The sequence below is a fragment of the Netta rufina genome (genome assembly GCF_964035555.1).
Source record: "Netta rufina genome assembly, chromosome: W".
NCBI classification, from domain to species: Eukaryota; Metazoa; Chordata; class Aves; order Anseriformes; family Anatidae; genus Netta; species Netta rufina.
The window spans coordinates 17,461,011-17,749,368 of NC_140139.1; the positions used below are offsets into that span (position 1 = coordinate 17,461,011).

General features: G+C 44.5%; 1 protein-coding gene across 5 annotated transcripts; it reads right to left on the minus strand.

The window, feature by feature from the left end:
* Positions 1 to 97,674: 97,674 nt before the first annotated feature.
* On the minus strand, positions 97,675 to 213,359 carry LOC311220810 (uncharacterized protein; the record flags this gene model as incomplete). Of its 5 annotated transcripts, none has more annotated exons than XM_084304419.1 (12): positions 213,178 to 213,359; positions 208,896 to 209,029; positions 200,621 to 200,736; positions 198,164 to 198,328; positions 190,734 to 190,912; positions 189,993 to 190,123; positions 188,354 to 188,468; positions 185,740 to 185,859; positions 183,301 to 183,732; positions 129,149 to 129,244; positions 128,489 to 128,624; positions 97,675 to 97,841 (listed from the first exon to the last, which is right to left on the minus strand). In XM_084304419.1, exons 1-12 carry the CDS (start codon positions 213,336 to 213,338, stop codon positions 97,728 to 97,730), a joined length of 1,899 nt encoding a protein of 632 aa, XP_084160545.1. In that variant the 5' UTR covers positions 213,339 to 213,359. The 5 variants fall into 5 exon arrangements, with proteins under 5 accessions (XP_084160545.1, XP_084160546.1, XP_084160544.1 ...); XM_084304420.1 differs by lacking the exon at positions 97,675 to 97,841 and adding an exon at positions 126,638 to 126,821; XM_084304418.1 differs by lacking the exon at positions 97,675 to 97,841 and adding an exon at positions 127,232 to 127,378.
* Positions 213,360 to 288,358: the final 74,999 nt, after the last annotated feature.

Sequence of the window (288,358 nt, forward strand, 5' to 3'; positions counted from 1 at the left end):
GTGCCATTACTAATTTATTCTTCCCAGGTGTGACAGTTGCATCTTTAATTGAAATAAAGTTCTTCCTTTTGGGGTTTTTGGTTGGTTGGTTGTTTTATGTATATACTGGAAATACTGTATTATACTGTATTTCGTTATGGAGCTTACTCTGATGTTCTACAATACCGACCAATGTAAGGTTTACTTTTTCATATGAATTCTATGTAATTACAATGCGATATTTCCACTCAAATATGTTTTGAAGCCAACCAATGATATCAGGTGAGTCCCTCAGAAAAAAAAATAAAATAAAATAAAATAAAATAAAATAAAATAAAATAAAATAAAATAAAATAAAATAAAATAAAATAAAATAAAATAAAATAAAAAGAGAGAATTTGACATGCACAAATAACAAGAAATTGCCAGCACATATATCAAATATATATGTTCAATTAACTGTTAACCTGTTCTGCAGGAGACTTTTTCAGAATGTCACATGAATTTCTGGTATTGTGACTAATGGTTTATGGGGAACACTGTTTATTATAGACTGCATTAAGGGCTTAGAGCTATTGAAAGGGATTGCTCATACATTGAACTTACCCAGCCAAGAAAGCTGTTTCTAGAAGTTTTGTTGTCATAGCAATTTGAAATGGAGATGTTTACTCTTTTATGAATCTTCATATCATATCTTTATTATTACTACACCAGGCAATATTCTGAATTGTTAACTAAATGTTTAAAAACAGGAAATGGAATTAAATTATATTCAGTGAACAGATTTTAAAGCTGTTTTCATGTAATTTTAACACTTTGTGCAAAAACACCTTTCTTTATATAATAGATTTATTAAAAAAGGAAACAACACAGAAAGCTCTGAAAGGTAAGCCAAGTGTCATGTGTCTTGCGACAAAGTACGTTCTTGCCATAAATTGCTTGTAATGTTGAAGAGGGCTTTTTAAAAATGTATGGATGAACGTCAGAGTTCAGAGCCAAAAGATGCACTGACCTTTGTTTGTTCCCCAAATTTGATTTTTAAACATGAAATCTAGCTGCTTATTAAATTTGTACAACACAATTTTGTCATCTTAGAGAATGCTATATAGAACTAGAAAAGTTTGTTTTTATGTGGGTACTGTATATATATACATCATATAATATACATGGGTTTTCATTTATATCAGAAATACATTATTTATTTCCAAAATACTGTGTTTTTTCTTTACCAGTGATTTACCAAGTGTCTCCTGACTAATCAGGAAAGTGGTTCAGGTCAAATGCTAAAACATCATGTATTATACTGTATTTAATGTACACAATGTTTAGGTTTTCTCCATATTTTAGGGTATTTTCTCATATATTTTATTTATTAAAGGGGTGGGGGGACCTTGGTTCAGCATGCTACTGGGTGAAAACTTTGTGGTGAGTTACATGTTTTTCATTCGGTGGCTTTTAAACAGTAATGTGTATATCTACATCAGGTCCAGATAAGCAAATATCACCATGTTTTAATTTACCTGTGGATATTTGGGCCTGATTCTCCTGTCACTTGCACTGCTTCAAACCGTATGTGTCCCTGATGGGATCAGCAACATTCATTTGTGGAAGTACGGGGAGAATCTGGCCCATTATGCTCAATGGACAGAATAAGGATGAAGAAAGAATACAAACAATAGAAAGTTGATAATGGAATAAATGTAATATTATTTTTAATGATATTATTATTGACATTTTAAAAGATATTATGTCATTCACATGTGGGAAAATAGTGGACAGAAATATTTCCACTTAAATTTTGTGAATGTGTGGTACATGAGTATTTCTATGTATACGTGTACACACATATATACAGAATAATTAGATGTGCACAATTTTAATATTTTCCTATTGAAATTAAATTTTAAACTGGAAATTGATATTTGAGAATTTCTTTTCTCATGCAGTAGATATGCTTCATTACTTTTTTTTTTTTGAATAATACAATTACTGAGGGCTGCACCTTTGAACTCCCATACAGTTGCCTAACATAAATATGGAATAAGGGGGACATACATACACATATAAATAAAATCCTATTGCTAAGAATATTTTTAATGCTTATTTGCAGTAAATGTGTGTTTAAAAACTACAACCTAAAGTTCATACTTGGGTGGTTATACCTACTGTAGCCTCTCCACTTCTGTTTTAAGGTGATGGTTTGCCTGTTTGAAACACACTTTTCCCAGAGACAGGTATTATGCATTGTATCTATCTTTGATGAAATTATGAGAAACTATTTTATGTATACCATAAAATGCTGTTGAGTGCTATAACCTGAAAACATGAACATGAACTTACACTGGAGAGAGGTAAGCAGTCGCATTGCATATAGCTTGTTATATGGCAACAACAGTCCTGTCTAAAAAAATAAAAATAAATAAAAAAAGGATTACAAAAAAAAAAAAATAACAGAAATACCTAACAAAACCAGAAGAAAAATAAAAAATAGGGCTTTTATTTTGAAACACACTTGCTGATCTCTGGAGAATGTACTTTTTACTTTTTTTTTTTTTTCTTAAATCTTTTTCAAGTATGTGCAAGAGATAGCAGCTGCTACCTTAATCTCTCAGGTGCTACTGGATTTTATTTTTAGCATGTTATGTTGTGAAATTCTGACTTTGACATTAAAGATTTTTGTAAGTATATTCCCGTCTAGATAGTTCATTTTCGAATTGTCTTGTTCATAGTCCATATGCCTCAATGATCTAGAAATTGTATCTTTCCATGTGAACAAACTAAAACGTGTGAATTAATGTCTGTTACAGACTGGGAAATTCTTTTCCTGGCTAATATATCCAAGAAAAAAGAGAACAAAATGAACTGATAATGCAGAAATACTGTTATAAGGTCTCTTTAAAAATACATTTTCAAGTAAAATAAATAAAGGGCTAAAACAGATGTAACACAAATAAGTATCATTTAATACTATAAGTGGAATTCCCAAGATAACTTCTTTAAAGAAAACCCTGCAAGAACAAATAACTCCTCAATTATAGATGGATATTTTAGGATGTGTCTTTTCAGTTGTCGTTTGTGGAAGATTTCTTATTTCTGTTCATTTTTCTACTAGTTAGGCTCTAACTCCAGATTTATCTTCAATAAAGGGCTAAACCTTACCTCATTTTATCATCTTTTTTATTCTCTGTTCAAGTAACTACTAAAACAGCACTATATGAACACTGCATTAATTAGGACGTTTGTTTCAAAGGCAAAAATCAAAGTATTTTTCTGAAATATCGCATGGAAAGAGGAATGGAAAAAGGTTGCAGACCTTAATTCAGCAGAACTGTGGCTGTCAATAAAAACACTTAATTTGGTTGTTTAGATCTTGGATCTTAAGGCCAAATATCAGTCAGATTAGAGATTAGGTGTGGATGTCCAAAGAAAATTAAAAAAAAAAAAAAAAGAAACTCTGGCCAAATGTGTGTAGTCTAAGTAACTGAACATGCCATTTAAGTGCACAGTTATACACTGATTTGGGGGAGGAAATGTACTGGATTGTGCAAAGGAATTTTTAAATTGTCTTAATAATTTCTTAATAATGCTGCATGTGTTCACTGCCTCTGAATGGTGCTAAGCAAAGAACAAATCATGGTGTTGTGGTTTACCCTGGAAGGCAGCTAAGCACCACACATCTGTTTGCTCACACACACACAGTGGGACAGGGGAGAGAATTGGTGTGGGGGAAAAAAGTAAGAACTTATGGGTTGAGATAAATGACAGTTTAATAGGACAGAAAAGAAAGAGTAATAATAATAATGATGATAGTAATAATAGTAATATGTAAAAAGCAAGTGATGCACACTGCAATTGCTCACCACCCACTGACTGATGCCCATCCCATCCCCAAGCAGCGGTCCACCTCCACCCTGGCCAGACACCCCGTATTAATTGTTCAGCATGACATCATAAGGTATAGAGTATCCCTTTGGCCAGTTTGGGTCAGCTATCCTGGTTCTGTCCCCTCACAGCAACTTGTGCACCCCCAGCCTCCTCACTGGCAGGACAGCATGAGAAGCTGAAAAGTCCTTGGCTTAGTATAAGCACTGCTCTGCAGCAACTAAAACATCAGTGTGTTATCAGCATTATTCTCATCCTAAATCGAAAACATAGCACCCTACCAGATACTAAGGGGGAAAATTAACTCTATCCTAGACAACACCAGGATAATATCCAACCCTTATTCCATACCATTTATGTCATGCTCAGGTCCCACACTTTCCAATACATTCCAATTAATCACCACTTTTCATATATGTATATAAAATGTCCACTGAGTTTGTTTAGTCTGTGACTGACTTCAGACTCCATCTGTCACAACAATGTTTCAGGGAGGAAGAGATGGTTTGTGGTGTTGGATTGTTGCATGCTGAAGCCAGTTCTGATTCCATCCCTGCTGTACTTATCCTATTCTATCAAAATTCATTCATCATTATCTGCGTGGCCATTACTGTAATACCATTAATATCACAGAATCATAGAATGGTTTGGGTTGGAAGGGACCTTAAAGATCATCTAGTCCAACCACCCTGCCATGGGCAGGGACACCTTCAACTAGACCAGGTTGCTCAAAGCCCCATCCAACCTGGCCTTAAACACTGCCAGGGGTGGGGCATCCACAACTTCTCTGGGCAACCTGTTCCAGTGCCTCACCACCCTCACAGTAAAGAATTTCTTCAGAATATCTAATCTAAATCTATCCTCTTTTAGTTTAAGGCCATTATTCTTTGTCCTACTACTACGCTCCCTGATAAAGAGTCCTTCCCCAGCTTTCTTGTAGGCCCTCTTATGTATTGGAAAGTTGCCATAAGGTCTCCCCAGAGCCTTCTCTTCTCCAGGCTGAACAACCTCAACTCCCTCAGCCTGTCTTCAAAAGAGAGGTGCTCCAGCCCTTTGATCATCTTTGTGGCCCTCCTCTGGACTCGTTCTACCACATCCATGTCCTTCTTGTGTTGGGAGCTCCAGAGCTGAACACAATACTCCAGGTGGGGCCTCACAAGAGCAGAGTAGAGGGGGAGAATCAACCTCCCTCAACCTGCTGGCCACACTTGATGCAGCCCAGGATACAGTTGGCTTTCTGGGCTGCAAGCACATATTGCTGGCTCGTGTTGAGTCTCTCATCAACCAACACCCACATGTTCTTCTCCTCAGGGCTACTTTAAATCCATTCTCCACAAAGCCTGTATTTGTGTTTGGGATTACCCTAACACAGGTTCATGACCTTGCACTTGGCCTTGTTGAAATTTATGAGGTTTGCACAGGCCTACCTCTCAAGCCTGTCAAGGTCCATGTGGATGGCATCCCTTCCCTCCAGCATGTTGACTGCACCACAAAGTTTGGTGTCATCGGCAAACTTGCTGAGGGTGTGCTCCTTTTTACTGTCCATGTCAACAACCAAGATGTTAAACAGCGCTGGTCCCATATTTTATTGTATAGTTAATTGTTCTTTGGAAAATTTACAACAAAATATGTCACTGGTGGTAGCCAATTTCTCTGTCCGTTGCATACACTGTGTCTAATAAGCTTCTTTTTCTATCACATCTACACATTGTGGAAAGACATTTAATAAACTTTCCTAAAAGAAGTATAATCTGTGATAAAAATCTCAATAATTTTCTTCAGACAGGATCTTCTGTGAAGCTATTTTATTCGCGATTGCAATGGTGGGCGTCCTGCCAATTAGGAGCGCATTTTAGTAAACATATCATAACCTTTTATTCCCTATTACCCGACACCCGATCACCTCCCCTGTTTCCTCATTGGCTGAGTACTACAGGTTCACAAGCTGCTCGATGCTTCTTTATACCATATATGTACAAATTTTTTTTGATCAACCCTGTAATTTCTCTTTTTTCCTTTTTTTTTCCTCTTTTCTTATGTTTAGGGAACTTGTGATCTTTGTTTTTTTACTGTTCTCACACTGCTCATCCTGTTTTTCTGTCTTCTACCTTATTTTGGAACAGTGAGGCCTTCTACTGTCCACTTATCTACTTAGCATTTCTCTTTGTTATGACTACACAACTACCTTTGAACACAGAATGTTAGTTTTCTACTGCAAAAACACACTCTACTTCGAAAACATGTTCTACTGCAAAAACACAACTTAGTTTCTCACAATTCCCCCCTCTTCTTTTCTTACTGCTATTGTTGTTTTTGTACTTCTTCACGTACCCCACTCTTGAGTTTTTCCAACATTAAGGCACAATATTCTTCTTCGGATGTCACAGGGGATGACAGGTTGTACTGGGTCTGGCTGGAATGTTAACTTTCTCGGCAGCAGCCCATACAGTGCCGTACTCTGTACTTGTAGCTGGAACAGCAGTGTTATCACACCAGTGTTGTGTCTACTGCTGAGCAGCAGTGGCACAGCATTGGGCCTTTCTCTAACCCTCCTAGGGGGTGGGCAAAAAAGTGAGGAGAGAAACATCACTAGGGCAGCTGACCTAAACCAATCAAAGGGATATTCCATACCATGTGGTGTCACACTCAGCAATAAAAGGTGGAAACAGGAAGAAGAGGGGAGGGGTGGGCTCTCGTTGAGAAGACGTCGGTCCTCCTCTCGAACACCGGCTGCGTGTGTTGAGGCCTTGCTTCAAGGACGTGGTCAATCATCGCTCATTTGTGGGAAGTAGAGAGTAATTTCTTTCCTCTGCACTTCCATATAGCTTTCATTTATTTTGTTTGTTTGTTTTCCTCCCTTTTTTCCCCTTTCCCTTTTATTTCCCCTTAGTTAAATTGTTTAGTTCATGGTAGTCTTTATTTAATTATTATAATTATTTCCCTTTAATTAAATTATCCTTATCTCAACCCGTGAGTTGTTCTTTGCTTTACTTCTCCCCCTCCTCATCTAAAGGAGGGGGAGTGAGAGAGCGGTTGTGGGGTTTAGCTGCCCAGCACGGTAAAACCACCACACAGATATACAATGCCATTATTATGTTATCAAGAAATAGTTCTTTGAGCCAATTCCATTCAGGTAACCACGAAGTTAGTTTCCCAAATGTTTCTAAATCCCAAGGAAGTGTCATCTTGAGCCACTTTATGTAGGATCTTGTTTTTTTGTTTTGTTTTGGTTTGGTTTGGTTGTGTTTTTTTTTTCCCAAATAGTTTTGAGATTAGTCAAATTTGTCCCATTTGATCTACATATATACAGCAACTAGCATTAATTACAGTGCACGCTCCTCCTTGTGAGGCTAGTATTAAATCTAATACCATTTGATTCTGAAGTACTATTGTTGCAAACTTGTTATCTCCTTTTTCTTACATCCAAAGTGTTATTTTCTACTTCTTCATTATAGCTGAGATATTTACAATAGCTTTTTCTAATTCACCCCTAACCGAGGTAAAAAACACCTTGCAAAACTGTGAAATGCTAGAGGATTTTACTAGAGGATTATCTGGAGTCCACTTAATTCTGCGTGTGGTCTCAGGGGTGCTTTGGCTTTGTGGGTCTTCAATAATAGTTACATTTGGAATTATTGTCCCCAGGGTGCAAGCTCCCTTCCATCCTAGGGGCTTTATGGTCACATAGCCAGTACCACCCCTTTCCATTCAGGATAGGCCATCCGGTTACAGGATTCTCATGTTGTATCTGGTGTGTATTATGTATATTAGCATTCCCGTGGCTACCTTATTCGGTACAGTATGGATTATTACCTACTTCATGGATAATATTTCCACACCCAGGGTCAATACTATTGCCCTCTGAGTTTCTATCAGTGTTGTTTAAAGGCACCTTTGATAGCACTTTATATTGTAGCCAGGATTATGTGTATGGAGCTCAACTTTAAAATCTATTCCTTCCTGGGACTGAGTATGATCTATCATTTTTAGAAATCTAGAGAATCCAAACACAGTTGCTGCTGGAAATAGCAATCAGGGACAAGGCCTTTTCAGTGTTTCTAGGCATCTGGGTGCAAATCTAACAATTATTTCGAGACAGAACTCAAGAGATGTTCTGGATTAATTGGAAATGCCGATTTTTCCCTCCATCCTATCACTAATCCTTTGAGAACAGGTATTATTAAGATAAACTTAAAATACATTGTTTCTGTATATATACACCCCTATAATAATTAAGAAATAATAATTAAGAAAAACAATTAGAATCACAAACTCCAATCACTTAATCACTCCCAGAGGACCCTACCAAGCAGATCCTTGAAGAGGGCAAAGTCTACTCTCCCAAAGTCCAGGGTAGTGATCTTGCTTTGCTCCCTCCTCTCTACTCTCTAATTCCAAAACCACACCATTTCATGATCACTGCAGCTAAGGCTGCCCTTGAGTTTCACATTCCCCACCAGCTCCTCCTTGTTGGTGAGAATGAGATATAGCATAGCACCTCTCCTCATTGGCTTCTATATCAGTTGGAGAAGGAAGTTGTTGTCAGTGCTCTGGTCTACCTTGACTTGAGCAAGCCGTTTGACACTGTCTCACATAACATCCTCACAGACAAGCTCAGTAACTGCGGCCTAGATGAGTGGACGGTGAGATGGATTAATAATTGGCTGAATGGCAGAGCTCAGAGGGTTATGCTTAGTGGTATGGAGTCTAGTTGGAGGCCTGTAGCTAGCGGTGTCCCCCAGGGGTCAGTACTGGGTCCAGTGTTGTTCAGCTTATTCATCAACCACCTGGATGATGGAACTGGAACCAAGTGCACCCTCAGCAAGTTTGCTGACAACACAAAGCTCGGAGGAGTGTCTGATACCCCAGAGGGCTGTGCTGACATTCAGAGGTACCTCAACAGGTTGGAGGGTTGGGCCGAGAGAAACCTCGTGAAGTTCAACAAGGGTAAGTGCAGGGTCCTGCACCTAGGGAGGAATAACCACAAGCACCAGTACAGGCTGGGGGCTGACCTGCTGGAAAGCAGCTCTGCAAAGAGAGACCTGGGAGTCCTAGTGGACAGCGGGCTAACCATGAGTCAGCAATGTGCCCTTGTGGCCAAGAAGGCTAGCAGTATTCTAGGGTGCATTCAGAAGAATGTTGCCAGCAGGTCAAGGGATGCGATCCTCCCCCTCTACTCAATCCATTCTGTGATTCTGTAATGCATTCCAGGAACCTCCTGTATTGCCAGTGCCCTGCTGTGCAGTCTCTCCTACAGATATAGGGGTGATTGAAGTATCCCATGAATACCAGGGCTTGCAAAATAAGGCTGCTTCTATCTGTCTGTAGAAGGACTCATCATTTCAGTCTTCCTGGTCGGGTGGCCTGTAGTACACTCCCACTCTAATGTACCCTGTCCCTGACCTCCCTGTAATCCTGACCCATAAGCTCTCTGTCAGCTTCTCACTCATCCCCAGGCAGAGCTCAATGCACTCCAGCTGCTCACTGACATAGAGGGCAAATCCCCCTCCTCACCTCCCCTGCCTGTCCTTCCTAAAGAACCTGTATCCTTCCATCCTAACACTCCAGTCATGGAAGCCATCTCACCACGTCTCCATGATGCCAATGAGGTCATAGCCCTGCAGGCATACCTACATCTCTAACTCCTCTTATTCCCCATGCTATGTTCATTAGCATAGAGACATTTAAGTTGGGCCCTTGATGAAGCTGACTTACTGGCTCTATGCATAATATGGCATATAGCTACCATAGTAGTGATGACATAAAGAATTATATAGCAATTAACATTACAGAATTCAAATCATGAGGCTATTCACACACAAGATTTAATCCCCTTGAGGTACACATCAAACTTCCCCATCCTTCTGCATTACCCACCAAGGGAACCCAGGTCCTTGAGCAAAAGCAATGCCATGAATGGGTTTGCCTTTGCCTAGGACAGGAATAGCCCAGACTGTCTTCCCCAACATGATTTTTACGTGCATTACATGGACTTTATCCCCTTCTACAGGATGTAACTGCTTCAACTGGGCAGGGCCAGCTCAGTTAGCAGACCCCTAGTGTTGATGAACCTGGTGGCCTTTGCTAAGCGTGTTGATCTTGAGTCTTTCCGGCTCTTTCTGCCAGAGGCTCCAGGTAGGGCCATTCTCCTGGCTGTAGTGTAGAGAACATTTTATACATTTTTTGCTCAAACTGGCCCAAGGGCTACTGCGTGAACTGTCTCCCATTTAAATTGTTCAAAGATTTGTCATTGCTCAGGGCCCTGCTTGAAATCATTCTTCTTCTGGGTCACTTCATAGAGTGGGCTTAAAATCATATTGTAATTTGGAATGTGCATTCTCAAAAGAAACACAACACTTAAAAAAGCTTGTGTTTCCTTTTTGCTAGTGGGTTGGTCACATCCATGGGGATCTGAGGACATCCATTTTGCCATTGTGTTCCTTAAAACTGGATCTCCTGTGCAGGTCCACTGAACTTATTTTGTTCTGTAGCAAAAACAGCTTTCAGGAGAATTTGGACTGTTTTCTTCCCTTTCTCAAAAACTTCCTCTGCTGTGTCACCCCACACAATGATGTCATCAATGTACTGCAGGTGTTCAGGAGATCTCCCTTGTTCCAGTGCAGACTGGATCAGTCTGTGGCAAATGGTAGGGCTGTGTTTCCACCCCTGGGACAGTTGATTCCAAATGTATTGGATGCCCCTCCAAGTGAAAGCAAACTGTGGTCTACATGCTGCTGCCAAAAGGATGGAAAAAAATGCATTAACAATATCAGTTGTGTCATATCACATGGCTGCCTTTGATTCCAATTCATATTGGAGTTCCAGCATGTCTAACATGGCAGCACTGACTTCATTCAGGTCACGATAGTCCACTGTTAGTCTCCACTCACCATTAGTCTTTTGCACTGGCCATATGGGACTATTAAAGGGTGAATGAGTCTTGCTGATCACTCCTTGGCTCTCCAGTTGACGAATTAGCTTATGGATGGGAATCAGGGAGTGTCGGTTCATGCAATATTGCTGCTGGTGCACAGCTGTGGTAGCGATTGGCTACCATTGTCATGGGAACTTCTCGTAGTCGTCCTGGTAGCTTTGTTCGCTCAGCTGCAGCAAGTCATGGCCTCCTTGCTGTTTCAAAAATCCCTTAACACATGACAATGTTCCCACATCACCCGATTGAGGAATTAAAAATTATTGTTGCCAGCAGCTGGCTTCAAGGACGGGATCTACATGACTGCTAATCACAAGGGGGTTGTTTTCTTGCAGGTGCGGTTGTTTTCTTGCAGTTGTTTGTCTAAGTGCTTTTGACCGATAATCTTGTGTGAGACACTATCTGCCCCTGTTAAGTTTGCTATAAAAGTAAGGCTATTCGGGTAATAAAGGGAGAGCATGATCTAACCAAACTACTGTCTGTCGTGTTTTCGGCCATTCTTCCTGCAAAAAATGGCGCCCGAACAGGCTGAGACCTGGCGAGACATGGAAAGAAACTGAGAGACCTGAGACGTGGAGAGATGCAGAGAGATGCGAGACACAGAGGAACTTGGAGAGATGCAGAAAGACACAGAGAGACTAGGAACAGAGACGCGGTAACACGCGGGATGTGGAAAGACTCGGTGCACAGACCCGGACAGATACAAAGTAGTGTCGCCGTGAGACGCGGAGTGGTGTCATGGTGAGACACGGAATAGTATCACGGTGAGACGTGGAATAGTGTCGTGGTGAGACGCGGAGTGCTGTCGCGGTGAGACGCGGAATAGTGACGTGGTGAGATGCGGGACATCCAGGGCCTAGTTGCTACAGCAGATCGGAAGTATCCTTGAAAATGGCAGACGAGAGCCGCTGTGAGGTGAGTTGGCACACAGAAAAGTGGTATAGATCACGACCCTGTGGCTCGTCTGACGTAACCATGGAGGAGGAAGCAGCTATCCAGCTTCTCTCTAGTATTCTCTCTAAGACAGGTGTATCTTGCAATGTAAGAAAGATCAAATCCTTGGTGCACTGAGCTCACAAGGAGGGTTTTATGAAGGAAGTCCCTCTCATGTTTAGCCCAGATGAGTGGCAGCACGTAGGAAATCGCTTATGGGATAAAGCCATCTCAAGTGGAAAGCTAGATAAAGATGTAAGTTAGACGTGGCGCACAGTGATTAATGCGCTGCGTGGTATGAAAACCGAACAGCAGCTGGCGATGGCAGCGGCGCAAACTTTGTCAGTACCGTCTGGGATTGACAGAACGTCGAGTACAAAACCTGAGACCTCAGGAACGCGGCTGGCACGATCTTTTTCATTGGTTCCTGCACCCACCCCGGTTCGGTGTATGACCTCTCCAATAAAGGAATCAGCGGCAGAAATAACTAAGGCACTATTGGAGCAGAGTGCTGATGGGGAGTGGGGGTTGCCCTCCACACTCCCCACACCAGAAAATCTTGCTAAAGCTGTTCTGCCAGCATCTATGCCACTGCCAGGAAGCAATAAATCCACTTGGGATGCTTCGCCAATGAGAGGTGCAGTAGCAGCTTGCAAAAATCGACCTTCACTGGAGGACTTGTTCCAAGAACTGCTAGTGAAATTGGAGAACTTAAAAATTACGGATTCGGAGGAGCCTCCTCTCTCATCTGCCTCACCAGAGCCGACTCCCTCATTATCCGTTGCTACAACACCGTCGGAGCACCAAGGAGGGACAGGTGCTCCGACGTCATACGTGATGCCATCATAGAGGGGCATAGGCATGCTACATCCTTGGCCTGCCCTATTATTATCCACTCTTTGCAAGGCTCTGGGTTGTGGCAGCTGCATGACTGCAAGCTTTTACAACAAGCTTGAAAAACGGTTATGGACTACGGTTTACAATCCCAGGCGGCTCGACAGAAAATTCAATGGATTTCCAGGGAGAACTAATGTGTCTACTTGACTGTCAAAAGTTGGCGCGCATATTGTTAACTCCTCCCCCATTGTTATTATTTGAAAGGGAATGGTTGCGGTTAGCACAGGGGGAAGCGTGTCGACTGCGTCAACCGAAGGACCCTCTGTATGGGATTACTGCAGAGATGTTAACGGGGACGGGTCCTTATCTCGATACCCAGGTTCAGCTGCAGATCCCTGCGATTATTCACCAAACAGCTGCACAGCTCGCACTGAGGGCTCTTCTTAGTCTCCCAGGGGGAAAGAAAGCACCTCCATTCGCATCAGTAGAACAGGCCCCTGGGGAACCATATGCTAAATTTATCGATCGGCTGTGGGCAGCAATTCCTGATCATCCTGATCTAACAGCGGAGTCTAAAAGCAGTGTGTTTAAAATGCTTGCGTTTGATAATGCAAACCCAAAAACTCAAAACATCTTAGTTACACTGCCGAGAACCGCACCGGTAGAGGACATGTTGGAAAGGGTACAGAGAGCTGATCAGTCCAGGCAACCAGATGTGGTGGCACAGGCTGTAAAGGACTGCCAGAGATTTGCTTTTACGGTACCCTCCATTAACAAACAGGCCCCGGCAAAGCACTATGAAGCTAGTGCTTCCGCAGGGGATGAAGAATTCCCCTACATTATGTCAATTATATGTGGCCTGGGTATTAGAACCAATTTGGACAGTGTGGTGTGACGTAATTATTTACCATTATATGGATAACATTCGGTTTTGTAGGCCAGAATGCTTCCAGGATTCAGATTTAAAGTTTAATCAGCATGCATTGGAAGCAAAAGGGTTGATGATAGCCCCAGAGAAGGTTCAATGGAAACAGCCATGGCTATATTTGGGATGGAAAATATCAGACTCTACTATTCGTCCACAGAAAGTTAATATAACTATGGTGTTACATAATTTGACAGATGTACAAATGTTCCTGGGTAATATTCAGTGGGGTTGCCACATTGTATGTATTACTAATGACGACTTAGCTATATTACTACCTTTATTGCGGGGCAGGAGTGCAGAGCAGCAGATTACACTAACAAATGACCACCGGCAGGCTCTTTCACAAATAGCTTCTAAGGTTGCAGCTGGCACTGCTTGTAGACGTATAGCAGAAGGTGCACTCTTCTTACTGGTAAGCAATCATGTGTCTCATCCATTTGCGGTGATTGGTCAGTGGCAAAAAGAAAAGGGGGAGTAAGGGACGCCAAAGACAGAAATGATATCAGGAGGACACTAACATTAACAGCGCTGGGAATAGGAATGGCATAAATGAAACAGGTGATAGCAAGGGTGGAATGATAGGGCAGCATTTTCGAGTCCTGGAATGGATTTTCCTACCGATTCAGCCAAAAACGAGTGTTCAGACACGGGCAGAAGCTATCGCAATTAGTACGTGAGGGTCGCTCTCGGAGTATTGAGATCAGCAGGGAGGAACCAGGAGATATTAGTCTACCAATGACTCAGGATCATTTGGAATGGTGTTTACAGCAGTCCATTCCACTACAAGAAGCTATGTTAGGTTACCTGGTATTGGTACATTCCCGAACTGCAAAGGGGCCTCTCTGGCATGTTATAAGATCATATGAATGGCACGTAGTATCACAGCTTTCGTCCCGACCAGTGGTAGGTTGCACCATATACACTGATGCAGGTGCAGCAAGTAGGAAGGCTGTGTGTGTGTGGTACGAGAACAGAAGTTGGGAGAAATACATAATTCTGGGGGAGACAGGGGATTCATTACAAGCATTGGCATTGTCTGGAGTTGTTTGGGCTTGTCAATGCTGGATGCATGAGCTGATTAATTTCGTCTCAGACTCTCTGTATGTTGTCAACGTGGTAAAATGGATAGAGGATGCCTTGATACAGCAAACTAAGAGGGAGAGATTGTTGTCATTATTTCTGCAGCTGCGAGATGCCATTCAGGGGAGAACTGCACCTTACTGTGTTATCCATATATGTTGCCATCGGTTCTCGATTGGGTGAGCAGAAGGTAATTGACAAGCAGTCAAGTTGGTGAGTATAGTCACAGAGGGGCCTGAGAGTGATTTTCCACACTGCTGGCTCATATTCAGCCGACTATCCACCATCACTCCCAGGTCCTTCTCTGCCTGGCAGCTCTCCAACCATTCCTCTCCCAGCCTGTAGCTCTGCTTGGGGTTATTGCGCCCCAGGTGCAGGACCCGGCACTTGGCCTTGTTGAACTTCATGCAGTTGACCTCAGCCCATCGGTCCAGCCTATCCAGATCCTCCTGCAGAGCTTTCCTACCCTCAAGCAGATCGACACACGCACCTAACTTGGTGTCATCTGCGAACTTACTGAGGGTGCACTCGATGCCCTCGTCCAGATCATCGATGAAGATATTAAAGAGGACCGGCCCCAGCACCGAGCCCTGGGGGACGCCACTAGTGACTGGCCTCATGCGGTAATAACGCGGGATGCTGAGAGACGCGGAGCACAGACCCGGACAGACGCGGTGAGACGCGGAGCAGAGTCACGCTGAGACGCGCAGAAGAGTTGTGGTGAGACGCACAGACAAGTCGCGGTGAGACACGGAATAGTGAAGTATCGCGGTGAGACGCGGGACATCCGGGGCCAAGTTGCTACGAGAGATCGGAGGCGTCCATGAAAACGGCAGACGACCGCCACCGTTTGGCGAGTTGGCACATAGCAGAGGGGTGTAGATCACGACCCTGCAGCTCTTCTGATATAACCATGGAGGAGGAAGCAGCTATCCAGCTTCTCTCTAGTATTCTCTCTAAGACAGGTGTATCTTGCAATGTAAAAAAGATCAAATCCTTGGTGCACTGGGCTCAGAAGGAGGGTTTTCTGAAGGAAGTCCCTCTCATGTTTAGAGTGGTGGCACGTAGGAAATCGCTTATGGGATAAAGCCATCTCAAGTGGAAAGCTAGATAAAGATGTAAGTTGGACGTGGCACACAGTTATTAATATGCTGTGCAGTATGAAAACCGAACAGCAACTCGCTATGGCGGCAGCACAAGCTTTGTCAATACCAACTGGGATTGACAGAACTCCGAGTACAAAACCTGAGACCTCAGGAACACGGCTGGCACGATCTTTTTCATTGGTTCCTGTACCCACCCTGGTTCAGTGTATGACCTCTCCAATAAAGGAATCAGTGGCAGAAATAACTAACGGACTATCGGAGCAGAGTGCTGATGGGGAGTGGGGGTTGCCCTCCACACTCCCCACACCAGAAAATCTTGCTAAAGCTGTGCTGCCAGCATCTATGCCGCTGCCCGTCAGCAATAAATCCACTCGGGATGCTTTGCCAATGAGAGGTGCATCAGCAGCTTGCAAAAATCGACCTTCACTGGAGGACTTGTTCCAAGAACTACTAGTGAAATTGGAGAACTTAAAAATTACGGATTCGGAGGAGCCTCCTCTCTCATCTGCCCCACCGGAGTCAGCTCCCTCATTATCCGTCGCTACAACACCGTCGGCACCAAGGAGGGACAGGTGCTCTGATGTCATATGTGATGCCATCATAGAGGGGCATATGCATGCTACATCCTTGGCCTGCCCTATTATTATCCACTCTTTGCAAGGCTCTGGGTTGTGGCAGCTGCATGACTGCAAGCTTTTACAACAAGCTTGAAAAACGGTTATGGACTACGGTTTACAATCCCAGGCGGCTCGACAGAAAATTCAATGGATTTTCCAGGCAGAACTAATGTGTCCACTTGACTGTCAAAACTTGGCGCGCTTATTGTTAACTCCTTCCTCATTGTTATTGTTTGAAAGGGAATGGTTGCGGTTAGCACAGGGGGAAGCGGGTTTACTGCGTCAACCGAGGGACCCTCTGTATGGGATTACTGCAGAGATGTTAACGGGGATGGGTCCTTATCTCAATACCCAGGTTCAGCTGCAGATCCCTGCGATTATTCACCAAACAGCTGCACAGCTCTCACTGAGGGCTCTTCTTAGTCTCCCAGGGGGAAAGAAAGCACCTCCATTCGCATCAGTAGAACAGGCCTCTGGGGAACCATATGCTAAATTTATCGATCGGCTGTGGGCAGCAATTCCTGATCATCCTGATCTAACAGCGGAGTCTAAAAGCAGTGTGTTTAAAATGCTTGCGTTTGACAATGCAAACCCCAAAACTCAAAACATCTTAGTTACACTGCCGAGAACCGCACCGGTAGAGGACGTATTGGAAAGGGTATAGAGAGCTGATCAGTCCAGGCAACCAAATGTGGTGGCACAGGCTGTTAGGGACTGTCAGAGACTTGCTCTTATGGTACCCTCCATTAACAAACAAGCCCCAGCAAAGCACTATGAATGGCTAGTGCTTCCGCAGGGGATGAAGAATTCTCCTACATTATGTCAATTATATGTGGCCTGGGCATTAGAACCAATTTGGACAGTGTGATGTGACGTAATTATTTACCATTATATGGATAACATTTGGTTTGGTAGGCCAGAATGCTTCCAGGATTCTGATTCAAACTTTATTCAGGATACATTGGAAGCAAAAGGGTTGAAGATAGCCCCAGAGAAGGTTCAACGGAAACAGCCATGGCTATACTTGGGATGGAACATATCAGACTCTACCATTTGTCCACAGAAAGTTGATAAAACTACGGTGTTACGTAATTTGTCAGATGTACAAATTTTCTTGGGTAATATTCAGTGGGGTTGCCACATTGTATGCATTACTAATGACGACTTAGCTATATTACTACCTTCATTACGGTGCAGGAGTGCAGAGCAACAGATTACACTAACAAATGACCACCGGCAGTCTCCTTCACAAATAGCTTCTAAGGTTGTAGCTGGCTCTGCTTACAGATGTATAGCAGAAGGTGCACTCTTCTTACTGGTAAGCAATCATGTGTCTCATCCATTTGCGGTGATTGGTCAGTGGCAAAAAGAAAAGGGGGAGAGTAAGGGGGCGACAAAGACAGAAACAGTATCAGGAGGATGCCACTGACATTAACAGCGCTGAGAATAGGAATGGCATAAACAGGTGATAGCAAGGGTGGAATGATAGGGCAGCATTTTCGAGTCCTGGAATGGATTTTCCTACCGATTCAGCCAAAAACGAGTGTTCAAACACGGGCGGAAGCTATTGCAGAGTTAGTATGTGAGGGTTGCTCTTGGAGTATTGAGATCAGCGGTCAGGAACCAGGAGATATTAGTCTGCCGATAACTCAGGATCATTTGGAATGGTGTTTACAGCAATCCATTCCACTACAAGAAGCTGTGTTAGATTACCCGGGACTGGTACATTCCTGAACTCCAAAGGGGCCTCTCTGGCAAGTTATAAGATCATATAAATGGCAGGTAGTACCATGGCTTTCATCCCGACCAGTGGACCAGTGGTGGGTCACACTGTATACACTGGTGCAGGTGCAGCAAGTAGGAAGGCTGTGTGTGTGTGGTACGAGAACAGAAGTTGGGAGAAATACATAATTCCGAAGGAGACAGGGGATTCATTACAAACATTGGCATTGTCTGGAGTTGTTTGGGCTTGTCAATGCTGGATGCATGAGCTGATTAATTTCGTCTCAGGCTCTCTGTATGTTGTCAACGTGGTAAAATGGATAGAGGATGCCTTGATACAGCAAACTAAGAGGGAGAGATTGTTGTCATTATTTCTGCAGCTGCGAGATGCCATTCAGGGGAGAACTGCACCTTACTGTGTTATCCATATATGTAGTCGTCAGTTCTCGATTGGGTGAGCAGAAGGTAATTGACAAGCAGTCAAGTTGGTGAGTATAGTCACAGAGGGGCCTGAGAGTGATTTTCCACATGCGCGAGTGTCGCACTAAATGTTCCATCAGAATGCAAAGGGTCTTTGGAGAATGCTTGGATTTACTTGGACAGAGGCGAAAGGAATAGTAAGAGCGTGCCCTTCCTGTAGTCGTCATGGACCAGGGTTAGGTTTGGGTATTAATCCACAGGGTGTTAAGGTACTTGAGGTATGGCAAATGGATGTAACGCATGTGCCGGAATTTGGTACTAAAAGATATGTGCATGTGAGAATTGGTACTTTTTCAAGATTCATGTGGGCAGTGGCACAGGGCAGAGAAAAAGCACACCTTGTGTGTAGGCATCTGACGGTGTGTTTTGCCGTTATGGGAGTGCCACAGCAGATCAAGATGGACAATGGTCCAGCATGTGTTAGCAAAAGGGTTAGAAAATTTATGAAAATGTGGGGAGTAAAGCATATCACAGGTGTTCCATATTCTCCCATGGGGCAAGTGATGGTCGAACAATCACATCAGGTTTTAAAGGAACAATTAGTGAGATTAAAAGAGATCAAGGACATCGATGAGCGATTGTCCAAGGCATTGTTTGTCTTGAATCACTTATATTTGACTGGTGACCGAGAAGACCCTCCTGCGAGTATTCATTTTCAAACAATAAATAGAGCAGCACCAAATGTGTTACCACAAATAAGAGTGAATTACCGAGATCCTGCTACAGGAACTTGGAAAGGGCCATACGAGTACAGAAATACAAGTAACACCTGTGGTTACAACGACACTGCTAGGCAGGGTTTAGGGGCTTCTGGCGTGAAGACAAGGGGTAACAACTATAGCGTTTGGAACAATCGTACAGCTATGGCCTTACCTCCTGATGTTTTTCTGATTTGCAGGGATAGGGACTGGCAAGGTATCCCTGCAAATGCTATCGGAGGTCCATGTTACTTAGGTAAACTTACTATGTTTGCTCCTAGCTTGTCACAGTTGTGTAAGATCAGCAGACATAAACGGGCATTGCTCACACCATATTGCAATAATAATATTGAATTGCTTGGTGTTGCAGCTGGAGTGGCAATTTTCATGCCAGGAGTGGTATCTGCGGCTGCACCTAATAACTTAGAAAAATTGGTATGCTGGGCCGAGAAGCAACGCCATGCCACGACAGAGATACTTGAGGAGATGTTATCAGATCAAAATAGTCTGCGACATGCGCTCTTACAGGATCGAGCTGCTATTGACTTCTTGCTCTTGGCTCAAGGGCATGGGTGTGAGGACTTTGAGGGAATGTGCTGTTTGAACCTTTCTGATCATAGTGAGTCAATTCACAAATCCATTACTTTCCTTAAAGAGCACATGAGAAAGATTCAATATGATATCAATCCTTTCGATCAATGGCTCACTGATTTGTTTGGAACAATGCCTAGATGGTTACAGGGATTAATCAAAGAGGGATTAAGGATTCTGTTTATTGTGATGTTAATCATCATTGCATGTTGTCTTGTAATAAATGTGGGTAAAAGTTTACTTGAGGAATTTAGAAAAATATTGTTGCCAGCAGCTGGCTTCAAGGACGGGATCTACGTGACTGCTAATCACAAGGGGGTTGTTTTCTTGCAGGTGGGGTTGTTTTCTTGCAGTTGTTTGTCTACGTGCTTTTGACCAATAATCTTGTGTGAGATACTATCCGCCCCTGTTAATTTTGCTATAAAAGTCAGGCTATTCGGGTAATAAAGGGAGAACATGATCTGACCATACTAGTGTCTGTCATGTTTTCAGCCGTTCTTCCTGCAACACTAGGTCTTTAAATAGATTTAAGTTTCCTCTTTGAATGTAAGAATGAACAAAAAGTAAGTTGAAGGAACACTGCATTGGCAGAGACAATATCCAAAAAAAGAAAACAGCTTCATACATAAAACAGTGTTTCAGTTCAAACTCTTAGCTACCTTTCTTTGACAGATTCCATGAAGCAGGACAAACAATTCTAACCACAGGATGCTAAATATATTAGCAAGAAAGCATGCATTTCAGCTTCAACATTCATTCAGGGACTTCTTAAAGCTAGTCATACAGGTTGTAATTTAACTATGCTACCAGCTGGTAACATGAACCCAGCACTACTTCCCAAAATGTTACAATTTTGTACGTACAGCCCCAAATATTTTAAGTGAAAGCAATCAGCTATAAAGTGGGCTTTACAGGTTTACTCATTTTATCCTAATGAATACTGACATAGGCTTTAATGTTAATACATGCAAACTAACTCAGATTGGCAGGTTTAGAATCCTTAATATATCTGGAGCCTAGGACTACCAATAATAAACACTGTCATATATATTATCTGTATCAATATATCAGAGAATAACATATATTTCAATAAAGACGTGGGCAGTAAAGGCAGTAACAAACTAAAAAGAAAACAAGATTTTAGGACATACAAAAAGAAGATTAAACAAGAATGTCCCAGCACTGCAAAGTGCAGTGGTGAATATTTATTCCAGAACTACTGAGAACGCTGAAAATTTAAGAAGAGTTCAGAAGAGAAAAATCATAAAAAAATAAGGTTATGGCAAGAGTAAAGAGGAACAACTGGGATTATTCAACAGTCTGCCCCCCCAACACATGAGAGTAGACAGAAAGGAATACTAAAACTGCTAAATTAAACTATTTTTCATTGGAAATTCACAGGATTAAGGCTGAATTTTGCATCCCAAGTTGTGCCTTCCCTATTTAATCATGTGTATGTCATACAAACTTTATTTACATACAACCTTTATTTACAACTTCACTGACTGAGTACCAGGCTAAAAAAAAAATACAACCTATATTTGCAACTTCACTGACTGAGTACCAGGCTAAAAAAAATCACCTATATAAGAAAGTTTCATTAAAAAAATAGTTACTTGAAAACTTTAAGCAAGAGAACTTTAGTATTAAAGCAAGTGAGCTTGAGTGTTTCAGGAAGCTGTAGATTTCTTTTGTGGATGAAAAGGATTGGATGGATTTGTAAACTTTCAGTTAAAAAACTGACAATATACAACAGATAAAATGTTAAGCACGTGTCCACCAAGAATTCATCAAGATATGGTGAACAACTTTTATATACAGATATACTGAATAAAATGAAAATTATAAGGACCCTTGAGTGTTAAAAAGGAAATCTGAATAAACACTGAAGAATAAAGGTAATGCAAATAACTGTCATAACTGCAAATAAAGCCCTACAAGATCCAGTATAAAGCCAACAAAGATCATGAAAGCTTAAAAAAAATCTTTTTTTTTTTTTCTCAGAGTACTACCAGGGGATGAGGGGGGAAGGAGTAACACTAGATTTTAATCTATTTACAGATTTAGGTAAACTCGGACTTACAGAATTAATAATGTCATGATCAAGTTTTTCTGTCTTTGAAGATCTCCTTAAGCCCCTTTCCTTACTCTCCACAGCTGGCATAAATACTTCAAAGTGTGTTCCTTCTTTCTCCTTCCCTATCTTCAGCACTGCAGAAGAAAAAAAAAAAAATCACACATCTTCATCACCTTCCTTTATTCTTATCCTTTCAAGAGACACAGAATTTGAGCTGATTTTTTTCACATTTGTGGGATAGTGAGGATATTTCTTTTTTTTTCATATTTGCAGGAGATAGACTTGTGGAGCAACTCCCTGCACAGCCTGAAGGAGAGGTACTGCGGTGAGATACCCCAGATGGGGGTGAACCCCCTGCCCTGTTGCTGTCAGACAGAGGGAGGTGACCTAGGAGTTGAGGAGGAATGGAAACAGGTCCCTGCTCAACATCGCAGGCAATGCCCTCCCCTTCCGGCCCCACCTTCCCAGGTGCCCTTACACAATAGGTTTGAGGCCCTGGAGCTTGAGAGACCGGTGGGTAAGGATGATGTAGTAGGTCTACCCAGGAGGATGCCCAGGGCGAGGAAGTCGACTCCACAGCTCAAGACTGCCTCCACCAAGAAAGGTAGAAGGGTAATCATTGTAGGCGACTCCCTCCTCAGGGGAACAGAGGGCCCTATTTGTCAGCCTGACCCTACCCATAGGGAAGTCTGCTGCCTCCCTGTGGTCAGGGACATTGCCAGAAAGCTTCCCAACCTGGTTCCCCCTCTGACTATTATCCTCTTTTGATAGTCCAGGCTGGCAGTGATGACATTGAAGAGAGAAACCTGAAGAACATCAAACGGGACTTTAGGGGACTGGGACGGATAGTGGATGGAGCGGGAGTACAGGTGGTGTTTTCGTCTATCCCTACGGTGGCAGGGAGGGGTACAGAGAGGACATGGAAAGCTCACCTGATAAACACATGGCTCAGAGGCTGGTGCCAACACAGAATTTATTTTTTTTTTTGACAATGGAGCGCTTTACTCGGCACCGGGCCTGATGGACTCAGACGGGTCCCACCTATCTCTAAGGAGAAAACGGATCCTAGCCCAGGAGCTGCTAGGTAAACTAGGTAAGAAGGGGGATGGGGCTGAAACAAGGCTTGTTGGAGCTGTGCCAGGGGGAACAATGGCAAGGCTGGGAGAGAAGGCAATGGCCCAACTGAAGTGCATCTACACTAATGCACGCAGCATGGGTAACAAACAGGAAGAGCTGGAAGCCATCGTGCGGCAGGCAGGCTATGACTTGGTTGCCATCACAGAAATGTGGTAGGACCACTCTCATGACTGGAGTGCTACAATGACTGTCTACAGGCTCTTCAGAAAGGACAGGCAGCGCAGAAGGGGTGGTGGTGTGGCTCTCGGTAGTAGAGAGTGCTTTGCTGTTGTGGAACTTGAGGCTGGGAATGATAAGGTTGAGTCCCTATGGGTTAGGATCAGCGGGAAGGCCAACAAGGGAAGCATCCTGGTGGGGGTCTGTTACAGAGCGCCAAACCAGGATGAGGAGACTGATGAGGAGTTCTACAGGCAGCTGGCAGAAGTTGCGAAATCATCAGCGCTTGTTCTGATGGGGGACTTCAACTTCCCAGACATATCCTGGAAGCACAACACAGTCCAGAGAAAGCAGTCTAGGAGGTTTCTGGAGAGCGTGGAAGATAGCTTCCTGACGCTGCTGGTTAGTGAGCCTACCAGGGGAGGTGCCCCGCTAGACCTTCTTTTCACAAACAGAGAAGGACTGGTGGGAGATGTGGTGGTTGGAAACTCTCTTGGGCAGAGTGACCATGAAACGGCAGAGTTCTCCATTCTTGGCGAAGCCAGGAAGGGGACCAGTAAAACTGCTGCATTGGACTTCCGGAGGGCTGACTTTGAACTGTTCAGGACACTTGTTGGCAGAGTCCCTTGGGAGGCGGTTCTGAAGGGCAGAGGAGTCCAGGAAGGCTGGGCGCTCTTCAAGAAGGAAATCTTAATGGCTCAGGAGCGGTCTCCACGTGCCCAAAGACAAGCTGTCGGGGAAGAAGACCAGCCTGGCTGAACAGAGAATTGTGGCTTGAGCTTAGGAGAAAAATAGAGGGTTTACAATCTTTGGAAAAGAGGGCGGTCCACTCGGGAGGACTATAACGATGTTGCGAGGCTGTGCAGGGACAAAATTAGAAAGACCAAAGCTCATCTGGAGCTCAAACTGGCTACTGCCGTCAAAGACAACAAAAAATGTTTTTACAAATACATCAACGCAAAAAGGAGGACTAAGGGGAATGTACAGCCTTTACTGGATGCGGGGGGGAACTTAGTTACACAAGATGAGGAAAAGGTGGAGGTGCTTAATGCCTTCTTCGCCTCAGTCTTTAGCGGCAAAACCAGTTGCTCTCTGGATACCCAGTACCCTGAACTAATGGAAGGGGATGGGGAGCAGAATATGGCCCTCACTATCCATGAAGAAATGGTAGGCGACCTGATATGGCACTTGGATGTATGCAAGTCGATGGGGCCAGATGGGATTCACCTGAGGGTACTGAGAGAACTGGCAGAGGAGCTGGCCAAGCCGCTTACCATCATTTATCAGCAGTCCTGGCTATCGGGGGAGGTCCCAGTGGACTGGCAGATAGCAAACGTGACACCCATCTACAAGAAGGGACGGAGGGCAGACCCGGGAAACTACAGGCCTTTCAGTTTGACCTCAGTGCCAGGGAAGCTCATGGAGCAGATTATCTTGAGAGTCATCACGCGGCACTTGCAGGACAAGCAGGCGATCAGGCCCAGTCAGCATGGGTTTATGAAAGGCAGGTCCTGCTTGACAAACCTGATCTTGTTCTATGACAAAGTGACGCGCTTAGTGGATGAGGGAAAGGCTGTGGATGTCGTCTACCTTGACTTCAGCAAGGCTTTTGACACCGTTTCCCACAGCATTCTCCTGAAGAAACTGGCTGCTCGTGGCTTGGAGTGGCATATGCTTCGTTGGGTTAGAAACTGGCTGGGTAGCAGGGCCCAAAGAGTCGTGGTGAATGGAGTCAAATCCAGTTGGAGGCCGGTCACTAGTGGCGTTCCCCAGGGCTCGGTACTGGGGCCAGTCCTCTTTAATATCTTTATCAATGATATGGATGAGGGCATTGAGTGCACCCTCAGTAAGTTTGCAGATGACACCAAGTTAGGTGCGTGTGTCGATCTGCTCGAGGGTAGGAAGGCTTTGCAGGAGGATCTGGATAGGCTGGACCGATGGGCTGAGGTCAACTGTATGAAGTTCAACAAGGCCAAGTGCCGGGTCCTGCACCTGGGGCGCAATAACCCCAAGCAGAGCTACAGGCTGGGAGATGAGTGGTTGGAAAGCTGCCTGGCGGAGAAGGACCTGGGAGTATTGGTTGATAGTTGGCTGAATATGAGCCAGCAGTGTGCTCAGGCGGCCAAGAAGGCCAACAGCATCCTGGCTATAAGAAGCAGTGTGGCCAGCAGGGCTAGGGAAGAGATTGTCCCCCTGTACTCGGCTCTGGTGAGGCCGCACGTCAAGTACTGTGTTCACTTTTGGGCCCCTCACTACAAGAAGGACATCGAGGTGCTCGAAAGAGTCCAGAGAAGGGCGACAAAGCTGGTGAGGGGTCTAGAGAACAAATCCTACGAGGAGCAGCTGAGGGAGCTGGGCTTGTTCAGCCTGGAGAAAAGGAGGCTCAGGGGCAACTTTATCGCTCTTTATAAGTACATTAAAGGAGGCTGTAGCGAGGTGGGGTTTGGTCTATTCTCCCATGTGCCTGGTGAGAGGACAAGGGGGAACGGGTTAAAGTTGCGCCAGGGGTGTTTTAGGTTGGATCTTAGGAAGAACTTCTTTTCGGAGAGGGTTGTTAGGCATTGGAATGGGCTGCCCAGGGAAGTGGTGGAGTCACCATCCCTGGAGGTCTTTAAAAGACGTTTAGATGTAGAGCTTAGGGATATGGTTTAGTGGAGGACTGTTAGTGTTAGGTCAGAGGTTGGACTCGATGATCTTGAGGTGTCTTTCAACCTAGACAAATCTGATTCTGTGATGAAGTTGAGCTGACTACCATGCAAATAAATCTAGACATTTTAATCCATGCTGCTTTAGTGTCTTCTAACGAACTTTATGTAAATACCCCCCCACACACACATTTTTCACTGCAAGACCATGGCCTCAAAAAATATCATCATATATATCATATGATATCAAAATATCATATTAGGCTTAAAAACTTAAAATGCACAGCTAAAACAACAACTCAGTAAAACATCAATTATTCTAGCATCAATGATTAAAAAAAAAATAGACTTGAGCGATACTCATCCATTTGATGCATGGGAGTGTACTGTGCTTATGTAGCATGGTTTTCAAAGCATGGGGTCTGCAGGGGTGGCCTCTCTAAGAGACCAGGAGCTGCCCCAAGACCCCAAGAGATAGTTCCAAAACAGACACGCCACTGGTCAAAGCTGAGCCAATGAGCAAGGTTGGTTTCACCTCTGTGATTACATATTTCAAAGGGGTGTGGGGGGGGTGGGGGATGATGCACAGCAGCAGCTGGGAGAGAGGAGTGAGAAAATGTAGAAAGAGATAACCCTGCAACCACCAAGGTCAGTGAAGAAAGAGGTGCTCCAGGGACCAAAGCAGAGATTGCCCTGAAGCCCATAGAGGAGCCCATGGTGGAACAGGTGGATCTGGCCTGAAGGAGGCTGCAGTCCATGGAGAGCCTATACAGGAGCAGACTCTGGACCAGAACTGCAGCCCATGGAGAGGAGCCCACTGTGGAGCAAGTGGTTTGGCAGGAGCTACATCCCATCGGGAACCCACTCTAAAGCAGTTACTTCCTGAAGGACTGCACCCCATAGTATGGGCCCATATTGGAGCAGTTCTTGAAGAACTGCAGTCTGTGGAAAGCCCGTGTAGGATCTGTTTGGACTGCAACCCATGGGAAGCACTCCGTGCTAGAGGGGAAGAGGGAGAACTCCATGCTGAAGCAGGGGAAGAGGGTGACTATGGAGGAGAGAGCAGAGACCAAGCATTATGGCCTGAACGCATTCCTCATTCCCCTGCACCCCTCGGGGGGAGGGGGGGGTTGGGGGGGGGAAGTAGAAGAGGGTGAACAGGGAGGAAGATGTTTTTAGTTTGCTTTTAGTTCTCACTGTTCTAGTCTGTTATTATCAGGCAATAAATTACATTAATCTCCCTTACGCTGTTTTGCCTGTGGCAGTAGTTGGTGAGTGATCTCCTTCTTCTTGTCTCCGTCCATGAATTTTTCATGAGCCTTTTTCATTGTATTTTCCCCCCTGTTCTGTTGAGGAAGGGGAGTGAGAGAGCAGCATGATGGAAATTAGCTAGTCATCAGTGTGAAACCACTACAGGGATGAAGACTACAAATTAAGAGTATGAGGCACTGAAATCCATTCCTCTCTCCAAAGCATCTTCAGTTGATTCTGAAAGATAAGTATTCTGTTAGCTATCACTAACTTCATCTTCTCCTTTCAATTTGTTTCATACTTTATGAAAGTATGAACCCACTTGGTGTTTGGATTGTCTAGAGATTAATAATAATGGTGATGACAGGGTTAAATGTAAGAATCAAGGGGAAGGCCAATGAGGCAGATGTCCTGGTGGGCGTCTGTTAAATACCGCCTAACCAGGCCAAAGAGGCAGACAAAATATTCTACAAAGAGCTAGGAGAAGCCCTTGTTCTCATGGAGGACTTCAACTTACCAAATGTCTGCTAAAAATACAATACAGTAGAGGAAAGAGTCTAGAAGTTTTCTAGAGCATGTGGAAGATAACTTCCTGACAGCTGGTGAATGAGCCAGCTAGGGACCATGCCCCACTGGACCTTTTTCTCATAAATAGACTTGTGGGTGATGTTAAGGTTGAAGGCTGTTTTACACACAGTGACCATGAATTAACAGAGTTTTTGTTTCTTGGAAAACTATGGAGGGGACTTAGCAGAACTGCCACCCTGGATTTCCAGAGGGCAGATTTCGGCCTGTTAAGGAGACTGGTTGGCGGAGTCCCTCGGGAGGCAGTCCTGAAGGGCAAAGGAGTCCAGGAAGGCTGGACACTCGTCAAGAAAGAAATCCTAAAGGCACAGGAGCAGGCTGTCTCCACATGCTGAAAGATGAGCTGACACCGAAGAAGACTGGCTGTGGCTAGAGCTCAGGAAGAAAAAGAGGGTTTATGACCTTTGGGCGGGCCACTCAGGAGGACTAAAAATATGTCATGAAACTGTGCAGGGACAAAATTAGAAGGGCTAAAGCCTAACTGGAGCTCAATCTGGTTATTACTACTAAAGACAAGAAAAAAATGCTTTTTTATTAATACATGAATAAGAAAAGGAGGAATGATGAAAATCTCCAACCTTTATTGGATATGGGGAGAAACAGTGACGAGAGATGAGGAAAAGGCTGAGGTACTTAATGCCTTCTTTGCCTCAGTCTTTAGCAGCAAGATCAGTTGTTTTCCAGGTACTCAGACCCCTGAGATGGTAGATAGGGATGGGGAGCAGAATGAAGCCATCGTAACCCACAAGGAAATGGTTAGCGACCTCCTACACCACTTAGATATCTGCAAGTCTATGGGGGTCAGATGGGATCCACCTGAGGGTGCTGAGGGAGTTGGAGAAAGTGCTCAGCGAGCCCCTTTCCATCATTTATCAGTAGTCCTGGCTATCACGGGATGTCCCAGATGACTGGCGGTCAACAAGTGTAATGTCCATCTACGAAAAGGGGCGGAAGGAGGATCTGGAAAACTACAGGCTTGTCAGTCTGACCACAGCGCCTGGGAAGTTCATAGAGCAGGTTATCTTGAGTGCCATCATGCAGCACCTACAGGACAACCAGGTGATCAGGCCTACACTCAGCATGGGTTTACGAAAAGCAGGTCCTGCTTGATGAACCTGATCTCCTTCTACAACAAGGTGACATGCTCAGTGAACAAGGGAAAGGCTATGGACATGGTCTATCTAGACTTCAGTAAGACTTTTGACACCATTTCCCACAGCATTCTCCTAAAGAAGCTGTCTGCTCAAGGCTTGGATGGTTGGACGCTTTGTTGGATTAAAAACTGGCGGGGCCCAAAGAGTCGTGGTGAATGAAGTTAAATCCACCTGGAGGATGGTCACTAGTGGTGTCCCCCAGGGCTTGGTACTGGGGCCAGTTCTCTTCAATATCTTTATCAATGATCTGGACGAGGAAATCAAGTGCAACCTTACTAAGTTGGCAGATGACACCAAGTGTTCCTTTTTATTTCTTGAGTTTTAAATGCCCTGTATCTTACTTCACAATACCTTTGTGCATGTGCACTATTTATTTATAAGCTTGTCCCAATCCCTGCTCTGCTGCAGAACGCGTCTGCCCTGGAGCCGATCGCCTCGGCAAGTGGTTGCAAAATGGCGGCGGCGCCCGATTTAAACAGTTGTTGCTTACACTAAGCCAAGGACTTTTCAGCTTCTCACATAGCCCTGCCCGTGAGCAGTCTGGGGATGCACAAGAGACTGTGAGGGGACAGAACCAGGACAGCTGACCCAAACTGGCCAAAGGGGTGTTTCATACCATGACTTGTGGAAAATGGACTCCACAATCAGTAAGATTGTAAAGTAGGTATGTCTATTCAGTGCTGGGCAGGACAGGGGGTAGTCCCACCAAAATCGTGCACACCTGATGCGGCAACTTGCCTTGGTTATATGCAGTAAAGAGTTACATATGCATGAAGTTTCCCAATACGCCTATACATATTCATAACCTGTCCCCGCTTCATATTAAAATTACAGAATCACACAGAATCACAGAATTTCTAGGTTGGAAGAGACCTCAAGATCATCGAGTCCAACCTCTGACCTAATGCTAGCAGTCCCCACTAAACCATATCCCTAAGCTCTACATCTAAACGTCTTTTAAAGACTTCCAGGGATGGTGACTCCACCACTTCCCTGGGCAGCCTGTTCCAACGCCTAACAACCCTTTCAGTAAAGAAGTTCTTCCTAACATCTAACCTAAAACTCCCCTGGCGCAACTTAAGCCCATTCCCCCTCGTCCTGTCACCAGGCACGTGGGAGAACAGACCAACCCCCACCTCGCTACAGCCTCCCTTGAGGTACCTATAGAGAGCGATAAGGTCGCCCCTTAGTTCCAGTGAGTCATTTCCATAAAGTCCTCCCATCTGCGCTTGCTGATGGTGGTAGTCGGAGGTTGTGGGGATGAAGGTTGATAAGTCTTCCCTGTCACCGCTAGTTGACCTTTTGTCTTTGCACAGACTCAGTTGCTCCTTGGCTCTTGTCCATCCGCAGGACCAGTTTCTACCAGTTTCTTAAGATAGGCTCGCACTCTCATTAGGAGACTGACCTTGGTAAGGGGCCCAAGGCTTCTTGCTTTAGTTAATTTGCACAATGCACAACAGTTAGCAAAGACACTAAGTAGCATCCTAGCGCCTTCAGCGCTCTATCACTACTTGATAAGATTCTCCTTACTACCTCTCTCAGTTCCCCCTTTTCTAAAAAGTTAGCAAAATTCTTTTACTATTTATAGGTTCAATATAGTGTTTCCCTATCTAACACTCTTTCAAAATATCTGTTAGACTCCAGTTTCCATCTGAGTTGGTTCTTTTTCCACTCGCTGTAGGAGTTTCCTGTACTCCTGTACACCGTAAGGTACATCGGATCACTACACAAAGAACCATAGACAAAACCACGACCATGATTATTGTGATAAACAACTGTTTCAGCCAGGTTACGTTTGGCAACCAGGAAGTTAATTTTTCTACCAAGTCTGTAAATCCCCAGGATGTGTCATCCTGTGCTACTGCATGCAAAATTTTATTCTTTTCCCAAATCTTCTCCAGGTCAGTCTCAATCTGGTTTTGTTTGTTAACATATACACAGCAAGTTTGGTTTATGACTGTACACAATCCTCCCTCCTTGGCTAAAAGCATATCTAATCCCATCCTATTCTGAAGCACTACTTTGTGTAGGGAGGAAATTTCTTCCTATAATGCCGACAGAGCATTGGCTGTGGCATAGATATTTAGGATAGCTTTTTCTAATTCACTTATTCCCAAGGATGGAATCAACCACCTTACAAAACTATGGAATCCCATGGGTCTCATCACGAGGGGGTTATTCGAAACAGTATATGTTTGTCTCCATAAAGGTCCGGACTATTCCCGGAGGTGGTTCAGTGAATATACCCCCTCGAGGGCTAAGATAGTCCCTGATACAATGACCCTTCCAATTTAAGGGTAAGCTTTTTCTGGCATGTCCATCTCCACATAGCCAATATAATCCTGTTTGTAGCTTGCAGATTTGCGTGAGAGAACTGAAGCCGTGAGATCCTGAGTTTGTATCCTTTAATCAGCACATATTGTGACACCTACACCATAATCTCTAATTTTAGTAAGATTAAAATTTCCTACATATTCTGCCATGCTACAGTTGTCAGGTTCCAGGGCTAAATAACTAAGTGGACCTGTACCTATGCATGGGGTTTTATTGTTTAAGTATATATTAACGTTTTCATGTGGGAGTAGTTCAAATCTCTCCCCTAGATGTTCACGATCATCCCTGCCAAATCGACATGTTCCATTTCTTGGGTGCGCAAAGGTCAATGTCCAATTCATAAGTCTAGGTTGCCTCTAGGCAGCACTATGTACACCCAGCAGTCAGAAAGGTTGAAACTATCACTCACTGCCTGGGTGAGTTTCACATGGGTATTTTGCACCCACTGTTCAGTTTCCTTGACCAATGATACCATTAAGACCGTGAGAAATGTAACCTTCCAGGTTGCACCTGAGTAACCTTCCATGGGGTCTTGGGTGCCCTTTTCACTCTGGTGTGATAGATCCAGGCATTCTGCTCCTTGATTCTGATTGCTGTGAAAGAGGTAAGGAGTACCTGGAATGGTCCTTCCCAGTGTGGTTTCAAGGTCTTCTCTGCAAGAGACTTTACATACACATTATCTCCAGGTTGTCTATTGTGCACTGGTCCATCTAACCCTCTACCCAGAGTCCCACTCACATGCTTTCCAATTTCATTAAGCTGTTTACCTAAGGCCACCATATAGGAGGTCATAATTTCATCCCCAGCTTGCATGGATATTCCTCTTTGTATTCCATAGGGTCATCCGTATAAGATTTCAAAGGGGCTTAACCCTTCCTTTGCCCTTGGTCTATTTCGTATACGCAAAAGGGCTAAAGGAAGAGACTAAGGCCAGACCAAACTTGCTTCTTGGCCCAGTTTCACAATTTGCTGTTTGATTAAGTGGTTCATTTTTTCTATTTGGCCACTTGACTGAGGGCGATATGTAGTATGAAGTAATTTGTTGTACCACTTTTGCCCCTGTCAGAGGATATAGTTGCTGAAGCTCCAAAATGAGGTATTATTTCTTGTATCTTAATTACCTCCCGAGCCTTGGCTGTTCTAGTCGGGAATGCTTCTGGCCATCCTGAAAAGTTGTCAGTTAATACCAATAAATGCTGATACCCCCCTTTTCTTGGGAGTTCGGTGAAAAAAAATAATTTACCACTGTTTGGAGCTTGATTCTTGTCTGTGGTTTACTTTTCAGCTCCCCAGCATGCTTTATTGCGTTCTCCAATTACCGTTCAATTTAATATCACAATTCTGCCATCATTTATTTACATTAAACCTGTAGGTAACATTTTCCGTTTACATCTTAGAATATTCTACTTCATTTTCTAAAGCTTTTGTTAATGCCTGTTTTTTGGTTTTTTTTTTTTTTGGTTTTTTTTTTTTTTTTTTTTTTTTTTTCACATCTTTGTGTAGTGAGGACCCAGATTCTCCCAGTAAAAAAAGAGAATTTCATGCTTGTTTTTATGCTTCTGTGGCCTTGGTCTAGAATGTACCAAGATATCACAGAATCACAGAATTTTCTAGGTTGGAAGAGACCTCAAGGTCATCGAGTCCAACCTCCAACCTAACGCTAACAGCCCTCCACTAAACCATATCCCTAAGCTCTACATCTAAACGTCTTTTGAAGACTTCCAGGGATGGTGACTCCACCACTTCCCTGGGCAGCCTGTTCCAGTGCCTCACAACCCTTTCAGTGAAGAAGTTCTTCCTAACATCTAACCTAAAACTCCCCTGGCTCAACTTAAGCCCATTCCCCCTCGTCCTGTCATCAGGCACGTGGGAGAACAGGCCAACAACCACCTCGCTACAGCCTCCCTTGAGGTACCTAAAAAGAGCGATAAGGTCACCCCTGAGCCTCCTCTTCTCCAGGCTGAACAAGCCCAGCTCCCTCAGCCGCTCCTCGTAGGACTTGTTCTCCAGGCCCCTCACCAGCTTCGTCGCCTATATATCTAAGTGTGTATGAATCAAGTTATGAATTTTTGCAAATGTCTAAATTCTGTTGTATGGATATAAATTTTTTGATTGCTTCAACTGCTCGCATGTATCCTACCAGTGTTGTGTGTTCAGAAATTTGTGGTGATAAACTTTTTTTTTTTCTCTCTGAGATGGAGTATGAGCATATGTACTTACTCTTTGTTTTGATGGTATAGATGGGAGTCTTTATAGGATTTGGGCTCAGCTTTTCTGTAGTGACTTCTTACAGAGTATGAGGAAAAATTTGTTGGTGATGTAGTTGTTATAAGGGCATCTCAATGTAGCATTGTCAGTGTTATAAATGGCTCAGGATTCAAATTAGGATTAAATAAAAAAATAGGATTTATTGAAAGAATATAAAGGAATAGAGGTAAGCAAACAGCGCTGGGTGCACCGGGAGTCTCCGCTCCACCAGGACGCACACCAGTTACATCAAGCAGCTGATTTTTATGCTCCTAGACTAATACATATTCATTACTACTTCTAAAAAAAATAGATTATTATAATTAGCTTCCAGGGTCCAGTCCCTCCTACTGGAGCATGCGCATCAGTCTCCTCTGGGGGTCTCTAGGGGTCTTTCATGCTGAAGGCTCGTAGTCTTCCTCTCCCCTTTGTACTCACTTGGCACCATACCAAGTTTATAGAACATTTTCCGCAGGTCTTGTCTCCCAGCCGTCCTTCAGCTTCTTTTTCCTTCCTCTTAATCTCTTGGCCCCCTGGCCAGATACCAAAGATCCGCATAGTATCCCATAACAGTCACTAGTTGTTATCAGTTGTTCTGAAACTCCCAGACATCAAACAGCTTTCTTATTGACGCTTCACGAGTAATTAAAACATTCCTCCCCAGCCATTCACAGTCACATCTATAGCAGTGTTAAGTTAATCTCGAAGAAGACAGGAAAAAAAAGGCTGTAACTGTTAGAAATAGAAGTCCGGAATAACAAAAGCAAGCAGGTTCATAAATTTAAGGAGTATTTTCTGAAGACTTGATAAATTGACTAGAATGAGGGGGAGACTGGGACACACTGCATCTGTGGTTCAAGAATTAAATTGCCAGTGCAGAGACCAGAGGCAGACAGGATTCAAACAGAATTGTTCTTTATGGACACGAATTGTTAAAACATTCCTCACAGTCAGGTGCAAATTTCTTTCCAAACTTAGGATATATCTATCAATGGCTGTATGCCCAGGTGGAGGCTGGTGACAAGTGGTGTCCCTCAGGGGTCTGTCTTGGGACTGGTGCTTTTCAATATCTTCATCAATGACATAGATGATGGGACTGAGTGCCCCCTCAGCAAGTTTGCAGATGACACCAAGCTGAGTGGTGCAGTTGATACAAGAGAAGGAAGGGATGCCATCCAAAGGGATATGGATAAGCTTGAGAAGTGGGACCACGTGAACTGAATGAGGTTCAACAAGTCCAAGTGCAGGGTGCTGTATCTGGGACGGGCCAATCCCAGGCATGAGTGCAGACTGGGAGAAGAACTCATTGCAAGCAGCCCTGCTGAGAGGGATTTGGGGGTTTTGGTAGATGAGAAGCTCAACATGAGCCAGCAGCGTGCACTTGCAGCCCAGAAGGTCAACTGTATCCTGGGCTGCATCAAGAGAGAAGTGGCCAGCAGGTCAAGGGAGGTGATTGTCCCCCTCTCCTCTGCCCTTGAGAGGCCCCACTTGGAGTTCTGTGTCCAGGACTGGAGCCCCCAGTACAAGAAGGATGTGGATCTGTTAGAACAGGTCCAGAGGAGAGCTATATAGATGATCAAGGGGCTGCAGCACCTCTCCTACGAAGAAAGGCTGAGAGAGCTAGGGCTGTTCAGCCTGAAGAGGAGAAGACTCTGAGGAGGCCTTATTGCACCTTTTCAGTACTTAAAGGGTTCTTATAAAAAAGATGGAGAGGGACTCTTTACTCGCGTAGGTAATGACAGGACAAGGGGGAATGGTTTTAAACTAAAAGAGGGGAGATTTAGATTAGAGGTTAGGAGGAAATTCTTTACTCGGAGAGTGGTGAGGCACTGGAACAGGTTGCCCAGAGAGGTTGTGGATGCCCCATCCCTGGAGATGTTCAAGACCAGGTTGGACAAGGCCCTGAGCAACCTGATATAGCGTGTGGTGTCCCTGCCTGTGGTAGGGAGGTTGGAACTAGATGATCTTTGAGGTGCCTTGCAACCTAAGCCATTCTATGCTTTATGAATCTATGTCCCTGAGCCGCATTCCCTGCCACCCCAGCCAACCACCCCATATTAATTGTTCAGTATGACATCACATGGACTATCCCTTTTGCCAGGTTGGGTCAGCTGTCCTGGGTCTGTCACCTCCCAGCTCTTGCTGCACCCCCAGCCTGCCCACTGGCAGGACAGAGCGAGAAGCTAAAAAGTCCTTGGCTTGGTGTAAGCACTGCTCTGCAACAATTAAAACACCAGTGTACTATCAGCGTTATTCTCATCTTAAATCCCAAGCACAGCACCAGACCAGCTACTGGGAGGAAAATTAACTCTATCCTAATTGAATCAGGGCAATATTGCCTAAGATTTTTTCGTAACTTAAGAGTCATATGTTATTGTGATAGAAGGACTGCATGAAGTTTAACAAGGCCAAGTGCCGGGTCCTGCACCTGGGGCGCAATAACCCCAAGCAGAGCTACAGGCTGGGAGATGAGTGGTTGGAGAGCTGCCCGGCAGAGAAGGACCTGGGAGTATTGGTTGATAGTTGGCTGAATATGAGCCAGCAGTGTGCTCAGGTGGCCAAGAAGGCCAACGGCATCCTGGCTTGTATCAGAAACAGTGTGACCAGCAGGGCTAGGGAGGTGATTGTCCCTCTGTACTCGGCTCTGGTGAGGCCGCACCTCGAGTACTGTGTTCACTTTTGGGCCCCTCGCTACAAGAAGGACATCGAGGTGCTTGAGCGGGTCCAGAGAAGGGCGACGAAGCTGGTGAGGGGCCTGGAGAACAAGTCCTACGAGGAGCGGCTGAGGGAGCTGGGCTTGTTCAGCCTGGAGAAAAGGAGGCTCAGGGGCGACCTTATTGCTCTCTACAGATACCTTAAAGGAGGCTGTAGTGAGGTGGGGGTTGGCCTGTTCTCCCACGTGCCTGGTGACAGGACGAGGGGGAATGGGCTAAAGTTGCGCCAGGGGAGTTTTAGGTTGGATATTAGGAAGAACTTCTTTACCGAAAGGGTTGTTAGACATTGGAACAGGCTGCCCAGGGAAGTGGTGGAGTCACCGTCCCTGGAAGTCTTTAAAAGACGTTTAGACTTAGAGCTTAGGGATATGGTTTAGTGGGGATTGTTAGCATTAGGTAGAGGTTGGACTCGATGATCTTGAGGTCTCTTCCAACCTAGAGATTCTGTGATTCTGTGAAGGAACTTTTTCAGGTTTTCTAGTCAAACTCCATACCTAAAGTAGGACTAATTTAGATTAGATTTCGATGTTTTCTGTGTACTTTTTTTCTCTTTTAAAAATTCCCTTAAAATACATAAGGTCAGATGTGAAGCTTTTGAAGGAGAAAATCAGTAGATCACTTTTAGAAGCTTCTAAAAGTTCATAATTTTTCTACAAATACTACTGTGGCTTCAGAGCCCAAATTGTTGCAGTTTGCTATTGCAAGAAAGTTCTTCAGCCTTTGAAGGAGTGCACTATTTATTTATAATAATCAGATATCAGAATTTTTAATTTAATACTTTGTCACTTGAGAGCAGTATAATTCAGTGAAAAAAAAATGCTTTCTGTGGGAGGCATTTAAAAATCCAGAATTACTTGAAATATTGGAAATTGGAGGAGTTCTGGAAGAGTTGAATTAATACATAATCTGTATGCATTATTTCATCTGTTTTAGCACATTGCTTTCACGCATGTATCTTATTTCTTCAAAACATTTAATTTGTGTATGCTCTTCCCCCTCACTTCTCCATGGAAACAGGAACAAACCCAACCCAAATAAATGAATACAAGTCTGTGTTCATCTGATAATAATTTAAATTGTTCTCTTCTGAAATTTTATGCTTTTATGAAAGTGATTTAATAGCTTGCTATTTGCATAATGTTTGTTGTTAGAGGAGTAAGGAAAAATAGTGTGCGTGATAGGGGATTTCACGAGTTTCATTGTACCTCATTTGGCCTTTTATTATTAATAGGGGGCTGTAAATGTGTTTGTTTTATTGGGCTTTTCTGGATGTTCGTTATTTTAGCTCAGAAACTTTAAAAATTGGATATAGTCACGCGTAATACTATTTTCTTAAATGTGATTTTTTCCATGTTTTCACCATTATATAAGGTGCTGTAGAGGTTGAAACCATGTTGAACTATACTATCCTTGGGAAATCACACAAAGGTCTGTTTAAGTTACCTATCACTTGCTGTCCAAGGTTTAAGGTGGCTAATCAGCCACGCTGCTGAAGGGAGCTGAAGAACTGGATCATTCCATAATGCGTAATTTACCTCACCTTGCTGAAAGGGAGGGGGGAATACGTGCTCTTCTTCCGTCTTTCAGCTTTGTGCGCATTTGTGTTGTGCTTCTTTGTCCCTGCATGATGTTGATTCAATTCAGTAAACCTCAGTAAAGTATTCCAAGAGAAATTACAGAAATAGCTTTCTGTCAGATGCTCAGTTAGTTTGTTGAAGTATTAGAAATACCAAAGCCAGTGCAGAGGAAAAAGAGTGCACCTGAGAGCAGAAGGAACAAGGAACTGGGGTGGAGTGGGAAGAAGAAAAGGAAGTAGGATATCCTTTCAGTAAGATCAAACCAGTAGCTTAGCTCAGCCTTAAAAAGTAAATTCACCCTTACCAGTGCTTTGAATCTGGTATTGTCATAATGCTTTACCTCCTTTTGATTGGATTTTAAAAAGTAGGTTAATGTCAAGCATTTGAGAATATCTGCTACCATGTCAAAATGCATTGTAAAACTGGTAAGATTACTAATTCAATGCTGATATTGAGTCCCATGAGTTGACTTGAGAGTGATGTTGATTATACCTTTAAACTTTTTTGGTTGTTGTTCTCATCAAAGTCTTGCATTTTTTGTTGAAGAATATTTGTTCTTTAGCAGAGTGGGTGTTGGACAATATTTGCTTTGATGTTGCAAACCTTACACAAAAAAAAGGGTTTTAAGAGTAGTGTCATTATACCTTCTTAATTAAAGATATTCATTGTACGCAAATACTAGTTCTAGATGGTTGTCAGTTTTGACACTGAACATGTTTTTCTAACTAATAGCATAGTTCAAAAGCACAGAAGAAGAGGGTCTGTGAACCAAAAATTAACGTATATTACGGCACAGCATGGACACACGTAAAATATGCTGTAAGTCATCTTCTGGTTGTTGTGTGTGTTTTTTTGTTTGTTTTTTTGTTTGTTTTTGAATTTTATTAAACTCCTGCAGGAAAAGTTACTTAGGACTCATTAGGACATGAGTTGTTTTTTAAAAAAACAACAAAAACAACAACAACCAACCAACCAACCAAAAAAAAAACCCAAAACAAAACAAAACAAAACAAAAAAAACAGTTCTTTGCCAAGCCTTTAGGGTTAGGTGTTGCCTAGAAGTTTTCTTTGTTCAAAGTTACCATGTTCCAACTGATCAATGATTCATTAGTGACTTTCAGGAAAAAAAAAAAAAAAAAGCCTAGCACTCCTATATTATTAGCCCTTGTTTGCTATGGCTTATGTAGCTTATTTGTAGTTGTGCTATTCCAAGTAATATATTAAATTCAATCAAATAGCTTTTATGGACGTTCATTTGGCATGATAGTGGAACTCAGGAACAGCACAGCCACGTCACACAATATGGTATGATCAGACAGCAACTTCACTGTGCTGTTACACTTTCTTTTTTATTTATATAGAACAGGAGATGTGTAGTTTTTAATTGTTGACATCTTGCTCTTGAGCTTTCAGAAGAGATCTATTGTGTCATACATTGTTGTCAGAGTTGGCAACTTTAAGCTTGAGCCTTGTGATATTCCAACAAGCTATATGTACAAAGTTCTGCTGAGACTTCTATTTAGAATTTTGGGTGGGAGGAGAGAAATTGCATTGTTTGGTAATGATGCATGCATGGAAATAATGTTTTGGCTCACTTGGCTACATTAAAATATTAGTTAAGTTTTCTTACCCAGTAGTACAGTTCTTTTCCTTTTCTGCTGACTTTTACTACAGGTAGTATATTGAAATGAGGTGCATTTTGGTAGGCAGTGTAAATGAACTTGGCAAAAGTGATTGTTACTGTCCTAGAAGCTCTTAACCTGAGTATAAACAAAGATAACTGATATAAGTGAAAGGAGGCCAAGATAGCCAATCTGCAGTGTGCTGGTTGTAGCCTTTTGGTGGTGTTCTGTCTACACTCAGGTAGCATGGTGAAACACTATTTTAAATGAGGTTTAAAGAGGATTAATGTGGTTCACTTGATGTGAGCCACTCTTTGCAGGCCTAGAGACAGCAAGACAGCATGAAACATTTTATGAAGGGTGTTTATTTCTTGAGTTTTAAATGCCCTGTATCTTACTTCACAATATCTTTGTGCATGTGCATGCTGTTTTTTCTTAGAATAAATGTAAACTTTGAGAAACTTGTTGAGCTGTCCTTTATGTGTGCATTTGAGTTTATTATTTTATAGGTGATTCGTGGAAGAACTCTACAACACAAAGCAAATGAGTAATAAAGTAGGTATGCGGCTTATTATCTTGAGTCCGTATAGATGTTTATTTTCTTTCCTTTTGCTATTTCTAAGGCACGGGTCAGAGCAACTATCTCGGCCTTTTGTGCAGAGGTATCTGTTGGCAAAGGTCCAGATTCTATTACATCTTGTGTTAAACATGTCAATAAAGTATATGGGTTCACCACCACATGGTAAAGGTCCTCAGTTATCTTGTTAATAGCTTGTAAATCCTGTAGTACCCAATATGATCCATCAGGTTTTCGAACGGGCAAAATAGGAGTGTTAAAGTCAGACTGATGCTCTTTTAATAATCCCAATTGCAGAAAATTTTCAATTATAGAGCTAATTCCCTCCCTATCCTCTCTTCTCAGGGGGTATTGTTTGATTCTGACTGGCTATCTCCCCTCCTTACGTTTGATTTGTATCGGCGTGGTGGTTTTACTCAGGTAGGCATCCAAGTTCCACCACAGCTGCTCTCTCACTCCCCCCCTCCTCAAAATGGAAAATATGACATAAAGAGCTCAAGGTTTGAGAACATTCTGATTTAATTAAAGGGCCTCAAAACGCACAGCGGTTATTTGGGAGGACATTCCCCTCCCCCACGAGAGCCCCCCTTTTTATTGCTGAGTGTGACATCAAGTGTTATGGAATATCCCTTTGGTTGGTTTAGGCCTTGTCCCCATCCCTCCCCATCACTTGCCCACCCCCAGCCTGCTGGCTCTTGGGGGCTTGGAGGGAGTTTTGATGCTGTGCCAGCACTATGCAGCAATAGACACAACACTGGAGTGATACCAGTGCTGTTCCAGCTACGAGTGCAGAGCACAGCACTGTGTGGGCTGCTGCAGGGAAAGGTGACTCCATCCCAGGCAGACCCAGAACAATTGGAGGAGCATTTTTTGCCTTCCCTGGTACTTCAGTGGCCCATATTCCCGGGAATACCTGACTCAAGATATCCTCATTAACCTCTTCCTTCGTTTTAGGGCTTTCTGATATCATTAGGCTTAATACTTCCACATACCTCTGGTCATCTGCCTCCAGAACAATCTCCCCATTTTTAAATCATATGATCGCTTGTAAGTTTTCCAATAGGTCCCTTCCCAGGAGTGATTCCGGAGAACTGGACATATATAAAAATTTATGAATGCCCCACTGTTTCCCAAGTTTGTGCTTTAAAGGTTTACAAAAGTATGCAATTTCTGATTGGCCAGTTGCTCCTTTTACCATGACATAATCATTTCCTACAGGTACTAGTGCTTTATCTAAAACCGAATAAGTTGCCCCTGTATCTACCATAAGTTCCACCTCCTTTCCCTCCTTCATTTCTATAACCAGTGGATCTGCTGGGGTAGATTTCCCTGGTCTTCCCCAGTCATCTTTTGCACGTGCGACCAGCACCTCCCTTCCCCAGTTCCCTTTTCCATGTCTTTTCTGTTCCGGGCATTCGTTTTTCCAATGCACAAATTTCTTACATAGGGCACGTTGATCCTTGCCTAACCGGGGCTGTTCCTGTCTAGGCCTCCTTTTTCCTTCTTCCCTAATAACTGCTATCAGCCTCTTCTGCATGTTTAATTGAGGAAGATAAAAGCCCTCTCTCCTTCCAAATTACCTCATGTGAATGCACCACACCAAAGGCATATTTCAAATCTGTCCAAATGTTTGCCAGCTCAAGAGCTCTTATCAAGGCAATGATTTCCACCTTTCGGGCTGATGTTTGCTACTGCATATCCTGTGAGGCGAAATCCCTGGCGGACGAAGCTGCTGCCATCTATATACCAATCCTCCGCATCTTCTAGGGGTGTATCCTTCAAGTCTGGTCAGCTGGAGAATACTGTGTCAATGGTGTTGCGTTAAGGGGTGTAGCCGATTAACTGTTACGGATCCAATTGGATTCAGGGTACTGAATCACAATCACAGACTCACCAATAACACATTAACCTATATGGGTCTGGACGGATTCAGAGCACTGAACTATCACGGTCATGGGTTCACCAATAATGTATAACCGCCCTTACTCTAGTCGCGTTCAATGAGAACTATCACGGCTAGGAACAATGCAGTTAGGTGCAATTTATTACAGCAACAGGTACACAGGTTCTTTGGATTGCCAGCGATAATTTACTGTCTGCAAAAGCAAGCTATCATGCATGAAATACGCAGGTGCACAGCCTGGAAATTAACGTGTTAAAAGGCACAAAGACTCTGTAGAGATTTCTAAGTTTCCGCGGAGGCACACAGTATAACCAAGTGTTGAAATCTCACCCAAAGGCGTCCCAATGGGGGGGGAAGAAAGGCTCAGCCCGTTGACTGATCCCAGGAGTCAGGAGGTATGGTATCTTCCCTGACGATGGCATCTTCCCCGACCTCCCCTCTCTCTTAGGCCAATTTATATAATTTTCTATCTTTTAGGTGGAGCTTGAGTGGCTCTAGTCAAGCATATCTTAGTTATGATTTATTGCTGCGTGACAGTATCTTATATAGTGTCAAAGCGTCCCACCCAGGAACCCAGGACCCCTCCCACTGTGCTCGCAGGCACCCCAGACCCCTCCTTTCGTGCACTCAGGCACAACCCAGAATAATCCCACAGCAATAAATGGCTCAGTCTTCAAAATAGGACTATAATCAAAATTTACAATTTATTAAAGGAATAGAGGTAAGCAAACAGTGCTGGGTGCGCTGGGAGTCTCTGCTCCACCAAGACGCACACCAGTTACATCACGCAGCTGATTTTTATGCGCATTCAGGAGGCAGAACAACAAGACTATGCTGGTCTGAGTATCCCAAGGATATTCAATATCTTGGAGAGCTATTGTAATAAGCTCGGAGGATAAGAGGGTGGTGAAGGAGGAAGGGAGAGTGATCAAGGAGGATACAGGGGTGGTGAAGGAGAAAGGGAGAGTGATCAAGTAAGAAAAAATATCTTCCCCTTTCCCCTCCACAGATTGACTCCCTAATGAAAAAAGGCAACAGATATAATTGCTAATAGTTTCCACAATACAGTTTCCAAAGTATAGAGTCGACGATATTACTGAGTACAAATACCAGGTTAGAGTCATGGCCAGATATTTCATCATCTCATAAGCCACTGATACAACACACAGTACCATAATGATCTGAAACCAGGGCCCGGAGAGGATAAACAACATGACGGAGAGCACATACGGAAAATAACGTGCTATAATACTCAATTTGGAAAACAGGCGCAGCACAGTTGAGATTAAAGCAATCAGCATTATGACAAGTGACTATTAAGCAGGTCTAATACTTATACCAATTTTAGTTTAACACACTCTGGTCAGATCTGCCGTTATCTCAACCTTTCGGGCCCCAAGTTGGGCGCCAAAAAGACTGTCGTGGTTTAATCCGGCCGGCAGCTAAACACCACGCAGCTGTTCGCTCACCCTCCCCCCTCCCTCTCTGGGACGGGGGAGAGAAATGGAAAGTGAAGGCCGTGAGTTGAGATAAAGACGGTTTAATAAGACAGGAAAATAATAATAACAATAATAATAATAATAATAATACAATGATGATAATAGTACTACTACTACTAATGTGTACAAACAAGTGATGCACAATGCAATTGCTCACCACCCGCTGACCGATGCCCAGCCTAACCCCGAGCAGTCCGGCCCCCTCCCCCCGGCTAGCCACCCCTATATATTGTTTAGCATGACGTCAGATGGGATGGAATACCCCTTTGGCTAGTTTGGGTCACCTGTCCTGGGTCTGTCCCCTCCCAGCTCTTCCTGCACCCCCAGCCTGCCTGTTGGCAGGACAGAGCGAAAGGCTGAGATGTCCTTGGCTTGGTATAAGCACTGCTCTGCAACAATTAAAACATCGGGGTGTTATCAGCACTCTTCTCATCCTAAGCCAAAACACAGCATTCCACCAGCTACTAGGAAGAAAATTAATTCTGTTCTAACTGAAACCAGGACACTCATCTTTCCAAAACTTTTGGGCCCACTCCTTCCCCGCCTGGGAAGGGGCACATTTGTATTTTTGCAGAAGTTTATCCATAGCAATCCTGCCGACTACGCCAATTTTACTGTCGCGTTAAGGGGTGTAGCTGATTAACCGTTACAGGCCCGGTCGGATTCAGAGTACTGAACCAGTTGGACATTCACCAAAAACACGTTAACCGTCTGGGGGTCCCGTCAGACATTCACCATCAACGCATTAACGGTCTGGGGGTCCGTTCAGACATTCACCAAAAACGCATTAACTGTCTGGGGGTCCGTTCGGACATTCACCAAAAATGCATTAACCGTCTGGGGGTCTGGTTAGATTCAGAACACTGAACTATCACAGATAACCACCCTCACCCTCGTTGCACATAATGAGAGTTATCACAATGCAATCAAGTATGGTTTATTACAGCAACAGATAATCAGGTTCTTTTGGATTGCCTGTGATAGGGACTGTCTGCAAAAGCAAGCTAGTATGCATGAAATACACAGGTGTTATAGGTGTTGTAGGTGTTACAGATGTTACAGGTGTTGTAGGTGTTACAGATGTTACAGGTGTTATAGATGTTATAGATGTTACAGGTGTTACAGGTGTCACAGGTGTGCAGCCTAGAAATAAACGCGTTAAAAGGATCAAAGACTCTATAGAGATTTATAAGCAAGTATTCAGATCTCACCCAAAGGCATCCCAATGGGGGGAGAAGAGAGGCTCAGCCCGTCAACTGATCCCAGGAGTCAGGAGGTCCTAAGGATGTTGTCCTCGGGATGGTATCTCCCCTGACGGTGGTATCTTCCCTAACATCCCCTTTCTCTTGGGCCAATTTATATTATTTTCTATCTTTTAGGTGGAGCTTGAGTGGCTCTAGTCAAGCATATCTTAGTTATGATTGGTGTAAAGTTTTCCCGTCTCCGTTTAAAGTAATAGGCTCCGAGAAATTCAGGGCGCATGCTCAGTGAGGGGTGGTCGCACCTTGGAGGCGGGTAGCTTTTGGGATGGAGGTGTGTTTTGGTATTATAATGATATTATAATGAGCAAAAAGTACACTAGGGTACAGCATTTGTCAAAACATGACAGGTCTTTGGCTCAGGGTGGCAAAAAGTGCAGCTTTGTGCACAAGAACAATCGAGGCCCCACCTGATTACAGAGCCTAGCCGTGGTGTCTCCACTCCACTCTACGCTCCGTGCTGTTCCTTAGAGCTAGCACACCAAGTTTCCCCAGCGCGATAGCATCTAAGGTTGGGAGCCTAGGGAACGCTCAGATAATGCAGTTATGCCCTACCCTGAAAGCCTCTTCAATGCTGTACCTTTTCCTTAAAAATGTGAACGTTAGTTTTATTTTCCTAGTTACTTCAGGCATTTACACCACACTAGGCTGATACATATTCATTACTACTTCTAAAAAAAACCAGGGTTATTATAATTAGTTTCCAGAATCCAAACCCTCCCACTGGAGCATGCGTATCAGTCTCCGGTGGTCCCTCTGGGGGTCTCTGGGGGTCTCTCGTGCTGAAGGCTCATAGTCTTCCTCCCTCTTGTCCTTCTCCTTTGTCCAACTTAGCTGTATGTCAGAGACTTGTGCAACATCCCCTGCAAGCTTTGTCTTTTAGTTGTTCTTCAGCTCTCCCCATCTCCTTAATCTCCTGGCCAGATATCAGAGACTTGCATAGTGTCCCATGCAATAGTCATAATAGTTAGCAGTTATTCTGAAACCCCCCCAGATATCAGAGACTTCAAGGAAAAACCTACAAATGCATTTCCCTTCAAGCTCTTTATTGACACGAATTGCTAAAACATTCCTTTGCAAGATACAAGAACTATATACATTAGCCACTCTGTTTTTCTTAGACTTGTGGTTATACAAGGGTATGTAAGACAGAAGGTCACATTCATCATACCATGTGGCTCTACCACTGTTCCATACTGACATGAATCAGATGAACATATCTCACAGAAGGACCTTGGCAAATTGTGTAAGTATAAAAATTAGGATCGTAAGTCTTATGAGGAGCAGCTGAGGGATCTGGGGTTGTTTAGTCTACAGAAAAGGAGGCTCAGGGGAGAGCCTTATTGTACTTAACAAATACCTTAAAGGAGGTTGTAGCAAGGTGGGGATTGGGCTCTTCTCCCAAGCACCAAGTGATAAGACAAGTGGAAATGGCCTCAAGTTGCACCAGGGGAGGTTTAGGTTGGATATTAGGACAAAATTCTTTACTGAAAGGGCTGTGCAGCACTGGAACAGGCTGCCCAGGAAAGCAACTGAGTCACCATCCCTTGAGGTCTTCAAGAAAGGTGTAGATGTAGAACAGCATGGTTTAGTGGTAGACTTGTCAGTACTAGGTTACAGGTTGGACTACATGATCTTAGAGGTCTTTTCCAACCTGAATGATTCTATGAAAACGTTGTTTTTAAACCAAAATTTGAAACATTAAATATACCAATTTATTTCAAAGTACTTCATTTTACACAAGTCAAATTCAAATTAGCTGTAAGGTTCACTACTGCATTTCAACATCAAGTATTAAAACAAATAAATCAGTATACATCTGAGTTAGATTTTCCACTACACTAATATCTGCTTAAAGGAGCTTGAAAAAGCAGCACAAACTAATCAACCATTCTACATTTAAAAAAAAAATCTGAATTAGATGAATTATCAACTTATTTGCTGCTTACCAAAATGTAGTATTCTTCAGCTAGATATAGTATTTTAGCTCTTAGGAAAATATACTGTTGAAGTATTACAAATTACATACTTTTAATACACTTCCATGTTTTAAGTGTTTCACAATATGAGATGAGTAGCTACTGACTACTAATGGTTTATCAGATTATCTCAAAATTAAAATGAAAAGTAAATTCCTGTAGAATCTTCTAGAAGAATTAACAGTAATATAGATACTGTGCAACATATGTCTCAAATTTATATAATAGCCAGTATTCCCAGTAATCACAAAATGTCATGTTTTAGCTATTAAATCCAACAATGAATTTAAAGTGTGAAGCGCAGGAAGTTGAACAGGTGATGATTAACTACATGTCAGAGATGCTCTCACTCTTCAAAAGTGCTCCTCTGAATGAAAGAACCAGAAAAACAGGATCAACATTTAGTGGAGAAACTACCACTGCATATACTGCATAATAAAAGTAGCAAATAGTAAATAAAAAGCATAATTTCTCTATTAATAAGTTCAGCTACCTTTACCATACCTTTATCTGCGGTCTTCTAAGCATTGCAAGTTCCGTCATATCTCGGAACGGCTGTAGTAAGTACTGGTAGAGCTCTGTGGTAGCTTCTGCAAGACTATTGTAGGCTTCATCTTCCATTTGATACAGTTGAAGCAGCTCTACCATGCTTTCCATGTTCTTATGTTTTCCCAGAATCTGTAAAAAAAAACAACAAGCAACAACACACCGCACAATTTTAACTGAATGAGTTCAAACATTCCTGCTAAGTGACAGACAGCCATTAAAAAAAAAAAGTATCAGCTTTTCCTCTTCTGTCATCTTCCCTTGCCCCCCCCGCAAAATCATAATTCAGACATACAAAAAGAAAATCTTAATCCCCACCCACATCTTGAACTTAGCCAGTCAAGTATGAGCACTTCTTAAATCGAAATGTGCAACGCTCCTATTCTTTTTTTCTTTCAAAAAATCTCTGGAAGGTAATAAATATGAGCACAAAGAGAACACAAAAAAAACCTCAGTACAAGAATCTATAACATATTAATCGAATATGCTACTTCACACATTTCCCACTTTCAGGTGTAGGGGAAAGAAAGTGATAGGAAAGAAAACAAGAAGTCACATTTTGAGCTTTCCAGTCATTTTCTCTTCTAGCCTGTCTGTACTTTAGACCCACACAGCCTCAATTTTATCAGTTTGTTTATTTATATAAAGAAAGAAAACTGTATTTTTTTTAAATCTTTCTTCACACCGTAAAGTTTGCTTCTGAAGATCCCATCAACCCCACCTCAAATTTCTTTGAAGCACTCAAGATTAGCCAAAATTAGAGACAGGATGCAGAGAGGCTCATGGTAGTTTTATTTATATGTTCAGCATTAAAATGATTGTCAGATGACAAGCCAGGAAGTGTTTTCCCTCAGTAAGGCTTGGCAGAGATGAGACATCTTCAAGAGATAGTATAGAACAGAGGTGATGTTTCTCAGCAGCCTGAGACAATTTGTTGCATTACCTAAACAATTTCACCTAGGAAATTGTTCCTATTGCAAGATAACTCGCTATGTCATTCTGCTCTCTTCCAGCCTCATGTAAATACCACAGAATACTGAGTTCTCACTGAGAGTACCGGGTAGTGTTTTGTGGCTTGCAGTCTATAAAACTAATGTCTTATGAACTTTCTGGGCTAAACTTACATAACTTAGCCTGCAACTGTAGGGACAAAAGTCATCCTAGATTTCATGCATTATTCTAGCCCACTAGCAGTATTAACCATCTTGTCTATAAAGCCAACTCATTCCTCAGCTCCTTTTGTTTGTGCCTCAAAACAGAGTTGCCATACCCAAGCCTTCTCCTACTTCCACCTGGCACTATCAGAAAACCTTCTTGTATTCCCAAGCTGCAATTATCCCTCTGTCAAGGTACAAAAATTGTTAAATCATGATACCCTACTATTCTATTAGTATACAAGTCTTAGAGGGCAACAACAACAACAAAAATATAAAAAATAGAGAAAACGTATCAGCATTTAAAGGAGAATCTTAAGCAATGTCACTTCAGGAAGAGGGCTCCCCCTCCTCCCCCCCCCCCCCCCCCCCCCGACCATAATTAGTCCTGTTTAATAATTCTGATAATCTGGAAGACAGTCACAACTTTGCAGAGGTCAAAGTGAAGAAATGCCAGGAAATGAAAGACCATTTCAATTTTATGTTCATCAGTGTAGTACAGATATTTTCATGACACTAAAAGCATGTATCTACTTATAAGTAGTTGGTTGTTCAGTGAAAATCATGTCCATAATCAGAAACTGTAAGAACAAAGTAAAGAAGTATCATGACATTCCTGCACATAGAGAAGATAAGTAAATGGGCATAATTTCAATTTCAGTCTTGCCTGTGTCTAGTTCTATTTGGTCTGCTGCTGGGGTTTCCCCAATCCTAAACCTAGAGGTACTCCTCAACTTCTTCAGAAATGCCAAATCCCCATGGAGCAAAACTCTATATTTAAAAAGTGAGGGCAGGCTATTCATACAAAATGTATATATTTTTTTAAAGTTATTAACACAAGGTAAGCAACCTTTCTTCCTTCCTAAAGCAAGAATCCACAGATTCCATTTCCTGTGGTTAATAAAGACCTTTCTGAATGAAAATAGAGATTAAGTTTCATTTAAACTAGTTATCAGAAAAGGCCTAACAAATTGGAAAACTGATTTGGAAACCAACATGTATCACCTTATTGGCATCCCTGCCCATGGCGGGGGGGGTGGAACTAGATGATCTTTAAGGTCTCTTCCAACCCAAGCCATTCTATGATTTGGTTTCAAACAAAGACCAAAGAGCTTTAAGACAATAGGGGTATTCTTCAACATAGGTAGAAAGGTTACCAACCTGTTAGCACTGGTTACAGACAACCTTATTACACCCATCCACCTATTAATATGTTCTTAAAAAGACTCATTCAGATGACACTCAGGGGAAAAACATCTGAACATTAACCTCCTCTGCAAAGACTGCAAATCAGCTCAGAATCACATCTATGTTACTTTGTCCTGTCAAATCAATACCATAAGAATGCTGCCAAAGATTTCACTTGGGTTAAGGGTTACATGAGAGAAAGAAGAAATCAAAGATGAAAAAAAAACAAAAAAAAACCAACAAAAAAAACAACAAACAAACAGTTTTGGACAAGAAAAAAAAAAAAAAAAAAAAAAAGAAAGAAATTATGACATGCATTTGAAATGATAGTTATGATATACAATGTTTAAGGCAATATAGAATCATAGAATCATTTAGGTTAGAAAAGACCTTCAAGACCATCAAGTCCAAACATCACCTAACACTACCAAGTCTATTGCTAAACCATGTCTACACATCTCTTAAATACCTCCAGGGACGGAGACTGCACCACTTCCCTAGGCAGCCTGTTCCAATGTCTAACCACCCTTCCCGTGAAGAAATTCTTCCTAACATCCAATCTAAACTTCCCCTAGTGCAACTTGAGGCCGTTGCCTTACATCCTATCACTTGTCACCTGAGAAAAGAGACCAACATCCTCCTCTCTGCAACCTCCTTTCAGGTAGTTATAAAGAGCGTTCAAGTCTCCCCTCAGCCTCCTTTTCTCCAGACCCTTATAGAAGAATGAAACTATTCCCCCTCACTTTTTGGAAATGATGTGACTACTGCTAGAAGAACAGTTTTCACCAACACGGCATGGTATGAACAGAAAACTGATAGCTTAGATTCTGCTACTAGATGCAGCCTTATAAGCCTGACGAAGAGTACAGGCTGCTTTAGTACTACCAGTCCTAAAGGGGACACTGACATAGAAGACAGATGACAGACAGTGCTACTGGCTGCGTAGAAGACCTCTTCCACTGTGCTCTATAAAATTGTCAGATGGAAGCTTTTCCATCTTGGATCAAAATCAGATGAAGCTGATCTCCCTATATATATATATAGATATATATATAGATGATACACTAGTTTAGAAACATGAAAATTCAACTAATACCTTTTAATAAGATGGAGACATTGATTAAGCTGGCCAAATGCCTAAACCAACCTGGTACCTTAAAAAGTTTTAAGTTGTTAAGTTTGCTATAAAAGTCAGGCTATTCGGGTAATAAAGGGAGAGAATGATCTGACCATACTGGTGTCTGTCGTGTTTTCGGCCGTTTTTCCTGCATCAGTATATTTCATATCCCACTGATAATTGATTCTTGACACAGACATTCAGTGTTACTGTACGTTTACTTCACCAGCCTTGGTATGCATTTTTGACTCCCCTCCCCCCCCTTTTTAAAAAATATATATTATTTAAAGAAGTAGGTGGAAGAGCGTAGAGTAATATCCTATACAAGCCTGACTAGTGCTATATCCATTGAATACTACATTTATTTTTAGAATCATGTTTCTCAGATGTTACACTGTTCGCAAACAAATGAATTCATATATTTAAGGAAGTTGTTATGCAGATTCTAGCCAGCAGGATTTTTTTTTCCAATTTAACAATGTGAGAAACAAAGTTGTGGTTTTTTGATAGAATGTGTTTTTGCAGTGGCAAATTCCACTAACCTTGCGTATTCAAAAGTGCGGCATAGCAGTGGGGAATATGTTAAGCAGACAAGGGGAAGGTCCCACTGTCCCAAAATTAGGAGGATACCTAAGAAAAACAGGATGAGCAGTACAAAATCAATAAAAACAAAAATTATGGGCCCTCTAGTCATGAGAGAAGAAGGAAAAAAAAAAAAAAAAAAAAAACAAGGAAAAGGAGAAATTAATGGTTGGTCAAATGAAATTGTACATATATGGTACAGAAGTGCGTCGAATAGTTTGTGAACCTGTAGTACTCAGCCAATGAGGAAACGGGAGAAATCAGGTTTTGGCTAATAGGGAATCATAGAATCATAGAATATCCCAAGTTGGAAGGGACCCATAAGGATCAGCAAGTCCAACTCCTGGCACCACACAGGTCTGCCCAAAAGTTTAGACCATGTTACTAAGTGCACAGTCCAATCGCTTCTTAAATTCAGACAGGCTTGCTGCAGTGACTACGTCCCTGGGGAGCCTGTTCCAGTGTGCGACCACACTCCCGGTGAAGAACATCTTCCTGATGTCCAGCCTAAACTTCCCCTGCCTCAGCTTAACACCATTCCCGCGGGTCCTATCACGGATGTTTACGGAGAACAGGTCAGCTGCCTCTCCACTCCCCCTCGCGAGGAAGTTGTGGACTGCGATGAGGTCCCCCCTCAACCTCCTCTTCTCCAGGCTGAACAGGCCCAGTGCCCTCAGCCGCTCCTCATACGTCTTCCCCTCTAGGCCCTTCACCATTTTCGTTGCCCTCCTCTGGACACTCTCCAACAGTTTAATGTCCTTTCTGTATTGCGGTGCCCAGAACTGCACACAGTGCTCTAGGTGAGGCCACACTAGCGCAGAGTAGAGCAGGACAATCACTTCCCTCAATCGACTAGCGATGCTGTGCTTGATGCACCCCAGGATATGGTTGGCCTTCCTGGCTGTCAGGGCACACTGCTGGCTCATATTCAACTTGCTGTCAAGTATATATAGAAGAAGAATATAAGGTTATATATAGAAGAAGAATATAAGGTTATGATAAACTTCTATTGTGCATTCCAGCTTGTAAGATGCTCGCCATTGCAATCGCGAATAAAATAGCTTCACAGAAGATCCTGTCTGAAAAAAAAAATTGAGATTTTTCTCACACAACATAAATATTTCAACTATATATATATATATAAAGATTATTTGATTTCAGTATTAATATATTTTGTCCATAAAGCTCTAAAGGGAATACAGAGGACAGTACAATTACATACAAATTGACCTCAGTTGGAAGCATAATCCCAACTGCGTATTTTTTAAAAATAACATTTCCTTTGCTATTATTCCCCAAACCTTTGTTATTATTCCCATTTTATTTTGTGTATTTCATAAAAACACTACAATAGACACATATCCAATTTTAGCTAAAACAAGCAATAATGATATTTTTCAGTCTCTCCCTAAGCTTTTTCAGATTTTTTGAAATAATAGTAGTTACAGATGTGAGAAACACTCCGTAGCCAATAACCTAGGTGCAGGCGAGGATCTCAGTGAAGTAGTAATTTATTCGCGATTGCAATGGCAGGCATCCCACAAGCAGGAGCGTGCCTACTAGTCACACAGTACGGTTTATATACTTCATTTCTCAATGACTGTGACCCTCACCTGTTTCCCCATTGACTGGGTAATCCAGGTTCAAAACCTATCTGATGCGTCACAGACAATACATGGCCTTCAGATGCCAGCCTGTTAAGTTTCAAATTTCTTCTGACTTTTTTACTGTTTGAAGTGGTAATGTTTCTTCAGTTATCTGACTTGACTTGACACCGTGATTTTCACCTAATTGCTCTAAGGAGTCTGGTTGTCTGCATTTTACAAGGTCGCGTGCTAAGTTTTCTTATCACTGCAAACATATCTCAATACCACATTCCTTCCCTCTAAACAATGTAACTCTGCAAAAACAACATTTTTATTTCCACAATTCCCCCCTTTTCTTCTTTATAAACTGTTGATTTTTGCAAAACTTTTCTCTAAGGTGTAATTTGGTAGATATCTTCCTCTTCTTCACTTTCTTTGCTTTCCATCTCCTCTAATATCACCCTCTTATCTGAGTAAGGTGGTGGCTCTATGGTCATTTGTTTCAATAGTGCAGTTTCAATTAACCACTGTACTAGTCCTTTTACACAGGGGATAATGCAACAACCAACGGTTGTTAAAACTCCTGCTACTACAATCAAGGATGTAAATATGGACGCTACCATCCCTTTCCATTTAACAAACCAAGATTCCAAGCATCCGGTGATGGAAGTGCCTGTTCCTAATTTTTCTGCCAATTCACTGGCAAGGATGGTAAGCCCTTGCAATGCTCCAGTTACTATGCCATCTGGGGCAGTATTGTTGGGTATAAAAGTGCAACAATGGTTGCTCAGTATCACACACACACCTCCTTTCTCCGCGAGCATCATATCTAATGCTATTTTCCTGGTGGCATCTAGTTGTTCAGCGATTCCTCTTATCACATCCCTTGTATAATTTATGAATCTCTGCTGATTATAATAAATACAATTAATCCAATCCACATTCTTATTGATTGTTACTCACCAGAACAGTGACTCAAACCCTGCAGCAATTTGATTCCTGGCTTTATGTTCATCGGGAAATCCTCTAGGCACCCCAATAGAATCTATGTATACTCTGTCATCGAATGATACTCCTAAGCGTCTTTTACTTTTTCTGGGTATTTGTGATGTTTCTCTTTCAAATGCCAGAGTGAAGGGTATAGCTAATTGAACAAGGGCCTCCCCAATTACATGGTAGGGTGGACTGTAAGATCTTCTCTCCACAGTACCACCAGAGATCTGCCCTGGGGATCTCAAGTCTTGAGCAGTTTCCCATCAAGTCCTTGGTAGCACAAGGCAAACTCTCCCAGATGTAGGGTAGCACTCACACCCTGCCGTGAGAGGCAAGCTGTATGGTTACCTACAGCTGTAGAGAATGCAGGGGGAACCCTGATATTGCTATCATGCAAGGGAGGGAACAGCAAAGAGAGACACTTACAGGCCTCATTTCCCCAGGCAGTGTTTTCTTGGTACAATGCAATCATACATCGCATCCCCTGCGAATCCTTGGTCCACCCCCATGGGAAGGGCACTATCTGGGCAATCGGTCTTCCCGAAGGCACAAGCATAGCAATTGCTATGGTTAAGACTCTGGACGGTATATTTGACCCATTCTATCCAGGCATTCACATCCCCATACCCTGTTTCAGTCTCAAATGTTCGAACTGCCGCATTTCAAAGAAGGCCTCCTGTTTTCTCTCCTGTTTTCTCCTGAGTTTCTCCCTTTCTCTGATGGCAATAGAGGATTGTTTCCATACATCTATTCTCAATCTGGCAGTTGGGTCTCTCCCAGTTACCAGGTTGGTTTAGGCATTTGGCCAGCTTAATCAATGTCTCCACCTTACTAAAAGCAATTAGTTGATTTTTCATGTTTCTAAAATAGTGTATCATCTATATACTGCCTGCATGAAAATTGGAACATACACAGTTAAACTACCTGTGAGACTGTGCAGAGTTTGGTTTGCTCTTATGAAATTATTAATTCAGTGGATTCTGTGTGAGATCCAGCATTATTGTTATCTGATAGTCTGAATACTGTCTGGATGGCAGCCAGTTTTTTTTTTTTTAAAAAAAAAGAAAAAAAAAAAAGCTTCATCTGTCCAAGTATAACCAAGCATTCTCCAAAGACCCTTTGCATTCTGATGGAACATTTTGTGCGACGCTTGTGCATGTGCAAAATCACTCTCAGGCCCTGCTGTGACTATACTCACCAACTTGACTGCTTGCGAATTACCTTCTGCTCACCCAATCGAGAACTGATGACTACGTATATGGATAACACAGTAAGGTGCAGTTCTCCCCTGAATGGCATCTCGCAGCTGCAGAAATAATCTGTCCCACTTAGTGTGCCATATCAAGGCATCCTCTATCCATTTTACCACGTTGACAACATACAGAGAGCCTGAGACGAAATTAATCAGCTCATGCATCCAGCATTGACAAGCCCAAACAACTCCAGACAATGCCGATGCTTGTAATGAATCCCCTGTCTCCTCCGGAATTATGTATTTCTCCCAACTTCTGTTCTCGTACCACACACACACAGCCTTCCTACTTGCCGCACCTGCATCAGTGTATACAGTGCGACCCACCACTGGGCGGGACGAAAGCCGTGGTACTACGTGCCATTCATATGATCTTATAACTTGCCAGAGAGGCCCCTTTGCAGTTCGGGAATGCACCAGTCCCGGGTAATCTAACACAGCTTCTTGTAGTGGAATGGACTGCTGTAAACACCATTCCAAATGATCCTGAGTCATTGGTAGACTAATATCTCCTGGTTCCTCCCTGCTGATCTCAATACTCCGAGAGCGACCCTCACGTACTAATTGCGATAGCTTCTGCCCGTGTCTGAACACTCGTTTTTGGCTGAATCGGTAGGAAAATCCATTCCAGGACTCGAAAATGCTGCCCTATCATTCCACCCTTGCTATCACCTGTTTCATTTATGCCATTCCTATTCCCAGCGCTGTTAATGTTAGTGTCCTCCTGATATCATTTCTGTCTTTGGCGTCCCTTACTCCCCCTTTTCTTTTTGCCACTGACCAATCACCGCAAATGGATGAGACACATGATTGCTTACCAGTAAGAAGAGTGCACCTTCTGCTATACGTCTACAAGCAGTGCCAGCTGCAACCTTAGAAGCTATTTGTGAAAGAGCCTGCCGGTGGTCATTTGTTAGTGTAATCTGCTGCTCTGCACTCCTGCCCCGCAATAAAGGTAGTAATATAGCTAAGTCGTCATTAGTAATACATACAATGTGGCAACCCCACTGAATATTACCCAGGAACATTTGTACATCTGTCAAATTATGTAACACCATAGTTATATTAACTTTCTGTGGACGAATAGTAGAGTCTGATATTTTCCATCCCAAATATAGCCATGGCTGTTTCCATTGAACCTTCTCTGGGGCTATCTTCAACCCTTTTGCTTCCAATGCATGCTGATTAAACTTTAAATCTGAATCCTGGAAGCATTCTGGCCTACAAAACCGAATGTTATCCATATAATGGTAAATAATTACGTCACACCACACTGTCCAAATTGGTTCTAATACCCAGGCCACATATAATTGACATAATGTAGGGGAATTCTTCATCCCCTGCGGAAGCACTAGCCATTCATAGTGCTTTGCCGGGGCCTGTTTGTTAATGGAGGGTACCGTAAAAGCAAATCTCTGGCAGTCCTTTACAGCCTGTGCCACCACATCTGGTTGCCTGGACTGATCAGCTCTCTGTACCCTTTCCAACATGTCCTCTACCGGTGCGGTTCTCGGCAGTGTAACTAAGATGTTTTGAGTTTTTGGGTTTGCATTATCAAACGCAAGCATTTTAAACACACTGCTTTTAGACTCCGCTGTTAGATCAGGATGATCAGGAATTGCTGCCCACAGCCGATCGATAAATTTAGCATATGGTTCCCCAGGGGCCTGTTCTACTGATGCGAATGGAGGTGCTTTCTTTCCCCCTGGGAGACTAAGAAGAGCCCTCAGTGCGAGCTGTGCAGCTGTTTGGTGAATAATCGCAGGGATCTGCAGCTGAACCTGGGTATCGAGATAAGGACCCGTCCCCGTTAACATCTCTGCAGTAATCCCATACAGAGGGTCCCTCAGTTGACGCAGTCGACCCGCTTCCCCCTGTGCTAACCGCAACCATTCCCTTTCAAATAATAACAATGGGGGAGGAGTTAACAATATGCGCGCCAACTTTTGACAGTCAAGTGGACACATTAGTTCTGCCTGGAAAATCCATTGAATTTTCTGTCGAGCCGCCTGGGATTGTAAACCGTAGTCCATAACCGTTTTTCGAGCTTGTTGTAAAAGCTTGCAGTCATGTGGCTGCCACAACCCGGTGCCTTGCACAGGGTGGATAATAATAGGGCAGGCCAAGGATGTAGCATGCCTATGCCCCTCTATGATGGCATCATGTATGACGTCGGAGCACCTGTCCCTCCTTGGTGCCGACGGTGTTGTAGCAACGGATAATGAGGGAGTCGGCTCTGGTGAGGCAGATGAGAGAGGAGGCTCCTCCGAATCCGTAATTTTTAAGTTCTCCAATTTCACTAGCAGTTCTTGGAACAAGTCCTCCAGTGAAATTCGATTTTTGCAAGCTGCTACTGCACCTCTCATTGGCGAAGCATCCCGAGTGGTTTTATTGCTGCCTGGCAGTGGCATAGATGCTGGCAGCACAGCTTTAGCAAGATTTTCTGGTGTGGGGAGTGTGGAGGGCAACCCCCACTCCCCATCAGCACTCTGCTCCAATAGTGCCTTAGTTATTTCTGCCGCTGATTCCTTTATTGGAGAGGTCATACACCGAACCGTGGTGGGTGCAGGAACCAATGAAAAAGATCGTGCCAGCCGCGTTCCTGAGGTCTCAGGTTTTGTACTCGACGTTCTGTCAATCCCAGACGGTACTGACAAAGTTTGCGCCGCTGCCATCGCCAGCTGCTGTTCGGTTTTCATTACCACGCAGCGCATTAATCACTGTGCGCCACATCTAACTTACATCTTTATCTAGCTTTCCACTTGAGATGGCTTTATCCCATAAGCGATTTCCTATGTGCTGCCACTCATCTGGGCTAAACATGAGAGGGACTTCCTTCATAAAACCCTCCTTCTGAGCCCAGAAAGAAAGAGGAAGAGGTCTTCTACGCAGTGGAAGAGGTCTTCTACGCAGCCAGTAGCACTGTCTGTCATCTGTCTTCTATGTCAGTGTCCCCTTTAGGACTGGTAGTACTAAAGCAGCCTGTACTCTTCGTCAGGCTTATAAGGCTGCATCTAGTAGCAGAATCTAAGCTATCAGTTTTCTGTTCATACCATGCCGTGTTGGTGAAAACTGTTCTTCTAGCAGTAGTCACATCATTTCCAAAAAGTGAGGGGGAATAGTTTCATTCTTCTATAAGGGTCTGGAGAAAAGGAGGCTGAGGGGAGACTTGAACGCTCTTTATAACTACCTGAAAGGAGGTTGCAGAGAGGAGGATGTTGGTCTCTTTTCTCAGGTGACAAGTGATAGGATGTAAGGCAACGGCCTCAAGTTGCACTAGGGGAAGTTTAGATTGGATGTTAGGAAGAATTTCTTCACGGGAAGGGTGGTTAGACATTGGAACAGGCTGCCTAGGGAAGTGGTGCAGTCTCCGTCCCTGGAGGTATTTAAGAGATGTGTAGACATGGTTTAGCAATAGACTTGGTAGTGTTAGGTGATGTTTGGACTTGATGGTCTTGAAGGTCTTTTCTAACCTAAATGATTCTATGATTCTATATTGCCTTAAACATTGTATATCATAACTATCATTTCAAATGCATGTCATAATTTCTTTCTTTTTTTTTTTTTTTTTTTTTTTCTTGTCCAAAACTGTTTGTTTGTTGTTTTTTTTGTTGGTTTTTTTTTGTTTTTTTTTCATCTTTGATTTCTTCTTTCTCTCATGTAACCCTTAACCCAAGTGAAATCTTTGGCAGCATTCTTATGGTATTGATTTGACAGGACAAAGTAACATAGATGTGATTCTGAGCTGATTTGCAGTCTTTGCAGAGGAGGTTAATGTTCAGATGTTTTTCCCCTGAGTGTCATCTGAATGAGTCTTTTTAAGAACATATTAATAGGTGGATGGGTGTAATAAGGTTGTCTGTAACCAGTGCTAACAGGTTGGTAACCTTTCTACCTATGTTGAAGAATACCCCTATTGTCTTAAAGCTCTTTGGTCTTTGTTTGAAACCAAATCATAGAATGGCTTGGGTTGGAAGAGACCTTAAAGATCATCTAGTTCCACCCCCCCCGCCATGGGCAGGGATGCCAATAAGGTGATACATGTTGGTTTCCAAATCAGTTTTCCAATTTGTTAGGCCTTTTCTGATAACTAGTTTAAATGAAACTTAATCTCTATTTTCATTCAGAAAGGTCTTTATTAACCACAGGAAATGGAATCTGTGGATTCTTGCTTTAGGAAGGAAGAAAGGTTGCTTACCTTGTGTTAATAACTTTAAAAAAATATATACATTTTGTATGAATAGCCTGCCCTCACTTTTTAAATATAGAGTTTTGCTCCATGGGGATTTGGCATTTCTGAAGAAGTTGAGGAGTACCTCTAGGTTTAGGATTGGGGAAACCCCAGCAGCAGACCAAATAGAACTAGACACAGGCAAGACTGAAATTGAAATTATGCCCATTTACTTATCTTCTCTATGTGCAGGAATGTCATGATACTTCTTTACTTTGTTCTTACAGTTTCTGATTATGGACATGATTTTCACTGAACAACCAACTACTTATAAGTAGATACATGCTTTTAGTGTCATGAAAATATCTGTACTACACTGATGAACATAAAATTGAAATGGTCTTTCATTTCCTGGCATTTCTTCACTTTGACCTCTGCAAAGTTGTGACTGTCTTCCAGATTATCAGAATTATTAAACAGGACTAATTATGGTCGGGGGGGGGGGGGGGGGGGGAGGAGGGGGAGCCCTCTTCCTGAAGTGACATTGCTTAAGATTCTCCTTTAAATGCTGATACGTTTTCTCTATTTTTTATATTTTTGTTGTTGTTGTTGCCCTCTAAGACTTGTATACTAATAGAATAGTAGGGTATCATGATTTAACAATTTTTGTACCTTGACAGAGGGATAATTGCAGCTTGGGAATACAAGAAGGTTTTCTGATAGTGCCAGGTGGAAGTAGGAGAAGGCTTGGGTATGGCAACTCTGTTTTGAGGCACAAACAAAAGGAGCTGAGGAATGAGTTGGCTTTATAGACAAGATGGTTAATACTGCTAGTGGGCTAGAATAATGCATGAAATCTAGGATGACTTTTGTCCCTACAGTTGCAGGCTAAGTTATGTAAGTTTAGCCCAGAAAGTTCATAAGACATTAGTTTTATAGACTGCAAGCCACAAAACACTACCCGGTACTCTCAGTGAGAACTCAGTATTCTGTGGTATTTACATGAGGCTGGAAGAGAGCAGAATGACATAGCGAGTTATCTTGCAATAGGAACAATTTCCTAGGTGAAATTGTTTAGGTAATGCAACAAATTGTCTCAGGCTGCTGAGAAACATCACCTCTGTTCTATACTATCTCTTGAAGATGTCTCATCTCTGCCAAGCCTTACTGAGGGAAAACACTTCCTGGCTTGTCATCTGACAATCATTTTAATGCTGAACATATAAATAAAACTACCACGAGCCTCTCTGCATCCTGTCTCTAATTTTGGCTAATCTTGAGTGCTTCAAAGAAATTTGAGGTGGGGTTGATGGGATCTTCAGAAGCAAACTTTACGGTGTGAAGAAAGATTTAAAAAAAATACAGTTTTCTTTCTTTATATAAATAAACAAACTGATAAAATTGAGGCTGTGTGGGTCTAAAGTACAGACAGGCTAGAAGAGAAAATGACTGGAAAGCTCAAAATGTGACTTCTTGTTTTCTTTCCTATCACTTTCTTTCCCCTACACCTGAAAGTGGGAAATGTGTGAAGTAGCATATTCGATTAATATGTTATAGATTCTTGTACTGAGGTTTTTTTTGTGTTCTCTTTGTGCTCATATTTATTACCTTCCAGAGATTTTTTGAAAGAAAAAAAGAATAGGAGCGTTGCACATTTCGATTTAAGAAGTGCTCATACTTGACTGGCTAAGTTCAAGATGTGGGTGGGGATTAAGATTTTCTTTTTGTATGTCTGAATTATGATTTTGCGGGGGGGGCAAGGGAAGATGACAGAAGAGGAAAAGCTGATACTTTTTTTTTTTAATGGCTGTCTGTCACTTAGCAGGAATGTTTGAACTCATTCAGTTAAAATTGTGCGGTGTGTTGTTGCTTGTTGTTTTTTTTTACAGATTCTGGGAAAACATAAGAACATGGAAAGCATGGTAGAGCTGCTTCAACTGTATCAAATGGAAGATGAAGCCTACAATAGTCTTGCAGAAGCTACCACAGAGCTCTACCAGTACTTACTACAGCCGTTCCGAGATATGACGGAACTTGCAATGCTTAGAAGACCGCAGATAAAGGTATGGTAAAGGTAGCTGAACTTATTAATAGAGAAATTATGCTTTTTATTTACTATTTGCTACTTTTATTATGCAGTATATGCAGTGGTAGTTTCTCCACTAAATGTTGACCCTGTTTTTCTGGTTCTTTCATTCAGAGGAGCACTTTTGAAGAGTGAGAGCATCTCTGACATGTAGTTAATCATCACCTGTTCAACTTCCTGTGCTTCACACTTTAAATTCATTGTTGGATTTAATAGCTAAAACATGACATTTTGTGATTACTGGGAATACTGGCTATTATATAAATTTGAGACATATGTTGCACAGTATCTATATTACTGTTAATTCTTCTAGAAGATTCTACAGGAATTTACTTTTCATTTTAATTTTGAGATAATCTGATAAACCATTAGTAGTCAGTAGCTACTCATCTCATATTGTGAAACACTTAAAACATGGAAGTGTATTAAAAGTATGTAATTTGTAATACTTCAACAGTATATTTTCCTAAGAGCTAAAATACTATATCTAGCTGAAGAATACTACATTTTGGTAAGCAGCAAATAAGTTGATAATTCATCTAATTCAGATTTTTTTTTTAAATGTAGAATGGTTGATTAGTTTGTGCTGCTTTTTCAAGCTCCTTTAAGCAGATATTAGTGTAGTGGAAAATCTAACTCAGATGTATACTGATTTATTTGTTTTAATACTTGATGTTGAAATGCAGTAGTGAACCTTACAGCTAATTTGAATTTGACTTGTGTAAAATGAAGTACTTTGAAATAAATTGGTATATTTAATGTTTCAAATTTTGGTTTAAAAACAACGTTTTCATAGAATCATTCAGGTTGGAAAAGACCTCTAAGATCATGTAGTCCAACCTGTAACCTAGTACTGACAAGTCTACCACTAAACCATGCTGTTCTACATCTACACCTTTCTTGAAGACCTCAAGGGATGGTGACTCAGTTGCTTTCCTGGGCAGCCTGTTCCAGTGCTGCACAGCCCTTTCAGTAAAGAATTTTGTCCTAATATCCAACCTAAACCTCCCCTGGTGCAACTTGAGGCCATTTCCACTTGTCTTATCACTTGGTGCTTGGGAGAAGAGCCCAATCCCCACCTTGCTACAACCTCCTTTAAGGTATTTGTTAAGTACAATAAGGCTCTCCCCTGAGCCTCCTTTTCTGTAGACTAAACAACCCCAGATCCCTCAGCTGCTCCTCATAAGACTTACGATCCTAATTTTTATACTTACACAATTTGCCAAGGTCCTTCTGTGAGATATGTTCATCTGATTCATGTCAGTATGGAACAGTGGTAGAGCCACATGGTATGATGAATGTGACCTTCTGTCTTACATACCCTTGTATAACCACAAGTCTAAGAAAAACAGAGTGGCTAATGTATATAGTTCTTGTATCTTGCAAAGGAATGTTTTAGCAATTCGTGTCAATAAAGAGCTTGAAGGGAAATGCATTTGTAGGTTTTTCCTTGAAGTCTCTGATATCTGGGGGGGTTTCAGAATAACTGCTAACTATTATGACTATTGCATGGGACACTATGCAAGTCTCTGATATCTGGCCAGGAGATTAAGGAGATGGGGAGAGCTGAAGAACAACTAAAAGACAAAGCTTGCAGGGGATGTTGCACAAGTCTCTGACATACAGCTAAGTTGGACAAAGGAGAAGGACAAGAGGGAGGAAGACTATGAGCCTTCAGCACGAGAGACCCCCAGAGACCCCCAGAGGGACCACCGGAGACTGATACGCATGCTCCAGTGGGAGGGTTTGGATTCTGGAAACTAATTATAATAACCCTGTTTTTTTTTAGAAGTAGTAATGAATATGTATCAGCCTAGTGTGGTGTAAATGCCTGAAGTAACTAGGAAAATAAAACTAACGTTCACATTTTTAAGGAAAAGGTACAGCATTGAAGAGGCTTTCAGGGTAGGGCATAACTGCATTATCTGAGCGTTCCCTAGGCTCCCAACCTTAGATGCTATCGCGCTGGGGAAACTTGGTGTGCTAGCTCTAAGGAACAGCACGGAGCGTAGAGTGGAGTGGAGACACCACGGCTAGGCTCTGTAATCAGGTGGGGCCTCGATTGTTCTTGTGCACAAAGCTGCACTTTTTGCCACCCTGAGCCAAAGACCTGTCATGTTTTGACAAATGCTGTACCCTAGTGTACTTTTTGCTCATTATAATATCATTATAATACCAAAACACACCTCCATCCCAAAAGCTACCCGCCTCCAAGGTGCGACCACCCCTCACTGAGCATGCGCCCTGAATTTCTCGGAGCCTATTACTTTAAACGGAGACGGGAAAACTTTACACCAATCATAACTAAGATATGCTTGACTAGAGCCACTCAAGCTCCACCTAAAAGATAGAAAATAATATAAATTGGCCCAAGAGAAAGGGGATGTTAGGGAAGATACCACCGTCAGGGGAGATACCATCCCGAGGACAACATCCTTAGGACCTCCTGACTCCTGGGATCAGTCGACGGGCTGAGCCTCTCTTCTCCCCCCATTGGGATGCCTTTGGGTGAGATCTGAATACTTGCTTATAAATCTCTATAGAGTCTTTGATCCTTTTAACGCGTTTATTTCTAGGCTGCACACCTGTGACACCTGTAACACCTGTAACATCTATAACATCTATAACACCTGTAACATCTGTAACACCTACAACACCTGTAACATCTGTAACACCTACAACACCTATAACACCTGTGTATTTCATGCATACTAGCTTGCTTTTGCAGACAGTCCCTATCACAGGCAATCCAAAAGAACCTGATTATCTGTTGCTGTAATAAACCATACTTGATTGCATTGTGATAACTCTCATTATGTGCAACGAGGGTGAGGGTGGTTATCTGTGATAGTTCAGTGTTCTGAATCTAACCAGACCCCCAGACGGTTAATGCATTTTTGGTGAATGTCCGAACGGACCCCCAGACAGTTAATGCGTTTTTGGTGAATGTCTGAACGGACCCCCAGACCGTTAATGCGTTGATGGTGAATGTCTGACGGGACCCCCAGACGGTTAACGTGTTTTTGGTGAATGTCCAACTGGTTCAGTACTCTGAATCCGACCGGGCCTGTAACGGTTAATCAGCTACACCCCTTAACGCGACAGTAAAATTGGCGTAGTCGGCAGGATTGCTATGGATAAACTTCTGCAAAAATACAAATGTGCCCCTTCCCAGGCGGGGAAGGAGTGGGCCCAAAAGTTTTGGAAAGATGAGTGTCCTGGTTTCAGTTAGAACAGAATTAATTTTCTTCCTAGTAGCTGGTGGAATGCTGTGTTTTGGCTTAGGATGAGAAGAGTGCTGATAACACCCCGATGTTTTAATTGTTGCAGAGCAGTGCTTATACCAAGCCAAGGACATCTCAGCCTTTCGCTCTGTCCTGCCAACAGGCAGGCTGGGGGTGCAGGAAGAGCTGGGAGGGGACAGACCCAGGACAGGTGACCCAAACTAGCCAAAGGGGTATTCCATACCATCTGACGTCATGCTAAACAATATATAGGGGTGGCTAGCCGGGGGGAGGGGGCCGGACTGCTCGGGGTTAGGCTGGGCATCGGTCAGCGGGTGGTGAGCAATTGCATTGTGCATCACTTGTTTGTACACATTAGTAGTAGTAGTACTATTATCATCATTGTATTATTATTATTATTATTATTATTATTGTTATTATTATTTTCCTGTCTTATTAAACCGTCTTTATCTCAACTCACGGCCTTCACTTTCCATTTCTCTCCCCCGTCCCAGAGAGGGAGGGGGGAGGGTGAGCGAACAGCTGCGTGGTGTTTAGCTGCCGGCCGGATTAAACCACGACAGTCTTTTTGGCGCCCAACTTGGGGCCCGAAAGGTTGAGATAACGGCAGATCTGACCAGAGTGTGTTAAACTAAAATTGGTATAAGTATTAGACCTGCTTAATAGTCACTTGTCATAATGCTGATTGCTTTAATCTCAACTGTGCTGCGCCTGTTTTCCAAATTGAGTATTATAGCACGTTATTTTCCGTATGTGCTCTCCGTCATGTTGTTTATCCTCTCCGGGCCCTGGTTTCAGATCATTATGGTACTGTGTGTTGTATCAGTGGCTTATGAGATGATGAAATATCTGGCCATGACTCTAACCTGGTATTTGTACTCAGTAATATCGTCGACTCTATACTTTGGAAACTGTATTGTGGAAACTATTAGCAATTATATCTGTTGCCTTTTTTCATTAGGGAGTCAATCTGTGGAGGGGAAAGGGGAAGATATTTTTTCTTACTTGATCACTCTCCCTTTCTCCTTCACCACCCCTGTATCCTCCTTGATCACTCTCCCTTCCTCCTTCACCACCCTCTTATCCTCCGAGCTTATTACAATAGCTCTCCAAGATATTGAATATCCTTGGGATACTCAGACCAGCATAGTCTTGTTGTTCTGCCTCCTGAATGCGCATAAAAATCAGCTGCGTGATGTAACTGGTGTGCGTCTTGGTGGAGCAGAGACTCCCAGCGCACCCAGCACTGTTTGCTTACCTCTATTCCTTTAATAAATTGTAAATTTTGATTATAGTCCTATTTTGAAGACTGAGCCATTTATTGCTGTGGGATTATTCTGGGTTGTGCCTGAGTGCACGAAAGGAGGGGTCTGGGGTGCCTGCGAGCACAGTGGGAGGGGTCCTGGGTTCCTGGGTGGGACGCTTTGACACTATATAAGATACTGTCACGCAGCAATAAATCATAACTAAGATATGCTTGACTAGAGCCACTCAAGCTCCACCTAAAAGATAGAAAATTATATAAATTGGCCTAAGAGAGAGGGGAGGTCGGGGAAGATGCCATCGTCAGGGAAGATACCATACCTCCTGACTCCTGGGATCAGTCAACGGGCTGAGCCTTTCTTCCCCCCCCATTGGGACGCCTTTGGGTGAGATTTCAACACTTGGTTATACTGTGTGCCTCCGCGGAAACTTAGAAATCTCTACAGAGTCTTTGTGCCTTTTAACACGTTAATTTCCAGGCTGTGCACCTGCGTATTTCATGCATGATAGCTTGCTTTTGCAGACAGTAAATTATCGCTGGCAATCCAAAGAACCTGTGTACCTGTTGCTGTAATAAATTGCACCTAACTGCATTGTTCCTAGCCGTGATAGTTCTCATTGAACGCGACTAGAGTAAGGGCGGTTATACATTATTGGTGAACCCATGACCGTGATAGTTCAGTGCTCTGAATCCGTCCAGACCCATATAGGTTAATGTGTTATTGGTGAGTCTGTGATTGTGATTCAGTACCCTGAATCCAATTGGATCCGTAACAGTTAATCGGCTACACCCCTTAACGCAACACCATTGACACAGTATTCTCCAGCTGACCAGACTTGAAGGATACACCCCTAGAAGATGCGGAGGATTGGTATATAGATGGCAGCAGCTTCGTCCGCCAGGGATTTCGCCTCACAGGATATGCAGTAGCAAACATCAGCCCGAAAGGTGGAAATCATTGCCTTGATAAGAGCTCTTGAGCTGGCAAACATTTGGACAGATTTGAAATATGCCTTTGGTGTGATGCATTCACATGAGGTAATTTGGAAGGAGAGAGGGCTTTTATCTTCCTCAATTAAACATGCAGAAGAGGCTGATAGCAGTTATTAGGGAAGAAGGAAAAAGGAGGCCTAGACAGGAACAGCCCCGGTTAGGCAAGGATCAACGTGCCCTATGTAAGAAATTTGTGCATTGGAAAAACGAATGCCCGGAACAGAAAAGACATGGAAAAGGGAACTGGGGAAGGGAGGTGCTGGTCGCACGTGCAAAAGATGACTGGGGAAGACCAGGGAAATCTACCCCAGCAGATCCACTGGTTATAGAAATGAAGGAGGGAAAGGAGGTGGAACTTATGGTAGATACAGGGGCAACTTATTCGGTTTTAGATAAAGCACTAGTACCTGTAGGAAATGATTATGTCATGGTAAAAGGAGCAACTGGCCAATCAGAAATTGCATACTTTTGTAAACCTTTAAAGCACAAACTTGGGAAACAGTGGGGCATTCATAAATTTTTATATATGTCCAGTTCTCCGGAATCACTCCTGGGAAGGGACCTATTGGAAAACTTACAAGCGATCATATGATTTAAAAATGGGGAGATTGTTCTGGAGGCAGATGACCAGAGGTATGTGGAAGTATTAAGCCTAATGATATCAGAAAGCCCTAAAACGAAGGAAGAGGTTAATGAGGATATCTTGAGTCAGGTATTCCCGGGAATATGGGCCACTGAAGTACCAGGGAAGGCAAAAAATGCTCCTCCAATTGTTCTGGGTCTGCCTGGGATGGAGTCACCTTTCCCTGCAGCAGCCCACACAGTGCTGTGCTCTGCACTCGTAGCTGGAACAGCACTGGTATCACTCCAGTGTTGTGTCTATTGCTGCATAGTGCTGGCACAGCATCAAAACTCCCTCCAAGCCCCCAAGAGCCAGCAGGCTGGGGGTGGGCAAGTGATGGGGAGGGATGGGGACAAGGCCTAAACCAACCAAAGGGATATTCCATAACACTTGATGTCACACTCAGCAATAAAAAGGGGGGCTCTCGTGGGGGAGGGGAATGTCCTCCCAAATAACCGCTGTGCGTTTTGAGGCCCTTTAATTAAATCAGAATGTTCTCAAACCTTGAGCTCTTTATGTCATATTTTCCATTTTGAGGAGGGGGGGAGTGAGAGAGCAGCTGTGGTGGAACTTGGATGCCTACCTGAGTAAAACCACCACGCCGATACAAATCAAACGTAAGGAGGGGAGATAGCCAGTCAGAATCAAACAATACCCCCTGAGAAGAGAGGATAGGGAGGGAATTAGCTCTATAATTGAAAATTTTCTGCAATTGGGATTATTAAAAGAGCATCAGTCTGACTTTAACACTCCTATTTTGCCCGTTCGAAAACCTGATGGATCATATTGGGTACTACAGGATTTACAAGCTATTAACAAGATAACTGAGGACCTTTACCATGTGGTGGTGAACCCATATACTTTATTGACATGTTTAACACAAGATGTAATAGAATCTGGACCTTTGCCAACAGATACCTCTGCACAAAAGGCCGAGATAGTTGCTCTGACCCGTGCCTTAGAAATAGCAAAAGGAAAGAAAATAAACATCTATACGGACTCAAGATAATAAGCCGCATACCTACTTTATTACTCATTTGCTTTGTGTTGTAGAGTTCTTCCACGAATCACCTATAAAATAATAAACTCAAATGCACACATAAAGGACAGCTCAACAAGTTTCTCAAAGTTTACATTTATTCTAAGAAAAAACAGCATGCACATGCACAAAGATATTGTGAAGTAAGATACAGGGCATTTAAAACTCAAGAAATAAACACCCTTCATAAAATGTTTCATGCTGTCTTGCTGTCTCTAGGCCTGCAAAGAGTGGCTCACATCAAGTGAACCACATTAATCCTCTTTAAACCTCATTTAAAATAGTGTTTCACCATGCTACCTGAGTGTAGACAGAACACCACCAAAAGGCTACAACCAGCACACTGCAGATTGGCTATCTTGGCCTCCTTTCACTTATATCAGTTATCTTTGTTTATACTCAGGTTAAGAGCTTCTAGGACAGTAACAATCACTTTTGCCAAGTTCATTTACACTGCCTACCAAAATGCACCTCATTTCAATATACTACCTGTAGTAAAAGTCAGCAGAAAAGGAAAAGAACTGTACTACTGGGTAAGAAAACTTAACTAATATTTTAATGTAGCCAAGTGAGCCAAAACATTATTTCCATGCATGCATCATTACCAAACAATGCAATTTCTCTCCTCCCACCCAAAATTCTAAATAGAAGTCTCAGCAGAACTTTGTACATATAGCTTGTTGGAATATCACAAGGCTCAAGCTTAAAGTTGCCAACTCTGACAACAATGTATGACACAATAGATCTCTTCTGAAAGCTCAAGAGCAAGATGTCAACAATTAAAAACTACACATCTCCTGTTCTATATAAATAAAAAAGAAAGTGTAACAGCACAGTGAAGTTGCTGTCTGATCATACCATATTGTGTGACGTGGCTGTGCTGTTCCTGAGTTCCACTATCATGCCAAATGAACGTCCATAAAAGCTATTTGATTGAATTTAATATATTACTTGGAATAGCACAACTACAAATAAGCTACATAAGCCATAGCAAACAAGGGCTAATAATATAGGAGTGCTAGGCTTTTTTTTTTTTTTTTTCCTGAAAGTCACTAATGAATCATTGATCAGTTGGAACATGGTAACTTTGAACAAAGAAAACTTCTAGGCAACACCTAACCCTAAAGGCTTGGCAAAGAACTGTTTTTTTTGTTTTGTTTTGTTTTGTTTTGGGTTTTTTTTTGGTTGGTTGGTTGGTTGTTGTTGTTTTTGTTGTTTTTTTAAAAAACAACTCATGTCCTAATGAGTCCTAAGTAACTTTTCCTGCAGGAGTTTAATAAAATTCAAAAACAAACAAAAAAACAAACAAAAAAACACACACAACAACCAGAAGATGACTTACAGCATATTTTACGTGTGTCCATGCTGTGCCGTAATATACGTTAATTTTTGGTTCACAGACCCTCTTCTTCTGTGCTTTTGAACTATGCTATTAGTTAGAAAAACATGTTCAGTGTCAAAACTGACAACCATCTAGAACTAGTATTTGCGTACAATGAATATCTTTAATTAAGAAGGTATAATGACACTACTCTTAAAACCCTTTTTTTTGTGTAAGGTTTGCAACATCAAAGCAAATATTGTCCAACACCCACTCTGCTAAAGAACAAATATTCTTCAACAAAAAATGCAAGACTTTGATGAGAACAACAACCAAAAAAGTTTAAAGGTATAATCAACATCACTCTCAAGTCAACTCATGGGACTCAATATCAGCATTGAATTAGTAATCTTACCAGTTTTACAATGCATTTTGACATGGTAGCAGATATTCTCAAATGCTTGACATTAACCTACTTTTTAAAATCCAATCAAAAGGAGGTAAAGCATTATGACAATACCAGATTCAAAGCACTGGTAAGGGTGAATTTACTTTTTAAGGCTGAGCTAAGCTACTGGTTTGATCTTACTGAAAGGATATCCTACTTCCTTTTCTTCTTCCCACTCCACCCCAGTTCCTTGTTCCTTCTGCTCTCAGGTGCACTCTTTTTCCTCTGCACTGGCTTTGGTATTTCTAATACTTCAACAAACTAACTGAGCATCTGACAGAAAGCTATTTCTGTAATTTCTCTTGGAATACTTTACTGAGGTTTACTGAATTGAATCAACATCATGCAGGGACAAAGAAGCACAACACAAATGCGCACAAAGCTGAAAGACGGAAGAAGAGCACGTATTCCCCCCTCCCTTTCAGCAAGGTGAGGTAAATTACGCATTATGGAATGATCCAGTTCTTCAGCTCCCTTCAGCAGCGTGGCTGATTAGCCACCTTAAACCTTGGACAGCAAGTGATAGGTAACTTAAACAGACCTTTGTGTGATTTCCCAAGGATAGTATAGTTCAACATGGTTTCAACCTCTACAGCACCTTATATAATGGTGAAAACATGGAAAAAATCACATTTAAGAAAATAGTATTACGCGTGACTATATCCAATTTTTAAAGTTTCTGAGCTAAAATAACGAACATCCAGAAAAGCCCAATAAAACAAACACATTTACAGCCCCCTATTAATAATAAAAGGCCAAATGAGGTACAATGAAACTCGTGAAATCCCCTATCACGCACACTATTTTTCCTTACTCCTCTAACAACAAACATTATGCAAATAGCAAGCTATTAAATCACTTTCATAAAAGCATAAAATTTCAGAAGAGAACAATTTAAATTATTATCAGATGAACACAGACTTGTATTCATTTATTTGGGTTGGGTTTGTTCCTGTTTCCATGGAGAAGTGAGGGGGAAGAGCATACACAAATTAAATGTTTTGAAGAAATAAGATACATGCGTGAAAGCAATGTGCTAAAACAGATGAAATAATGCATACAGATTATGTATTAATTCAACTCTTCCAGAACTCCTCCAATTTCCAATATTTCAAGTAATTCTGGATTTTTAAATGCCTCCCACAGAAAGCATTTTTTTTTCACTGAATTATACTGCTCTCAAGTGACAAAGTATTAAATTAAAAATTCTGATATCTGATTATTATAAATAAATAGTGCACTCCTTCAAAGGCTGAAGAACTTTCTTGCAATAGCAAACTGCAACAATTTGGGCTCTGAAGCCACAGTAGTATTTGTAGAAAAATTATGAACTTTTAGAAGCTTCTAAAAGTGATCTACTGATTTTCTCCTTCAAAAGCTTCACATCTGACCTTATGTATTTTAAGGGAATTTTTAAAAGAGAAAAAAAGTACACAGAAAACATCGAAATCTAATCTAAATTAGTCCTACTTTAGGTATGGAGTTTGACTAGAAAACCTGAAAAAGTTCCTTCACAGAATCACAGAATCTCTAGGTTGGAAGAGACCTCAAGATCATCGAGTCCAACCTCTACCTAATGCTAACAATCCCCACTAAACCATATCCCTAAGCTCTAAGTCTAAACGTCTTTTAAAGACTTCCAGGGACGGTGACTCCACCACTTCCCTGAGCAGCCTGTTCCAATGTCTAACAACCCTTTCGGTAAAGAAGTTCTTCCTAATATCCAACCTAAAACTCCCCTGGCGCAACTTTAGCCCATTCCCCCTCGTCCTGTCACCAGGCACGTGGGAGAACAGGCCAACCCCCACCTCACTACAGCCTCCTTTAAGGTATCTGTAGAGAGCAATAAGGTCGCCCCTGAGCCTCCTTTTCTCCAGGCTGAACAAGCCCAGCTCCCTCAGCCGCTCCTCGTAGGACTTGTTCTCCAGGCCCCTCACCAGCTTCGTCGCCCTTCTCTGGACCCGCTCAAGCACCTCGATGTCCTTCTTGTAGCGAGGGGCCCAAAAGTGAACACAGTACTCGAGGTGCGGCCTCACCAGAGCCGAGTACAGAGGGACAATCACCTCCCTAGCCCTGCTGGTCACACTGTTTCTGATACAAGCCAGGATGCCGTTGGCCTTCTTGGCCACCTGAGCACACTGCTGGCTCATATTCAGCCAACTATCAACCAATACTCCCAGGTCCTTCTCTGCCGGGCAGCTCTCCAACCACTCATCTCCCAGCCTGTAGCTCTGCTTGGGGTTATTGCGCCCCAGGTGCAGGACCCGGCACTTGGCCTTGTTAAACTTCATGCAGTCCTTCTATCACAATAACATATGACTCTTAAGTTACGAAAAAATCTTAGGCAATATTGCCCTGATTCAATTAGGATAGAGTTAATTTTCCTCCCAGTAGCTGGTCTGGTGCTGTGCTTGGGATTTAAGATGAGAATAACGCTGATAGTACACTGGTGTTTTAATTGTTGCAGAGCAGTGCTTACACCAAGCCAAGGACTTTTTAGCTTCTCGCTCTGTCCTGCCAGTGGGCAGGCTGGGGGTGCAGCAAGAGCTGGGAGGTGACAGACCCAGGACAGCTGACCCAACCTGGCAAAAGGGATAGTCCATGTGATGTCATACTGAACAATTAATATGGGGTGGTTGGCTGGGGTGGCAGGGAATGCGGCTCAGGGACATAGATTCATAAAGCATAGAATGGCTTAGGTTGCAAGGCACCTCAAAGATCATCTAGTTCCAACCTCCCTACCACAGGCAGGGACACCACACGCTATATCAGGTTGCTCAGGGCCTTGTCCAACCTGGTCTTGAACATCTCCAGGGATGGGGCATCCACAACCTCTCTGGGCAACCTGTTCCAGTGCCTCACCACTCTCCGAGTAAAGAATTTCCTCCTAACCTCTAATCTAAATCTCCCCTCTTTTAGTTTAAAACCATTCCCCCTTGTCCTGTCATTACCTACGCGAGTAAAGAGTCCCTCTCCATCTTTTTTATAAGAACCCTTTAAGTACTGAAAAGGTGCAATAAGGCCTCCTCAGAGTCTTCTCCTCTTCAGGCTGAACAGCCCTAGCTCTCTCAGCCTTTCTTCGTAGGAGAGGTGCTGCAGCCCCTTGATCATCTATATAGCTCTCCTCTGGACCTGTTCTAACAGATCCACATCCTTCTTGTACTGGGGGCTCCAGTCCTGGACACAGAACTCCAAGTGGGGCCTCTCAAGGGCAGAGGAGAGGGGGACAATCACCTCCCTTGACCTGCTGGCCACTTCTCTCTTGATGCAGCCCAGGATACAGTTGACCTTCTGGGCTGCAAGTGCACGCTGCTGGCTCATGTTGAGCTTCTCATCTACCAAAACCCCCAAATCCCTCTCAGCAGGGCTGCTTGCAATGAGTTCTTCTCCCAGTCTGCACTCATGCCTGGGATTGGCCCGTCCCAGATACAGCACCCTGCACTTGGACTTGTTGAACCTCATTCAGTTCACGTGGTCCCACTTCTCAAGCTTATCCATATCCCTTTGGATGGCATCCCTTCCTTCTCTTGTATCAACTGCACCACTCAGCTTGGTGTCATCTGCAAACTTGCTGAGGGGGCACTCAGTCCCATCATCTATGTCATTGATGAAGATATTGAAAAGCACCAGTCCCAAGACAGACCCCTGAGGGACACCACTTGTCACCAGCCTCCACCTGGGCATACAGCCATTGATAGATATATCCTAAGTTTGGAAAGAAATTTGCACCTGACTGTGAGGAATGTTTTAACAATTCGTGTCCATAAAGAACAATTCTGTTTGAATCCTGTCTGCCTCTGGTCTCTGCACTGGCAATTTAATTCTTGAACCACAGATGCAGTGTGTCCCAGTCTCCCCCTCATTCTAGTCAATTTATCAAGTCTTCAGAAAATACTCCTTAAATTTATGAACCTGCTTGCTTTTGTTATTCCGGACTTCTATTTCTAACAGTTACAGCCTTTTTTTTCCTGTCTTCTTCGAGATTAACTTAACACTGCTATAGATGTGACTGTGAATGGCTGGGGAGGAATGTTTTAATTACTCGTGAAGCGTCAATAAGAAAGCTGTTTGATGTCTGGGAGTTTCAGAACAACTGATAACAACTAGTGACTGTTATGGGATACTATGCGGATCTTTGGTATCTGGCCAGGGGGCCAAGAGATTAAGAGGAAGGAAAAAGAAGCTGAAGGACGGCTGGGAGACAAGACCTGCGGAAAATGTTCTATAAACTTGGTATGGTGCCAAGTGAGTACAAAGGGGAGAGGAAGACTACGAGCCTTCAGCATGAAAGACCCCTAGAGACCCCCAGAGGAGACTGATGCGCATGCTCCAGTAGGAGGGACTGGACCCTGGAAGCTAATTATAATAATCTATTTTTTTTAGAAGTAGTAATGAATATGTATTAGTCTAGGAGCATAAAAATCAGCTGCTTGATGTAACTGGTGTGCGTCCTGGTGGAGCGGAGACTCCCGGTGCACCCAGCGCTGTTTGCTTACCTCTATTCCTTTATATTCTTTCAATAAATCCTATTTTTTTATTTAATCCTAATTTGAATCCTGAGCCATTTATAACACTGACAATGCTACATTGAGATGCCCTTATAACAACTACATCACCAACAAATTTTTCCTCATACTCTGTAAGAAGTCACTACAGAAAAGCTGAGCCCAAATCCTATAAAGACTCCCATCTATACCATCAAAACAAAGAGCAAGCACATATGCTCATACTCCATCTCAGAGAGAAAAAAAAAAAGTTTATCACCACAAATTTCTGAACACACAACACTGGTAGGATACATGCGAGCAGTTGAAGCAATCAAAAAATTTATATCCATACAACAGAATTTAGACATTTGCAAAAATTCATAACTTGATTCATACACACTTAGATATATAGGCGACGAAGCTGGTGAGGGGCCTGGAGAACAAGTCCTACGAGGAGCGGCTGAGGGAGCTGGGCTTGTTCAGCCTGGAGAAGAGGAGGCTCAGGGGTGACCTTATCGCTCTTTTTAGGTACCTCAAGGGAGGCTGTAGCGAGGTGGTTGTTGGCCTGTTCTCCCACGTGCCTGATGACAGGACGAGGGGGAATGGGCTTAAGTTGAGCCAGGGGAGTTTTAGGTTAGATGTTAGGAAGAACTTCTTCACTGAAAGGGTTGTGAGGCACTGGAACAGGCTGCCCAGGGAAGTGGTGGAGTCACCATCCCTGGAAGTCTTCAAAAGACGTTTAGATGTAGAGCTTAGGGATATGGTTTAGTGGAGGGCTGTTAGCGTTAGGTTGGAGGTTGGACTCGATGACCTTGAGGTCTCTTCCAACCTAGAAAATTCTGTGATTCTGTGATATCTTGGTACATTCTAGACCAAGGCCACAGAAGCATAAAAACAAGCATGAAATTCTCTTTTTTTACTGGGAGAATCTGGGTCCTCACTACACAAAGATGTGAAAAAAAAACAAAAACAACAAAAAAAAAAAAAAAAAACAGGCATTAACAAAAGCTTTAGAAAATGAAGTAGAATATTCTAAGATGTAAACGGAAAATGTTACCTACAGGTTTAATGTAAATAAATGATGGCAGAATTGTGATATTAAATTGAACGGTAATTGGAGAACGCAATAAAGCATGCTGGGGAGCTGAAAAGTAAACCACAGACAAGAATCAAGCTCCAAACAGTGGTAAATTATTTTTTTTCACCGAACTCCCAAGAAAAGGGGGGTATCAGCATTTATTGGTATTAACTGACAACTTTTCAGGATGGCCAGAAGCATTCCCGACTAGAACAGCCAAGGCTCGGGAGGTAATTAAGATACAAGAAATAATACCTCATTTTGGAGCTTCAGCAACTATATCCTCTGACAGGGGCAAAAGTGGTACAACAAATTACTTCATACTACATATCGCCCTCAGTCAAGTGGCCAAATAGAAAAAATGAACCACTTAATCAAACAGCAAATTGTGAAACTGGGCCAAGAAGCAAGTTTGGTCTGGCCTTAGTCTCTTCCTTTAGCCCTTTTGCGTATACGAAATAGACCAAGGGCAAAGGAAGGGTTAAGCCCCTTTGAAATCTTATACGGATGACCCTATGGAATACAAAGAGGAATATCCATGCAAGCTGGGGATGAAATTATGACCTCCTATATGGTGGCCTTAGGTAAACAGCTTAATGAAATTGGAAAGCATGTGAGTGGGACTCTGGGTAGAGGGTTAGATGGACCAGTGCACAATAGACAACCTGGAGATAATGTGTATGTAAAGTCTCTTGCAGAGAAGACCTTGAAACCACACTGGGAAGGACCATTCCAGGTACTCCTTACCTCTTCCACAGCAATCAGAATCAAGGAGCAGAATGCCTGGATCTATCACACCAGAGTGAAAAGGGCACCCAAGACCCCATGGAAGGTTACTCAGGTGCAACCTGGAAGGTTACATTTCTCACGGTCTTAATGGTATCATTGGTCAAGGAAACTGAACAGTGGGTGCAAAATACCCATGTGAAACTCACCCAGGCAGTGAGTGATAGTTTCAACCTTTCTGACTGCTGGGTGTACATAGTGCTGCCTAGAGGCAACCTAGACTTATGAATTGGACATTGACCTTTGCGCACCCAAGAAATGGAACATGTCGATTTGGCAGGGATGATCGTGAACATCTAGGGGAGAGATTTGAACTACTCCCACATGAAAACGTTAATATATACTTAAACAATAAAACCCCATGCATAGGTACAGGTCCACTTAGTTATTTAGCCCTGGAACCTGACAACTGTAGCATGGCAGAATATGTAGGAAATTTTAATCTTACTAAAATTAGAGATTATGGTGTAGGTGTCACAATATGTGCTGATTAAAGGATACAAACTCAGGATCTCACGGCTTCAGTTCTCTCACGCAAATCTGCAAGCTACAAACAGGATTATATTGGCTATGTGGAGATGGACATGCCAGAAAAAGCTTACCCTTAAATTGGAAGGGTCATTGTATCAGGGACTATCTTAGCCCTCGAGGGGGTATATTCACTGAACCACCTCCGGGAATAGTCCGGACCTTTATGGAGACAAACATATACTGTTTCGAATAACCCCCTCGTGATGAGACCCATGGGATTCCATAGTTTTGTAAGGTGGTTGATTCCATCCTTGGGAATAAGTGAATTAGAAAAAGCTATCCTAAATATCTATGCCACAGCCAATGCTCTGTCGGCATTATAGGAAGAAATTTCCTCCCTACACAAAGTAGTGCTTCAGAATAGGATGGGATTAGATATGCTTTTAGCCAAGGAGGGAGGATTGTGTACAGTCATAAACCAAACTTGCTGTGTATATGTTAACAAACAAAACCAGATTGAGACTGACCTGGAGAAGATTTGGGAAAAGAATAAAATTTTGCATGCAGTAGCACAGGATGACACATCCTGGGGATTTACAGACTTGGTAGAAAAATTAACTTCCTGGTTGCCAAACGTAACCTGGCTGAAACAGTTGTTTATCACAATAATCATGGTCGTGGTTTTGTCTATGGTTCTTTGTGTAGTGATCCGATGTACCTTACGGTGTACAGGAGTACAGGAAACTCCTACAGCGAGTGGAAAAAGAACCAACTCAGATGGAAACTGGAGTCTAACAGATATTTTGAAAGAGTGTTAGATAGGGAAACACTATATTGAACCTATAAATAGTAAAAGAATTTTGCTAACTTTTTAGAAAAGGGGGAACTGAGAGAGGTAGTAAGGAGAATCTTATCAAGTAGTGATAGAGCGCTGAAGGCGCTAGGATGCTACTTAGTGTCTTTGCTAACTGTTGTGCATTGTGCAAATTAACTAAAGCAAGAAGCCTTGGGCCCCTTACCAAGGTCAGTCTCCTAATGAGAGTGCGAGCCTATCTTAAGAAACTGGTAGAAACTGGTCCTGCGGATGGACAAGAGCCAAGGAGCAACTGAGTCTGTGCAAAGACAAAAGGTCAACTAGCGGTGACAGGGAAGACTTATCAACCTTCATCCCCACAACCTCCGACTACCACCATCAGCAAGCGCAGATGGGAGGACTTTATGGAAATGACTCACTGGAACTAAGGGGCGACCTTATCGCTCTCTATAGGTACCTCAAGGGAGGCTGTAGCGAGGTGGGGGTTGGTCTGTTCTCCCACGTGCCTGGTGACAGGACGAGGGGGAATGGGCTTAAGTTGCGCCAGGGGAGTTTTAGGTTAGATGTTAGGAAGAACTTCTTTACTGAAAGGGTTGTTAGGCGTTGGAACAGGCTGCCCAGGGAAGTGGTGGAGTCACCATCCCTGGAAGTCTTTAAAAGACGTTTAGATGTAGAGCTTAGGGATATGGTTTAGTGGGGACTGCTAGCATTAGGTCAGAGGTTGGACTCGATGATCTTGAGGTCTCTTCCAACCTAGAAATTCTGTGATTCTGTGTGATTCTGTAATTTTAATATGAAGCGGGGACAGGTTATGAATATGTATAGGCGTATTGGGAAACTTCATGCATATGTAACTCTTTACTGCATATAACCAAGGCAAGTTGCCGCATCAGGTGTGCACGATTTTGGTGGGACTACCCCCTGTCCTGCCCAGCACTGAATAGACATACCTACTTTACAATCTTACTGATTGTGGAGTCCATTTTCCACAAGTCATGGTATGAAACACCCCTTTGGCCAGTTTGGGTCAGCTGTCCTGGTTCTGTCCCCTCACAGTCTCTTGTGCATCCCCAGACTGCTCACGGGCAGGGCTATGTGAGAAGCTGAAAAGTCCTTGGCTTAGTGTAAGCAACAACTGTTTAAATCGGGCGCCGCCGCCATTTTGCAACCACTTGCCGAGGCGATCGGCTCCAGGGCAGACGCGTTCTGCAGCAGAGCAGGGATTGGGACAAGCTTATAAATAAATAGTGCACATGCACAAAGGTATTGTGAAGTAAGATACAGGGCATTTAAAACTCAAGAAATAAAAAGGAACACTTGGTGTCATCTGCCAACTTAGTAAGGTTGCACTTGATTTCCTCGTCCAGATCATTGATAAAGATATTGAAGAGAACTGGCCCCAGTACCAAGCCCTGGGGGACACCACTAGTGACCATCCTCCAGGTGGATTTAACTTCATTCACCACGACTCTTTGGGCCCCGCCAGTTTTTAATCCAACAAAGCGTCCAACCATCCAAGCCTTGAGCAGACAGCTTCTTTAGGAGAATGCTGTGGGAAATGGTGTCAAAAGTCTTACTGAAGTCTAGATAGACCATGTCCATAGCCTTTCCCTTGTTCACTGAGCATGTCACCTTGTTGTAGAAGGAGATCAGGTTCATCAAGCAGGACCTGCTTTTCGTAAACCCATGCTGAGTGTAGGCCTGATCACCTGGTTGTCCTGTAGGTGCTGCATGATGGCACTCAAGATAACCTGCTCTATGAACTTCCCAGGCGCTGTGGTCAGACTGACAAGCCTGTAGTTTTCCAGATCCTCCTTCCGCCCCTTTTCGTAGATGGACATTACACTTGTTGACCGCCAGTCATCTGGGACATCCCGTGATAGCCAGGACTACTGATAAATGATGGAAAGGGGCTCGCTGAGCACTTTCTCCAACTCCCTCAGCACCCTCAGGTGGATCCCATCTGACCCCCATAGACTTGCAGATATCTAAGTGGTGTAGGAGGTCGCTAACCATTTCCTTGTGGGTTACGATGGCTTCATTCTGCTCCCCATCCCTATCTACCATCTCAGGGGTCTGAGTACCTGGAAAACAACTGATCTTGCTGCTAAAGACTGAGGCAAAGAAGGCATTAAGTACCTCAGCCTTTTCCTCATCTCTTGTCACTGTTTCTCCCCATATCCAATAAAGGTTGGAGATTTTCATCATTCCTCCTTTTCTTATTCATGTATTAATAAAAAAGCATTTTTTTCTTGTCTTTAGTAGTAATAACCAGATTGAGCTCCAGTTAGGCTTTAGCCCTTCTAATTTTGTCCCTGCACAGTTTCATGACATATTTTTAGTCCTCCTGAGTGGCCCGCCCAAAGGTCATAAACCCTCTTTTTCTTCCTGAGCTCTAGCCACAGCCAGTCTTCTTCGGTGTCAGCTCATCTTTCAGCATGTGGAGACAGCCTGCTCCTGTGCCTTTAGGATTTCTTTCTTGACGAGTGTCCAGCCTTCCTGGACTCCTTTGCCCTTCAGGACTGCCTCCCGAGGGACTCCGCCAACCAGTCTCCTTATCGTGTGCACGATTTTGATGGGACTTCCCCCTGTCCTGCCCAGCACTGAATAGACATGCCTACTTTACAATCTTACTGATTGTGGAGTCCATTTTCCGCAAGTCATGGTATGGAATACCCTTTTGGCTAGTTTGGGTCACCTGTCCTGGGTCTGTCCCGTCCCAGCTCTTACTGCACCCCCAGCCTGCCTGTTGGCAGGACAGAGCGAAAGGCTGAGATGTCCTTGGCTTGGTGTAAGCACTGCTCTGCAACAATTAAAACATCGGGGTGTTATCAGCACTCTTCTCATCCTAAGCCAAAACATAGCATTCTACCAGCTACTAGGAAGAAAATTAACTCTGTCCTAATTGAAACCAGGACACGCAGGTAATCTAACACAGCTTCTTGTAGTGGTATGGATTGCTGTAAACACCATTCCAAATGATCTTGAGTCATCAGCAAACTAATATCTCCTGTTTCCTGCCCGCTGATCTCAATACTCCGAGAGCGACCCTCATGTACTAACTCTGCGATAGCTTCCGCCCGTATCTGAACACTCGTTTTTGGCTGAATCGATAAGAAAATCCATTCCAGGACTCAAAAATGCTGCCCTATCATTCCACCCTTGCTATCACCTGTTGCATTTATGCCATTCCTATTCCCTGTGCTGTTAATATCAGTGGCATCCTCCTGATACCGTTTCTGTCTTTGTCACCCCCTTACTCTCCCCCTTTTCTTTTTGCCACGGACCAAGCACTGCAAACAGATGAGACACAATTGCTTACCAGTAAGGAGAGTGCACCTTCTGATGTACATCTGCAAGGAGTGCCAGCTGCAGCCTTAGAAGCTATTTGTGAAGGAGCCTGCCGTTGGTCATTTGTTAGCGTAATCTGCAGCTCTGCACTCCTGCCCCGCAATAAAGGTAGTAATATAGCTAAGTCGTCATTAGTAATACATACAATGTGGCAACCCCACTGAATATTACCCAGGGACGTTTGTACATCTGTTAAAGTATGTAACACCCTAGTTATATCACCTTTCTGTGGACGAATAGTAGAGTCTGATATTTTCCATCCCAAGTATAGCCATGGCTGTTTCTGTTGAACCTTCTCTGGGGCTATCATCAACCCTTTTGCTTCCAATGCATCTTGAATAAACTTTAAATCATAATCCTGGAAGCATTCTGGCCTACCAAACCGAATGTTATCCATATAATGGTAAATAATTACGTCACACCACGCTGTCCGAATTGGTTCTAATGCTCAGGACACATATAATTGACATAATGTAAGGGAATTCCTCATCCCCTGTGGAAGCACTAGCCATTCATAGTGCTTTGCCGGGGCCTGTTTGTTAATGGAGGCTGCTATAAAAGCAAATCTCTGGCAGTCCTTTACAGCCTGTGCCACCACATCTGGTTGCCTGGACTGATCAGCTTTCTATACTCTTTCCAATACGTCCTCTACCGGTATGGTTCTCGGCAGTGTAACTAAGATGTTTTCAGTTTTTGGGTTTGCATTATGTCGTGGTTTAACCCGGCCGGCAGATAAACACCACACAGCCGTTCGCTCATCCTCCCCCCTCCCTCTCTGGGACAGGGGAGAGAAACGGAAAGTGAAGCCCGTGAGTTGAGATAAAGACAGTTTAATAAGACAGGAAAATAATAATAACAATAATAATAATAACAATAATAATAATAATACAATGATGATAATAGTACTACTAATAATAATATGTACAAACAAGTGATGCACAATGCAATTGCTCACCACCGCTGACTCTGTTCTAACTGAAACCAGGACACATTATCAAACGCAAGCATTTTAAACACACTGCTTTTAGACTCCGCTGTTAGATCAGGATGATCAGGAATTGCTGCCCACAGCCGATCGATAAATTTAGCATATGGTTCCCCAGGGGCCTGTTCTACTGATGCAAATGGAGGTGCTTTCTTTCCCCCTGGGAGACTAAGAAGAGCCCTCAGTGAGAGCTGTGCAGCTGTTTGGTGAATAATCGCAGGGATCTGCAGCTGAACCTGGGTATCGAGATAAGGACCCGTCCCCGTTAACATCTCTGCAGTAATCCCATACAGAGGGTCCCTCGGTTGACGCAGTCGACCCGCTTCCCCCTGTGCTAACCGCAACCATTCCCTTTCAAACAATAACAATGGGGGAGGAGTTAACAATAAGCGCGCCAACTTTTGACAGTCAAGTGGACACATTAGTTCTGCCTGGAAAATCCATTGAATTTTCTGTCGAGCCGCCTGGGATTGTAAACCGTAGTCCATAACCATTTTTCGAGCTTGTTGTAAAAGCTTCCAATCATGCGGCTGCCACAACCCGGTGCCTTGCACAGGGTCGATAATAATAGGGCAGGCCAAGGATGTAGCATGCCTATGCCCCTCTATGATGGCATCACGTATGACATCGGAACACCTGTCCTTCCTTGGTGCCGACGGTGTTGTAGCAATAGATAATGAAGGAGTCGGCTCTGGTGGGGCAGACGAGAGAGAAGGCTCCTCCGAATCCATAATTTTTAAGTTCCCCAGTCTCTCTAGCAGTTCTTGGAACAAGTCCTCCACTGAAATTCGATTTTTGCAAGCTGCTGATGCACCTCTCATTGGCGAAGCATCCCAAGTGGATTTATTGCTACCTGGCAGCAGCACGGATGCTGGCAGCACAGCTTCATCAAGATTTTCCGGCGTGGGTGGTGGGGAGGGCAACCCCCACTCCACATCAGCACTCTGCTCCGATAGTCTGTTAGTTATTTCTTCCACTGATTGCTTTATTGGAGAGGTCATATCCCAAACCGGGGTGGGTGCAGGAATCTATGAAAAGAATTGTGCCAGCCGCATTCCTGAGGTCTCAGGTTTTGTACTCGGAGTTCTGTCAGTCCCAGATGGTACTGACAAAGCTTGCGCCGCTGCCATCGCCAGCTGCTGTTCGGTTTTCATATCACACAGCACATTGATCACTGTGCGCCACGTCCCACTTACATCTTTATCTAGCTGTCCACTTGAGATGCCTTTATCCCATAAGCGATTTCCTACGTGCCGCCACTCATCTGGGCTAAACATTAGAGGGACTTCCTTCATAAAACCCTCCTTCTGAGCTCAGTGCACCAAGGATTTGATCTTTTTTACATTGGAGGATACACCTGTCTTAGAGAGAATACTAGAGAGAATCTGAATAGCTGCTTTCTCCTCCATGGTTATGTCGGACGAGCTGCAGGGTCATGATCTCCACCCCTCTGCTATGTGCCAAATTGCCACACGGTGCCGCTCATCTGCTGTTTTCACGGATGCCTCCGATCTCCCATAGCAATTCGGCCCCGGATATCCCGCGTCTCATCGCGTCACTATTCCGCGTCTCACCGTGATACTTCACTTCTCTGCGTCTCACCGTGACACTTCACTTCTCCGCGTCTCACCGTGACACCACTCCGCGTCTCACAGTGTCTGTCCGCATCTGTCCGGGTCAGTGCTCTGAGTCTCTCCGCGTCCCGCGTGTTACCGCGTCTCTGTTCCTTGTCTCTGCATCCCGCGTCTCTCTGCGTCACTCCGTGCGTCACTCCGTGTCTCAGCTCTCTCAGGTCTCTCAGCGTCTCTCCGTGTCTCGCCAGGTCTCAGCCTGTTCGGGCGCCATTTGTTGCAGGAAGAACAGCCGAAAACACAACAGACACCAGTATGGTCAGATCATGCTCTCCCTTTATTACCCGAATAGCCTGACTTTTATAGCAAATTTAACAAGGGCGGATAGTGTCTCACACAAGATTATCGGTCAAAAGCACTCAGACAAACAACTGCAAGAAAACAACCGCACCTGCAAGAAAACAACCCCCTTGTGAATTAGCAGTCATATAGATCTTGTCCTTGAAGCCAGCTGCTGGCAACAATATTTTTTAAATTCCTCAACTGGGCAATGTGGGAACATTGTAATGGGAACTTCTCATAGTCGTCCTGGTAGCTTGGTTTGCCCAGCTGAAGCAAGTCATGGCCTCCTTGCTGTTTCAAAAATCCTTCAACAGTTGGAGGTGTGCCAGGGGGAACAATGGCTAGGCCAGAGGAGTAGGCGATGGCCCAACTGAAGTGCATCTACACTAATGCACGCAGCATGGATAACAAACAAGAGAAGCAGGCAGGCTATGACTTGGTTGCCATCGCAGAAATGTGGTAGGACCACTCTCATGACTGGAGTGCTACAATGACTGGCTACAGGCTCTTCAGAAGGGACAGGCAGCATGGAAGGGTTGGTGATGTGGCTCTCGGTAGTAGAGAGTGCTTTGCTGTTGTGGAACTTGAGGCTGGGAATGATAAGGCTGAGTCCCTATGGGTTAGGATTAGCGGGAAGGCCAACAAGGGAAGCATCCTGGTCAGGGTCTGTTATAGAGCGCCAAACCAGGATGAGGAGACTGATGAGGAGTTCTACAGGCAGCTGGCAGAAGTTGTGAAATCGTCAGCGCTTGTTCTGATGGGGGACTTCAACTTCCCAAACATATCCTGGAAGTACAACACAGTCCAGAGAAAGCAGTCTAGGAGGTTTCTGGAGAGCGTGGAAGATAGCTTCCTGACGCTGCTGGTTAGTGAGCCTACCAGGGGTGGTGCCCCACTAGATCTGCTGTTCACAGGTGGTAATAAGTGTTAAGTAATAAGTGTTTCTCACAATAAGAGCCAGTTTCAGCCAGCTCCAAAAGGGACCTGCCACTGGCTGGAGCCGAGACAATAAGAAACATTGTTTGTGCCTCTGTGAGAGCATATTTAAGAAAGAGGAAAAACTACTGTGCAACAGCATGTGAGAGAGAGAGAAGTGAGAAACACCCCTGCAGACACCAAATTAAGTGAAGAAGGAGGGTGAGAGGTGCTCCAGGCACCAGAGCAGAAGTTCCCCTGTGGCCTGTGGAGTTGACAATGGTGAAGCAGGCTATCCCCCTGCAGTCCATGGAGTACCACGGTAGAGCAGATTTCCATGCTGCAGCCCACGGAGGTGCCCATGGTGGAGTAGGTGGATCTGCCCTGAAGGATGCTGTGGCCTGTGGAGAACCCCTGCCAGAGCAGATTCTGGGCCGGACCTGTAGCCCCTGGAGAGGAGACCATGGAGGAGCAGGTGACCTGGCAGGAGTTACTGCCCATCGGGGGACTCATGTTGAAATCGTATGCTCCTGATGGATGGGCCCCATGGTACAGACCCATATCTGGAGCAGTTCTTGAAGAGCTGCTGCCTGTGAGAAGCCCATGCAGAATCAGTTCAGGAAGGACAGCATCCCATGGGAGAGACCCCACACTGGAGCAGGGGAAGAGAGTGACCGTGAAGGAGCAGCAGAGACAAAGTGTTATGGACTGACCGCAACCCCCATTCCCCAGCACTGCTTGGGGGGACTGTGTAGAAGAGGGTGGATGGGGGAAAGTGTTTTTAGTTTGTTTTGAGTTCCTCAATGCTCTAGCTTGTTAGCAATAGGTAATAAATTGCATTAATCTCCCTATGCTGAGTCTGTTTTGCCCATGATCATAATTATTGAGTGATCTCCCTATCCTTATCTTAACCCTTGAGCCCTTTCCATCATATTTTCTCCCACTTTTCTTTTGAGGAGGGGGAGTGGTAGAGCAGTTGTGGTGGAGCTCAGCTGCCTAGCTGGGTAAAACCACTACAGGTGACCCCAACTTCACTGGTCCTCTGTAATGTGCATGCTTAATAAAGATATGTTAGGTGAGCTAAAACAACCCATCAAAAGTAGCTAGAAAGATAGTTGCACAAGTTAGCAGTATAAATAATGGTGATTCAAGTCAGAGGTGTGCTTACCTTGCAAAAGATGACCAAGCACCTGACTCTGCAGAGTTATAATGAATTATTTAATTAAAAGACCTTCATGTGGATTCTGACTCTATTTGCTTATTGGCCATGTGCACCAGGCATGAACCTACAGATAACAGTTTTGGCACCCCAGATAGGACTCCTAAATTAGCCTTGCCCGGTCAAACTTGTCAGCTTTGGTGTCGGAAGGCAAGATGCCAGAGACCAAGCACACACGGGTGATTTTATCAGGGTCTGTCCTCAACCCTCTGAAAGTCTGAGGCCAGTGAGTGGTGCAGTAGCTCAACACTTTAAGGAATCCACCAAATATCTGGGGATAAAGGTGAAGTCAGGGTGAGTACAGTTTATATCTTCCTATGAGTTTCTGCAGAGTGTATTGTCAGCCTCATGCGTAGATGCTGTGGTTTGGCAAGAATGGGAGATGGTCCTGTGAGCTACTCAACCTGATTCATGGGTTAAAATCAAAGCTGAGTGTGAACAGCTGCCAAAGGGAAAATGGAAAGCAGTCATTCCAGAATCCCCCTTCCTCCCCCCTTGGATGCATCCTTAAAAATTGATCTAAATTTTGTAGTGAATATATGACAAAGGGTAAAATGAGGCAATATTGTAATCAGGGGTGGCCTCAGTACAAACTGAACAAGGGGGAACAACGGCCAAAATTCTGATTGATTTTGAAGGATCAAAATTCTGATCCTTCAATTATAATACTATATTGAAATTAATGTTATTTTGCTGGCAGGAAAGAACAAGGGACTAGGTGATATATGTTAGTGCTTTTATGTCATTGTATTGGGACTTGAGAAATCAGGCGGAATACGGATTGTGGGAAGATCATATTATGCAATGCACTGAAAAGAAAGGAGAGAAAGGGAGTGATGAACCCAAAATTTATCTGCATCTAGAACAAGAAGAGGTTCAGTTGCTGGTACCCTCACCACTACCACCGTATAACCCAGATATTTCCCCTATTTCTGAGGCTTCTGTGGGGACTTCAGAGCCATCAGTATCATCTCTGGCCATGTTCCTTGTGGAGTAACTCACTTCACAACAATACTTTGTCTCAAACACATATACTTACACAAATGCTTTCAACATGAGATACCCAGACATCCACAAATAAGACATACAATTATTACCACTCCAATTAATATCCCTCCAGCAGCTGCAGATATTTACCCACATAACCTTGTCACAGTTTTGAGAGGCCCGCTTACCCTTCTCCTGCTTCTTATACGATCATTAGCAGGTCCGTCCTGGCTCCCAAAACTGGGATGCTCGATCTACTCCCAAGATCGCTAGCGGCCACTCTGTCAGTCAGCAAATCCCCCTTGACCGCTCTATCGATCAGCAAATCTCCCTTCACTGCTCCACCGGTCAGCCTGTATGGTTCCCTCCTCCCTTACGGGGACTATGCTGCACACAGACATCTCTGTGCGATTTACCAGCTGCCCCGGCCACGCATACGACTTACAGGGCCTTCCTCTACTGTTACATGTACCATTTGTTCACAGTCTAGCAGGCTGTTGTCTGCCCCTGCAGTGAATGGCCGAGGAGCACAGGGAACTGTGCCCGGTGCGCCCTAGGACGTCTGCAGCATGGCCACTCTAGTGGGCGGGAAGATAGCCTCCTGGCTGGGTCACCAAAATTACTAGTGGAAGAACTCTACAACTCAAAGCAAATGAGTTATAAAGTAGGTATGTGGTTTATTTCGGTGCCAGGCGCATGCGGGATAGCTCCCAAAGGCATGCGCACCCCAACACGGCAACGTGCCTTGGTTATATGCAGTAAAGAGTTACATACGCATGAAGTTTCCTAATACGCCTATACATATGCACAACCTATCCCTGCTTTGTATTAAAATTAGCTCCAAGAAGTCATTTCCATAAACTCTTCCCATCCATGCTTGCGCAGTGCCTTCTGGTGGTGGTACCCGGGGGTCATGGGGATGAAGGCTGATAACTCTTCTTCATCACCGCTAGTTGACCTCCTGCCTTTGTACAGACTCAGCTGCTCCTTGGCTCTTGTCCAAACCACAAGGTCGGTCTCAGCTGGTATTTGAGACAGGTTCCTTATTTTCGTCAGGAACCATCCTTTGTGAGGGGCCCCGAGACTCCTTGTTTCAGTTAATTTGCACAGTAGTAAGCAAAGACATTCAGCAACATCTATTTTTAATGTGATTAAGCAAGCCCCCATTCTTCTATTCCTGGCTTCAATAATAACGATTGTTTTATTTAGAAATTATTAATGCAATTAAGCAAGCCCCCGTTCTTCTATCCCTGGCTTCAGAAGTGCTGCTTCTGTAGTCACAAAGCCTTTGCTGTTATGCCCCCTGATGACATGGACTATGCTATTGATCCAGGCCCTATAGACCCTGAAAAGAGCCGAATCTGTTTCCCTTCGATCCGGGAGGAATAGGATGCATAAGGCCCAAAGGCCGAGTTTGCTTAACAACTTAAAGTGAGACATATTGTTCCCATGACTACCCCTGAAATTCGCCAGTGTTTGTAAACTAATCTAGATGTTTCCCCTATTTCCAAGGCTTCTGTGGGGACTTCAGAGACCTCTCCTGAGGTTCATTCTTCTGAGGTTTCTGCAGGGACATGGGAGGCCTCTCCTGAGGCCCAGGATGATTCTAATTTTAGCCCAGTAGCACTTCACACTTGACAGAAGATGAAGCATGCTGATAAGAGAGCATGCTGATAAGAGAGCATGCTTTGATTATGCTGGAGGACTCAGACTCACAGGGACCGTGGGATGAACTTCCAGTTTGCCCAGCAGATCCCCTGGTGCCACTGAAGTTGGTGGGAGAAATAATTGATTTCCTTTTAGATACTGGAGCAACTCATTCATTAGTAACAAATTCCAATAACAGAAATAAATTACCGTTAAATAAAGCAAAAATCCTGATTGTCAGAGAGACAGGGAAGTGGATTTCAAGACCCTTTTTACAACCCATGGATTGTGAGATTGGAGGGAAGGTTTGACAGAAAAATTTTTATATATTCCTGAATGTCCCTTTGTTGTCACGGTTTCGGCTAGGATAGGGTTAATTTTCTTCCTAGTAGATGGTATGGTGCTGTGATTGGGATTTAGTATGAAAATAATGTTGATAACACTGATGTTTTAATTGTTGCAGAGAAGTGCTTATACTAAGCCAAGGACTTTTCAGCTTCACACTGCCCTGCCAGTGAGCAGGCTGAGGGTGCAGCAGGAGCTGGGAGGGGACAGACCCAGGACAGCTGACCCAAACTGGCCAAAGGGGTATTCCATACCATATGACATCCTGCTGAACAATTAATATGGGGAGGCTGTCCAGCATGGAGGGGACCGGCTGCTTGGGGATAGACTGGGCATCGGTCATCGGGTGGTGAGCAATTGCATTGTGCACCACTTGTTTTGTACACATTATTATTAGTAGTACTATTATGATCATTATTAATATTTTATTTTATTTTCTGTCCAAATAAACTGTCTTAATCTCAACCCACAGGCTGTCTTTCTTTTTTCCCAATTCTCTCCCCCATCCCTGAGAGGGAGGGGGTGTGGTAGTTCCGCTCGAGTGGGCAGCCGAGCTCCACCACAACCGCTCTCTCACTCCCCTCCTCAAAGAGGAACAGGGAGAAAATAGGATGAAAAGGGCTCAAAGGTTGAGATAAGGACAAGATCAAGCAGTAATTATTGTGATGGGCAAAACAGACTCGGCATAGGGAGACAGTAAGATTTATTGCTTATTACTAACAAGCTAGAGAAGTGAGAAACAAAGGAAAAAAACCAAAAGCACCTTCCCCCCCCACCTCCTCCGCCCTCTTCCACCTCCTCCCCCTGAGTGGCGCAGGGGGACAGGGGAATGGGGGTTATGGTAAGTCTATAGCACTTCTTCTCTGCCGCTCCTTCTCGGTCACTCTCGTCCCCTGTGCTGTGGGGTCCCTCCCACGGGATGCAGTCCTTGATGAACTGATCCGGTGTGAGCTTCCCCCAGGCAGCAGCTCTTCCAGAACTGCTCCAGATATGGGTCTGTACCACGGGGTCCATCCCTCAGGAGCAAACTGCTTCAACCTGGCTCCCCCCATGGGCAGCAGCTCCTGCCAGGTCACCTGCTCCTGTATGGTCTCTTCTCCATGGGCTACAGGTCCGGCCTGGAATCTGCTCTGGCAGGGATCTTCCACAGGCACTGCTGTGCCTGTTTTCCGAATTGAGTTATATAGCACATTACTTACTGTATGTGTTCCCTATTGATAGTGCTGCTTATCATTTCTGGGGGCTGGTATAGGATTATTATTTTGCTGTACTGTGTAACGCTGGCTTATGATATGATAAAATTACTGGTCATGAGACTAATCTGGTATTTGTACTCATCATTGCCATTTGGAAACCCTACCTCAGAAACTAATAATAATTACACATTTTACCCTTTTTCGTCAGAGAGACAGTCCATGGAGGGGACAGGGGGAGATGTTTTTTCCCACTTGTTCACTCTCCCTTTCTCCTTCACCACCCCCTTCTCCTCCAGGCTAGTTAGGATAGCTCTTCAAGACTTTGAATATCCTTCGGATGTTCAGACTAACATGGTGTTATTGTTATTTCTCCCTAATGTGATTCAGGTTTTGTTTAAGGTTAAACAACTACTTAGGAATCTCATCCAGAGATCTGCCCAGAGGCAGTATAGTTGTGAGTGGCAGGGAGTGTGGGAGGATATGGGCAGGCATCTAGAGCAGTGGGCACCTCTAGTGCTTTGGAAATTCACCCCCGAAAAAGTGCAAAATCCTAAAAAACTGGCAGAATGCTTGAAAAAAGTGCGTTACCACTCTGGCAATTCCAGAAACACACAAGTCACTTCAACGTGCTGGGGCTTGGCCTATGTTTACTGAGCTGCAATCGACGCCACTTCAGCCCCTGAGACAGGCCCAGCGGCCACTCCAAGTCCTACGATGGGCCCCAAGGATGAGCCAGGGAAACAAACTGTACCAGTGTCAATTGCACCTGTATCCAAGATGAAAAAATGGATGAGAAAGTCAGGTAGTTTAGAACGCAGAGGAACTCCTACTCAGACTGGGTGGGAAGAAGAAGATGAGGTAGGGTACTCCGAAGGTGGCAGGGCCATCAGAGGAAGAGAAAGATGAAGAAGAAGATATTATAATATCATCTATAACTACCCGAGGCCTATACCAGTGTGAGCTACGAGATATGCAAAAAGATTTTGGTTGTTGTCCAGGTGAGCATCTTGTCACCAGCTGTCGCATTAAGGGGTGTAGCTGATTAACCGTTACGGGCCCGGTCAGATTCAGGATACTGAACCAGTCGGACATTCACCAAAAACACATTAACCGTCTGGGGGTCCGTTCAGACATTCACCAAAAACGCATTAACCATCTGGGGGTCCGTTCGGACATTCACCAAAAACGCATTAACCATCTGGGGGTCCGTTCGGACATTCACCAAAAATGCATTAACCGCCTGGGGGTCTGGTTAGATTCAGAACACTGAACTATCACGGATAACCACCCTCACCCTCGTTGCACTCAATGAGAGTTATCACAATGCAATCAAGTATGGTTTATTACAGCAACAGATAATCAGGTTCTTTTGGATTGCCTGTGATAGGGACTGTCTGCAAAAGCAAGTTAGTATGCATAAAATACACAGGTGTTGTAGGTGTTACAGATGTTACAGGTGTTATAGATGTTTATAGATGTTACAGATGTTACAGAGGTTATAGGTGTTGCAGGTGTTACAGATGTTACAGGTGTTTACAGGTGTCACAGGTGTGCAGCCTAGAAATAAACGCGTTAAAAGGATCAAAGACTCTATAGAGATTTATAAGCAAGTATTCAGATCTCACCCAAAGGCGTCCCAATGGGGGGGGAAGAGAGGCTCAGCCCGTCGACTGATCCCAGGAGTCAGGAGGTCCTAAGGATGTTGTCCTCGGGATGGTATCTCCCCTGACGGTGGTATCTTCCCTAACATCCCCTTTCTCTTGGGCCAATTTATATTATTTTCTGTCTTTTAGGTGGAGCTTGAGTGGCTCTAGTCAAGCATATCTTAGTTATGATTGGTGTAAAGTTTTCCCGTCTCCGTTTAAAGTAATAGGCTCCGAGAAATTCAGGGCGCATGCTCAGTGAGGGGTGGTCGCACCTTGGAGGCGGGTAGCTTTTGGGATGGAGGTGTGTTTTGGTATTATAATGATATTATAATGAGCAAAAAGTACACTAGGGTACAGCATTTGTCAAAACATGACAGGTCTTTGGCTCAGGGTGGCAAAAAGTGCAGCTTTGTGCACAAGAACAATCGAGGCCCCACCTGATTACAGAGCCTAGCCGTGGTGTCTCCACTCCACTCTACGCTCCGTGCTGTTCCTTAGAGCTAGCACACCAAGTTTCCCCAGCGCGATAGCATCTAAGGTTGGGAGCCTAGGGAACGCTCAGATAATGAAGTTATGCCCTACCCTGAAAGCCTCTTCAATGCTGTACCTTTTCCTAAAAATGTGAACGTTAGTTTTATTTTCCTAGTTACTTCAGGCATTTACACCACACCAGCCTGCTCCCGTGCTGGGAGAGTAGAGCCAGTAGTACGGAATTAGAGGTCAGGGAAGCCAGGCAGCTGGGATCCCTCACTAGGGAAGCAGGGATTGACAAAGCAATTGGAAAAGGAGCACAAATCTTCACCCTCTGGAGGCATCTCCCGTCAGGTGTGAAGGAAAGGTATCCCTTCAAGAAAGATCTTGGATGTCAACCAGGCAAGTGGACCACTATGGAGAGGGGAATGCAGTACCTGAGGGAATTAGCTGTATGGGATGTGATTTATAGGGACCTAGACAATGAACAGATATCCAATGATCCAGATGAAGTCAAGTGTACACGACTCATGTGGCAGAAGTTTGTACAGAGTGCACCATCATCATATGCCAGCTGATTGGCAGTAATGATCTGGAAAGACCATGATGAACCCACGGTGGATGAACTGGTTAAACAACACTGGCAGTATGAAGAAAGTCTCTCCTCTTCCCTACTTGGGTATCTTGGATGTGGAGAAACTTTCTGCAGAGGTCCACCAACTTAAAGAGAATTTATCTTCCTCCCCACCTGTACAAACCAGTGTCTCAGCTATCGGGGTAAGCGTCCTTCTGTGCAAGGAAGACGATATAATGGGTACACACCCCGTACCACCCTGTACCACGCACAGAAGTATAAGGCTTTAGTAGACACCTGTGCACAGTGTACGGTAATGCCATCAAGCTATAAAGGGGCAGAACTCATCTGCATTTCTGGAGTGACAGAGGGATCCCAAGAGTTAACTGTATTGGAAGCTGACATGAGCCTACTAACTGGGAATGCGTGGCAAAAGCTCCGTATTGAGACTATCCCAGATACTCTGTGCATCCTTGGCATAGACTACCTCAGGAGAAGATATTTCAAGGACCCAAAAGGGTTCCGGTGGGCTTTTGGCATAGCTGCCTGTCATGGTTTAACCCAGCCAACAGCTAAACACCACGCAGCCATTCGCTCACCCTCCCCCCTCCCTCTCTGGGACGGGGGAGAGAAATGGAAAGTGAAGCCCATGAGTTGAGATAAAGACAGTTTAATAAGACAGGAAAATAATAACAACAACAACAACAACAACAACAACAACAACAACAACAATAATAATAATAATAATACAATGATGATAATAGTACTACTAATAATAATGTGTACAAACAAGTGATGCACAATGCAATTGCTCACCACCCGCTGACCGATGCCCAGCCTAACCCCGAGCAGTCCGGCCCCCTCCCCCAGCTAGCCACCCCTATATATTGTTTAGCATGACGTCAGATGGTATGGAATACCCCTTTGGCTAGTTTGGGTCACCTGTCCTGGGTCTGTCCCCTCCCAGCTCTTGCTGCACCCCCAGCCTGCCCGTTGGCAGGACAGAGCAAGAAGCTGAGAAGTCCTTGGCTTGGTATAAGCACTGCTCTGCAACAATTAAAACATCGGGGTGTTATCAGCACTCTTCTCATCCTAAGCCAAAACATAGCATTCTACCAGCTACTAGGAAGAAAATTAACTCTGTTCTAACTTAAACCAGGACACTGCCTTAGAGACAGAGGACATTAAACAGTTGTCTACCTTGCCCGGTCTCTCGGAGGACCCTTCTGTGTCCAGCCAAGATGGACAAAGGAGAAGGACAAGGACAAAGCCTGGGATGAAGACTATGAGCCTTCAGCACGAGAGAACCCCACGGGGACCACCGGAGACTGATACACATGTGCCAGTGGGAGGGTTCGGATTCCGGGAACTAATTATAATAACCCTGCCTTGGAACCAGCAAGAACTGGCTTGACTGCTGAAGTCTGTCAAAGACAGGAAAGGCCAGATCCTTAGACTGCTAGAAAGTCTAAGCAGATCCTTAGACTTGGGAGGTTCGAGGAGGGGCCTCTAGTTTAAAAAGGTGGAAAAATTACCAGACAGATAGTCCCTTAGGAGTAATGTTAAGATATTGGGATAGTTTTAGAAGCACTAAACATAAGAATAAGGCAAGAATGATTTGATTTTGTATGGTTAAATGACCAAAAGAACCCTTAAGACCCCATGTATCTTGGCCAATATTTGGATCCACGGAGGACTGGGTCTGTCAGGCTTTGAACATTAATGTTAATAGTAGAATACCCATGGATCCGGAAGAGAACAAGTATGCTGCAGCCTTGTTGGGACAAACGGAATCGCCGGCCATTCGTATATTTAATTTAATTACAAAAGAAGGATGAAGAAGATAAGGAGGATTGGGAGCCCCTTGATAATTTGCCTCCTCCACATAACCAATGATGTTGGTTATGTGTAAACATTAGAAAATGTTTAAAGAATATTAGGGGTGTCAGGGGCTATACCTTCTGGGGACCCAAACATCTACAGAGCCCTTGATAAAGTTATTAATAGGCTCCCACAAAGAAGAAGTTTGGTTTCTGGTAGATACAGGGGCTGAAAGATCGACTATTCAGAATATACCAAGGGGACCCAAAAAAGGGAAAAAGCAAATGTCTGTGGTAGGGGCAAAAGGGGAGTCCTTCCCTGTGTCAATACTAGAAAATGTTGAGGTGGAATCTGAGACCTATGTGGGTCTTAATGATCTCTTGCTTGTTCCAGAAGCAGAATATAACCTATTGGGGAGGGATTTGATTATCAAAATGGGCTTAAAGCTTGTAGGGGAGAATGGGAAAATCCAGTTATATACATTAACAAAAGAAGATGAGGGCGATATAGATCCCCGAGTATGGTATGAGGAAGGAGAATTGGGAAAGTTGGAAATGGAACCCCTAATGGTAGAAATAACAGAACTCCGGAAACTATAAGAGTAAAACAGTATCCCATTCCATTAGAAGGAAGGAAGGGATTAAAACCAGTCATAGATCGGCTATTACAAGAAGGGTCTTTAAAACCATGTATGTCTCCCCATAATATGCCTATATTACCCATAAAGAAGGCTGATGGGACATACCGATTGGTCTAAGATCTAAGAGCTGTAAATCGAAGAACAGTGACTAAATTCCCGGTAGTGGCAAATCCTTATACACTATTAAATCATTTGACCCTACAACATATTTGGTATAGTGTAATAGACCTGAAGGATGCTTTTTGGGCATGTCCATTAGAAGAAAATCTAGGGATTATTTTGCTTTTGAATGGGAGAACCCAGCAACAGGAAGGAGACAGTAGTTACGATGGACAGTATTACCACAGGGGTTTACTGAGTCTCCTAACCTGTTTGAACAAACTTTGGAAAAATTATTACAATCTTTTGAGCAGGAGGGAGAAAAGCGGATCCTGCCAGATGGCAGAGAGATACTGCAGAGAGATACTGCCTAAGAGTCAAGCAAAGAAGCTGCTATTTCAGATGCATTTGCAAACTCATGCACTCAAGAACTCGAGCACTGAGCGATCAGTTTTTAAAATTTTACCGGTACATTGGGATATATGAGATTGCTCGGCAAATTACTCAAGGGTGTCTAACATGTCAGAAAAGAAATAAGAAAAGTGTGAGGCAAGCACCTACTGGGGGACGGAGGATCGCATATAGGCCAGGTTGATTTCACCGAGCTACCGAAAACAGGACGATATAAATATTTGTTGGTGATAGCGGATCAACTAACCCATTGGGAAGAGGCCTACCCTGTGGCGAGGGCAACTGCCGCTATGGTAGCTAAAATTCTGATGGAAAAAATAATACCGCGTTTTGCGTTGGTAGGGAGTATTGACTCTGACCAGGGGACACATTTCACATCTAAGGTGTTACAGGACTTAACCACAGCCCTAGGCATTAAATGGGAATACCAATGCTACAAAATCCATGTCACAGATTGCAGAATAAGTCTGTCAATGTTCACTTTTTCTTACAAGTGTCATAAAATTTAATGTGTAGAACCTACTGGAGCACCACCTAACTACCTGGCCAGTTCTTTAGACTGGGATAACAGAAATTATTAAGGATGAGATTATTATACCCTATTATTAGAAGAGATGTCTTGGATACTAAAATTGATCTCTGAATTTAATTGTTCTAAAGTTTTGTTTTGAAAGAACTATTTTGTTACTTAACATTACTTTAAAACATTAACATTTAAATTATTTGATAAATGATAAATGAATGATTAGTAAATTAAGAAATTGACATGTAATATAAAAGATTAAGTAATATTTTTCTATTATACTTGCTCAGTGGTATATTGTATTTTACAAACCTTATCTTGGATAAAACAGCAGCACATGCTATTTTGTCTGGAGAACAGAGAGAAATATCTTGGTTACTATCAGTATTTAAGAAAACAGATTCTGACATTTGAGAAGGAGAGGAACAGTTGCTGTTTTTTTGATTGCTATTGTGGGTAACTTCATTTGATAACGAATCAGCATCTTTTGAATAATCTGAAACAAAAATTTAGTTAGACATACATCTGTTTAATAACCATTTGAAGTGTTTATGTTATGGTGTTTAGAAACTGTATCTTGTTCTTCAGTGATATTTATTACTGGAAAATAGCATATAAGCTAACACCTTTGCAAACTATAAACTCACAAAAGACTGCTGGCGATAGTTCCTATTTTATGAAATATTGGGCTTGACATAAATAGCCCTCAACTGTTAAAGAAATTGAACTTGTTGCTTTATTCCAAGTTTCCTTGGTATAAGCTAGTGTTACATACTGTTGCATAATGCAATATTTCCCAAAAATATCCATCAAATGATTTTCTGTTTTTGCAATAACTCCAAAGTTTTCAATTGCATGAATCTATTAGCCCCTATGAAAACCAAGTACACTGCTTCACATGCAGAACTTTGAAAGCATACACAGTTCCTTCTTAAACATATCAAGTGTGTTCAAGCTAACAGTCCCCCAAAAGAGAAGACACACTTTCCCCCTCTGCTTTTAAACTGATGACAAGAATCAAGAAAATTAGGATGTCAATACAACTTTCTTTACCCCATACTCAAGTAAGTGTAAGATACTAAAGAATTCTTTTCTACTTTCATTGCTTAACATGAGAATTGATCGTCTTTCTTTTAAAACACACAAATTAAATAATATTTTACATAATTTAATTAGAAAAAATAGCCATTTTGAGTCAAGAAATCATCTGAATCACATAACACCTGTTGCTTTTTATGTTATCTAACCTTTATTATTGCTGAGAGCTACCATTTTTGGTTGGTTTATCAAGGTTTCTATCAGCAGTGGTTGCATTTCTGCCATTATCATCTCTTCATCAGAGGAGAGTTCTGAATCCTGTTAAAGGAAAAAAAAAACTGAATGCTGTGCATTTTAAATAAGTACTTAAAGGTTAAGTAAGTGCCATCTAAACTGTCATCCACTAAATAATAAAAGAGAAAAAGAGTAATGAGCAACATAACATAACAGCTGTGTAGTGCGTTTGTAGTGCAAGTCAACTGAACTTAGTAACTTTTGCCACAGAATTATCTTTAGGAAGCAGCATATACTGGCTTGATTGTCAGTGATGAACGCCATGGGAATGATAGTCAAACTGGTGGTAACTTCGGCTGCAAGAACCTACTCAGAGCAAGGAGATGCAACTTCTGTTTCACCGCTGGAGAGAACCTCCAGTTCAGCTTATATCAGAAGAAAACAACACCTATCATTTTACATCATCATTTAATGACATAGTAATAGATATTAACATGATGTGACAAATAGTAACAGATAAGGAAGTATTTATGCTATTGCATTACAACTTTTTTTTGTCCCACTATCAGTGGAAAAGGGGTTGCAATTTATTCCTTTTCTCTCTGCAGTTACTTTCCACGTGTTGTAAAGCTGTTCTTGTGCATCTCCTCCCCTGCCTCTTGCCCCAAGGACTTCACATATTTAGACTAAAGGACACCAATACTTTCAGTTTTCCTTACAAGTTCTCTAGACCTTTGATAACTAATACTTGTTATTGCTCTCTTTGGACTCTTTATGTAATTGCTCTCCACCTTCATTGAATTTCAGTGCTCAAAACTGCACACCCTGCTCTATCTGAGGTCTTAAATGTACTAAGGAATTACCAGTTTACTCCTGTTAAAACACATCAATCATGTTTGCTTCTCTTCTCCCAGTGTTGACTCCCATTACATTATCACTGAACCAGCAAACACCCCAAACTGATGAGCTGGGTATTGATTCTGCAGAAAAGAGCTCAAACTGAAACAATAACAGCTACAGAGTAGCATTATCAAGATTATTTTAGGAATGGCAATATGCTGCGAGAAAAGATTGAATGAGCTTGGCTTGTCTAGTGTAGCAAAAAAAAAAAGAAAAATAAAGTGTTTGGGTTTATATCTTGAAATTTATATTGGAGGGTGAATTTCAAAAGGAAGAGAAATTATTTAACTTCAAGAACAACCGTGACAGAGGAGTAAAGTGATGTTGAATAGATTTAAGATAGAAATCACTAGTTCCTGAACATAAGATGGAACTCAGTGCACTTATGAAAGAGATTAACTGACGAAGCTGCCTGCAAAAGCAGCCATGCAATAGATTTGGTATCCTACTGCCAGACTTATACTCCTATCATCTTTAAAAAAGCAGTTGTTTTCAGTAATATTTTGAAGAAAAAAAAAGAAAAAAGAAAAAAAAAACTTCCTTACCCAAAGTGAAATTTTCTTTCTAACAAGCATACTTCTTACAAATGCTACAAAATCCATGTCACAGATTGCAGAATAAGTCTGTCAATGTTCACTTTTTCTTACAAGTTTCATAAAATTTAATGTGTAGAACCTACTGGAGCACCACCTAACTACCTGGCCAGTTCTTTAGACTGGAGTAGAGGAGGACAAACCTGACTGAGAAGTAGCAAACACGGTATGATAGTCTCCATAAAAAAAAAAAAAAAAAAAAAAAAAAGATTAAAAACAAAACAAACAAAAAAAAACAACAATCTATTTCTCCACAACCAGAACAGATACCTGGGTTCACCTGTAACAGAGTTGCCAGCAGGTTATTATGTGGAAGTAAGGAATTCAGTATTCCTGACTGACTATGTACTACTGCCTCGCTAACTAGCATACAGCCAGATTCAAAGAATTGCTGCCACTGTAGTTAGACAACTAATATGATTTTCTGAAATTACGTTTTTAAACCAAAGAAAAATGTTAAAAACCAGTATTTTCTGAAAGCATGTAGAAGCAGGAACGTGCTAGTGGGGAAAGAGTCAGCAACAGCCACAACCACTTGTTACAAAGCTTCTTCAACACATAATATACACGTGCTCCACTGCTTACACAACACAGGCAAAATAATCTGTGTGTGAAATTGTCCTGGTTTCAGCTAGGATAAAGTTAATTTTCCTCCTAGTAGCTCGTAGGGTGCTATGTTTTGGATTTAGGATGAGAAGACTGTTTATAACACACTGATGTTTTAATTGTTGCAGAGCAGTGCTTACATTAAGCCAAGGACTTTTCAGCAAGAAACCCGTAAGAAGAATGATTTCAAATGGGGCCCCGAGCAACGACAAGCCTTTGAACAAATTAAGCAGGAAACAGTTCATGCAGTAGCCCTTGGGCCAGTCCAAACAGGACCAGGGGTAAAGAATGGGCTCTACACCGCAGCTGGGGACAATGGTCCCACCTGCAGTCTCTGGCAGAAAGAGCCTGGAAAACTCGAGTTCAACCCCTCGGGTTCTGGAATAGGGGATACAGAACATCTGAGGCCCACTACAGTCCAACCAAAAAAGAGATATTGGCAGCATATGAAGGAGTTTGATCTGCTTCAGAAGTGGTTGGTACTGAAGCGCAGCTCCTCCTAGCACCCCGACTGCCGGTACTAGGTTGGATGTTCAAAGGAAGGGTTGTTGGATGTTCTACACATCATGCAACTGATTCTACATGGAGCAAGTGGGTTGCAGTGATTACTCAGCGGGCTCGAATACAAAACCCCAGTCGCCCAGGAATCTTGGAAGTGATTATGGAATGGCCAGAATCACAGAATCACAGAATTTCTAGGTTGGAAGAGACCTCAAGATCATCAAGTCCAACCTCTGACCTAACACTAACAGTCCTCCACTAAACCATTTCCCTAAGCTCTACATCTAAACGTCTTTTGAAGACTTCCAGGGATGGTGACTCCACCACTTCCCTGGGCAGCCTGTTCCAGTGCCTAACAACCCTTTCGGTAAAGAAGTTCTTCCTAACATCCAACCTAAAACTCCCCTGGCGCAACTTAAGCCCATTCCCCCTCGTCCTGTCAAGAGGCACGTGGGAGAACAGACCAACCCCCACCTCGCTACAGCCTCCTTTGAGGTATCTGTAGAGAGCAATAAGGTTGCCCCTGAGCCTCCTTTTCTCCAGGATGAACAAGCCCAGCTCCCTCAGCCGCTCCTCGTAGGACTTGTTCTCCAGGCCCCTCACCAGCTTCGTCGCCCTTCTCTGGACCCGCTCAAGCACCTCGATGTCCTTCTTTAGCGAGGGGCCCAAAACTGAACACAGTACTCGAAGTGCGGCCTCACCAGAGCCGAGTACAGGGGAACGATCACCTCCCTAGCCCTGCTGGCCACACTGTTTCTTATGCAAGCCAGGATGCCGTTGGCCTTCTTGGCCACCTGAGCACACTGCTGGCTCATATTCAGCCGTCTGTCAACCAATATTCCCAGGTCCTTCTCCGCCAGGCAGCTCTCCAACCACTCATCTCCCAGCCTGTAGCTCTGCTTGGGGTTATTGCACCCCAGGTGGAGGACCCGGCACTTGGCCTTGTTGAACTTCATGCAGTTGACCTCAGCCCATAAGTGGAGCCTATCCAGATCCTTCTGCAGAGCCTTCCTACCCTCAAGCAGATCGACACACGCACCTAACTTGGTGTCATCTGCAAACTTACTGAGGGTGCACTCAATGCCCTCATCCAGATCATCGATGAAGATATTAAAGAGGACCGGCCCCAGCACCGAGCCCTGGGGAACGCCACTAGAGACCAGCCTCCAACTGGACTTGACTCCATTTACCACGACTCTTTGGGCCCGGCTATCCAGCCAGTTTCTAACCCAACGAAGCATGTGCCAGTCCAAGCCAAGAGTAGACAGTTTCTTCAGGAGAATGCTGTGGGAAACGGTGTCAAAAGCCTTGCTGAAGTCAAGGTAGACCACATCCACAGCCATTCCTTAATCTACCCAGCACGTCACTTTGTCATAGAAGGAGATCAGGTTCATCAAGCAGGACCTGCCTTTCATAAACCCATGCTGACTGGGCCTGATCGCCTGCTTGCCCTGCAAGTGCCGCGTGATGACTCTCAAGAGGATCTGCTCCATGAGCTCCATGGTAAGCGGCTTGGCCAGCTCCTCTGCCAGTTCTCTCAGTACCCTTGGGTGGATCCCATCCGGCCCCATTGACTTGTGCACATCCAAGTGCCGTACCAGGTCACCAACCATTTCTTCATGAATAGAAGACAAATGCTTTGGTATATCATCAAAGGAGGAGGTGGCCTGTGCTGAAGAAGCCCCACTGTACAACAAGCTACCAGAAAATAAGAAGAAATATGCCCTGTTCACTGATGGGTCCTGTCGTATTGTGGGGAAGCATCGGAGATGGAAGGCTGCTGTATGGAGTCCTACACGATGGGTTGCAGAAGCTGCTGAGGGAGAAGGTGAATCGAGTCAGTTTGCAGAAGTGAAACCTATCCATATGGCTTTAGATATTTCTGAATGAGAGAAGTGGCCAGTTCTCTATCTCTACACTGATTCATGGATGGTAGCAAATGCCCTGTGGGGATGGTTACAGCAATGGAAGCAAAACAACTGGCAGCGCAGGAGCAAACCCATCTGGGCTGCTGCACTGTGGCAAGATATTGCTGCTCGGGTGGAGAACCTGGCTGTAAAGGTACGCCACGTAGATGCTCATGTGCCCAAGAATCGGGCTACTGAAGAACATCAAAACAACCAGCAGGTGGATCAGGCTGCTAGGATTGAAGTAGCTCATGTGGACCTGGATTGGTAGCATAAAGGTGAATTATTTATAGCCCGATGGGCCCATGACACCTCAGGCCATCAAGGTAGAGATGCAACATACAGATGGGCTCGTGATCGAGGGGTGGACCTGACCATGGACACTGTAGCACAGGTTATTCATGACTGTGAAACATGTACTGCAATCAAGCAAGCCAAACCGTCAAAGCCTCTTTGGTATGGAGGACAATGACTGAAATATAAATACGGAGAGGCCTGGCAGATTGATTACATCACACTCCCTCAAACCTGCAACGGCAAGCGCCATGTACTTACAATGGTGGAAACAACCACCGGATGGCTGGAAACATATCCTGTGCCCCATGCCACTGCCCGGAACACTATCCTGGGCCTTGAAAAGCAAGTCCTATGGCAACATGGCACCCCAGAAAGAATAGAGTCAGACAATGGGACTCATTTCCGAAACAACCTTATAGACACTTGGGCCAAAGAACATGGATGTGATACACCCAAGTGGGTGTATCACATCCCCTATCATGCACCAGCCTCCGGGAAAGTTGAACGATACAATGGACTGCTAAAGACTACACTGAAGTCAGTGGGTTCTGGGACATTCAAACATTGGGATACACATTTGGCAGAGGCCACCTGTTTGGTCAACACTAGGGGATCTGCCAACCGAGCTGGAACTGCCCAATCAAACCTGTTACGTAATGTGCATCACTTGTTTTGTACTCATTATCATTAGTAGTACTATTATCACTATTATTTTTTTTTTTCTTTCCAAATAAATTGTCTCTATCTCAACCCTCAGGCTTCATTTTCCTGATTCCCTCCCCCATCCCAGAAAGGGAGGGGGGAGGGTGAGCGAACGGCTGTGTGGTGCTTAGCTGCCAGCTTGTTTAAACCCAACAGAAGCTATGAAAAAAAAAATCAGAGGTTGAATTCAGAGTCTGAAACACATTCTAAAATAATAATAATAAAAAAACAATATATGGTGTTTGTCAAAGAGGTGTACAAAGAGTTCAGAAGGTAAAAGTCCCCGAGTCTTCATAGAATCATAGAATATCCCAAGTTGAAAGGGACCCATAAGGATCATCAGGTCCAACTCCTGGCACCGCACAGGTCTGCCCAAAAGTTTAGGCCATGTGACTAAGTGCAATCGCTTTTTAAATTCAGACTGGATTGGTGCAGTGACTACATCCCTGGGGAGCCTGTTCCAGTGTGCAACCACACTCTCGGTGAAGAACATCTTCCTGATGTCCAGCCTAAACTTCCCCTGCCTCAGCTTAACACCATTCCCACGGGTCCTATCACGGGTGTTTACAGAGAATAGGTCAGCTGCCTCTCCACTCCCCCTCGCGAGGAAGTTGTAGACTGCGATGAGGTCCCCCCTCAGCCTCCTCTTCTCCAGGCTGAACAGGCCCAGTGCCCTCAGCCGCTCCTCATACGTCTTCCCCTCTAGGCCCTTCACCATTTTCGTTGCCCTCCTCTGGACACTCTCCAACAGTTTAACGTTCTTCTTGTACTGTGGTGCCAAGAACTGGACACAGTACTTGAGGTGAGGCCGGACCAGCGCAGAGTAGAGCGGGACAATCACCTCCCTCGATCGACTAGCGATGCTGTGCTTGATGCATCCCAGGATATGGTTGGCCTTCCTGGCTGCCAGGGCACAGTGCTGGCTCATATTCAACTTGCAGTTGACCACAACCCCCAGATCCCTCTCTGCGGGGCTGCTCTCCAACGTCTCATCACCCAGTTTGTATGTATAGCCAGGGTTTCACCATCCCAGGTGCAGGACCTGGCACTTGCCTCTGTTAAATTTCATGTGATTGGTGATCACCCAGCTCTCCAATCTGTCTAGTTCTCTCTTCAAGGCCTTTCTACCCTCAACAGAGTCCACAACTCCTCCAAGTTTGGTGTCGTTGGCAAATTTGCTCAGAACACCTTCTAGTCCTACATCCAAATCATTTATAAAGACATTGAAGAGGACTGGCCATAAAATAGAGCCTTGAGGGACCCCACTAGTGACTGTCTGCCAGCCAGATGTGGCCCCATTTACCACAACCCTTAGAGCCCTGCCTGTCAGGCAATTGCTCACCCATCGTATGATGCTTTTGTCGAGTTGTATGCTGGACATTTTGTCCAGTAGGATCCTATGGGAAACCATGTCAAAAGCCTTGCTCAAGTCCAAAAAGATCACATCATTTCGTTTCCCTTGATCGACTAGACGGGTGATCTTATCATAAAAGGAAATCAAATTTGTTTGGCAGGACCAATGTGACCTCATGACCTCATGAACCCATGTTGGCTGGGACCAATGACTGCATTGTCCCCCAGGTGCACCTCAATAAGTTCAAGAACCATCTTCTCCATGATTTTACCAGGCACTGACGTGAGACTGACAAGCCTGTAATTGCTAGGGTCTTCTTTCTTACCCTTCTTGAAAATTGGCACAACATTTGCCAGCTTCCAGTCTACTGGGACCTCTCCAGATTTCCAAGATCGTTGAAAAATAATTGAGAGAGGTCCCGCGATGACATCAGCCAGCTCTTTGAGCACCCTGGGATGGATCCCATCCAGCCCCCTGGACTTGTATGGATCCAGGCGGAGCAGCAAATCCCGCACACGTTCAGGGTCGGTTGGGAGTTTGTCATTCCCACCGTCATGGTCCTCCAGCTCAGGGCACCCAGGGTGCCGAAGCCCATCATCAGTGTTGAAGACAGAGGTGAAGAAGGCATTAAACGTCTCTGCTTTGCTGATGTCATTGTCTGTGAGGAGACCTTCCCTGTCAAGTATCAGACCTATGTTTTCTTTGGTTCTCCTTTTTCTGTTAACATATCTAAAAAAAAACTTTTTTATTGTCTATCACAGACAATAAAGCGAAAGACACCTTGCGGAGCCGACCGAAGGACCTCACTGGCACACAGTCCCTCTGATTCTAGCGCACCATCCCTTAGCTCATCACCGGCGTGCCTGGTTTTATCCCCTTCCCCCTTTGACTCTAGTTTAAAGCCCTATCTATCAGCCCTGCCAACTCCTGAGACAAAATCCTTACCCCTCTCTGAGAGAGGCGCATCCCATCTTGTGCCAGCAGGCCTAGTGTCACGTAGACCTTCCCATGATCAAAAAACCCGATGTTTTGTTGGTTGCACCAGTCCCGAAGCCACGTGTTAATGTGGTGAGCCCGCTTGTCAGCATCGATCCCCCCTACTGAAGGGACAGAGGCAAACACAACCTGTGCCCCTGATTCTTTAAGTAGTCTGCCCAAAGCCCTAAAGTCCCTTTTGATTGATCTCGGACTTCTCGTTGCTACCTCGTCATTACCAGCCTGAAAGACCAGTAGCAGGTAGTAGTCGGTGGGCCGTACCAGGCGCTTGACTTTCTTAGCTAAGTGTCTCTCACCTGAGCCCCGGGGAGACAATAGACTTCCCTGTCAGTTGGGTCCGGTTGGCATATCGGGTCCTCTGTCCCTTTCAAAAGGGAGTCCCCCATGACAATAATCCTTCTGTCTTTCTTGACAGATGATGTAGCAATGCAGGGGGGTAGGTTGCCTTGCCTTAGGCACCCTCTCCAAATGGGATGGGCCTTTGTCTACTTCATTTATCCCTGGAAGTCTTCAAAAGACGTTTAGATGTAGAGCTTAGGGAAATGGTTTAGTGGGGACTGTTAGCATTAGGTCAGAGGTTGGACTCGATGATCTTGAGGTCTCTTCCAACCTAGAAAATTCTGTGATTCTGTGATTGTTCTGACTATGGTGTTCTAGAGCCTCATACCTGTTATATAAGGGTAGATGGGAAGGTGAGGTGGGCAGGGACAGGGCTCGCCTACCACCCCGAACAGGAACCTGCCTCCATTTCCCCCCGTGGCCTATGCCCCCTCTTACTGCCTGGTGGGATGAGGGGACTTTTGTCTTCTGTGCAGCAGGAGGCACCTGTGCTGTGGCAGGCTCCTGAGTCTGTCTCAGAGAGGACAGAGTACACCTCCACCAGTCAATTTCCCTCTCTGACTCCCTGATGCTCCTGAGCCTGCTCACCTCCTCCCGAAGTTCCGCTGTTTGAGCAGCTCTTCAACCTGGGCACACCTTCCACAAGCATACCCCTCGCTGCTGCTATCGGATACGGACAGAAGACTCGGGCACACCCTGCAGCCCAAGGCCTGGATGGCAATGTGTTTCCCTGAGCCCTCTGTCTGAGTAGCCACATCAGTGACGGCGGCTGGAGAGGCCGCAAGAGATGCGGAGGCCATGTTTTTCTGCCTGGTTGATACCATGGCCAGGTTTCTTGCAAACAGGCTATCAGTACCGAAGGGAGAGACCGCTGCAAGAGAGCGGCAAGGGGCCCTCCCTGCTCACCCTGCCTGCACTAACTGCCGCTCCACTCCCTTCTGACGCACCAGGCCCTGTTTGCCCACTCTGTTCGCCGCGCTCCTGGTCGCTCGTGCTCCCTAGGGGCTGCTTTTGAATGGCCAGGGATGGGGCGCTGCTGGCTCTGCCTACGCCTCATCAGCCTCCCTCGCGAGGGCTGCTGGGTCCTGGGTCTCAATCCCCTGCTACGCTGCAGAACGCGTCTGCTCCGGAGCTGATCGCCTCGGCAAGTGGCTGCGAAATGGTGGAGGTGCCCTATTTAAATGGCCCGCCACTGACGCTGCTGGCTCTGCCTATGCCTTGTCAGCCTCCCTTGTGATGGCTGCCGGGTCCTGGCAGCAACCTCGGCTGCTTCAAGTGGCCTCGATGCCAAAAAAAAAGCCCTGCCTGTCTCGATCACCTGCTCTGCTGCAGAACGCGTCTGCCCCGGAGCCAATCGCCTTGGCAAGAAAGACATTGAGGCCCTGGAGCATGTCCAGAGAAGGGCTACAAAGCTGGTGAAGGGCCTGGAACACAAGTCCTATGAGGAGCCGCTGAGGGAACTGGGGTTGTTTAGTCTGGAGAAGAGGAGGCTCAGGGGAGACCTTATTGCTCTCTACAATGACCTGGAAGGAAGTTGTGAGGAGCTGGGGGTTGGCCTCATTTAGTAAGGGAAGAAGCTCCTCCTAGGAGGTGCAATCACAAAAACAGGAGGAAAAGGAGACAGAAATCATAAAGGAGTCAGAAAACATCTGATCCCTGTCCCTGAGTGAATTGCAAGATATATAAAAGGATTTCAACCATTACCAAGGTGATCAAATTCTCAGCTGGCTGCTTGGATGCTGGGACACTGGGGCCGGTAGCCAGGAATTAGAAGGCAAGGAAGCTAAGCAGCTGGGATCCCTCTTTAAAGAAAGGGTCACTGACAGAGAAACTGGGAGAGAGGCACAGGTTCTCAGTCTCCCGAGGCGACTCCTGTCAGGTGTGAAGGAAAGGTATCCCTTCAAGGAAGATACTGTATATCAACTAGGCAAGTGGACCACCATGGAGAAAGATCTCCAGCACCTGAGGTAATTAGTTGTGCTGGACATGGTTTATAGCGACTGGGACAATGACCAGACAGTCCAAGATTCTGATGAAGTCCAGTGCATGCTATCCATGTGGCGGAAGTTTGTACAGAGCACAGCATTATCACATGCCAGCACGGTGGCAGCGATGAATTGGAGAGATGGGATGGGACCAACAGTGTATCTAATGTATCTAGTCAACTTGGGCAATACGAAGGAAATCTCTCTGTATGGGCCTGCATCTTGACTGTGGAGATATTGTCCCAACAGGTCCATCACCTTGAAGAACATATATCTTCCTCCTCACCCAGATGGACCAGTATCTCAGCTTCTAAGAGTCAGCATTTTCCTGCTTGAGGGAGAGAGTACCATAGACACACAGTATGTAGTACCCTGGGGTTTATCTGCACGACCACAGGGAGAACATGAGGAAGTGGGATGGTGAACCTACCTCGACCCTAGTAGCTCAAGTACGTGAACTGCAAGGAAATACAGCAGCCAAAAGGGTGTCCCCCAGGAAAATTACTGTTCCAGTTTCTGTTGGACAGTCCCCCAGAGAGAGTAAAAGGGCTGATGATATTCTTGACCCTGATGGAAGGACTTCTGATTGGCATTTGCAAGAATTAAGTGACAAGATACTCCAACCAAGACTAAAGGAGGCCTGCCTCTGGCCAGGCAGAGGAAAGGGACAACAGGATTTACTGGACTGGGTGGATCCGAAGGCCTGGCACATTGGACCCGCAGGAGTACAACGCTCTAGTGGACACCAGCGTGCAGTGTACCCTAATGACATCAGGCTACCAAGGGGCAGAACCCATCTGTACCTCTGGAGTGACAGGGGGATCCTAACAGCTAACTTTATTGGAAGCTGAACTGAGCCTAACTAGGAATAAGGGGCAAAAGCAGACCAATTGTGACTGCCCGAAGGCTCTGTGCATCCTTGGCATAGACTACTTCAGGAGAAGGTACCTCAAGGACCCAAAAGGGTACTGGTATGCTTTTCACATAGCCATCTTCAGTACAGAAAAGATAAAGCAAGCTGTCTACCCTGCCTGGCTTCTCAGAAGACCCCTCTGTTGTAGGATTGCTGAAGGTTGAAGAACAGCAGGTGCCAATTGCTAACACAATGGTGCACCAGCAGCAATACCACACCAACTGAGACTCCCTGATTCCCATCCATAAGCTAATTCGTCAACTGGAGAGCCAAGGAGTGATCAGCAAGACTCACTCACCCTTCAGTAGTCCCATATGGCCAGTGCGAAAGTCTAATGGCGAGTGGAGGCTAACGGTGGACTATCGAGGCCTGAACGAAGTCACGCCACCGCTGAGTGCTGCAGTGCCGGACATGCTAGAACTTCAGTATGAACAGTATGTCAAAGGCAGCTAAGTGGTACACGGCAATCAATATCACTAATGTATTTTTCTCTATCCATTTGGTGGCAGCAGCAGTGTGCAGGCCACAGTTTGCTTTTACTTGGAGGGGTGTCCAGTACACCTGGAAACAACTGCCCCAGGGGATATCAATTGTACCATACCACTTGGCTACCTTTGAGTCTAGTTCATATTGAAGTTCTAGCATGTCCAACACCACAGCACTCAGCGGTGGCATGACTTCATTCAGGCCACGATAGTCCACTGCGAGGGGCTGCAGGCATGGCCTCTGTGAGAAGAATCCAGAAGTTGCCCCATGTTAGATAAGGGCCAGTTCCAGCCAGCTCCAAAAGGGACCTGCCACTGACTAGAGCCAAGCCAATAAGCAATGTTGTTTGAGCCTCTGTGAAAGCATATTTAAGAAAGGGAAAAAACTGCTGTGCAACAGCAGTTGGGAGAGTGAGGAGTGAGAAACAATCCTGAAGACACCAAGGTCAGTGAAGAGTGAAGAAGGAGGGGGAAGAGGCGCTCCAGGTGCCGGAGCAGAAGTTCCCCTGTGGCGGGGGGGAACAGTATTTGCAGCAGCAAAGGACTCAGGAGTGCAGGTAGTTTTTTTTGTTGCTGTTTTTTGTTGTTGTTGTTGTTGTTTTTTTTGTTTGTTTGTTTGTTTGTTTTTGTTTTTGTTTTTTGTTGTTGTTGTTGTTGTTTTGTTTTTGTTTTTTTATCAGCCCTGCTGGTCAAAGGGAGGGGATTGAAAGGGCCAGCTGAATCTGGCAAATCAACAGATGATTACAGGACTGGTGCCACAGACAGGGTTTCAGCTACTGGTCTGCTGGGGGCTGATGGAGTCCACCTGTCAGAGAAGGTGAAGGTGAACCTTCTCTGAAGGTGAAGAGGGCTAAACTAAAGTTCCTGGGGAAGGGGAACCTCAGTCCATCCCACTCCTCCCAGTTTGACTCCAGTGTCAGTGACAGCTGTCCAGAGCCTGGAGAAGGGTCATGGGTCAGCAGGAGAGCAGCTCAAAGGAAGTCCAGCCACTCCAGCCAGTAAGTCAGCCTCATCAGGGGCCCAACTTAAATGCCTCTATGCTAACAAACATAGCATGGGGAATAAACAAGAGGAGTTAGAGATGTGTGCATGCCTGCAGGGCTATAATCTTATTGGCAACACAGACACATGGTGGGATGGCTCACATGATTGGAGTGTTGGAATGGAAGAATATAGGCTCTTTAGGAAAGACAGGCATGAGAAACAAGGAGGGGGTGTTGCCCTCTATGTCAGTAACCAGCTGGAGTGCATGGAGCTCTGCCTGGGGATGGATGAGGAGATGACAGAAAGCTTATGGGTCAGGATTAAAGGGAGGGCAGGGACAGGTAACATTGTAGTGGGGTTCTGCTACAGGCCATCCAACCAGGAAGAACAAGCAGATGAGGCTCTATAGACAGATAGAAGCAGACTCATGTTCAAAAGTCCTGGTCCTCATGGGGGACTTCAACCACCCCAATATCTGTTGGAGGGACAACACAGCAGGGAAAAGGCAATCCAAGAGGTTCCTGGAATACACTGATGATAACTTCCTTCTCCAGGTGGTAGAGGAGCTAACAAGGAGAAGTGCTATGCTGGACCTCATTCTCACCACCAAGGAGGAGCTTGTGGGAAATATGAAGCTCAAGGACAGCCTTGACTGCAGTGACTGTGATGTGGTGGAGTTCCAGATCCTTAGGGCAGCGAAGAGAGAGCACAGCAAGCTCTCTACCCTGGACTTTGGGAGAGCAGACTTTGGCCTCTTCAGGAATCTGCTTGGTAGAGTCCTGTGAGATAAGACCCTGGAGGGAAGAGGGGCCCAACAAAGCTGACTAATACTCAAGGATCACCTCCATCAAACTCAAGAGTGATGCATCCCAACAAAGAGGAAGTCAGGCAAAAATGCCAGGAGGCCTCCTTGGATGAAGAAGTTGCTCCTGGAAAAACTCAGACACGAAAAGGAGGCCTACAAAGGGTGGAAACAAGGACAGATAGTCTAGGAGGAATACAGAGACATTGTCCGAGCAGCCAGGGATCAGGTTAGGAAGGCTAAAGCCTTATCAGAACTAAATTTGTCTAGGTATGTGAAGGGCAACAAGAAAGGTACATCAATGATAAAATGAAGACTAGGGAAATTTGGGGCCCTCTCCAGAAGAAAACAGGAGACCTGGTCACCTGGGATATGGAGACGGCTGAGATACTCAATGACATTTTTGTCTCTGTCTTCACCAACAAGAGCTCTAGTCACACCACCCAAGTCCCAGAAGGCAAAGGCAGGGAGTAGGGGAATGATGAACCACCCACTGTAGGAGAAGATCAGGTTCGAGAACAGCTAAGGAACCTAAAGGTACACAAGTCCATGGGACCTGATGAGTTGCATCCATAAGTCCTGAGGGAACTGGCAAATGTAGTTCCTAAGCCACTATCCATCATATTTGAGAAGTCGTGGCAGTCCAGTGAAGTTCCCACTGACTGGAAGAGGGGAAACATAATCCCCATTTTTAAAAAGGGAAAAAAGGAAGATTCAAGGAACTACAGGCCAGTCAGTCTCACCTCTGTGCCTGGCAAGATTGCGGAGCAGATCCTCCTGGAAACTACGCTAAGGCACATGGAAAACAAGGAGGTGATTGGTGATAGCCACCATGTCTTCACTAAGGGCAAATCGTGCCTGACTAACTTGGTGGCCTTCTACAATGAGGTTACAGCATTGGTAGATAGGGGAAGAGCAACTGACATCATCTACCTGGACTTGTGCAAAACATTTGCCGTTGTCCCTCATGATATCCTTGTCTCTAAGTTGGAGATACATGGATCTGATGGAGGGACCATTTGGTGGGTAAGGAATTGGCTGGATGGTCTCACTCAGAGAGTTGTGGTCAACAGCTCAGCCAGGGAGTGTATTGAAACAATGAGTAATGGTTTAAATGGAATTTAATTAAATCTTTTTGATTCAGGGTTGATTTAGGTTAGATAAAAGGAAGAAATTTGTTATTATGAGGGTGGTGAGGCACTGGAACTGGTTGACCAGAGAAGCTGTGGATGCCCCATCCCTGGAAGTGTTTAAGGCCAGGTTGGATGGGACTTTGAGCAACCTGGTCTAGTGGGAGGTGTCCCTGCCCATGGCAGGGGGGTTGGAACTAGATGATCTTTACAGTCCCTTCCAACCCAAATCATTTTAAGATTCTATAAAACATCAGATTTAGAGGAGGGGAAAATACGATTTTTGTTGCTGTAGTGGTTAGAATCCCCAGCTATATGTGAGCCCAATTTGATATAGATCATAGAATCATAGAATCATAGAATGGCCTGGGTTGAAAAGGACCTTAAAGATATCTAGTTTCAACCGCCCTGCTCTGGGCAGGGTTGCCAAGCACTAGAGTAGGCTGCCCAGAGCTGCACCCAGCCTGGCCTTGAATGCCTCCAGGGATGGGGCATCCACAGCCTCCCTGGGCAACCTGTTCCAGTGCCTCACCACCCTCTGAATGAAAAACTTTCTCCTAATTTCTAACCTAAATCTCCTGTCTTAGTTTAAAACCATTCCCCCTTGTCCTATCACTATCAACACATGTAAACAGGCGTTCCCCCTCCTGTTTATACGCTCCCTTCAAGTATTGGAAGGCCACAATGAGGTCTCCCCAGAGCCTTCTCTTCTCCAAGCTAAACAAGCCCAGTTCCCTCAACCTTTCTGCATAGGAGAGGTGCTCCAGCCCTCTGATCATCTTAATGGCCCTCCTCTGGACCATTCCAAGAGCTCCACATCCTTCTTGTGCTGGGGGCCCCAGGCCTGCATGCAGTATTCCAGGTGGGGTCTCACAAGAGCAGAGTAGAGGGGAACAATCACCTCCCTCTCCCTGCTGGCCACCCCTTTTTTAATGCAGCCCAGGACATAGCTGGCTTTCCGGGCTGCAAGCGTGCACTGCTGGCTCATGTCCAGCTTCTTGTCCAGTAGGATTCCCAAGTCCTTCTCCGCAAGGCTGCTCTCAAGTTATTCTTCACCCAGTCTATACAAATACCTGGGATTGCCCCAGCCCAAGTGCAACACCTTGAGACAGCATGAGAACCTCATTAGGTTCTCATGGGCCCACTTTTCCAGCCTGTCCAGGTCCTCTGGATGGCATCCTTTTCCTCTATTGTATCGACTGCACCACTCAGCTTGGTGTCATCTACAGACTTGCTGAGGGTGCACTCGATTCCATCATCTATGTCGTTGATAAAGATATTGAAGATGTCCATCCCAAGATGGACCCCTGAGGGACACCACTTGTGACCGGCCTCCACCCAGACATAGAACCGCTGACCACAACCCTTTGGTTGCGAATGGCCAACCAATTCTTTATCCACCTAACAGTCCATTCTTCAAATCCATACCTCTCCAATTTTGAGAGAAGAATATGGTGAGGGACCATATCAAAGGCTTTGCTCAAGTCCAGGTAGATGATATCCATCGTCTTTCCTTTGTCCATCGATGCCACCACTCCATCATAGAAGGCCACCAGATTGGTTAGGCAAGACCTGTCTTTGGTGAAGCCCTTCTGGCTGTCTCGGATCACCTCTTTATCTTGTGCATGTCTTAACATGTCTTCCAGGAGGATCTGCTCCATGATCTTCCCAGGCACAGAGGTGAGGCTCACCGGCCTGTAGTTCCCTGGGTCTTCCTTTCTCCCTTTCTTAAAAATGGGAGTAATGTTTCCCTTTATCCAGTCACCCGGGACTTCACCCGACAGCCATGATTTTTCAAATATGATGGAGAGCGGCTCGGCAACCACATCAGCCATCTCTCTCAGCACCCTGGGATGTATACCATCTGGTCTCATGGACTTATACACATTCAGTTTCATTAGGCACTCCCGGACTTGTTCCACTGTCACAGTGGGACGGAATCTGCTCCTCTCACCCTCTCCTCGAGGTTCAGGGTCCTGACAGACATAGGAAACTTGACCACCAGTGAAGACCGAGACAAAGCACTTATTGAGTACCTCAGCTTTTTCCATGTCTAAGGAAGCTAGTTGATGTTTCGTAAAACAAATTTATCATGGCTCCTGCATCACTGGAAAAAATACTTGTGTCCTGGTTTTGATGGGGATAGAGTTAATTTTCTTCTTAGTAGTTGGTATGGTGCTGTGATTTGAATTTACGATGAGAATAATGCTGATAACAGTGTTGCTTTTTAGTTGTTGCTGAGCAGTGTTTACACAAACTTAAGGACTTTTCTGCATCTCATAGTCACCAGCCAGTGAAGAAGCTGGGAATGCACAAGAAGCTGGGAAAGGACACAGCTGGACAGCTGACCCCAGGGAAGGGAAGTTGTAATGAGACTCTACTATTGCTAGTAACAGTCTTTCAGGTCAAAAAAAAGGCATGCAACCTTTTCAATATCAGAATAAAAAAATCATTAACACAGTATGGTACGTTGCACAACAAAAACCTTGCCTTGTATCAAATTTGGCACTCGATTATTTTAATATAGATAATGAATTAAAATTAAGTGTAAACTGAAATTTTCCAGAACAAAATATATAAACAGTCCAAATTCAATTTTGCTGTCAGTGTCTTCCTCTATTAAGCTCAATAATCATGAAACTGCCACAGCATTTTTCTTGCCCTCTTGCATAAGAAGAGTTCACTGCTTCAGAAAACATCATAAAAAACAGAATTCATAGTTAGCTTCTCAACAGTATTATTTACTTAGTACAGAATTAAAGTGTTCAAGAAGTGTCCTCAAACGAGTGGTAAAGTAGCTGCCTCCACATAGTGTCAGACAAAGTTTCTTAAGCTGTTTAATACTAAAGAAAGTGCAGCAGAAAATCCCATACTAACATGCTCAGATTCTGCAATGGAGCTTACCCAAAAATGAAGTATTCTTGAAATTGAAATATAAATAAATACTAGCATTAAAAAATAAATTAAAAAAAATCCCTTTTATACAGTGAGTAGTGGTGTAACCCAGCAGGCAGCTAAGCACCACACAGCTGTTAGTTCACCCTACACCTACCCAGTGGGATGGGGTTGAGAATCAGAAAAAAACAACACTAAAAGTTTGTGGGTTGAGATAAAGACAGTTTCACAGAATCACAGAATTTCTAGGTTGGAAGAGACCTCAAGATCATCAAGTCCAACCTCTGACCTAACACTAACAGTCCTCCACTAAACCATATCCCTAAGCTCTACATCTAAACATCTTTTAAAGACTTCCAGGGATGGTGACTCCACCACTTCCCTGGGCAGCCTGTTCCAATGTCTAACAACCCTTTCGGTAAAGAAGTTCTTCCTAACATCCAACCTAAAACTCCCCTGGCGCAACTTTAGCCCATTCCCCCTCGTCCTGGCCGCTTACCATCATTTATCAACAGTCCTGGCTATCAGGGGAGGTCCCAGTGGACTGGCGGCTAGCAAACGTGACGCCCATCTACAAGAAGGGCCGGAGGGCAGACCCAGGAAACTATAGGCCTGTCAGTTTGACCTCAGTGCCAGGGAAGCTCATGGAGCAGATCCTCTTGAGAGTCATCACGCGGCACTTGCAGGGCAAGCAGGCGATCAGGCCCAGTCAGCATGGGTTTATGAAAGGCAGGTCCTGCTTGACGAACCTGATCTCCTTCTATGACAAAGTGACGTGCTGGGTAGATTAAGGAATGGCTGTGGATGTGGTCTACCTTGACTTCAGCAAGGCTTTTGACACCGTTTCCCACAGCATTCTCCTGAAGAAACTGTCTACTCTTGGCTTGGACTGGCACATGCTTCGTTGGCATGTGCCAGTCCAAGCCAAGGCTCTGCAGAAGGATCTGGATAGGCTCCACTTATGGGCTGAGGTCAACTGCATGAAGTTCAACAAGGCCAAGTGCCGGGTCCTCCACCTGGGGTGCAATAACCCCAAGCAGAGCTACAGGCTGGGAGATGAGTGGTTGGAGAGCTGCCTGGCGGAGAAGGACCTGGGAATATTGGTTGACAGACGGCTGAATATGAGCCAGCAGTGTGCTCAGGTGGCCAAGAAGGCCAACGGCATCCTGGCTTGCATAAGAAACAGTGTGGCCAGCAGGGCTAGGGAGGTGATCGTTCCCCTGTACTCGGCTCTGGTGAGGCCGCACTTCGAGTACTGTGTTCAGTTTTGGGCCCCTCGCTAAAGAAGGACATCGAGGTGCTTGAGCGGGTCCAGAGAAGGGCGACGAAGCTGGTGAGGGGCCTGGAGAACAAGTCCTACGAGGAGCGGCTGAGGGAGCTGGGCTTGTTCATCCTGGAGAAAAGGAGGCTCAGGGGCAACCTTATTGCTCTCTACAGATACCTCAAAGGAGGCTGTAGCGAGGTGGGGGTTGGTCTGTTCTCCCACGTGCCTCTTGACAGGACGAGGGGGAATGGGCTTAAGTTGCGCCAGGGGAGTTTTAGGTTGGATGTTAGGAAGAACTTCTTTACCGAAAGGGTTGTTAGGCACTGGAACAGGCTGCCCAGGGAAGTGGTGGAGTCACCATCCCTGGAAGTCTTCAAAAGACGTTTAGATGTAGAGCTTAGGGAAATGGTTTAGTGGAGGACTGTTAGTGTTAGGTCAGAGGTTGGACTTGATGATCTTGAGGTCTCTTCCAACCTAGAAATTCTGTGATTCTGTGATTCTGGCCATTCCATAATCACTTCCAAGATTCCTGGGCGACTGGGGTTTTGTATTCGAGCCCGCTGAGTAATCACTGCAACCCACTTGCTCCATGTAGAATCAGTTGCATGATGTGTAGAACATCCAACAACCCTTCCTTTGAACATCCAACCTAGTACCGGCAGTCGGGGTGCTAGGAGGAGCTGCGCTTCAGTACCAACCACTTCTGAAGCAGATCAAACTCCTTCATATGCTGCCAATATCTCTTTTTTGGTTGGACTGTAGTGGGCCTCAGATGTTCTGTATCCCCTATTCCAGAACCCGAGGGGTTGAACTCGAGTTTTCCAGGCTCTTTCTGCCAGAGACTGCAGGTGGGACCATTGTCCCCAGCTGCGGTGTAGAGCCCATTCTTTACCCCTGGTCCTGTTTGGACTGGCCCAAGGGCTACTGCATGAACTGTTTCCTGCTTAATTTGTTCAAAGGCTTGTCGTTGCTCGGGGCCCCATTTGAAATCATTCTTCTTACGGGTTTCTTGCTGAAAAGTCCTTGGCTTAATGTAAGCACTGCTCTGCAACAATTAAAACATCAGTGTGTTATAAACAGTCTTCTCATCCTAAATCCAAAACATAGCACCCTACGAGCTACTAGGAGGAAAATTAACTTTATCCTAGCTGAAACCAGGACAATTTCACACACAGATTATTTTGCCTGTGTTGTGTAAGCAGTGGAGCACGTGTATATTATGTGTTGAAGAAGCTTTGTAACAAGTGGTTGTGGCTGTTGCTGACTCTTTCCCCACTAGCACGTTCCTGCTTCTACATGCTTTCAGAAAATACTGGTTTTTAACATTTTTCTTTGGTTTAAAAACGTAATTTCAGAAAATCATATTAGTTGTCTAACTACAGTGGCAGCAATTCTTTGAATCTGGCTGTATGCTAGTTAGCGAGGCAGTAGTACATAGTCAGTCAGGAATACTGAATTCCTTACTTCCACATAATAACCTGCTGGCAACTCTGTTACAGGTGAACCCAGGTATCTGTTCTGGTTGTGGAGAAATAGATTGTTGTTTTTTTTTTGTTTGTTTTGTTTTTAATCTTTTTTTTTTTTTTTTTTTTTTTTATGGAGACTATCATACCGTGTTTGCTACTTCTCAGTCAGGTTTGTCCTCCTCTACTCCAGTCTAAAGAACTGGCCAGGTAGTTAGGTGGTGCTCCAGTAGGTTCTACACATTAAATTTTATGAAACTTGTAAGAAAAAGTGAACATTGACAGACTTATTCTGCAATCTGTGACATGGATTTTGTAGCATTTGTAAGAAGTATGCTTGTTAGAAAGAAAATTTCACTTTGGGTAAGGAAGTTTTTTTTTCTTTTTTCTTTTTTTTTCTTCAAAATATTACTGAAAACAACTGCTTTTTTAAAGATGATAGGAGTATAAGTCTGGCAGTAGGATACCAAATCTATTGCATGGCTGCTTTTGCAGGCAGCTTCGTCAGTTAATCTCTTTCATAAGTGCACTGAGTTCCATCTTATGTTCAGGAACTAGTGATTTCTATCTTAAATCTATTCAACATCACTTTACTCCTCTGTCACGGTTGTTCTTGAAGTTAAATAATTTCTCTTCCTTTTGAAATTCACCCTCCAATATAAATTTCAAGATATAAACCCAAACACTTTATTTTTCTTTTTTTTTTTGCTACACTAGACAAGCCAAGCTCATTCAATCTTTTCTCGCAGCATATTGCCATTCCTAAAATAATCTTGATAATGCTACTCTGTAGCTGTTATTGTTTCAGTTTGAGCTCTTTTCTGCAGAATCAATACCCAGCTCATCAGTTTGGGGTGTTTGCTGGTTCAGTGATAATGTAATGGGAGTCAACACTGGGAGAAGAGAAGCAAACATGATTGATGTGTTTTAACAGGAGTAAACTGGTAATTCCTTAGTACATTTAAGACCTCAGATAGAGCAGGGTGTGCAGTTTTGAGCACTGAAATTCAATGAAGGTGGAGAGCAATTACATAAAGAGTCCAAAGAGAGCAATAACAAGTATTAGTTATCAAAGGTCTAGAGAACTTGTAAGGAAAACTGAAAGTATTGGTGTCCTTTAGTCTAAATATGTGAAGTCCTTGGGGCAAGAGGCAGGGGAGGAGATGCACAAGAACAGCTTTACAACACGTGGAAAGTAACTGCAGAGAGAAAAGGAATAAATTGCAACCCCTTTTCCACTGATAGTGGGACAAAAAAAAGTTGTAATGCAATAGCATAAATACTTCCTTATCTGTTACTATTTGTCACATCATGTTAATATCTATTACTATGTCATTAAATGATGATGTAAAATGATAGGTGTTGTTTTCTTCTGATATAAGCTGAACTGGAGGTTCTCTCCAGCGGTGAAACAGAAGTTGCATCTCCTTGCTCTGAGTAGGTTCTTGCAGCCGAAGTTACCACCAGTTTGACTATCATTCCCATGGCGTTCATCACTGACAATCAAGCCAGTATATGCTGCTTCCTAAAGATAATTCTGTGGCAAAAGTTACTAAGTTCAGTTGACTTGCACTACAAACGCACTACACAGCTGTTATGTTATGTTGCTCATTACTCTTTTTCTCTTTTATTATTTAGTGGATGACAGTTTAGATGGCACTTACTTAACCTTTAAGTACTTATTTAAAATGCACAGCATTCAGTTTTTTTTTTTCCTTTAACAGGATTCAGAACTCTCCTCTGATGAAGAGATGATAATGGCAGAAATGCAACCACTGCTGATAGAAACCTTGATAAACCAACCAAAAATGGTAGCTCTCAGCAATAATAAAGGTTAGATAACATAAAAAGCAACAGGTGTTATGTGATTCAGATGATTTCTTGACTCAAAATGGCTATTTTTTCTAATTAAATTATGTAAAATATTATTTAATTTGTGTGTTTTAAAAGAAAGACGATCAATTCTCATGTTAAGCAATGAAAGTAGAAAAGAATTCTTTAGTATCTTACACTTACTTGAGTATGGGGTAAAGAAAGTTGTATTGACATCCTAATTTTCTTGATTCTTGTCATCAGTTTAAAAGCAGAGGGGGAAAGTGTGTCTTCTCTTTTGGGGGACTGTTAGCTTGAACACACTTGATATGTTTAAGAAGGAACTGTGTATGCTTTCAAAGTTCTGCATGTGAAGCAGTGTACTTGGTTTTCATAGGGGCTAATAGATTCATGCAATTGAAAACTTTGGAGTTATTGCAAAAACAGAAAATCATTTGATGGATATTTTTGGGAAATATTGCATTATGCAACAGTATGTAACACTAGCTTATACCAAGGAAACTTGGAATAAAGCAACAAGTTCAATTTCTTTAACAGTTGAGGGCTATTTATGTCAAGCCCAATATTTCATAAAATAGGAACTATCGCCAACAGTCTTTTGTGAGTTTATAGTTTGCAAAGGTGTTAGCTTATATGCTATTTTCCAGTAATAAATATCACAGAATCACAGAATCACAGAATTTTCTAGGTCGGAAGAGACCTCAAGGTCATCGAGTCCAACCTCCAACCTAACGCTAACAGCCCTCCACTAAACCATATCCCTAAGCTCTACATCTAAACGTCTTTTGAAGACTTCCAGGGATGGTGACTCCACCACTTCCCTGGGCAGCCTGTTCCAGTGCCTCACAACCCTTTCAGTGAAGAAGTTCTTCCTAACATCTAACCTAAAACTCCCCTGGCTCAACTTAAGCCCATTCCCCCTCGTCCTGTCACCAGGCACGTGGGAGAACAGGCCAACCCCCACCTCGCTACAGCCTCCCTTGAGGTACCTAAAAAGAGCGATAAGGTCACCCCTGAGCCTCCTCTTCTCCAGGATGAACAAGCCCAGCTCCCTCAGCTGCTCCTCGTAGGACTTGTTCTCCAGGCCCCTCACCAGCTTCGTCGCCCTTCTCTGGACCCGCTCAAGCACCTCGATGTCCTTCTTGTAGTGAGGGGCCCAAAACTGAACACAGTACTCGAGGTGCGGCCTCACCAGAGCTGAGTACAGGGGGACGATCACCTCCCTAGCCCTGCTGGTCACGCTGTTCCTGATACAAGCCAGGATGCCGTTAGCCTTCTTGGCTACCTGAGCACACTGCTGGCTCATATTCAGCCGACTATCCACCATCACTCCCAGGTCCTTCTCTGCCTGGCAGCTCTCCAACCATTCCTCTCCCAGCCTGTAGCTCTGCTTGGGGTTATTGCGCCCCAGGTGCAGGACCCGGCACTTGGCCTTGTTGAACTTCATGCAGTTGACCTCAGCCCATCGGTCCAGCCTATCCAGATCCTCCTGCAGAGCTTTCCTACCCTCAAGCAGATCGACACACGCACCTAACTTGGTGTCATCTGCGAACTTACTGAGGGTGCACTCGATGCCCTCGTCCAGATCATCGATGAAGATATTAAAGAGGACCGGCCCCAGCACCGAGCCCTGGGGGACGCCACTAGTGACTGGCCTCCAACTGGACTTGGCTCCATTCACCACGACTCTTTGGGCCCGGCTATCCAGCCAGTTTCTAACCCAGCGAAGCGTGCGCCAGTCCAAGCCAAGAGCAGCCAGTTTCTTGAGGAGAATGCTGTGGGAGACGGTGTCAAAAGCCTTGCTGAAGTCAAGGTAGACCACATCCACAGCCTTTCCCTCATCCACCCAGCGCGTCACTCTGTCATAGAAGGAGATCAGGTTCGTCAGGCATGACCTGCCTTTCATAAAGCCATGCTGACTGGGCCTGATCGCCTGCTTGCCCTGCAAGTGCTGACTCTCAGGAGGATCTGCTCCATGAGCTTTCCTGGCAGTGAGGTCAAACTGACAGGCCTGTAGTTTCCCGGGTCTGCCCTCCAGCCCTTCTTGTAGATGGGCGTCACGTTTGCTAGCCGCCAGTCCACTGGGACCTCCCCTGATAGCCAGGACTGTTGATAAATGATGGATAGTGGCTTGGCCAGCTCCTCTGCCAGTTCCCTCAGTACCCTTGGGTGGATCCCATCCGGCCCCATCGACTTGTGCACATCTAAGTGCCGTAGCAGGTCACCAAGATGTGCATATCACTGAAGAACAAGATACAGTTTCTAAACACCATAACATAAACACTTCAAATGGTTATTAAACAGATGTATGTCTAACTAAATTTTTGTTTCAGATTATTCAAAAGATGCTGATTCGTTATCAAATGAAGTTACCCACAATAGCAATCAAAAAAACAGCAACTGTTCCTCTCCTTCTCAAATGTCAGAATCTGTTTTCTTAAATACTGGTCCTTGAAATATCCTCTTCTGTAGTCTATGCCAAGGATACATGGAGCATCCGGGCCAGTCACAATATGGTGCTTTTGCCACTCATTCCCAGTCAGACTCACTTCAGCTTCCAATACAGTCAACTGCTGAGATCCCCGTCACTCCACAGATACAGATGGGCTCTGTCCCTTTATAGCTCGATGGCATTACAGTACATTGTGCACCGGTGTCTACTAAAGCCTTATACTTCTGTGCGTCTGACATGCCAGGCCATCGAATCCACACAGTCCAATAAACTCGATTGTCCCTTTCCTTCCCCTGGCTGGAGGCAGGGCCCCCCTAACCCTGGTCAGAATCTTCTTCGTTTCTGTGTTTGAAGGACTGTCTGCTGGAAGTTGGAGCAGCAAACTTTTCAGAGAATCCCTTTTTCCCAATTGTTTTATTTTGCAACTCACGTACCCGTGCCTCTAGGGTCACGGTAGATTTTCCATCCCATTTTCTCATGTCCTCTCCATGGTCTCGTAAGTAAAACCACAGGGTAGCACGGGGTGAGTACCCACCATATCATCTTCCTTGTGTGGGTGAACGCCTACCCCTGATAGCTGAGACACTGCTTTGTACAGGTGGGGAGGAAAATAATCTCTCTTCAAGTTGGTGAACCTTTTCAGAAAGTTTCTCCCAAGTGTTCTCTTTTGGTTAGTGGACACTGGTTGGTTCAGGTGGGGAAGAAGATAGATTCTCTTTAAGTTGGTGGAACTCTTCAGAAAGTTTCTCCACAGCTGAGACGCAGGCCTGTAAGGAAGAGGAGAGACTTTCTTCGTACTGCCGGAGTTGCTTAGCCGCTTCATCCACTGTGGGTTCCTCATCCTCTTTCCAGGCCATTATTGCCAATGAGCTGTCATATGATGATGGTGCACTCCGTACAAACTTCCGCCACATGGGTCGTGTACACCTGACTTCATCTGGATCTGTGGATGTTTGTCTGAGGTCTGGATCCTCATAAATCTCTTCCCGTACGGCTAATTCCCTCAGGTACTGGATTCCCTTCTCCATAGTGGTCCACTTGCCTGGTAGACATAAAAGTTCTTCCTTGAAGGGATACCTTTCCCTCACAGCTGAGAGGAGACGCCTCCAGAGGCTGTGAGATTGTGCTCCATCTGCAATTGCTTTGTCAATGCCTGCATCTCTAGCAAGGGATCCCAGCCGCCTGGCTTCCCTGCCATCTAATTCCACACAATTGGCTCCAGTGTCCCAGCACCGGAGCAGCCAGGTGACAAGCTGCTCACCTATACAATGACCAAAATCTTTTCGCACATCTTGTAGCTCACTCTCGTATAGGTTTCGGGTAGTTACTGTTGATTTTTCGGCATCCTCACCTTCCTCCTCCTGAATCCCTGATGGCCAAGAATCATCGTCTCTATACCTAGATTTGGCAGAAGACTCTCTGTGTTCTAAACGACCTGAATCTCTATACCATTTTTTCACCTTCTCTGCAGGGTCAACTTGCACTGCTACAGCTCGTTTCTCTGACCCAGCCACAGGAGCTGGAGTGGCTGCAGGAGCAGGAGCTGGAGCGGCTGCAGGAACTGGAGCGGCTGCAGGAGCTGGAGCGGCTGCAGAGCCCATCGTAGGGGTCGGAGTGGCCATTCGATCTGTCACAGGACTTGGAGTGGCCGCAGGGTCTGTCACTAAGTTGATAGTAGTATCAATTGCAACTCGATAGGCATGAGTCAGGCCCCAGCACGTTACAATGATTTGTGTCACTTTGGAACTGTCGGAGTCATGACACCTTTTTTCAAGCATTCTGCCAGTTTTTGAGGATTTTGCAGTTGTTCAGGGGTGAATTTCCAAAACACTGGGGGTGCCCACTGCTCTAGATGCCTGCCCATATCCTCCCATACTCCCTGCCACTCACAACTATCCTGCCTCCGGGCAGATCTCTGGATGAGCTTCCTAAGTAGTTGTTTAACTTTAAGCAAAACCTGAAGCACATTCAGGAGGCATAACAACAAGACCACGCTGGTCTGAGTATCCCAAGGATATTCAATATCTTGGAGAGCTATTGTAACAAGCTCGGAGGATAAGAGGGTGGTGAAGGAGGAAGGGAGAGCGATCAAGGAGGATAAGGGGGTGGTGAAGGAGAAAGGGAGAGTGAACGAGTAAGAAAATCTATTTTATAAAGTGCAAACCCAAACAACCTGTCATTGGAGCTCAGCATGCAAACTTATTACAATGAAGATAATGGGCTTCCAGTGAAAGATAGACACATTTAATGTGTGGAGCAAGCACAAACACAATTAATTTACACAATCCTGGTGAAGCAAGCATGAACTTCATTACTGTGCTACACTACTGATTTAAAAATGATCTATCCTCTATGGAGACAGGTGTTTTGCAGAACATTAGTTCTCTAGTGGCAGCATTTTAGGAAGAGGAGAACTGTAAACCCCCTAATACAAATAAATAAAACTTTACAACCCTCACAAATCTGTAAAGTATGTGCAAAGCAAAACTAGAAAATATAAAGGTATGGCTTGGGGTGTGAAGGAAGTGTGTGTATTTGGTGTATTTCATCCCCCCCTCCTTTTGGTCTTTAACACTTTTTTCTAAACTAACCTTTAATTCACATACAATATGACATAATATGTTGCATATGGACTTACATGTGATAAACTAGCTAGTAAGGCTGCCATCCTTAATTATCATTTTTTTAAGGTATTTTTTCTTATCTAACTGTGCACAATCCTTTACATATTAAAACTATGTAACTGCTATATAGTAAAGCTATGCAATTTTAGAATAACAAAATGCAGGAAATCAAACTAAGTAACTGAAACACAATATGCTACAAGAATTCTAATTTCTCTCAGAGGAGAAACTTAGCTTTTTTAAGATATTATAAATAATATATGTATATTTTCACTTGTATCCACATTTCAAATCAAAATAAGCTACCTGAATAAGACCAGATGATCAACTAAAATTATTCCTTTAATATGTACATGCCAACAGAAACTTCCCTCTAAAATACCTAATTTTATTAGTGAAACGGTGCCAAAGATAACAAGTATACAATCTCTTTGCTTTATGCTACTTACACATTATAAGACAGCTGTTGTTGCAAGACATGATACTTCACAGTCTTTCCATAAGCATACAGATTTATTATTTTTTTAATCAGAATAAGCTGTTTACCAGCCAACAGCATATGGCTTAAATATTACAAAAATTACTGTCTATACTTTATACGGTAAAGCACTTTCTAGTCTTAAATGGACACAGTGGCAAGAACATTAAATCCTACAAAAAATAAGAACAATTAATCAGCTTCACTGTCAAATTGGGTTTCATTACCTTATAAATTGGGCTTATTTCTCATTCCCTTTACTGTGTTTTGATTTTCCTTCCATAAGAATTAACTATGCAAATGAAAAGAAACTGTTTTTTGTTGTTGTTGTTTGTTTTGTTTCTTGCTTTTAACTGAAAGAAATTCTTCCCATGAATTAAGGCAATATAGTCATTTGATTGTATTAAGTTGTATTAAAAATAATCTACTTGATTAGGTACAAGTTCTAAAGATATGACTTTAAGACATCTCACAATGATGAAACTGATTAGTTCAAATAGCACAAGTCATATTTTGACTTGACAAAAATATTTGCTTTTCATTCTCTTTCTTACATGCTTTCTCCCCAAAGAATGAAAAAAAAACAACAACCTACCATACCAATCCTTTGTAAATTAGAACATTTTTCCCCAAATTTTTTGTCCCCCCATCAGTACAATTCCTTTGATATCACTCAACAGGTATTAGAGAAAATGATGGAGAGGTAATGATTAAAGCCATCCAAATGTAGATCAAATGTCTAAAGGGCTGTCTGATGTAGGTGATCAAAAAATACTTTGTATTCAGATGCTACTTTAGTACACTGGTGGTCCCCAAAATTAATCTTTGTTTTCACCTATAAATCTCTTCTAAAAATAAAAAAATAAAAATGGAACTTGAATATTTTAACAAGTGAATTAAGCAACCATTCTGACAAATGACTTAGTCTTGTCTACAGTAACGTGATGGCAAAATAGCAAAAGAGAACATGTAAGATTTAGCTGAAAAGGAGTATTATCACATATATGTTTCTAGAAAATACCACATTTTAAGAAGGCACTAAAGCTTTTGCTTGTGCTCTCGTTTGTTGTTTTTTTTTTAATAAAAAAATATTTTCATAGTGGCACCTGTACTATTTGCAACTGAACAGACACTGCAGTATGTCTCAAAACAAAGATATAACGTCTGATAATATCATACAGGTGTGCTCACTTCTGGAAGGAGAAAAGAAAACAACAAAACCAAACCCCAAAATAATCCAATAAGCTAACCTATTATCTATAATATCACAATATTCCTTTTAAGAACAGGAAAGTAGCATGCACTTCTCAAATACTTTAAAAGAAATATTTGTTTTAGGAATATCAGTAAGAAATTGTTTTAAATAATAAACCCCAAGAAACTCAAGCAATGAGCAAATGAAAAACATAGCAGTCAGTGGGCATTAAACATAACCATAAAACTTTGTTTATGTTTAAAAACCCTTTTTCTATAGTTGCCATTTGCAACAAAAGATAACATATATACTTACACACCACTTCCAAGAATAAACAGTACATATTGTTTTTGTGGATTTTTTAACCTATAAGGTAAGACAATACAGAATTCATCAACAAGCAATATTTTAAACAACCTTCAATGCATATCAACTTTTTTGATAGGACAGGTTTACATCTTTGAGTTTCTATTTATTTGGAATAGCTTACAACAAGACTTAACATAAATCATTTTACAAATAAGTACAGCCATCACAGAAATGCATGTATTTTTAGACTAATAGTTCTGATAACATCTGCCTTTTTATGGTATAACTACTGGTCCGTGCTCTCTTGCTTTAGAGTATGATGACAAAAAAGTTATCAAAAGAATTGGAAGAGCTACTAGTACTATCAACATATTCAAGTTGATTGTTTTGACATTTTCTTCCTCATTCTGGGAAATAAAAATATTTGGATTTCATTCCTTAGTTGAGTCAAACGTCCATTCTTTGCTCTAAACCTCTTCCATTTTAATTGAGAGGCTTTCTTCATTTGGTTGAGAGTTCCCATTCTGTTGTAATTTGATTTTATCTGTCCTTTGTGTATCTCTGTTGTTTACTTCCTTGACAGTTTCTGAATTTTGATCCTTGTGATCTTTGTCCTACCAGAGACAAAGTTATTTACAAAAAAAAAAATGCTCATAGCATTAGAGGATATGACAGTATATGACTTCCAACCAACTCTTGGTATTTTGGTTGTCTCAATTTTCACATGCCTATCTTGTGTTGGCAATTTTTAGAATAGATATGTCAACACATTTTTTTAAAAGGCTTTCTTTTCAAGTGACTGAAGTTAGGCACTTGTAACAACCTGTCATCCAAGAAATCATTGCTGTAATCTGTCTTGATCATCAATATTGACATAAAACAGAACAAATAGTATCATGGAATCTATGAGAAACAGCTCCAGAAATTAAGACTTATTCATATTTTCTAAATAAAACAGGATTACGAATTTTCATTCATATTTTTTTGTCAGATAACTAATGCATTTTAAGAGACTTCTTGTGTAAGAGAATTACTTAAACATACTGTGGACAATCACCTAAATCAGTTGTTTTATAACAGTTGAATAATTCTGAGTACAATCTACTTTTTAAAGGCACACTGCTTTTCAAATTCTAAGATCAAACAATTTGAAGATGTTTCTTTTAATCACACCACCCTCTATTTTGCAAAAGAAAATCCCATACTATTCTTCCCCAAATCTTCAACTTTACTTCCTGCAGAGTGCAATATGCAACCCACGATCAAAGCAAGCAGGGAGAGGCTGAACTGCAGAGTGGAAATTTATTAAAAATAAAATCTTTTGAGCTTGACAGCCAAGATGTTCCTGAACCCTACTTTTTGACTGAACAATCTACTTCCTGCCTCCTCATACAGATAGGCAGCCAGACAACTCCTAACATATGGCCCCAAACAGAAAAAAAGAGAGAAACTAAAACCAAGCGTTTCCATAGCCTATACATACAAGCTCTTATGGGTCCAGTAAAGTTCAAACACAGAGACTTATCAAACTAGACTACTTGTTGCAGAATGACTTTCATGTCTCCTACTGGCAAAAGCTAAACCCAAGTGTCTCAAGTGGCAATATTTTGGTAAGGAAAAAGGAGAAAAAAAAGAAGGAGGGAAATAAGAAAAAGAGGGAAGGAATTCCAATAATCACTCCACTTGCAGCACTCCAGTACTTACCATTTGGTCACACAGCTTACCTTCAAAGTAGTGGTGCTTTGGTCAGATTGCTCCTTTCTACCTTTTTCTTTATCACTTTTTTTCTTGGAGGTGGAACATTCTCTCTCTCTTCTTTCATTATTTGTATCCCTTTCTCTTTTTTTTTCTTTCTTGTTTCTGTTTAAGAAAACTTTTACTCAAATCAGAATTTGATCCAAATGCAAATGTACTAACAACAGTTACATCAAGTGTATTGTACATATGTATTTGCAAGTACAAGTATTGTACAAGTGTATTTGCATTGCTGACAGATTAGAAACTCTAAAGAATACTGAAGCTCAAATCCTATGAACATTTGTTGTTGTTGTTATTTAATTGAAACTGAATCATACTGGCCATAGTCATCTGAGATGACTAGTGCAAAGACAGTAAATCAGTGAGAACACTTCCAAAATTGTATCTGTATCCATATTTGATTGCTCTGTTCATTGAAAAACACTGACCCTTTACTTAGAAAAATGAATGACAAATATTAAAGAGCTCCTTGTATAACAAAAATATAAATAAAATCAGAAGAACCACAAATTGAGTTCAGTTCCTTTCATAATGGTGATCTCTATGTCCCATTTAAATTTAACAAAAATATTACAACTTTTTCCTCCATTACTGCTTATTAACTTTTATGTTTACATCAAACTGACCTTATTGGAGAAGGAGTTTGTGAAGACTTTCTTTTTGTTGCTTTGGATGTTTTAGGAGACTTGGAAGGACTTCTACTCTTCCTTTTATGTCTTTCTCTGCAGGACCAAGAAATTCAAGATCAGCAAAGACAACCAAGAATAAACTCAGAAACTGCATAAAAAAGAAAGCTCTTAAAATGATTTGCCACAACAACTAAGTAAATATCCCCAAGTTTAACATTATATATCACCAACAGTATATGAATTGTACATAGTTTAAAAAAAAAAAAAAGCTTTTTCATGTTTCAGTTTGGTGGAAAAGCGGAGAATGGAAGTGGAAAGGAGGGAGAAAAAAAAAGTTGTGCCCTTTCAGATTTCAGTTTTATGTTAATCTTCACATGCTTGTATTCACACCTGTGTGAGAAACAAAGTTGTGTTTTTGCAGTAGAGGGTTTCTCACACCTGATAACAATGGAAGCACAATGAATTCACTAATACTGTATTAAATAAGAGTTTCTCCAGTCAAGAAAAGAATGCAATTGAATGAGGAGCCACAAGACAACAAGATACATAACTTCAGTAATGTGAACTTCAAAACATTACAAGTTCAAGATCACTGGAATTTCAGTTCAACCTGGCTCAAGTTTAATTCCTGAATATATGAGCTAGCATTCCTATTGGTTTAGAAGCAAACAGTCAGTGTAAAGTGAAGCTCAAGTTGTTATCAAAATCAAAATGGATTAAGTTTATATTTATTATTTATCATTCTATAATGCACCAAATAGCTCGTAATACTTTGGAAACCAGCTGTTTTATGCAGGTATGGAATTTGTTGAAGTTGCTATTCTGGAATCTGATCTCGAACAGAACACAACATTTAATGGAATGAGCCTTGCTAATACCAGCAGAAATTGCCAGTGGAACGTATGGAATCCCACTGCCTTCTTCATGCAAAAAGAAACAAAAATTTAAGAAAAAAATATCTGACAGACAATATTCCATGTCTAAGACTGACTGAAATTGATATTACATAGCCTTCAGATTGGGCAATTACTGGGTTATGAATGAAGATACCACTTCAGCCATCAAGAAATCTCTTTGGACAAAATTATTTCCTGTCTCTGCTAGCCTATTGATGGACTGTTGGAAAAGGATCCTGATCCTTAACTTCCTCTGGTCTGTCTGTCTTCTTTCAGCTAGGAATGATAAATAGCCATCTTATTTCTAGTACTTGCATGCTGTTTGTCAGTAAAGCAAGGTCAACAAAAAACACACACACACAAAACCACACAATTTAAACATTAGGGGAAAAAAACTCTAATTTCTGTATTTCGGTATGTGCCCACTTCTTCTTGCCACTTCACTGGCTACCACCAAGAAGAGAGGCTCCATCTTTACATTCTCCCATCAGGTATTTATATGCGTTGATAAGATGTCCCCTCAGCTTTCTCTTCTCCAGGCTAAACAAACATGGCTTTCTCAGCCTTTCCTTGTATGCTCCATGCCCTTCATCAGCTTTGTGGCCCTTTACTAGACTTGCTCCAGTATGTCTGTCTCTCTTGTACTGGGGAGCCTGGACCTGGACCTGGGATTCCAGATCTGGCCTCACCAGTGCTGAGGAGAAGGAAAGAATCGCCACCTTTGACCTGCTCACAACACTCTTCCTAATGTAGCTCAGGATACTGCTGGCCTTCTTGGTGGCAAGGGTGCATTGCTGCCTCATGTTCCCTTTGGTGTCCATCAGAATTCCCCCAGTCCTTTTCTGCCAGCTGGTCAGCTGGACAGTGTACTGGTGCATGGAGTTATTCATGCCCAGGTGAAGGACTTTGCATTTCCCTTGTGTTCAATGCCATGAATTTCTCTGAATGGCAGCACACCCCTCTGGTATACCAGACACTTCTCCCAATTCTGTATCTGCAAACCTGCCAAGTGTGTGCTCTGTTCCACTGTCTAGGCTATTGATGAAGATGTTCAATAATACTGGCCCCAGTACTGATCTCTGGGGTATGCCACTATTAATTGTTTTTTTTTCAGCCAGACTTCATGCAGTTTTGAAGAGTTGTTTTTTTTGTTTGTTTATTTTATGTTTGTTTAAAGAGAGCAGGTATTACTGACCAGTATTCCAGTGTTATTTAAAAAGGGACTGTGCTTTACTTAAGATTTTGTGTTGACAGCAATGCAACAGGTTATTGGGTCTTTAAGTATCCATTTATATGCTACTAGAAAATAATTGGTTCTGGGAAACAGCTCATGATAAAGGAAACTTCATTAATGAGATAATTCAGAGTGGAAAACAGCATGAAATCTGTGGCATGACTTTATCAGCTGATATATTTGAAAATAAAAATACTTAACTCCTGTTGGATTTACCGTAATGGAGAGACACACCACCTCTTACTATCTTCCCAACTTGCTGTCTTAAATTAGTGGAGGGAAAATTTCTTTTGCGCATATAGCAGGGAAAACAAATCCAGCCCTAGGAAAGTTTCAGATGTATTTTTAATTGTTTTGTTTAAATTGTTTCTACATACTTCGTTCCATGAATCAAAAATTCAGCATTGCTTATAATGTGGTATCTTCTAGGCTGAATAAGAATAGCTTGTTCTGCTGCTGTATCATTAAGTGCTAGCTATTGATTTCTTGGACAGATGGACTCCATTGGGTAACCAGTGAAACAAGAAAATGGAAAGCAGAGGTACTATCTGTCAAATTTCCCTTTCTCTCCCATACAATATTAATTAACCATGCCATCATGCCACTATTTCCTTTTCCTTTAGTTTTACTTCCCTTCACCAGAAACAGTAAACTCGCTATGCTTGTGAACAGAATAAATCACTCTGTGATTAGCAATTTATACCTGTTATATGGTTTAAAAAAAAAAAAAAAAGTTTTCATTCCTTATTTGTCAATATTGATGACTGTTTAAAAAAAATGTTAAAATGTAAGTAACTAAGCAGAAGCCACAAGATGAACTAGAAAATAATCAAACGTGAGATTCTTTTGTTGCACATGCATAATAACAGAGTATGTTCAGACACAATTTCTCATACCTTCTATTGGCAAGGCAGGATCTGTACTATGTTTTATTGTCACACTTGATCAGATGAATGTGTTGTAAAAATAAATAAATAAGCATACTTCATCAGTGTTCTGTAGTCATGACGATCTCTTCCTTGCTCTTAAGTACATGATGAAAGAAATATAGCTGGAACTTATGCTACTGAAAGAATTTCATTTGAAGGCTAAATATCAGCTACAGGGCTTTTTTTTGGTGCAGCAATACTAGCAAAAGAAAGTAGTATATCTTCTTCACAAGTCAAAGTAACACTTTGTTGATTTCTGTGAGGTAAAGACGTTTGTGTGCTTTTTGATGGGCTATATTCAATGGCTGTGGCAATCTGAGTGCAATGTTTTGTCTTGATGCTTCTTCCTTTGTGGCTGTTAGCAGTTTAAAGATGAAATTCTTTATAACCCAAATTAGATCAGACCTCAGTAATTCCTTATCCACTTATAATGCTTGTGGCAAAAAGGAATATTAGCAGTGGTTGAAGGCATCTTACTCAATTTGATTGAAAGTCAGCATTAGAAATTGAAGCTTATATGTTTTCTGATTGCATTCCTGGTGTTGTGGTTTTGGATGGGACTGAGTTAATTTTCCGCATAGGGGGCTGGTAAGCACCATGAGAAAAATAATGCACACCAGTGCTTAAACTAAACCAAGGACTTCTTGCTGACAGGATGGTATGAGAAGCTGAGGAGGCTGCAGGTGCATATGAAGCTGGGAGGGGAAAGAGCCAGGACAGGTGACCAAAGGGATATTCCATACCATGCGACATCATGTGGGACAATAAAAACTGGGAGTGTTGTCAGGGAAACATAGGACTGCTCCTTGGGGAGTGGCTGGGCATTGTTCGGTGAGTAGTGAGCCATTGCATTGTGCATCACACAATTGCATTGAGGAGGAAGCAGGGCAAAAAGTAGGATTGTGACCCTGGACTTCAGAAGAGCAAACTGTCCTCTAGATGAGTGGTCAGTGAGGTGGATGGATCGATTGGATGGATGGATTGGTTGGATGGCAGAGCTCAGAGGGTTGTGCTCAGTGGTGCAGTCTAGTTGGAGGCCTGTAGCTAGTGATGTCCCCCAGGGGTCAGTACTGGGTCCAGTGTTGTTCAGCTTATTCATCAACCACCTGGACGATGAAACAGAGTGCACCCTCAGCTAGTTCGCTGATGACACAAAGCTGGGAGGAGTGGCTGATACCCCAGAGGGCTGTGCTGTCATTCAGAGGTACTTCAACAGGCTTGAGGGTTGGGCCTAAAGGAACCTCGTGAAGTTCAACAAGGGCAAGCATAGGGTCCTGCATCTAGGGAGGAATAACCCCAAACCCCAGTACAGGCTGGGGGCTAACCTGCTGGAGTGCAGTTCTGCAGAGAGGGGCCTGGGAGTCCTGGTGGACACCAGGCTGACCATGTGTAAGTAATGTGCCCTTGTGGCCAAGAAGGCCAACAGTATCCTGGGGTGCATTTGGAAGTGTTGCCAGCAGGTCAAGGGAGGTGATCCTCCCACTCTACTCAGCACGGGTGAGGCCACACCTGGAGTACTGTGTACAGTTCTGGGCTCCGAGTACAAGAGGGACATGGAACTACTAGAGCATATCCAGAGGAGTGTTACTAAAATGATTAGAGGACTGGAGCACCTGTCATACAAGGACAGGCTGAGAGAACTGGGCCTGTTTAGCCTGGAAAAGAGAAAACGGGAGATCTCATCACTGTGTATAAATACTTGAGAAGATGGTGTCAAGAGGTGGAGCCAGTCTCTTTTCAGTTGTGCCTAATAAGAGGATGAGACTCTTCACAAGTCAAAGTAACATTTAAGATTTTGTTGATTTCTGTGAGATAAAGATGTTTGTGTGCTTTTTGATGGGCTACATTCAACAATGCTGGCCCCATCAATGCTCCCCTAGTGATCACAGAATCACAAAATTGTCTAGGTTGGAAGAGATGTCAAGATCATCGAGTCCAACCTCTGACCTAACACTAACAAGCCCTCCACTAAACCATATCACGAAGTTCAACATCTAAAAGTCTTTTAAAGACCTCCAGGGATGGTGACCCGACCACTTCCCTGGGCAACCCATTTCAATGCCTCACAACCCTCTCAGTAAAGAAGTTCTTCCTAAGATCCAACCTAAAACACCCCTGGCGCAACTTTAGCCCGTTCCCCCTCGTCCTGTCACCAGGCACGTGGGAGAAAAGACCAACCCCCACCTCGCTACAGCCTCCTTTAATGTACTTATAAAGAGCGATAAGGTTGCCCCTGAGCCTCCTTTCCTGTAGGCTGAACAAACCCAGCTCCCTCAGCCGCTCCTCGTAGGACTTGTTCTCCAGGCCCCTCACCAGCTTCGTCGCCCTTCTCTGGACTCGATCGAGCACCTCGATGTACTTCTTGTAGCGAGGGGCCCAAAGGTGAACACAGTACTCGAGGTGTGGTCTCAACAGAGACGAGTACAGGGGGAAAATCACTTCCCTAGACCTGCTGGCTACACTGCTTCTTATGCAAGCCAGGATGCTGTTGGCCTTCTTGGCCACCTGAGCACACTGCTGGCTCATATTCAGCCGACTATCAACCATCAGTCCCAGGTCCTTCTCCGCCAGGCAGCTCTCCAACCACTCATCTCCCAGCCTGTAGCTCTGCTTGGGGTTGTTGCGCCCCAGGTGCAGGACCTGGCACTTGGCCTTGTTGAACTTCATACAGTTGACCTCAGCCCATCGGTCCAGCCTATCCAGATCCTCCTGCAGAGCCTTCCTACCCTCAAGCAGATCGACACACGCACCTAACTTGGTGTCATCTGCAAACTTACTGAGGGTGCGCTCAATCCCCTCATCCAGATCATTGATAAAGATATTAAAGAGGACTGGTCCCAGTACCGAGCCCTGGGGAACGCCACTAGAGACCAGCCTCCAACTGGATTTGACTCCATTTACCACGACTCTTTGGGCCCTGCTATCCAGACAGTTTTTAACCCAACGAAGCATGTGCCAGTCCAAGCCACGAGCAGCCAGTTTCTTCAGGAGAATACTGTGGAAAACAGTGTCAAAAGCCTTCCTGAAGTCAAGGTAGACCACATCCACAGCCTTTCCCTCATCCACCAAGTGCGTCACTTTGTCATAGAAGGAGATCAGGTTCGTCAAGCAGGACCTGCCTTTCATAAAGCCATGCTGACTGGGCCTGATCGCCTGCTTGCCCTGCAAGTGCCGTGTGATGACTGTCAAGAGGATCTGCTCCATGAGCTTCCCTGGCATTGAGGTCAAACTGACAGGCCTGTAGTTTCCCGGGTCTGCCCTCCGGCCCTTCTTGTAGATGGGCGTCACGTTTGCTAGTCGCCAGTCAACTGGGACCTCCCCCGATAGCCAGGACTGCCGATAAATGATGGAAAGCGGCTTGGCCGGCTACTCCGCCAGTTCTCTCAATACCCTCAGGTGGATCCCATCTGGCCCCATCAACTTGCATACATCCAAGTGCCATATCAGGTCGCCAACCATTTCCTCATGGATAGTGAGGGCCACATCCTGCTCCCCATCCCCTTCCACCAGCTCAGGGTACTGGGTATCCAGAGAGCAACTGGTTTTGCTGCTAAAGACTGAGGCAAAGAAGGCATTAAGCACCTCAGCCTTTTCCTCATCTTTTGTCAGTAAGTTTCCCCCCACATCCAGTAAAGGATGATGATTCTCCTTAGTCCTCCGTTTTACGCTGATGTATTTTAAAAACTTTTTTTATTGTCTTTAACGGCAGTAGCCAGAATGAGCTCCAGATGAACTTTGGCCTTTCTAATTTTGTCCCTGCACAGACTCGCAACATCCTTATAGTCCTCCTGAGTGGCCCGCCCCTTTTTCCAAAGATTATAAGCCCTCTTTTTTTTCCTAAGCTCTAGCCACTGCTCTCTGTTCAGCCAGGCCAGTTTTCTTCCGCGTCGGATTGTCTTTGGGCACGTGGGGACAGACCGCTCCTGAGCCTTTCAGATTTCCTCCTTGAAGAGTGCCCAGCCTTCCTGGACTCCTCTGCCCTTCAGAACTGCCTCCAAGGGACTCTGCCAAACAGTGTCCTGAACAGCTCATAGTCTGCCCTCCGCAAGTCTAAGACAGCAGTTTTACTGACCCCCCTCCTGACTTCTCCAAGAATGGAGAACTCTACCATTTTGTGGTCACTTTGCCCAAGACAGCTCCCGACCACCACATCTCCCACCAGTCCTCCTCTGTGAGCAGAAGGTCTAGCGGGCCACCTCCCCTGGTAGGCTCACTAACCAGCTGAATCAGGAAACTATCTTCCACGCTCTACAGAAACCTTCTAGACTGCTTCCTCTGAGCTGTATTGTATTTCCAGGATATGTCTGGGAAGTTTAAGTCCCCCACGAGAACAAGTGCTGACGATTTCGCAACTTCTGCCAGCTGCCTGTAGAACTCCTCATCTGTCTCCTCATCCTGGTTCGGCAGTCTATAACAGATCCCCACCAGGATGCTTGCCTTGTTGGCCTTCCCGCTGATCCTAACCCATAGGGACTCAGCCTTATCATTCCCAGTCTCGAGTTCTACAACATCAAAACACTCTCTACTACAGAGAGCCACACCACCACCCCTTCTGTGCTGCCTGTCCCTTATGAAGAGCCTATAGCCAGACATTGCAGCATTCCAGTCATGGGAGTGATCCCACCACGTTTCAATGATGGCAACCAAGTCTTAGCCTGCCTGCTGCACAATGGCTTCCAGCTCCTCTTGTTTGTTGCCCATGCTACATGCATTAGTGTAGATGCACTTCAGTCGGGCCATTGCCTTCTCCTCTGGCCTAGCCATTGTTGTTACCCTTGGCACACCTCTAACGAGCCTTATTTCATCCCTGTCCCCCTTCTTACCTAGTTTAAAGCCCTCTCAATGAGCCCTGCCAGCTCCTGGGTTAGCATCTGTTTTCCCCTTAGAGATAGGTGGGACCCATCTGTGGCCATCAGGCCGGGTGCCGAGTAAAGCTCCCCATGGTCAAAAAAACACAAAATTTCTGTGTTGGCACCAGCCTCTGAGCCACGTGTTTATCAGGTGGGCTTTCCTCTTCCTCTCTGTACCCCCCCCCACCACCGTAGGGATAGACGAAAACACCACCTGTACTCCCACTCCATCCACTAACCGTCCCAGTCCCCTAAAGTTCCGTTTGATAGTCTTCAGGCTTCTCTCCTCAATGTCATCACTGCCAGCCTGGACTATTAAAAGAGGATAATAGTCAGAGGGGTGAACCAGGTTGGGAAGCTTTCTGGCAATGTCCCTGACCTTGGCCACAGGGAGGCAGCAGACTTCCCTACGGGTAGGGTCAGGCCTACAAATAGGGCCCTCTGTTCCCCTGAGGAGGGAGTCGCCCACAACAATCACCCTTCTTTCTATCTTGGTGGAGGCAGTCCTGAGGTGTGGAGTCGACTTCCTCGCCCTAGGCATCCTCCTGGGTGGACTTTCTACCTCGTCCTCACTTAGCGGTCTCTCAAGCTCCAGGGCCTCAAACCTGTTGTGTAAGGGCACCTGGGAAGGCGGGGCCAGCAGGGGGGGGCTTCGCCTGCGATGTCGAGCAGGGACCTGTTTCCATTCCTCCTCAACTCCTAGGTCCCCACCCTCTGCCTGACATCAACAGGGCAGGGGGTCCACCCCCATTTGGAGTGTCTCACTCTGGTACCTCTCCTTCAGGCCCTGCAGGGAGTTGCTCCACAAGTGTATCTCCCACTCACGCTCCCTGATATCCCTCAACCTCTCGACCTCCTCCTTGACTTCTGCCACCAGGCGGACCAGGTCATCCACCTGCTCGCACCCCACGCACACAGTCCCTCTGCTCTCCACACATGGTAGCAAAAGACTCAGGCACTCCCTGAATCCAGAGACCTGAACTGCTGCATTTTTGAGCGGGCAGTCGGTCTGGGTGTGTACAGACTTTCTAGAGAGAGCACTGTACCTGGTGGAGACCATTGCAGCCTAGCTAGCAGTAGACCACCGTTAGAGGAGTTTGTATGGGCGGGGGGGGGAATAATCTGCCCTTCCTGCTCCACACGGTAGCTCTGCTTGGGGTTGTTGCGCCCCAGGTGCAGGACCCGGCACTTGGCCTTGTTGAACTTCATACGGCTGACCTCAGCCCATCAGTCCAGCTGTACTGGGTCTGGCTGGAATGTTAACTTTCCCTGCAGCAGCCCATACAGTGCTGTGCTCTGCACTTGTAGCTGGAACAGCACTGGTATCACACCAGTGTTGTGTCTACTGCTGAGCAGCAGTGGCACAGCATCGGGACTCTCTCTAACCCTCCTAGGGGGTGGGCAAAAAAGTGAGAAAATAAACATCACCAGGGCAGCTGACCTAAACCAGCCAAAGGGATATTCCATACCATATGACGTCACACTCAGCAATAAAAGGTGGAAACAGGAAGAAGAGGGGAGGGGTGGGCTCTTGTTGTGAAAACATCAGTCCTCCTCCCGAACACCGGCTACGGGCATTGAGGCCCTGCTTCAAGGACGTGGTCAAGCATCACTCATTTGTGGGAAGTAGAGAGCAATTTCTTTCCTCTGCACTTCCACATAGCCTTTATCTGTTTTGTTTGTTTGTTTTCCTCCCTTTTTTTCCTTTCCCCCTCCCTTTTCCCTCTTCCCTTTTTTATCCCTTTAGTTAAATTGTTTAGTTCATAATAATAGTGATACTTCAGCCACTGAAGTAAAGTGATACTTCAGCCACTAAGAATCAGAATTTGACTGCTCAAGAGAGAATACCCAAGATGCACACCACGTGGCACCTTGTGGTCTTATCTGCATGACCACGGGGAAGATATGAGGAAATGGGATGGTGTACCTACTTCAACCCTAGCTGCTCGGGTACGTGAACTGAAAGGAAATACAGCAGCAAGAAGAGGGGCTCCTAAGAAAAACACTGCTCCGGTTTCTGTTGGGCACCTCTCCAGAGGCAGTATAAGAGCTGATGTTATTCTTGACCCTGATGAAGGGACCTCTGCTTCTCATTTGCAAGAATTAAGTGGTAGACACTCCAACCAGGACTAGAGGGGCCCTGCCTCTGGCCAGATAGAGGAGAGGGATAACCGGATTTATTGGACTGTGTGGATCCCATGACCTGACACATCGGAACCAAAAGAATACAAAGCTCTAGTGGACACTGGCTCACAATGTACCTTAATGCCATCAGGCTACCAAGGGACAGAACTCATCTGTATCTCTAGAGTAACAGGAGGATCCCAACAACTAACTTTACTGGAAGCTGAAGTGAGTCTAACTGGGAATAAGAGGCAAAAGCATCCCATTGTGACTGGCCCAGAGGCTCCATGTATCCTTGCCATAGACTACCTCAAGAGAGGGTACTTCAAGGATCCAAAAGGGTACTGGTGGGCTTTTGGCATAGCTGCTTTGAGCACAGAGAAGATTAGGCAGCTGTCTACCCTGCCTGGCCTTTCAGAAGACCCTTCTGTTGTAGGATTGCTGAAGGTTGAAGAACAGCAGGTACCAATCGCTACCACAATGGTGCACCGACGGCAATATTGCACCAACCAAGACTCCCTGATCCCAATCCATGAGTTGGTTCACCAACTGGAGAGTCAGGGAGTGATCAGCAAGACTCGCTCACCCATTGTATATGGCCAGTGCGAAAATCTAATGGTGAGTGGAGGCTAACGGTGGACTATCGAGGCCTTAACGAAGTCACACCACCGTTGAATGCTGCAGTGCCAGACATGATAGAACTCCAGTATGAACTAGAGTCAAAGGCAACAAAGTGGTACGCCACAATTGATATTGCTAATGCATTTTTCTCCATCCCTTTGGCAGCAGCATGCAGGCCGCAGTTTTCTTTCACTTGGAGGGGCATCCAATAAACCTGGAATCGACTGCCCCAGGGGTGGAAACACAGCCCTACCATTTGACACGGACTGATCCAGTCTGCACTGGAACAAGGGGGAGCTCCTGAACACCTGCAGTACATTGATGACATCCTCGTGTGGTGCAACAGAGCAGAAGAAGTTTTTGAGAAAGGGAAGAAAGTAATCCAAATTCTCCTGAAAGCTGGTTTTACCATTAAACAGAGTAAGGTCAAGGGGCCTGCACAGGAAATCCAGTTCTTGGGGGTAAAATGGCAGGATGGACGTCGCCATATTCCGAAGGATGTGATCAATAAAATAACAACAATGGTTTCAGTTAGGACAGAGTTAATTTTCTTCCTAGTAGCTGGTAGAATGCTATGTTTTGGCTTAGGATGAGAAGAGTGCTGATAACACCTCGATATTTTAATTGCTGCAGAGCAGTGCTTACACCAAGCCAAGGACGTCTCATCATCTTGCTCTGTCCTGCTGTCCTGGTTTCAGTTAGCACAGAATTAATTTTCTTCCTAGTAGCTGGTGGAATGCTGTGTTTTGGCTTAGAATGAGAAGAGTGCTGATAACACCCCGATGCTTTAATTGTTGCAGAGCAGTGCTTATACTAAGCCAAGGACATCTCAGCCTTTGCTCTGTCCTGCCAACGGGCAGGCTGGGGGGTGCAGTAAGAGCTGGGAGGGGACAGACCCAGGACAGGTGACCCAAACTAGCCAAAGGGGTATTCCATACCATCTGACGTCATGCTAAACAATATATAGGGGTGGCTAGCCGGGGGGAGGGGGCCGGACTGCTCGGGGTTAGGCTGGGCATCGGTCAGCGGGTGGTGAGCAATTGCATTGTGCATCACTTGTTTGTACATACTATTATTACTTTCGTATTATCCCCATTGTATCATCATTATTATTATTGTTATTATTATTTTTGTTATTTATTTATTTTTTTTTTTTCCTGTCTTATTAAACTGTCTTTATCTCAACTCACGGGCTTCACTTTCCATTTCTCTCCCCCGTCCCAGAGAGGGAGGGGGGAGGGTGAGCGAACGGCTGCGTGGTGTTTAGCTGCCGGTCGGGTTAAACCACGACAGTCTTTTTGGCGCCCAACGTGGGGCCCGAAAGGTTGAGATAACGGCAGATCTGATCAGAGTGTGTTAAACTAAAATTGGTGTAAGGATTAGACCTGCTTAATAGTCACTTGTCATGATGCTGATTGCTTTAATCACAACTCTGCTGCGCCTGTTTTCCAAATTGAGTATTATAGTACATTATTTTCCGTATTTGCTCTCTGTAGTGTTGTTTCTCCTCTCCGGGCCCTGGTTTCAGACCATTATGGTACTAAGTGTTATAGCAATGGCTTATGAGACGATAAGATATCTGGTCATGACTCTAACTTGGTATTTATACTCAGTAACATCGTGGACTCTGTACTTTGGAAACAGCATCTTGGGAACTATTAGCAATTATACCTATTGTTTTTCTCCATTAGAGAGTCAATCTGTGGAGGGGAAAGGGGAGGATATTTTTCCTTACTTGCTTACTCTCCCTTTCTCCTTCACCACCCCTGTATCCTCCTGGGTCACTCTGCCTTCCTTCTTCACCACCCTCTTATCCCCTGAGCTTGTCACAATAGCTCTCCAAGATATTGAATATTTCTGGAATACTCAGAATACCATAGTCTTGTTGTTCTGCCTCATGAATGCACTTCAGATTCTGCTTAAAGTTAAACAACTACTTATGAAGCTCATCCGGAGATCTGCCCGGAGGCAGTATAGTTGTGGGTGGCAGGGAGTATGGGTGGATATGGGCAGGCATCTAGAGCAGTTGGCACCCCCAGTGTGTTGGAAATTCACCCCTGAACAATGGCAAAATCCTCAAAAACTGGCAGAATGCTTGAAAAAAAGGTGTAATGATTCTGGCAGTTCCAAAGTAACACAAATCATTGTAACGTGCTGGGGCCTGGCTCATGCCTATCGAGCTGCCATTGATACTGCTGTCAACTTAGTGACAGACCCTGCGGCCACTCCAAACCCTGTGACAGATCCAACGGCCACTGTGACCCCTACGGTGGATTCTGTAGCCGCTCCAGTCCCAGCTCCTGCAGCCGCTCCAGTCCCAGCTCCTGCAGCCGCTCCAGATCCAGCTCCTGCAGCCGCTCCAGTCCCAGCTCCTGCAGCCGCTCCAGTCCCAGCTCCTGCAGCTACTCCAGTCCCAGTTCCTGCAACTGCTCCAGCTCCAGCTCCTGAAGCCGCTCCAGCTCCAGCTCCTGCAGCTGCTCCAGTCCCAGTTCCTGCAGTCGCTCCAGTTCCAGCTCCGGCCGCTACTCCAGTCCCAGTTCCTGCAACTGCTCCAGCTCCAGCTCCTGAAGCCGCTCCAGCTCCAGCTCCTGAAGCCGCTCCAGCTCCAGCTCCTACTGCTGCTCCAGTCCCAGCTCCTGCAACTGCTCCAGCTCCAGCTCCAGCTCCTGTAGCCGCTACAGCTCCGGTTCCTGCAACTGCTCCAACTCCTGTAGCCGCTCCAGCTCCTGTGGCCGTGTCAGAGAAACGAGCTGTAGCAGTGCAAGTTGACCCTGCAGAGGGCATTCCAACCCCTGTGGCAGACCCTGTAACAAAGTCAGAGAAACGAGCAGTAGCAGTGCAAGCTGCCCCTGTAGAGAAGGTGAAAATATGGTACAGAAATTCAAGTCGTTTAGAACGCAGAGAGTCTTCTGCCAATCCAGGTAAGGCTTCTGCCAAAACTAAGTATAGAGATGACGAAGATGATGACGACGCTGGGCCGTCAAGGATTCAGGAGGAGGAAGATGAGGATGCCGAAAGAGCAACAGTAACTACCCGAAGCCTAAACGAGCGCGAGCTACGAGATGTGCGAAAAGATTTTGGTCGCTGTATAGGTGAGCAGCTTGTCACCTGGCTGCTCCGGTGCTGGGACTCTGGAGCCAATTGTGTGGAATTAGACGGCAGGGAAGCCAAGCGGCTGGGATCCCTTGCTCGAGACGCCGGCATTGACAAAGCAATTGCAGATGGAGCACGACCCACCAGCCTCTGGAGGCGTCTCCTCTCAGCTGTGAGGGAAAGGTATCCCTTCAAGGAAGATATTTTATGTCTACCAGGCAAGTGGACCACTATGGAGAAGGGAATCCAGTACCTGAGGGAATTAGCCGTACGGGAAGTGATTTATGAGGATCCAGACCTCAAACAAACATCCACAGATCCAGATGAAGTCAAGTGTACACGACCCATGTGGCGGAAGTTTGTACGGAGTGCACCATCATCATATGCCAGCTCATTGGCAATAATGGCCTGGAAAGAGGATGAGGAACCCACAGTGGGTGAAGCGGCTAAACAACTCCGGCAGTACGAAGAAAGTCTCTCCTCTTCCTTACAGGCCTGCGTCTCAGCTGTGGAGAAACTTTCTGAAAAGGTTCACCAACTTGAAGAGAATCTATTGTCCTCCCCACCTGAACCAACCAGTGCCCACCGACCAAAGGAGAACACTTGGGAGAAACTTTCTGAAAAGGTTCACCAACTTGAAGAGAGATTATTCTCCTTCGCACCTGTACAAAGCAGTGTCTCAGCTGTCAGGGGTAGGCGTTCACCCACACAAGGAAGATGATATGGTGGGTACTCACCCCGTGCCACCCTGTGGTTTTACTTACGAGACCATGGAGAGGACATGAGAAAGTGGGATGGAAAATCTACCGCGACCCTAGAGGCACGGGTACGTGAGTTGCAAAAGAAAACAATCAGGAAAAAGGGATTCTCCGAAAAGTTTGCTGCTCCAACTTCCAGCAGACAGTCCTTCAAACACAGAAACGAGGAAGATTCTGACCAGGATTAGGGGGGCCCTGCCTCCAGCCAGGGGGAGGAAAGGGACAATCGAGTTTATTGGACTGTGTGGATTCGATGGCCTGGCACATCAGACGCACAGAAGTATAAGGCTTTAGTAGACACCGGTGCACAATGTACTATAATGCCATCGAGCTATAAAGGACCAGAGCCCATCTATATTTGTGGAGTGACAGGGGGATCTCAGCAGTTGACTGTATTGGAGGCTGAAGTGAGTCTGACTGGGAATGAGTGGGAAAAGCACCGCATTGTGACTGGTCCGGATGCTCCATGTATCCTTGGCATAGACTATCTTAGAAGAGGATACTGCAAGGACCCAAAAGGGTTCCGGTGGGCTTTTGGTATTGCTGCCTTAGAGACAGAGGGCATTAAACAATTATCTACCTTGCCTGGTCTCTCAGAGGACCCCTCTGTTGTGGGGTTGCTGAGGGTCGAAGAACAGCAAGTGCCAATTGCTACCACAACTGTGCACCGGCGGCAATATCGCACCAACCGGGACTCCCTGATTCCCATCCATAAGCTAATTCGTCAATTGGAGAGCCAAGGAGTGATCAGCAAGACTCATTCACCTTTCAATAGTCCCATATGGCCAGTGCGAAAGTCTAATGGCGAGTGGAGACTAACAGTGGACTATCGCGGCCTGAACGAAGTCACGCCACCACTGAGTGCTGCAGTGCCGGACATGCTGGAACTTCAGTATGAACTTGAATCGAAGGCAGCCAAGTGGTACGCCACAATTGATATCGCTAATGCATTTTTCTCCATCCCTCTAGCAGCAGAGTGCAGGCCACAATTTGCCTTCACTTGGAGGGGAGTCCAATATACTTGGAATAGGCTGCCCCAGGGGTGGAAACACAGCCCTACCATTTGCCATGGGCTGATCCAGTCTGCACTAGAGCAGGGGGAAGCTCCTGAACACCTGCAGTACATCGATGACATTATTGTGTGGGGTGACACAGCAGAGGAAGTTTTCGAGAAAGGGAAGAAAATAGTCCAAATCCTTCTGAAAGCCGGTTTTGCCATAAAACAAAATAAAGTCAAAGAACCTGCACGGGAGATCCAGTTTTTAGGAATAAAATGGCAAGATGGACGTCGTCAAATCCCAATGGATGTGATCAACAAAATAACAGCTATGTCTCCACCAACTAACAAAAAAGAAACACAGACTTTCCTAGGTGTTGTGGGGTTTTGGAGAATGCACATCCCAAATTACAGTCTGATTGTAAACCCACTCTACCAAGTAACTCGCAAGAAGAATGAGTTTGAATGGGGCCCTGAACAACGACAAGCCTTTGAACAAATTAAGCAGGAAATAGTCCATGCAGTAGCCCTTGGGCCAGTTCGAACAGGACCAGATGTAAAGAATGTGCTCTACACTGCAGCCGGGGAGAACGGCCCCACCTGGAGCCTCTGGCAGAAAGAACCTGGGGAAACTCGAGGTCGGCCTCTGGGGTTTTGGAGTCGGGGATACAGAGGATCTGAGGCCCGCTATACTCCAACTGAAAAGGAGATATTGGCAGCATATGAAGGAGTTCGATCTGCTTCGGAGGTGGTCGGTACTGAAGCGCAGCTCCTCCTAGCACCCCGATTACCGGTACTAGGCTGGATGTTCAAGGGAAGGGTCCCCTCTACGCATCATGCAACTGATGCTACATGGAGCAAGTGGGTTGCACTGATTACTCAGCGGGCTCGAATAGGAAACCCCAGTCGCCCAGGAATATTGGAAGTGATCATGGACTGGCCAGAAGGCAAATACTTTGGGATATCATCAGAGGAGGAGGTGGGTCGTGCTGAAGAAGCCCCACTGTACAACCAGTTGCCAGAGAATGAAAAGAAATATGCCCTGTTCACTGATGGGTCCTGTCGTATTGTGGGGAAGCATCGGAGATGGAAGGCTGCTGTATGGAGTCCTACGCGACGAGTTGCAGAAGCTGCTGAGGGAGAAGGTGAATCGAGTCAGTTTGCAGAAGTGAAAGCCATTCAGCTGGCTTTAGACATTGCTGAACGAGAAAAATGGCCAGTTCTCTATCTCTACACCGATTCATGGATGGTAGCAAATGCCCTGTGGGGATGGTTACAGCAATGGAAGCAAAACAACTGGCAGCGTAGGGGCAAACCTATCTGGGCTGCTGCATTGTGGCAAGATATTGCTGCTCGGGTAGAGAACCCTGCTGTGAAAGTACGCCACGTAGATGCTCATGTGCCCAAGAATCGGGCTACTGAAGAACATCAAAACAACCAGCAGGTGGATCAGGCTGCTAAGATTGAAGTAGCTCAGGTGGACCTGGATTGGCAGCATAAAGGTGAATTATTTATAGCCCGATGGGCCCATGACACCTCAGGCCATCAAGGTAGAGATGCAACATACAGATGGGCTCGTGATCGAGGGGTGGACTTGACCATGGACGCTATAGCACAGGTTATTCATGACTGTGAAACATGTGCTGCAATCAAGCAAGCCAAACGGTCAAAGCCTCTTTGGTATGGAGGACGATGGCTGAAATATAAATATGGAGAGGCCTGGCAGATTGATTACATCACACTCCCTCAAACTCGCAATGGCAAGCGCCACGTACTTACAATGGTGGAAGCAACCACCGGATGGCTGGAAACATATCCTGTGCCTCATGCTACCGCCCGGAACACCATCCTGGGCCTTGAAAAGCAAGTCCTATGGCGACATGGCACCCCAGAAAGAATAGAATCAGACAATGGGACTCACTTCCGAAACAACCTTATAGACACTTGGGCCAAAGAACATGGTATTGAATGGGTGTATCACATCCCCTATCATGCACCAGCCTCCGGGAAAGTTGAACGATACAATGGACTGTTAAAGACTACCTTGAAAGCAATGGGCGCTGGGACGTTCAAAAACTGGGATACGCATTTGGCAAAGGCCACCTGGTTAGTCAATACTAGGGGATCTACCAACCGAGCTGGACCTGCCCAATCAAACCTGTTACGTACTGTAGATGGGGATAAAGTTCCTGTAGTGCATGTAAAAAATATGCTGGGTAAAACAGTCTGGGCTACTCCTGCCTCAGGAAAAGGCAAACCTATTCGTGGAATTGTTTTCGCTCAGGGACCTGGATATACTTGGTGGGTGATGCAAAAGAACGGAGAGGTCCGGTGTGTACCTCAAAGAGATTTAATACTGGGTGAGAATAGCCCATGAACTGAATTGCACCATGTTAAATAGTATATTATACTGTATGTTATCACTACCATGATTACTATAGGTGACTAATTAGAATGTATGGAAAAGAGGGTAACCTGAGCATGACATAAATGGTATGGAATAAGGGGTGGATAGATGTCCTGGTTTCAGTTAGCACAGAATTAATTTTCTTCCTAGTAGCTGGTGGAATGCTGTGTTTTGGCTTAGAATGAGAAGAGTGCTGATAACACCCCGATGTTTTAATTGTTGCAGAGCAGTGCTTATACTAAGCCAAGGACATCTCAGCCTTTGCTCTGTCCTGCCAACGGGCAGGCTGGGGGGTGCAGGAAGAGCTGGGAGGGGACAGACCCAGGACAGGTGACCCAAACTAGCCAAAGGGGTATTCCATACCATCTGACGTCATGCTAAACAATATATAGGGGTGGCTAGCCGGGGGGAGGGGGCCGGACTGCTCGGGGTTAGGCTGGGCATCGGTCAGCGGGTGGTGAGCAATTGCATTGTGCATCACTTGTTTGTACACATTATTAGTAGTAGTACTATTATCATCATTGTTGTTATTATTATTATTGTTATTATTATTTTGCTGTCTTAATAAACTGTCTTTATCTCAACTCACGGACTTTACTTTCCCATTTCTCTCCCCCATCCCAGAGAGGGAGGGGGGAGGGTGAGCGAACAGCTATGTGGTGTTTAGCTGCCGGACTGTATAAACCACTACATCTCCGCCAACTATCAAAAAATAAATGAAAGCTTTCCTACGCCTTGTGGGATTCTGGAGAATTCATGTTCCAGGCTATAGTCAGCTTGTGAGTCCTCTATATCGAGTGACTTGAAAGAGAAACTATTTTGAGTGGGGCCCCCGAGCGACAACAGGCCTTTGAACAAATCAAACAAGAAATAGCTTGTGCAGTAGCCCTTAGGCCTGTCCGTACCGGACCAGCTGTGCAAAACATACTTTACACTGCAGCTGGGGAGCATGGGCTCACCTGGAGCCTCTGGCAGAAAACCCCAGAAGAAACTCGGGGTTGACCTCTGGGTTTCTGGAGCAGGGGCTATCAAGGATCAGAAGCCAATTACACCCCAATTGAAAAAGAGATACTCACGGCATATGAGGGTGTTTGAGCTGCTTCAGATGTTGTTGGTACAGAAGCACAGCTCCTCTTGGCACCCGCGGCTACCTCTGTTACATTGGATGTTCAAAGGGAAAATTCCCACTACACACCATGCAACTGATGCTACATGGAGTAAGTGGATAGCGCCAATTACACAACGGGCTTGAATGGGAAAACATAACCGCCCATGACTCCTGGAAGAGATTACGGACTGGATGGATGTAGTGGTTTAACCCGGCCGGCAGCTAAACACCACGCAGCCGTTTGCTCACCCTCCCCCCTCCCTCTCTGGGACGGGGGAGAGAAATGGAAAGTGAAGCCCGTGAGTTGAGATAAAGACAGTTTAATAAGACAGGAAAATAATAATAACAATAACAACAATAATAATAATAATAATAACAATGATGATAATAGTACTACTAATAATAATGTGTACAAACAAGTGATGCACAATGCAATTGCTCACCACCCGCTGACCGATGCCCAGCCTAACCCCGAGCAATCCGGCCCCCCTCCCCCAGCTAGCCACCCCTATATATTGTTTAGCATGACGTCAGATGGTATGGAATACCCCTTTGGCTAGTTTGGGTCACCTGTCCTGGGTCTGTCCCCTCCCAGCTCTTGCTGCACCCCCAGCCTGCCCGTTGGCAAGACAGAGCAAGAAGCTGAGATGTCCCTGGCTTCGTGTAAGCACTGCTCTGCAGCAATTAAAACATCGAGGTGTTATCAGCACTCTTCTCATCCTAAGCCAAAACATAGCATTCTACCAGCTACTAGGAAGAAAATTAATTCTGTTCTAACTGAAACCAGGACATCTATCCACCCCTTATTCCATACCATTTATGTCATACTCAGGTTAAACTCTTTTCCATACATTCTAATTAGTCACCATTTTCATCTAGGTTGTATAGTAGTCATGGTAGTGATAACATACAGTATTATATAGTAATTAACATGGTACAATTCAGTTCATGGGCTATTCTCACCCAGTATTGAATCCCCTTGAGGTACACACCGGACCTCTCCGTTCTTTTGCATCACCCACCAACTGTATCCAGGTCCCTGAGCGAAAACAATTCCACGAATGGGTTTGCCTTTTCCTGAGGCAGGAGTAGCCCAGACTGTTTTACCCAGCATATTTCTTACATGCACTACAGGAACTTTATCCCCTTCTACAGTATGTAACAGGTTTGATTGGGCAGGTCCAGCTCGGTTGGCAGATCCCCTAGTATTGTCTAACCAGGTGGCCTTTGCCAAATGCATATCCCAATTTTTGAATGTCCCAGCGCCCATTGCTTTCAATGTAGTCTTTAACAGTCCATTGTATCATTCACCTTTCCCGGAGGCTGGTGCATGATAGGGGATGTGATACACCCACTCAATAACATGCTCTTTGACCCAAGTGTCTATAAGGTTGTTTCGGAAGTGAGTCCCATTGTCTGACTCTATTCTTTCTGGGGTGCCATGTCGCCATAGGACTTGCTTTTCAAGGCCCAGGATAGTGTTCCGGGCGGTGGCATGGGGCAAAGGATATGTTTCCAGCCATCTGGTAGTTGCTTCCACCATTGTAAGTACGTGGCGCTTGCCATTGCGAGTTTGAGGGAGTGTGATGTAATCAACCTGCCAGGCCTCTCCGTATTTATATTTCAGCCATCGTCCTCCATACCAAAGAGGCTTTGACGGTTTGGCTTGCTTGATTGCATCACATCTTTCACAGTCATGAATAACCTGTGCTATAGTGTCCATGGTCAGGTCCACCCCTTGATCACGAGCCCATCTGTATGTTGCATCTCTACCTTGATGGCCTGAGGTGTCATGGGCCCATCGGGCTATAAATAATTCACCTTTATGCTGCCAATCCAGGTCCACCTGAGCTACTTCAATCTTAGCAGCCTGATCCACCTGCTGGTTGTTTTGATGTTCTTCAGTAGCCCGATTCTTGGGCACATGAGCATCTACGTGGCGTACCTTTACAGCCAAGTTCTCTACCCGAGTAGCAATATCTTGCCACAATGCAGCAGCCCAGATGGGTTTGCCCCTGTGCTGCCAGTTGTTTTGCTTCCATTGCTGTAACCATCCCCACAGGGCATTTGCTACCATCCATGAATCAGTGTAGAGATAGAGAACTGGCCATTTTTCTCGTTCAGCAATGTCTAAAGCCAGCTGAATGGCCTTCACTTCTGCAAACTGACTCGATTCACCTTCTCCCTCAGCAGCTTCTAAAACTCGTCGCGTAGGACTCCATACAGCAGCCTTCCATCTCCGATGCTTCCCCACAATACGACAGGACCCATCAGTGAACAGGGCATATTTCTTCTCATTCTCTGGTAACTGGTTGTACAGTGGGGCTTCTTCAGCACAGGCCACCTCCTCCTCTGATGATATCCCAAAGTATTTGCCTTCTGGCCAGTCCATAATCACTTCCAATATTCCTGGGCGACTGGGGTTTCCTATTCGAGCCCGCTGAGTAATCAGTGCAACCCACTTGCTCCATGTAGCATCAGTTGCATGATGTGTAGAAGAGACCTTTCCTTTGAACATCCAGCCTAGTACAAGCAATCGGGGTGCTAGGAAAAACTGCGCTTCAGTACCGACCACCTCCGAAGCAGATCGAACTCCTTCATATGCTGCCAATATCTCCTTTTCAGTTGGAGTATAGCGGGCCTCAGATCCTCTGTATCCCCGACTCCAAAACCCCAGGGGCCGACCTCGAGTTTCCCCAGGTTCTTTCTGCCAGAGGCTCCAGGTGGGGCCGTTCTCCCCAGCTGCAGTGTAGAGCACATTCTTTACATCTGGTCCTGTGCGAACTGGCCCAAGGGCTACTGCATGGACTATTTCCTGCTTAATTTGTTCAAAGGCTTGTCGTTGTTCAGGGCCCCATTCAAACTCATTCTTCTTACGGGTTACTTGGTAGAGCGGGTTTACAATCAGACTGTAATTTGGAATGTGCATTCTCCAAAACCCCACGACACCTAGGAAAGTCTGTGTTTCTTTTTTGCTAATTGGTGGAGACATAGCTGTTATTTTGTTGATCATATCCATTGGGATTTGACGACGTCCATCTTGCCATTTTATTCCTAAAATCTGGATCTCTTGTGCAGGTCCTTTGACTTTATTTTGTTTTATGGCAAAACCGGCTTTCAGAAGGATTTGGACTATTTTCTTCCCTTTCTCAAAAACTTCCTCTGCTGTGTCACCATGCCACACAATAATGTCATCGATGTACTGCAGGTGTTCAGGAGCTTCCCCCTGCTCCAGCGCAGATTGGATCAGTCCATGGCAAATGGTAGGGCTGTGTTTCCACCCCTGGGGCAGCCGATTCCAAGTATATTGGACTCCCCTCCAAGTGAAAGCAAATTGTGGCCTGCACTCTGCTGCTAGAGGGATGGAGAAAAATGCATTAGCGATATCAACTGTGGCGTACCACTTGGCTGCCTTCTATTCCAGTTCGTACTGGAGTTCTAGCATGTCCAAAACTGCAGCACTCAGTGGTGGAGTGACTTCGTTCAGGCCACGATAGTCCACTGTTAGTCTCCACTCGCCATTAGACTTTCGCACTGGCCATATGGGACTATTGAAAGGTGAATGAGTCTTGCTGATCACTCCTTGGCTCTCCAATTGACGAATTAGCTTATGGATGGGAATCAGGGAGTCTCGGTTGGTGCGATATTGCCGCCGGTGCACAGTTGTGGTAGCGATTGGCACTTGCTGTTCTTCGACCCTCAGCAACCCCACAACAGAGGGGTCCTCTGAGAGACCAGGCAAGGTAGACAACTGTTTAATGCCCTCTGTCTCTAAGGCAGCTATACCAAAAGCCCACCGGAACCCTTTTGGGTCCTCGCAATATCCTCTTCTGAGATAGTCTATGCCAAGGATACATGGAGCATCCGGGCCAGTCACAATGCGGTGCTTTTCCCACTCATTCCCAGTCAGACTCACTTCAGCCTCCAATACAGTCAACTGCTGAGATCCCCCTGTCACTCCACAAATACAGATGGGCTCTGGCCCTTTATAGCTCGATGGCATTACAGTACATTGTGCACCCGTGTCTACTAAAGCCTTATACTTCTGTGCGTCTGACGTGCCAGGCCATCGAATCCACACAGTCCAATAAACTCGATTATCCCTTTCCTCCCCCTGGCTGGAGGCAGGGCCCCCCTAACCCTGGTCAGAATCTTCTTCGTTTCTGCGTTTGAAGGACTGTCTGCTTGAAGTTGGAGCAGCAAACTTTTCAGAGAATCCCTTCTTCCTGATTGTTTTATTTTGCAACTCACGTACCCGTACCTCTAGGGTCGCAGTAGATTTTCCATCCCATTTTCTCATGTCCTCTCCATGGTCTCGTAAGTAAAACCACAGGGTGGCACGGGGTGAGTACCCACCATATCGTCTTCCTTGTGTGGATGAACACCTACCCCTGATAGCTGAGACACTGCTCTGTACAGGTGGGGAGGAGAATAATCTCTCTTCAAGTTGGTGAACCTTTTCAGAAAGTTTCTCCCAAATGTTCTCTTTCGGTCGGTGGACACTGGTTGGTTCAGGTGGGGAAGAAGATAGATTCTCTTTAAGTTGGTGGAACTCTTCAGAAAGTTTCTCCACAGCTGAGATGCAGGCCTGTAAGGAAGAGGAGAGACTTTCTTCGTACTGCCGGAGTTGTTTAGCCACTTCATCCACTGTGGGTTCCTCATCCTCTTTCCAGGCCATTATTGCCAATGAGCTGTCATATGATGATGGTGCACTCCGTACAAACTTCCGCCACATGGGTCGTGTACACCTGACTTCATCTGGATCTGTGGATGTTTGTCTGAGGTCTGGATCCTCATAAATCTCTTCCCGTACGGCTAATTCCCTCAGGTACTGGATTCCCTTCTCCATAGTGGTCCACTTGCCTGGTAGACATAAAAGTTCTTCCTTGAAGGGATATCTTTCCCTCACAGCTGAGAGGAGACGCCTCCAGAGGCTGTGAGATTGTGCTCCATCTCCAATTGCTTTGTCAATGCCTGCATTTCTAGCAAGGGATCCCAGCCGCCTGGCTTCCCTGCCCTCTAATTCCACACAATTGGCTCCAGTGTCCCAGCACCGGAGCAGCCAGGTGACAAGCTGCTCACCTATACAACGACCAAAATCTTTTCTGAAACCAGAAAAGATTTTGGATCTGTCACAGGACTTGGAGTGGCCGCAGGGTCTGTCACTAAGTTGATAGCAGTATCCATGGCAGCTCGATAGGCATGAGCCACGCCTCAGCACGTTACAATGATTTGTATTACTTTGGAACTGCCAGAATCATGACACCTTTTTTTCAAGCATTCTGCCAGTTTTTGAGGATTTTGCACTTGTTCAGGGGTGAATTTCCAAAACACTGGGGGTGCCCACTGCTCTAGATGCCTGCCCATATCCTCCCATACTCCCTGCCACTCACAACTATCCTGCCTCCGGGCAGATCTCTGGATGAGATTCCTAAGTAGTTGTTTAAACAAAACCTGAAGTGCAATCAGGAGGCATAACAACAAGAACATGCTGGTCTGAGTATCCCAAGGATATTCAATATCTTGGAGAGCTATTGTATCAAGCTCGGAGGATAAGAGGGTGGTGAAGGAGAAAGGGAGAGTGATCAAGTAAGAAAAAATATCTTCCCCTTTCCCCTCCACAGACTGACTCCCTAATGAAAAAAGGCAACAGGTATAATTGCTAATAGTTTCCAAAATACGGTTTCCAAAGTATAGAGTCGACGATGTTACTGAGTACAAATACCAAGTTAGAGTCATGACCAGGTATCTCATCGTCTCATAAGCCACTGTTACAACACACAGTACCATAATGATCTGAAACCAGGGCCCGGAGAGGATAAACAACATGACAGAGAGCACATACGGAAAATAATGTGTTATAATACTCAATTTGGAAAACAGGCGCAGCACAGTTGAGATTAAAGCAATCAGCATTATGACAAGTGACTATTAAGCAGGTCTAATACTTATACCAATTTTAGTTTAACACACTCTGGTCAGATCTGCCGTTATCTCAACCTTTCGAGCCCCACGTTGGGCGCCAAAAAGACTGTGGTGGTTTAACCCGGCCGGCAGCTAAACACCACACAGCTGTTCGCTCACCCTCCCCCCTCCCTCTCTGGGACGGGGGAGAGAAATGGAAAGTGAAGCCCGTGAGTTGAGATAAAGACAGTTTAATAAGACAGGAAAATAATAATAACAATAACAATAATAATAATAATACAATGATGATAATAGTACTACTAATAATAATGTGTACAAATAAGTGATGCACAATGCAATTGCTCACCACCCGCTGACCGATGCCCAGCCTAACCCCGAGCAGTCCGGCCCCCCTCCCCCCGGCTAGCCACCCCTATATATTGTTTAGCATGACGTCAGATGGTATGGAATACCCCTTTGGCTAGTTTGGGTCACCTGTCCTGGGTCTGTCCCCTCCCAGCTCTTGCTGCATCCCCAGCCTGTCCGTTGGCAGGACAGAGCAAGAAGTTGAGATGTCCTTGGCTTAGTATAAGCACTGCTCTGCAACAATTAAAACATCGGGGTGTTATCAGCACTCTTCTCATCCTAAGCCAAAACATAGCATTCTACCAGCTACTAGGAAGAAAATTAACTCTGTTCTAACCGAAACCAGGACACTGGAAGACAGAGATTTTGGAGTGCCGACAGAAGAGGTAGCCCATGCTGAAGAGGCACCACCATACAATGAGTTGCCAGAAGACAGAAAGCAGTATCTGTTATTTACTGACGGATCCTGCCATGTGGTAGGGAGCCATCAGAAATGGAAAGCTGTTGTGTGGAGTGCCACATGACGAGTTGTGGAGGCCATGGAAGGGGAAAGCGAGTCGAGTCAGTATGCAGAAGTAAAAGCCATACAACTAGCCCTAGAGATTGCCAAAAGAGAAAAATGGCCAGCACTGTATCTCTACACTGAGTCATGGATGGTGGCAAATGCTCTGTGGGGGTGGCTGCAGCAATGGAAACAGAGCAACTGGCAGCACAGAGGTAAACCTATATGGGCTGCTACCCTGTGGCAAGTTATTGCTGCCCGGGTAGAAAACCTGGATGTAAAGGTACATCATGTAGATGCCCACATGCCTAAGAGTCGTGCTACTGAAGAACATCAGAACAACGAAGAAGTGGATTGAGCTTTGAAAATTGAAGTGGCTCAGGTGGACCTAGACAGGGAACGTAAGGGTGAGCTGTTTCTAGCTCGATGGGCCCATGAAACATCAGGACATCTGGGGAGGGATGCCACATATAGATGGGCTCGTGATTGAGGGGTGGACTTGACCATTGAGGCCATCACTCAGGTTACCCATGAATGTGAGACCTGTGCTGCAATCAAGAAAGCCATGAAGGTAAAACGTCCTTGGAATAGGGGGAGGTGGCTAGGGTTTCAATATGGTGAGGCCTAGCAGATTGACTACATCGGACCACTCCCACAAACTCTCCCAGGCAAACGGTACATACTCACCATGGTAGAAGTAACTACTGGGTGGCTGGAAACATATCCTATACACAATGCCATGGCCCGAAACACTATCTTGGGCCTGGAAAGACAAGTGCTGTGGCATCATGGTACACCAGAGAGAATTGAGTCTGACAATGGGAGTCATTTCCAAAACAATCTTGTTACCTCCTGGGCCAAGAGGCATGGTATTGAGTGGGTGTACCACATCCCTTATCACCCACAAGCCTCTGGGAAGATTGAGAGGTACAATGGACTGTTAAAGACTATGTTACGAGCACTGGGTTCTGGGACATGGAAACAATGGAACATAAATCTACCAGAAGCCACTTGGCTAGTTAACAATTAGAGGGTCTGACAGTCGTGCTGGTCCTGCTGAAACAAAACCCCTACACATAGTGAAAGGAGCTAAAGTTCCCGTAGTGCATGTAGGAAGGTGGATGGGGAAGGCAGTGTGGGTTGCTCCTGCCTCGGGAAAAGGCAAACCCACTCGTGGGATTGTCATCGCCCAAGGACCAGGGTATACCTGGTGGGTCATGCAAAAGAATGGAGATATCAAGTGTGTGCCTCAAGGAGATTTGACCTTGAGCGAAAACTAATCTGTAATCTAAGTTATATGTTGTAGGAAGACGCTGCAGGATCAGTGACAGGTCAACTTTGCAAGGAACCAGGCAGTGCAACAAGGACTTGAGCTAAACTGGTGCTGGCGTCCAGACATCCAACTCCACCTGCCCTGAGTGGCCACTTTGGCAGATGAAGACCTAATCATCAACAGTTCTTATGCACATTTTCCAAGAAAGACCTATGGAATGAAAAGATACACCTGCCTATTAATCCTGTCCTGTTAAATCCTTGCCCTGTTAAAGGACAAGGGATAATGATGAGAATGCTTGTATGCTAAAGTATGGGGAATCTGAGTGTGACACAAATGTTATGGAATAAGGGGTGGAGGTTGTACTGGGTCTGGCTGGAATGTTAACTTTCCCTGCAGCAGCCCATACAGTGCTGTGCTCTGCACTTGTAGCTGGAACAGCACTGGTATCACACCAGTGTTGTGTCTACTGCTGAGCAGTGCTGGCACAGCATCGGGACTCTCTCTAACCCTCCTAGGGGGTGGGCAAAAAAGTGAGAAAATAAACATCACCAGGGCAGCTGACCTAAACCAGCCAAAGGGATATTCCATACCATATGACGTCACACTCAGCAATAAAAGGTGGAAACAGGAAGAAGAGGGGAGGGGTGGGCTCTTGTTGTGAAAACGTCAGTCCTCCTCCCGAACACCGGCTACGGGCATTGAGGCCCTGCTTCAAGGACGTGGTCAATCATCACTCATTTGTGGGAAGTAGAGAGTAATTTCTTTCCTCTGCACTTCCACATAGCCTTTATCTGTTTTGATTGTCTGTTTTCCTCCCTTTTATTGCTTTCCCCCTCCCTTTTCCCCTTTCCCTTTTTTTTTCCCCTTTAGTTAAATTGTTTAGTTCATAATAATCTTTCCTTAATTATTATTATTATTATTTCCCTTTAATTAAATTATCCTTATCTCAACCTGTGAGTTGTTCTTTGCTTTACTTCTTCCCCTCCTCATCTAAGGAGGGGGAGTGAGAGAGCGGTTGTGGTGTTTAGCTGCCTAGCATGGTAAAACCACCACACCAGCCTATCCAGATCATCCTGCAGAGCCTTCCTACCCTCAAGCAGATCGACACACGCACCTAACTTGGTGTCATCTGCAAACTTACTGAGGGTGCAGTCGATCCCCTCATCCAGATCATCAATAAAGATATTAAAGAGAAGGGTGGTGTATGCGTGATGCTGGGCAACCGTTGTTGTACTTTCATCCCTAATAATACTGCCCCGGATGGCACAGTAACAAGAACATTGCAAGGGCTTACCACCCTTGCCAATGAATTGGCAGAAAATTCGGGAGCAGACACTTCCATCACAGGATGGTGTCCTGGTTTCAGTTAGAACAGAATTAATTTTCTTCCTAGTAGCTGGTGGAATGCTGTGTTTTGGCTTAGGATGAGAAGAGTGCTGATAACACCCCGATGTTTTAATTGTTGCAGAGCAGTGCTTATACCAAGCCAAGGACACCTCAGACTTTTGCTCTGTCCTGCCAACAGGCAGGCTGGGGGTGCAGTAAGAGCTGGGAGGAGACAGACCCAGGACAGGTGACCCGAACTAGCCAAAGGGGTATTCCATACCATCTGACGTCATGCTAAACAATATATAGGGGTGGCTAGCCGGGGGGAGGGGGCCGGACTGCTCGGGGTTAAGCTGGGCATCGGTCAGCGGGTGGTGAGCAATTGCATTGTGCATCACTTGTTTGTACACATTATTAGTAGTAGTACTATTATCATCATTGTATTATTATTATTATTATTATTATTATTTTCCTGTCTTATTAAACTGTCTTTATCTCAACTCACGGGCTTCACTTTCCATTTCTCTCCCCCGTCCCAGAGAGGGAGGGGGGAGGGTGAGCGAACGGCTGCGTGGTGTTTAGCTGCCAGCCGGGTTAAACCACGACAGTCTTTTTGGCACCCAACGTGGGGCACGAAAGGTTGAGATAACGGCAGATCTGACCAGAGTGTGTTAAACTAAAATTGGTATAAGTATTAGACCTGCTTAATAGTCACTTGTCATAATGCTGATTGCTTTAATCTCAACTCTGCTGCGCCTGTTTTCCAAATTGAGTATTATAGCACGTTATTTTCCGTATGTGCTCTCCGTCATGTTGTTTATCCTCTCTGGGCCCTGGTTTCAGACCATTATGGTACTGTGTGTTGTATCAGTGGCTTATGAGATGATGAAATATCTGGCCATGACTCTAACCTGGTATTTGTACTCAGTAACATCGTCGACTCTATACTTTGGAAACTGTATTTTGGAAACTATTAGCAATTGTATCTGTTGCCTTTTTTCATTAGGGAGTCAATCTGTGGAGGGGAAAGGGGAAGATAATTTTTCTTACTTGATCACTCTCCCTTTCTCCTTCACCACCCCTGTACCCTCCTTGATCACTCTCCCTTCCTCCTTCACCACCCTCTTATCCTCCGAGTTTATTACAATAGCTCTCCAAGATATTGAATATCCTTGGGATACTCAGACCAGCATAGTCCTGTTGTTCTGCCTCCTGAATGCACTTCAGGTTCTGCTTAAAGTTAAACAACTACTTAGGAAGCTCATCCGGAGATCTGCCCGGAGGCAGTATAGTTGTGGGTGGCAGGGAGTATGGGAGGATATGGGCAGGCATCTAGACCAGTTGGCACCCCCAGTGTTTTGGAAATTCACCCCTGAACAAGTGCAAAATCCTCAAAAACTGGCAGAATGCTTGAATAAAAGGTGTCGCGATTCGGGAAGTTCCAAAGTAACACAAATCATTGTAACATGCTGGGGCCTGGCTCATGCCTATCGAGCTGCCATGGATACTGCTATCAACTTAGTGACAGACCCTGCGGCCACTCCAAGTCCCGTGACAGATCCAACGGCCACTGTGACCCCTACGGTGGACTCTGCAGCCGCTCCAGTCCCAGCTTCTGCAGATGCTCCAATCCCAGCTCCTGCAGCCACTCCAGTCCCAGTTCCTGCAGCCGCTCCAGTCCCAGCTCCTGAAGCTGCTCCAGTCCCAGCTCTTGCAGCCGCTCCAGTCCCAACTCCTGAAGCCGCTCCAGTCCCAGCTCCTGCAGCCGCTCCAGCTCCTGTAGCTGGGTCAGAGAAACGAGCTGTAGCAGTGCAAGTTGACCCTGCAGAGGGTATTCCAACCTCTGTGGCAGACCCTGTAACAAGGTCAGAGAAACGAGCAGTAGCAGTGCAAGTTGACCCTGCGGAGGGTATTCCAACCTCTGTGGCAGACCCTGTAACAAGGTCAGAGAAACGAGCAGTAGCAGTGCAAGCTGCCCCTGTAGAGAAGGTGAAAAAATGGTATAGAGATTCAGGTCGTTTAGAACGCAGAGAATCTTCTGCCAAATCTAGGTATAGAGACGACGGAGACGACGACGACGCTGGGCCATCAAGGGTTCAGGAGGAGGAAGATGAGGATGCCGAAAAATCAACAGTAACTACCCGAAGCCTAAACGAGCGTGAGTTACGAGATGTGCGAAAAGATTTTGGTCGCTGTATAGGTGAGCAGCTTGTCACCTGGCTGCTCCGATGCTGGGACACTGGAGCCAATTGTGTGGAATTAGATGGCAGGGAAGCCAAGCGACTGGGATCCCTTGCTAGAGATGCAGGCATTGACAAAGCAATTGCAGATGGAGCACAATCTCACAGCCTCTGGAGGCGTCTCCTCTCAGCTGTGAGGGAAAGATATCCCTTCAAGGAAGAACTTGTATGTCTACCAGGCAAGTGGACCACTATGGAGAAGGGAATCCAGTATCTGAGGGAATTAGCCGTACGGGAAGTGATTTATGAGGATCCAGACCTCAGACAAACATCCACAGATCCAGATGAAGTCAGGTGTACGCGACCCATGTGGCGGAAGTTTGTACGGACTGCACCATCATCATATGACAGCTCATTGGCAATAATGGCCTGGAAAGAGGATGAGGAACCCACAGTGGATGAAGTGGCTAAACAACTCCGGCAGTACGAAGAAAGTCTCTCCTCTTCCTTACAGGCCTGCGTCTCAGCTGTGGAGAAACTTTCTGAAGAGTTCCACCAACTTAAAGAGAATCTATCTTCATCCCCACCTGAACCAACCAGTGTCCACCGACCAAAAGAGAACACTGTGGAGAAAATTTCTGAAAAGGTTCACCAACTTGAAGAGAGATTATTCTCCTCCCCACCTGTACAGAGCAGTGTCTCAGCTATCAGGGGTAGGCGTTCACCCACACAAGGAAGATGATATGGTGGGTACTCACCCCGTGCTACCCTGTGGTTTTACTTACGAGACCATGGAGAGGACATGAGAAAATGGGATGGAAAATCTACCGCGACCCTAGAGGCACGGGTACGTGAGTTGCAAAAGAAAACAATCAGGAAGAAGGGATTCTCTGAAAAGTTTGCTGCTCCAACTTCCAGCAGACAGTCCTTCAAACACAGAAACGAAGAAGATTCCGACCAGGATTAGGGAGGCCCTGCCTCCAGCCAGGGGGAGGAAAGGGATAATCGAGTTTATTGGACTGTGTGGATTCGATGGCCTGGCACATCAGACGCACAGAAGTATAAGGCTTTAGTAGACACGGGTGCACAATGCACTATAATGCCATCGAGCTATAAAGGACCAGAGCCCATCTGTATTTGTGGAGTGACAGGGGGATCTCAGCAGTTGACTGTATTGGAGGCTGAAGTGAGTCTGACTGGGAATGAGTGGGAAAAGCACCGCATTGTGACTGGCCCGGATGCTCCATGTATCCTTGGCATAGACTATCTCAGAAGAGGATATTGCAAGGACCCAAAAGGGTTCCGGTGGGCTTTTGGTATAGCTGCCTTAGAGACAGAGGGCATTAAACAGTTGTCTACCTTGCCTGGTCTCTCAGAGGACCCCTCTGTTGTGGGGTTGCTGAGGGTCGAAGAACAGCAAGTGCCAATCGCTACCACAACTGTGCACCGGCGGCAATATCGCACTAACCGGGACTCCCTGATTCCCATCCATAAGCTAATTCGTCAATTGGAGAGCCAAGGAGTGATCAGCAAGACTCATTCACCTTTCAATAGTCCCATATGGCCAGTGCGAAAGTCTAATGGCGAGTGGAGACTAACAGTGGACTATCGTGGCCTGAACGAAGTGACGCCACCACTGAGTGCTGCAGTGCCAGACATGCTGGAACTCCAGTACGAACTTGAATCGAAGGCAGCCAAGTGGTACGCCACAATTGATATCGCTAATGCATTTTTCTCCATCCCTCTAGCAGCAGAGTGCAGGCCACAATTTGCCTTCACTTGGAGGGGAGTCCAATATACTTGGAATCGGCTGCCCCAGGGGTGGAAACAGAGCCCTACCATTTGCCATGGGCTGATCCAGTCTGCACTGGAGCAGGGGGAAGCTCCTGAACACCTGCAGTACATCGATGACATTATTGTGTGGGGTGACACAGCAGAGGAAGTTTTCGAGAAAGGGAAGAAAATAGTCCAAATCCTTCTGAAGGCCGGTTTTGCCATAAAACAAAATAAAGTCAAAGGACCTGCACGAGAGATCCAGTTTTTAGGAATAAAATGGCAAGATGGACGTCGTCAAATCCCAATGGATGTGATCAACAAAATAACAGCTATGTCTCCACCAACTAACAAAAAAGAAACACAGACTTTCCTAGGTGTTGTGGGGTTTTGGAGAATGCACATCCCAAATTACAGTCTGATTGTAAACCCGCTCTACCAAGTAACCCGTAAGAAGAATGAGTTTGAATGGGGCCCTGAACAACGACAAGCCTTTGAACAAATTAAGCAGGAAATAGTCCATGCAGTAGCCCTTGGGCCAGTTCGCACAGGACCAGATGTAAAGAATGTGCTCTACACTGCAGCTGGGGAGAACGGCCCCACCTGGAGCCTCTGGCAGAAAGAACCTGGGGAAACTCGAGGTCGGCCCCTGGGGTTTTGGAGCCGGGGATACAGAGGATCTGAGGCCTGCTATACTCCAACTGAAAAGGAGATACTGGCAGCATATGAAGGAGTTCGATCTGCTTCAGAGGTGGTCGATACTGAAGCGCAGCTCCTCCTAGCACCCCGATTGCCGGTACTAGGCTGGATGTTCAAGGGAAGGGTCTCTTCTACGCATCATGCAACTGATGCTACATGGAGCAAGTGGATTGCACTGATTACTCAGCGGGCTCGAATAGGAAACCCCAGTCGCCCAGGAATATTGGAAGTGATTATGGACTGGCCAGAAGGTAAATACTTTGGGATATCATCAGAGGAGGAGGTGGGTCGTGCTGAAGAAGCCCCACTGTACAACCAGTTACCAGAAAATGAAAAGAAATATGCCCTGTTCACTGATGGGTCCTGTCGTATTGTGGGGAAGCATCGAAGATGGAAGGCTGCTGTATGGAGTCCTACACGACGAGTTGCAGAAGCTGCTGAGGGAGAAGGTGAATCGAGTCAGTTTGCAGAAGTGAAGGCCATTCAGCTGGCTTTAGACATTGCTGAACGAGAAAAATGGCCAGTTCTCTATCTCTACACCGATTCATGGATGGTAGCAAATGCCCTGTGGGGATGGTTACAGCAATGGAAGCAAAACAACTGGCAGCACAGGGGCAAACCCATCTGGGCTGCTGCATTGTGGCAAGATATTGCTGCTCGGGTAGAGAACCTGGCTGTGAAAGTACGTCACGTAGATGCTCATGTGCCCAAGAATCGGGCTACTGAAGAACATCAGAACAACCAGCAGGTGGATCAGGCTGCTAAGATTGAAGTAGCTCAGGTGGATCTGGATTGGCAGCATAAAGGTGAATTATTTATAGCCCGATGGGCCCATGACACCTCAGGCCATCAAGGTAGAGATGCAACATACAGATGGGCTCATGATCGAGGGGTGGACCTGACCATGGACGCTATAGCACAGGTTATTCATGACTGTGAAAGATGTGCTGCAATCAAGCAAGCCAAACGGTCAAAGCCTCTTTGGTATGGAGGACGATGGCTGAAATATAAATATGGAGAGTCCTGGCAGATTGATTACATCACACTCCCTCAAACTCGCAATGGCAAGCGCCACGTACTTACAATGGTGGAAGCAACCACCGGATGGCTGGAAACATATCCTGTGCCTCATGCCACCGCCCGGAACACTATCCTGGGCCTTGAAAAGCAAGTCTTATGGCGACATGGTACCCCAGAAAGAATAGAGTCAGACAATGGAACTCATTTCCGAAACAACCTTATAGACACTTGGGCCAAAGAACATGGTATTGAGTGGGTGTATCACATCCCCTATCATGCACCAGCCTCCGGGAAAGTTGAACGATACAATGGACTGTTAAAGACTACATTGAAAGCAATGGGCGCTGGGACATTCAAAAACTGGGATATGCATTTGGCAAAGGCCACCTGGCTAGTCAATACTAGGGGATCTGCCAACCGAGCTGGGCCTGCCCAATCAAACCTGTTACGTACTGTAGATGGGGATAAAGTTCCTGTAGTGCATGTAAAAAATATGCTGGGTAGAACAGTCTGGGCTACTCCTGCCTCAGGAAAAGGCAAACCCATTCGTGGAATTGTTTTCGCTCAGGGACCTGGATACACTTGGTGGGTGATGCAAAAGAATGGAGAGGTCCGGTGTGTACCTCAAGGAGATTTAATACTGGGTGAGAATAGCCCATGAACTGAATTGTACCATGTTAATTGCTATATAATACTGTATGTTACCACTACCATGACTACTATAGGTGACTAATTAGAATGTATGGAAAAGAGTGTAACCTGAGCATGACATAAATGGTATGGAATAAGGGGTGGATAGATGTCCTGGTTTCAGTTAGAACAGAATTAATTTTCTTCCTAGTAGCTGGTGGAATGCTGTGTTTTGGCTTAGGATGAGAAGAGTGCTGATAACACCCCGATGTTTTAATTGTTGCAGAGCAGTGCTTATACCAAGCCAAGGACACCTCAGACTTTTGCTCTGTCCTGCCAACAGGCAGGCTGGGGGTGCAGTAAGAGCTGGGAGGGGACAGACCCAGGACAGGTGACCCGAACTAGCCAAAGGGGTATTCCATACCATCTGACGTCATGCTAAACAATATATAGGGGTGGCTAGCCGGGGGGAGGGGGCCGGACTGCTCGGGGTTAAGCTGGGCATTGGTCAGCGGGTGGTGAGCAATTGCATTGTGCATCACTTGTTTGTACACATTATTAGTAGTAGTACTATTATCATCATTGTATTATTATTATTATTATTATTATTATTATTATTATTATTATTATTTTCCTGTCTTATTAAACTGTCTTTATCTCAACTCACGGGCTTCACTTTCCATTTCTCTCCCCCGTCCCAGAGAGGGAGGGGGGAGGGTGAGCGAACGGCTGCGTGGTGTTTAGCTGCCAGCCGAGTTAAACCACGACAGATGGTTAAAATCTTGGTTTGGTAAATGGAAAGGGATGGTAATGTCCATATTTACATCCTTGATTGTAGTAGCAGGAGTTTTGACAGCCATTGGCTGTTGCATTACCCCCTGTGTAAGGGGACTTGTCCAGCGGTTAATTGAAACCGCATTATTGAAACAAATGACCATGGATCCACCACCCTACTCAGATAAGAGGATGATATTAGAGGAAATGCAGAGCAAAGAAAGTGAAGAAGAGGAAGATATTTACCAAATTACACTTAAAAAAAAAAAAAAAGAAAAAAAGAGTTTAAAAAGAGTTTTTGCAAAAATCAACAGTTTATAAAAAAAGGAAAAGGGGGGAATTGTGGGAATAGAAATGTTGTTTTTGCAGAGTTACATTGTTTAGAGGGAAGGAATATGGTACTGAGATATGCTTACAGTGATAAGAAAGCTTAGAAGGAGACCTTGTAAAATGCAGACAATCAGACTCCTTAGGACAATTAGATGAAAATCATGGTGTTAAGTCAAGTCAGATAAGTGAAGAAACATTACCACTTCAAGCAGTAAAAATGTCAAAAGAAATTTGAAATTTAACAGGCCGGCGACTGAAGGCCATGCATTGTTTGTGAAGCATCAGATAGATTGTGAACCTGGATTACCCACTCAGTGGGGAAACAGGGGAGGGTCCTGTCATCAAAAAGTATATAAACTGTGTTTTGGAACTAGTAGGTGAGCTTTCCTGCTTGTGGGGCGCCCGCCATTGCAATCGCGAATAAATTACTACTTCACTGAGATCCTTGCCGGAGCCTAAGTTATTGGCTACAGAGTGTTTCTCACATGACTGATTATCAAAGCGGTAGAACGGAGAGAATCATTTCTTTGGTGTTTTGGGCTTGAGCCCTGGGAATTTGGTAAGAAGGGGGAGAGGGAATTTATTTAAGTCTCAATATCTTTTTAAACCTCTTTATTGATGGATGCACAGGAGTGATTCCTTGTTTTGTATGGGCTTACTAACAAAGTGCATGAGAAAAATTGGCATTGGGCTTGAAATTCGGTCCTGTTGAAATGTAAATTTTGTGGAAAAGGTGGTAATGATTGTCTAGAAGACGGAAGTCTGAGTGCTTCAGGTGTTTTCCCGAAATCCCGAGGATTTGTGTTTGGAATGGGGCTCATTAAGAATCTGAAATAGTAAAGTTTGTATGTGGGAAGAAGAGTTTAATCCCAGAGAATTGGGACATTGGGGAAGAAGATTAGGAAAAGATAGTAAAAACCTGCAATAAAAAGGTCTGTGTAGAAATTGAAACAAGGGACAGTAACTAGTAAGGAATAGTAATAAATAAATAAATAAAAGGGAATGGGAAATCAAAGAAATAAGTAATATCTAAAACAAAGACGTTTTAAAGAAAGCCTCCTTGGGTGCATATTGTCACATTCGAAGGATATTGTTAGAACTGGAGGCACAGAAAGTAAGAGGACTTTCACTAAGTATTGCAATCAATGGTGGCCACTATATAAGCAAAATGGCCACTTTACGGATCAATCGTCTATAACGCTATCTTGCAATTAATGTTTCTGAGGAGAGAAGGAAAATGGGATGAAATGTAGTATACTCACATGTTGTTTCAGTATCTTGGAGGGAAAAGGTATGGAATTAAGTTGGCCCCTGGCTGAGCCTTTGGTGCTGGAGAAAGATAAAGGAAGTGTTAAAAGGGTCGTTGAAGGTGTTAAAGGTGTGACATGTAGTATTTGACAAAGCTCTTTGAAGTTGAATGAGCAGGGAAAGAGGATGTAGGAATGTTAATAGTGCTGCCTCAACCCGAGGCTGAGATCTCAAAATCACGGGTGTGAGCCCTCTGGGGAAGAGGGACCTGAGTTCATGTGTGAGCTCAGATTGCTAATGGGACCGCTCAGGGAACTTTCAAAGAAAAAAATAATAATAAATAAATAAATAATTTGGACCTGGCTTCAGAAAACAAACAGAGGCAATTGGTTAGCCTCTTTCTAGGGCAATCAGCCCCTGATATCAGAAAGAAATTGTCTTAGGTTGCAGGATAAACTTACAACAGTCAGGAATGATGGGGACCTGGTGCATCTAGCCTAGCAGGTCTACTGGTTGAAATAAAGCTAGGTAAAGAAGAAGTGAAGCTTGAATTTTTTGTTGGTTACGGGAGCTTCTTTCTCTGCGTTAGTCTGTAAATGTAAAAGGAGCAACTGGCCAACAGGAAAAGGCATTTTTTTGCAATACTTCAAATTTAAATTGGGGAAAGTGATTGGAATTACAAAATGAGAAAAACAGTCATGTTTGATTCATGGTACTAGATTTAAAGGATGCCTTTTTCTGCCTGCCCGTGGCAACTGAAAACCAGAAACTCTTTGCCTTTGAATGGGAAAATAATAGTAGAGGACGGAAAACTCAGCTTACTTGGACAGTGTTACCACAGGGGTTCAAGAATAGCCCCATCATATTCGGGAACTGTGATCTTGAAATTTGAAAGACCTCTTCGGGAAAAGGGGACACTGTTGCAATATGCAAATGATAGCTACTGAAGAAGAAAAGGAATGTGTATAATGGACTGTTAGTTCACTACATTTTTTTGGCACTAATACTGTGAACCCACCCTCTTTCCCCAGTAACAGAGTTTCCAGATCACCCATTCATGATTGCATCAAGACCATGGACTCCAGCTGACCAGACTTAAAGACAACTAGAAGACACAGAAATTTGGTATATAGATGGCAGCAGCTTCGTCTGTGCCAAGGATTTCGCCTTACAGGATATGTGGTAACAATCAGCCCAAAAGGTGGAAATCATCGCCTTGATAAGAGCTTTTGAGCTGGCAAACATTTGGACAGAATTGAAATATGCCTTTGGTGTGGTGCATGCACACAGGGCAATTTGGAAGGAGAGAGGACTTTTATCTTCCTCAATTAAACATGCAGAAGAGGCTGATTGCAGTTATTAGGGAAGAAGGAAAAAGGAGGCACAGACAGGAACAGCCCCGACTAGGCAACGAGCAATGTGCCCTATGTAAGAAATTTGTGCATTGGAAATCACAGAAACACAGAATTTCTAGGTTGGAAGAGACCTCAAGATCATCGAGTCCAACCTCTGACCTAACGCTAACAGTCCTCCACTAAACCATATCCCTAAGCTCTACATCTAAACGTCTTTTAAAGACTTCCAGGGATGGTGACTCCACCACTTCCCTGGGCAGCCTGTTTCAATGTCTAACAACCCTTTCGGTAAAGAAGTTCTTCCTAACATCTAACCTAAAACTCCCCTGGCGCAACTTTAGCCCATTCCCCCTCATCCTGTCACCAGGCACGTGGGAGAACAGGCCAACCCCCACCTCACTACAGCCTCCTTTAAGGTATCTGTAGAGAGCAATAAGGTCGCCCCTGAGCCTCCTTTTCTCCAGGATGAACAAGCCCAGCTCCCTCAGCCGCTCCTTGTAGGACTTGTTCTCCAGGCCCCTCACCAGCTTCGTCGCCCTTCTCTGGACCCGCTCAAGCACCTCGATGTCCTTCTTGTAGCGAGGGGCCCAAAAGTGAACACAGTACTGGAGGTGCGGCTTCACCAGAACCGAGTACAGGGGAACAATCACCTCCCTAGCCCTGCTGGTCACACTGTTCCTGATACAAGCCAGGATGCCGTTGGCCTTCTTGGCCACCTGAGCACACTGCTGGCTCATATTCAGCCGACTATCCACCATCACTCCCAGGTCCTTCTCTGCCTGGCAGCTCTCCAACCACTCATCTCCCAGCCTGTAGCTCTGCTTGGGGTTATTGCACCCCAGGTGCAGGACCTGGCACTTGGCCTTGTTGAACTTCATGCAGTTGACCTCAGCCCATCAGTGCAGCCTATCCAGATCCTCCTGAAGAGCTTTCCTACCCTCGAGCAGATCGACACACGCGCATAGCTTGGTGTTATCTGCAAACTTACTGAGGGTGCAATCAATGCCCTCATCTAGATCATCGATGAAGATATTAAAGAGGACCGGCCCCAGCACCGAGCCCTGGGGGACGCCACTAGTGACCGGCCTCCAACTGGACTTGGCTCCATTTACCACGACTCTTTGGGCCCGGCTATCCAGCCAGTTTCTAACCCAACGAAGCGTGCGCCAGTCCAAGCCAAGAGCAGCCAGTTTCTTGAGGAGAATGCTGTGGGAAACAGTGTCAAAAGCCTTCCTGAAGTCAAGGTAGACCACATCCACAGCCTTTCCCTCATGTACCCAGCGTGTCAGTTTGTCATAGAAGGAGATCAGGTTCGTCAAGCAGGACCTGCCTTTCATAAACCCATGCTGACTGGGCCTGATCGCCTGCTTGCCCTGCAAGTGCTGCGTGATGACTGTCAAGAGGATCTGCTCCATGAGCTTCCCTGGCACTGAGGTCAAACTGACAGTTTCCTGGGTCTGCCCTCCGGCCCTTCTTGTAGATGGGCGTCACGTTTGCTAGCCACCAGTCAACTGGGACCTCCCCCGATAGCCAGGACTGCTGATAAATGATGGATAGTGGCTTGGCCAGCTCCTCTGCCAGTTCACTCAGTACCCTTGGGTGGATCCCATCCGGCCCCATCAACTTGTGCACATCCAAGTGCCGTAGCAGGTCACCAACCAGTTCTTCATGGATGGTGAGGGCCACATCCTGCTCCCCATTCCCTTCCACCAGCTCAGGGTACTGGGTATCCAGAGAACAACCGGTATTGCCGCTAAAGACCGAGGCAAAGAAGGCATTGAGCACCTCCGCTTTTTCCTCATCTCTTGCAACTAAGTTTCCCCCCGCATCCAGTAAAGGATGGAGATTCTCCTTAGTCCTCCTTTTTGTGTTGATGTATTTATAGAAACGTTTTTTGTTATCTTTAACGGCAGTAGCCAGATTGAGCTCCAGATGAGCTTTGGCCTTCCTAATTTTGTCCCTGCACAGCCTCGCTACATCCTTATAGTCCTCCCTAGTGGCCCGCCCTTTTTTCCAAAGATTATAAACCCTCTTTTTTCTCCTAAGATCAAGCCACAACTCTCTGTTGAGCCAGGCTGGTCTTCTTCCCCGCCAGCTCGTCTTTGGGCACGTGGGGACAGACCGTTCCTGCGCCATTAAGATTTCCCTCTTGAAGAGCGCCCAGCCTTCCTGGACCCCTCTGCCCTTCAGAACCGCCTCCCAAGGGACTCCACCAACTAGTGTCCTGAGCAGCTCAAAGTCAGCCCTCCGAAAGTCCAATACAGCGGTTTTACTGGTCCCCTTCCTGGCCTCGCCAAGAATAGAGAACTCCACCATTTCGTGGTCACTCTGCCCAAGACAGCTCCCGACAATCACATCCTCCACCAGTCCTTCTCTGTTTGTGAAGAGAAGGTCTAGCGGGGCACCACCCCTGGTAGGTTCACTAACCAGCTGCGTCAGGAAGCTAACTTCCACGCTCTCCAGAAACCTCCTAGACTGCTTTCTCAGGGCTGTGTTGTGCTTCCAGGATATGTCAGGGAAGTTGAAGTCCCCCACGAGTACAAGTGCTGAAGATTTCGCAACTTCTGTCAGCTGCCTGTAGAACTCCTCATCCGTCTCCTCATCCTGGTTCGGCGGTCTATAGCACACCCCAACCAGGACACTAGCCTTGTTGTCCCTGTCGATCCTAACCCAAAGGGACTCGACCTTGTCATTCCCAGCCTCGAGTTCTACAACATCGAAAGACTCTCTAATATAGAGAGCTACACCACCACCCCTTCTGTGCTGCCTGTCCCTTCTGAAGAGCTTATAGCCAGGCATTGCAGCACTCCAGTCATGAGACTGGTCCCACCACATCTCTGTGATGGCAACCAAGTCGTAGCCTGCCTGCTGCACGATGGCTTCCAGCTCCACCTGGAAAAACAAATGCCCAGAACAGAAAAGAAACAGAAAAGGGAACCGTGGAAGGGAGGTGGTGGTCGTGCATTGTTGCAGGAAGAACAGCCGAAAGCACGACAGACACCAGTATGGTCAGATCATGCTCCCCTTTTATTACCCGAATAGCCTAGCTTTTATAGTGAACTTAACAAGGGCGGATAGTGCCTCACACAAGATTATTGGTCAAAAGCACTCAGACAAACAACTACAAGAAAACAATCCCACCTGCAAGAAAACAACCCCCTTGTGATTAGCAGTCACGTAGACCTTGTCCTTGAAGCCAGCAGCTGGTAACAATATTTTTCTAAATTCCTCAATTGGGCGATGTGGGAACACTGTCATGGGAACTTCTCATAGTTGCCCTGGTAGCTTGGTTTGCTCAGCTGCAGCAAGCTGTGGGATCTTTGCTGTTTCAAAAATCCCTCAACAGTGCATGCAAAAGATGACTGAAGAGGACCATGGGAATCTACCCCAGCAGATCCACTGGTTATATAAATGAAGCTGGGGAAGGAGGGAAAAGAGGTGGAACTTATGGTAGATGCAGGGGCAACATATTCAGTTTTAAATAAAGCGTTGGTATCAGTGGGGAATGATTACATTGTAGTAAAGGGGGCAACTGGCCAATCTGAAATAGCATATTTCTGCAAACCATTGAAATATAAATATGGGAAACAGTGGGGCATTCACAAGTTCCTATACATGCCCAACTCCCCGGAGTCGCTCCTAGGGAGAGATTTATTGGAAAGATTACAAGCAACCGTTTCATTTAAAAATGGGGAGATTATTCTGGAGGTAAATGATCAAAGATATGTGGAAGTGTTGAGTTTGATATTGACAGCTATTGAGACCAAAGAGGAAATTAGTGAGGAAATCCTAAGTCAAGTGTTTTCCAGAGTATGATCTTCTAATGTACCAGGGAAAGCAAAAAATGCACTTAAACAGTACCCCTTGAAAAAGGAAGATAGAGAAGGAATTAGCCTGATAATTAACATGCTTAACACCAGAGCTAACTTAGTTTACCGTTTTAGACCTGAAGGATGCCTTCTTTTGCCTCCCTCTCTGTGAAGCCAGTCAGAAAATCTTTACATTTGATTGGAAAAGCCCTAAGAGTGGGCGCAAAACACAGCTCACATGGACAAGGTTGCCTCAGGGCTTTAAGAACTCACCCACCTTGTTCGGAGAACAACTTGCAAAGGACTTGGAGACCTGGGAAGCCTCGTCAGAAGGAAGGCTGTTGAAGTACGTAGATGACCTCCTAATAGCCACCCAAATGGAAGAAGCATGTGTGGCCTGGACGGTAAGCCTCCTAAACTTTCTGGGACTACAGGGGTACAGGGTGTCAAAGAAGGCAGCTCAGGTGGTTAAGCAGAAGGTGACCTACCAGGGTTATGAGGTTAGTGCCGGACAACAGACCTTGAGGCAAGATCGGAAAGAAGTGGTACATTAAACCCCAAAACCTGAGACAATAAAAGAACTGCAAACCTTTTTGGGAATGACAGGGTGGTGCAGATTGTGGATCTATAATTACAGATCGCTTATAAAACCACTGTATGTGCTCATTGCAAATGGGAACAAGGACCTCCAATGGACAAAGGAGGCCACAGGAACCTTTGACCAACTAAAGAAGGCTCTCGTGTCAGCCCCAGCTCTGGGACTTCCAGATGTAAATAAACTATTCTTTTTCTCCCATGAGAAACAGGGGATTGCCCTGGGAATACTAGCACAGGACCTGGGCCCGTATCGAAGGGCAGTTGCTTATTTTTCTAAGCAGCTGGATGCTACCGTCAAGGAATGGCTGGGATGCCTCAGAGCCATTGCAGCAGTGGTGCTAAATATCCAGGAAGCACGCAAGTTCACCTTGGGACAGAAAATAACTGTGCTAGTGTCTCACACAGTGTCCACAGTGCTGGAAGTGAAAGGCGGTCACCGGCTTTCCCCACAAAGGTTCCTGAAATCAGCAGAAACCAAGGGGAGCCAGTACACCATGACTGCCTGGAGACAGACCATTGAAGCTACCTACTCCAGCCATCCAGATCTGAAGGACACTCCTTTCGATGATGTGGAAATATGGGAGCAGTTACATTGTCAGCAGAAAACGACATGCTGGGTATGCAGTTACCATTTGCAAAGATGTTTATTTTCCAGATTCTATTACATCTATAGAGACTAAATAATGAGATTATTGGAAGCAGTTCAGCTGCCTGAAAAGATAGCAATCATGCACACTGAGGCACACCAGAAGGTGAGCTCAGAATTGGAGGAAGGAAATGATCTGGCGGACAGAGGGGCAAAAGAAGCAGCAGAAGGTGAGGTAGCAACTGAGGGAGCCCTGATTCCAGACAGGCAAATTCCCCTTGAAGGTAAGCTTGTATATAACAAAAAGGATAGAAAATTAATCGAAAGTCAGAAGGGAAAATACAACCAAGAGGGTTGGGCTATTACCAAAGAAGGGAAGGGGAAGCTAGTCATCCCCTCCAACTTATTGTGGTCACTGGTAAAGAAGGAACACCAGAAAACACATTAGGGAACAGACGCTTTGTATAATTATCTAATTGAAAAAAGCATTGCCATTGTGAGGAATGTTTTAACAATTCGTGTCCATAAAGAACAATTCTGTTTGAATCCTGTCTGCCTCTGGGCCCTGCACTGGCAATTCAATTCTTGTACCACAGCTGCAGTGTGTCCCAGTCTCCCCCTCATTCTAGTCAATTTATCACTTCTTAAATTTATGAACCTGTTTGCTTTTGTTATTCCGGACTTCTATTTCTAACACTGCTATAGATGTGTCTGTGAATGGCTGGGGAAGAATGTTTTAATTACTCGTGTGTCTGGGAGTTTCAGAACAACTGATAACAACTAGTGACTGTTATGGGATACTATGTGGATCTTTGGTATCTGGTTAGGGGGGGCCGAGAGATAAAGAGGAAGGAGAAAGAAGCTGAAGGGCGGCTGGGAGACAAGACTTGAAGAAGATGTTCCGTAAACTTGGTATGGTGCCCAGTAAGTACAAAGGTGGAGAGGAAGACTACGAGCCTTCAGCATGGAAGACCCCTAGAGACCCCCAGAAGAGACCCCAGAGGAGACTGCGCATGCTCCAGTAGGAGGGACTGCACCCCGGAAGCTAATTTTAGTAATCTATTTTTTTTAGAAGTAGTAATGAATATGTATTAGTCTAGGAGCATAAAAATCAGCTGCTTGATGTAACTGGTGTGCGTCCTGGTGGAGCGGAGACTCCCGGTGCACCCAGCGCTGTTTGCTTACCTCTGTTCCTTTATATTCTTTCAATAAATCCTATTTTTTTATTTAATCCTAATTTGAATCCTGAGCCATTTATAACACCAGGAACTTATACGCTACCATCACTCAAATAACAATGTGATCTTTGTCTCCAGACTAACCCCAGAAATGCCCCCAAACCAAAACTGTGTCAAATTGGAAAAGGCCATGGGCCCGGGCAACAGTGGCAAATTGACCTTTCTGAATTTCCAAGAAAAGGGGGGTGTCAACATTTACTGGTGTTAACAGATACCTTTTCAGGTTGGCCAGAGGCTTTCCCCACTAGGACTGCCAAAGCCTGAGAGGTAACTAAGTCTCTTGTAGAGAAAACTTTGAAACCACAGTGGGAAGGACTATACCAGGTGCTCCTTACAACCTTCACCGCAATTAAGATCAAGGAACAGAGTGCCTGGATTCACCATTCTCAAGTGAAGAAAGCTCCAGAACCCCCTGGAAAGTAATGCCAGGTGACGGTGAACTGAAACTAAAGCTCAGTCGAGTAAAATGAGGACATTATGGTCAGGAGTATTTAGTAATATTGTTAGCAGGAATTTAGAATTGTTTTATTTCTATGGCTTATAAGTTGTAATTGTGATTCAAGAAGATGCCTCTATGATAATAGAGAACGGTGAGTGGCCTTGGTCCGAAGCCATAACAGCAGAGGATAAGAGCATTAATGGAAAGTTAGCAGTTGTGGTTATTTGGCGAACAAATGGTGACCGTTTATATACATTATAAGATTGGCAAAAATTAGGGGAAGAATGGACACACCAAAGAACCGTAGGGGACGAAATTAAAAAAGGGTGCCAAATGATTAATGGAACGACCCACGAGAAAGTAACAGGGATTTTAGTAAAACCGATTTCCAAAATTGGCCAACAAGAACGTTGTATCTGCCCAGGTAAATCAGATTGCTGGTATAATTTTATGTTAACACAGACTATAGTAATTAGCTGTTTTTGGCTGTACTTCAGTGGGACAAAACTAAAACAGCCCCTACAATCATCCTTTATTGGCATTGGGAACTAGCCAATGGCAAGTTTCAAAGGTGTTACCGAGATGGGAAAAGGCTGAAGACCAAGACCACAAACTAATAATAGATACACTTAGTATGGTTCAAGATAAGGTATCTTTAGCTCTTTGTTGCATACAAACACAGTTATGGATGCAGGCAACAACTGCCTTTATCATTAGGGAAGGAAGTGAAGGCATTTTTCCGGCTGAAGTCCAAAAGACTGTTCAGGACAATGCAAATGATTTTGAGAAGTTCTAATGTTGGTGGACTCTGGTAAATTTTACCTATGATCCCATTGTTAACATGGCTACTGCCTTTGTGCCTACTATAAGTAATGCCACAGTTTATGCTATCCACCCCATCATTACAATAGGATTACACCATGAGAAGACAGTGCTCTATCCTTTGGAGCTGTCGTGGTTCCGCTCGAGTGGGCAGCCGAGCTCCACCACAGCCGCTCTCTCACTCCCCCTCCTCAAAGAGGAATGGGGAGAAAATATGTGAAAAGGGCTCAAGGATTGAGATAAGGACGAGAAAATCACGCAATAATTATTGTAACGGGCAAAACAGACTCGGCATAAGGAGATAGTAAGATTTATTGCCTACAACTAACAAGCGAGAGAAGTGAGAAAACAAAGGAAAAAAAAACCAAAAGCACCTTCCCCCCATCCACCCTCTTCCACCTCCTCCCCCCGAGCGGCGCAGGGGAACGGGGGAATGGGGGTTATGGTCAGTCTACAGCGCTTCTTCTCTGCCGCTCCTTCTCGGTCACTCTCGTCCCCTGTGCTGTGGGGTCCCACCCACGGGATGCAGTCCTTGATGAACTGATCCGGCGTGGGCTTCCCACAGGCAGCAGCTCTTCCAGAACTGCTCCAGATATGGGTCCGTACCACGGGGTCCATCCCTCAGGAGAAAACTGCTCCAACCTGGCTCCCCTACGGGCAGCAGCTCCTGCCGGGTCACCTGCTCCTGCGTGGGCTCCTCTCCACGGGCTACAGGTCCGGCCCGGAATCTGCTCCGGCAGGGGTCTTCCACAGGCGGCAGCCTCCGTCAGTGCAGGGCCACCTGCTCCACCGTGGTCTCCTCCACGGGCTGCAGCGTGGAACCCTGCTCCACCGTGGTACTCCATGGGCTGCAGGGGGACATCCTGCTTCACCATGGTCCTCACCACAGGCCACAGGGGACTTCTGCTCCGGCGCCTGGAGCACCTCTCCCCCTCCTTCTACACTGACCTTGGTGCAAGGCTGTTCTCTCACTCCCCTTCCAGAATCTCCCGGCTGCTGTGTGGCGCAGCGTTTTTTCCCTGTCTTAAATATGCTCTCACAGAGGCGCAAAACAACATCGCTTATTGGCTCGGATCTGGAAAACAATGGGGCCCTTCCCAAACATGGGGCAGCTTCTAGATCTTTCTCACAGAAACCACCCCTATGGCTCCCTGCTACCAAAACCTTGCCACGTAAACCCACTACATTCCACCCCTCGCCTCTGTTAAAAGCATATTTAAGACTACTCACAACATACTCTTACTTTACAATTATCACAACAACCTTCACAAAATTCACTTAAATCAAAACGAAAAAGAATTCACCACACCAAAGTAAACATAACATCATCACAGCACCGACAAGGTGGACATTTTACACACACACCACCCCTCGTCCCTTCACCACACTAACATATCACAGTTACTGCTTTCTTAAATTCTTCACAACTTGTACATTCCTAACAATCATCCTGCACATATTTTTGCCCGTTACTTCTACTAACTATCATCCTTATCTCAAATTCCTTGAGCCCCACGTTGGGCGCCAAAAAAGACTGTCGTGGTTCCGCTCGAGTGGGCAGCCGAGCTCCACCACAGCCGCTCTCTCACTCCCCCTCCTCAAAGAGGAATGGGGAGAAAATATGTGAAAAGGGCTCAAGGATTGAGATAAGGACGAGAAAATCACGCAATAATTATTGTAACGGGCAAAACAGACTCGGCATAAGGAGATAGTAAGATTTATTGCCTACAACTAACAAGCGAGAGAAGTGAGAAAACAAAGGAAAAAAAAACCAAAATCACCTTCCCCCCATCCACCCTCTTCCACCTCCTCCCCCCGAGCGGCGCAGGGGAACGGGGGAATGGGGGTTATGGTCAGTCTACAGCGCTTCTTCTCTGCCGCTCCTTCTCGGTCACTCTCGTCCCCTGTGCTGTGGGGTCCCACCCACGGGATGCAGTCCTTGATGAACTGATCCGGCATGGGCTTCCCACAGGCAGCAGCTCTTCCAGAACTGCTCCAGATATGGGTTCGTACCACGGGGTCCATCCCTCAGGAGAAAACTGCTCCAACCTGGCTCCCCTACAGGCAGCAGCTCCTGCCGGGTCACCTGCTCCTGCGTGGGCTCCTCTCCACGGGCTACAGGTCCGGCCCGGAATCTGCTCCGGCAGGGGTCTTCCACAGGCGGCAGCCTCCGTCAGTGCAGGGCCACCTGCTCCACCGTGGTCTCCTCCACGGGCTGCAGCGTGGAACCCTGCTCCACCGTGGTACTCCATGGGCTGCAGGGGGACATCCTGCTTCACCATGGTCCTCACCACAGGCCACAGGGGACTTCTGCTCCGGCGCCTGGAGCACCTCTCCCCCTCCTTCTACACTGACCTTGGTGCAAGGCTGTTCTCTCACTCCCCTTCCAGAATCTCCCGGCTGCTGTGTGGCGCAGCGTTTTTTCCCTGTCTTAAATATGCTCTCACAGAGGCGCAAAACAACATCGCTTATTGGCTCGGATCTGGAAAACAACGGGGCCCTTCCCAAACATGGGGCAGCTTCTAGATCTTTCTCACAGAAACCACCCCTATGGCTCCCTGCTACCAAAACCTTGCCACGTAAACCCACTACAGGAGCATAGAACATGGGCACGGATGGAGAATGGGAAATGGCAGTCTGTAAATCTACAATCATATGTTACCTGAGAACAACAAGGATTTATTTGTGAAAGCAACACAATTGATGCTCAGGATGTATGTCTTGACACGGAGCAAGGTATTTGCCACTTTGAAATTCATCCAAATACTAGTCAAAAGACTGTGCTTACATATATTGGTCAAGGCTGTGTGTGTTTAAGAACTGCTTGTGCTTTTGTAGAAGTAGATAAGGAGAACATAATCCTCCCTAGCAAAAATCATCCTAACTTTTGTATTTGTAACTTTGTTAGAATCGTCGGCCGTGATTTTCTCTATTTGGCATCAGTGGTATCCCAGCAGTTGATCAAGTCTAACAACACAACGTATCACGAGTTATTACTTACACTTATTGGGATGAACCTCACATTAGTGAAGCAACTAGTTTAACACCAAGACCTGATCAAAATTTTAAATAAGCAGAGTTTTGCAAAGAGTAAAACAAGACACAAATCACAACTGGTGGGATGCATTCTTTGGGTGGTTGCCAACTGCAACTGGGATTTTGAACACATTATGTCACCCAATTATTGTTTTATTGATATTAGTTGGTATAAGTTTAATATTGTCCTTTGTAATACTTGTTTGGAATTGGAAATTGTTACAATGAATTGCTATATTAGCTTCCTTGATAAAAGTACATGGCAAGGTATTGAGAGATACATATCATAGAGATTGGGAAGAATTTTGTATTAAGTAAAATAATTTACTAGATTTTCTAGAAAAGAGGGGACTGAAACATGGAATTAGAAATTAGAGAGCAACTGATTAAGAATGAATGTGCGCTACATTTGCGATGTACTGTGTCTGTGCTGCACTTAGACCTCCAGATAACAGGAGCCCCTTAGACCCCGAGAACCAGATCAAAACAACCTTATGGCCTAGATTGGGACCAAGGCTTCAGAGAGCATGCACAAAGAGATAAGGTGAAAAGCTCAACCCTGCTGAAGACATCTTACTTCATCCCCATGACCCTCAGAGACTACCACCATAAGGCACTGAGCAAGCGCAGACAAGAGGAATTTATGGAAATGATTTCTTGTAGCTAATTTTAATACTAAGCGGGGACAGGCTATGCATATGTATAGGTGTATTGGGAAACTCCATGCATATGTAACTCTTTACTGCATATAACCGAAGCAAGTTGCCACATCAGGCTTATAGGCCTTTTGAGAAAGTACAAGTTGATTTCAATGAATTGCCCAAGGTAGGGAGGATAAAATATTTATTGGTAATAGTAGATCATTTAACACAATAGGTAGAAGCTTATCCCATAGCACGAGCTACAGCACAAATGGTGGTAAAAATTCTATTAGAACACCCGATACCTAGATATGGGATAATCCAGTACATACTGATTCTGATCAGGACACACACCTTACTTCTAAAATAATAAAATTATTATGTCAACATTGGGTATTGAGTGGGAATACCATACTCTGTGGTACCCACAAAGCTCAGGGAAAGTAGAAAGATTGTTTGATTCAATAAAACAACAATTAGCTAAATTAATGATCGAGACACAAATGCCTTGGACAAAATGCTTACCATTGGCACTTTTAAACATAAAAAGTGAAACACACAGTGAGACTGGATTATCGCCATATGAAATGTTATATGGTATGCCTTATTCTCAAGGGACGCCTTTAGGATTGTAGCATCCAAAAATATATAATTACTATTGGAAGGAGATTAAAAGAGCTAAGAGAAATTGGAATGATGGCTCAAACACCACCTTTAGGATTTGCTATTTATAAGATACAACCAGGAGACAAGATCTTAATTAAAAAAAAAAAAAAACTGGAGGGAAGAATCATTGAATCCTTATTTGGAGGGACTGTACCTTGTTTTACTTACAACTGAAACAGCTGTGAGAACCACAGAAAGGGGTTGGACCCATGCATCCAGAATAAAAAGGACCAGTAACTACCAAAACTTGGAAGGTTGAGTCTGCTTCTGGGGGAACTGAAACTAAGGTTAAAGAAGAACTAATATTCTGGCAATGAGGCTCTGCATGAATTAAGGACGCCAAATAAAGGGGACAAGCCTGAAGGGAGGAAAGGGAGAAGGCAAGACTGGGGCAGGACCCTCCACTGCGGTGTGTATGGTCTACCGAGGGAGGCAATCCCTATGGGTATTGACTGCTGAGTGAGAGGGCCTCGACCGGGCTTCTCCCACACTAAGGTCAGGTTGTCCTGAGAAAATAACATAAGAACCTTTTTTTAAACCCATATAAAATTGTGATTCATTTTCCAGGAGCTGGATCACCCTGACAGGCTGAACGGTAACACAAGCCTGAATCGACCCTGAAAGCAGGCCCAACCCCTTGATTGAAGGCGTTTGCCTATTATGATCCAGCTACGTGGGCAGAAGACAGATCCCGAGGCTATAGGACCCCAATATATATGCTTAATAGAATAATTAGGTTACAAGCTGTAATAGAAATAGTTGTAAATAAAACTGGAGATGCACTTGGATTAATTGGAAAGCAAAATACCAAGATGAGAACTGCTTTGTATCAAAGTCGCTTAGCCTTGGATTATTTACTAGCACAAGAAGAAGAAGTCTGTGGAAAATTTGACCTTAGTAATTGCTGTTTAGAGACTGATGATGAGGGTGTTTCTTCCTAGTAGCTGGTAGAATGCTATGTTTTGGCTTAGGATGAGAAGAGTGCTGATAACATGCTGATGTTTTAATTGTTGCAGAGCAGTGCTTACACCAAGCCAAGGACGTTTCAGCTTCTCACTCTGTCCTGCCAATGGGGAGGCTGGGGGTGCAGCAAGAGCTGGGAGGAGGGCCAGACTGCTCGGTTAGGCTGGGCATCGGTCAGCAGGTGATGAGCTATTTCATTGAGCATCACTTGTTTTGTACACATTATTACTAGTAGTACTATCATCATCATTATTGTCATTATTTTTATTGTCATTATTATTATTTTCCTGTCTTTATCTCAACTCACAGGCTTCACTTTTCCATTTCTCTCCCATCCCAGAGGGGGGGGGGGGGAGGCGAGCAAACCGCCATGTGGTGTTTAGCTGCCCGCTGAGTTAAACCACAATAGAAAGAAAAGCTGTAAATGAACTTGTAAAAGAAATGAAGAAAAATTGCACATGTCCCAGTTCAAACTTGGAATGGAATCGATCTAAGAGGATTACGGGAGGGGGCTTTATGGGTGGTGATTGGTTTGCTAAAATAAGGACTGTTGTATTGGGGATCTGTGGAGGATTGTTAATAATTCCATGTTTAATACCTTGTATTACCAAACTAATACACTCGAATATACAAGGAATGCAAATATCTGCGGTACCTGTTGACCCAGAACCAGGGAAAGTGAAAACCCATTCCCTGATGATAATAAAAACAAAGATCCAAAATTGGTATCAATTCTATTGACTCGATTGGAAAGGAAAACACAAATCAATACCATGAAAAAGGAGATAGGGGATTGTGAAATGTGTTCCTCTGATTCGTGTCAATATGGAACAATGCTAGGGCCGCATGGTATGATGAATGTGACCTGCTGTCTTACATACCCTTGTATAACCACAAGTCTAAGAAAAACAGAGTGGTTAATGTATATAATTCTTGTATCTTGCAAAGGAATGTTTTAGCAATTCGTGTCAATAGAGAGCTTGAAGGGAAATGTATTTGTAGACTTTTCCTTGAAGTCTCTGATATCTGGGGGGTTTCAGAATAACTGCTAACTATTATGACTATTGCATGGGACACTATGCAAGTCTCTGATATCTGGCCAGGAGATTAAGGAGAAGGGGAAAGCTGAAGGACGACTAGAAGACAAAGCTTGCAGGGGACTCTGCACAAGTCTCTGACATACAGCCAAGTTGGACAAAGGAGAAGGACAAGAGGGAGGAAGACTATGAGCCTTCAGCACGAGAGACCCCCAGAGGAACCACCAGAGACTGATACGCATGCTCCAGGTGGAGGGTTTGGATTCCGGGAACTAATTATAATAACCCTGTTGTGTTTTTTTTTTTTTTAGAGGTAGTAATGAATATGTATTAGCCTAGGAGCATAAAAATCAGCTGCTTGATGTAACTGGTGTGCGTCTTGGTGGAGCAGAGACTCCCGGCGCACCCAGCGCTGTTTGCTTACCTTTATTCCTTTAATAAATCGTAAATCTTTGATTGTAACCTTATTTGGGACGTAGCCGTGTATTACAGAATTTAATTTTTACAAAGTTAAAAAGTTAAATTTTAACCACAGAAGTTAAATTTTCATATAAATTTAACTCTTATCAAAATAGAGCTTTGTAGCGAGTACATTAGAAGATATGCACTAAATTTCACTAGAATTCTCTACCTCAATATATAGCATTTGATCCTTCCATATTCTTTTCTTAAATAGCAAGATTCTTAAAGGGGAACATAATTAACACTAAAATATTAATTTTTAAAATATACTTGGTGGGTTTTCCACCAGTGCTCTTATATAAGCTATACATTTTCAAGATCCTGAAATCTTTTTTCTATATTTTAATTCAATACTCCTGAGGTATACAGGCAGAAAATCTTACATTTTCAAAGCTGGCAGAACTCTTTACAAATCTTCAACCCATGAAATAATGTTAGAAATTAAAATAGGAATCTGCATTTGCTCAAAGAAACCACAATTTTTTGCTCATAAACCTCCCAAAACAGCATGGACACTTCATCCAAGTCAAACAGAAACCATTACAGCCTTTTCTGTGTTATATGCATCACAAACTCCTGAACTCTGGTGGCCATGGGAACTTTACTTTTGTCCAGTGATTATAATATGTAGAATTTTTCCACAATTCATCCAGCATTACATTCTCTCAAGGTAACAGATGAAATTCTGTATCTAAATTTGACACATGACACTACTGAACTATGGAATTGTTGAGGTATTCGGAAAAGATTTTCTCCACCTAAGCTTCTGAACTTAAGTTAGATGCAACACTTTAGAATATGCCTGAGTTAACCCACTTACAGAATTCATAATCAATCTCACAGCTTCCTTTTACTATGCTGAACATTTTCATATTTTCATCCAGTTTATCCTCCTTCAGAGGCAAAAACAACAGCTAGATTAACCTTGAATGCTTTCTTGTTTACTATCAGTATGGTTAAGGAACATTACTTTTTTACTTTTACCTGTCCATCTAACTAGCTCTATTGGGTTTACATGATAAGGTTTTGGAAAGGTCTGCAGTATGTAACACCGCACAGTATGTAAGCAAGCAAAGAACAATGTAACAATGATTAATCAGGACAAAGATAATATGCAATGACCCTCTGTCAAAACTTCTGGATGGCTCCAACACAATGAAACAGCACAAGAATTATCTATTTACTATATTCAAGGACTATACTACACAGTTAAGTGTAAGGCAAGCACCAGCAGACCAACTATGTTCTGTCAGGTAATATACAGAGCTCTTTGTAATAGATTTTACTTTATACTAAAATCTACAAACAGCAAGAATACAAACTGAATTAGTGAGATGATATTGATACATAAACATTAGAATGCGTGTATTTCACGGTGCCTCACTGTACCGACAAGTCCAAAAAAGCACAATAAACAAACAATAAAAAATAAAACAACAAAAAATAAACAAACCTGCTGGAGCTGCAAGATCTTCTTGAAGAACTATAGCTTCTTGGGGGTGTTCTGGATCGCTTCTCTTTCTTTCTTTTATCATCTGTTCCTTTTTGTTGCTCCTTCAACTTATCCCCATCTTTTTCCTTTTCTTTGTCTCTGTCTTTCTCTTTGTCCCCTCCTTTATCCTTATCTCCCTCTTTGTCCTTCACCTTCTCTCTGTCTTTTACCCCCCCTTCCTTAATATCTTCTTTTTCCTTGTTCTGGTGTACTTCTTCCCTGTCTTTTTCCTTCTCCTTATTTTTCTCCTTTTCCTTGTCTCTGTCCCTATCTTGGTCCTTATCCTTGTCTCCAACACTCTCTCGATCTTTGTTTCGCTCTCCATCTCTCTCTTTCTCCTTTTCTTTGGTCTTTTCTTTTTCCTTGACCTTTTCTTTGTCTCTCTTATTTTCCCTGTGAAAAGCCAAACACAAATCCATTAATTCATCTTTGAACTTTCTAATAAAAAAAATACAAGCAACTCTTCAGCATATATTAATTGCTCAAGAGAAAATATGTCTCTGTTTAAAATTTTATAATAATTCCTAATTTTCATTTGCTACCTGTTTACCATGAGAGAGTGGCTATAACAGCTAGGAAAAGTTTTGAAACCCAACTTTTTTTTTTTTTTTTTTGGGGGGGGGGGGGGGGGGGAAAGGAGGCAAAAATCAAATCAAACTGTGATCTTCAGATTGATGTTACTATACTTTAAGAGAATAAGTTTCTTCACCTCACAGTTACATTACTATATGTACGTAGATTTTCAGCATTTTCTCAGGAGTGCAACAAAGCATACAACTTGTAAATCCATTCTTTACTAAAATTGTGAAATATGTCAAATATGTGAAAGTGTAAAATAGACTGCAGATTAACCACCCCCACATGAATAATGATAGCTGACCAGACAGAAGTCTTTATTCTAGTGTTCTCTCACACACACATCCTGGAACTGCTTGATAGTCCAACATCAGTGAATATACAGAAAGAAAAATACAAGGATAAAGTTTCACCAAACAAATACTCTCAAAAGGCAAATGTAAGGTCTAAACTCAGTCAAGACAATTCAATCATCTGTAATGTAATTAGGAATTCAAAAACAATTGAAGTATAAGAAAATCCAGTAGGATGGTAAAAGAAGGAAGGATAACAAGTCACCTTCTCTAGGACAGGTAGAATGATACCTATTCATAAAAAGAAAAACAGCAAGAAAAAAAGGGATGTTCTAGTTGTTGAGACGAATAAAAAATGATTAGATTACAGCTTTGGCTGGAAGAGTACATTTTTATATAAGATCATTTGAAAGCATTAGACTCCAAACTGTCTTTCCTTTCTTAGCAGACATGAGTTGCCTCAAGGACGTATGAAAATGAACAATTGTTCAGAGAGAAAACAGGAGAAAGTACAATAGGAGGACTTAATTAACAGGCAGATTCAAATCCAGAACTAGCCTGAAAAAGAGTTATGTCTATTGGTATTGGTACCTATTCTAGGATTCTCAAGGAGACTCCTTCAGACACTAAAGGCCCTAAGCACAACCCACGCTTTCATTCATTGGAACAAGTGTTTGACTGTATCTTTTTTTCAACTTGAATAGTAGGCCATTTTATGTTCTATTACATTATGACTTTGGTTCCTATCAGGTTTTAGCAAATATCTCTTTAGGTATCTCACAGAAGGTATGCAAGATCATAAAAATGAAACAGCACACAATCCCTGCAATAGCAACAGGTCTCACAGCACCCCAAGAAAACCCTTCCAGTTATTTATCGCAGAGATTTCATTGGACTTCCCTTTCCAGTGATTAGATCTCTCAGGAAGCTCCATCAGATGAGTAAATAATCAAAAGGATTCCATCATCCATCAAAGCCCAGCTATGTAGCCTACTAAGTGTTCCCACTGATGTCAGCAGATCTGCAGTTTTCTTTCCCAGAAGAAAAAAAACAAAAACAAACAAAAACCTGCACAACCTAAGTATGAAGGTCTCTTTAAATGAGTTAGGGGCATTACAGAGATGAACCAGAAAAAAAAGTACCAAGTCTTCTAATCATGAAGCTACTTTTATAGGCACTTCAGTTTTGTGAATATTCACTATTTCATCCTCGGAAAATTATATTATCACCTGTTGGTTAAAGTCTGGCAGTTAAAGTTACCTTTTTTTGGTGAGCTTAAACATTGGTATTAACGTAGAATAGACTTTGGTATCAAAGTTTAGAAAGTAACTTTTTATACTGAGGTACCTATTCTTTTCTCTTATCGTAGGGGATGGGACAAGCCTAGGAACAGAATAAACCATTTAGAGATTCCATCCTTTACCCATCACCTACAACGCTGGTTAGATTCCCCCCCCCCCCAAAGAAAACAACAAAACTTTGTACTGTGTGCTAAGATGAACAATATCACTTCTCAGGAATGGAAACTCACCGAGAACGAGAGCGACTACTTGATTTCTGCCTTTCCCTAGATCTAGACCGTTTTTTCGGAGGACTTCTGGATTTGCATCTGTCCTTGTGTCTTGAGATTGACCTGTTACCAGATCTACTCCTATATGAACAACACCAGAAGAAAAATACTTTAATACTGAAACTTCAGAAAAATTAGGTCAGCCAAGATATAGGGGGAGAACAGCATGCAAATCTCACCTCGCTACAGAAAAGTATATAATTACATCTCAGTAACATACTGCCTACCAACATTTTTGCAAATACGCATACTTTAAGTTTCACCAGTTGCACATGTTCTCTTTTGAAACAATACACCATTTAAGTAATGCTCGTATTTTATTATGACCTCCATAAATATTCTGGAAAATATCAATTATCATCATACTAGGATAGCTTTCCTTAATAGATTACAGTGCATAAAATCTACTATAAACAATTTCAAGCAGCACATAAAAATAGTTAGTTGCATTTTTCTTCTTCTCCAGGCCCAGTCACTTATTGTAGTCTTGGTCACTGAAGATAGATAGCATTAACTGGCCTCTTTTTGCTTGGTTCTCCAGCCTTACAATTTGAGTGAACAAAAAACAAAAACAAAAAAAAACACTACTTGTGGTTCAGCATTTAGTCAAGTTACTTTCTCAGTTGAAAGTATTTGTAAGCATTTGCTACATGATAAATAAGGAATGCAAATAATGTGCAAATACTACGATAGAAATACATTTAAAGTCTTCTGATACACATATATAGTATAGTCTCAGATTTGATGAAGAAAACAACTTAAAAATTACTATACTCTTTCCCCCACAAAAAAAAAAATATTCCCCATTTTTATAAGATTGTAGTCCCTAGGAAAATGAATCTTCAAATTCAGCTTTTTATTTCAAGTTTCACAAAACACATCATTGGATACTTTGCCTGAGAGGTTAAGGTACCTTGAAGTTAAACTTACCAAAGACAGAAATGTCATGTATATTACTCAATTAATCCTGAAGAACAGAAAGGTACAAAAAATACCAGCTCCACCTTTCTTCTGCAGCTCAAGACAGAGTAAAAATATACCAAGAGGGTAGGAGAGTTAACCACTTTATACCTACAGCTTTGCTCCACATGTCAGTTTAGAAAAACTAATTAGAGGGCAAATTACTTACAATTTAGTCAAGTAAGCCCTTTAATAAAATTTATATAATAGTGATGAAATGGATTTAGGGGTTTTATAAAACACTAAAAAAAGGAAGTGGTCAGCATAGTTTATTCTTACAGATGAAACTGCTTCAACAGCCCAGAGGCTCTTTTTCAGCATGTACTCAAAACTGACAGTAACAGTGGTAAATCATTAAAACAAAACATAACTATCAACAGATGTTTAAAACACAGGTTTTCTGCAAGTGAAAAAATGCAAATTTATTTTCTAAAGCTCAATTTAGTTTGTGTGGATACAAAATACCACAGATTACTGGAATGTTACACAAAGATTATTGTTCAGTTGTATCCTGAGTTACAGAAACAATAGAGAAGCATACAATAAGGAAGCCTGCAAATGATTCTTTTTGCATTAAAAAGGTACCCAATGGTTTAATGTTATTAGATAGCAAGATACTGCAGTACATGTTATTAAAAAAAACAAAAAAAAGCCTGCACTTAAATCACATTTCTTTGGTTGTATAACTTATGTGGTATACCCCTCTGACCAGCTTTTCTGTATGTAAAAGAATTCTAGTTGCCCTGTTAAAAGGCAATGCATGAAAGGATGCAATAGAGCTGTTGGTGCAACACTGACACCTTTTTAAAGTTTAAGCTATCAAATGCATTGAGTTTCTCCCCGCTCCCCAGAATGAGAGAAAAAAGAACTTACAGAAAAGTTAACAGGAAAAAAATAAAAAAATAAAAATTAAAGAAAAGTGATTTACACTGAGACTGAATGCTCAGAAGACATTCTTGACATTGGAAGAATATGAACCATTTCAGAAAGTATTACACACGCTAGACTGTCTCATTCTTTGAAAAAACATTAATGGATAACCATTAAGGGTTATCTAGTAATTTAATTTCTTCCCATATTCCGAAGACTGTTTCAGAAGTTAACGATTTTAGCAAAGCAAACACTGAAGAATGAAAAACTGCCCCTAAAACCTTTTTTTCCTTCTGACTTTTAAAAATTTAACTTTACATTTTAAGTACAGTAAACAGAAACACTGCATTTGTTAACTAGATGTTTAGAAGTTCAGGACAGCAGGAACTTTCTACTAGCAAAACCAGATAGCCTATCAGAGTTGAGGGTGTTAACAGTAAACTAGATGTTCCATACGCAAAATACAGATAACTATTTTAAAAATATCTAAGTCAGAAATATGGTTTTCATGACACAAAAGTACCTTCTAGTGTGTTTTAACTGAAAGCAATCCTGAAAACATTTAGCATTTAGAGGGAAAGAGTATCTGTTCTGAGATAAAGATCACAGTTACTCTGATCTGGTTAGTAAAAGTTACTTATCTTCCCTACAGTGATACTTGTTTCATAACTCAATAAGAAATCTTAGTAACCACCATCGCTCAAGAAAAATAGTATGATCTTAGTCCAAAATAAAAGATACCTACCTGTGTTTTGAATGTGATCTTTTCCTTCTAGATTGGGATTTTGAGCTAGACCTGGATTCTGAACGAGAATGGGAACGAGATCGACCCCCTTTTCTTTCACTGCTCTTTCCAGACTCTGAGAGGAAAAAAACACTTTGCAGTGTAAGCTCAGAACATTTAAAGATCCTAGTTAACAGTCTGGCATAAGTGGAATGTACCAAATATAGTGCAAGGGGCCTACTCTTTGCACATCTTCCTTCTTTGCAAATATCCTTCAGAAACATCCAAGAAAGTCATTACATATATTCATTGAGTGCAGCCATCCTGCAGCAGTACACATAAACCAGATAATTATAAAAAGCTAGCTCTATTAGGAAGGGGATTTATGGTGCTGCCACAATGCATAAGATTACAGCAACATATTCTCCTCCTAGTGTATTATTTAATACAGCTAATGTATTTTATTTTTTAAATAACCTGAGAAGAATAAATTTAGAGGGCATAATTACTGTTTACATTTTATGCTCATTTTTCAAAATTAGGACTTTCTATACTTTTTTGATATTTTAACCATTGTAAAAATATTGAAGTTTTATTGCTCAAACATTATTTGGAGGAGGAAGGAAGGAGAGAAGGGGGGTGAAAAGTTTGATCCAAAGGCCAGGAAGTCAATGGAAAGCTTACTAGTGACCTCAGAAGACTTTGGTTCAGACTCTAAAGGATTGTTATTCTGCTGCTTAACATTAAGGAAATGTTAGAGCTATTTTCTTCCAACCCTAAAAAAAAAAAAAACCACAATAGGGAAAAAAATAAAAATAAAATCAAGCCCACCAACACCTACTCTACTACCTAACCTACATAAGTCAAAGCCTGGGTTTGTTAATAAGAATAACAAAATCCCACTGATCAAAAGAAAAAGGAAGATTTCAGTTGAAAGCTTAACGAGTTGAGAATTTTTATGCTATGGTTTTCCAAGCAGTTTAAGTCAGCAGAAATTAGCACTGAAATGTCCATCTAATCTCTCAACCCATCGACACCTTCCTTTCTTTGACCTTGTGTTTCAGCATTAACAGGGATCAAGAAACCATCTTGGATGGAAAAAAAGTCCATTAAGTTTTATCCCAGATTCATTCTCTGATCCCATTTGCTATGAGGCTGCACATAGTCTTGAGCTAGTATAAGAGCATAGCACAGGGACAAACTTAACCCACTGAAAGTAAAGAAAGCATAATATTGATGCTTTCATCAGCACGCTAGCTTCCCTCTGATCATGAAACTACGGCATTAATGTGTGCTAGAGAACAAAACAAAGCAATTTCTTTTAAAAGTCTGTAAGTGCTTTAAACTGAAATGATGCCAACATCAAGTATTATTTAGTTTAGCACTGACTACATGTTTTTGAAAACATTCAGCGAGCATGTATCTGAAAATAAGATATGAGGAAATAAAAAGTCAACTTCATTCTACTGCTTTCTTCCATGTTTTGATTATTTTCTTATTATTATTTTCTTCCAGTTTTGATTATTTTTATTATTTTCATTTTTATTATTATTTGCTTCAATAATATAATTATGAAATAATATAATGACCATGTATTATTTTCATTGGCATGTACCAAGGTACAAACATATCTGTTAGGTAGCAAACCTAATATACCTACCTGGCTCAATAGCAGCAGATATGAAAGACTGGGCTTCCCTTACTCTCTTCATCACTTCTTCCAGTTCTTTGGCAGCAGCTTGTGGCGTCATTTCAGGAGGCTTCACTATTGCATTGTTGGAGTGGTTTATTCTAAATTAGGGAAAAAAGCCTTTAACCCACAAACACTTTAGAAGGAAAAATGAAAAATAAGAAAGGAAAACACCTTAACTCCCACATATAATTGAGAACTCTGAAGTTCAAGCAAAACTACAGATTTTTCCCTAACACTCATTTTATGCCATGTCTAAATATCTAAAATATCTGGCTTTTACTGCTTTCAAATCTTACAGCTTTTAAATAAGTGAGGCACAACACTTTTATATTATTCTATACAAATACAGATTAAAGTCTAGAAATCTGTTTCTCTATTTTAGATAAAATCTCTAAGGCCTACTGATTGCGTAGACAACATATATAAAGTTTAATTAGTACCAAGGACTTTGCAGATTCTCTTGTTGTTATAGCTTTCACTACCTTAAGATTAGATGTAATTATATTTTACTCTATGCCATCCAGATTCTTCTTAGAGAAAGTTATGCCCAACCTTGAAATTGGAGTTTATGAAAGTGTTCCAGTTTGCTAACAGGTCCTTATATTGAATAAATATTAATCACAGCAGTTTCTTTTAGATCAAAATCATAAACATAAGGATACTAAGAAACCTCTCATTCAATATTCATATTGGTAATTAATTTCTTACTTCAGTGGCCTGTCTCCAAACATAACTCCATTAAAGGCAAGAGCTCGTGGTACAGAATTTTGGTCTGCAAATTCCACAAAAGCAAACCGTGTTGGTTGTGTCTCATCACCTGCCATTCGCACAAATTTGACTTCTCCAACTTGTTTAAAGAATTCAAGCAGTTGATCTGCTGTTGTAGTCTAGAAAGAGATGAAGAAGATGCAGAGCTCAGCTGATTTAAAACATATGTTGGATAAGTGGTTTTCATTATAACAGATAATCTAAAGACTATATAGGTTTTGGAAAGACATCACACGGTTATTACATAGGCAGCGTGAATTTGGTGATGTTACACTTCAGGAAATACAGATACTATTTTTTTTCTTCCATTAACATAAAGAATATACTATAATTTAAGACAGTACAACCACAAGCCCTCAAGTAAAACCCTGAAGAGCTATGTTTAGGTTATAAATACACTTGCACAGGATATTGCACTTTTCAGGCAACTAAATTGAAATAATTGATGAGGGAATTCTTTATACACCTACATCCAAGCTATTTTTGGTACTGGTTGTGATTTTTGATCAATAGAAACAACAACAAACAAATAAAAACAAAACCAGAACAACTAAGTCAGCTTTTAATCTGTTTCTCCAATAACTTCCAACTACTTTTATTTTTTTGTGATTGATAATACTCTAGTACATACTTCAGCAGTCAAATAAACACCAAAATCAAATACTTAAATTGTCATCAGTCAAAACCAATTATTTTTTAAATAAAAATAATTATTTTTTTAAATAAAAAAATTGCTGGAAAAAAGAAAATCTCTGACAGTCCTAGTTTTCCTGTCAGAAACTCACAGAATGACTGAGATTGGAAGGGACCTCTGAAGATCATTTAGTCCAACCCCCCTGCCAAGCAGGATCAACTACAGCACATAGCGCAGGATGGTATCCAGGAGGGTTCTGAATATCTCCAAAGAAGGAGACTCCACAACCTCTCTGGGTAACCAGAGTCTAAATCTATCCTCTTTTAGTTCAAGACCATTACCCCTTGTCCTATTCATTATCTACCTGAGAAAAGAGTCCTTCTCAATCCTTTTTACAAGAACCCTTTAAGTATTGAAAGGCTGCAATGAGGTCTCCCTGGAGCCTTCTCTTCTCCAGGCTGAACAGCCCCAGCTCTCTCAGCCTTTCTTCATAGGAGGGGTGCTCCAGTCCTCTGATCATCTTTGTAGTCCTTCTCTGGACTTGCTCTAACATGTCCACATCCTTCTTGTGCTGAGGGCCCAAGACCTGGACGCAGTATTCCAGGTGGGGCCTCATGACAGCAAAGTAGAGGGGCACAATCACCTCCTTTGACCTGCTGGTCACACCTCTCTTGATGCAGCCCAGGATGCAGTTGGCCTTCTGGGCTGCAAGCACACACCGCTGGCTCATGTTGAGCTTTTTGTCCACCAGAACCCCCGAGTCTCTCTCCACAGCGCTGCTCTCAATGAGTTCTTCTCCCAGTCTGTACCCATGCCTGGGATTGCCGTGACCCAGGTGCAGTACCTTGCACTTGGCCTTGCTCATAATATAGAATCATATCATAGAATCATTAAGGTTGGAGAAGACCTTCAAGATCATCCGCTCCAACCATCACCCTACTACCAATGTCACCCATTAAACCATGTCCATAAGTACTATGTACAACCTCCCCTTAAACATCCCTGTGTGGCTATTTAAGGTGACTCTACCCTGGGCAACCCGCTCCAATGCCTGACTACTCTTTCTGAGAAGAACAGTCCCCTAATTTCAAAAATTAAAGCTCCCCTGGCCCAACTTGAGGCCATTCCCTCTAGTCCTATCGCTAGTTTTCTGTGAGAAGAGGCCGATCCCCAGCTCCACACAACTTCCTTTCAGGTAGTTGTAGAGAGCAATAAGCTCTCCCCTGAGCTTCCTCCAGACTAAATAATCCCAGTTCCCTCAGCAGTTCCTCATAGGACTTGTGTTCCAGGCCCATCATCAGCTTCGTAGCCCTTCTCTGAACAAGTTCCAGGGCCTAGAGGTCCTTCTTCTAGTGAGGGGCCCAAAACTGAACACAGTACTGGAGGTGTGGTCTCAACAGAGCAGAGTACAGGGGGTTGATCACCTCCCTGATCCTGATGGCCAACCTATTCCTGACAAGCCAGAATGCCGCTGGCATTCTTGGGCACCTGGGAACACTGCCAACTCATGTTCAGGTGAGCATCAATAAGCACCCCCAGATCATTTTTCTCTGCACAACTTTCGAGCCACTCTGCCCCACGCCTGTAGCGCTGCATGGGGTTGTTGTGACCAAACGTAGCCATGTTGATCCTCACCCCACTGGCCTCTACCCATCGATCCAACCTGTCCAGGTCCCTCTGCAGGGCCTTCCTACCCTCCAGCAGACTGATACTTCCCCCCAACTTGGGGCCGTCTGCAAATTTCCTGAGGGTGCACTCAGTTCCCTTATCCAAATCATCAGTAAAGATATTCAAGAGGATGAGCCCCAACACTGACCCTGGGGAAACACCACTGGTAACTGGTCGCCAGCTGGATTTCACTCTGTTCAACACCACTCTCTGGGCCCAGACATCCAGCCAGTTTTTTACCCAGCAAAGAGTGTACCTGTCCAAGGCATGGACTGCCAGCTTTTCGAGGAGAATACTATGGGAGACCGTGTCAAAGGCTTTGCTGAAGTCTAGGTAGACTACATCAACAGCCTTTCCCTCATCCACCAGGCAGGTCACCCGGTCATAGAAGGAGATGAGGTTGGTCAGGCAGGACTTGCCTTTCATGAACCCATGCTGACTGGGTCCGACCCCTGGTTGTCCCACATATGCTGCGTGATTGCATTCAGGATGACCTGTTCCATCACCTTTCCTGGCACCAAGGTCAGGCTGACAGGCCTGTAGTTCCCCAGGTCCTCCTTACGACCTTCCTTATAGATGGGTGACACGTTAGCAAGTTTCCAGTCATACAGGACCTCTCCAGATGACCATGACTGCTGATAGGTGATGGAAATCAGCCCAGCAATCACATCCACCAGCTCCCTCAGCACCCTCAGTTGGATCCCATCTGGCCCCATGGACTTGTGACAGTATAGGTGGAGCACCAGGTCTCTAGCTGTTTCCACCTGAACTGTGGGGGGTTTCTTCTGCACCCTGTCCCAGACAAATTCCAGGTGGGGAGGCTGAGTACCCTGAGGATAAGTGAAGACAGACATAAAGAAGGCATAAGGAAAAGAAAGATTCCTTATCCTCAGTAGTCATGTATCCCCCTGTGTCCAGTAAAGGAAGGAGATTCTCCTTGGCCCTCCTCTTGCCGTTAATATATTTGTAAAAAATTTTTTTTTTTTTTTTTTTTTAAATCATCCTTAACCATAGTGGCCAGGTTAAGCTCATGCTGGGCTTTGGCCTTCCTGATTTTTTCTCTGCATATGCTGGCAACTTCCTTGTACTCTCTCTGAGTTGTCTGCCCCTTCTTCCACCACACAAACTCTCTTTTTCTGCTGGAGACTCAGAAAAAGTTGTCTGTTCAGCAACACTCATTTTTCTTCCCCACCGACTCATCTTACAGCACAAGGGGACAGCCTGCTCCTGCACCTTTAAGGCTTCCTTCTTGAGGAGCATCCACCCTTCCTGGAAGACCCCTCTCCTCTTCAGGACTGACTCCCAAGGGACCCTCCCTACCAGTGTCCTGAACAGTTCAAAGTCTGCCCTCCAGAAGTCCAAGGCAGCAGTTTTACTGACCCCCCTCCTGACTTCACCAAGAATACGGAACTCTACCATTTTGTGGTCACTGCCCAAGACAGCTCCCGACCACCACATCTCCCACCAGTTCTGTGTTCATGAACAGCAGGTCTAGTAGGTCACCCCCCCCCCCCCCCCCCGAGGCTCATTAACCAGCTGAGGCAGGAAGCTGTCTTCCATGCACTCCAGGAACCTTCTAGACTGCTTCCTCAGGGCTACATTTTATTTCCAGCATATGTCTGAGAAGTTGAAGTCCCCCACGAGAACAAGCACTGGTGATTGAGCAAATTCCACCAGATGCTTACAGAACACCTCATCCGCCTCTTCATCCTGGTTTGGTGGTCTATAACAGACCCCACCAGGATGTCCACCTTCTTGGCCTTCCCCCTGATCCTTATCCACAGGGACTCTACCTTATCATTGCTAACCTCGAGCTCAACAGCATAGAAACACTCTCTAATATAGAGAGCCACACCACCTCCCCTCCTTTGTTGCCTGTCCCTTCTGAAGAGCTTGCAGACATCCACTGCAGCACTCCAGTCATGGGAGCGGCCCCACTGCGTTTCAGTGATGGCAAGTAGGACATAGTTTGCCTGCCCCACAGTGGCTTCCAGCTGCTCCTGTTTGTTGCCCATGCTGCATGCATTAGTATAGATGCACTTCAGTTCCACCATTGCCCTTGCCCCTAACCCTGGGACTTCTCCCCCAGGCTCATCTCTATCAAGCCTCATACCCTCCCCATCTCCCTTCATACCTAGTTTAAAGCCCTCTCAACAAGCCCTGCCAGCTCCTGGGCTAGAATCCATTCCCCCCTTTGAGACAGGTGGGACCCATTTCCAGCCATCAGGCCAGGTGCCAAGTAAACCTCCTCATGATAAAAAAAAAAAAGTTATATATACATATATATATATATCTCCTGTGACAGCATCAGCCTCTCAGCCATGTATTAATCATCTGGGCCTTCCAGGTCCACTCAGTGTCCTTCCCTTCCACTGAAGGGATAGAGGGGAAACACCACCTGTGCTCCCAGTCCACCCACTAACCACCCCAGTCCCCTGAAGTCGCTTTTGATAGCCTTTCAGCTTCTCTCAGCAATTTCTTCACTGCCAGCCTGAATTATCAGTAAGGGGTAATAATCAGAGGGGCAAAAAATGTCAGGAAGTTTCCTGGTAATGTCCCTGACCCAGGCCCCAGGGAGGCAGCAGACTTCCCTACATGTAGGGTCTGGCTGACACATGGGGCCCTCTGATCCCCTCAAAAGGGAGTCAACTACGACCATGACCATTTCCTTCTTGGTGGACAGTCTTGAAGCATGAATTTGACTTTCTCCCACATCCTCACCGCCCTGTCCCTCGGGCTCCAGGGCCTCAAACCTATTGTGTAAGGGCACCCATGAAGGTGAGGCAGGTAGGGTAGGGAGGGGGCTCACCTGCAATGCCAAACAGGGACCTGTTTCCATTCCTCTCCATCTCTTAGGTCCCCTCCCACTGCCCAACAGCAACAGGGCAGAGGGTCCATCACTATTTGGGGTGTGTTGCCCCAGTGCCTTTCTCTCAAGCATGGCAGGGAGTGACTCCACCAGTTTAACTCCTGCTCACACTCCCTGATAGTCCTTAATCATTCCACCTCCTCGAGCTCTGCCACCAGGCTGATCAGATCGTCCATCTGCTCACATCTCACACAGCCAGTATCTCTGTCACCCTCCACTGGTAGCAACAGGCTCAGGCACTCCCTGCAGATGAAGACATGAACAGCTGTATCTTTGGGCATATTTTTTTTCCCCCCCTTTCTTAAATATGCTCTCACAGAGGCACAACCAACATCGCTTATTGGCTCGGCTCTGGTCAGCAGCGGGGCCCTTACCTAACATGGGACAGCTTCTAGATTCTTGTCACAGAAGACACACCTATGCCCCCCAGCTACCAAAACCTCACCACGTAAACCCACTACAACACTGCCTCCAGAGGATCTTTTCAGGCACAGAGGTGAGGTTCACCGGTCTGTAGGTCCCTGGGTCCTCCTTTCTACCCTTTTTAAAAATGGGAGTGATGTTTCCCTTTTTCCAGCCACTGGGGACTTCGTCTGACTGCCATGATTTTTCTAATATGATGGAGAGCGGCTTGGCAGCTACATCAACCAATTCCCTCAGAACCCTGGGATGCATATCATATTTGAACAAGCCCTTCTTATTGTCCTTGACATCCTTGCCAGATCTAATTCCAAATGGGCCTTAGCCTTCCATGTCACATCCCTGCCTACTCTGACAGTGTCCTTATATTCCTCCCAAGCGTCCTGTCCCTTTTTCCACATGCTGTGTACTTCTTTCATCTGACTGAGTTTTGCCAGGAGCTCCTTGCTCATCCAAGCAGGTCTCCTGCCCCCTTTACTTGCCTTCTTACTCATAGGGATGCACTGATCTTGAGCTTGGAAGAAGTGATGCTTGAATACTGACCAGCTGTCTTGGACCCCTCCTTCCTTCCAGAGCCCTAACCCATGGGATTCTTCCAAGCAGATCCCTGAAGAGGAAGCAGTTTGCTCTCCTGAAGCCCAGGGTCACAATCCTACTTTTTGCCCTGCTTCCTCCTCACAAGATCCTGAACTCAATCATCTCATGGTCACTGCAGCCAAGGCTGCCTCTGACCCTCACATCTCTAACTAGTCCTTCCTCATTCGTTAATACAAAGTCCAGCAGCACACCTCTCCTTGTTGGCTTCTCCATCACCTGTGTCAAAGAGTTGTCATCAATGCACTGCAGGAACCTCCCAGACTGTTTGTGCCTAGCTGTGTGGTCTTCCCAGCAGATATCATAGTGCTTGAAGTCCCCCAAGAGAACCAGGGCTTGTGACCAAGAGGCTACTTGGAGCTGTTTGAAGAAGGCTTCATATATCTCCTCTTTCTGATGAGGTGGCCTGTAGCAAACACCCACAACAGTGAAAGCCATGGAAGCCTGCCCTTTAATCCTTACCCATAAGCTCTCAACTCGCTCTTCATCTACCCCTAGGCACAGCTCCACACATTCCAGTTGCTCTCTCACATAAAGAGCAACTCCACTACCTTCTTCTCCTGGTCGATCTTCTCTAAAAGCATGTAGTCCTCCATGACAGCATTACACTTGTGTGAGCCATCTTACCATGTCTCTGTGATTACAATGAAATCATAGCCTTTGAGTTTTGAGTTATTTGTGTGTGGTCACAAGATATTTATGAAACTCAAAGATATTTATGCTAATTTTGCAAATTTCCACTAGGAAAAATCATTAACCTTTTGCCATAGCTAATCCCTTGTATGTCAAAAAGTAAATTCCTTCTTACTGTACTTAGGGAACTGCATGCTGTTATATGAGACAGCTACCATGATCTTACAACTTCTGAGACACTGCTCAGCTAACACAACCCAGATGGATATTTCATCAATGCACACAATTATATGCATGTTTCTTGAATTCAAGTAGAGTATGATTTCTCTGGTATCTTGCTAGAATGAATTCCACAGCCTAGACTGAACTTATTGTCACAGGAACATTCAAAATATCACTAGTAAACAATAAGAACCTTTCTTTTTTTCTTTTGGTTGTTTAAATTCCTATTGAAATTGATTAACAAAAGTTCTTAACACTTAAGATTGTAATTTATGAGTTACAACTCTACATCCTCCATTACTATTTCCAACAAAAAAAAAAAAAATCTACCTGTGAATTCAAGTTTCCAACATAGACAGTTCTCCTGATTTCATCAATTTTGGATGGATCCACATTCCCCATAACTGGTGGCTGTGGTATTTCTCCCAGTGCTGTAATGTTAGGGTCCAATGATGCTGCTGATATTGCCCCCAAACTGCCAAGTGAAACACTGAGCTGGAGGAGAGGAAAAAAAAAAAAAAGAATATACACAGGCAGAATATACTTCACTTGTTAATACTTATCTTCCTTGTGCCTTTCTGTAAAAGTCAACTCAATGAATGTAGACACTATTTTAAACTGCATGATCCCAATTGAGTAATTATTTTTTTTAAGAATAAAAATCTACCCACAAATAACCATATATAGTTAAGATTTTCTGTGTGCTTTTGTAGTGGTTTAACCCAGTTAGCAGCTAAGAACCACATGGATGTTTGCTCACCCTATCCACCCTCGATTTTCCCGGAGGCTGGTACATGATAGGGGATGTGATACACCCACTCAATACCATGCTCTTTGGCCCAAGTGTCTATAAGGTTCTTTCGGAAATGAGTCCCACTGTATGACTCAATTCTTTCTGGGGTGCCATGTCACCACAGGACTTGCTTTTCACAGAATTCTCTAGGTTGGAAGAGACCTCAAGATCATAAAGTCCAACCTCTGACCTAACACTAACAAGTCCTCCACTAAACCATATCCCTAAGCTCTACATCTAAACGTCTTTTAAAGACCTCCAGGGGTGGTGACTCCACCGCTTCCCTGGGCAGCCCATTCCAATGCCTCACAACCCTCTCAGTAAAGAGGTTCTTTTTAATATCCAACCTAAAACACCCCAGCACAACTTTAGCCCGTTCCCCCTCATCCTGTCACCAGGCACATGGGAGAACAGACCAACCCCCACCTCGCTACAGCCTCCTTTAATGTACTTATAAAGAGCGATAAGGTTGCCCCTGAGCGTCCTCTTTTCCAGGCTGAACAAACCCAGCTCCCTCAGCCGCTCCTTGTAAGACTTGTTCTCCAGATCCCTCACCAGCTTCGTCGCCCTTCTCTGGACTCGCTCGAGCACCTCGATGTCCTTCTTTCAAGGCCCAGGATAGCGTCCCGAGCAGTGGCATGGGGCACAGGATATGTTTCCAGCCATCCGGTGGTTGCTTCCACCATTGTAAGTATGTGGCGCTTGCCAATGCAGGATTGAGGGAGTGTGATGTAATCAGTCTTCTGGGCCTCCCCATATTTATATTTCAGCCATCATCCTCCATACCAAGGAGGTTTTGACCATTTGGCTTGCTTGACTGCAGCACATGTTTCACAATCATGAATAACCTGTGCTATAGTGTCCATAGTCAGGTCCACCCCTCGATCATGACCCCACCTGTATGTTGCATCTCTACCTCAATGGCCTGAGGTGTCGTGGGCCCATCGAGCTATAAATAATTCACCTTTATGTTGCCAGTCCAGGTCCACCTGAGCCACTTCAATCTCAGCAGCCCAATACACCTGCTAGTTGTTTTGATGTCCTTCAGTGGCCCAATTCTAAGGTGTTAGAAATCTTCAGCAAGACACCAGTAACTTTTTTTTTTTAATGTAACAAAAAGATACTACTTAGCTTTGTCTTGAAATCATCCTTTCATTATTCAACAGGAAGGGTCAGATAGCTTGACTTCCTCTTTTATAGTGTAAAATTCACAAATAATTTATTAGATATTTTATATAAAAAACAAGCAAATTTACCTTGGAAGGTTAATTTAGAAACAAACGTCTCTAAATAACACAATTATACTTAATTAGAAACAATTATAAAGTGGAAGCACAAGTAAGCACGTTTTTGTCTGTGAAGTGCCTGAACTATCACTTCCCAAGTCAATGAGTGCAATATCGCCTATTTCAAGAGAGGAAAATAAAAGCCATCATTCTTGTCAACTAAAAGTGATTTTCAAATCCATGCAATTTCTCTTATATATGTATATGACCATTATGAACCATACATGGAATTAACATCAAAACATCTAATTGGTGATTTTGATCCCACTGTTTAATTATTTGTATGCTCTAAAACAGGTGTTGGAGGACAATCTTCAAAAAGGATGCTGACCTGTATGTGCAGATTTATTAAATATTGTTTTAACCAAGTTTTATTCTGCAACTTCTTTTTTTACGAAAGGAAGGAAAGAAGGAAGATACTAAACATTAATTTATTTTAGGATGCTGATCAAGAATGTTAAGAATATAGAAGTGGAAATATTGTTTCTAGTAATGGAGACAAAAGAATAATTTAAGGACAGATTTGGGACTCTGCACATGCACATCTTGCAGTCTACCCTCAGAAGAGGCACCACAGCTAAGTCTTCATTTATTTAGCATATAAGAGGACAACATCCATGGATCAGATAGCTGTTGTTCTCTGAACACAGAAAAGGCTATCGAGTATAGAAGAAACCAGAAATCAAATAGCAACTGAATTTTACTTACTGTAGTCAAAGGGGTTGGTGTAGGTATAGGAAGCAACCCTGCACCAGGCATCAGGCTTGTCATAGTAGGAGCAGGTGCCAATAGAGAAAGGGCTTTGGCTTCATCTGGGATTTTACCTGAAGAAGCAATTGAAAGCGTTATACGGCGTTGGAACACTACACAGATTTTCTACACATTTTCTATGATTTTACAATTATCCTTACATTTAAAAAGGTTCATTCTTATTTATTACCTGTCTATGAGATCCTTACAAAGAAAGTAGTAAGAACAAATGCAAGGAATAAGTTTTCCCTTTTAACCTGCTCTACTTTAAAAAACACAAGTGAGCAATACTTCAAAGACTAGCAATTTCATTAATGGATTATTTTAAAAACTGAACAATGCACACAATCATTTAACACTTTGAACTGTGGATCACCTGTATTGGAAATTAAATGTTCATGAACCAAACGATATCAAGCATGGACGATTTCCCAGGACGATGTTTTCACGGTGATCGAAAGTTGTTTTACACATGAAAACCGTTCATGTTAGCTGCATCACTAATAGCACACAGAACATCAGATACAGAAAAGAATATCAGTTTTTAAAGTTTAATCCCCATAAATGGCAAATAACCCAATCAGTAAAAGAAGAGGGGGAGAAGAAGAAAAAAAAAAATAAAGTATTTGCTATCTGAAATTTGTGCCAACCCCCCCCCCCCAAATCTGGTGTTACCTATCTCTGATATAAAAATAAATAAAAATAAAATAAACTACTGTGATTCTACACAATAAATACTACAAGTGAAGTTGGGAGTTGAGGAGGGCAGAAAAATTTAGATTTTTACTGTCTTACATTCTAGGTCACCTCAGGTTATCTGAAGCTTCGATGTAAGCTGCAAATTTACTGAGATTGAAGAAAATCATAACCAATCAGCTAAGCAAGCTATATTTTCCTAAAATATGTATTTACTACAATTTCAAACAGATTATATTATCCCTGTCATGATAACAGTTTAAGTAATATCTTATCTAAACTAAATGCAGGTTTAATTCAAAGTCAGTTACAATTAGACTGCTAAATTAACCCCCCAAAATCTTCAAAAAGTAAAAGATACAATAGTTGAGCAATTTATTAAATGGACATATTAAATTTGAAATGCAAAAGGATTTGAACTAGTACAAACACTTGAAAAGTTCTAATTATACTAGGTATCTATCATCTTTTCAAAATTGTTGGTGTAACTATAAATGACACCTAACTGAACCCTCTGGTATTACCCCATAGACTTTATTGAAGTAAATGACTTTTAGAACATTTAAATAAAAGCAAGATATCTACAAAGAATGTGCCAGTGTCTTTTACTGCTTTGGTTAGAACTGTGTATTTTTAATACAAACCCCCTAACTTTAGGGATTTAAAAAGAATATATTAATATTCTTATCAAAAACAAAATACTGGAGAATTTTCAAAACTGTTCAATTTTAGCTACGCAAGTTCCAATAAACTCCACAGGAATCATACTACCTAAAAAAAAAAAAAAGTACTTAAAAGTACTGTTGCAAGCCAGTACTCCGCAGGTCTGCAGCAAGGATTGAGTTACAATAGGATGCAACCAAAGCACAAAAAAATCTAAATTAAAATTATTAAACAATTAAAAATATTTAAGAAATATGCAGCATGGGAGGAATAGAAGAGAAAGTCAGGCATTTTGAAGGCAGGCATGCAACGAGAGGTGTACCTGATTTGCCCGACTGTTCATGAGAATGAGGTACTCTGCATCTAACTAAATAACCTTCCAAATACATGCTTGCAGTAACTGCACGCAAATTAGGCATTCAATTATATACCAGTTCTTCTGAAAAAAAATCAAAATAATTGTTTTCAAACAATTGATGAACTAGACCATTAACTTACTGGACCTTATTCTGAACAGCCAGCATCTTGCAATTAACTGTATACTCATGCAGGTTTCCACAGGACCAACAGACAGCTCAAGTAAATCCAGTGACAGAAATGGTTCCTAAAACTGTGCAACTGCATTCTAATTTAGATCCTTGGTCAGTCATGTACATAAACATACCTAATTTAAGTATGCACTTAAACACAGCCAATTAATACACACTTAACATATTAAGGTATTTAGCCTTTTTACATAAATAGGAATTGAGTTAAGCACATAACTAAACAATGAGTTCAGTTCAAAAATGTACTTAAATGAAAAGCCTAAACTTTAAGAATACAGCCCATCTTACCGAATAACTGGATTATTAATTTGCTCAAATGTTGCTTAAGGAATACGCTAAGCACTTTCATATTCAATAGTTAACTATTATAGCAGTTTAAAGAATGAAAAACATACATATCTAAATTATATGTTAGCAGCATTTTTTCAAAGATATTTTGGTCTCTCAACAACGTAATGCTTTGTTTTAAGTACAAAATCCCAATGGTGAGTTCCATGCCACAGACAAAGATGTCCTCATTTATTTTATTCAGTAATGGAGAAGGGTCCCTCTCTACAGACAGAACCCTGAAAATTTGTCTGTATTTTCAGATAAACTGTCTTCACAAGTTCACCCTCCAGTTTTTAAAATCAGATCAAACTAATCAAACTTTAACAATTCTATAGAAAATGAATTGGGGAGAGGGGGGCTAAAATATCTTATAAATTTCCTTTCCTGTTCTTTAGACATTTTTGAAAAATAAATCAATAAGTGAAGCTAACTAACCTAACAGCCATTAGGTTTTGGAATTTTATCTCCTTAATATTTAGAAAAGGAATACAAAGTTCACAAATATATACAGCAGAACATATCAGTTAATACAACTATTTTGGACATTAAGAATTATTTAAAATAACTGTTTTGGTGTTTAAATTAATGCTTTTAATCTTAAGACAAATGGAAATGAAGTAAAGATATTTATGTTCTAATAAGGGGCTATTGTCAAAAATAAATATGCCACATATATACCACATACTTAGAAATATTTCCTAGAAGTTTTTAAGCTTTACCTTGATCAGAGGGTTGGAGTAACTCTCCTATGAAGAGAGACTGAGAGAGTTGGGGTTGTTCAGCCTGGAGAAGAGAAGGCTCTGGGGAGACCTTATAGAGGCCTTCCTGTACCTTAAAGGGGGCCTACAAAAAAGCTGGGAAGGGACTCTTTGGGAGTGTAGTGACAGGGCAAGGAGCAATGGTTTTAAACTAAAAGCGGGGATGTGTAGATTAGATATTTGGAATAAATTCTTTACTCTGAGGATGGTGAGGCACTGGAACAGGTTGACCGAGAAGCTGTGGATGCCCCATCCCTGGAAGTGTTTAAGGCCAGGTTGGATGGGGTTTTGAGCAACCAGGTCTAGCGGAAGGTGTCCCTGCCCATGGCAGGGGGGTTGGAACTAGATGATCTTTAAGGTCCCTTCTAACCCAAACCATTCTGTGATTCTATAAATAGAAATAGTACTCTGAGATCTTTTTCATTAAAGGGCTGGCACATCAAGCAGGTGTCCTCCTATGTCTCTTGCCAGTTGAAGCCTGTTCTGTTAATACTACGTATTTGAGATAAGAGTCTGGTCTTAGGCTATATCTGGCTACTTTCAGATCAACATCTTCCAATGAACAGAACTGATGTTTGCACACCCAACTGAGATGAAACTCCTGAACTGGCCTTCACATACTCAGAGAGTTGGAACCAGATGATCTTTAAGGTCCCTTCCAACTCAGAGCATTCTATGAGTTTGATCCTCACATCTTTATTTATTTACTCCTTGCTTTGTAAAGCAATCTGTAAGCAAACAGATTAGCTCTGCATTGTCTAGAAATATTTTATGCTTCTTAGGAAGCATACAGTTATCCTAAATATAAGTTATGATTGTTACTTTTTCCAAAGTGCTTAAGAGCCCTATAGTTAACCTAATCCATACCAGCATTCATTTTGCTAAACGCTGAATAAAAATATCTATGTTAAGCAAGTGCTAATCACAGTATTTTATTCTTCTCCAAGTACTCAGAAAAAAATAATTTCGTATTCTTCTTACTGAAAATAAATGCTTAATCCTCCCCCCAAAACTGCTTTGACATTAAGTTTGTTTTAAAAATACATTCTGTTCACATCTACTCTAAACATAAAGATTTTTTCTGCCTTTTTTTTTTTTTTTTTTAATCAATGGCAAACACACACTTATAAATAAAATAATTTGTGTGATTCCATTTATGATTCTTATTGGATTTAGCAGTAGTGATTAAAGAGATTACAACTACTGGCAATTACCTCAACTGCCACAACTAAATCCAACAGAGATCATGAAGCTCTCTCCAGCTGCAGTTCACAGCTTGGTGCATTACCAAAGTGAAATCCATTGATTTAAATGCACTTAGCTGGGAAGAACAGTGTCTGAGATGAGATACACCACCCACCCCATCACTTCTACTTCAGTGGTTCCATTTCACAGGAAAGAAGTAAGACCATCACCTAGAGACGATAACCTTCTCAGTCACTCCAGCATGAACTGCCAAGGCTTGTAAGATTATGAGATGACCAAGACAAAAAAAAAAAAGTGTTAAAACCTCTTTTAGAAATAACCACCACTGGAGCATGTAGAAGTGCAATACACACATACAAAACTGATTCAATCTTCCCACTTTTCTCTAAAAATTACAACTAGAGAAGGATGAAGTCTTACTGCCACTGATCTCACTGGAACAAGACTATATTCACAATTATTTCATTACATTCAATATCCATGAAAGTTCAATTTCAGAAATAATTAAACTCTTTATATTAGACATAAATAGAAAGACTTCTTTTAAACAGACCATGCAAATTGGTATATTTTTCACTATTCTAATCTTCTAACACGATGTGCTCATCTGTTGATTTTAGATGCTTAAATGTATTCCAAACCAAATTTGTCTGTCATTCACAGCATGAAACTTAGTTAACCATATTCAGTACGTACCATCCACCATTGATAAACAGCTTTAGGTCAACTTCAAAATAAAACATCGTGAACTCTTTACAAAATACCATTTTTAAAGAACCAAAGTACCAGTACACAAGGGAAAGAGACTGAACACAACAAAACAAAAAAGGGACAAAACAAAATAAAACCAAGGAAATAAAGCAAAATAAAATAAAAACTGAGACAAGGCGTCCATCTTCAGCAGGCCAGGCTTCAAACTCATTTCCCCCATCACTTGATGGCAGGTTTAGTGGCATGGCAAACAACACCTAAGTCAGGCAAGTGTAACAGGTCTATCTTGGCCAGTCTAGTCATCTAATAATGCACAAATATCCCACAGAAAACATACACAACCAAATTAATAGTCAAAATTCATCTACCAGATAGCATGGTCATAAGATTTAGAATGGTTAGGATGGCATCTTTTTCTTTTAACCTTTGAGCTCTCGAAGTATAACATTTAAAGAAAAAACTACTGATACAAAAGAAATATTTTGACAGTTTGATGCCACATCATTTACAATTACATTTTGTTAAATTGTTTAATAAACGTCACAAAACTAACATTGATTTATGAAGGGATGCAAGACATGGACTCCTGATGGCTCTTGAACAGGAAACATTTATTGCCATTTTTCACTACTACATATGCTTTCCCCATAGCCCCACACGCTGTCCACGCGCCTGAATCTGTCATACAATTGGTTAGAGACCCTCAGACACGCGTCTCAAGCCAGCCAGTAATTGGCCACTGCCCAAAGCTCATCTTTAACACTGTAACCAATTTACTTTATCTCAGCCTTGCTCAAGCTTTTGTTTCTACCGCTTGTTTCCTCATTATCTCCAATTCAGGAACGTGTGAAACAGCACGGAGCCACCTGCTAATTCCTTTCCCACAGATTTAATTGTGTAGTGATTCCCTCCTTATGCTCCCTTGATTTACCACTGTTTAAATGCACTCTAAATTTCAGATTTTATTCTTTAAAAAGTTTTCAGAGTTCTGTTTTACCTCTCCTCTGTGTTCAATTCAGTGCATGAACTATTTCATTAGTGGCACTGTTGGCCACCAATATAATTTAACCTCCCAGTAGAATATAGCCATTGCTACTTTTAAAGTCTGTGATACACTCCACTGATTCCATTAACAACGTATTATATGATACATAGTAAATCAAAAAATGTTGCACTGTGGTCTCCAGAACCATACTTCTACACAATAAATTCCTCAGAAAGTTAAACCTATATGATTTCACATCTTTACAATTTAAGATCAGTGACTCTGTTAAAAACTTGCATGGAAACAGCAAACAGCATTCTGACATTAAAGAAAAAAATTGACCTCACAACCCAATCACTTGTTTACCTAATTACATACAAATCTCTGGGGTCTAGAATGATTTGGAACAGTAATACTTTCTCCATAATACATTTTCATCAGAAATACCTAATAAGTCAGCTACAAATGGCATTGGAAGAAGAGTTCTCAGAACTCTGACTTTATTTTCCTTCCATTCATTGTCTACCACTAAGAGACAGGAAAAATGTAGCTTTACCTGCCTGTTCTCCTATCATGTCAGGCAGTGATCTCATCACAAGAAAAACACCAGGAAGTGTCGTTCGTTCATTAGGTGGCAATCTTCCCTCTCTGGTAGTACTGAACCAGTGTTAAGGTCTTTTGGATGAAACATAAAACTAAGATCCTGAATAATTTAGAGTCAATTATTTAGGGGCAATTTTACAGTATTAAGGACTCTGGTCTAATACATTTTGCTTATACAAAAGCTTCAAGTTATAGCAATAACTTCTTCAGGGTTTAAGAATAAGTTCAAAAATTAAAATCAAAAAGCTCCCAAAGCAAAGGATAAAATCAACTAAAAAAATTTATGTTTCACAAAGACAAAAAATATGTGCCTATATTAACAAGACTATGAGAATTGACAGTATATTGTAGGTCAGTATAACCCTTAGTTAAACTAGTTTTAGAATCTATGAAGTTTTGGAGACACGTCAGAGTTTGCTATGAACATCCCAGACCATTATTACAGCAGCACTAATCTCATACTATCCATGCCATGATTTTGCAAACATGCCAAAAGAATAATAAAAAAAAAAAAATAGTACTCTGGGACCACTGTTAATGAACTCCAAAAAGTCAACAGCATTTTTTGAGCCAAAACCTGGCTCCTGCCGTTAGAAAAGTCATGTTAATAGCAGATATTTCTGTACTTGCTATAGTTTATGGTTCAATCATTCTAAATATTGTTGTTCATGGCAAAACAGCTACCATGTTCGAAGTGAATTTAGCTTTATTCCACCAGCTGGCATGTTTCCACTCCAAATAGGTTAAAAAAAATATCTAGATTCAAATGGGCAGATGCTCAATTCCACTAAGATCCCAACAAAGTCAATGGGGCTTCACCTAACTGCAGTTATCTGCCTATATATACACTTCAGCAATAGTAGGGACATTCTTCATAGAATTGTACTCAGATCTGGGATATTACATTAACAATAAGAATTTCCTTATATTCCATGTATTTTTAAAAGTATGGCCTCAGAGCTAATTAAAGGAACACCTGTAAATTTAGTAATCAAACATTTTTATTTTATTAAGAGTTATAGAAGTATTTTACACTGAAAGCATTCTGTGCAGATGATTGCACAAGAGATATCTAAAAATCAAAAAGGAGTACCAGAATGCATAAGAAAGCTTTTTTATTGCAAATAAAGTAATATTTTCCACAGTAAGAAGGGAAAACTTAAATCTTTTTATTAAACTAGCAGGTAAACATTTATATGTGAAAAGTAATTATCACCATAAATAACAAATATTTTAAGTTAGATAAAACTAAAGTGGCCAAATGCATATATAACATGTCTATAAGACATACTGGAATTCAGTCTTAAAAACACCACCATCACTCATACCAAAGGTGATACATTAAGATCCAAACTGTAATGTTACCTGTGACAGGAAATTGCCTAATCTTTTCAGTGCTCCACTGACTTCAGTAAGAACTTTATATGGGAATAAGCTTGCCAATACTAATCATATTGAAGGGGAAAACAATTTATTTTACCTTTTTCTCCCCCAAAATATATAACTATGGAAAACAGAATTATCCTAATTAAAAGCAACTTTTTTTCCCCCCTAATGCTGAATTGAATTAAATCTATACAATTAGGTTACTCCATTCAATTTTATTTCAATAATATTTTTTCAAAAAGCAATAAAACAAAATAACAGAGCACTACCTCCTTACATGGAAAGCTTAAAACAACTAGCAGACAGGACAAAGACCAAAATTACAGAAGAATGTCTAAAATACCAACCTTCAGCACATGGCACAACTATCAAAGCTCTGTCAATAAAAACTGTGTTAGTTAGATGCTGGGCCACACCAACACTTGATGCCTCACGAAACTTAATATAACATACTTTGGAAGAAAAAGCAAGAGGTGCGTTGCTGCAAGATAAAAGGGGAAGAAAAAAAAAAAAAACAATTAGTTACATTGAATACATTTGTGTGTTGTTTTTTTTTGTTTGGTTGTTTTTTTTTTTGTTGGTTTTTTTTTTTTTTGTATATATGTGTTTTTTAAGTGTACTCATTGTGGCCTTCCAGTACTTGAAGGAAGGTGTATAAACAGGAGGGGGAATGCCTGTTTACATGTGTTGATAGTGATAGGACAAGGGGGAATGGTTTTGAACTAAGACAGGGGAGATTTAGGTTAGAAATTAGGAGAAAGTTTTTCACTCAGAGTGGTGAGGCACTGGAACAGGTTAGGTTGCCCAGGGAGGCTGTGGATGCCCCATCCCTGGAGGCATTCAAGGCCAGGCTGGGTGCAGCTCTGGGCAGCCTACTCTAGTGCTTGGCAACCCTGCCCAGAGCAGGGGAGTTGAAACGAGATGATCTTCAAGGTCCTTTTCAACCCAATTATTATATATTTTTTATTTTTAAAAAATAATATTTTTTAGACTTCCTGGAAAAAATACCCAAAAGACAAGACTATAGAAATTTACTAACTTGTCTACTTAATATCACTAAAAAGTGATATTAACACCTCCTCCTTTTTATTGGAAACTTATAGAAGCCAAAAACCCAAGTTAACAAGACTTATTCTCTTTACAGATCTCGCTATACAACATTTCCAATTACTATTCTAAGTAACACAAAACAAACTACATCACATTTGTCAAGTAAATATTTTATAGTTAATCTTTTTTTTTCCCCCCCTACACTGTATAAGCCTTGTTCAGGGAATTCAAACAATAAGTCTGGCCATTTTCAGCAAGTCCTTCAAATATTAGCCCATACTAACTGAAAAAGTGTCTTAGGTCTTCACCAAAAGTAATATGAATAAGAATTAACAAAACAAAGTGATTCTTGAGAATTCTTTGAAGTGTTTGGTCTTAGTTCACTAATGTAACAAAAATCCTTTATATCATCTACCCTAGTTTGACATAGTATAATAAGCAATAACATTGGAAGAAGTAATAGGAATTCACTCATCGTATTATGCATTAGGAAGACAATTACAAATATATATGTTGGGTAATTTGCTTTTTCATTAAAAAGTACACCAGGAAAGATGTCAGAAAGCAAAATATGTAAACATTGTAATCTTAATCAAAGTCAAAAATATTTGTTTTTAAAAAATGTATTCCTTAGTTGAGGTTTATATCCTTTATACAAGCTTTTTTCTTTTATATTTCTTCATATGAAGAAAATACACATGAAGTCTTCAAAGAAAGAATACTTCAAAGAAAGAAAGAATATTGCTGGAACATCAGCAAGTTCCATTTGAAGATTGTACTATCTTCCAAGACCACTCCAGATCATCCAGAAGCAAACAGTATTATAGCAGGGTTTTCAACACCTAATACAGACATCTCATCTCTCTCTGCTTTCCAACAACTTGGTCTGCAAAAATCCAATTTTTTCTCAAAGATTTTCAACGTTTAACCACTTGAAAATCATCTTACAGTCACATTTGAAGGCTTATCACTACAAATTGAATTTTGAAGGCTTCTCTGAAACAGATTTCAACTGTACAAAGCATGACTGGGACTAATAATCTGATTACAGACGTAACTGGTCTCCTAGTACGTTGAAAAACATTTCTAAGCTATATGAGTATTTAGCATACTGGAGTACACATTCAAGGCAAAAGACCTGTCACACCCTGCAAACCAGCTTCAGATTTCAACTGTACTGCAAACATAGTGATTTATAAAAACTGTTTTGTCTTGTTTAGAATAATGGAAGAGTAGCCATATGTCCTGTTCTCACAAAACTCTAAGTAATCAAAAGATACCAAATTAATACTTAATTGATCACCACATTTTGTAAGATTCAATATAAATAATTTTAGGCTGTTAAAATGAACAACAACAACAACAAACACACCACACAGCAGAGACAAAAATTTCATGGAATAGCCTACAAAACAGGGGACACAGCATTCTATCTCATGTTACTGTATATTCAAATGTTGGCATCGCTTACCACACAAGAAGTACTGAAACCAAAGGGTTTTGATTAATGAAAATAAAACACGAATTGACAAACTGCCAAAACTGCACGATTTAACTTAACATTAAGAAGTCTGCTCAATCCGTTCTGGGATACAAAATAAAGGACTGTAACAGAAACTACTACTTTAAAACCAGCTTTCAGATACTAATTGCTGGGAGAAGTCACTGGGTTCAGGAAGTTCACTGAGAACACTAAAGAGTCATCTTAAAGAACTCACATTTGATCTAATGCATTAGAAAACTGAGGTGGTTTCTCTCTCCCCCTCCACATTTTGCATGCTTACAAGAACTTTAAATCGCCTAATTACACTCAGCATTGGAGACTTCCTTTTAGTTGTTTTTTGTGTGTTTTTTTTTTTTGTTTGTTTTTTCCTTTAATAATTTTTCTGCTACATCCTATAAAACCAAGGGATGTTAGTGATAGGAGACTAGAAAAAAGTAGAAAAAAAATCAGTAAAAAGGAATTCTTCTCTCTAATAATACTAGTTCAGACAACCATGGCATAGCCCTATATTTTGTTCTAAAATCACTGAAACACCATAGATACCAGATACATCATCCTTGCTTCCTATTAAGTCATAGCCTTCTTTTTTCATTCAAGTCAGCAGTAAAGTGGCTAATAATGAGTTATAGGGGAATGGTACTATCAAAGGAATCTCCTATAAGGTGGAAATTATCACCTGATTAAATTCACCATTGCTACAAATGCTTTGGATTGCTCTGACAGAGGAAAATAACTTCAGAATTTTCCCTTCCAATCCTCTGATAACACATAATGCTACATCTTCCAGAAATAGGAAAATATTAAAAAAAAAAAAAAAAATTGTCAAGAGCAATGTTCCAAAATGTATATGTCTTTAACCAAGTTAATTCATAAATACCAGAATAAAACTTATTTCCTTTCAACCAAAAAATTAGCTTTTTTAATGAAAAATCTTTTTAAATTAAATCCATAAAAACTATTCTATGAAATACTAAAATTAAGGGGAAGAAGTAGAAGGCTGACAAACATGACTGACTTGGAAGAGATAAGGAATAATTTATACTTTTATCTGGAAATACCTTAATACTTGATTAGGAAAAAAGAAAAGAAAGCTTATATTCTTTATAAAGCGTATGCGCATATATATGTTCTGTTAACTCTTGTGCATCATCAACAGAACTGGAAGTTCACATCCATTAGAAATAAGCATGCCCAGCAAAGGGAATGGGATTACAAACGTTACAGCAAACCTCTTAACTTGAATGCCCCTTTAAAACAAACAAACAAACAAAAAAAAAAAACATACAGGAGAGTACAACTTCACCGTTCTGAAAAATCATGCTTGATTACATAAAAATAGTGAGTACACTAAATATCTGCAATACCAAATTAGAAAAACAAAAAAACAAACAAACAAAAAAAACAGGTTACAATTGTACACAGTGCAACATGTAATTTTCTTTGACGCTTTTATCTATTAAAAAGTTAGTCTAATACTCTTAATATTACACCTTATATTATTCTTTAAACAAGAACTGGAATTCTGGAATGACTGAACACCACCATGCCACCATCCTCCCGTCTGATCCCCATCCCCCCGCCCCCCCCCCCCAACCTACACACACATAACTCAGGGAAGTGCCTGAGCGAAAAGAAGTGGACTACAGAATAGGTATTTCAGAAAAAGGAGGAAAAAGAGAGACGTGCGCCGCGGAAGCGCTTTGGGGACAATCTCTGAGCACGCGTCTCCCTAAGCCTTAGACTGTGACTCAGTGCCGGCATCATCCAGCGAACGGCCGAGCTCTTGCCGCTACCACTAAGCCACAGAACCCGCCGTGCTCCTACAGGCCACTCCGGAGATGCCGCAGGTACTTCAGGACAGGACCGCCATCTTAAGCTCGGATGGAGCTCCTTTCCCCTACCGTTCCTGTTATACAAAGGGGTAGGACCACGTGACCCCGCTCTCTGTGTGGGAGGTTGCGGTGCCCACAATCAAGATGTGGGGAAATCAAGTAGGGCCTTCTCACAACCCTCCCAACTCCTCTAGACCGTTTCATTCTCCCATCGCTCCGGAGACCGGTGCAGGCCCCACTTACTCTGGGGGATAGAGACGCAGCTCCTCAATATCTCCCAGGAAGCCGAAGAGAGTCCGCATCTGCTCACTGGTTACCGCCGAGGACAGGTTCGTGACCTGGATGATAGATGTGGGGCCCAAAGGAAAACCCAGCGGCATTCCGATTCCTCCGCTGTTCATCATGGCGGAGTCCGCACGACCGCTCCGCTCGCGACAGTGTCACACGCAGCCAGAGAGACGGACCTGACGACAGACAAGAATGTGCGGCGCTCGCCAGAGCGTCCCAGTGTTCACCCGCTCTAGCGGCGAACTCGATTGCTCGCCGGAGGCGTTACTTGGCGGGCAGCTGCTTATTGCCGGCCAGATGAGGCGCTCCGGGGAACGGCCGCCCTCAGACCTGCCAATAGCGCTGAAACTCCTAGCTCAGCCGTAAACACCCCCCGGCTGTTGTGGTTTAACCCAGCCGGCAGCTAAACACCACACAGCCGTTCGCCCACCCTCCCCCCTCCCTCTCTGGGATGGCGGAGAGAAACGGGAAAATGAAGCCTGTGAGTTGAGATAAAGACAGTTTATTAAGACAGAGGAAATAAAAATAACAAAAATAATAACAATAATGATGATGATAGTACTGCTAATAATAACGTGTACAAAACAAGTGATGCACAATGCAATTGCTCACCACCCGCTGACCGATGCCCAGCCTAACCCCGAGCAGTCCGGCCCTCCTCCCCCCGGCTAGCCACCCCTATATATTGTTTAGCATGACGTCAGATGGGATGGAATACCCCTTTGGCTAGTTTGGGTCACCTGTCCTGGGTCTGTCCCCTCCCAGCTCTTGCTGCACCCCCAGCCTGCCTGCTGGCAGGACAGAGTGAGAAGCAGAGATGTCCTTGGCTTCGTGTAAGCACTGCTCTGCAACAATTAAAACATCGGGGTGTTATCAGCACTCTTCTCATCCTAAGCCAAAACATAGCATTCTACCAGCTACTAGGAAGAAAATTAACTCTGTCCTAACTGAAACCAGGACATCTATCCACCCCTTATTCCATACCATTTATGTCATGCTCAGGTTACACTCTTTTCCATACATTCTAATTAGTCATCTATAGTAGTCATGGTAGTGACTACTTCTTTCTGGGGTGCCATGTCGCCATAGGACTTGCTTTTCAAGTCCCAGGATAGTGTTCCGGGCGGTGGCATGAGGCACAGAATATGTTTCCAGCCATCCGGTGGTTGCTTCCACCATGGTAAGTACATGGCGCTTGCCGTTGCAGGTTTGAGGGAGTGTGATGTAATCAATCTGCCAGGCCCCTCCATATTTATATTTCAGTCATTGTCCTCCATACCAAAGAGGCTTTAACCATTTGGCTTGCTTGATTGCAGCACATCTTTCACAGTCATGAATAACCTGTGCTATAGTGTCCATGGTCGGGCCCACCCCATGATCACGAGCCCACCTGTATCTCTACCTTGATGGCCTGAGGTGTCATGGGCCCATCGGGCTATAAATAATTCACCTTTATGCTGCCAATCCAGGTCCACCTTAGCCACTTCAGTCTTAGCAGCCTGATCCACCTGCTGGTTGTTTTGATGTTCTTCAGTAGCCCGATTCTTGGGCACATGAGCATCTACGTGACGTACTTTCACAGCCAGGTTCTCCACCCGAGCAGCAATATCTTGCCACAATGCAGCAGCCCAGATGGGTTTGCCCCTGTGCTGCCAGTTGTTTTGCTTCCATTGCTGTAACCATCCCCACAGGGCATTTGCTACCATCCATGAATCAGTGTAGAGATAGAGAACTGGCCACTTCTCTCATTCAGAAATATCTAAAGCCATATGGATAGGTTTCACTTCTGCAAACTGACTCGATTCACCTTCTCCTTCAGCAGCTTCTACAACTCGTCGCGTAGGACTCCATACAGCAGCCTTCCATCTCCGATGCTTCCCCACAATACGACAGGACCCATCAGTGAACAGGGCATATTTCTTCTCATTCTCTGGTAACTGGTTGTACAGTGGGGCTTCTTCAGCACGACCCACCTCCTCCTCTGATGATATCCCAAAGTATTTGCCTTCTGGCCATTCCGTAATCACTTCCAGTAATCCTGGGCGACTGGGGTTTCCTATTCGAGCCTGCTGAGTAATCAGTGCAACCCACTTGCTCCATGTAGCATCAGTGGCATGATGTGTAGAGGGGACCCTTCCCTTGAACATCCAGCCTAGTACCGGCAGTTAGGGTGCTAGGAGGAGCTGCGCTTCAGTACCGACCACCTCCGAAGCAGATCGAACTCCTTCATATGCTGCCAATATCTCCTTTTCGGTTGGAGTGTAGCGGGCCCCAGATCCTCTGTATTCCCGACTACAAAACCCCAGGGGTCGACCTCGAGTTTCCCCAGGTTCTTTCTGCCAGAGGCTCCAGGTGGGGCCCTTCTCCCTGGCTGCGGTGTAGAGCCCATTCTTTACATCTGGTCCTGTTTGGACTGGCCCAAGTGCTACTGCAGGAACTATCTCCTGTTTAATTTATTCAAAGGCTTATCATGGCTCTGGGCCCCATTTGAAATCATTCTTCTTATGGCTTACTTGGTAGAGTGGGTTTACAGTCAGACTGTAATTTGGAATGTGCATTCTCCAAAACCCCACGACACCTAGGAAAGTTTGTGTTTCTTTTTTGTTAGTTGGTGGAGACATAGCTGTTATTTTGTTGATCACATCCATTGGGATTTGACAGCGTCCATCTTGCCATTTTATTCCTAAAAACTGGATCTCTCGTGCAGGTCCTTTGACTTTATTTTGTTTTATGGCAAAACCGGCCTTCAGAAGGATCTGGACTATTTTCTTCCCTTTCTCGAAAACTTCCTCTGCTGTGTCACCCCACATAATGATGTCATCGATGTACTGCAGGTGTTCAGGAGCTTCCCCCTGCTCCAACGCAGACTGGATCAGTCCATGGCAAATGGTAGGGCTGTGTTTCCACCCCTGGGGCAGCCGATTCCAAGTATATTGGACTCCCCTCCAAGTGAAAGCACACTGTGGCCTGCACTCTGCTTTTAAACGGATGGAGAAAAATGCATTAGCATTATCAATATTATCAATTGTGGTGTACCACTTGGCTGCCTTCGATTCCAGTTCGTATTGAAGTTCCAGCATGTCCGAAACTGCAGCACTCAGTGGTGGCGTCACTTCGTTCAGGCCACGATAGTCTATTGTTAGCCTCGACTCACCATTAAACTTTCGCACTGGCCATATGGGACTATTGAAAGGTGAATGAGTCTTGCTGATCACTCCTTGGCTCTCCAATTGACGAATTAGCTTATGGATGGGAATCAGGGAGTCTCGGTTGGTGCGATATTGCCACCGGTGCACAGTTGTGGTAGCGATTGGCACTTCCTGTTCTTCGACCCTCAGCAACCCCACAACAGAGGGGTCCTCTGAGAGACCAGGCAAGGTAGACAACTGTTTAATGCCCTCTGTCTCTAAGGCAGCTATACCAAAAGCCCTCCAGAACCCTTTTGGGTCCTTGAAATATCCTCTTCTGTAGTCTATGCCAAGGATGCACAGAGCATCCGGGCCAGTCACAATATGGTGCTTTTCCCACTGATTCCCAGTCAGACTCACTTCAGCCTCCAATACAGTCAACTGCTGGGATCCCCCCGTCACCTCTTAAATACAGATGGGTTCTGGCCCTTAATAGCTTGATGGCACTAGAGTACATTGTGCACCGGTTTCTACTAAAGCCTTATACTTCTGTGTCGTCTGACATGCCAGGCCATCAAATCCACACAGTCCAATAAACTCGATTGTCCCTTCCTCCCCCTGGCTGGAGGCAGGGCCCCTCTAATCCTGGTCAGAATCTTCTTTGTTTCTGTGTCTGAAGAACTGCCTGCTGGAAGCTGAAGCAGCAAGCTTTTCAGAGAACCCCTTTTTCCTGATTGTTTTCTTTTGCAACTCACATACCCGTGTGTCGTGGTTTAACCCGGCTGGCAGCTAAACACCACACAGCCGTTCGCTCACCGTCCCCCCTCCCTCTCTGGGACGGGGGAGAGAAATGGAAAGTGAAGCCCGTGAGATGAGATAAAGACAGTTTAATAAGACAGGAAAATAACAATAACAATAACAACAACAATAATAATAATAATAATGATACAATGATGATAATAGTACTACTAATAATAATGTGTACAAAACAAGTGATGCACAATGCAATTGCTCACCACCCGCTGACCGATGCCCAGCCTAACCCCGAGCAATCCGGCCCCCCTCCCCCGGATAGCCACCCCTATATATTGTTTAGCATGACGTCAGATGGTATGGAATACCCCTTTGGCTAGTTTGGGTCATCTGTCCTGGGTCTGTCCCCTTCCAGCTTTTGCTGCACCTCCAGCCTACCCGTTGGCAGGACAGAGCAAGAAGCTGAGATGTCCTTGGCTTGGTGTAAGCACTGCTCTGCAACAACTAAAACATCGGGGTGTTATCGGCACTCTTCTCATCCTAAGCCAAAACATAGCATTCTACCAGCTACTAGGAAGAAAATTAACTCTGTCCTAACTGAAACCAGGACATCTATCCACCCCTTATTCCGTACCATTGATGTCATGCTCAGGTTACACTCTTTTCCGTACATTCTAATTAGTCACCATTTTCATCTAGGGTCTTGAGCTGTCTTGGGCAAAGTGACCACAAAATGTAGAGTTCTCCATTCTTGGAGAAGTCAGGAGGGGGGTCAGTAAAACTGCTGTCTTAGACTTGCGGAGGGCAGACTATGAGCTGTTCAGGACACTGTTTGGCAGAGTCCCTTGGAGGCAGTTCTGAAGGGCAGAGGAGTCCAGGAAGGCTGGGCACTCTTCAAGGAGGAAATCTGAAAGGCTCAGGAGCGGTCTGTCCCCACGTGCCCAAAGACAATCCGACGCGGAAGAAAACTGGCCTGGCTGAACAGAGAGCAGTGGCTAGAGCTTAGGAAAAAAAAGAGGGCTTATAATCTTTGGAAAAAGGGGCGGGCCACTCAGGAGGACTATAAGGATGTTGCGAGTCTGTGCAGGGACAAAATTAGAAAGGCCAAAGTTCATCTGGAGCTCATTCTGGCTACTGCCGTTAAAGACAATAAAAAAAGTTTTTAAAATACATCAGCGTAAAACGGAGGACTAAGGAGAATCATCATCCTTTACTGGATGTGGGGGGAAACTTACTGACAAAAGATGAGGAAAAGGCTGAGGTGCTTAATGCCTTCTTTGCCTCAGTCTTTAGCAGCAAAACCAGTTGCTCTCTGGATACCCAGTACCTTGAGCTGGTGGAAGGGGATGGGGAGCAGGATGTGGCCCTCACTATTCATGAGGAAATGGTTGGCGACCTGATATGGCACTTGGATGTATGCAAGTTGATGGGGCCAGATGGGATCCACCTGAGGGTATTGAGAGAACTGGCGGAGTAGCCGGCCAAGCCGCTTTCCATCATTTATCAGCAGTCCTGGCTATCGGGGGAGGTCCCAGTTGACTAACAGCTAGCAAACGTGAAGCCCATCTACAAGAAGGGCCGGAGGGCAGACCCGGGAAACTACAGGCCTGTCAGTTTGACCTCAATGCCAGGGAAGCTCATGGAGCAGATCCTCTTGAGAGTCATCACGCGGCACTTGCAGGGCAAGCAGGCGATCAGGCCCAGTCAGCATGGGTTTATGAAAGGCAGGTCCTGCTTGACGAACCTGATCTCCTTCTATGACAAAGTGACGCACTTGGTGGATGAGGGAAAGGCTGTGGATGTGGTCTACCTTGACTTCAGCAAGGCTTTTGACACTGAAGAAACTGGCTGCTCGTGGCTTGGACTGGCATATGCTTCGTTGGGTTAAAAACTGTCTGGATAGCAGGGCCCAAAGAGTCGTGGTAAATGAAGTCAAATCCAGTTGGAGGCTGGTCTCTAGTGGCGTTCCCCAGGGCTCGGTACTGGGACCAGTCCTCTTTAATATCTTTATCAATGATCTGGATGAGGGGATTGAGCGCACCCTCAGTAAGTTTGCAGATGACACCAAGTTAGGTGCGTGTGTCGATCTGCTTGAGGGTAGGAAGGCTCTGCAGGAGGATCTGGATAGGCTGGACCGATGGGCTGAGGTCAGCTGTATGAAGTTCAACAAGGCCAAGTGCCAGGTCCTGCACCTGGGGCGCAACAACCCCAAGCAGAGCTACAGGCTGGGAGATGAGTGGTTGGAAAGCTGCCTGGCGGAGAAGGACCTGGGAGTGTTGGTTGATAGTCGGCTGAATATGAGCCAGCAGTGTGCTCGGGTGGCCAAGAAGGCCAACAGCATCCTGGCTTGCATAAGAAGCAGTGTAGCCAGCAGGTCTAGGGAAGTGATTTTCCCCCTGTACTCGTCTCTGTTGAGACCACACCTCGAGTACTGTGTTCACTTTTGGGCCCCTCGCTACAAGAAGTACATCGAGGTGCTCGATCGAGTCCAGAGAAGGGCGACGAAGCTGATGAGGGGTCTGGAGAACAAGTCCTACGAGGAGCGGCTGAGGGAGCTGGGTTTGTTCAGCCTACAGGAAAGGAAGCTCAGGGGCAACCTTATCGCTCTTTATAAGTACATTAAAGGAGGCTGTAGCGAGGTGGGGGTTGGTCTATTCTCCCACGTGCCTGGTGACAGGACGAGGGGGAATGGGCTAAAGTTGCGCCAGAGGTGTTTTAGTTTGGATATTAGAAAGAACTTCTTTACTGAGAGGGTTGTTAAGCATTGGAATGGGCTGCCCAGGGAAGTGGTGGAGTCACCACCCCTGGAGGTCTTTAAAAGACGTTTAGATGTTGAACTTAGTGTGGGATTATTCTGGGTTGTGCCTGCGTGCACGAAAGGAGGGGTCTGGGGTGCCTGCAAGCACAGTGGGAGGGGTCCTGGGTTCCTGGGTGGGACGCTTTGACACTATATAAGATAATGTCACGCAGTAATAAATTGGCTTACGGCACAGAACGCTGGTCGTTGTCTCCGTTTGTCCCGGGGCTTTCGGTCAGGTTATCCTACATATGGTGACCCCGACATGATACAAACCCTGACGTGAAACCGGTTGGCGCGAGTTAGGCGCGGCGCATACGTGCTAGGTACGCGGGTGGCCAGGGGGCCTAGAGTCGATGAGGTGGTGAGTACTTTAAAATCCTTGGTCAAGGAAGTAGGAATAACTTCACGAAAGAAGGACATACAGTCCCTCTTGTTCTGGGCGACACTCCAGAATCTGGCGGGGTCTCCTGTCCATTGCCTGAGACAGGCTACTTTAGAAGCAGTGGGACGGGATTTATGTGATAGCGCTTGCATCGGGAACAAAGAGGCGCAGACTTTATTACCGACATATGGGTCGGTACGAGCGGTTTTGGAAAAGGTAGCCAACGAGGCATGCCTGTGGGCTACTGTGCACTGCATGCTTTTGTCCGATGGGGACAGTGAGGATAAGCAGGCTCCTATGGAGCTGCCGATAAAAAACAATCTAGAGGAGGGGTCAGGGCAGGCGAAGGAGGAGGCTCGATCGGGGGATGAAAATAATGTGGAGCAGGAGAAAGAAGAGGGTGGGAAAACTTTTGTGGCCCCCCTGCGAGTTTGGTTGGATCGTGAAAGAATAGCAACACCTAGTGCTCCTCCGGTGGAAGGGAGCACCGTACATACTTCATCGGACGGGTCCTTTTGGGGGGTAAATAAGAAGGGCTCCCTTATTCTATTCCCTGTTGGGGGTCCTGAAGGGGCAGGGGTGGCATCCGGGCAGGTGCCGGCGTTTTCGGGCTCCCTCCGGCCGCTGCTGTATGCAGCCCCCCCCGCGTTTGACCCTGGAGAGCGGGAGGGGGGGGAAGCGTGGGTAGAGCTTTTTTCGGAGAAGCCCCTACCATTGTCCGTGCGTCGCGTTCCCGTTCCGTCGGGTGCTGCGTCCCGAGAGAGAGAACGAGTGGATAGTGAGAGTTCAACAGATGAGGAGTCTTGGGATCCTAGACAGGCTACCCCGCGGCAGCCGATGCACATCCACGAGGAGGTGCAAAAGGCAAGAGAAAAATGGACTATTAGCGCGCGAGAATGTCTTCTCTTGGGTTGTGAAATAACGCCTAGTCCTGTGCGGATAGGGTGCTATCCTGTCTTCGCGGGGTCTCAGGGACATCAGTGGCAGCCGGTAGATTATAAGATGCTGCTACAGTTAAAAAAGGCTGTACAGGAGAGTGGATTCTCTAGCCCACAGACACAAGTTTTGTTGGATGCGGTGGCCTTGCAAGGGCCCCTGATGTTTGATTGGCGGCAGGTTGCCCGGGCTTGCCTGACGGCAGCGCAGGTACCCATGTTTGAGTCTTTGCTAGAAGAGGAAGGTGAAGTGTTAATGGTGCGTGCATGGGCGAATCCCCAGGATCCTTTACATGGTATGCCTGGGGAAGCGTTGTTGGGACGGGGGCGGTGGAATACTCCGCAGGAACAGCTGTTGCTGCCACAACCCGTGCTGATTGCCGCTGCCGATTTGGGCCGTAGAGCATTAGAGCGGATGAATGCTGTAGTCAGCCCGACTCCCAGTTATCTCCATATTCGGCAAAAACCTGAGGAACACTTTGGGCGCTTTGCAGATAGAGTGCAGACAGCTGTGGCGAGCAGTAATTTACCACCGGAAGCGCAAGATGTTGTTTTGAGAGAATGCTTAAGAACGGGAGCTCTGCCTGAGTTCAAGGCCGCTCTTGCAGTGCTTCCAGCTTCTGCAAGCGCGGGCAAGCTGATTGCTTGTGGCTGTGCGTTTGGCAAGGCTCAGGAGATACAACCTCTTGCTGCTGCTCTCAGTGAGCAGATGGTTGGGGTCACATCTGCCCTCCAGGCGTTTGCTCTCCAGATTCATCCTGGAGGTTGTTTTCATTGCGGACAGTGTGGTCACGTAGCTCGTGATTGTTCCAAGAAAAGGGAACCTGTGATCGAAAACAGCCGTGTCCATTGTTGGGTGTGTGGGCGGTCTGGCCACCGCGCTCGCGAGTGTTCACAACAAAAAGGGGAGGTAAAAGAGGAGGGGGGCTGTCGGGAAACGCCAACGCCGGGATGAAAAGGGACCCTCCGTCTCGGCCGCAAGCGTGGGTCCCAACCCCCATCGAGCAGGGGTGGACAAGTCCGCCATCCAGTCTCGGGCCGGAAAACAATTGCATACCTTTGCATCCTGATGACACCAAGCGTTTTGCTCTAACCATTCCATCATTGAACAATATGCAGCCAGCAGCCCAGTATGAATGGGTTGTCCTCCCTCAAGCGACTCCTGCTTGTCCTCGCCTTGTGCCCTGCAGTGTATGGGGGCTACTGGCAGGAGTATGCTGTGGGCTACCGGACCGCTCCGCTGTTTCCAACACCATATGCTTACAACCTACGGTCTGCTGAGCCAGTACTCAACGGGACACTTCGTGGGCTGTTCCCACCTGTTACTCGCCGGGGAAGGAAGCTGACTATCATCCGTATCAATGCCACTGTGCAAGCAGGTATCAATCTGATACATGAAATACACTTGTCATTGGACGGCACCACGCATGCGACGGAGGACAGAAAAGAAGCCGTTCTGCCGGTGGCGCAATTGTGCGGCTCCATTGACGTTTGGGACAATAGCGGATGTGACCGTTCCGCCATGGAGAGTTAAGACCATGGTGTGCAATCAGTCGGTGGCCTGGTTGTGGGTGGGGCCACCGGGCCAAGCTCCTGCACTGGTGGACTTTTTCCCTGGGGATGCTTGGACTGTAAATAGCCGTGCGATGGCCCTTTATCAATTGGTCCGCGTCGCGCATGTTTTGAACTCTGCTCATTGGCGTTTACCTAACCCCTATTGGTTGCTCTATTCTCAGGAACGTGCTTGGAAGGTGATTCCAGCTAACACGACACTTGGTTTGTGCTCTATGGGTCTGCTATTGTGGCCACATAGCACTGCTCGCAGCCCACGAGCAACCCGAGGAGTCTGTAAAATTCCGGTGTTGTTAAAAATGAGAGATAAAAGGTCAGCTCAGTACACACAGCAAGCAAGGAGCAATCAAGAGAAAAATTTAATGATAGGGTTAATTACAGATTTCGCAAAAATGCAGAATGTGAGTCGGGTGACCGCTTGTTTACCTATACCTAAATCCGCAGGTGATCCTATACCCTGGGGCATAATCACATCACCGATACCCCAGATTGAGAAAAACAAAACAATCCAATGTGAAACAGAAAAGGTCATAGAGACAGTAATGCTGGGAGGGTTTTATAGAGAGTGTTAGTTTCGCTATCGTTCTGGATGTCAAAAGGAAAGAAATTACATATTTACGGACCTAGACAACGATGATGGACGACTAGGGATGTGTGAGTATGATGCACCACGCACACGACAAAAGGAAAAGGTTATATGGAAGTGCAAAGAAGGTAACGAGATAGGAGGATTAGAGGGTTGGGAGTCAGCATGGGCATTAAGTATACTGCAGAAATACCAATATGGGGGGAATACTCCTTGGTGTTTGCAATGGGTAGGAAGGATGAATAATGACCAGAGTTTACTATATGAGACGGCTCAGAGGGAAACTAGTAGTCGGGAGAGGGTAAAGGCAGTCCCGTGGTGGAATTGTACACAAATATTCAATTGTGACACTGCTTTAGACATAGATTGGCCGGCATTACCAAAAAGGGGTTTAAGGACTTGAATATGCAATTACAAGCCACAACAAGAATGACCCTGCAGAATAGATTGGCCCTGGATATGCTTCTGTTAAAAGAACACGATGTCTGTGGATACCTGAAAGAAAAGACTGACCATTGTTGTATACACATTCCGAATGTAACTGCCGATGTAGAACGTGACATATCCCAAATAGCCCAGGTAGAAGACAAAATAAAAGAAGAGCAGTGTGATGCAGAACAGAATTGGCTGGGGGCATCTCTCGAGGGGTTAGGCTTTCAGCTAGAAGGATGGCTTAAATCGCTCTTACAAACAATATTGCTACTGGTAATAGTATTCATTGTGATAGGGCTAGTATATGCATGTATTAAAGCAAAAATAGCTAGAAGCAGTATAATGAATCGCAGCATGATGACCATTCTCACCAAAAATCATGAAGGGTTCCCATTGTCACCGCTTGCTCCTGGGGCAGATACTCGTCCCTAAGTAATTATGATTAAATCACGCTTAGCGTAACGGGTTAAAGGGGGTACGTTACTGCATAAAGAGGGGGGAGATGTGGGATTATTCTGGGTTGTGCCTGCGTGCACGAAAGGAGGGGTCTGGGGTGCCTGTGAGCACAGTGGGTGGGGTCCTGGGTTCCTGGGTGGGACGCTTTGACACTATATAAGAAACTGTCACGCAGCAATAAATTGGCTTACGGCACAGAACGCTGGTCGTTGTGTCCGTTTGTCCCGGGGCTTTCGGTCGGGTTATCCTACACTTAGTGATATGGTTTAGTGGAGGACTTGTTAGTGTTAGGTCAGAGGTTGGACTCGATGATCTTGATGTCTCTTCCAACCTAGACAATTTTGTGATTCTGTGATTCTGTGATCGTCATCTTCCTCCTCCTGAATCCGTGATGGCCCAGCATTGTCGTCTCTATACCTAGACTTAGCAGAAGACTCTCTGCGTTCTAAATGACCTTAATCGCTATGCCATTTTTTCACCTTCTCTGCAGGGGCAACTTGCACTGCTACAGCTCGTTTCTCTGACCCAGCTAAAGCAGCTGGAGCGGCTGCAGGAGCAGGAGCTGGAGCGGCTGCAGGAGCTGGAGCGGCTGCAGGAGCTGGAACGGCTGCAGGAGCTGGAAATGGAGCGGCTGCAGGGTCCATCATAGGGGTTGGAGTGGCCGTTGGGTCTGTCACTAGGTTGACAGTGTGAAACATGTTCATCTGATTCATGTCAATGTGGAACAATGCTAGGGCCTCATAATGAAATGTGACCTTCTGTCTTACATTCCCTTGTATAAATAACCACAAGTCCAAGAGAAACAGAGTGGTTAGTGTATATAGTTCTTGTATCTTGCAAAAGAATGGTCTAGCAATTCGTGTCAATAGAGGGTTTGAAGGGTAAACCTTGAGACTCAGGTCTGGGAGACAAGAGAATAGGGGGGAGTTTTTTGAGATAACTGCTGATTATTGCATGAGACACAACTTTCTGACATCTGGCCCAGAGACTACTAAATAAGGAGAGGGGGGGAAGCTGAAGAACAACTGAAGGACAAAGCCTGGGAGGAAGACTACGAGCCTTCAGTACGAGTGACCCCCAGAGGGACCACCAGAGACTGATATGCATGCATCCGTGGGATGGTTCAGCTCCTGGGAAACTAATTATAATAACCCCGCCTTTTCCAAAAGTGGTGATGAATATGTATTAGCCTAGGAGCATATAAAACCAGCCGCCTGATGTAACTGGTGTGCGTCTTGGTGGAGCAGAGCCTCCCGGCGCACCCAGCGCTGTTTGCTTACCTCTACTCCTTTAATAAATTGTAAACTTTGATTGTAACCCTATTTGGGACTCAGTCATTTATTACAATAGTATCAATTGCAGCTCGATAGGCATGGGCCAGACCCCAGCACACTATAGTGATTTGTGTCTCTTTGGAATTGCCAGAGTCATGACACCCTTTTTTCAAGCATTCTACCAGTTTTTTAGGATGTTGCAGTTGTTCAGGGGTGAATTTCCAAAACAGTGGAGGTGCCCACTGCTCTAGAAACCTGCCCATATCCTCCCATACTCCCTGCCACTCACAACTATCCTGCCTCAGGACAGATCTCTGGATGAGATTCTTAAATAGTTGTTTAACCTTAAACAAAACCTGAAGCGCATTCAGGAGACATAACAACAAGAACATGCTGGTCTGAGTATCCCAAGGATATTCAACATCTTGGAGAACTATCGTAACAAGCTCGGAGAATAAGAGTGGTGAAGGAGAAAGGCAGAGTGATCAAGTAAGAAAAAATATCTCCCCCTTTCCCCTCCACAGATTGGCTCCCTGACGAAAAAAGGAAATAGGTGTAATTGTTTATAGTTTCCGAGATATGGTTTCCAAAGTATAGAGTCGACGACAGTGCTGAGTAGAAATACCAGGTTAGAGTCATGACCAGTGTCGTGGTTTAACCCGGCCGGCAGCTAAACACCACGCAGCCGTTTGCTCACCCTCACCCTCACCCTCCCTCTCTGGGACAGGGGAGAGAAATGGAAAGTGAAGCCTGTGAGTTGAGATAAAGACAGTTTAATAAGACAGGAAAATAATAATAACAAAAGTAATAATAACAATAATAATAATAATAATACAATGGTGATAATCGGAAAATAATAATAATATGTACAAACAAGTGATGCACAATGCAATTGCTCACCACCTGCTGACCGATGCCCAGCCTAACCCCGAGCAGTCCGGCCCCCCTCCCCCCGGCTAGCCACCCCTATATATTGTTTAGCATGATGTCAGATGGTATGGAATACCCCTTTGGCTAGTTTGGGTCACCTGTCCTGGGTCTGTCCCCTCCCAGCTCTTGCTGCATCCCCAGCCTGCCTGCTGGCAGGACAGAGTGAGAAGCAGAAACGTCCTTGGCTTGGTGTAAGCACTGCTCTGAAACAATTAAAACATCAGCATGTTATCAGCACTCTTCTCATCATAAATCTAAAACATAGCATTCTACCAGCTACTAGGAAGAAAATTATCTCTGTCCTAACTGAAACCAGGACAGTATGTGGTAACAATGCTAACTGGTTTTCTTTTACTTTAGCAGGCTTCTTGAATAAGATATTTTAAACCCAAAATACCAAAGAGTCTAGGTACAAAACCTCACCTTTAATAGGTCAGCTTTGTCTCTATAATTGATTTGGCATGAAATTCACTAACTGCTAACAGGAACGATTGTAATGGAATAAGCTGTTAATGGTTTTGTTATAACTTGACTGGGAGTCTATCCCAATTAAATTGATTTTTACCTGAAGTTACAGTTCAAGTTCTCTCTAAAAAAATAAATAAACTCTAGAAAATGAAACTGAGCGTTATGCATATGAGTGATCAGTTGTTTTAACTGCAGTCTTTCTTAGGTGGCAAAGAACTGCATCTTGACACTGAAAGACTATGGTTTCAGACAATATCTTAATTTTTAAATATTTCCATACCACAAACATGAACTGAAAATGAACTTAAGTTCTTAAGTATTCTTGAAGCTGTCTGGGCTGAAAAAAAAAAAAAAAAGTACATTTGTGATACTTCCATGAGCAAGTAAGTTAGTTGTTATGGAATCTCCATGGATAAGTCTGGGTAATGCTCCATATATTGATGCCTGTATATTTCAGTTGACAGTAAACTAGTACTTTACAAAGAATAAGTTACAGACTTTTAAATAAAATAAATCTTGGACAATTGCTCGAGATTACTTTAAATGTGTATGTTTCAGGTAGTACTTATTTGAAAATCATAATCAGTACAGTCATTCTTTTTGTAAATGGAATCCGGATTCTAAAAATGCAAGATTCAAGATCCAAATTAAATGTTGTTGTTTGTTGTTTTCTTCAGACATCCTGATAACTTTCTAATTAGCCAAAGCTTAGATAACTTTATCTGGAGAATTCAAGATCTTTTATTACATTTTTTGCAAAAATAAACTCTGGTATGATTATTCTATCATTGCATAAAGTATTACATAAAAAAAAAAAAAAAACTGTTTTGACCAGTATATCTTGTTGAAAGACTGTTAGCAGAGGTGTAGAAATTATTACTGCTCTGAAGATTCATATCCTTTCTCCTTACATCTCTCAGTGGAGGTTACCAGAAAAATGAGCTCTAATTCATCATGAGAAAAAATCTGTAATATCAGAACTGACTGGGATACCCTCCTTAATGTATAGTCTTTAATAATAAATATGAAATTCTGAGCTACTAGTCTCCTTCCCAAAAACAGAACAGAATTAAAACACTGTTTAGATTTGGTATTTGTCAGCCACGGGATAAAATTAACTTGGAAAAAAAATCTGGGAAAAAAAAATGGATTTCAGAAGATGTTGTGGTTTCACACCGATGGACAGCTAAACTCCACCACAACTGTTCTTTCACTCCCCCTCCTCAGAGGAGGAAAAGGAGAAAATACAATGAAAAGGGGCTCAAGGGTTGAGATCAGGAAAAGGAAATGGCTCATCAATTACTGACATGGGTAAAACAGACTCATCATAGGGATATTAATATAATTTATTATACTAACAAACTAGAGCAGTGAGAAACTAAAAGCAAGCTAAAAACACCTTCCCGCCCCATCCACCTATCCCAGACCTTGAAAAGCAAGTCTTATGGCAACATGGCTGTTACCTTGCCACATAAAGCCAATACAGAAGGGCTTCTACAAACATAGCAGCAGCAGAAGGAAGACAAAGGAAAACATGGGCCCACTGCTGAATGGGCCAGCAGTCCTATTGACAAAGTACATGGAAAAGGCTGGAACACTTAGAATCATAGAATAAAATCATAGAATATCCCAAGTTGGAAGGGAGACATAAAGATCATCATTACAATTCCTAGCTCCACACAGGACTACCTTAAAATTAAACCATGTGTCTGAGAGCGTTGTTCAAATGTTTCTTGAACTCCAGCAGGCTTAGTGCTGTGAACACTTCCCTGGGGAGCCTGTTCCAGTGCCCAACCACCTTCTCAGTGAAGAAACTTTTCCTACTATGCAAATTGACCTTTCTCTGACTCAGCTTCATGGTGTTCCCTCACATCCTATCGTGGGTGTCGCAACAGGAATTATGCACTTCACTCGTAAGAGAGAAGCAGAAATATATTTAGTGATGGAAATAGTGATTTAGCAGGGCTTAATTGTGGATGAGACAGCAATTTAACAAAGTTCTAATGGTAAATGCTATATTAACATTAACAATATTTATGATGGCAAGGTCACTTGATTATTTACTGCGTAGAGGATAGGGTCAGACTAAAAGTGTCAGGAAGACCCTCACACTGAGTCACAAGGTTCAGAATGGAGCTCCTTTTGTCATCCAATCTCCAAGGAGTATAGATGTGACTGGATCCTATCCCAATCCCAGACTTAATGATTTATGCCTAGGGGATTATATACACAGTCAATCCTTTATATCACTTAGCTAAGATTATGTTGTAGTTTAACCCGGCAGGCAGCAAAGCACCACACAGCTGTTTGCTCACTCTCCCCTAACCACTAGCGTTGGATAGGGGAGAGAATCAAAAAAAAAAAAGGTAAAACTCATGGGTTGAGATAAAGACAGTTTAATAGAAACATAGAATCATAGAATCATTCAGGTTGGAAAAGACCTCCAAGATCAAGTCCAAACTTTAACCTAGTACTAAAGTCCACCACTAAACCATGCTCTAAAGTTCTAAATCTACACATTTCTTGAAGACCTCCAGGGATGGTGAATCAACAACTTCCCTGGGCAGTCTATTTCAATGCTGCACAACTCTTTCAGTAAAGAAATTTATCCTAATATCCAACCTAAACATTGCACCTCTGGTGCAATTTGAGGCCATTTTCCCTCATCTTATCACTTGGTGCTTGGGAGAAGAACCCAATCCCCACCTCTCTATAACCTCCTTTAAGGTAATTGTACAGCGCGATAAGGTCTCCCCGAGCCTCCTTTTCTCTAGGCTAAACAACCTCAGTTCCCTCAGCTGCTCCTTGTAAGACTTGTTCTCTAGATCCTTCACCATCTTTGTTGCCCTTCTCTGGACATGCTCCAGCACCTCGATGTCCTTCTTGTAGTGAGGGGCCCAAAACTGAACACAGTACTTGAGGTACGGCCTCACCAGAGCTGAGTACAGAGGGACAATCACTTCCCTAGTCCTGATGGCCAAGCTATTTCTGATACAAACCAGAATGCTGTTGGCCTTCTTGGCCACCTGAGCATGCTGCTGGCTCATATTCAACTGACTATTGACCAATACCCCCAGATCCCTTCCTGCCGGGCAGCTTTCCAGCCACTCTTCCTGCAGCCTGTAGTGCTGCATGGGGTTGTTGTGGATTTAACAGCAGCTGGATTTAACTTCTGCATTCACTACGACTCTTTGGGCCCGGCCACCCAGCCAGTTTTTAACCCCAACGAAGTGTACACCCCTCCAGGCCATGAGCACCCAGATTCTTCAGGAGAATGCTATGGGAAAAGGTGTCAAAAGCCTTACTAAAGTCTAGGTAGACCATATCCACAGCCTTTCCACCATCCGCTGAGTGTGTCACCTTGTCGTAGAAGGAGATCAGATTTGTGAAACAGTACCTGCCTTTGATAAACCCATTCTGACTGGGCCTGATCATCTGGTTGTCCTGTAAGTGCCATGTGATGGCACTCAAGATAATCTGTTCCATGAGATTCCTTGGCACCGAGGTCAGACTGACAGGCCTGTAGTTTCCCAGATCCTCCTTCTGGCCCTTCTTGTAGATGGGCGTCACATTTGCTAGCTGCCAGTCGATTGGGACCTCCCCTGATAGCCAGGACTGCTGATAAATGATGGAAAGTGGCTTGGTGAGTACTCCTGCCAGCTCCCTCAATACCCTCGGGTGGATCCCATCTGGCCCCATCGACTTCTGTACATCTAAGTGGAGTAGCAGGTCACTAACCATTTCCTTGTGAATTATGAGGTCTTCATTCTGCTCCTTGTCCCTATTGTGGTGGTTTTACCCAGATGGGAAGCCAAGCTCCATCACAACTGCTCTTTCATTTCTCCTTCTTGAAGAGAAAGGGGAAGAAAATACGATGAAAAGGGCTTAAGGACTGAGATAAGGACAGGGAGATCATTTAACAATTATTGTCACAGGCAACACAGACTCAGTGTAGGGAGATTAGAGAAATTTATTACCTATTACTAACAAGCTAGAGAAGTGAGAAACAAAGAAAGCAAACTAAGTACACCTTCCCCCAACCACCCTCTTCCACTTCCTCTCCCCGAGCAGTGCAGGGGAACAGGGAATGGGGGTTGTGGTCAATATATAAAACTGTCTCCACTGCTCCTTCACGGTCACTCTCTTCCTCTGCTCCAAAGTGGAGTCCCTCCCATGGCATACAGTCCTTCCCAAACTGATCCTACATGGGCTTCCCCCAGGCAGCAGCTCTTCAAGAACTGCTCCAATTATGGGTCTGTACCATAGGGTCCATCCGTCAGGAGCAAACCGCTCCAACATGGGTCCCCCCCCAGGCAGCAGCTCCTGCCAGATCACCTGCTCCTGTGTGGACTCCTCTCCATGGGCTACAGGTCTGGCACAGAGTCTGCTCCAGCAGGGGTTCCCCACGCAAGCCGCAGCCTCCTTTGAGTCAGATCCATCTGCTCCACTGTGGGCTCCTCCACAGGCTGCAGAGTGGAAATCTGCTCTGCCATGGTACAGTATGGGCTGCAGGGGGACAGCCTGCTCTACAACGGTCCTCTCCACAGGCCATAGGGGACCTTCAGCTCCAGCACCTGAAGCACCTCCTTCCCCCTCCTTCTTCACTGACCTTGGTATCTGAAGTGTTTCTCACTCCTCGCTCTCCCAGCTGCTTTTGTGCATCAGTTTTTTCCCCTTTCTTAAATCTGCTCTCAACAAAGGCACAAACAACATCGCTTATTGGCTCAATTCTGGCCAGTGGCAAGGCCCTTATCTAACATGGGGCAGCTTCTGGATTCTGCTCACAGAGGCCACCCCTGCAGTCCCCCACTACCAAAATCTTGCCATGTAAACTCACTATACCTATCTACCAACTCAGGGGGAGAGTACCTGGAGAACAACTGGTCTTGCTGCTAAAGATTGAGGTAAAGAAGGCATTAAGTACCTCAGCCTTTTCCTCATCTCTTGTCACTATATTTCCCCCACATCCAATGAAGGATAGAGATTCTCCTTAGTCTTCTTTTTCTTGCTTATGTATTTATAAAAAAATATTTTTCTATGATTCTAATTGCTCCATTTGTTTCTAATTGAGCTCCAGTTGGGCTTTGGCCCATCTAATTTTGTCCCTGCACAGCCTCAAAACATCTTTGTAGTCCTCCTGAGTGGCCTGCCCCTTCTTCTAAAGGTCATAAACCCTCTTTTTCTTCCTGAGCTCTCTTTTCACAGCTCTCTTTTCAACCAGGCTGGCTCATCTTTCGGCATGTGGAGACAGCCTGCTGATATGTCTTTAAGATTTCTTTCTTGAAGAGTGTCCAGTCTTCCTGGACTCCTTTGCCCAGGTTACTCAGATGCAACCTGGAAGGTTACATTTCTCACGGTCTTAATGGTATCATTGGTCAAGGAAACTGAACAGTGGGTGCACAATACCTATGTGAAACTCACCCAGGAAGTGAGTGATAGTTTCAACCTTTCTGACTGTTGGGTGTGCACAGTGCTGCCTAGAAGTAACCTAGAATTCCCCATATGGGGCATACCCAGTATGAATTGGACATTGACCTTTGTGCACCCAAGAAATGGAACATGTTAATTTGGCAAGGATGATCGTGAACATCTAGGGGAGAGATCTGAACTACTCCCACGTGAAAATGTTAACATATATACCAGATGCTTAAACGATAAAACCCCATGCGTAGGTACAGGTCCACTTAGTTATTTAGCCCTGGAACTTGACAACTGTAGCATGGCAGAATATATAGGAACTTTTACTAAAATTAGAGATTATGGTGTAGGTGTCACAATATGTGCTGATAAAAAGGATACAAACTCAGGATCTCACAGCCTCAATTCTCTCACGCAAATTTGCAAGCTACAAAAAGGATTCTATTGGCTATGTGGAGATGGGCGTGCTAAAAAAAGCTTACCCTTAAATTGGAAGGGTTATTGTATTGGAGGCTATCTTAGCCCTTGAGGGGGTATATTCACTGAACCACCTCTGGGAATAGTCCGGACCTTGTCGTGGTTTAACCCGGCAGGCAGCTAAACACGACGCAGCCGTTCGCCCACCCTCCCCCCTCCCTCTCTGGGAAGGGGGAGAGAAATGGAAAGTGAAGCCCGTGAGTTGAGATAAAGACAGTTTAATAAGACAGGAAAATAATAATAATAATAATAATAATAATAATACAATGATGATAATAGTACTACTACTAATAATATGTACAAACAAGTGATGCACAATGCAATTGCTCACCACCCGCTGACCGATGCCCAGCTTAACCCCGAGCAGTCTGGCCCCCTCCCCCCGGCTAGCCACCCCTATATATTGTTTAGCATGACGTCAGATGGTATGGAATACCCCTTTGGCTAGTTCGGGTCACCTGTCCTGGGTCTGTCCCCTCCCAGCTCTTACTGCACCCCCAGCCTGCCTGTTGGCAGGACAGAGCAAAAGTCTGAGGTGTCCTTGGCTTGGTATAAGCACTGCTCTGCAACAATTAAAACATCGGGGTGTTATCAGCACTCTTCTCATCCTAAGCCAAAACACAGCATTCCACCAGCTACTAGGAAGAAAATTAATTCTGTTCTAACTAAAACCAGGACATCTATCCACCCCTTATTCCATACCATTTATGTCATGCTCAGGTTACACTCTTTTCCATACATTCTAATTAGTCACCTATAGTAGTCATGGTAGTGGTAACATACAGTATTATATAGCAATTAACATGGTACAATTCAGTTCATGGGCTATTCTCACCCAGTATTAAATCTCCTTGAGGTACACACCGGACCTCTCCGTTCTTTTGCATCACCCACCAAGTGTATCCAGGTCCCTGAGCGAAAACAATTCCACGAATGGGTTTGCCTTTTCCTGAGGCAGGAGTAGCCCAGACTGTTCTACCCAGCATATTTTTTACATGCACTACAGGAACTTTATCCCCATCTACAGTACGTAACAGGTTTGATTGGGCAGGCCCAGCTCGGTTGGCAGATCCCCTAGTATTGACTAACCAGGTGGCCTTTGCCAAATGCGTATCCCAGTTTTTGAATGTCCCAGCGCCCATTGCTTTCAATGTAGTCTTTAACAGTCCATTGTATCGTTCAACTTTCCCGGAGGCTGGTGCATGATAGGGGATGTGATACACCCACTCAATACCATGTTCTTTGGCCCAAGTGTCTATAAGGTTGTTTCGGAAATGAGTTCCATTGTCTGACTCTATTCTTTCTGGGGTACCATGTCGCCATAGGACTTGCTTTTCAAGGCCCAGGATAGTGTTCCGGGCGGTGGCATGAGGCACAGGGTATGTTTCCAGCCATCCGGTGGTTGCTTCCACCATTGTAAGTACGTGGTGCTTGCCATTGCGAGTTTGAGGGAGTGTGATGTAATCAATCTGCCAGGCCTCTCCATATTTATATTTCAGCCATCGTCCTCCATACCAAAGAGGCTTTGACCGTTTGGCTTGCTTGATTGCAGCACATGTTTCACAGTCATGAATAACCTGTGCTATAGCGTCCATGGTCAGGTCCACCCCTCGATCACGAGCCCATCTGTATGTTGCATCTCTACCTTGATGGCCTGAGGTGTCATGGGCCCATCGGGCTATAAATAATTCACCTTTATGCTGCCAATCCAGGTCCACCTGAGCTACTTCAATCTTAGCAGCCTGATCCACCTGCTGGTTGTTCTGATGTTCTTCAGTAGCCCGATTCTTGGGCACATGAGCATCTACGTGACGTACTTTCACAGCCAGGTTCTCTACCCGAGCAGCAATATCTTGCCACAATGCAGCAGCCCAGATGGGTTTGCCCCTACGCTGCCAGTTGTTTTGCTTCCATTGCTGTAACCATCCCCACAGGGCATTTGCTACCATCCATGAATCGGTGTAGAGATAGAGAACTGGCCATTTTTCTCGTTCAGCAATGTCTAAAGCCAGCTGAATGGCCTTCACTTCTGCAAACTGACTCGATTCACCTTCTCCCTCAGCAGCTTCTGCAACTCGTCGTGTAGGACTCCATACAGCAGCCTTCCATCTTCGATGCTTCCCCACAATACGACAGGACCCATCAGTGAACAGGGCATATTTCTTTTCATTTTCTGGTAACTGGTTGTACAGTGGGGCTTCTTCAGCACGACCCACCTCCTCCTCTGATGATATCCCAAAGTATTTACCTTCTGGCCAGTCCATAATCACTTCCAATATTCCTGGGCGACTGGGGTTTCCTATTCGAGCCCGCTGAGTAATTAGTGCAATGCACTTGCTCCATGTAGCATCAGTTGCATGATGCGTAGAAGAGACCCTTCCCTTGAACATCCAGCCTAGTACCGGCAATCGGGGTGCTAGGAGGAGCTGCGCTTCAGTACCGACCACCTCTGAAGCAGATCGAACTCCTTCATATGCTGCCAGTATCTCCTTTTCAGTTGGAGTATAGCGGGCCTCAGACCCTCTGTATCCCCGGCTCCAAAACCCCAGGGGCCGACCTCGAGTTTCCCCAGGTTCTTTCTGCCAGAGGCTCCAGGTGGGGCCGTTCTCCCCGGCTGCAGTGTAGAGCACATTCTTTACATCTGGTCCTGTTCGAACTGGCCCAAGGGCTACTGCATGGACTATTTCCTGCTTGATTTGTTCAAAGGCTTGTCGTTGTTCAGGGCCCCATTCAAATTCATTCTTCTTACGGGTTACTTGGTAGAGCGGGTTTACAATCAGACTGTAATTTGGGATGTGCATTCTCCAAAACCCCACAACACCTAAGAAAGTCTGTGTTTCTTTTTTGTTAGTTGGTGGAGACATAGCTGTTATTTTGTTGATCACATCCATTGGGATTTGACGACGTCCATCTTGCCATTTTATTCCTAAAAACTGGATCTCTCGTGCAGGTCCTTTGACTTTATTTTGTTTTATGGCAAAACCGGCTTTCAGAAGGATTTGGACTATTTTCTTCCCTTTCTCGAAAACTTCCTCTGCTGTGTCACCCCACATAATGATGTCATCGATGTACTGCAGGTGTTCAGGAGCTTCCCCCTGCTCCAACGCAGACTGGATCAGTCCATGGCAAATGGTAGGGCTGTGTTTCCACCCCTGGGGCAGCCGATTCCAAGTATATTGGACTCCCCTCCAAGTGAAAGCAAACTGTGGCCTGCACTCTGCTGCTAGAGGGATGGAGAAAAATGCATTAGCGATATCAATTGTGGCGTACCACTTGGCTGCCTTCGATTCAAGTTCGTACTGAAGTTCCAGCATGTCCGGCACTGCAGCACTCAGTGGTGGCGTCACTTCGTTCAGGCCACGATAGTCCACTGTTAGTCTCCACTCGCCATTAGACTTTCGCACTGGCCATATGGGACTATTGAAAGGTGAATGAGTCTTGCTGATCACTCCTTGGCTCTCCAATTGATGAATTAGCTTATGGATGGGAATCAGGGAGTCCCGGTTAGTGCGATATTGCCGCCGGTGCACCGTTGTGGTAGCGATTGGCACTTCCTGTTCTTCGACCCTCAGCAACCCCACAACAGAGGGGTCCTCTGAGAGACCAGGCAAGGTAGACAACTGTTTAATGCCCTCTGTCTCTAAGGCAGCTATACCAAAAGCCCACCGGAACCCTTTTGGGTCCTTGCAATATCCTCTTCTGAGATAGTCTATGCCAAGGATACATGGAGCATCCGGGCCAGTCACAATACGGTGCTTTTGCCACTCATTCCCAGTCAGACTCACTTCAGCCTCCAATACAGTCAACTGCTGAGATCCCCCTGTCACTCCACAAATATAGATGGGCTCTGGTCCTTTATAGCTCGATGGCATTATAGTGCACTGTGCACCGGTGTCTACTAAAGCCTTATACTTCTGTGCGTCTGATGTGCCAGGCCATCGAATCCACACAGTCCAATAAACTCGATTATCCCTTTCCTCCCCCTGGCTGGAGGCAGGGCCTCCCTAATCCTGGTCGGAATCTTCTTCGTTTCTGTGTTTGAAGGACTGTCTGCTGGAAGTTGGAGCAGCAAACTTTTCAGAGAATCCCTTCTTCCTGATTGTTTTCTTTTGCAACTCACGTACCCATGCCTCTAGGGTCGCGGTAGATTTTCCATCCCATTTTCTCATGTCCTCTCCATGGTCTCGTAAGTAAAACCACAGGGTGGCACGGGGTGAGTACCCACCATATCGTCTTCCTTGTGTGGATGAACGCCTACCCCTGATAGCTGAGACACTGCTCTGTACAGGTACGGAGGAGAATAATCTCTCTTCAAGTTGGTGAACCTTTTCAGAAAGTTTCTCCACAGTGTTCTCTTTTGGTCGGTGGACACTGGTTGGTTCAGGTGGGGATGAAGATAGATTCTCTTTAAGTTGGTGGAACTCTTCAGAAAGTTTCTCCACAGCTGAGACGCAGGCCTGTAAGGAAGAGGAGAGACTTTCTTCGTACTGCCGGAGTTGTTTAGCCACTTCATCCACTGTGGGTTCCTCATCCTCTTTCCAGGCCATTATTGCCAATGAGCTGGCATATGATGATGGTGCACTCCGTACAAACTTCCGCCACATGGGTCGTGTACACCTGACTTCATCTGGATCTTTGGATGTTTGTCTGAGGTCTGGATCCTCATAAATCACTTCCCGTACGGCTAATTCCCTCAGGTACTGGATTCCCTTCTCCATAGTGGTCCACTTGCCTGGTAGACATAAAAGTTCTTCCTTGAAGGGATACCTTTCCCTCACAGCTGAGAGGAGACGCCTCCAGAGGCTGTGAGATTGTGCTCCATCTGCAATTGCTTTGTCAATGCCTGCATCTCTAGCAAGGGATCCCAGTCGCTTGGCTTCCCTGCCATCTAATTCCACACAATTGGCTCCAGTGTCCCAGCATCGGAGCAGCCAGGTGACAAGCTGCTCACCTATACAGCGATCAAAATCTTTTCGCACATCTCGTAACTCACGCTCGTTTAGGCTTCGGGTAGTTACTGTTGATTTTTCGGCATCCTCATCTTCCTCCTCCTGAACCCTTGATGGCCCAGCGTCGTCGTCGTCTCCGTCGTCTCTATACCTAGATTTGGCAGAAGATTCTCTGCGTTCTAAACGACCTGAATCTCTATACCATTTTTTCACCTTCTCTACAGGGGCAGCTTGCACTGCTACTGCTCGTTTCTCTGACCTTGTTACAGGGTCTGCCACAGAGGTTGGAATACCCTCCGCAGGGTCAACTTGCACTGCTACAGCTCGTTTCTCTGACCTTGCTACAGGAGCTGGAGCGGCTGCAGGAGCTGAAGCAGCTGCAGGAACCGGAGCTGGAGCAGCTGCAGGAGCTGGAACTGGTGCGGCTGCAGGAGCTTGAACTGGAGCAGCTGCAGGAACTGGAGCTGGAGCGGCTGCAGGAGCTGGAACTGGAGTGGCTGCAGGAACTGGAGCTGGAGCGGCTGCAGGAACCGGAGCTGGAGCGGCTGCAGGAGCTGGAACTGGAGCAGCTGCAGGAGCTGGGACTGGAGCGGCTGCAGGAACTGGAGCTGGAGCGGCTGCAGGAGCTGGGACTGGGGCGGCTGCAGGAGCTGGGACTGGAGCGGCTGCAGGAACTGGGACTGGAGCGGCTGCAGGAGCTGGGACTGGAGCAGCTTCAGGAGCTGGGACTGGAGCGGCTGCAGGAGCTGGGACTGGAGCATCTGCAGAAGCTGGGACTGGAGCATCTGCAGAAGCTGGGACTGGAGCGGCTGCAGGAGCTGGGACTGGAGCGGCTGCAGAGTCCACCGTAGGGGTCACAGTGGCCGTTGGATCTGTCACGGGACTTGGAGTGGCCGCAGGGTCTGTCACTAAGTTGATAGCAGTATCCATGGCAGCTCGATAGGCATGAGCCAGGCCCCAGCATGTTACAATGATTTGTGTTACTTTGGAACTTCCCGAATCGCGACACCTTTTATTCAAGCATTCTGCCAGTTTTTGAGGATTTTGCACTTGTTCAGGGGTGAATTTCCAAAACACTGGGGGTGCCAACTGGTCTAGATGCCTGCCCATATCCTCCCATACTCCCTGCCACCCACAACTATACTGCCTCCGGGCAGATCTCCGGATGAGCTTCCTAAGTAGTTGTTTAACTTTAAGCAGAACCTGAAGTGCATTCAGGAGGCAGAACAACAGGACTATGCTGGTCTGAGTATCCCAAGGATATTCAATATCTTGGAGAGCTATTGTAATAAAATCGGAGGATAAGAGGGTGGTGAAGGAGGAAGGGAGAGTGATCAAGGAGGGTACAGGGGTGGTGAAGGAGAAAGGGAGAGTGATCAAGTAAGAAAAATTATCTTCCCCTTTCCCCTCCACAGATTGACTCCCTAATGAAAAAAGGCAACAGATACAATTGCTAATAGTTTCCAAAATACAGTTTCCAAAGTATAGAATCGAAGATGTTACTGAGTACAAATACCAGGTTAGAGTCATGGCCAGATATTTCATCATCTCATAAGCCACTGATACAACACACAGTACCATAATGGTCTGAAACCAGGGCCCGGAGAGGATAAACAACATGACAGAGAGCACATACGGAAAATAACGTGCTATAATACTCAATTTGGAAAACAGGCGCAGCACAGTTGAGATTAAAGCAATCAGCATTATGACAAGTGACTATTAAGCAGCTCTAATACTTATACCAATTTTAGTTTAACACACTCTGGTCAGATCTGCCGTTATCTCAACCTTTCGAGCCCCACGTTGGGCGCCAAAAAGACTGTCGTGGTTTAACCCGGCTGGCAGCTAAACACCACGCAGCCGTTCGCTCACCCTCCCCCCTCCCTCTCTGGGACGGGGGAGAGAAATGGAAAGTGAAGCCCGTGAGTTGAGATAAAGACAGTTTAATAAGACAGGAAAATAATAATAATAATAATAATAATAATAATACAATGATGATAATAGTACTACTAATAATAATATGTACAAACAAGTGATGCACAATGCAATTGCTCACCACCCGCTGACCGATGCCCAGCTTAACCCCGAGCAGTCTGGCCCCCTCCCCCCGGCTAGCCACCCCTATATATTGTTTAGCATGACGTCAGATGGTATGGAATACCCCTTTGGCTAGTTCGGGTCACCTGTCCTGGGTCTGTCCCCTCCCAGCTCTTACTGCACCCCCAGCCTGCCTGTTGGCAGGACAGAGCAAAAGTCTGAGGTGTCCTTGGCTTGGTATAAGCACTGCTCTGCAACAATTAAAACATCGGGGTGTTATCAGCACTCTTCTCATCCTAAGCCAAAACACAGCATTCCACCAGCTACTAGGAAGAAAATTAATTCTGTTCTAACTAAAACCAGGACAACCTTTATGGAGACAAACACATTTTGAATAACCCCCTCGTGATGAGACCCATGGGATTCCATAGTTTTATAAGGTGGTTGATTCCATCCCTGGGAATAAGTGAATTAGAAAAAGCTGTCGTAAATATCTCAGCCACATTAGAAGTTATTGAAAATGCCACAGCTGATGCTCTTTCAGCATTACAGGAAGAAATTTCCTCCCTACACAAAGTTGTGCTTCAGAATAGGATGGGATTAGATATGCTTTTAGCCAAGGAGGATTGTGTACACTCATAAACCAAACTTGCTGTGTATATGTTAACAAACAAAACCAGATTGAGACTGACCTGGAGAAGACTTGGGAAAATAATAAAATTTTGCATGCAGTAGCTCAGGATGATACATCCTGGGGATTTACAGACTTGGTAGAAAAATTAACTGCCTGGTTGCCAAACCTAACCTGGCTGAAACAGTTGTTTATCACAATACTCATGGTCATGGTTTTGTCCATGGTTCTTTGTGTAGTGATCCGATGTACCTTATGGTGTTTTAAGAGTACAGGAAACTCTTACAGGGAGTGGAAAAAGAACCAACTCAGATGGAAACTGGAGTCTAACAGATATTTTGAAAGAGTGATAGAGAAACACTATATTGAACCTAGAAACAGTAAAAGAATTTACCAACTTTTTCAAAAAGGGGGAACTGAGAGAGGGAGTTAGGAGAATCTTATCAAGTAGAGATAGAGCTGACGGCATTAAACTAGGATGCTACTTAGTGTCTTTGCTAACTGTTGTGCATTGTGCAAATTAACTAAAGCAAGAAGCCTTGGGTCCCTTACCAAGGTCAGTCTCCTAATAAGAGTGTGAGCCTATCTTAAGAAACTGGTAGAAACTGGTCCTGCAGATGGACAAGAGCCAAGGAGCAACTGAGTCTGCGCAAAGACAAGAGGTCAACTAGCGGAGACAAGGAAGAGTCATCAATCTTCATCCCCAAGACCCCCGACGACCACCACCAGAAGACACGGCGCAAGCGCAAATGGTAGGAGTTTTTGGAAATGACTCCTTGGAACTAATTTTAATACGAAGTGGGGACAGGTTATGAATATGTATAAGCGTATTGGGAAACTTCATGCATATGTAACTCTTTACCACATATAACCAAGGCAAGTTGCCACGTCTGGTGCGCACAACTTTGGCGGGACTACCCCCCGTACTGTCCAGCGCTGAATATACATACCTACTTTACAATCTTACTGATTGTGGAGTTTGTTTTCTGCAAGTCATAGTTGCCACCACAGAAACCTGGTGGGATGATTCCCACGACTGGAGTGTGCCTGTTTGTCCTGGTTTCAGCTAGGACAGAGTTAATTTTCCTCCTACTAGCTGGTAGGGTGCTATGTTTTGGATAAGGATGAAAAGAGTGTTGATAACACACTGATGTTTTAATTGTGTTTAATAAACACAATTGTGTTTAATTGTTTAATAATTGCATTAAACATAATTGTGTTTAATAAACACAATTGATGTTTTAATTTTAATTCCTCAGAAGAGGATATTTCAAGGACCCAAAAGGGGGTTGTCTGGGATCTTGTCGCCTACTGAAGAGTTCTTGCCACCACAGACAGGAAGGTGCACCCCACTGATTTCAGTGGTCCCGTCAGGGGTGGTGGGTTGTCTCAGTATGGCTGACAAAGGACCAAGACTGTTAATCTGAAGACAGGCTCCGCAAAGCTCTGGGGAGAAGGGAGGCCAGCACTGAAGGGAAACACAGACAGAGCCCAGACACAGCCCAGACCGGGTACAGGCACAGGGATTACTGCTGATAACCCAGACCGGGAAGCCATGCATGGACCGAGGTAAGGGAAACTTTACTGTATACTGCCTCAGGTTGGGTTTGGGGCGACTCTTGTGTGGAGTGTGAATGAGACACACTTTTAGTGCGAAGCAAGTGTGGAGTCCAGATCCGTGAAGTTCTGTAGACCCACGAGGGAATGAACAAAGTCCCCTCAGCTAGAGAGGGACGAAGCAAAAGATAGATGAGCGAAAGAGAGTCTTGGGGGTCTGGGCCCTTAGGTGTACGGTACCCCAAGCATGGTGAAGTGAGGTGTTCGGCAGTATACCCCACCTCTGTCCTAATCCTAGGTGAAGGCATGTGGTACCCTGTGGGTGGTGAAGTCCACAGCAGCATGTCAGGAAGAGATGGGGATTAAGGGTTCCAAGAGTCAGCAGGGTAGGGGTGGAGACCCCGGGATTGTGCCTAAAGATAGTCCTTTGGAGAGAATGATAAGGATTTGGAAAAACAACCCAAAAAGTAGGGAAAAAGATTTTTTAAAAATGGTTTGATATTGTGTAATTGTCCGGCCTAAAAAGACAATAAAAGGAACTTCAGTATTTTGGCCAAAATATGGGTCTGATGAAAATTCAGGCTTGAAATTTATATGTAAACAATAAGACTCCATTTTTGGAGGAGGAATCATGTTATGCTCCCTATAATCCTAATATTGCACCGAAGGCAGCTGCAGCTGCTCCAGGAGGGGAGACAGGGACTGCAATTGACGCTGTCCCTGGAGAAGTCGCGCCGGGGTGCGCAGAGCAGCGGGAGTGGAGGCAGGGGGGGCGGTCCCGGCAGGACCGTGCAGGGCCGACGCAGGGCGAGCGCCACTCCCCCCTTACCAGCAGAGAGGTTAGGAGTTTTAAGAAGGAAATGAAGTCTTTAACTGAGGGCCTAGCAGAACAGTCTATCCGTTTCTAAGACCTAATTTGTATCCCTGGGGGGGAAATATCAATCTTGAGTATGTTATTCACTGGAGAAGAATGTTTAGGAGGGGAATGATTCGGCAGGCAGCTATGCAAGAATGGGAAAGAAGTAACACCCCCGCCCCAGACCAAGTGTAATTCCGATAGAGCAGAAATATCTGCTTATCTAACTGTGATAATAACAACCCACAACATAGAAATCATATGAGAGACTCGGGGTCAAAATGAGAAAGTACTTGGGGATGAATCCTGAGGACCCAGTAGCACAAGGGCTCTTTAAAGTTCATTTTGTGATTAAAGCCTGGCCAGATATGCAGAAAAATCTCCAGAAGGTGGGAGGATGTAGTGAACAGTGTAGGTAGTATGAAGGTGTATGCCAGGAGGAGAGATGAGAAGCAAAAGTAGAGAGCGAAACAAATGGTATTCACAGTGTACTGGGTAGTGAGGCAGAGGGTTGGAGATAGAGTGACTTTGGTGAGGAGTCGGGCCCAGGATGGTAAAGAGAGGAAGGGAGATGAAGGAATGGCAGGCAAGGAAAGCTACCTGTGTTGCAGCCTAAATCCTAGCAGGGACAGGCTTTGAGAAGATGTTTTAAGTGTGGCCAGGCTGGCCACTTCAAATAAGAATATCCAGAGCGGAAGAAGGAGAGATTGCTGTTATAAATTCAGAATAGGGGAGTCAGGGCTTCTCAGAAAGCTAGTTCCCTGATAAATGAAAAAGTGTACCTCAAGGGTTCCTCAAGTGTACCTCAGTGGGGATCACTCTACAATTACCATTGTGGGCAAAACAGACTTAGCATAGGAAGATTAATAAAATTTATTACCTATTGCTGATGGGCTGGAGCGGTGAGAAACAGAGAAACAAGTGATTAAGGAGGTATTGGGGAGGCATTGGGGAGGCAAGGACAATCCCCAGACATGGACTGTATATCTCGAAACAAGACACTGGAACTCATGATAAGGAAGCGGCAGACGGACAGAGAAACAAACGTAAGGACTATAAATCTCAAAACTGGACATTGGAATTCATTATAAAGATACAACAAACGGAAGAATTAGCAACAACCAGCTCTTGCAATTAAGAAACCTGCCAATTCAGCAGATTCCTGACCAAAGGTGAAAAGTACACTGTGAGGAAGACTCGGGGTCTTCCTCCCAAAGACCCCTGCCCACAATTCTTGGAAGGCTCTACGCAGGCGCAAGGTGCCAAAAGGCTAATTAGCATAAGAAGCGAGGGAAGGCGGGGATAGGTAATGCATATGTATAGGTGCTTGTAGAATATTGATAGATTGATTGTATAAATTCAAGACTGCTTTCCGCTTTAGGTATGCACGATAGGTGGAGAGATCCCCCGTGCATCCAGCGCTGCAATAAAGAATATACCACTTAAAGGAATTACGGCTCTGATCTTTGAATCACAAGCTGGGGGCACCTTCCCCCGTCCACTCTCTTCTACCTCTTCCCTGCCCTGAGTGGCGTGGGGAGGGGGGGGGGGCAGGAGTGGGGGCTGCCATCAGTCCATGGTGCTTTGTTTCCACTGCTCTCCATGGTCGCTCTCCCCCCTGATCTGGTGGGTCTGGTGTGGAGTCCCTCTCATGGGGTGCCGACCTTCTTGGGCTGGTCCTGTGTGGGTTTCTCCATTGGCAGCTAAAAATGGGCTCTTTGGGAGCTGCTCCAGGTGTGGGTCTGTGCCATGGGGCCTATTCATCAGGAGCGGGTTGGTCTGGCTTGGGCCCCCTTGGGCTGCAGGGAGGACTGCCTTCGCCACCAGGGGCCTCTCTGTGGGCCGCGGGTGGGCTTCAGCTCCAGCACTTGGAGCACCTCTGCACTGCACTCCCCCTCCTCTGCACTGACCTTGGTGTCTGCAGGGAGGTTTCTCACTCCTCACTCTCCCAGCTGCTGTTGTGCAGCAGTTTTCATTTCCTTTTCTTGGATGTACTCTCACAGAGGCACAAATTGCATTGCTCATGGCTTGGCTCTAGGCAGCAGTGGGCCCCTTTGGAACTGGCTGAAACTGGCTCTTATCTGCCACAAGGCAGCTGCTGGATTCTTCTCACAGGGGCTACCACTGCAGCCCCCCCACTACCAGAACCTTGCCATGTGAACCCAATACACTAGGGCAGCTAGGTCATAGGGATAGAATGATCACTGGGCAATTATTGTATGCACCTGAGGCAGGGACTAACTTGTTGGGAAAGGATTTGATAATGAAATTGGGCATTCACATAGTAAATTGTTAGGATGCAATAACGGTGTTATTAATGGGGTACTCTCAGACCCTGGGAGCAAAGATATATTTGCCTTTGAGTGGAAAGACCCTAAAATGGGATGGAAGCAACAATACAGATGGACAATTTTACCTCAGGGGTTTACAGGGCCACCAATTTATTTGGACAAGTTCTAGAAGAAATTTTGGAGCAATTCCAACCTCCCGAGGAGGTGTTACTGTTACAAATATGTGGATGGTCTTTTATTGGCAGGACAGGAGAAAACAGTTGTGAAGGAAGCCACTAACAAGCTATTCAGCTTTCAGGGGAAACAGAGCTTGAGAGTATTGAAAATAAATTAATATTTGTAGAAAGAGAAGTCAAGTATTTAGGGCATCTATTGTCTGAGGCAGGGAGTATGGGAGGATATGGTCAGGTTTCTAGAGCAGTGGGCACCTCCACTATTTTGGAAATTCACCCCTGAACAACTGCAACATCCTAAAAAAATGGTAGAATGCTTGAAAAAAGGGTGTCATGACTCTGGCAATTCCAAAGAGACACAAATCACTATAGTGTGCTGGGGTCTGGCCTATGCCTATCGAGCTGCAATTGATGCTACTATTAACCTAGTGACAGACCCTGTGGCCACTCCAGGTCCTGTGACAGACGCAGTGGCCACTCCAACCCCTGCAGCCACTTCAACCCCTATGATGGACCCTACAGCTGCTCCAGCCCCCACGGCCGCTCCAACCCCTGTGATGGGCCCAGTGGTCATTCCAGCTCCTGTGACAGGCCCGGCGGTTTTTTCAACCCTTGTGGCTGGCCCAGCATGTATTCCAACCCCTGTGGCAGGCCCTGTGGCTGGGTCAGAGAAACGAGCTGTAGCAGTGCAAGTTGCCCCTGTAGACAAGGTAAAAAGATGGTATAGAGATTCACATCATTTAGAATGCAGAGAAACTTCTTCTAAGACAAAGTATAGAAAAGACGAGGCCAGGCCATCAGAGGAACAGGAGAATGAAGATGAAGAAGTAAGAAAAGCAACAGTAACTACCCGAAACCTATACCAGGGTGAGCTACAAGATGTGCGGAAAGATTTTGGTCGCTGCATAGGTGAGCAGCTTGTCACCTGGCTACACCAGTGCTGGGACACTGAAGCCAATTGTCTGGAATTAGTGAGCAAGGAAGCCAGGCGGCTGGGATCCCTTGCTAGAGACACAGGCATTGACAAAGCAATTGGAGATGGAGCACCACTTTACAGTCTCTGGAGGAGTATCCTGTCAGCTGTGAAGGAGAGGTATCCCTTCAAGGAATACCTCTACCACTATGGAGAAGGGAATCCAGTACCTGAGGGAATTAGCCGTACAGGAGGTGATTTATAGGGACCTAGAAAACAAACAAATATCCAAAGATCCAGATGAAGTCAAGTGTACACGACCCATGTGGCGGAAGTTTGTACGGAGTGCACCATCATCATATGCCAGCTCATTGTCAATAATGGCCTGGAAAGATGATGAGGAACCCACAGTGGATGAAGTGGCTAAACAACTCTGGCAGTATGAAGAAAGTCTCTCCTCTTCCTTACAGGCCTGTGTCTCGGCTGTGGAGAAACTTTCTGAAAGTGTCCATCAGCTAAAGAAGAATACTTTGGAGAAACTTTCTGAAGAGGTCCACCAACATGAAGGGAGTTTATTTTCCTCCCCACCTGAATGAATCAGTGTCTCAGCTATCAGGGGTAAGCATCCATCTGTGCAAGGAAGACAATATAGTGGGTACACACCCCATGCCACCCTGTGGTTTCACCTACGTGACCATGGAGAAGACATGAGAAAATGGGATGGAAAATATACCGCGACCCTAGAGGCACATGTAAGTGAGTTGCAAAGAAAAACAATCAGGAAAAAGGGGTTCTCTGAAAAGCTTGCTGCTTCAACTTCCAGCAGGCAGTTCTTCAGACACAGAAACAAAGAAGATTCTGACCAGGATTAGAGGGGCCCTGCCTCCAGCCAGGGGGAGGAAAGGGACAATCGAGTTTATTGGACTGTGTGGATTTGATGGCCTGGCATGTCAGACACACAGAAGTATAAGGCTTTAGTAGACACCGGTGCACAATGTACTGTAATGCCATCAAGCTATTAAGGGCCAGAACTCATCTGTATTTAAGAGGTGACAGGGGGATCCCAGCAGTTGACTGTATTGGAGGCTGAAGTGAGTCTGACTGGGAATCAGTGGGAAAAGCACCATATTGTGACTGGCCCGGATGCTCTGTGCATCCTTGGCATAAACTACCTCAGGAGAAGATATTTCAAGGATCCAAAAGGGTTCTGGTGGTCATTTGGTATAGCTGCCTTAGAGACAGAGGGCATTAAACAGTTGTCTACCTTGCCTGGTCTCTCAGAGGACCCCTCTGTTGTGGGGTTGCTGAGGGTCGAAGAACAGCAAGTGCCAATCGCTACCACAACTGTGCACCGGCGGCAATATCGCACTAACCGAGACTCCCTGATTCCCATCCATAAGCTAATTTGTCAATTGGAGAGCCAAGGAGTGATCAGCAAGACTCACTCACCTTTCAATAGTCCCATATGGCCAGTGCGAAAGTCTAATGGCGAGTGGAGACTAACAGTGGACTATCGTGGCCTGAACGAAGTGACGCCACCACTGAGTGCTGCAGTTTTGGACATGCTGGAACTTAAGTACGAACTTGAATTGAAGGCAGCCAAATGGTACGCCACAATTGATATCGCTAATGCATTTTTCTCCATCCCTCTAGCAGCAGAGTGCAGGCCACAGTTTGCTTTCACTTGGAGGGGAGTCCAATATACTTGGAATCGGCTGCCCCAGGGGTGGAAACACAGCCCTACCATTTGCCATGGACTGATCCAGTCTGCGTTGGAGCAGGGGGAAGCTCCTGAACACCTGCAATACATCGATGACATTATTGTGTGGGGTGACACAGCAGAGGAAGTTTTCGAGAAAGGGAAGAAAATAGTCCAAATCCTTCTGAAAGCCGGTTTTGCCATAAAACAAAATAAAGTCAAAGGACCTGCACGAGAGATCCAGATTTTAGGAATAAAATGGCAAGATGGACGTCGTCAAATCCCAATGGATGTGATCAACAAAATAACAGCTATGTCTCCACCAACTAGCAAAAAAAGAAACACAGACTTTCCTAGGTGTCGTGGGGTTTTGGAGAATGCACATCCCAAATTACAGTCTGATTGTAAACCCGCTCTACCAAGTAACCCGTAAGAAGAATGAATTTGAATGGGGCCCTGAACAACGACAAGCCTTTGAACAAATTAAGCAGGAAATAGTCCATGCAGTAGCCCTTGGGCCAGTTCGCACAGGACCAGATGTAAAGAATGTGCTCTACACTGCAGCCGGGGAGAACGGCCCCACCTGGAGCCCCTGGCAGAAAGAACCTGGTGAAACTCGAGGTCGGCCCCTGGGGTTTTGGAGTTGGGGATACAGAGGATCTGAGGCCCACTATACTCCAACTGAAAAGGAGATATTGCAGCATATGAAGGAGTTCGATCTGCTTCAGAGGTGGTCGGTACTGAAGCGCAGCTCCTCCTAGCACCCTAACTGCCGGTACTAGGCTGGATGTTCAAGGGAAGGGTCCCCTCTACACATCATGCCACTGATGCTACATGGAGCAAGTGGGTTGCACTGATTACTCAGTGGGCTCAAATAGGAAACCCCAGTCGCCCAGGAATATTGGAAGTGATTATGGACTGGCCAGAAGGCAAATACTTTGGGATATCATCATAGGAGGAGGTGGGTCGTGCTGAAGAAGCCCCACTGTACAACCAGTTACCAGAGAATGAGAAGAAATATGCCCTGTTCACTGATGGGTCCTGTCGTATTGTGGGGAAGCATCGGAGATGGAAGGCTGCTGTATGGAGTCCTACGCGACGAGTTGTAGAAGCTGCTGAAGGAGAAGGTGAATCGAGTCAGTTTGCAGAAGTGAAGGCCAATCAGCTGGCTTTAGACATTGCTGAACGAGAAAAATGGCCTGTTCTTTATCTCTACACTGATTCATGGATGGTAGCAAATGCCCTGTGGGGATGGTTACAGCAATGGAAGCAAAACAACTGGCAGCACAGGGGCAAACCCATCTGGGCTGCTGCATTGTGGCAAGATATTGCTACTCGGGTAGAGAACTTGGCTGTAAAGTTACGCCACGTAGATGCTCATGTGCCCAAGAATCGGGCTACTGAAGAACATCAAAACAACCAGCAGGTGGATCAGGCTGCTAAGACTGAAGTGGCTAAGGTGGACCTGGATTGGCAGCATAAAGGTGAATTATTTATAGCCCGATGGGCCCATGACACCTCAGGCCATCAAGGTAGAGATGCAACATACAGATGGGCTCGTGATCGAGGGGTGGACCTGACCATGGATGCTGTAGCACAGGTTATTCATGACTGTGAAAGATGTGCTGCAATCAAGCAAGCCAAATGGTCAAAGCCTCTTTGGTATGGAGGACGATGGCTGAAATATAAATATGGAGAGGCCTGGCAGATTGATTACATCACACTCCCTCAAACTCGCAATGGCAAGCGCCATGTACTTACCATGGTGGAAGCAACAACCGGATGGCTGGAAACATATTCTGTGCCTCATGCCACCACCTGAAACACTATCCTGGGCCTTGAAAAGCAAGTCCTATGGCGATATGACACCAGGGAGGAAGTTGTATGCAAATTCCTTTCTGCTATTAGAGAAATTTGACGCACTGAAAACTAAACAATATATATATAAAAAAATAAATACATAAAAAAATAAGGTATTCTTTCTATAAGGTATTCTTTTTTACTGGCAGCGTGTTTATATTAGTAGGATATATATGTATTCATTTCGTGAGAACCAGTGCCCAGGATCATGAGGCTAATACCAGCTGCTTGTAGAAGGCCTCATCAACCTCCTCCTCCTCCTCCTGATCTCGTGATCTGTAATACACCCCCACAACAGTGTCCCCCATACCAGCCCACCCCTTAATTCTCACTCACAAGCTCTCCACTTGTCCTTCACCCTCCCCCAGGTGGAGCTGGGTACACTCTAATTGCTCCCTCACATGAAGGGCAATTCCTCCCCCTCACTTCCCCAGCCTGTCTTTCCTAAAAAAGACATAGCCCTCCATGACAGCATTCCAGTCATGCGAGCTGTCCCACCACGTCTCTGTGATCGCAACGAGATCGTGGCCCCGCGACCAAACACAGATCTCGAGCTCATCCTGTTTATTTCCCATGCTCCGCACATTGGTATACAGGCACTTTAGGGAAGCAGCAGGCACAGTTACCCCTGGAGGGATGCAAGAAGAAGATTCCGGACGGGGTATTGGGATCATTACCTTCTCTGAGGAGCCCTCGGATGATCCTATGGGATAACTCAGAGATTTTTTCCTACTATCTTCAACAATGACAGCAGTGACAACTTCACTCAGCCCTTCTCTGTCACTTTTAGCTCCCCTCCCTTCCCCTGTCAAACCTAGTTTAAAGCCCTGGTAATCATCCCAGAGAGTTTGCTACCCAAAACACTTGTGCCCCACTTGCTGAGTTGGAGTTGGTCAGCAGCCCACATACCCGGCTTCTTAAAGGACTGCCCAAGATCAAAATATCTAAATCCTTGATCCAGACACCACCCCTTCAGACAGTCATTCACCTGTCCCATTCTCCTTCTTCTTTCTGGGTCCTGGTCACCCAGCAGGAGGACAGAGGAGAACGCTACCTGCACCCCCAATCCCTTCAACATCCTTCCCAGGGATGCAAAGTCTTTTTTAATATTCCTCATTTTTCTTGTCACAGCTTCCCAGGACCCAGCCTGAATGACAAGAGGATAGGTGGTCCTCTGGTTTAGTGAGCTGTGGCAGAGCCTTCCTAACATCTCTGACACATGCCCCAGGAAGACAGCACACCTCTCTGGAGAGGTTATCCGGGCAACAAATGGGAGCCTCAGGGCCCCTCAGCAAGGAGTCTCCCATCACTAAGACTCTCCGTTCTTTTTTTGTGGCACTGGTTGTGATGCAGTGCCCCGTCCGGCCCTGCTCCCTATGCTCAGTACTTCCCCCAATCTTGACATGCTTCTCAGGATTGCTTCCCAGGTTCTGACTACTGTCCAGACCCTCAACCTCTTCCTTTTCCTGCCCGAGAGCCTCGAATCTACTACCCAGGGACACTGTGGGGGTTGGTGGCACCATGCATGTCGGGGGCAAACGTCTCTTTCCGCTTCGAGCTGAGACAAGGCCCTTTCCTCTTGCGGGCGATCAAGCCCTCTGTCCTGCATGTGATCAGCTGGGTCAGCTACTACCCCATGTGGGGACTTAGGAGGGGGCTGCTGGGCATCAGCAGAGGCAGGTTGACACCTCCTATCCATCTCCCTCAGACACTCCCAGGAGCCCCTCAGGCTGCCGATTTCTCACTGCAGCCCAGCCACCTGCTCAGGGAGTTCCTTGAGCAGGGCACACCTGCACCCACAACAGCCCTCTCTTCCCTCAGGACCCAGGGGGGCCTCCAGATTCCAGAGCTCCCTGCAATCTCCAGCCTGGACTGCCACTTCCCCCCTCAGGGGATCCACCTGAGTGCCCACATGAGCCCAGAGAGGCCGTATCTCCTCCATTTGGGTTGCCACCTCAGCCTGGCCACTGCGACAGGCGCCCACCATGGTGAATTCTAGGTGCAAAGAAGCAGAGTTCCCCGACGAGAAGAGGGGAAGAGAAAGGGAGGTGGGAAAAGGAGGAGAGGATCCTCCTCGCACTCCTCCCTGCCCTGCCTGAACTGCCTGCGCTAACTGCCAGCGCGTCCTGTTAGCGGCGCTTTTGGGTCGCGGCGCTCCCTAGGGACTGTTTTTATAGCGCCAGGGGGTGGGCTGCTGTCACCCCTGTCTCCGCCCTCAGCACGTCAGCGCCCGCGGCGGCACAAGCACAGCTCCTGCCTGCTCGGGGAGGGGTCGGGGCTGCGGTTCTGACCAAGCAGCTCTGTGCCGCGTTATTTGGGGGGGGAGGGGGGGGAAGGGGGGTTTAGGGGTTGGCTCCGTTCGTCTCCCTGCCAGGAGCCCTCGCTGCAGCCGATCCGCGCGAGGTCCTCGTTAAAAAAAATAAGGGCATTGGCAAATTGGGTAAGTATAAAAATGGATGTATTGCAATCATATTTTTCTCCAATTTGAATTTCAAGCATTGCAAAAAGAACGTCTTTTCCTGTTGGCCAGTTGCTCCTATTACATTTACAGACTCAGCGCTTTTCCAGAATCAATTTTTGAATTAACACAGAAAGAAGCTTCTGTATCCAACAAAAAAAAAGTCCATGCCTCTCTCTTTGTTCCCTAGGTTCCCGTCATTCCTGCTCTGACTGTTGCAAGTTTATCCTGCAACCTAAGGCTTTTTTTCTTTTTTTTTTTAGAACGCTGGTTCTGTCCTAATGTTCCTCTACACCCTCCTAAAGTCCTCTCTTTACCTTTCTCAATTCCCCCTTCCCCCACCTCCTTCTCTCTTTCTGTTCTAGTGCAGCCACTGTTTGCCATGGCTATCACCTTAGATAACTTCTGTCCTTCGCGTCTTCCCTATTCCTAAATACTTTACACGCTTCATTCAACAACTTTTCTGGGTCTCCCAAGTCTTGTCCCTCCAATTTCTGTAATTTCTTTCTGATATCAGGGGCCGATTACCCTAGAAAGAGGCTAGCCAATTGCCTCTGTTTGTCTTCCGAAGCCGGGTCCAGATTGGTATATTTTCTCATTGCGTTTCAAAGTTGGGCAAAAATTCCGCAGGGGTTTCTTTCAGATCTTGCTGGATACTACACAGGGTTGAATGATTTATAGCTTTTGGAACCATGTTCTCAATTCCCAATTTAATCTGATTTCGGTATTTACATAACTGTTCATAATTTCTGGGGTGATTAGGGTCTCAGTGGGGGTCGGTCAGGGGAATGCAATCATCTACAGTTCCCTGAGTGGTCCCATTGGCAAGATGAACTTGCACATGAATTCAGACTGTTTTAAGAATTAGCTGCTTTTCTGTTTCCAACATCTCCCCCAACATTAGATCAATGTTTCCCCAGTCTGGATCCTGATTTTTTTTTCTTCTCTCTATTAAGTCCACCATTGGTGACAATACTTAGTTATGGTCTTACAATTAACATTTCTTCCATGTGGCCCACCGATGTCCTTCCAATGGGCCAAGATACAACCCAAAGGGGTCTTTTTATTAGTAGTACTCAAAGTTCTTCCTATTGTGGTGGTTTTACCGTGCTGGGCAGCTAAACCCCACAACCGCTCTCTCACTCCCCCTCCTTTAGATGAGGAGGGGGAGAAGTAAAGCAAAGAACAACTCACGGGTTGAGATAAGGATAATTTAATTAAAGGGAAATAATTATAATAATTAAATAAAGACTACCATGAACTAAACAATTTAACTAAGGGGAAGTAAAAGGGAAAAGGGGAAAAAGGGAGGAAAACAAACAAACAAAATAAATGAAAGCTATATGGAAGTGCAGAGGAAAGAAATTACTCTCTACTTCCCACAAATGAGCGATGATTGGCCACGTCCTTGAAGCAAGGCCTCAACGCACGCAGCCGGTGTTCAAGAGGAGGACCGACGTCTTCTCAACGAGAGCCCACCCCTCCCCTCTTCTTCCTGTTTCCACCTTTTATTGCTGAGTGTGACACCACATGGTATGGAATATCCCTTTGATTGGTTTAGGTCAGCTGCCCTAGTGATGTTTCTCTCCTCACTTTTTTGCCCACCCCCTAGGAGGGTTAAAGAAAGGCCCAATGCTGTTCCACTGCTGCTCAGCAGTAGACACAACACTGGTGTGATAACACTGCTGTTCCAGCTACAAGTACAGAGTACGGCACTGTATGGGCTGCTGCCGGGAAAGTTAACATTCCAGCCAGACCCAGTACAACCTCCACCCCTTATTCCATAACATTTGTGTCACACTCAGATCCCCATACTTTAGCATACAAGCATTCTCATCATTATCCCTTGTCCTTTAACAGGACAAGGATTTAACAGGACAGGATTAATAGGATTAATTAACATCCAGTGTAACACAGGTAGCCGCGGTGCCAAGAGGAGCTGTGCCTCTGTACCCACAACTTCTGAAGCAGCTCGAACACCCTCATATGCTGTGAGTATTTCTTTTTCAGTTGGGGTGTAATTGGCTTCTGATCCTCGATAGCCCCGACTCCAGAAGCCCAGAGGTCGACCTCGAGTTTCTTCTGGGGTTTTCTGCCAAAGGCTCCAGGTGAGCCCATGCTCCCCAGCTGCAGTGTACAGTATATTTTGCACAGCTGGTCCAGTACGGACAGGCCCAAGGGCTACTGCACGAGCTATTTCTTGTTTGATTTGTTCAAATGCCTGTTGTTGCTCAGGGCCCCACTCAAAATAGTTTCTCTTTCGAGTCACTCGATATAGAGGACTCACAAGCTGACTATAGCCTGGCACATGCATTCTCCAGAATCCCACGAGGCCTAGGAAAGCTTGCGTTTCCTTTTTGCTAGTTGGCGGAGACATTGCTGTTATTTTATTGATCACATCCATTGGAATATGGCGACATCCATCCTGCCATTTTACCCCCAGGAACTGGATTTCCTGTGTAGGCCCCTTGACCTTGCTCTTTTTAATGGCAAAACCAGCTTTCAGGAGAATTTGGATTATTTTCTTCCCTTTCTCAAAAACTTCTTCTGCTGTGTTGCCCCACACGAGGATGTCGTCAATGTACTGAAGGTGCTCAGGAGCTCCCCCTTGCTCCAGTGCAGACTGGATCAGTCCATGGCAAATGGTAGGGCTGTGTTTCCACCCCTGGGGCAGGCGATTCCAGGTGTATTGGATGCCCCTCCAAGTGAAGGCAAACTGCGGCCCGCATGCTGCTGCCAAAGGGATGGAGAAAAATGCATTAGCAATATCAATTGTGGCGTACCACTTGGCTGCCTTTGACTCTAGTTCGTACTGAAGTTCTAGCATGTCCGGCACTGCAGCACTCAGTGGTGGCGTGACTTCATTCAGGCCTCGATAGTCCACTGTTAGCCTCCACTCGCCATTAGACTTTCGTACTGGCCATATAGGACTATTAAAGGGTGAGCGAGTCTTGCTGATTACTCCCTGACTCTCCAGTCGGTGAACCAACTCATGGATGGGAATCAGGGAGTCTCGGTTGGTGCGATATTGCCGTCGGTGCACTGTTGTAGTAGCAATTGGTACCTGTTGTTCTTCAACCTTCAGCAATCCTACAACAGAAGGGTCTTCTGAAAGGCCAGGCAGGGTAGACAGCTGCCTAATCTTCTCTGTGCTCAAAGCAGCTATGCCAAAAGCCCACCGGTATCCTTTTGGATCCTTGAAGTACCCTCTCTTGAGATAGTCTATACCAAGGATACACGGAGCCTCTGGGCCAGTCACAATGGGATGCTTTTGCCAATCATTCCCAGTTAGACTCACTTCAGCTTCCAGTACAGATAGTTGTTGGGATCCCCCTGTCACTCCAGAGATACAGGTGAGTTCTGTCCCTTGGTAGCCTGATGGCATTAAGGTACATTGTGCGCCAGTGTCCACTAAAGCTTTGTATTCCTGTGGTTCTGATGTTCCAGGCCATCGGATCCACACAGTCCAATAAATCCGGTTATCCCTCTCCTCTACCTGGCCAGAGGCAGGGCCCCTCTAGTCCTGGCTGGAGTGTCTGCCACTTAATTCTTGCAAATGAGAGGTAGAGGTCCCTTCATCATGGTCAAGAATAACATCAGCTCTTCTACTGCCTCTGGGGTACTGCCCAATAGAAACTGGAGCAGCATTTCTCTTAGGAGCCCCTCTTCTTGCTGCTGTATTACCTTTCAGTTCACGTACCCGAGCAGCTAGGGTTGAAGTAGGTACACCATCCCATTTCCTCATATCTTCCCCATGGTCACGCAAATAAAACCACAAGGTGCCACGTGGTGTACGTCTTGGGTACTCTCTCTCTCGAGCAGGCGAATGCTGATTCTTGGTGGCTGAATCACAGAATCACAGAATCACAGAATTTTCTAGGTTGGAAGAGACCTCAAGGTCATCGAGTCCAACCTCCAACCTAACGCTAACAGCCCTCCACTAAACCATATCCCTAAGCTCTACATCTAAACGTCTTTTGAAGACTTCCAGGGATGGTGACTCCACCACTTCCCTGGGCAGCCTGTTCCAGTGCCTCACAACCCTTTCAGTGAAGAAGTTCTTCCTAACATCTAACCTAAAACTCCCCTGGCTCAACTTAAGCCCATTCCCCCTCGTCCTGTCACCAGGCACGTGGGAGAACAGGCCAACCCCCACCTCGCTACAGCCTCCCTTGAGGTACCTAAAAAGAGCGATAAGGTCACCCCTGAGCCTCCTCTTCTCCAGGCTGAACAAGCCCAGCTCCCTCAGCCGCTCCTCGTAGGACTTGTTCTCCAGGCCCCTCACCAGCTTCGTCGCCCTTCTCTGCACCCGCTCAAGCACCTCGATGTCCTTCTTGTAGCGAGGGGCCCAAAACTGAACACAGTACTCGAGGTGCGGCCTCACCAGAGCTGAGTACAGGGGGACGATCACCTCCCTAGCCCTGCTGGTCACGCTGTTCCTGATACAAGCCAGGATGCTGTTGGCCTTCTTGGCCACCTGAGCGCACTGCTGGCTCATATTCAGCTGACTATCCACCATCACTCCCAGGTCCTTCTCTGCCTGGCAGCTCTCCAACCATTCCTCTCCCAGCCTGTAGCTCTGCTTGGGGTTATTGCGCCCCAGGTGCAGGACCCGGCACTTGGCCTTGTTGAACTTCATGCAGTTGACCTCAGCCCATCGGTGCAGCCTATCCAGATCCTCCTGCAGAGCTTTCCTACCCTCAAGCAGATCGACACACGCACCTAACTTGGTGTCATCTGCGAACTTACTGAGGGTGCACTCGATGCCCTCGTCCAGATCATCGATGAAGATATTAAAGAGGACCGGCCCCAGCACCGAGCCCTGGGGGACGCCACTAGTGACTGGCCTCCAACTGGACTTGGCTCCATTCACCACGACTCTTTGGGCCCGGCTATCCAGCCAGTTTCTAACCCAGCGAAGCGTGCGCCAGTCCAAGCCAAGAGCAGCCAGTTTCTTGAGGAGAATGCTGTGGGAGACGGTGTCAAAAGCCTTGCTGAAGTCAAGGTAGACCACATCCACAGCCTTTCCCTCATCCACCCAGCGCGTCACTCTGTCATAGAAGGAGATCAGGTTCGTCAGGCATGACCTGCCTTTCATAAAGCCATGCTGACTGGGCCTGATCGCCTGCTTCCCCTGCAAGTGCTGCATGATGACTCTCAGGAGGATCTGCTCCATGAGCTTTCCTGGCACTGAGGTCAAACTGACAGGCCTGTAGTTTCCCGGGTCTGCCCTCCGGCCCTTCTTGTAGATGGGCGTCACGTTTGCTAGCCGCCAGTCGATTGGAACCTCCCCTGATAGCCAGGACTGTTGATAAATGATGGATAGTGGCTTGGCCAGCTCCTCTGCCAGTTCCCTCAGTACCCTTGGGTGGATCCCATCCGGCCCCATCGACTTGTGCACATCTAAGTGCCGTAGCAGGTCACCAACCAGTTCTTCATGGATAATGAGGGCCACATCCTGCCACATCCTGTTCCACTGCTGCTCAGCAGTAGACACAACACTGGTGTGATAACACTGCTGTTCCAGCTACAAGTACAGAGTACGGCACTGTATGGGCTGCTGCCGGGAAAGTTAACATTCCAGCCAGACCCAGTACACTATCGGAGCAGAGTGCTGATGGGGAGTGGGGGCTGCCCTCCCCACCCCCGCACCAGAAAATCTTGATGAAGCTGTGCTGCCAGCATCCATGCCGCTGCCAGGCAGTAATAAATCCACTCGGGATGCTTCGCCAATGAAAGGTGCAGCAGCAGCTTGCAGAAATCGACCTTCAGTGGAGGAGCTGTTCCAAGAACTGTTAGAGAAATTGGAGAACTTAAAAATTACGGATTCGGAGGAGCTTCCTCTCTCGTCTGCCCCACCAGAGCCGACTCCCTCATTATCCGTCGCTACAACACCATCGGCACCAAGGAAGGACAGGTGCTCTGATGTCATGCGTGATGCCATCATAGAAGGGCATTGGCATGCTACATCCTTGGCCTGCCCTATTATTATTGACCCTGTGCAAGGCACCGGGTTGTGGCAGCCACATGATTGGAAGCTTTTACAACAAGCTCGAAAAACGGTTACGGACTACGGTTTACAATCCCAGGCGGCTCAACAGATAATTCAATGGATTTTCCAGGCAGAACTAATGTGTCCACTTGACTGTCAAAACTTGGTGCACTTATTGTTAACTCGTTCCCAATTGTTATTGTTTGAAAGGGAATGGTTGCAGTTAGCACAGGGGGAAGCGGGTCGACTGCGTCAACCGGGGGACCCTCTGTATGGGATTACTGCAGAGATGTTAACGGGGACGGGTCCTTATCTCAATACCCAGGTTCAGCTGCAGATCTCTGTGATTATTCACCAAACAACTGCACAGCTTGCACTGAGGGCTCTTCTTAGTCTCCCAGGGGAAAAGAAGGCACCTCCATTTGCATCAGTACAACAGGCCCCTGGGGAACCATATGCTAAATTTATCGATCGGTTGTGGGCAGCAATTCCTGATCATCCTGATCTAACAGCGGAGTCTAAAAGCAGTGTGTTTAAAATGCTTGCGTTTGACAATGCAAACCCAAAAACTCAAAACATTTTAGTTACACTGCCGAGAACCACACCAGTAGAGGACGTGTTGGAAAGGGTACAGAGAGCTGATCAGTCCAGGCAACCAGATGTGGTGGCACAGGCTGTAAAGGACTGCCAGAGATTTGCTTTTATGGTACCATCCATTAACAAACAGGCCTCGGCAAAGCACTATGAATGGCTAGTGCTTCCACAGGGGATGAAGAATTCCCCTACATTATGTCAATTATATGTGGCCTGGGCATTAGAACCAATTCGGACAGCGGTGTGACGTAATCATTTACCATTATATGGATAACATTCGGTTTTGTAGGCCAGAATGCTTCCAGGATTCTGATTTAAACTTTATTCAGGATATACTGGAAGCAAAAGGGTTGAAGATAGCCCCAGAGAAGGTTCAATGGAAACAGCCATGGCTATATTTGGGATGGAAAATATCAGACTCTACTATTCGTCCACAGAAAGGTGATATAACTATGGTGTTACATAATTTGACAGATGTACAAAAGTCCCTGGATAATATTCAGTGGGGTTGCCACATTGTATGTATTACTAATGACGACTTAGCTATATTACTAACCTTATTGCGGGGCAGGAGTGCAGAGCTGCAGATTACACTAACAAATGACCACCGGCAGGCTCTTTCACAAATAGCTTCTAAGGTTGCAGCTGGCTCTGCTTGCAAACGTATAGCAGACGTTGCACTCTCCTTCCTAATTCGCAATCATGTGTCTCATCCATTTGCAGTGCTTGGTCAGTGGCAAAAAGAAAAGGGGGAGAGTAAGGGGGCGACAAAGACAGAAACAGTATCAGGAGGATGCCACTGACACTAACAGCGCTGGGAATAGGAATGGCATAAATGAAACAGGTGATAGCAAGGGTGGAATGATAAGGCAGCATTTTCGAGTCCTGGAATGGATTTTCCTACTGATTCAGCCAAAAACGAGTGTTCAGACACGGGCAGAAGCTATTGCAGAGTTAGTACGTAAGGGTCGCTCTCGGAGTATTGAGATCAGCGGGCAGGAACCAGGAGATATTAGTCTGCCGATGACTCAGGATCATTTGGAATGGTGTTTACAGCAATCCATTCCACTACAAGAAGCTGTGTTAGGTTACCCGGGACTGGTACATTCCCGAACTCCAAAGGGGCCTCTCTGGCAAGTTATAAGATCATATAAATGGCAGGTAGTACCATGGTTTTCATCCCGACCAGTGGTGGGTCGCACTGTATACACTGATGCAGGTGCAGCAAGTAGGAAGGCTGTGTGTGTGTGGTACGAGAACAGAAGTTGGGAGAAATACATAATTCCGGAGGAGACAGGGGATTCATTACAAACATTGGCATTGTCTGGAGTTGTTTGGGCTTGTCAATGCTGGATGCATGAGCCGATTAATATCGTCCCAGACTCTCTGTATGTTGTCAACGTGGTAAACCGGATAGAGGATGTCTTGATATGGCACAGTAAGAGGGACAGATTGTTGTCATTATTTCTGCAGCTGCGAGATGCCATTCAGGGGAGAACTGCACCTTACTGTGTTATCCATATACGTAGTCATCAGTTCTCGATTGGGTTAGCAGAAGGTAATTCGCAAGCAGTCAAGTTGGTGAGTATAGTCACAGCAGGGCCTGAGAGTGATTTTGCACATGCACAAGTGTCGCACAAACTGTTCCATCAGAATGCAAAGGGTCTTCGGAGAATGCTTGGATTTACTTGGACAGAGGTGAAAGGAACAGTAAGAGCGTGCCCTTCCTCTAGTCACTGTAATAAATGGCTAAGTCCCAAATAGGGTTACAGTCAAAGATAACAATTTATTAAATGAATAGAAGTAAGCAAACAGCGCTGGGTGCGCCGGGAGTCTCTGCTCCACCAAGGCGCACACCAGTTACATCAGGCGGATGGTTTTTATGCTCCTAGGCTCCTACATATTCATTATTACTTCTAGAAAAGGCAGGGTTATTATAATTAGTTCCCGGAATCCGAACCCTCCCACTGGCGCATGCGTATCAGTCTCCGGTGGTCCCTCTGGGGGTCTCTCGTGCTGAAGGCTCAGAGTCTTCCTCCCAGGCTTTTTCCTTGTCCTTCTTTGTCCATCTTGGCCGGGTGTCAGAGACTTGTGCAGCGTCCCCTACAAGCTTTGTCTTTTAGTCATCCTTCAGCTTTCCCCTTCTCCTTAATCTCCTGGCCAGATATCAGAGACTTGCATAGTGTCCCATGCAATAGTCATAATAGTTAGCAGTTATTCTGAAACCCCTTTCTTCTCTTATCCCCTATTGACACAAATTGCTAAAACATTCCTTTGCAAGATACAAGAATTATATACGTTAACCACTCTGTTTTTCTTAGACTTGTGGTTATACAAGGGTATGTAAGACAGCAGGTCACACTCATCATACCATGCGGCCCTAGCATTGTTCCATATTGACACGAATCAGATGAACACATTTCACATCATCATGGACCAGGGTTAGGTTTGGGTATTAATCCACGGGGTGTTAAGGCACTTGAGGTATGGCAAATGGATGTAACGCATGTGCCGGAATTTGGTACTAAAAGATATGCGCATGTGAGTACTGATAATTGTTCAAGATTCATATGGGCAACGGTGCAGGGGGGAGAAAAAGTGTAGACGTCTGACGGTGTGTTTTGCCATTATGGGTGTGCCACAGCAGATCAAGACAGACAATGGTCCAACGTATGTTAGCAAAAAGGTTAGAAAATTTATGAAAATGTGGGGAGTAAAGCATATCACAGGTATTCCATATTCTCCCACGGGCCAAGTGATGGTTGAACGATCACATCAGGTTTTAAAGGAACAATTAGCGAGATTAAAAGAAATCAAGGACATCGATGAGTGATTGTCTAAGGCATTGTTTGTCTTGAATCACTTATGTTTGACTGGTGACCGAGAAGACCCTCCTGCAAGTATTCATTTTCAAACAATAAATAGAGCAGCACCAAATGTGTTACCACAAATAAGAATGAATTACTGAGATCCTGTGTGGAGGAATGGTTAAGTGAAATAAGACACGTGGATGTCGGGCAGTTAAGAGGCAATGGGCTAGTGAAGTACCGTACTCAACTCACATGAGTCTGGCATGTACGCAGCTGGCTGAGAGCCAATCAGGCTCAAGGACACGATGCCCTTGAGCGATGGGGAAAGTCCCTAAGGCGGGACGGTGGCTAAAAGAAGGAGGAACTACCTGAAAAGAGCGGGAAATGTTAGCCAATCCTGAGCTTAGTTTTTGCAATATGTATGAGTTGATTATATTCGAACTAGATAAAAGGCGACTGAGCTATCCATTAAAGTTGAAGTTCATTGTTCACTCATATTGAGCGTCTGTGTATTCCTTCCGTCGACAACAAATTGGCGCCCGAGCAGGGACCTGTCTGAACGGGATTTGGACACTGCTGGCAGTGATCCTGGGCCCCATGTTCGACGGAATAAGGGAGGAACCGGTCCTGCAACGCAGCCCAGGAGGTGGAAGGGACAAGAATCCCCGCACCCGCGTCGGGAAGGTGAAAGGGACATGGAGTCCCCGCACCCGGGAGAGGATCCCGCCGGTCACGCGTCGCCGAGGTCTGAAAGGTGAAAGGGACAGGAGTCCCCGCACCTGCGGCTCAGAAGGTGGAAGGGAGTCCCCGCACCCGGGATGAGCCTATAAAGGGTCCCGCCAGAAAAGCGCCGCCGAGGTCTTTGCAAAGGCTGCAACTGTATATATAAAGGTACGAAAGACAAGCGGCGTATAATTTGCTCAGATGCTTTTTAGAAAAGCGGAGTATTTTAGATATAGATTGTAGAAAAAGATTTGCCAGGGTTATTAGCATATGCAGTAGCGCAGGGTTGTTTTACAAATCCTGATACAGTTTTTTGAACAAACAGAGTGGCGTAAATTTGGAGATAAATTGTTTGATGATGTTATTAATGATATTAAGTCTGCTAAAAAATTTATTGAAGCCTTGAAGAACAGTCACTAGCGCTTTAGCTACACATCAGGCTGATCAGAGAGTCGCTGCTGCCGCTACAGAGCGACTGGGATTACCGGGAAGTGCTGGAGCTGGGCATTGCCCACTGCCGCCTTCAGAGAGAATGATAACGCTGCCTTGGGGCTACGGGGCAATGGGAGCCTCCCCACCCCCCTCAGTCACCGCCACGAGCAGCGCTGCGCTTGGAGTTCACCGTGTGGCGAGTCGGCACAGAGCAGAGGGACGGACATCAGGACCCTGCAGCCTGTCTGACGTAACCATGGAAGCAGCGGCGGCTGTGCTGCTTCTCTCTGGCATGTTTTTGATTTGTGTAGACCGTGCATGGCAAGGAGTACCAGCCAATGCTTTTGGAGGACCGTGTTACCTAGGGCGACTCACACTTTTCGCTCCAGATTTACACTCGTGGCAGAACTCGACAAGGAGCAGCAGAATTAAACGAGAACTAAAAACTTTGGGTTCTGACTGTAATGATGATGTAGAATTGTGGGGTCCAGCAGAAAGATTCTTTGCTTCTTTGGTGCCTGGTGTGGGAACTGCACATGCTTTGACTAACATTAATAAGCTTGCTTGTTGGGCTGTTAAACAATCAAAGGTAACAACACAAGTTCTTTCTGAAATGTCACAAGATATGGAGAGTCTAAGACATGCTGTATTACAAAATAGGGCCGCTATTGATTTCTTACTGCTGGCTCAGGGACATGGGTGTGAAGATGTAGAAGGAATGTGTTGCTTTTATCTTTCCGACCATGGTTAGTCAATTCACGACCAGTTGAAATGGTTAAGTGATCATACGCAAAAAATTGTAGTACAAGATAGTTGGTTTGAAGGTTGGCTTAAATCTGTTTTTGGGAAGATGGGTGGATGGGTTTTGTTAGTTAAAGAGGGACTTCGCTTTCTACTTATAATTATATTGATTATAGTTGCTGCACGTATAATCTTTAACTGCCTAACTAAGAAACTAGAGCAACTCACAGAGAAGGTATTTGTAGCGCAAAATAAAAACGAGGGGAATTGTGGAGGAATGGTTAAGTGAAATAAGACACGGGGAATTGTGGAGGAATGGTTAAGTGAAATAAGACACGTGGATGTCGGGCAGTTAAGAGGCAATGGGCTAGTGAAGTACCGTACTCAACTCACATGAGTCTGGCATGTACGCAGCTGGCTGAGAGCCAATCAGGCTCAAGGACACGATGCCCTTGAGCGATGGGGAAAGTCCCTAAGGCGGGACGGTGGCTAAAAGAAGGAGGAACTACCTGAAAAGAGCGGGAAATGTTAGCCAATCCTGAGCTTAGTTTTTGCAATATGTATGAGTTGATTATATTCGAACTAGATAAAAGGCGACTGAGCTATCCATTAAAGTTGAAGTTCATTGTTCACTCATATTGAGCGTCTGTGTCTTCCTTCCGTCGACAACAATCCTGCTATAGGAACTTGGAAAGGGCCATACGGGTACAGAAATACACATAACACCTGTGGTTACAATGACACTGCTAGGCAGGGTTTAGGGGCTTATGGCACGGAGACAAGGGGTAACAACTATAGTGTTTGGAACAATTTTACAGCTATGGCCTTACCTCCTGATGTTTTTCAAAGGCCAAAGCTCATCTGGAGCTCAATCCGGCTACTGCCATTAAAGACAATAAAAAATGTTTTTAAAAATACATCATCACAAAATGGAGTACTAAGGAGAATCTCCATCCTTTACTGGATGCGGGGGGAAACTTAGTTACAAAAGATGACAAAAAGGCTGAGGTGCTTAATGCCTTCTTTGCCTCAGTCTTTAGCAGCAAAGCCAGTTGTTCTCTGGATACCCAGTACCCTGAGCTGGTGGAAGGGGATGGGGAGCAGAATGTGGCCCTCACTATTCATGAGGAAATAGTTGGCGACCTGCTACAGCACTTAGATGTACACAAGTCGATGGGGCCAGATGAGATCCACCTGAGGGTACAGAGAGAACTGGCAGAGGAGCTGTCCAAGCCACTTTCCATCATTTATCAGCAGTCCTGGCTATCGGGGGAGGTCCCAGTTGACTGGCGGCTAGCAAACGTGATGCCCATCTACAAGAAGGGCCGGAGGGCAGACCCAGGAAACTGTCAGTTTGACCTCAGTGCCAGGGAAGCTCATGGAGCAGATCCTCTTGACAGTCATCACGCAGCACTTGCAGGGCAAGCAGGCGATCAGGCCCAGTCAGCATGGGTTTATGAAAGGCAGGTCCTGCTTGACAAACCTGATCTCCTTCTATGACAAAGTGACGCACTTGGTGGATGAGGGAAAGGCTGTGGATGTGGTCTACCTTGACTTCAGGAAGGCTTTTGACACTGTTTCCTACAGCATTCTCCTCAAGAAACTGTCTACTCGTTGCTTGGACTGGCATATGCTTCGTTGGGTTAAAAACTGGCTGGGTAGCAGGGCCCAAAGAGTCGTGGTGAATGGAGTCAAATCCAGTTGGAGGCCAGTCACTAGTGGCATTCCCCAGGGCTCGGTACTGGGGCCAGTCCTCTTTAATATTTTTATCAATGATCTGGATGAGGGGATTGAGCGCACCCTCAGTAAGTTTGCAGATGACACCAAGATAGGTGCGTGTGTCGATCTGCTCGAGGGTAGGAAGGCTCTGCAGGAGAATCTGGATAGGCTGCACCGATGGGCTGAGGTCAGCTGTATGAAGTTCAACAAGGCCAAGTGCCAGGTCCTGCACCTGGGGCACAATAACCCCAAGCAGAGCTACAGACTGGGAGATGAGTGGTTGGAAAGCTGCCAGGCAGAGAAGGACCTGGGAGTGATGGTTGATAGTCGGCTGAATATGAGCCAGCAGTGTGCTCAGGTGGCCAAGAAGGCCAAAAGCATCCTGGCTTGTATAAGAAGTGGTGTGGCCAGCAGGGCTTGGGAAGTGATTGTCCCCCTGTACTCGGCTCTGGCGAGGCTGCATGTCAAGTACTGTGTTCAGTTTTGGGCCCCTCACTGCAAGAAGGACATGGAGGTGCTCGATCGAGTCCAGAGAAGGACGACAAAGCTGGTGAGGGGTATACCCTTATACAAGGGTATGTAAGACAGAAGGTCACATCCCTCATACTTTGCGGCCCTACCACTGTTCCATACTGACACGAATCAGATGAACATATCTCACAATATCTTAACAGTTAAGGGAAAGAGAATAGAATCATAGCACCATAAAATGGTTTGGGTTGGAAGGGACTTTAAAGATCATATAGTTCCATCTCCCCTGCCATGGGCAGGGACACCTTCCACTAAACCACCACTTCTCCCTGGAGAAGAGGAGGCTCAGGGGCGACCTTATCGCTCTCTACAGGTACCTCAAGGGAGGCTGTAGCGAGGTGGGGGTTGGTTTGTTCTCCCACGTGCCTGGTGACAGGACGAGGGAGAATGGGCTTAAGTTGCGCCAGGGGAGTTTTAGGTTAGATGTTAGGAAGAACTTCTTTACTGAAAGGGTTGTGAGGCATTGGAACAGGCTGCCCAGGGAAATGGTGGAGTCACCATCCCTGGAAGTCTTCAAAAGACGTTTAGATGTAGAGCTTAGGGATATGGTTTAGTGGGGACTGCTAGCGTTAGGTCAGAGGTTGGACTCGATGATCTTGAGGTCTCTTCCAACCTAGAAATTCTGTGATTCTGTGTGATTCTGTGATTCTGTAAACCACGTTGCTCAATGCTCCATTCAACCTGGCCTTGAACACCTCCAGGGATGCGGCACCCACAAGTTCTCTGGGCAACCTGTTCCAGTGCCTCATTACCCTCATAGTAAAGAATATCTTCCTTATATCCAATCTTTCCTCTTTTAGTTTAAAGCCATTACTCCTTGTCCTTTCATTATATTCCCTGATAAAGAGTTCTTCCAGGCTTTCCTGTAGGCCCCCTTGTAGGTAATGGAAGGCTCCAATGGAGCTTTCTCTTCTCCAGGCTGAACAACCCCAACTCTCAGCCTGTTTTCTTAGGAGAGGTGATCCAGCCCCTTGATCATTTTTGTGGCACTCCTCAGGACTCGTTCTAATGTGTCCATGTCTTTCCTGTGCTGGGGGCCTCAGAGCTGAATGCAGTACCCCAGATGGGATATCATGAGAGCAGAGTAGAGAGGCAAAACCACCTCCCTCGACCTGCTGGCCATGCTTCTTTTGATGCAGCCCAGGATACGGGGGCTTTCTGGTCTTCTGTGAAGCTGTTTTATTCACGATTGCAATGGTGGGTGTCCTGCAAGCAGGAGCGCCCGGCAGAAGTATATCATAAGCTTATATCACCTATTACCCAACGCTTGGTTCCTCCCCTGTTTCCTCGTTGTCTGAGTACTGCAGGTTCACAAGCTACTCGATGCCTTTCTATACCTTCTTCACAAAATCAGTGAAGGAGGGGAGAAGGTGCTCCAGGTTCTGGTGTCTTGGGTCTACGTGTCAAGAATTGCTCTAAAATCTGCTCTAAAACATGCACAAATAAATTTGGTGATTCTGTGAACCCCTGAGGTAAAACAGTCCATCTATATTTTTGTTTCTGACCTGTTTCAGGGTCTTTCCACTCAAAGGCAAATATGTTTCTGCTCGCAGGGTCCAGCGGACAGGCTCAAAAGACATCTTTTAAATCTATCACACTGAACTACTTATGTTCATGTGGGATCTTGTTCATCACAATGTATGGATTTGGAACCACAGGGTGGCGCTTCCGCGCTATCTCTGTATTTTTTTCTTAGATCCTGTACCAGTTCGTAAGAACTATCAGCCTTTCTTACTGGCAGGAGTGTTAAAAGGAGAGATGCATGGTTCCAATAATCTATCTTTAATCAATTCTCTTATTACTGATTTAAGACCATTTTGTCCCTCAGTTGAAATACGGTATTGCTTCTGCTTTATTGCCTCATATCCTTCCTGTATAAGGTGATATTAATTCCTCCTCTATTTCCCTCCTTGACCCAAACTATGAGGTCTATTACTTTTTCATCATCTTCTGTCAATATCTTCATTGATACCGTTATTCCCACCTGACAACTTAATATTTGAATAGCCAATTTCATCATCAAATCCCTCCCCAACAAATTAGTCCCTGCATCAGGTACATACAGTACTTGCCCAGTGATTGTTTTATCCCCCAGTCTCACTTTGGTATCCCCAAAAAGAGGCACTGTTATCCCCATCCCTTCTACCGCTGTCACCCTTAGGATTTCATCAGTTAATTTATGGGCCAGTGATGATCTATCTGCCCCAGTATCTACTAAAAATACTTCTTCTTCATTAGGTCCCACCACTAAATTTATCAAAGGCTCTTGGTGGGACCAGCTTTCTGAGAAGCCCCGACTGCCCTATTCTGAATTTATAACAGCTGTGGTGACCAGCTTGACCACACTTGAAACATCTTTTTTGTCCCTATTGTAATTTAGACTGCAACACAGGTAGCTTCCTCTGCTTATCATTCTTTCATCTCTCTTCCTCAGCCTTCCACCCTGGGTCTGACTTATCCTGACAATTTCTCCCTTCATCTCCAATCCTCTGCTTCATTAGCTGATTCACTGTGGATATAGTTTCTCTCTCTGTCTTTCCTTCTCCTCTCTCCTCCTGACATACATCTTCAGGGCCTCCCGCAGGAGGGTCTCTAGTGGCTGTTCACTCCATCCTTCCATCTTCTGGAGCTTTTCTGCATGTCTGACCAGGTTTTAGTCACAAAGTGTACTTTCAAAAGCCCTTGGGCTAGAGGGTCCTCAGGAATCATCCCTAAGTACTTCCTCATTCCATCCCTCAATCTTTGCAGAAAGTCATTAGGGAATTCATCCTTTTGTTATTGGATTTCAAATGCTTTAGTAAAATTCTAGGACTTTGTTACTGCTTCCCTAATCTCCATTATTATGTCCCTTAAGTCTCTTATATTGGCACGTGGATATTTCTGCTCTACTGGAATTGCTCCTGGTCTGGGGGGGGGGGGTGGGGAGGGGTGGTTAGCTGCCCTCTTAATTAATCCCCACTCTTCTCTAGTGAATAACATACTCAGGATTGAAATCATCTCTCCCCAGGGATATAAATTAGGCCCTAGAAACTGATCTAAGTGTTCCTCTAGTCCTATGGAGTCCTCAATTAAAGGTTTAATTTCCTTCTTAAAACTCCTAACCTCTCCGCTGGTAATGAGGGGTTCACATAACCTATTTCATAGAATCATAGAATCATAGAATCATCATAGAATGGCTTGGGTTGGAAGGGACCTTAAAGATCATCTGGTTCCAACCCCTCTGCTATAGGCAGGGATGCTGCCCATTAGATCAGGTTGCTCAGGGCCTCATCCAGCCTGGTCTTGAACACCTCCAGGGATCTATTCGTTTAATTAATTGTAATTAATATTATTTTAAATTACAATTTGAATTGTAATTTAATTACAATTAATTACATTAAATGTAAAAATTAATGTAATTAATATTCTTTTAAATTACAATTTAAAATTGTAATTAATATTCTATTCGTTTAATAAATTGTAAACTTTGATTGTAACCCTATTTGGGACTTAGCCATTTATTACAATTGGGGGCTCGTCTGGGAGTGCTTTGGTTCCTGAATTCTGATTTGATCTAGGAGAGGCGCCCCACCATTTGGTGGCTCCTGTTCGAGTCAGGTCAGGACTAATGCCATCTTGAACCTGAATAAAGGTAAGCAAAGATTTTGATTTTTTTAAGAGCTCCCTTGCCAGCTGCAGCACTGTATTTTGCCCGTAATTCTGCGCGCGAAGATCCGAATGAAGACAACGGAGTCATAAGTATTTAAGGCGTATACCGTTTGGTTGGGTGGGATTCGGTTGCCTGTGTGTGTAACAGTGCGTTATAAATGAAGTCTCAACTCAATCTGAATTTAGTAATATTTCTAAAAGGTATAAAAGGCAAGTAAACAGCGCTGGGTGTGCGGGGAGTCTACGCTCCACCAACACGCACACACGAACATCAAACATTCTAAATGTACAGAACATTGCTTTACATACTAAACCCGAGTACACCTATACATATGTACAATCAGGAAAGGTAACAAACAATCCTTTAAGTTCCATGACTTACTAAACGCGAGTACGCCGATACATATGTACAATCAGAAAAGGTCCTGTTTCCAGTGACTTTCTTGCTTTAAGCTGTCAAGCAACTTGACCTTCGGACCTTATGTATCCTGTTCTTCCCAGATCGAAGAAAAACATATCCATCTCCTTTTCAAGGCCAATAGGCCTGGGTCAAAAGGCACGTCCAGGTTGTTAGAAATGGCTCAATCTTCAAAATAGGATTAAATAAAAAATAGGATTTATTAAAAGAATATAAAAGAATAGAGGTAAGCAAACAGCGCTGGGTGCGCCGGGAGTCTCCGCTCCACCAGGACGCACACCAGTTACATCAAGTAGCTGATTTTTATGCTCCTAGGCTAATACATATTCATTACTACTTCTAAAAAAAACGGGTTATTATAATTAGCTTCCGGGGTCCAGTCCCTCCTACTTGAGCATGCGCATCAGTCTCCGGTGGTCCCTCTGGGGGTCTCTAGGGGTCTTTCATGCTGAAAGCTCGTAGTCTTCCTCTCCAAGTTTTTTTCTCGTCCTTCCCCTTTGTACTCCCTTGGCACCGTATCAAGTTTATAGAACATTCCCTGCAGGTCTTGTCTCCCAGCCGTCCTTCAGCTTCTTTTTTTCTTCTTCTTAATCTCTTGGCCACCTGGCCAGATATCAGAGGCCTGCATAGTATCCCATTAAAGTCACTAGTTGTTATCAGTTGTTCTGAAACCCCCAGACATCAAAGACTTCATACAAACACAAATAGCTTTCTTATTGACACTTCACCAGTAATTAAAACATTCTTCACCAGCCATTCACAGGGACAGTCACACCTATAGCAGTGTTAAGTTAATCTCGAAGAAGACAGAAAAAAGGCTGTAACTGTTAGAAATAGAAGTCCGGAATAACAAAAGCAAACAGGTTCATAAATTTGAGGAGTATTTTCTGAAGACTTGATAAATTGACTAGAATGAGGGTGAGACTGGGACACACTGCATCTGTGGTTCAAGAATTAAATTGCCAGTGCAGGGCCCAGAGGCAGACAGGACTGTTCTTTATGGACATGAATTGTTAAAATATTCCTAACAAGGTCTTGTTGCCTTTTTTTATCTTGAGGACACGCTCCCCTCTTATACCTTTCACCCCATAGCAGTTCTTTTCAAAACAACTTTTCATTGGTCAAACAACTTTGCAAATAACAGCAATGGCAAACACCCAGAAACTTCCATGCCTTAACGGCTGGAGAACAAGCAGGCTGGAGAACAAGCAACCAGAGACTGCATGGAGTCTCCTGAATCACCCTTCTTTGTTCCCTCTAAACTCTTTTACATTCCTGATGGCCTCGTCATTAAGAGCCTAATGTTATCTCAACCACGGGGCTTTCCGACCCCCATGACCACACTCCCAAATCTTCCCCTTCTTTATTAATATCAAGCAACTTCTCAACACGAATTACCACTCCATATATAACATAGGTCTTATTCTTAAACGTCCAGGTATTTTGTGTTGAAAGCATTTGTGTAAGTGTAAGGGTTTGAAACTGTTATAAATGAGGTCTCAACTCAATCTGAATTTTGTAATATTTATAAAACAAATATTTCTAAAAGGTATAAGGCAAGTAAACAGCGCTGGGTGTGCGGGGAGTCTACGCTCCACCAACATGCACACACAAACATCAAACATTCTAAATATACAGAACATTGCTTTACATACTAAACCCGAGTATGCCTATACATATGCACATTCAGAAAAGGTAACAAACAATCCTTTAAGTTCCATGACTTAACAGTCTCCATTTTCCACTCCTTTTCTTGATTACTAACAAGTCTCCATTTTCCATTCCTTTTGAGCGATGTGTCTCGCTTTAAGTTGTCAAGCAACTCGGTCTTCAGGCCTTATGTATCCCGTTCTTCCCAGATCAAAGAAAAGCATATCCATCTCCTTTTCAAGGCCAATAGGCCTGGGTCAAAAGGCACGTCCAGGCCAACAGGGGGCGTAACAGCAAAAGCCTTCGATGGCTGTAGCAGCAGAGGGGCCCATGGCGTAGCAGTCGGATCAGTAAAGGAGCCTGCAGCTCCCTCACTATCTGGCAAGCCACACGTTTGTGATTGTGGCTCCACATGGCTCTTTAAGGCCTCAGAGATTGCTCGCCAGGTGCCGAGCAATCCTACTGCAACCTTGCCATTTTTAGTTGCAGAGTCCCACACCTTGACCTCAGTTTGGTCCCATATTTCAGGCTCATAAACTGTCCAATTGTTAATAAGGAGAATAAGCTGTAAGGTTACCAGGACAGCCTTTGTTCCTAAGGACGTATGATTCCTCATAATGCACAGCTGCTTACCAGCGAGAGGCAGTTGTGTGCACAGGTCCGCTTCTCTCAGCTCGAGCTTCTCTCCAGCTCCAGTGCGCCTATTTCCAGCAACTTTCTGTACGAGCTTCTCTGAGCAGTTTGCTGAGTCTGGCCGAACCTATCTTCATGAGGCAATCAATGTGCCTGTTCCCGTCCTGGTCTCCATTCTGCCAGCCTGTTCCTCTTCACTTCTTTTTCCTGCTTCTTTATTGATGTAACTTCATCGTGTTGCCTTTTTTTTTGTCTTGAGGGCAGGCTCCCCTCTTATGCCCTTCTCTCCACAGCAGTTCTTTTCAAAACAACTTTTCATTGGTCAAACAACTTTGAATGTAACAACAACAGCAAACACCCAGAAACTTCCATGCCTTAAGGGCTGGAGAACGAGAAACCATCTGGAGAACAAGAAACCGGAGACTGCATGGAGTCTCCTGAATCACCCTTCTTGGTTCCCTCTAAACTCGTTTGTATTCCTGATGGCCTCATCGTTAAGAGTCTAATGTTATCTCAACCATGGGGCTTTCCAACCCCCATGGCCACATTCCCAAATCTCCCCCTTCTTTATTAATATCAACCATTTTTTCTGGACACGAATTACCACTCCATATATAACATTACAATTGGAAAGAGATTACAAGGGCTAAGAGAAATTGGAATGATGGCTCAAACACCACCTTTAGGATTTGCTATTCATAAGATACAACCAGGAGACAAGGTCTTAATAAAATCCTGGAGGGAAGAATCATTGAATCCTCGATGGGAGGGACTGTACCTTCTTTTACTTACTACTGAAACAGCTGTGAGAACCGCAGAAAGGGATTGGACCCACACATCCAGAATGAAAGGACCAGTAACTACTGAAACTTGGAGGGTTGAGTCCGCTTCTGGGGAACTGAAACTCAAGCTAAGGAAGAACTAATATTCTGGCAATGAGGCTCTGCATGAATTAAGGATGCCAAATAAAGGGGACAAGCCTAAAGGGAGGAAAGGGAGAAGGCAAGACCGGGGCAGGACCCTCCACTGCGGTGTGTAGGGTCTACCGAGGGAGGCAACCCCTATGGGTATTGACTGCCGAGTGAGAGGGCCTCGACCGGGCTTCTCCCACACTAGGGTCAGGTTGTCCTGAGAAAATAACATAAGAACCTTTTTTTAAACCCATATAAAATTGTGATTCGTTTTCCAGGAGCTGGATCACCCTGACAGGCTGAACGGTAACACAAGCCTGAATCGACCCTGAAAGCAGGCCCAACCCCTTGATTGAAGGCGTTTGCCTATTATGATCCAGCTACGTGGGCAGAAGACAGATCCTGGGGCTATAGGACCCCAATGTATGTATTTAATAGAATAATTAGGTTACTAGCTGTAATAGAAATAGTTGTAAGTAAAACCGGAGATGCACTTGGATTAATTGGAAAGCAAAATACCAAGATGAGAACTGCTTTGTATCAAAATCGCTTAGCCTTGGATTATTTACTAGCACAAGAAGAAGAAGTCTGTGGAAAATTTGACCTTAGTAATTGCTGTTTAGAGACTGATGATGAGGGTGTTTCTTCCTAGTAGCTGGTAGAATGCTATGTTTTGGCTTAGGATGAGAAGAGTGCTGATAACATGCTGATGTTTTAATTTTTGCAGAGCAGTGCTTACACCAAACTAAGGACATTTCAGCTTCTCACTCTGTCCTGCCAATGGGCAGACTGGGGGTGCAGCAAGAGCTGGGAGGAGGGCCAGACTGCTCGGGGTTAGGCTGGGCATCGGTCAGCGGGTGGTGAGCAATTTCATTGAGCATCACTTGTTTTGTACACATTAGTAGTAGTAGTACTATTATCATCATTATTGTCATTATTTTTATTGTCATTATTATTTTCCTGTCTTAATAAACTGTCTCTATCTCAACCCACAGGCTTCACTTTCCAGTTTCTCTCTCCCATCCCAGAGAGGGAGGGGGGGAGGTGAGCAAACCGCCATGTGGTGTTTAGCTGCCCGCTGGGTTAAACCACAACAGAAAGAAAAGCTGTAAATGAACTTGTAAAAGAAATGAAGAAAATTGCACGTGTCCCAGTTCAAATTTGGAATGGAATCGATCTAAGAGGATTACGGGAGGGGGCTTTATGGGTGGTGATTGGTTTGCTAAAATAAGGATGTTTGTATTGGGGATCTGTGGAGGATTGTTAATAATTCCATGTTTAATACCTTGTATTACCAAACTAATACACTCGAATATACAAGGAATGCAAATATCTGCGGTACCTGTTGACCCAGAACCGGGGAAAGTGAAAACCCATTCTCTGATGATAATAAAAACAAAGATCCAAAATTGGTATCAATTCGGCAAATATTGACTCAATTGGAAAGGAAAACATGAATCAATACCATGAAAAAGGAGATGGGGGATTGTGAAATGTGTTCATCTGATTCGTGTCAATATGGAACAATGCTAGGGCCGCATGGTATGATGAATGTGACCTGCTGTCTTACATACCCTTGTATAACCACAAGTCTAAGAAAAACAGAGTGGTTAATGTATATAATTCTTGTATCTTGCAAAGGAATGTTTTAGCAATTTGTGTCAATAGGGGATAAGAGAAGAAAGGGGTTTCAGAATAACTGCTAACTATTATGACTATTGCATGGGACACTATGCAAGTCTCTGATATCTGGCCAGGAGATTAAGGAGAAGGGGAAAGCTGAAGGATGACTAAAAGACAAAGCTTGTAGGGGACTCTGCACAAGTCTCTGACATACAGCCAAGTTGGACAAAGGAGAAGGACAAGAGGGAGGAAGACTATGAGCCTTCAGCACGAGAGACCCCCAGAGGGACCACCGGAGACTGATACGCATGCTCCAGTGGGAGGGTTTGGATTCCGGGAACTAATTATAATAACCCTGCCTTTTCTAGAAGTAGTAAGGAATATGTATTGGCCTAGGAGCATAAAAATCAGCTGCTTGATGTAACTGGTGTGCGTCTTGGTGGAGCAGAGACTCCTGGCGCATCCAGCGCTGTTTGCTTACCTCTATTCCTTTAATAAATTGTAAACTTTGATTATAGTCCTATTTTGAAGACTGAGCCATTTATAACAATCCTATCCCCTTTGACTGGAAGGACTGATGAAAAAACTACCTGCACTCCTGAGTCCTTTACTGCTGCACCCAGGGTTCTGTAATCCCTCTTGATGTTCTGGTTTAACCTGACTGGCAGCTAAGCACCACACAGCCGTTTGCTCACCCTCACCCTCCCTCTCTGGGATGAGGGAGAGAATCAGAAAAAAATGAAACCTGTGGGTTGAGATAAAGACAGTTTAATAGGACAGAAAAGAAAGGAAAATAATAATAATATCCCTGGAGGTGTGCAAGACCAGGCTGGATGGGGCCATGGCAAACCTTATCTAGTGGGTGGCATCCCTGCCTATGGCAGAGGGATTGTAACTAGATGATCTTTAAGGTCATTCTATGATTCTATGAATGATAATAGTACTACTACTATTAATAATGTGTACAAAACAAGTGATGCACAATGCAATTGCTCACCACCTGCTGACCGATGCCCAGCCTATCCCCAAGCAAATGGTCCCTCCACCCTGGCCAGCCACCCCATATTAATTGTTCAGCATGATGTCATATGGTATGGAATACCACTTTGGCCAGTTTGGTGTGTGATGTTAGGTTGTCACACGTTGAAGCCCGTTCTTGTTCGATCACACCGCTGTGCTTGTCCAATTCTATAAAAATTCATTCGTCATTATCTGTTTGTTGTCTAGGTCCATATAAATAACCTCCAGCACAGCTAATTCCATCAGGTACTGGATTCCCCTCTCCATGGTGGTTCGCTTGCCTGGTGGACATACAAGTTGTTCCTTGAAGGGATACTTTTCCTTCACAGCTGACAGGAGATGCCTCCAGAGGCTGAAGCCTGGTGCTCCATTTCCAATCATTTTGCCAATGCCTGCATCTCTAGCAAGGCAACCCAGCCGCCTGGCTTCCCTGCCCTTTAATTCCAGACTATTGGCTCCGGTGTCCCAGCATCAGAGCAGCCAGGTGACAAGGTGCTCACCTACATAACGACTGAAATCTTTTTGCACATCTCGTAGCTCATGCTGGTATAGGTTCCAGGTAGTTATTGTTGTTTTTGCGAAATCTTCATCTTCATCCTCCTGTTTCTCTGATGGCCCAGCCTCGTCTTCTCCATACCTAGTCTTAGCAGGAGTTTCACTGGGTTTTAAACGATCTTACTCTCTAAACCGTTTTTTCATCTTGGTTACGGTTGCAACTGACACTGGTACAGTTTGTTTCATTGGTTCAGCCTTGGGGCCCGTTGTAGGGCTTGGAGTGGCTGCTGGGCCTGTCTCAGGGGTTGAAGTGGCTGCAGGGTCTGTCACTGGGGTTACAGTAGCATCGATTGCAGCTCGGTAAGCATAGGCCAAGCCCCAGCATGTTGCAGTGATTTGTGTCTCTTTGGAATCACCAGGGCAATGACACAGCTTTTTCAAGCATTCTACCAGGTTTTTAAGATTTTTAAGTTGTTCATGTGTGAAGTTCCAAAGCACTGGAGGTGCCCACTGCTCTAGATGCCTGCCCATATCCTCCCACACTCCCTGCCACTCATAATTATCCTGCCTCAGGACAGATCTTTGTATGGCATTCCTAAGTTGTTGTTTAACATTAGACAAAACCTGAAGCGTATTCAGGAGACATAACAATAAGAACATGCTGATCTGAACATCTCAAGGATGTTCAAATTTTTGAAGAGCTATCACAACTAGCCTGGAGGAGAAGAGGGAGGTGAAGGAGAAAGGGAGAGTGAACAAGTGGGAAAAAATACTTCCCCTTGTCCCCTCCACAGATTGGCTCCCTGAAGAAAAAGGGTAAAACATTTAATTATTAATCATTTTTGATGTAGGGTTTACAAAGTATGGAGTTGACAGCAATGCTGAGTACAAACACTGGACATACAGTAAGTAACGTGCTATATAACTCAGTTTGGAAAACAGGCACAGAAGACCTGAGATCACAAAAATCAGCATTGTGATTAGCAATTATTAAACTAGTGTAATGCTTATAACAATTTTGTTCTAACCTGCTCTGGTCAGATCTGTTCATTATCTGAACCCTTTGAGCCCCAAGTTGGGTGCCAAAAGGACTGTTGTGGTTTAACCTGGCCAGCAGCTGGCCATATAGCCATTTGCTCACCCTCCCCCCTCCCTCTCTGGGATGAGGGAAAGAATCAGAAAAAAATGAAAGCCTGTGGGTTGAGATAAAGACAGTTTATTAGGACAGAAAAGAAAGGAAAATAATAATAACAACGATAATAGTACTACTAATAATAGTGTGTACAAAACAAGCAATGCACAATGCAATTGCTCACCACCCGCTGACCAATGCCCAGCCTATCCCCGAGCAGCTGGTACCCTGATCCTGGCCAGCCACCCCATATTAAGTGTTCGGCATGACATCAGATGGTATGGAATACCCCTTTGGCCAGTTTGGGTCAGCTGTCCTAGCTCTGTCCCCTCCCAGCTCCTGCTGCACCCCCAGCCTGACCACTGGCAGGACAAAGTGAGAAGCTGAAAAGTCCTTGGCTTAGTGTAAGCACTGCTCTGCAACAATTAAAATATCAGAGTGTTATCAACATTCTTCTCATCCTAAATCCAAACCATAGCACCCTACCAGCTACTAGGAGGAAAATTAACTCTATCCTAGCTGAAACCAGGACATTCTCCGGCTGCTCTTGGCTGCATCACTGGTGCCCACTCGGTTACTTTAAGAAACATTCAAATAAAACTGAAGTTATAAGCATCAATTAATCAGTGTATATTTAGCTTCCATCCTCAAAATACAAGAAACAAAAGCTGCTTCTAAACTGGAAAATTTTGGTGATGTTGTATATAACTGCATCAGTAATCGTCCAGTCAAGAATTTCATGATAAACAAACTTAGTACCATCAATCAACTAAAAATACACACACCCACTTTCCATTTTTATTCTTATTCTTAATACTTCACTGATGAAAAAACTACCTGCACTCCTGAGTCCTTCACTGCTGCTCCCAGGGCTCTGTAATCCCTCCTTATACTCCTCATACTGCTCCTGGCTGCATTACTGGTGCCTACTTGGTTGCTTTAAGAAACATCTCACAGCAGCAGTGGATAATAGTCCTTAGGCTGTACAAGGCTGTACAAGGCTTGGTAGTGTCTTGGTAACATCCCTCATATGAGCCCCTGTGTACTGGGTCTGGCTGGGATGGAGTTAACTTTCCCTGCATTGCTGTGCTCTGCACTTGTAGCTAGAACAGCATTGGCATCACACCAGTGTTTTGTCTATTGCTGAGCAATACTGGCATAACATCAGGACTCCCTCCACCCCACCACCCCCAAGAGCCAGTAGGCTGGGGATGGGTAAGAGGTGGGGAGGGGCCATCACCAGGGCAGTTGACCTGGTAAAAGCACCAGGTAAAAGCAAGGTAAAACAACCACAGTCCTTTTTGGTACCCAATGTGGGGTGCAAAGGGTTGAGATAACAGTAGAATTGATTAAAATGCTTACGACTAACAGTCGTAAATGCTTACGACTAAGTCAGTTTATGAATAATATCAGGACTAATAATATCATGGTACTTCCTCCTTCTTTCTCCCGTGGACTAATTACAGCAGCTTTTGAGTACATTGAATACCCATGGGTAACCAACATACTCCTATTGCTAGGTCTACACAATGTGTTTCTTTTTCTCCCTAAGGTTAAGCAATTAGTTAAGAATACCACTCAGGAATCTGCCCCAAGACAGTGTGCTGGTGGGTGGCAAGGTGTGTGGGAGGATATGGGCAGGTGAGACAGGGAATAAGGTAAAGGATGTTGATTTTTCAGGTTTTAGCTAACACAGCTGTATGTTGTAAATCAGCCAAAAGGACAGGACTGAGACAGGGAGTACCAGGACGGGATGACCTTAAAGATAAGGGAAGAAAAGACTTAATGCACACAGATAATAGATCCATCAAGAACTGGCTTGGACTGCTGAAGTCTGTCAAAGAAAGGAAGGGTCAGAAGTTTATCAGGGAGGAAGACTTCTGGCCTTCATCAAAAGACCACCAGAGTATGCCAAATGACCACCCGAGGACTCTAGAGTGTATGCGAATAGGGGCGGGAACTTGTTAATGATTCTTTGGAGACCCAATGAATACGCAAGAGACTTACGGGGAAGCAAGATGAATATGTATATATCCCATTAATATAAGCACACTGGAAGTAACCCTTGGTGTGTGTGTTAGGCGAAACGATCTCACACTCTGCGCTGTAATAAAGAATACCTTCTTAATAACTTTGGTTATTGAGTTTCCACTGTGTCACAAGTATCTGTCATGGGTATTGTCGCGTTAAGGGGTGTAGCTGATTAACCGTTACAGGCCCGGTCAGATTCAGGGTACTGAACCAGTCGGACATTCACCAAAAACACATTAACCATCTGGGGGTCCAGTCAGACATTCACCATCAACGCATTAACGGTCTGGGGGTCCGTTCAGACATTCACCAAAAATGCATTAACCGCCTGGGGGTCTGGTTAGATTCAAAACACTGAACTATCACGGATAACCACCCTCACCCTCGTTGCACTTAATGAGAGTTATCACAATGCAATCAAGTATGGTTTATTACAGCAACAGATAATCAGGTTCTTTTGGATTGCCGGCGATAGTGACTGTCTGCAAAAGCAAGCTAGTATGCATGAAATACACAGGTGTTATAGGTGTTACAGATGTTACAGGTGTTATAGGTGTTGTAGGTGTTACAGATGTTACAGGTGTTTATAGATGTTATAGATGTTACAGATGTTACAGGTGTTACAGGTGTCACAGGTGTGCAGCCTAGAAATAAACGTGTTAAAAGGATCAAAGACTCTAGAGAGATTTATAAGCAAGTATTCAGATCTCACCCAAAGGCGTCCCAATGGGGGGGGAAGAGAGGCTCAGCCCGTCGACTGATCCCAGGAGTCAGGAGGTCCTAAGGATGTTGTCCTTGGGATGGTATCTCCCCTGACGGTGGTATCTTCCCTAACATCCCCTTTCTCTTGGGCCAATTTATATTATTTTCTGTCTTTTAGGTGGAGCTTGAGTGGCTCTAGTCAAGCATATCTTAGTTATGATTGGTGTAAAGTTTTCCCGTCTCCGTTTAAAGTAATAGGCTCCGAGAAATTCAGAGCGCATGCTCAGTGAGGGGTGGTCGCACCTTGGAGGTGGGTAGCTTTTGGGATGGAGGTGTGTTTTGGTATTATAATGATATTATAATGAGCAAAAAGTACACTAGGGTACAGCATTTGTCAAAACATGACAGGTCTTTGGCTTAGGGTGGCAAAAAGTGCAGCTTTGTGCACAAGAACAATCGAGGCCCCACCTGATTACAGAGCCTAGCCGTGGTGTCTCCACTCCACTCTACGCTCTGTGCTGTTCCTTAGAGCTAGCACACCAAGTTTCCCCAGCGCGATAGCATCTAAGGTTGGGAGCCTAGGGAACGCTCAGATAATGCAGTTATGCCCTACCCTGAAAGCCTCTTCAATGCTGTACCTTTTCCTTAAAAATGTGAATGTTAGTTTTATTTTCCTAGTTACTTCAGGCATTTACACCACAGGTATCTCCTCCAATGGTTTTGAACTTCACCCCTGAACAAGTGTGAAACCCTAAAAAACTGATAGAATGTTTGGAAGACGTATGCCCTGACCCTCACAATGCCAGAGGATTTCAGCTTACTGCACTGTGCTGGGTTCTGGCCTACACCTATCAGACAGTACTTAACACTACCCGGCACCCTCAAGGGAAGGAGGAGGTCTCTGAATCCGATGACCAGATAACACACTGTGGCTAACCCAGAGGACCAACTGCCACCACCCAAAATACCATCTTGAGCCTGGAAAGGCAAGTGCTGTGGCATCATGGTACACCAGAGAGAATTGAGTCTGACAATGGGAGTCAATTCCGAAACAATCTTGTCACCTTCTGGGCCAAGAGACATGGCATTGAGTGGGTGTATCACATCCCCTATCACCCACAAGCCTCTGGGAAAGTTGAGAGGTACAATGGACAAAAAGACTATGTTACGAGCATTGGGTGCTGGGACATGGAAACAATGGGATGTAAATCTACCAGAGGCCATTTGGCTAGTTAATACCAGAGGGTCTGACAGACATCCTGGTCCGGCTGAAACAGAACCCTTACAAACTGTGGGAGGAGCTAATGTCCTTGCAGTGCATGTAGGGAAGTGGATGGGGAAGGCAGTGTGAGTTGCTCCTGCCTTGGGAAAAGGCAAACCCACTCGTGGGATTGTCTTCCCTCAAGGACCGGGGTACAACTGGTGGGTCATGCAAATGAATAGCGATATCAGGTGTGTGCCTCCAGGAGATTTAACCCTCGGAGAAAACTAATCTGTAATCTAAGTTATGTGTTGTAGGAAGACACTGCAGGATCAATGACAGGTCCACTTTGCAAGGAATGGGGCAGTGTAGCAATAACTCAAACTAATCTGGTGCTGGCATCCAAATATCCAACTGCGCCTGTCCTGAGTGACCACGTTGGCAGATGAAGCTTAAATCATAACCAGTTCTTATGAACATTTTTTGAGAAAGGCCTATAGAATGAAAAGAAGTACCTATCTATCAATCTGTTAAAGGATAAGGAACAATGGTGATGAGAATACTTATATACTGAAGTACATGGAACCTGAGTGTGACACAAATGTTATGGAATGTTGCAGGAAGAACGGCCAAAAACACGACAGACACCAGTATGGTCAGATCATGCTCTCCCTTTATTACCCAAATAGCCTGACTTTTATAGCAAATTTAACAGGGGCGGATAGTGTCTCACAAGATTATTGGTTAAAAGTACTCAGACAAACAACTACAAGAAAACAACCCCACCTTCAAGAAAACAACCCCCTTGTGATTAGCAGTCACGTAGACCTTGTCCTTGAAGCCAGCTGCTGGCAACAATATTTTTTAAATTCCTCAATTGGGCAATATGGGAACATTGTCATGGGAACTTCTCGTAGTCGTCCTGGCAGCTTGGTTTGCTCAGCTGAAGCAAGTCATGGCCTCCTTGCTGTTTCAAGAATCCCTCAACAATGGAATAGTGAGTGGAGGCTGTACTGGGTCTGGCTGGGATGGAATTAACTTTCCCTGCAGCGGCCCATACAGTGTTGTGCTCTCTACTTGTAGCTAGAACAGCATTATTGGTATCACACCAGTGTTGTGTCTACTGCTGAGCAGTACTGGCACAGCATCATGACGCCTTCCAATCCCTCCAAAGCCAGCAGGCTGGGGATGGGTAAGAGGTGGGGAGGGGGCAGCACCAGGGAAGGTGGATCTGACCTGAAGGAGGCTGCAGCCTGTGGAGAACCCCTGCTGGAGCAAACTCTGTGCCAGACCTGTAGCCTCTGGATAGGAGACCATGCAAAAGCAGGTGATCTGGTGGGAGCTGCTGCCCGTGGACAACCCACGTTGGAGAAATTTGCTCCTGATGGATGGACCCTGTGGTACGGACCCATATTTGGAGAACTTTTTGAAGATCTGCTGCCTGGGGGAAGTCCACGCAGGATCATTTCAGGAAGGACTGTGTCCCATGGGAGGGACCCCACATTGAAGCAGAGGAAGAGAGAGACCATGAAGGAGCAATGGAGACGAAGCTTTATGGACAATGCTCATTCCCCTGAGCTGCTCGTGGGGAGGAGGTAGAAAGGGTGGATAGGGGGGAAGATGTTTTCATTTATTTGATTGTTGTTTCTCACTGCTCTAGCTTGTTAGTAACAGGCAATAAGTTTTATACATCTCCCTTTGCTGAGTCTGTTTTGCCTGTGATAATTGTTGAATGATCTCCCTGTCCTTATCTCAACCCCTGAGCCCTTTTCATTTTATTTTCTCCCCTTTCCCAGGGAGGAGGAGGAGTGAGAGAGCAGTTGTAGTGGAGCTCAGATGCCCAGCTGTGTAAAACCACACATAGGCAATTCAACTGCAGAAAGGGTGGCAGAAATTAACATGGAGTCTACCCAGGGGCAGGAAAAATTCACAGGACGTGAAGTAAGGAAAGCAAATAAACAAGAGAGCAAAACACGTCTGTCGACCTTAAAACTTTCTCACAGACCAACAACACAGAAAGATGTTTCAGAGTCTGACTATATGGTCCTATGGTCCATTTACCATAAATTGAGGATCAGAATCTGGAAATCAGCTCTGCAATATGTGTAACATATGCAGAGCAGTAAGATTAACTTTACTGTAGATTAAGAACTGTGATTTTTTTCCCAGAAGGAAAATAGGCAGATAGTTCCAAACATTATTACTATCCTTTTCAGAAGATGAGAGATGCCTAAAAATACAGTGTTGAATAAGACTGAATTCTGAATTTTCACCTATTTGCATTGTGTCCTTTATTAACAAATTCTTTCAGCTACATACAGCTGAAAGCTTGACAACGTAAACCAAAATGAACTCCACTGGCAATGCTGTTTGTGTATTTATCAAAATTGAGTTGGATCAATGAACACCAGAAGAACTAGGTACACATAACTACAAAAACAAGGTAAAGTTATTTCTCAAGAGAAAAATAGGTTGAAAGATGACAAGAATACCACGGACATTAAGAACAATGTTCAAAGCAAGTGATCAGGGCTTTCAGACACCATACTTGGGCTACAAATGTGGTGAGGAAGTCATTACTGAGTGCCAGCCAACTGGTGGAATGATGCTTTAATGTAGAAATTAGGTAAAATGTTACTTTGAGTGAGCCTCTGTATTTAAAGAGCCTCATTTCATATTGCTGTATTTAGGATGATGTAATTACATATTCAGTAGGACAAAGCAGATTCTATGTCACTTCCCTGTTGCATAACTAAATTTAATTTAGTAGTAGACTGCGATTATGTAACACAAATGCACAATAATTAAATACCATTTAATTCACCATTTTTTCTTTTAAGCAAGAATATTTTGCTTTTAGGTTTAAAGGGCAGCTCAGTCTTCCAGTTATAATACATATATTAATTTCTCCAGTCATTTTGTAAAGAAACGTTTCAAGCTACCATCCCAGATGATACATACCATTCTAGAAAATGTAATGGCAGTGTTGTGGTTTAACCCAGCCAGCAGCTAAACACCACACAGCCGTTCACTCACCCTCCCCCCTCCCTCTCTGGGATGGGGGAGAGAAACAGAAATGCAAAGCCTGTGAATTGAGATAAAAACAGTTTATTAAGACAGGAAAATAACAACAACAACAACAACAATAATAATAATAATAATAATAATAATAACAATGATGATAACAGTGCTACTAATAATAATGTGTACAAACAAGTGATGCACAATGCAATTGCTCACCACCCGCTGACCGATACCCAGCCTAACCCCGAGCAGAGTCCGGCCCCCTCCCCTGGCTGGCCACCCCTATATATTGTTTAGCATGACGTCAGATGGTATGGAATACCCCTTTGGCTTGTTTGGGTCAGCTGTCCTGGGTGAGTCCCCTCCCAGCTCTTGCTGCACCCCCAGCCTGCCCAGCCTGCCTGTTGGCAGGACAGAGCAAGAAGCTGAGATGTCCTTGGCTTAGTATAAGCACTGCTCTGCAACAATTAAAACATCGGGGTGTTATCAGCACTCTTCTCATCCTAAGCCAAAACATAGCATTCTACCAGCTACTAGGAAGAAAATTAACTCTGTTATAACTGAAACCAGGACAGGCAGACATAAGCATTGTATGCCCATGAGAAACTAAGTTGTGTTTCTGCAGTAGAGAACTGTTTTTCTGTATTCAAAGGTAGCTGTGTAGTCATAACAAGGAGAACTGCTAAGTAGATAAGAGGACAGTAGAAGGCCTCACTGTTCAAAAATAAGGTAGAAGATTGAGAAAAACAGGATGAGCAGTGTGAGAACAATAAAACATAGACCACAAGTTCTCAAAACATAAGAAAGGAGAACAAAAGGGAAAAAGGAGAAATTAAAGGGTTGAAGGAAAAAAATTGTACATATATGGTAAAGAGGAGCGTCGAGTAGGTTGTGAACCTGTATACTCAGCCAGTGAGGGAACGGGGGGGTGATCAGGCATTGGGTAATAGGGAATAAAAGGTTATGATATGTTTACTAAAATGCGCTCCTAATTGGTAGGATGCCTGCCATTGCAATCGTGAATAAAATAGCTTCATAGAAGATCCTGTCTGAAGAAAATTATTTGAGAGTTTTCTCACAATTTGGGGGCTCATTCGGGATCCTGTCACCTACCGAAGAGTTCTTGCCACCACAGACAGTAAGGCTCACCCCACTTATTTCAGCGATCCCGTCAGGGGTGGTGGGTTGTCTCAGTATGGCTGACAAAGGACCAAGACTGTTAATCTGAAGACAGGCTCCGCAAAGCTCTGGGGAGAAGGGAGGCCAGCACTGAAGGGAAACACAGACAGAGCCCAGATACAGCCCAGACCGGGTACAGGCACAGGGATTACTGCTGATAACCCAGACTGGGAAGCCGAGATAAGGGAAACTTTACTGTATATTGCCTCAGGTTGGGTTTGGGGCGACTCTTGTGTGGAGTGTGAATGAGACACACTTTTAGTGCGAAGCAAGTGTGGAGTCCAGATCCGTGAAGTTCTGTAGACCCACGAGGGAATGAACAAAGTCCCCTCAGCTAGAGAGGGACGAAGCAAAAGATAGATGAGCGAAAGAGAGTCTTGGGGGTCTGGGCCCTTAGGTGTACGGTACCCCAAGCATGGTGAAGTGAGGTGTTCGGCAGTATACCCCACCTCTGTCCTAATCCTAGGTGAAGGCATGTGGTACCCTGTGGGTGGTGAAGTCCACAGCAGCATGTCAGGAAGAGATGGGGATTAAGGGTTCCAAGAGTCAGCAGGGTAGGGGTGGAGACCCCGGGATTGTGCCTAAAGATAGTCCTTTGGAGAGAATGATAAGGATTTGGAAAAACAACCCAAAAAGTAGGGAAAAAGATTTTTTAAAAATGGTTTGATATTGTGTAATTGTCCGGCCTAAAAAGACAATAAAAGGAACTTCAGTATTTTGGCCAAAATATGGGTCTGATGAAAATTCAGGCTTGAAATTTATACGTTTGAGAAACACTCTGTAGCCAACAACCTAGGTGCAGGCGAGGATCTCAGTGAAGTAGTAATTTATTCACAATTGCAATGGCAGGCATCCCACAAGCAGGAGAGCGCACTTACTAGTTCCAAAACACAGTTTATATACTTTTTGATGGCAGGACCCTCCCCTGTTTCCCCACTGAGTGGGTAATCCAGGTTCACAGTCTATCTGATGCTTCACAGACAATGCATGGCCTTCAGTTGCCAGCCTGTTAAATTTCAAATTTCCTTTGACTTTTTTTACTGCTTGAAGTGGTAATGTTTCTTCACTTATCTGACTTGACTTAACACCATGATTTTCACCTAATTGTCCTAAGGAGTCTGATTGTCTGCATTTTACAAGGTCGCCTTCTAAGCTTTCTTATCACTGTAAGCGTATCTCAATAGAATCTATGTATACTCTGTCATCGAATGATACTCCTAAGCATCTTTTACTTCTTCTGGGTATTTGTGATGTTTCTCTTTCAAATGCCAGGGTGAAGGGTATAGCTAATTGAACAAGTGCACAAGTGCCTCCCCAATCAGATGGTAGGGTGGACTGTAAGATCTACCCTTCACAGTACCACCAGAGATCTGCCCTGGGGATCTCAAGTCTTGAGCAGTTTCCCATCAAGTCCTTCGTAGCATTCAAGGTGCTTGTGCACAAGGCAAACTCTCCCAGATGTAGGGTAGCACTCACACCCTGCCGTGAGAGGCAAGCTGTATGGTTACCTGTAGTTGTAGAGAATGCAGGGGGAACCCTGATATTGCTATCACGCAAGGAAGGGAACAGCAAAGAGAGACACTTACAGGCCTCATTTCCCCAGGCAGTCTTTTCTTGGTACAATGCAATCATACATCCCCTGGGAGTCCTTGGTCCACCCTCATGGGAAGGGCACTATCTGGGCAATTGGTCATTGCGAGGCACAAGAATAGTAATTGCTATGGTTGAGACTCTGGACGGTATATTTGACCCATTCTATCCAGGCATTCACATCCCCATACCCTGTTTGAATCTCAAATGTTTGAACTGCCACATTTCAGAGGGCCTCCTGTTTTCTTTCCTGTTTTCTCCTGAGTTTCTCCCTTTCTCTGATGGCAATAGAGGATCGTTTTCATACAGCTGTTCTCAATCTGGCTGTTGGGTCTTTCTTATTTATGTGTTCCCTCTGCTCAATATATGATATACGTTCATCTGATTCGTGTCAGTATGGAACAGTGTTAGGGCCGCATGGTATGATGAATGTGACCTTCTGTCTTACATACCCTTGTATAACCACAAGTCTAAGTGTACTGGGTCTGGCTGGAATGTTAACTTTCCCGGCAGCAGCCCATACAGTGCCGTACTCTGTACTTGTAGCTGGAACAGCAGTGTTATCACACCAGTGTTGTGTCTACTGCTGAGCAGCAGTGGAACAGCATTGGGCCTTTCTCTAACCCTCCTAGGGGGTGGGCAAAAAGTGAGGAGAGAAACATCACTAGGGCAGCTGACCTAAACCAATCAAAGGGATATTCCATACCATGTGGTGTCACACTCAGCAATAAAAGGTGGAAACAGGAAGAAGAGGGGAGGGGTGGGCTCTCGTTGAGAAGACGTCGGTCCTCCTCTTGAACACCGGCTGCGTGCGTTGAGGCCTTGCTTCAAGGACGTGGTCAATCATCGCTCATTTGTGGGAAGTAGAGAGTAATTTCTTTCCTCTGCACTTCCATATAGCTTTCATTTATTTTGTTTGTTTGTTTTCCTCCCTTTTTCCCTTTTTCCCTTTTACTTCCCCTTAGTTAAATTGTTTAGTTCATGGTAGTCTTTATTTAATTATTATAATTATTTCCCTTTAATTAAATTATCCTTATCTCAACCCGTGAGTTGTTCTTTGCTTTACTTCTCCCCCTCCTCATCTAAAGGAGGGGGAGTGAGAGAGCGGTTGTGGGGTTTAGCTGCCCAGCACGGTAAAACCACCACACTAAGAAAAACAGAATGGTTAATATATATAGTTCTTGTACCTTGCAAAGGAATATTTTAACAATTCGAGTCAATAGAGTTCTGTCTGTCTCTGGGTCCTGCACTGGCAATTTAGTTCTTCCACAGATGTGGTTTCTTCCCTTTCCTCCCAGT